Raw genomic sequence first — 266,981 nt, forward strand, 5'->3', positions numbered from 1 at the left:
TCGACTGGGTCTGGTTGGAACAAAGGTCGCTTCGCTCCAATGGGGATCCAATGGGAAGGGTATATGTCACACTTAAGCTACCTAACCTACCTACCCGAGCAGGTTCATACCATGCGCGGCAAGGAACCGGCCTTTGAAGTAAGTAAGTAGGTACAGGGCCGCTGGTTGGGCGCCGGAGGGGGGAGGGCGGACAACTTTGTTGCTCCCAACTGAAGCTTTGGAGGATGGAAGCTGGACTGTGGTTTCGACTTGAGGGGAGAGAGTGTCGGGATGGATGCCCAGGAAGGCAGTGGGATGTACGCAATGTAGGTACATCATTATATATATCACCTACCTACCTAAGTTCAAAAGATCGGATGCTTGACGTTTCCCCCTTTGCTTCGTTCTGTTCTCCTCCCCCGAACAAAGAAAGCTCGATCTGATGGCAATGGCGTGTGTTGTGGTCAGTGTACCTACCTTAGCTTTGGGCCCAAGCAGCACTCTTTTCGGCCGTTTGGGTTGCACCACTCCTGAAAATCGCAAGATGGAGGAGGCAACAACGACCACTTGCCACATGCAGTGTCAAGATACACCTGCACTTACAGATGTCTTTTTACTCTATAAAAATGCAATATAATACATTGATACATACCTAATGCGTGTGTGTCCTTCAATCTGTTTCTCAGAAGAGCTCATAGATAGACCCAATTGCCATCCTCGTAGTAAGGCACCTACCTACCAGCCTACCCTGGGTGTTATACGTTGCCTACCTACATATCAACCCAAGCTTTTGTCATTAGCTCTGATACTGCGATTTGAAACCTCTAGCCTTCAAAGCGTTTATAAACGTGACATGAGAGGTGGGCTTTCTGTCACACGAAGTGGTCCAAATGCCCTCCCCATCTTGTCCCAGCCAGTCAGGGACGGAGCTGACAGGTCCCGGTCCTGTGTTATTGAAGCTGCCCACCATATTATATCCCCTTCTCTCCCAACCATTCGCAGTCTGACTTGCGCCGCTAATGTACGGCTCTCAGACAAAGGGGTTGACAACGTGAAGATGCCTCCTGAAGCCCCATCTAGCTGCTGCTGACTCAGCATATTATACCATCACCATCTTGCAACCAGATCACCTGCAGTTATGAAGCCTTTTCACCTACTTACACATGCAGTGCTCCAGCGCAGTTCATCGTCCAAATCCACTATGCTCCTTACCTCCATTACCTGCAAGTGCCTTCGAGTTTAATATAAACACCGACAAAAAACGAGGTGAGGACCTCCTCCACAGATGGCAAATCAAGACGACAAACGCACATGGTGGGAATCTACTGCATGTTTATTACTATGGACCTCTACCATCAGGCCATCATAAGCAGTAACTGCTTGGGGGGGACGTAAGGAACTCAGGAGAACCCAAGTGTAAACTAGCATGAAAGCCAGGCACCAAGTGCGAGGCTGTCCATGTCGTCACCATTTCCTAGCAATTTCGCTACTAAGGTATATGGTCTTGTACCCAGAACCATATCGTACCGTCACCGAGCCCCAATCATCAAGTCGTCAAGTGCGAAACCAGGAAGAGAACGCTGAGCATGCATGTATGAATGCGGTAGAGCGCTTATCGGTCCTCGGCCCACTCGTTCTCACGACGGATCTGCTCCTCCTCCTCGGGCGTGAAGTCATTCGTAATGTTGAATGTCTTTCGGATCTCTTCCGGGGACTTGCCCTTGATCATGTTGGCCACGGTCTTGCAGCCGACGTCAAGAAGGGGCTTGATGTCGAGGTAGTTGGATGCAAGAATGATCTCAAACAGCATCTCTTGGTCGACCTGCATGAACTTCTGGTCCCACTCCTCGATCTCGGTGGTACGCTTGCGAGTATCAGACTCCTCCTCGTTGGTGGCGGGGGGGTCACCACGGTGGTGCTCGCACCATTCGATGACCTTGCGTAGCACAGGCTCGGTGACCTACAGGTGAAAATTATGTTAGTAGAATTCAAACATTAGAAGAGCGACAGGGGCATCTAGAATGCAGGCTAAGCGCGTCATGACGAAATGCGGAGTTGTAGTTACTTACGTTGGGAATGGGGATGGTCTCGGAAGCAGCGGCGTCGCCAAGATCCTCCAGCATGTTCTTGATTAACAAAGAACGCTCTGCGACGGCCTTGTCGACGTCCATGACGTGGTTATCGTTGGACTGGAGGCGGATGGTGGTAGTTTCGGAGGCGGCCATTTTGATGTTGGGTATCGTGTGTGAAGTTACAATGGCGGAGTATCTTTAAGAGTTGCGGTCGTAATAGCCAGTTGGTGACGTTGTACCAATGGCCAAATGCTGACTTTTTTTGCTGGAAAAGATTTGTCGCAGAGATGTGTGTTGTTTCTGGGATTATTGGGATGCTGTCAGAAGTGAAGCAAGCAATGGTTGGGATACTTAAGTTGGTGGATTGGGATTTGATTTGGGAAGTGAATGCAGGTGTAGTCAGTCGGATGGGGGTGGGGTGGGGTGGCCAATAAATATGTAGGTCGGTGGAAGGAAGCCGTCAGCCTTCCCAAGGAAATGGAGAAAGGTGTTACTGTGCAGGACCACCCACTGTGGACTGTGTTTGGGTCACTTGGAAGTGACAATGGATCGGCTTGAACTTACATCTTCTCACAACCGGCAACTAAGTCGCTGTTTTATCTTCCTTTCAACCAACCAGGTAGGGAGAGAGAGAGTCGTTGTTGCTGAATGCTGCTGAATGAAACAAGGAAAATGGGAAGGACGTAGCAGGTAGGTATGGTTAAACAAAGAGACCGAAAGAGCAGAATCAGTCAGACTGGCGATGACCGGCTTTTTTGTTGTTGACGGTGGGTTGGGGTGACAGCAGCGATCAAGTTCCTGAGCGAGATGTTGTTACCTTGGGCGCCGCTCTAGGCAGTCATCACGCGGCTTCAGGGCAGGTTGTAGGTAAGGTTTAGAAGGCAGAAGGCAGCTATGGCAGGTTAGTGGGTCTGGTGGTGGCTGGCTTGTAGGCCGTGAACAATGATCCCTGTGGCAAGCCGAGCCAGTTGAGCACTTAAGCAGAAGCCCATTCCATTTTTAGTGCGCTGATGCCTACTATGCGGGGGGGGTTCGCCCATTGCATTCAATTGGTGATTGACCAAGTTGACCCCTCGAGCAATCCCAGGGTCCATTGGTGGGGCCATCTACAGCACCTACAGATTCGGTATGACTCTTTGCCTTGCCCTTTGTCTTCAATTGTTTGCCCAAAATCAAATGGCTTGAGCAGCTATAGTGTTTGGATCTCACGCTGTGTATCTCAGATGTTTGCAGAAACCTACCTTACCTAGGATGTATGTAACTAACCGGTCGCATGAAAACACGCATCCTCTATCAATGGATAGATATACAGTAAGTACCTAGCTAGGTGGCGGTTGGGTGATGGCCATCCTCTTATCAACTGGATCGATGTTACAGTAAGAGCACATATGTATGTGGCTCAGCATGGTTGGTTGGCGTCATGAAAAGCCATTGCAGTTCAATGCTGCCAACGCGCGGGCAGCACTAGATATGAGGTATGTATTGGAACTCTCAGATAAGCGCTGAGGAAAGAAAAGAGTCTATCCCGCACGATCTTTATTGTAAGTGTTAATGGTTGGACTGGTCAACCCCCGTTTTTGGTGATGAAATTGGGAATCTGGTCAATCAATTTGCCTCTCCTTACCAGGAAGCGATGACGCCTAAGCTGGTGGATATCACAGCACAACCTTGGAAATCGAAAGAGCAATAGAGAAAAGATTTTCTTTTTTTTTCTTTGGGTTTACTGTACAGTAAGAAACATGAATCACCTAGTTGCATTGAAGAGAACCTCCTAGTCGAATCAAAATCGCACATGTCCGCAAACAACGAGAGAATAGAAAGTCGGATCTGGCCATGCATGTTGAAAGTTTGCTTGCATTCAATGTTATTCTGTTCATTGCATTTTCTTACGTTCCCCCTTGGGCACATGAAATCGTCATGCCCTTGTACTATGAAAAAGCTATCTGGGTATATGTGTAAAGTAGGGCCTAATCAACTAATGTAAGTAACAGCCATTTGAACGTACGGAAATCGATGAATTCCAGATTCTGCTTCCCTGTGTGATCGATCACAGCAACTCCACGATGCCAAAGATCAGATCATGCCCGGCACCTGTACGCCGCTACCCATTATGTAGTAGAAATGAAGAGAAATTATCATAAAAAAGTGTAAACAGTATGCAAATCGGTTCTATCAGGCCCCGATGGGTATCCTCTGTATCTAGAGAAACCACAAGAGCGAGGCGATGAGGTGGTGACCATGGGTGGGTGAGGTCGAATAGTATCTGGTAAGGAACGCGAGAAGCAGATTCCGAACACCTTCAGGTCCTGGAGGACAAGGGTGACAATAATAAAAGGAAGTGGAAAAAAGAAGGGTATCTCTGAATGTTCTCCCCAAACCGTCTCTAGCCAAGAGCCATCCATCCGTAGTAGTGGTAAAAGGGAAGAATGAGGGTGTGTGTGGTAAGGATAATATAAAACGCGTCCAACGAAAGATAATACCATCCGTTCATGTCGTGTACTTCGTCGGCAAAAGCTCTTCGCAGCTGGTCAAGCTCATCTACTCATCTCTAATTCTTTGTCTCTCTCCTAGAGCCCTTGGGCGTCTAGGAATCCCTCACCGAACTCTGCATCCTTCGGAGGGCGTCCCGATGTGCGTCCATCAAGTCACCTCGACGCATGCGCTCTTCGAAGAGGCGATCCGTGCGCTCCTTCTCCCAAAGCGATATTTGTTTGCGCTGCGCCTCTTGCTCCTTCTGGGACAGAAGCTTGAAGCGTCCCTGATCGATGCTTTGCCGAGCTGCGCCATCGCGGTTCAAGGTGCCCGCGCCCAGAACAAGGGGGTTCTGGGATGCCGAGGCCAAGAGAGTCTGGCTCCCGTTCGTGCCGTTCGTGCCCGAGGGTATTATCGGCGTGCCCGCCCGGAGGTCCTGCGCCACAGATTGCCGGAAATTTTGCATTTTGGCTTCCCGTGCCGCTTGCGATGGCAGGGTTGAGTACCTTTGGGGTTGGTGTGAATCGAATGGCACCGCCTCAGCTGGGGCGGATGACAAGCGTGATGCCCCTCGTACGGTGGCTTGCATCGGGTTTTGCTTCGCCTCGATCGGAGAGGCTGCGTATTGCAGGCTCTGCTGGCGCATGAGCTTTTCCTTTGGCTCAAAGGAAGATCGTCAGCATCTTGTACTGGCGATTGACGAGTCGGTTCAGCATCGCTGGTGGCTTGAACCGGGTATCCTGCAATTTCTGGCACCATGTCGACCTGGGATCTGCTTCGAAGGAGCACCTCACGCATCCCAAGCAGCGTTTGAGGGCTAGAATAAGACACAACTCCTGCTACAGGCGGCCGCGCCTCGCCCGTTTGCTCCATTGACACACGCCTGGAGGACACAGGCGAGATTCTGGCCGACCCCACAGGCGATGCTGACTGCGGACTCGCGTGGAGTTCACCGCCAGTCTCCTCTTCGGGGATGGGTTGTCTCATGACCACGTCAGCCGACATGCGGTGCGCCTGGTTAAACGACGACCTCTTGAAGCTATGGCTTGGGCGGAGACTTGGGTCTTGCGCGGTTGTCATGCCGGAATTGACCGAGACTCGGGAGTTGGATCGCGGCATAGGGGTGGGCTCTGAAGGGGCGCTGGGCATCGGCATCACCGCGGGAGGTAGAGCGGCAGTAACAGCAGTCTGCTGCAGACCCTGGACATCTACTGGAGCGGCAGTTTCTTCGTCAACCGTGGCCTCGGCTGGGTTCGGTGGTACGTCAACCTTCAGCTCCTCCGGCTCGGGAGCATCTGCGAGGGCCAGGTGCTTTGCCCACTCGTTGGTTCGATAGGATTTAGCAACTCGCGAGAGGCTAGACGGCAAGCGGTCTTTGGTCAAGCTATTAGGCGTAGAGTCGGTCGAAGGTGCGGCCGATGGCACTCGTTTCGGAGTGCCAATTACATCCTGGCTTTCCGCGGGAAGGTCCTTAGGCTTGTTGTTTCCAGCCGTAGTCTCAACAGCGCTATTTCGAGCTGTCCTGGCACCAACAGTTTCGTCCATGACCGACGGGTTCAGGATATCGGTCGCAACGGTCTCTGCTGTAGACTCGGGCCGCATAGATTTCTTCGTGCTATCGAGCCTGCGGAATGCGTGTTTTCTTGCAATAGTTGCCGTGTTGTTGAGCAGGCCATTGCTGACTTCAATGGATGGAAGCTGACTTGACAGTTTGACAGCCTTTCGATCGTCATCGTCATCGTCTTCTGTCTTGTCGCCCTCGACGCTCATACCGTCAACGGTTGCGACAACTGACCCGCTACCGTCTTCTCCAGCGTTCCTTGATTCTGTGACAAGGTTTTCTTGGCTTTCGCCCCCAGTCGGTGACAGGGGAGACGGAGATAGCGCTCCGGATCTTCTCTTCGAGACTGACGACTTGATCGAACGGTGGGACAGTTTTCTAAATAGGTTTCCTGACTCGACCGATAAGCGATTGCCCAAGGAACCCCGGGAATCTCTTTGACCGAAAGTGACAGACCGGTCTTCGTCGGCAAATGTTGCAAACGAAGATCGGTCATCTTCGTCGTCACTATCTCGGTCCATATGCTCTGGAATTTGGAATGGAAGAGGAATAATCTCGGGTCCAGCTGATTTCACAGGTGCGTTCTCGGCCACAACGGAAATTTGAGAGACGGGCCGAGCAGGTTCGTTGGTCTCTTGTTCGCCGTTGAGCTGAGCCGGTTCAGGCATTGCCGGCAAGCTATCGTCATTGACAGGAGTTTCGTCTTGTGACACCCGTACTGTAACGTTGCTCTCCTCTTTTGGATCAGATGTAACGAGCCCGCCTGCGGCAGGTTGTGGCGGAGGTGCCGGAGAGGATTCCGGCAGTTCGGCTAATTCGATGACCGTCTCGCCCGGTGTCTCCTTATTAATAGAGTCGTCGATCCGGCCGGGCTTTTCACCCACATCTCCAACACCGGAATCTTGCGAGATGCTAGGGCTCGCCGTATTTCTCTGGCCATATGTAGCTTCCCATTCCCGTCTCTCGCGAGCATTCTTAGCTTCCACCTGGCGGCCAAGGTTTGCTTCTTCCTCATCCATCTGTCTGCGAGCTTCCGCGCGGTCTTCAGCCCGCTTGGCCCGCCGCTCCTGGATAACTTTCCAGAGACGGAGCTGTGATATCATTCCAATCGCACAGAACAGAACTGTGAGCGCAAGCTCAACGCGCATTCCTTTGGTAATCGGGTAGGTAGTTGCGCCCAGAGGGAATAGGTTGGAGTTGAGATCCCAGATCCATGCCCAGAATTCCTTTAGTCCTGCTCGACTGTAACAGTCAATGCCCAGGACTATCACGGTGGCGCCGGTAAACGACATCAAAGCCATTAAACCATACGCTCTGGTGTATCGGCTGAAGTACAATGCAAAGCCTGCTAGCGTGAAGACGACAATGAAGACGACCTTGCCGCTGGTATTACCCTGCAACAAGCCGCCTTCATGGAGTGATAGCAACCACATACTAAAGCAGAAACCGCCGAGCAAGCAGCCCAGACTTTCTGTCAGATCTCTGAAGACGATTGCTCCGCCACCAAGTAACAGTCCAGTACATACAACCGCCACCACGTAAGCGCCTTGTATCCCGTTGGTGACTGGCAAGACCATGACATAGAGAATCAGAACCGTAGTACACAGACTGGACAAGTAAGCCGTCGAGCCGAACGCATTCAGCCAAGTGTTCTTGATGCCGATTAAGGTGTATACTACGCCTGTCGCGATGAGGATAGCACCGGCAACACCCCATCCTGGTGTAACAACTGGGGTCAGGGAAGCTCGCCATCAGGCACCGTGGCTGTAGGGCAATTGTCAGAATCTTCACTGCAGGCGTCTGAACTCGAGAAGTTCGCTGGCTTACCGTTAGAAGTTGTCGTGTTGGTTGGCGTGTTGTTTCCATTCAGCGCCGAGGGGGCGGCTGTTGGAGATAGCACGGCCGTAGTGCTTGGAGCGCCCGAGGTTTGGGTCGTGCTGACTGCTGTGGTCTTCGCCGTTTCCGTGGCCGCTGGTGTTGCGGTGCTGGTTGGCGTCTCACCCCCAGGCGGCCCTGTCGTAGCCACAGCTGTGGTGTCCTGTCTTCGAACGGGACCCAACGCTTGAACCGCCGCGGTGTTGGACATCACCGCCAAACACACCACCACCCATGATCGTATATTCCCGGATAACATCATGGCAGCCTTATGCTTCGAACGGGCAAGCGCAGCTGTGGTGAGGTCTTCCAGGCCTATGTCTCCCAACACACCACGTTGTCTCCAGTTGTAACCCGGTTGTCGACGTTCAAGACCTGTCACGAGGCATCATTGGAAGGAAGGGTTGGCGTGTATATCCTAACAAGCCTCTGAAACTTCCAGAGCAGACCGTGTAGGTCTGAAAACTCCGGGCAACGGGCTCTTAAGAAGCACGGCTGGAGGGCCTTGGATCCGTCAGACTGGATCGAGGTGGGCAAGGAAAACTTGTGACAAGGATGTTACTGGGCAGTGCCCACGACATGAGCCGGATGGCAGCCCGGGGATAGCCTTTGCTTGTGGAGGTGCCACAAGGTAGATCAAACAGGTTATAGCCAGGTCCAATATCACGCATGGGCCGTCAGGACAAGGCAGTGGGGGCTTTCTTTCATGCGAACGACGTGAAGACGGAACGATGACGAGAAGATGGGAATGTTTGGGGTCATTCGCAGCCGAAAAGAAGAGGAAGGAAAAAACCCAGCAACGGCAATCCAACCTGCCCGACTCGTGGCCCAATCGTGGGTTGGACTCTGCTCTTACCTATTACTGCCAAGGTCCTGCAAGTACCGTACCATGGCGATGCTCCTCATCTCGGTAGTATGTATATCGCTGCTCCACTTGGGAAGGGCTGGCTGGCTCTGCCATGCCGAGCGAGGGCTGACAACGAGAAACACCCGATCAGAGGCGCCTATTCCCTCCGCTCACCTGTGGGAGATTGGCAGCGACCGATCAGAGGTGCGACGATTCGACCAGAGGCGTGACCCAAATTTGCTTTGTGACCAGGGTTGAAGTCTGGTCCGCATCGGGTAGGCTTAGAGAAAGCCATCCCACCTTGTTAGTGCGTGGCCCCTCTGCGCCCCCCATCCCCGTCCCCCGTGGTACCTTGCGCCAAACGTCAAAGGGCCCCCCTTCCCATGTGCAAACGCCGCTGGCTGGCGTGCACTGCGGAATATGAAGCTTTTCAAGCCCCCGTTGCACGTATAAAGTGGGCAGGGTATAGAGTTCTGAGCGGAATTGCGAGCTTGGCAATTGCGGAGGGATGTGTCCGGTCGTGACGACACAACAACAGAGCAGTATACCTACCTAACCTAACTGAAACCACATGTATCTTTCTTCAGCTGTAGCGAGTCCCCAGAGGCAGCGGTCTACACCTCGTGGCTGCATTTCATGGCTGGGAGCATATAGAAGGGATCTGCGTAGCGGCTTGCTTTGGCAACAGAAGAAACGTGTGACCAGATACCACCGGGAGGGGGCTGATAAAGATGTCTCTGATGGCACCATCACGGATTGTCGTGTCGTGTCATTCGTGGCGGGACCCTGGCAAACAAAAATGTACCCAAACTCACATTTCAATATGTACGTGGATGTACGACTGTAGAGTAAGTAGGCCTGTATGTATGTCGGTTACGTAGGATGCATGTGAAGTAGGCAGCAAACACACAACCAACATGAACGTACTATTGACGAACCCATGTCCAGACGCGTCGAGCGGGCAGCAAGCAGTCTGGCCACTGGCCGCCCCAACCGCGACGGGTACACTTGGTATTGGTTTCCGTCTTGAGGCGTTGCACTGCAGTTTGAGGCTTGCCAGCACACACGGTTGAGCGTTCCAGCATGGACTTTTGCTGGATGGGTATTGGCGATTGGGGTCGCCCGTGGCAGAATAACAAAACAGTGGTCGTTTCCGCTCCCCTTTCCCCCGAGCCGGCCAGGCCTGGGCAAAGCATAACCAGCCACACAGAGGCATCAAGAGTTGCTTGTCGAGATTTGCCGTCGACACTGTCAACGTCACAGTTTGTGATGAGAGAGCTCTGGCTGACTCTGGCGTCAAGATTCTGGAAATGAAATTGCAGCTCCATCCAAGTGCAGAGGCCCAGCCAGGGGTGGCCATCCAGCCGGCGCCCCGCTGCGCCGTCATTGGCCCACTCGGACAGAAAGAGCTCGGTTCTGCAGATGGGAATGGCAGCCTCGGGATCACCTGCAGCGTGAGCGAGAAAAGAGTGGGCTACCTAGTGGGAGAGGCAAGAGGGGAAAGGGCAGGATATCCTGTCACACCAATAGTGCACATAATTTATTACATGTTTTCTCGGGCGTCACGGCAGCGGGACGACGCAGCACATCCATGGCCCAGCCAATATATTAGTTAGCGTTTGCAGCAACCGGGCTGGAGATCTACAACGTGCACTTCGGGGCTGAAGAGGAAGAAGGCAACTGGGCCAGCTCTCCGGTCATCAGACGGCACACAGCCCTGTTTGTTTCTCCCTTTTCCCCTGCCAGGCCGCGGGCAAGTGAGGATGGATAGGAGAAGCAAGGGCAGAAGGAGGGAGTCAGACGACACACATGCTCGTTCGTTCCATCCCAACTCCACCAGTTTAAAACTGCTGTCTTGCAAAGGTTGCAGGGACCTGGGGCCCTCTTATTCGGATCGGAATCGGAGGAAAAAGGCTGTCACATCGCGTAAGTAACCAGGACCTGGAAAACCGCACAAAAGAGTGGAAGGCAGCTCGCTTCGGGTGGACTTGTCGCGTTCTTTCGAAAGCACTACCACAGTACCAGAATCGGTGGTAAGATGCAATTTCCTACATGGTTAGATGGGGATGGGGCATCCCGGATTCGCATCGTGGGTCTGCCAGGTTGGGTCCAGCGCGAGTTAGATCCGCGCCTTAAAAGGCGTGGCAAATTGAATCCCGGAGCCTGTACCTGAGCTACTGTGGCAGCGTGGATCCCTGCGTCTCCATCTCGCAAGTGTCGCTGGCGCAAAAATAAAAATTTATAGATGGCAAAGAAGAGGCTGAAGAAGAAGCTGGGAAAAAACATAATAAGAAGATCATGTATACTGTTTTTCTCGAATGATCCCAGGATTTCGGTCCTCCCTGCATAATATACCTAAAGCATGTAAAAAAAGAACATTGCGTTGGCGCCCCCACGTCCATGTTGTTCATAGGCGACACCAGGTAGAGCAAACGAGTCAGGTCGGTCATTGTAGAATTAGAACGAGTTTGCTCAAGTTTCACCTATAAAAGAAAACGAATATTGTTGGCAATAAAGCATGATATTCCTATTTCCATATCCCTATCCCTGCTATCCGCGCCCTCAACTGTCACGGCGGTGACCGCTGAAGCTTGGAGACAATCTGCCAACCACAAAGTGCTCGCTGTCTCGACCGTGTAAATTCGAAGTGAACATGGAGTCATGCCTTGCTTGTGTATATTCCACCGAAGAGCAACACGGACGCCATACCGTATATCCTTCCCATCCGCTATTCCCGTAATCTCGATGCCTGCCGGTAATGATGGCTTCTTGCCTGGTATCAATATCCCTTGAAAGCCCTGCCCCCATTGCGCCTTACCCATAGCAAAACTGTCTGTAAATTGACATACCCGACACACAAGCACCGTTTTATCGTCTGGGTCTGCTGGATCCGCGATCGCCGTTAACTTTGGCCGAGCCAGGCCTTCGCCCCGTCCTATGAGACTTTTCCACAGCCGACCGGCCTTTCCGTCCGAACAACGTCGACCAGGCCCGGAAGGGCGCCCCGCAAACTGCTATCGCCGTCTGTAAGGGGAACGCAAGCATGGCCACCATTCTTTCCGCTAGCCAATGCCCCAAGTCCGCTTGGGAAGCACTGTGTTTGGCTGCAACTGCGGCTAGAGCTATGGCATCGTTCATCTTGTGCTCGAGGTACTCCACGCGGCGGTCCGTTGCATTCGCAAGGAGAGCCAGCTTCTTTTCGTACCGACGAACAGCGCGATTCAAGGCATCCAGCTCGGGCTGCGTGTTGTCTCTCATGCAGCGTTCAACCATGGCTTCCACAGCCCGGTTGTTGTCTGAAGTATCACTGTGCACACTGGTGGCCGAAGAAACCTCCGCCGCCGCCGCCGCCGCTGCTGCTGCACGTGATTCAAGTTCATCAAGTCGCCCGTAGAGATTTTCGATCTGTTGATCCCGCAGCGTCTTGGCCAGATAAGGGTTTGCACCAACCAGCCGTTGCATGCGCAGGGTGCGGTTCTGAAGCAGCTTTATCAGATGGCTCACCGGGCGGACCTCGGCTGCGATTAGGAAGATGCATAAATTGTAGTCAGACACTAGACCTTCTGATCCCCGGGTCAGTTGACATCGAATAGCATGCAAAAGTAAGGCTCCCAACACGGGGAACACGAAGCATCCTGTCAATGCCAGGACTTCATGGGTGTACAGCTCTCGTGAGGCAGACTCTCGACGCGACTTCCACTGCATACGTGCCGGGTCTGCAGATTGATCGTCCGGGGGTTGGTCTTCAGCCGTTTCCCCGTCCTTCTCGTCTTCTTCCGGAACATGTTCTAGGGCGGTGGTTGCAGAGTCCGTGACAGAAAGTTCAATCTCAGTGTCGGACTCGAACACATACTCGGCCATGGCTGCATCCTTCAAAAGTCGTATCTCCTGCGCAGCATGATACCAATCCCAAGGCTGCGTGACCGACCAATGTAGAAATATAGCAGCAAGACCCAGCAGTATGACGTCGGTCAAGAAAGCACTTCCGTTTTGGAAGAGGATGCCGCCCACGGCAGGTAACAAGGCCAGAACGAGCGGTATCATGGCATACCGGGCACGCTCTGCCGATTGTTTCTTCTCCTTGTCTGCAGTCCATACGTTTTCAACATTGTGACCAAAGGAATGCCTAGCATCGTTCAGGCTGAAATCGGAAAAGTTCGAGCTACGCCGCCGGATATCGCTAAAGGGATCTGTCGTAGGGCTGTTCAAGGTCGGTCGGCGACGTACGTGAGCAGACTCGTCGACTGTCACAGCCCGCCTCATTCCATAGCCAGGTGGTGCGCTGTCGGGAGAATGCGGAGGACGACCTGCAGAATGTGCAGCCGCAGGCATTGGCCCGCTGTTGTCATCTGCCATGGCCGACGTGAAGAAGAGACCGCACGAGCGCATAGCCGGTTGGTTGGTGGCTTTGCAGATGAATGCGAGACAGGCCGACGCAATGAACAAAGTCAGATCGAAGTCGTGCGCATGAGAATCTAGCAATGAAGTGGTCGAGTCGGGATATCAAAGTGGCATATATTGGAAGAGGTCGGCTCCAGCCAAGCCAAGAATGAGCGGGATGCGGGTCTGAGTGGGACAGAGAAGATCAATGGCCTGAAGAGTGTCCTTTCTCCTTGACGGGAGGCGTTTTGTTAAAAATGGCCAGAATGTCGGGGGGCGGCAGAGGCAGTTGATGAGAGAGTTGGATGTGGCCCAGTCGGTTCTCAGCTGCTGCCACCTTGGGTAGGTAGGTAGGTAGGTAGACTAGGACGATGCACTACCTGCCTCCCTTAGGACTAAGAAATCTTCATTTTCGTACTTGCCGTACATGTAGTCACCCATGGCGCACTACCTGCCAGCTTAAAAACCGATGCTCGAATTATTACGTAGGTAAGAGACAAAGTGCACTCTGCCAGCCGCGAATAGAGGGGCATCCAAAGATCAGATACGTCTGGCGCCTTACCTAACGTCCGGGCCCGGGTCCGGGTGCACTACCTTGCCTTGCCTTGCATACCAGACGTATTAGAGTCTGGTGCACACAGCTATTCCCTAGGTCATACATCAATACAGACCTCCAGCTTCAAGTGCCACGCCAACATGGATGCAAGTACCCAGATTCTTACTTCAGTTATGTGTGCATATATAGGCGTATATATGAGAACACACAATTGGATGATCTACAGACAAATGGTTCTAAACTCCATGGCTCCTCCCCCATAAGATCCACTAACCGCCCACAAGCCACAAGCATGATGACAGCAGGCGCCGGAGACCTGTAGCGGGGCGCCCCCAGAAAACGGCACCTCACGATGAGGATTGCCTGTCGGCCTGTGAACCCAGTCAAGCCGTATTTCGATCCGCTGTCTTACACGGCTTCCAGCCAAACGGCAATCGCCACCCGGCGTGTACTGTACCTAAGTTGTTATGTATATACCACTAGAGAGGGCCCAGTCGATCGGGACTGCTTCCACCTTGATAGACATCATAAGTAATACTTGCCAGGTGCGCAGTATTGCGTAGGTATGTATGTATGCATTGTGGGTGTTCGTCCGAACAGCTTAGGGCGGGCGTTTAACGGCACTGGACATGTAAACTCACTGTACTCGGTTAGCGGACGCCTCGCGGCTATGTGAATCTCACTGGCACAGGGCCCAGGGCTGATTACGACCCCCTTTGGGGAAGGCCTACATCCCCTTGCGAGAATGGAGAGGGCGTTCTTTGATATCATTCAAACGCCAGTGAACATGTGCAGGCTAAGGAGGGGCTTACTAAAACTATTTGTTTGCTACCAAAGTATATTTGACTGATTGATCAATCAATACAAATGACCGGATCTAAGGGTCGGGCTACATGATATACTTGTACGACGTACAGGGGCAACCGTTTGATAGTCCACTTCTCTGACATTTGATGATGAAGCTTTGCGCCGGTGTACACGAAGAGCCTCAACGAGTTGTCTCAAGTTTTCCACCATGATCCTCTCTACAAAACAGCCTCAATATTTCGCAAGACCAGATGAACCAGACGTTTTGATGGCACATAAGGCTTCAAACCCTGCAGTACCAAGTGCGCATACTATAATAGGTTGCCACTGCCCCCTATGTTCAATGGCCCATACCCCACGCCACTCGCCCAGCCCATAACAAAACAAACGAAAAGCTGTCATGATACCGCAATGCTGCAAACGAAGGCATCGCGAGTACAGAGTGTGTTAGACCTGAAGAAGTCCTGCAGCACGATGCATGCTTGCTACAGTACAGTGAGCCGATCGCTTGTTTCGATCGCGAAAGCCTAAACCGCTCCTTGGTGTTTTTCCCCATCGAAAGAGCAAGTATACTACAACCCATACCCAACGCCAGGCCAGACTTTATTTTGCCCCTTAATCGGTTTGCCTCAAGCGAGGGGTAAGTATTCACACGGCATTGAACACCGCAGCGGCATGACATGATTCATGCCGTCAATATACAGACGTACCTACATGTACACATACATGTATCCAGCCACGGCACGCGAATGGCCAGTCGTAGCACTGATGTTCCAACTCATCAGCAATGCAGAAGAGGACAGAGCGGCATGTAGTGGGTAGATTGAAACGGCAGCAATGGCTTACGATCGATAGGATGGGTGCCTTGATTACTGGTTTATGCGGTTGATGCACAGACACGCTGAGGCGTAGGAGATGACCGAAAGCGGGTAGTGGGATGAATGGACCAACACGAGTATCAATCAGCTCGCCGAACAACTACATGACTATCAGGCAAAGAAAAGACATACCTGTATCCTACCTACATGTATCCATAGTAGATAGGTTGGTCAAAAGTCTTGAAGCGAGAAAGACTCCTCTACATGTACTTGGGCAGATGCATTCAATCTGACCCCGACCGACCACTGATTGATAAACTTCGATCAAATGATCGTATTGGAGATGTTTGGTACCTACCTACGTAAGAGGTTCTTACCAACCATTGCATGGAATTCAATGTGACGAATGACGACGATAGATTGACTGACATGCGCAATGCGGGCTTAAGTAATCGTGAGATGTACCTTGCAGGTGGATGTGAGCAGGTGGTTCCTGACCCAGTCGCATCTCCCCCAACCACTTGCTCGGGTCTCTTGGGTGGTGCTTAGAGAGTCTGTAGCGCAGTTGACTGGTAAGAAAGAAGGAGATCCTCTTTGACATCGATCCACCAGCAGGCTGCTATTACCACTCAAACATGGGAAGTGACAGGGACCAACCCCTGGCCAGCTCGCGGTTGGGCGCCGCAGCTGAGCAGAGCGTGGGTGGACGGCCGCGGGAGCAGAAGGAAGGCAGGGGAAATTCCTGCCACGGGGCAATAAATACCAAGTATGCAATTTAAAGCCCTGTTCTTGGTGACATTTCCGGGCCTGAGAATGATGTCTTAGGTCGGCGAGCAGTCGTTGGAGGAGGCACCAAGACCTACTTATACGAGACGTGTGCGCAAGAGCAGAGCTGAAAGGACCCGGCAGTTTGACACTCTCGGCGATGCCTACCTACATACTTACTTACCTTAGGTAACTTCCACGCTGAACCCTGAATCGAGGAATAAGACGGGCGGACGGCGCGAATCGACCACAGACTCACAGGCTGGCTGCCTTGTTCGGCTACGGCTACCTACGAGGCGAGGCAATCATCATAAGTAAAGTAGCAAGCCCAACAGCAACAAACGACCGAGCCAGTGTCACTCCGAGGACGCCCATTCGTTGGACGAGAACACGACTCTGGCCGGGTGACGCAAGTGTATCAGGCCAACCATCCCCAAACCTCAATTGAAGGAAACGACCGCCCTTCGTATGACTGGGAAAGAGAATCGGATTCCAACACGCACCGCCGACGCCAACGGCTCCTCTTAGTCTCACTTGTCAAGTACGTACTCTCAGAGGCCTAGCCCGGAGGAACATTGAAGAGGTAGTGCTTTGTTAGTGAGGCTGGAAAAGCCGATAGCCCTATCGTGGTCTGGGTTGAAACTGTGGACACCAACCGGAACCTTCATAAGGGAGGAGGAAAAAATAGAACCAGCCGACCAACCGAACGACACAGACACGATCAAGCCCCTTCGAAGACTTGGTTGCATACATACATCCTAACTCTATCAAAGGCTTGCCTGATTGATTGTCTTATTGACGGACTGTTATCAACCGGGTCCCTGGACGAATGGATCAAAAGAGTTGAAGGATTCCAACAAAAACAAAGGCTGCAGAAGCAGTGGTCCTCGCTGGGTCGTGGACAGCGACTAGGTAATTTCCCAGTGCCTAACATTATGCTGCATTTGGCTAGCAGGTGCAGGAGCATCTCACGACCCCTGACTGCCGGCTCTACTGCAACACCTTCTCAATCCACCATCCAGCCAGGACTACCGGGTCGACGAAGAGCAATTTGCTCGCAAACCCTCTCCCACCACTCCCAGGCCTACAACCTGATCGCGACCTTGACCCCGACACCGACCCCGACACCGACCACGCCGGGCTCGCGTCGACACAACAACAATACGCCTTGGGTCTTAATACCGGCACCGTGCCCCGACAGCAATAGGCGGAGCCCCAACGGCCATCTGTGTGGCTTGTCCAACAACTCGCCCAACCCAGTCGCCCAGGATTTATCAACGCCATCTCCATTTCATCAATTGCGTAGACCCAACTCCCATCTCCCACACGCAGGCCAGCAAAGGCGCCGCCGTGTCCGCGTGATTTACCGCCTGGCCGCCCGTCCGGCCGCTGCGGCTAGCTTTTCCAAACGGCTTCACACGTCGACCTTCCTTCAACGAGTTTGTCGCCGCCCGCCCTAGATGTACGGAAACAGCAACAACATTCACGCCGAGACGCCGACAAGACTGAACCATCTTCTGATCCGATTAATGCTACTCTCGCCGAGGAAGAAGCTGTAACCACCACCACCACCACCAAGGACCCTCCAACCCAACCACAACCGGTCTCTCTACGCCAACCACCGCGCCGAAATCTTCTGGCAAGGACACCCTTTCGTCCCGAAAACAATCTCTTGCAGCAGGCTTCCTTGTACTCGGCAGACCCATCAACTCAACCCGGCCACCAGCAACAACGATTTGTTGGGCGGCCAGCTGCTGCGCGTCTTTGGAACCCAACGAATTCGACTCCGAGACCACCGCCGCGACAGCAATCACCACGAAGACGTCGCGCCTCAACTCCACCGCCCCCGAACGTCCCACTTCACCATCCCGTGATCGACGAAACTGCGGATCCAAGGGACCCTATCGGCACAGGTGCAGGCGACTATCCGCTGCTCACTCTCCAGCAGCAGAGACAGAACAAGCACCCGGCTGTGACACGCGCTAGCCTCCAGATTGAAGGACGAGCCAGCGGCGATCATCGCATCAGCTTACCCAGGTCGCTGCGACATTCCTACGACGGAAAGCCTGGGGTCCAGTCGCCTCCTGCCCAAGAAGCCGAGGCAGGCCCTTCTAAGCAACGGCCTCGAACCGACAGTAAGTCCAAGGTTAGCGGGCTTCGGAAGCGCGGCCAAAGCGTGACATCTCGCGCCCGAGCCATCAGCTTCGGCTTGGTTCGCCAGGACTGGCAGGAAGAGCCTCGGAAGGCGGATAAAGGGAAAGGCAAAGCGATCATGGCGCCCTCAGACATTGAGGAATCGGGACGCTCCTTCTCCAAGGACATAGAGCGAGGACCGGATTCGCTAGCCCCCGCCGGAGCAATGACAACGTCTCATTGCCAGATGGGCTTGGGTCGCCCATCTCTTCCACTGACTCGTCCATCATGGGCGACCCTGATCAGCCTGACATGGGAGAAGAATGGGGACCTCAGCATCCTTGCTTTCCTCACCTGAATCCTCATGTTCCTATAGACTCACCCGAATATGCCGCCACGCGTGTCATTCGAATCAGGAGGGATTGGCTACTGGAAGGCGACCTCGCCCCGACGTTTTCTAACCTGTACCCCGAGATTCTGGATCCCGCCGGTATTACGGAACAAGAATTCCGTCGTGTCATTGAGAAACTGAATAACGAATTGGTGCCTATATTCAACCCTTATTACTGGCGTAACATTGTCGATGGTGTTATGGGCCTGGTGACTGGCTGGATCTGGGATGATCTGGGCCTCACCTATACCAAATCCAGGCTTAAGACTTTGGAACTGTGGATCGAGAAATGGAACACTGAGATGGAAAAGGCCATTGGCATTGAAGATCCAGCAATGGCGCCCAAGATTGTCCCTTTGCGGAGAACTGGGTACATGAATGTAGGTTTTGTCGTCCTCAGTCAGCTACGTTTTCGTCGGATACTGACCTCTCTATAAGCTTGACATCCAAATCCCCGATCCGGAGATTGCTCCTGCCGTCACGGCCAGTCAACCAAACTCGCGGTCTGGCTTGCCGGCTGAACCAGAACCCGCCGTCACAGCTGATCATGCTGGAGATGCCCAGCCGTGAAACTAATCGCAGTCCGCACCCACGTCCGATTTTCTTCACCCTTCTTACTGTTTTAATGCTACATATTACATATGTACGATTCATGATGATACCCCTACCTTCACTCCCGTGGGTCATGTAACCTATCGACCGATCTTTCAAAAACAAAGATCCTAATCCGTTTGATTTTTCTTGTTACCGGCAGTACCGTACTGCTTATGCGCATGGCGAGGCGTCTTCTGGTTTTCTTTTGCTTCATTTTCAGGGGTAGACTCACGTGTCAACATTCATTGGGTTCGTTCTTGTGAGAAAGACGGATCAATTTTTCCCAGTCCTGTCTTCGCAGATTCAGCGCATCGACCATTGGAGCTAGAGATAGATGGCAGCAGCATAGCATTGTCCTCGAGAAGAAACAAAGAGAAGCTAGAAAGAAAACGCGTGTTCCTGCATTTTGAATTGGCGGTGTGACTACATATTTCGTCTGCTACTGCCCCTCGACTGAGCCGCTCCTCTACCTCTAACTCCAAGAAGGCATGCTCTAAAGGGGTATTGCTACGTAGGTATGCTGTGGCCAGACTACCTATGTGAAGAGGTGCGTTCGGTGTAGATGAGTGACGAATATGGCGCACCTTCAGCTTGTGTATATCCTTACATTCAAGGAGCTAGCCCAGCCTGATCGTTCCTACCAAATAAAAGTGAGGTGTGCAGTACCTGACTTTCTACCAGGATGCTCTTGTCAAATAGTACCAAACGTGAAGTAAAAGTCCATCCTCGCCTGCATCTACAATTTCTCCTTCGTAATCCTGATATTTCAGTTACATTTATGTATCCCGTCATCTCAACATTCGTTTTTATAGCCCAGACAATATAACCAATTACAATCGCTACTTTGGACTACGTCATCGTCGCTCATTTGACTTTTCTACTTGTTCGGGTTTCCGAGCCGGAAGGGAAAACCCTGGAAACGTACTCCAACCACCTAGCACAGCTTCCGGCTCGCGTGGTCTGGCAAGCTGCAATGCCGCAGCCCCGAAAATTTACTCCTCCGCATCCCCATCTCTTCACCTGCACGTTTTGCTGGCACCTCTCGCGGGGACCGCCTCACGTCCTGGGCCGCGCGGCGCGCCTCACCTGCGAGGCATGCTACAACGCCATCATCGACCTGGCCATCTGCTGGGTGTGCGGCGAGGTCGTGTGCCGCGGCGACGAGTGCGTCAGCCTCGGGTAGTGCTTCTGGCACCGCGCTTGCTACGGCTGTATACTGTGCGGGAGCCGGCGGGTCACGCAGGGCACGCGGGTCGAGGAGCTGTTCCTTGACGATGACTTCGGGGTAGAGGAGGAGGGGGAGGAGGGTTGGGATGTCTGGGACGTGGAGCACTTCCGGGCGAAGGAGATCCTGGAGATCCCGCTCTGCGCCAACTGCGTCGTCGAGGTCGAGCTGGACTCGCTCGACCGCCAGACGGTCGTGCAGAAGGTGCTGCGGCGGACGGACAAGATCGACGGGGGCTGAACCGGAAGAGGTGGGAGAGGAAGGAGGGCACCATCAGCCGCTCGGTGACGGGGCAGATCAAGAGGGTGCCGAACAAGATGGCCCGGGTTTCCGAGGAACCCACGAGCATCCGCACACGACCGCGCTCCAAAAGGATCAATGCGGCCGACGGTGCTGCGTCTGGCGGCTCGGCCGACAGCGACCAAGGCGACTGTGTCGTGCCGCTCGATTCGACCATCTATATCTCGATCCTCGATCCAATGGGGGAACCGGCCTTCAAGCCTAGCCCTACAAAGCCCATCCCAAAGTGGATGCAACGATCATCGCCTCAGCATCGTGTGCGACGCCAAGTAGAGCCCCGTCCGATCTCTTTGTTGGACGACCACTTCCAGGACGTAACATCAGCATCTGCCAAAGCTCACGCCCCTCCCGAAACGCCCAACACTGTCTGTCCCACGACTCCATCTCCGCCTCCGCCCCGACTTCGAACTCCGCCCCGGCGCTCGAATAATCCGTACAACCAAACTTCGGCAAGTAAAGCGCGGGTCCCGGTGCATGAAGACATACCCCATATATCTGTTACGGTACCGGTGCACGGCACCTCTTTCGTAACTTCTCCGCCCCTAAAGCGTCCATCTTCCCGCGTTGTAGCACAAACCGTATCTGAGGAAGTACCCTCCACCTATTATTCTCACCAAGAAACCCCCAAAGACCAGTACGCAGACTTGTTCCTCCCCTCGCAGATCTCTCGGATGCGTGGTAATACCAGTCATAAAACCAACGGGCCCAACACCGTCGTGAACTATCAAGCTCCACCGCCGTCCAGGCGATCCCAGACCCCAAGCTCCGAGCCAGGCATGGGCAGCAGCGACAAAGATGGCAGCCCACGCAGCACCAGCCGCTCGCGTACATCTATCGGGAACTTGCTGCATCGCTCGTCCTCACCGCTCGCCGAGGCCGTCATCTCAGGCCTCCAGCGCATCATATCCCGGTCACGCACGCCGCCGCCCCAGAGCAAGGAGTACCTCGACCTCTACAGGCCGACCACGGCTGCCGGGTCCCGAAGCCCTGGGGCCAGGGCCGACGTACTGAAAGCAGCCCAAGCATTAGCGTCGCGGGCAGGAGGAGGGCGAGGAGGGTGGAACGGGAGGAGTTCGACCACATGATCCGGGGCCAGGTCCTCGACGCCCAAGACGATGGTGATCGAGAGGATGAAGCAAGTGGCAGTGGCGGGAGGCAGCTGAAGACGAAGAGAATAAGCAGCCTGCAGGTGGAATTGAGAAAATTGTTTTCCAGGGGCGGGACTTGATTATGATCGCTGGTGGTAATCCATCAGGTTGATCAGTATGTATGATACAAAGTTGCTCGGCGCAGGGAGTAAAACATGCATCCTGAGGTTCTCTTGTCGGACGTCTTGTAGAAGACGGGGAAAATTGACAGAAATAGACGATTAGCTTAAATATCAGTATTAGTATGAACATCCAAACCCAGGGATCGAGTTCTTTTGGCCCCAGGTATATGATGCAGGGTTTGTTTATGAGACAGCTCTTTACGGGCCCTCCCTTATCGAGTCGCTGACGAGACTGATATCGTCCCCTTGTACAACGAAGGGCGGTAACGAAATACTCCTGGTCAAGTGAATGATGTTCGTTTGTCGGACAGTTTTAAGAGCATCGGCGGCGTTGTCAAACCTCGCTAGGAATGTCTCCCAAAAAGACCCGGTATCCTCTGTATGGCCTCCCGTCTCGCTTTTGCTGCGTCCTCAACTCTTCCCGAAAGGCGAAGTATTCTCTCCAAGCGGAACATGCCAAGCACCGTCTTGATGGCGTATCGACCGTGTACGTATTCACGGAGCTTGACAGCACGTGCTGTCTTGGCCACGGCGGCATCGAGCGCCCCCTCCCGTTCATCGGCCAGGGCTCCTAGCTCGTTGGCGTGTGCCGCGCCCTGGACATGCAACTGCGTTGCTTCGGCATGGTTTTGTGTGCCGGGAGACGATGATTGCAGCAGACTTTCGCCGGTAAGGAGGGGCGATGAAACCCGAAGAGCGGTATATGAGTCGGTGATCTCCGTCTCGGCTAGCAGTTGTAGCGTCGGTGTGTCCAATATCCCAGGGCTTGTCTTGTAATCGCGTACCTTTTCCTTCCACAGAGCCACCAAGCCCTCGGCTGGTTCGACCGTAGAGTCTGCTCTGATCGTGCGGACAAAGCCCATCATGGCTGGCATCATCAACTGCGCCGGGTACTGGATCGAGCCCGAATCCCAGATGACGCCCGACAAGAGCACTCTGTCGTGAGGATCCACCTTGATACAAATGATGTTGCTACCGACCAAAGCGCCCTGCTCCAGCAAGGCGGAGAGATCGATCTCTCCTGCGGCTGCTTTTTGAGGCTGGCCATGATCTGGACGAGCGGGTGCCCGTAGCCATATTTGGCCTCAGCCAGACTTAGTAGATAGTCGACGAACAACTCAAAGAGCCGAAGCTGCTCTCTCGACGCAATGGTGTAGATGAGCTCGGAGAGGTTCATCAGTAAGACCGGCGTTTCGCCGCAGAACAGATCCTCGGCCCGGGCGAAAGCTTGCCGCGCCACTCGGCCGGCAAGCTGGCCGTGGTCTCTTTGGAGCAGCTCATCTACGAGCTTAAAGGAAGTATTAACGAACTCGGCTGCTAGGTGCGGCGCACGTGGTTCCAAGGAGGCCTCCTGTGCGGGTTGGCCATTGTCGAAGTATGATGTGGCCCAGTCCCGCACCTTGGTCAGGTAACGAAGGTTGGCCTGATGGGACGGCACTGGGGAGGGTTGGGCTGGCAGCACGGGAAGATCTATCGGGTAGCTTTTGGTCGGCAATACCAAGCTCTTGGTAGCGCCGGGAGTCGAGCCGGGTTGTATCCGCTGTTCCCGCGGTGTCGCACTTCTGTCGTGGTCCTGGCGGACCCGGTACTTTCGAAATCTGCAATAATCGCATTAGGCCTGTATACATGTGGGTATTGTGCATACCTATAGTCATGTCCTCGGGGTAGTGACCATACTTCCATCTCGCTAGTTTCTTTTTATACATGGCTTTTCTGCAGTTGAGCTATCATGTCAGCCTTCGTCAACCCCGGAGTATGCACACAGTGGTACTTGATATGGAACAGGATCATTGTGCAATGAATATGGGTTAGATGGTTACATACGTTGGTCTGAAACTAAAATGGGCTTCCATATACTTCATTACCTCATCGAGCTTACGATCCTCATCCAGGTATAGTCTTCTTATGTGAGGGTACATGGCATGCCAAGTTTCCTCGCCGTAGTGCTCCCACCTGGTGGAGACGTCCGAGATCCTCGGGTTCGCATCTGGGAGTGAACGGGACGGGCCAGGCGTGGGTGCCAACACGCGGAAGGTACGAAAGGGGACTGGGTTGTCGGGCTGCATATTGAACCCGAAACTAGAAATCCTGATAGGGCTACACAAGGTGAGCAGCCCGCCACTGCCCTCTGATTGTGTTCAGAGATGAGGGACTGGCTGGAGGGAGTGTGGCACGCGTGTCGAGTATCGAAGAATGAATGCGGTGTAGCCCGCAGGCCCACAGGAGGAAAGGAACCGAACCCAAGGACTCGACTTTTCTAATCCTGGTGCCTGTTCGGGGGCCGGCGGCCAATCAGGGTCGTAGTGAAAGTTTCCTGCATAACACCGGCCCACAAGCCTGCCAAAGCAAGTCCACCAGATCAGGAGATAGAATGCTTATGATAAAAGACACCGTTAGCACCTAGAATTCTCGATATTCCTTGACCTATACCTTTGTTCTTTTGCTTTGGCTAAAATCCCTTGAAGACCGCACCTGCTCGCACCATAGAGCCACCTATGCGAAGGCAGATCCGAGCGTCAAATCACAGCCAAGACCCTCCAGCCCCGGAGACAGGTGGTCGTGATCAATATTACCGGCTCGATGGCCCCAAGCTTCCCGAAACATGAGCATGGATAGGGCGTCATACTGATATCTTGCGAGAGTTGCTCAGATTTGCTTTTCATGTGATGAGAACAGTTCACCGGACCCCGAAGGTATCAAGATTGATCTCGTGCGGTGCGCAAGAGGTCAAGCCCAACCATGCTTGCTTCAAGTTTGCCAGTGCCGCCGAGGTGTTCCTGGTATTGCCCGATGGTTTTGCTACGACAATATCTGAACCGGCAGAAGTTTGGATCCATTCGAATAAGTCCAGTTTGGCTTTCTCTCGGAAGGGGCATGGCATTTCACATATCATCAACCTCGGTTCTTGGAGTAAGTCCCGAGAAACCAGATATGGCTCCCACACACCAAGCTTACTCTTTCCACTGCGCATTACCCGGATGGGAGCCGCAATGCTCATCCACGGATCTGACGGCCATGAAGGAAAAAAAGCCTACTATCAGCTTTGAGATCGTCCTTGAAAGCTTGCAGGACATTCTTGGAGTTGATGATCTTGGGCGGTTTCTTTTGGCACTCTTTGAAACACCCTTCGTGCTCGCTGAGACAGGCCTCATACGATGTCCGGAGAAGCTCAAGAGTGGCATGTTGCGAAACATATGCGCCATCCACTGGCAGCTTGTTGAGTACACTGAATGAGTGATGTTGTGGCTTATGCGGTTTAGCGAATCCCAAGAAATGTCCAACCCACGAGCTAGTCTAGATCTCGTGACTCACTCGTCGTTTGTCGAGACTGGTTTAGTAAAGGAAAACTTAACAAAGTTCAGCAGCCAAATGCACAGCCTGCCGTGCTTGGCTGTGTCTCCAGATATATTTCCAGAGGATATCACTCTTGCCTGTATCTTCAATCCTTGTGGTTGATTGGCAATGTGATGGAACGTTTCAGTGAGATGTTATTTTCCGTGTCAAAGAACCCCTTTCTTCGAGGAGGAATCCGCGATTTATATCAGGCTTCCAGTCTGCTCTAAATGTCCGCGGGCAAAGTCAGCTCCGAATCTCATTTACAACCAACAGAGAGGACTGTCCATCACGTGCAACATGATCTTCGGAGAAAGAAAGAGAAAATGAAGAAAAAACCATTGATTGTCCAACTTCTTGAGGAGCAGCTCACTCTGCGAAAGAAAGACGACTTTCCGCCTCGACAACTTGGTAAGGAGCCTTACCACCGAGAACTAGTCGTCGCGAGGCCCACTTGGATGACGGGTGGGGAGGAGCAAGTGACAGGTGGTTCTCCAGGAGTGTGAGAGTAAAGTAGTGGATATTGATCCTTTGCCCCTCCCCCATGGATAGCAAGCGGATGGGTTGTCCCCATTGCGTGTGGTATAAACTACCGTTGTAAGTTAGTGCAGCCATGCCGAGCCTAGAGGCACCCTTTCCACCCTTCTGAGAGGCAGCGGCCGAATCTCGGGATCATAAAACGGGTTCGAGATGTAGGGAAACCGATATGCCCATGAAGTAGGTATCCAATGTGACAAACGTGTAAATGCCGATTGGTTGAATCTTACCCATCCGAGTCTATCAACTACGCTGCCACCAAGTCAGCCGTAAACCGGCGGGAAATGCTGCTTGTCCTTGGCGCTGCTCCAAGGAGTGCATGATGGATTTGTCAACGAAGGTGGCGCTAAACTCGGGCTCGCCCAGTTTATCCCTCTGGGCGTCTCAATGTCATTGACGACACGCGAGCGAGTCGTCAACTGTTGAATTGGTGAAACCAGCCGAAACCGCTGCCGTAAGTTGCGTGCATGTGTTGCTTAGGTACGAATCAGTCGACACCCGCTGCGGGCCTCGTCCTTCGCCGACTGGGAATATACGCATCTTCTTTACTTGTGATGATTCAACACCCAATAACTCGCTCTGTACACGGCGATCTGGTCCCTTGGATATATGGCATCCATACACGTATATACCTGTCATTGACAGATGCCGAGGCGTGTACTGGTAGGTAGGTCGAGTGTGAACGGGTTTCCGTAAAAGCCGAAGCGACCCTTGGGGCTACACTAGCTACAGTGTTCTGCTGTGGAAACGCGGGCATTGGCCGTGCGGGGCCCAGATGCTGAGATCCATTTCCACCAGAGATCCCGCGGGGTCAAGATGGGCCAGGTGGAGAGCTCCAAATGCCGTAATTCCCATTGGCTGGAATTAGACGGTCCCCCACCGTTCGTGATTGTATCCCCGTATCAACCATTGGCCTGGAGAGCTCCCTTCGCCTTCGGGATATTATCAATCGATGGATGGTTGGAAGCTTTTGCTCGGCCAGCAAACAGCAATGGCCACCCCTCCTCCTACTGCCTCGTCTGGTTCAGAAGTATATGGCAGCTACCTACCTATATACACGGAGTAATGAGCCCTCATACTGTGATGCAAAGCTTTGGTGAACAAGTTGAGACTGCCACGAGTATCAAAACACATGCATTGCCCAACTCGAGCTTGGTGAACTACGCATGTACTTGACATGTAGCTACAGGTGTCGTTAATAAAAAATAAAAAAAAACAACGCTGAACCTTACTCGAAAATCGACCGAAGACAGAAACGAGAGGCCAGCCCGACCCCGCGTGACGAAACGGCTCTAGTAGTAAAAGTGAATCAACCCGCGTCCGCATCCCGCCACTCACTTCTCACTTCACTTCATTGGTGTATGAGGTTATGTATGTAGTCAGTCACCGTGCCACTTAATGTTTGCGTTGGACCAACCCCGCAATGACCATACCGGACCATACCATACCATACCCTACCCGACCTGTACATTACTTGATACACTCCTTTTCTGGCCAGAAAGGGTATTCTTTAGCTGTTTCGGCCATAAATCCCGACTGGCCTTGCGTAATGCTCCCTCCATGCAGGTAGAACCATCCAGATGTATTTAGTCTCGGCCCCCCGACGCCTGCCCGTTCCTCTCCCCCTCACTCCCCTTCTCTCCGCAATCCTCCCTTCCTCCCACCTACCTCGCCCACAGGTACGCCTCCTACAAAACCCAATCCATTCGATCAAGCTATACTCCTCCAAAACCATGTCTGGCCAGTGCCCCATTAAGAGCAACGTTGGCGGCGGCGGCACCAAGAACCGCGACTGGTGGCCCGAGCAGCTCAAGCTCAACATCCTGCGCCAGAACACCTCAAAGTCCGATCCCCTCGGCACCGACTTCGACTATGCCGAGGCTTTCAAGAGCTTGGACTACAATGCTGTCAAGAAGGATCTGAACGATTTGATGACCGACTCACAGGACTGGTGGCCTGCTGACTTCGGTCACTACGGCGGTCTCTTCATCCGTATGGCATGGCACAGCGCCGGTACCTATCGTGTATACGATGGCCGGGGCGGCGGTGGCCACGGCCAGCAGCGCTTTGCGCCCCTCAACAGCTGGCCCGACAACGTCAGTCTGGACAAGGCACGCCGATTGCTCTGGCCCATCAAGCAGAAGTATGGCAACAAAATTTCTTGGGCAGACCTTCTGCTCCTGACCGGCAACGTTGCCCTCGAGTCTATGGGCTGTAAGACCTTCGGCTTTGCCGGTGGCCGCCCCGACACCTTTGAGGCCGATGAGTCGGTCTACTGGGGTCGTGAGATGACTTGGCTGGGCAACGAGACACGCTACGCCGACGGAGTTAAGGGCGTCGGAGGCTCTGGCGTAGTCGATGCAGACGAGTCTATGAAAGCGGAAGACAAGACAAAGTCACACTCCGAGCCTCGCCAGCTTGAGGAGCCGCTAGCGGCCGCTCATATGGGTCTCATCTATGTAAACCCTGAGGGTCCGGATGGCAACCCTGACCCCATTGCCGCCGCCCATGACATCCGAACCACATTTGCCCGCATGGCTATGGATGATGAGGAAACAGTGGCGCTCATTGCCGGAGGCCATACATTTGGCAAGACCCACGGTGCCGCCAGCTCGGACAATGTCGGCAAGGAGCCGGAAGATGCCCCCATTGAGCAACAAGGTCTCGGATGGGCCAACGGCTACAACTCTGGAAAGGGCCCTGATACCATCACCAGTGGCCTCGAAGTGACGTGGACCACTACCCCCACGAAATGGGGCAATGGATACTTCACGAGTCTGTTTGAGAACGAGTGGGAGCTTACCAAGAGCCCAGCTGGCGCCAACCAGTGGGTTGCGAAGAACGCTGGTGAAGTCGTTCCCCACGCTTTTGACGCTTCCAAGAAACTGAAGCCGACCATGCTCACAACGGATCTGTCGCTGCGCTTCGACCCAGCTTACGAAAAGATCTCTCGTCGATTCTACGAGAACCCCGACCAATTGGCGGACGTCTTCGCTCGCGCATGGTTCAAGCTGCTGCATCGAGACCTGGGTCCCCGTTCCCGATACCTCGGTCCCGAGATCCCCTCGGAGGATTTGATCTGGCAAGATCCTATCCCAGCTGTCGACCACCCGCTCGTCGACGAGAATGACGTTGCCACCCTCAAGAAAGAAGTCCTTGCCACTGGCATCGAGCCTTCCAAGTTTGTCTCCACTGCTTGGGCATCAGCTTCTACCTTCCGCGGAAGTGACAAGCGCGGAGGTGCCAATGGTGCTCGTATCCGACTTGAGCCGCAGCGCAACTGGAAAGCCAACAACCCTCAACAGTTGGCCGAGGTCCTCAAGGCGCTTGAAGGTGTACAAAGTAAATTCAACAGCAGCGGCAAGAAGATTTCTCTTGCCGACTTGATTGTGCTGGCAGGTGGTGCCGCCGTAGAGAAGGCGGCGCAGGATGCCGGTCACAACATCAAGGTCCCGTTCGCGCCAGGCCGCATGGATGCCTCGCAGGAGCAGACTGATGTCGCGTCGGTAGGCCACCTGGAGCCCCATGCAGACGGATTCCGCAACTACGGAAAGTCGGTGTCCCGGGTCCGAACCGAGGAGTTCCTGGTTGACCGGGCCAACTTGCTTACCCTGACTGCGCCTGAAATGACGGTGCTTGTTGGTGGTATGCGAGCCCTGAACACGAACTACGACGGTTCGGCCCATGGCGTCTTCACCACCCGACCGGGTCAACTCACGAACGACTTCTTTGTCAATCTGCTCGACACGAACACGGCGTGGAAGGCATCAGGAAGCGACAAGGAAATCTACGAGGGCATTGACCGCAAGACCGGGCAGAAGAAGTGGACCGGCACCCGTGCCGATCTCGTGTTCGGATCGCATGCCGAGCTTCGCGCGCTTGCCGAAATCTACGGCAGCTCGGACGGAAGCGAGAAGTTTGTGAAGGACTTCGTGGCGGCTTGGGACAAGGTCATGAACCTCGATCGCTTTGACTTGAAGAAATAGGGTTATGCAGTAGGGAGAACGGTACTAGCCCAGATTGAACCTTCAGATTTCAGACTGTAATCAATGGCAGCTACGGAACTTTCCAATTGGATTCCCTTACCGACCAAAGAAAATTGATAAAGTAATATCTCTACTTACCTACCTAGGGAGTGAATCATTGTTATTCCGCATTGTTATTCCGAATTGGTTCCTGACTCAGCCAATTATTACTGGCTGCTCTTGCTGTAATCAAGGTAGATGTGGATGCAATGGCTATCGTCCCAAATAGTTCGAGGTGGTAGTTGTGAATCTCCAACATAATTAATGCCTGAACGACTACATCTTACATAGTGTGTGTATCTTTATCATGATGTTGTGTATAACATTGGACAGCCTAGTACAACAAGAAGAGTTCGGTTCTGACAGCAACTCGAGCCACGGAGGGCATTCGCAAGAGCTCGGGTACTAACGATGCACCCGACCCAGTCTCCTTAGCCTCTTCGAGTTGTTCCAACAGTCACGCTCAAATACCTTTTCCATGATTGGCCATGGCCCTTGCCTTTGATATCATACCCTTTACCCCATACCCCGCTGTCCCGCTGTCGCACTATCCCACTATCCCACTATCCGACCCGAATAGCCAGCCACCAGGGTTATCAGGTAGGAAGAGGGGCAACATACGTTGGGTGGTGGCATATGACTTCAATGGCGTACAGTCAGCTGTTTGCTTACATGTATTGACCAATTCCATTCTCTTATTTACCTGCTGGTTTGGAAGAACGAGGCCTTACCTGAAAGAACCTCAACAACTGCATCCTACTGAGATCCTCAATTGCATTGACACATCTGTGAAGAGAGAATTACTCGCACTGCCACATCCAACTACTGGCCATCAGTGCTGCTGCTACCGTAATCATGGCCACCAACAGTGCTCCCGCTTCTACGTTCAAGTACAATGAGCAGCCGGTCTACACCACTTCCAACGGCTGCCCCGTCGAGAACCCAAGCAAGTGGCAGCGGGTTGGCACGCAGGGTCCGCTGCTGCTGCAGGACTTCCATTTGATTGATCTTCTCGCCCACTTTGACCGGGAGCGCATCCCCGAGCGAGTCGTCCACGCCAAGGGCGCCGGCGCTTACGGCGAGTTCGAGGTCACAGACGACATCAGTGATATCTGCTCTATTGGCATGTTGACGGGCATCGGAAAGAAGACGCCGTGCGTTGCGCGATTCTCGACCGTCGGCGGTGAGAAGGGTTCGGCCGACAGCGCGCGGGATCCCAGAGGTAGGCACAACCTCCAGCTCACCCAACTGGCGCTGCCTTAAGTACTTAGGGGCATCAAAGAAACTGATTGGCCATGGTGCAGGTTTTGCAATCAAGTTCTATACCGAGGATGGGAACTGGGATTGGGTATACAACAACACGCCCGTTTTCTTCCTGCGTGACCCGACCAACTTCCCGCTGTTCATCCACACTCAAAAGCGCAACCCCCAGACCAACCTGAAGGATGCTACCATGGTGAGTGAACACCAACTATTCTCCAACATATACCCACTGACAGGCTATACTGCTAGTTCTGGGATTATCTCAGCACCCACCCTGAGTCCATTCACCAGGTCATGCACTTATTTTCGGATAGAGGCACCCCGTACTCATATCGCTTCATGAACGGCTACAGCGGGCACACCCATAAGTTCGTCAAGCCGGATGGCTCCTTCGTGTACGTCCAGATTCACCTGAAGACCGACCAGGGCAGCAAGACCATGACGAACGAGGAAGCTGGCAAAATGGCATCGGAGAACCCAGACTTCTCGACCCAAGATCTCTTCGAGGCCATTCAGCGGGGTGAACACCCCAGTTGGACCGTCTACGTCCAGGTCCTGACCCCGGAGCAAGCCGAGAAGTTCAAGTGGAACATCTTTGACCTTACCAAGGTGTGGCCTCAGGGCGAGGTTCCTCTGCGCCGATTCGGCAAGATGACTCTCAACAGAAACGTTGAGAACTACTTTGCCGAGATCGAGCAGGTTGCTTTCTCTCCGAGCCACCTGGTGCCGGGCGTGGAACCGTCGGCCGACCCCGTCCTCCAGTCACGCCTCTTCTCCTACCCCGACACGCATCGACACAGGCTGGGTGTCAATTACCAGCAGATCCCGGTCAATGCGCCCCTGAAGGCGTTCAACCCCTACCAGCGCGACGGTGCCATGTCTGTGAATGGAAACTATGGGGCCAACCCCAATTACCCGAGCAGCTATCGACCCTTGACGTACAAGCCTATCAGCCCGACTAACCCCCACGAGAAGTGGGCGGGCGAGGCCGTCACCGCACTCTTTGACGACATGCAGCCCCATGACTATGAACAAGCGAATGGGTAAGTGCCATCCTGCATTAGGTGTTGTGCGACTATAGGCGGCTTAACTAATCGAGTTTCTAGGTTGTGGAAGGTTCTCGGTAGAACCCCTGACCAGCAGGAGAACTACATCAACAACGTGGCTGGACATTTGTGCAACGCCCATGTTGACACCCGTCGTCGCACCTATCAAATGTTCTCTCGGGTCAACCCAGAGCTTGGGTCTGCTATTGAGTCTGCCACTGAGAAGAGCGTACCCAGGTTGTAGTTGGCGCGTATGATGAGGAGAGCTTCTCCATAGGTAGTTCTTACTACATGCTTCACTGGAACGAAGTAACGAGTCGAGCGGGCTACGGTATGCTCGTGATAAGATTAAGTAAGGATAGTATAGTGGTGAAGCGTTACGATTACTGTACCTGACGATCATTGTATTGCAAGGGTGATCCAGAAGCATATGTCGAACTCCGTTTGAGTTAGAAAATGTGTTATCTAGGTTGGTGCCAGGTACAAGTGCGGAAAGTTGAGATACCGGCAACCAATGGCCTTTCTTGAAGTGCGCGTGAGGTCATTAACGGCCCATTCCAGCCATCGTATCATATACTCCTTAACTGAGCGCCAGACCCCCTTTTGGATACCTGTAGAACTATATATTGACTATGTAAATGGTGACACTCGGATCCTGAAGAAGACTAGGGTCATAGCCAGCATGGCTTAAACATACAAGAATCCAAACATCTCGTCAACGTACATGTCAAACACCTACCAATGTGGTATACCGGAACGCAAACAATAGATCATCACGACAAGTGCAATGTATAAAGGACCAATGCCGCCCTTCTAATGCGAAGGCCCTGGAAGCAACGGCCAACGAACCTGAATAAGCTCACTGGCATGACCGGAGGTCTTCCTCGGCTAGGAAGCTGCTTATCGTTGGGGTTGCAGCCAAGGCTCAAGATACCCCAACGATGATCAGGCCCAGGCATCTAGGGTCTAAACGATTGCCCATATGGGGCAGGTTGTGGGGGATAATCGGCGAGTCACCTCCCTTGTCTGCCATTCTCCACTAGTAAACGAGGGGATGGTTCGCTGGGGTTTTTGCATTGCATTGATGCATTCAAGTTTGCGTACCGTTTACAGACCTATCTGCATGTGTATGCATTTTGGCAAGTCGTATATTTGACACAGAAAGGGCAAACAAGTACAGTAGGTAGTATTCACGATAGCATATGCGTCTTCACTCGGCCTAATCTAAAGTAATCATGTCAACCAACCAACCAATCACTTTGGACGGAAAGTCCTGCCAGATTTGGAAGCCATGCAAATGCAGAAGACCTCCTTCTTACTTCCCACCCTGAGCGGCCAAGAACTCCAATGTAGTCCACAAGAAGAGAACCGTCTAGATGTCGCTTGCCATTGGATTCGTCTGCTATTGCCCCCTTGGACCTGGTCCTGTTTTACGTTACATTCCCTTATTCTTGCTTTGCTGGGATGCACCTTCTGTGATGATACCGGGGTCGATCCATATTAGAGTGCATCCCAAAGCGCCCAACTTCCAGTCCTGTCTCACTTCTCCTTACGCAATGTTGATACTAAATCTACATAAATACCAGGCTTTCCGGCGCTCTGCTCGGTTTTCTCTTGCACCGTAGCTCGCACTTCCACTTGATCTCGGCCGCACTTGCATAGTCGACCCAACATGAGACTTCTCGAGGTAGTCCTGGCTGCGGCCTCTCTGGCTTCAGCGGCTGTCACTCCGAGCCCTGATGAGCAAGTGGTTTACGATGGCTTCAAGGTTGTTCGGGTCAATGTCACCGACGGACTCCCGTCACTGAAGAGCAAGATTGCCAGCTTGGCGCAAACGCTCGAGCTGCATAGCTATGCGGACCACATGGACGTTGCCCTCGCGCCCAGCGATGTGGCTGCTTTCGAGGCCCTGAATTTGCCTAGCGACATTCTGGATGAGGACCTGGGTGCTTCCATTGCTGCCGAGGGGCCCTTGGTCAGCTTCAATTGTGAGTGTGGCACGTTTTCCTCGAACCAGTCAAAGAAGATACTGACGGTCTTTTTCGATAGCCATTGCGGAGGTCGGCGCCAACGCTCTCCCTAGTGACTCGTGGTTCAACAATTACCACCCTTACAGCGATCATCTGCAATTCCTCAAAGATCTGCAGTCGGCTCTTCCACAGAACTCGGAGATCCTCGAGATCGGAGCCTCGTACGAGGGGCGTCAGATCACTGGCCTTCACCTGTGGGGGAGCGGCGGGAGTGGCTCAAAACCGGCCATCTACATCCATGGCACTGTCCACGCCCGAGAATGGATCGCCACCATGGTATGTATTTTGAACATGAGCAAACCATTAGGTATACCAGAGACTCACTGACCGAAAACCAGGTTGTTGAATATTTTGCCTACCAGCTTGTCTCCGGATATGGCAACAACGCCACGATCAAGGGGTTCTTGGACAGCTATGACTTCTACTTCTTTCCCGTCGTCAACCCTGATGGTGAGTTCGATTTGATTTGATATCTCTCGTGTGACCTAGCAGAGCCTGCGTCTTACGAGTCACAGGTTTCTCCTACACCCAGAGCAATGACAGACTCTGGCGGAAGAACCGAATGCCTCGATCGAGCACTTCGGCCAAGGGCACAGATATCAACCGGAACTGGCCTTACAAGTGGGAAGTCTCCGGTGGTGCATCGACCAACCCTTCAGACGAGGACTACAGAGGCCAGGCTGCTGGTGACACCCCCGAGGTCAAGGTTCTCAAGGCCTTCACCGACAAGCTTGCAGCCGGCAAGGGGATCAGGCTCTACATCGACTTCCATTCGTATGGCCAGTATATCCTTCTGCCGTACGGCTACACTTGCTCCAAGAGATCGAGCAACGATGCCAAGCAGGAGTCTCTGGCAGGGACATTGCAAGCTGCCATTGCTAAGCCCTATGGCAAGAGATTCACCTACGGCCCAATCTGCTCGACGCTCTATGCGGCGACTGGGGGCAGCACGGATGTGAGTGATATCGCGAGTTTCCCCGTTTGTACTTTGATAGGAAAAAGAAAAGAGCCATTGACCAGACTGTTGCAGTACATGACGGACGTCGCTGGAACCACATACGCATGGGCTGTCGAGCTCAGAGGCGGAGGAAGCGGATCGAGCGGCTTCGTTCTGCCTCCAAGCCAAATCCGGCCCAGTAGTATTGAGATATGGCAAGGCATGCAAGCCTTGATACCGTCTCTTTGAGGAACGGGGCATCCGTCAGGCATAGACTATGAGCATACCTTATTCTCCCATACCCGCTGCTAGGCGATGGGAAACATCGATGCTGGGCTGCGCTTGCAGCATTTGCAGCATTTGCATGACTTACAGCTGGCATGGGCTTTTGTAAGACATCAAGGTAGACAGATATGATACACGATCAAAGCCTAGGGGAATGTGGACTTGAGGTGCAACGTTAATGGACATACTTGCCACCGTGACAGCGTAGAGTCGTTCGGTGAGGTCTCATGATACTTGACTTCGGAACCCGGCAGCGCGTGCATGTATGTAGAAGCGAAGGGGCGGCTCGGAATTATCAAGATGCGGGTGGAGTGCGCCGCCGTTGTGACTCCAGATCTCCACTGCCTCCGGAAGGGATAGGATTCAGATTTCAGTGGCATCTAATAGACAGTGCCTAGATCCTGGTCGTATAACAGTAACCCCCAGCACATACCACTTGCGCTCACCTGATCTTCCTCGCTCTCTTTTTATTTTTTTTGAGGCTCAACGGCCGGAAGTTCACCCGACCTGTTTGCATGGACCAGTCGGCCTCTGGTTCCATACTACTGGACCGAGGCATCGTCAAAGCTAGTTTTATGTGTAATATATGGAGTCGGAGAGGGAGAAGCTGTTGGGGCGGCTTCACACGCGCTTACTTGGCTCTACTCATGTACCCAGCCGCCCCCAGATTCTCTCTTAGCGAGTGAAGGAGAACACCAACTTGTTTGTTGACTTCGAGTTTCTCCTTTTGTTTTGTAATGACTCGGGCAAGCGAATAGTAGGTCAGCTCTGCCCCTCTGCTGGTTCGCCGTGGCCGGGACAGGTAACCACTAATAGCCACAGAAGGTGGCTGAAACGGGGTCTATGTGAAGCGCAGCAACTGCGACCTATTCGAAGACCCAGTACCATACTACCACAGTGACGAGACCAGAATATATTGGCGTATGGATCTGTAGAATTGGATAAGTAGGTTCCAGAAGAAGACGGATTACATTTCTGATCTGTAAACGCGACCTGGCAGGAAGGGAAATGTTGGCGCGGCACGGTGTCCAACCTAAAAGCCGTCCTCCCCAGATCCAAGATCTAACAAGTGGCGCGTCAAGGAAATCTATCGCGCGTAAGGATGGAGCTATCTCATTCGCTTGTTCCTTGGCGGCCGGCGGCTTGCAGCATGTTCATCAAGGTTTGGCAGCAGGCTGCTCCAATAAACGGGCTAAAAAAAAACGCCCCAGGCCGGGAGAGAAAGAGTTATGATCAAGAAGAGGTTATTTGGACTGCGCACCTCGTTCAGCTCACTCAGCTCGGAGGATCCGGCTGGCGCACAAGAAGGCCGAGGGAAGAGGTATGTCATGTAGCATTCAGTTAGATTAGTCTCTGCCAAGGCAACGGCGATGGAGGTGGGAGCATGATTTGTTAATTTATTAGCAGTTGGTTGGCATTGGCGTCAAAGCATTGGGCAGAGATTCCATATTAAAGACTGCCAGGGGCTCCACCAGGAGCTGCCATTTGATTTTAGGCCGGGGGCTAAGCATTTTCCACGATCTCTCTGCTCCTCCTCCATCCACCAGAACCACCGGCCCCCAGGCCAGAACTGATGATCGCGCTGCTTGTGCAACAAGAATCAGAATGATCCTACTTCCTACCCTGTGCAGATAGACGCAGATCCGGCCCGGTCAAGGGAAAGAGTTCATTCTACAAGTACGTCGGACGAAACCTCGAAACCTCGAAACTTCTCTCCAATCTCGTCGCACTTGGGCGGGTTGCGGCCTCTAGGCGCTCCTGGCGTTTCCATTGGCTCTCCGACGGCCCTCTCCTCCACTAATCACCGGCCTCTTGAGACGCGCCCCGTTTCAGACCTCGCTCAGCGGTTGGACCAGCGTCCCTAAAACAAAACACAACCGCAAAACCACCCCTCCTCCTACCACCAGTATTTGGTCGCATCTTTGGGCCCGTATTCGAGTCATTGTGCTGCCTGCGACTGTTTTCGGGCCCAGTAGGACAGAGACGGCTGGTTGGCCTACGATGTGTTTGCCGTCGTCGCCGCAGCGGCTGGGCTGCTGAAATGAACGAACGAAACGAGCCCTATTGTATGTAAGAGGTAGGTATCCAGCGAGCCGTCGTGGTCCCCAAAAGAGGACACAGCAGTGGCAGCACCCTTGCATCTCCCGAGCCTCCGAGAGTCCCAGGACCTGCAGTCCCCGCAGACCCTGCAACTCTGGCCCATGGCCTACCCCTACACGCTCAGGAGTCGTTGGCGGCTTGGCGGACAGGCCTCTGGCGTTTGAGCCTCTTTCGCATATACCGATTTGCCGGGTGCTACTAGAGCCTCAAGTGAGCCTCTCGTTCCTTTCCTTCCTTTCCCATGATGATTTTGGTCTTGTATCGCTGAACCGCCACCGTCTTCGTCGCGTTCCTTTTCTCTTGGAATAGCTTCCTTTCTCCCTCTCCTCTTTCTCGCTTCTATCCAAGCCTGCTGAGCGGGATTATCCATTCTTTTGAAACCCTTTGATACCGTTGTGCAGCAGAAATACATGCGTGTTCTTGCTGTATGGCCTTGATTCTATTCGTTCTTTAACATACTTAGCATCCTTATCGAATCTTCCACTCTCGTTCGCTGTTTTTGCTCTTTATCCTCTACAGTCTAATCAACATGGTCGCCAAGTACTCTGCCGCAGCGTTTGCTGCCATGTCCACTCTAGTGGCCGCCGGCCCAGTCTCTTACCCAAGAGCCGTGACCGAGCTCAACCAGGCTGCCTTCGAGGAGGCGCAAAAACGTGACGACACGGCGACTCGAGCTTTTTCGAACACGGCGATCAAAGTAAGGCCTTCCATCGCTGGCCTGCAAAGTGGCCTCTTCGAAAGCAAGACTAATGGCGACAACGTGTAGACATCGGACGGAAAGTGCCTGTTTGTCGACAAGCTCTCTGGCGACTTCCGCGCCAACCTGACTCCGGTCCAAGTGGCCGAGTGCGGATCTACCGACGGTCAAGGATGGGATATCATCACCCAAGGCGAGCACAACAATGTTGCCGGAAACATGCTGGTTGTCAACACCCTGGTATGTCGTCGCCTCCCCGGCCCGGCCCACGGGTGCATCCCGGCTAACCTTGAATAGACCCAAGCATGTCTCAACTTCGATCCTCGCCGCCCTGCTGGCTCTCAAGTCAATCTCTTTTCCTGCGGCGGTCGCGCAGACGGCGGTATGTGACATCGCCTCTCGTAGACCCGTGGCAGCTTAGCTAATCATACCCGTTTAGGTGGATTGGTCACTAACTCGCAACTATTTGCATTCGACGGCGCCGCCGGCCCTTTATCACTTACTCCTGACAGTCGGAAGCAATCCTGCTTGGTGGTTTCTGGCAGCACAGTCGATGTTGCGGCTTGCGATGATGGAAAGACCGGCCAAAAGTTCACCTTTGCTGGTGCCGCAACGCGTTCGACGACTGGAGGTGCACCGATTGCATCGTCCCTTACTCAATCTGCCTCGCCCACTTCTGTAACCGTAACAGTCACTGCCGGCGAGCTGAAAATGAAGCGCAATGCCGGACCCGATACTACCACCACGACCGAACTCGTTTACGTTACCCAGCGCCCAGCGGAAGCAGCGGAACCCAGCTTCTCGTCCACGACTACGATCTTCGTGACGGTAGACGCCTCGCCTTCTGCCCCAGCCCAAGGCCAACCTGGAAACATCCCGCAGGTATCGATTAACCCTACGACAACGGTGGTATTGAACCCCGGAAATGGCGCTGGGGCTCAGCCCGCTCCGACCGGTGCCAAGGAGGCACCAGCAGCATCTGCACCCGCAGGGCGCCGCAGGTGGCATTCCCCAAGTTTCGATTAACCCTACGACAACGGTGGTATTGAACCCTGGAAACGGAGCTGGAGCAGCACCTGCACCAACAAGTGTGGGCGCCGGCGCCGGCAAGGCGGCCTCATCGACGTCGGCCAAGGCAAAAATCCCTGCTTCGTCTGCCCCAGTTGCGTCCGCTCCCGCTGCGCCGGCCCCATCGGCTCCAGCTGGTCAACCAATTCAGGTTTCCATCGGTCCCTCGGCCACGGTTACACTGAACCCTGGCAACGGAGCTGCGCCCGCCGCAACGAGCAGTGCAGGCAAGGCGGCCCCGACGACTTCAGGCAAGGCTGCTGTTCCTGCTCCGTCCGCACCCGCTGCATCTGCTCCAGCCGGCGCCCAGCCGATCCAAGTCTCGATTGGTCCCTCGGGCACAGTCACGCTGAACCCGGGCAACGGAGCTGCGCCTGCACCGACTGGCAGTGCAGGCGCCGGCGCCGGTGCAGGCAAGGCTAAGGCGCCAGCTGCACCCGCCCCCTCTGCGCCAGCTGCCGCGCCGCCTGCCGGCCAACCGATTCCGCAAGTCTCGATAAACCCCACGACCACGGTCACGATGCTTACCTAAGTATGCCTTTGCCTTTTAAATATACCCTCTGGAGTGGTCGTTCTCAAGGGAGCGTTGACAACCAGGTATTCTGATTCTGTACTTGTACATACTTTTTCTCTGTGTGTGATATAGGATCGGGTTCGGAACAGAGGACCTGCGCAATTTGATTTTTGTTATATATTATTAAGCCGCACAATTTCTTTGACGTAGCAAGCGAGCAGCAAGCGACAGGCCAAGGAGCACGATACCTGCATTAAAACAAAATACTAATTAAACATTTGCTACAACTCATGTGGTTTATCCACTTATCTATCTACACACAATCCTGATAAACGTTGCTTTCCGGCCTGTATGGTATCAAGATACCGAGGGGAAGGGGAATTAGTCCCAGTTGCCCGATCCCAGCTGAACGGGCCGTCCGGCGCGAACATCATCCATGATGGCCTCGATGCTCCAGGGCTCGTACTTGTAGCCAGGAGGGTAGTTGGGCGGGAAGCTGTCATCCTTGTCGAAGGGCACGCCGGCGCGGATGCTCGCGACGCACTTGGCGTAGTTTTCGTGGGCGTAGATCTCCGGGTCGTGACCCCAGACCCAGCTGGGCAGCTTGGGCTGGGCCTTGCGGGGGTCGAGCTTGACCTTGGACCAGTCGGTATCCTGAAGCAGCTCGGCGTTGGAGAAGCCGAGCTTCTGGGCGCACGAGTTGCGGATGAAACGGAAGCGGACGTGGGCGCGAACGGCCTCGGCGATGTTGTCGCGGCCGCCGCAGAGCTGCAGGCACGAGGCGATGGAGATGGCATCCTCGATGGCCTGGGTGGCGCCGTTGCCGGACGCGGGCAGGAAGGAGTGGGCGGCGTCGCCGATCTCGATGACGCGGCCGCCCGGGGACGCCCACGACGGCTGCGGGTTGCGCCAGAAGAGCTCGAAGTTGATGATGGTCTCCTTGGGCGTCAGCTTGATCAGCTCCTTGAAGATGGGCGCCCAGGGCGTCGGGCCCACGCCCTTGTCCATGTTGGTCAGCACCTCGTCGGCCTCGACGGTGTGGTTCCAGTTCTCCTCCTCGGACCCCGTCACGTCGTGGTTCATGATCCAGATCATGGTGTCGGCGCGGGAGAGGGTCATGGCGTAGGTACCGGGTCTGCGCGGTGGGGGTGGGTCATATGGTCAGCTCACAGTACAGGTTGTCGCGGTCAAGAGGTTTTCTGGGGAGGGGGAAGACATACCCGAGCCATGTGCGGATGATAGGCTGATCTTGGTTGGGGCCCGCCATCTTGAAGAACTCGCTCACTTGGGGGTGTTGAAGGATGTGCTCCCGGGGGAAGGCGGCACGCCACATGGCGCGCCCGGAGCTCATGGCTCGGACTTGACCACCGACGAGCTTCTGGCTTTTGGAGCCGACACCTTGTGTTTAGATACAAGTCAGCACAAGGTTTACTCGCTCGGTATCATATTGCAGGGGTGTTCGCCGGGGGGGTTCTCTCACCATCGGCAGCAATCACGATATCCGCCTCGTAGCGCTCGCCCTGGTCCGTGACCACGCCGGCCCTCCCCTTCTCGGCGTCCTCGAAGTAGTCGACGACGCGCTTGCCGAACTGGACCTCGACGCCGAGGCGCTGGACCTGGTTGACGAACATCTTGTAGACGAGGGGCCGCATCTGGAAGGTACCCGGCGGCGTGTCCGGGTCGAGGCCGGCGTCGCGCAGGCGGTCCGACACCAGCAGCGGCGCGATCATCTGCTCGCCGCTGTGCTTGAAGGTCTCGATCCAAGCGTTGTGCAGGGAGATCTCGTCAAACTCGGCCGACATCTCGGGCCAGTGCTTGAAGAACTTGGTGGCGCTGAGGCCCATGAAGTACATGTCCCCTGGGGTGGAAACGTTAGTAACTCTTCAAGCCCTTCCATACACAATCACACACGACCTCTCCGACTCACCTGCGGTGTTAATTGTGGCATTGCGCTCAAGAACTCGCACATTGTGGCCTTTCCGTACGCACTCGATGGAGGCTGTGAGGCCGGCAAGGCCAGTGCCTACGATGAGGACGTCTATGCCGGATGGAGGGTATGACCCTACAGGCCTCGACTCGTGGACTCCGATAGAACCCATATTGTGTTTCAATCACGAAATACGTTTTTTTTTTCTTCTTCTTTCTGTTGGGTGACGGGCAGATGGAGTTGAAAGCTATGAATATGGGCTGGGAGAATTGTCAATTGATGGCCCCGAGCCGCAATGCTCTCTGCCAGCAACCCGGCGCCATTGTATATATCAACGCTATACGACGGCCGCCCCCATCGGCCGCCAGGACCATCAGTCGATTATCTGCCCATAGGCCGGTAGCTCGGTGCCGTGGGGTGGCCACGGACTTGGTGCAGCTACAGCATTACTCATTACGTGTACTCACCAGTCGAAGTTAGAGGAGTGGAGGGGGAGGAAGAAGCAAGAGAGGGAGGGTGAGACCGTGATGAAGTCGAAGCTGAGAGAGTCCAAGGGCTCTGGGTCAGCAAATCTCCCTCGCCCCCATGGCAGGAGGAGGATCCTAGGAAGATTAAGCCTTTGGGGGCGGGCCGTTCGTTATTGGCTCGATATTACGAAAGTCTACGAAATCTGGACTGGCCCGTCGTGATTGGCTGAGCTGAGACTGGACCGACTCCGATGTCTCAAAGGGCGTCAAATCCCCGAGTGCCGTCCCGTCAGTGGAACCGCCACAAGAAAGTTCCTGGCGAAGCAAGCAAGTGCAGGTGCATGCGGCTGGTGTGTGGTATTCTGCCTACATGTAACGAGGTACTGGCTTAGCCAGACAGACAGACAGACGCACGCTGGGCAGCGGCATACCTCTCTGACCATGGTCCGATCTATTGGCAGCATAATAGAGCACATGCTCCAGGCTCAGGTGGGTGGTGGGGGCGATATGGTATGTAGGTATGTATGATATGATACACACACATATGCATTCTCCCAACGTCGAAGTCAGAAGTGTACCGACCTCACACAGAAAGGACGATACGTCAGGCTGACAGCACCAGCAAGAAATGTGCTCAAAGGCAAGCAAAGTGCAAAGGGCATCCGTTGCAGGAAAGGAATCCCTAGTCCCTGATTTCATTCCAATACTCAGGCCCAATCGAATGTCAGCCATCATATTGCTTACTCTTCCATCTGGGACCCAGGGGGATCCGTCTCACCCGCCAAGAAAGAGCAAGCCATTTCTTGGCAGAGGACAATGGCCATTGCTATCACTGGTAAATCAGTAAATCGCCATGTGGGGAGGCAACTCAGATACGACGAGACAGACGGGGCGTGCTGATGGCCCTTGCCTTGTACCGAACGTCATGATCCAGATATGCTTGTCCTTCTGGTGCTATCAAACGTACATGCCGTCCAGCAGGGGTGCCGCCCGCTTCTGAGTGCGACTTATGAGCGAGAGCGGGAGGCCTGGCTAAGCTTATGTTCTGTATCAGTCTGATCGCCTCCAAAGCAAGACCGAGACAAGGTTGGCGTGCTGGAATCCCGCCGTCAGTCTCAACAGATTGTCACCCAGCTGTGGCTGCGGCTGCTGCTGTTGCTTGTGCTTGCAGCTGCCTGTATGCTTGGCTTGCGTGCTTGCGTGCTTGCGTGCTTGCGTGCTTGGCTTTGCTGCCCACGCCCACGCCCACGACCTCGACCTCGACCTCGTCCTCGTCCTCGCCCCCAACCACGGCCTCGCCCCTCGCGGACCTGGCTCTTGTCGCACGGCTGCGCGGCATACCATCCCGCCCCAAGGATCACATCAGCCGTCAATCGATGGTGCAGAGCAGATCCCCGACGCGAGAGGCTGCACCTACTCTCGATAGTCCCTCCCCAATGGACGTGCGGAGGGAGGGTCGGAATTTTCACCCGTCAAGTCCCCCAACTTGTGGATTCCACTGGGGGGTCGATCTCGCCTCTCTGGCTTGTCGTTTTGCGTTCCTTTCAACATGACCAAAAGCAAATCCTGAAGTGAATCTCATTTCCCATCACATCATACTATATCCCAGTTTTGAGGAGAACTGTCATGTTGCCTCGTCTGCCTAGCCATAAGAACTCGTCCAGGATCAAGCAAACTCTGTCTCGCCTCATCCGCGCATCTAGGAGTCTTCCATCTGGATAAGCCGGTCCTCTATCTGACAGCCCAGGTTATCATTGCTGCAGATGCCTGCAACTATCATGTAGCTTTCGAGTTAGCTGTCATTCAGGATTCCGAGTAGCCGCCCAACGATTACACCTGTCCATCTCAAGGAGCTGTCAATCTTGACTGGCCACCCCTATAACACGAATACGCCCGCCTGGCCCATCACCAGTGTCGTGGTCTCTCTAAGCGTCCGCCCTTAACACTCCAGCACCCAAACACACTGCTCCCTGGTCGACAATGCAGCTACTCACCATTCTGGCGCTAGGCGCAGCCCTTGTCGGCTTTGCCATCTACAAGACCGTCAAGTCCTATCTGGAGCTCAACGATGCCAGGCTACCCATTGGGCCTCGGCAGATGCCTTTCATCGGCCGCATTCACGATCTCCCTATCCAGTTCATGTGGCTCAAGTTTAAGGAGTGGTCTGACTTATACGCCAAGGACCGGGGTTTCTACATGACAGAAATGCTTGGCGCCAAGTTCCTCATCGTCTCGGAGGAGAAGATCGCGGAGGAGCTGTTGGTCAAGCGAGCCAAGTACAACTCCGACCGGCCTATGGTCAAGTCCCTCTTCGACTCCAAGAGAGAGTATTTGCCGCTCATGGGCAAGAACGGTAAGTCTGCCAACGACGACCCGTCCCTTGAGGCACAGCTGACCCAACTATTGCAGAGTTCTGGGCACGCCAGCGCAAGCTCACGCATTCATACCTGACCGAAGCCAGTCAAGCCCAATACCATGGCGTTATGGTTCATGAAGCCAAGCGCTGGATGGCAAGGCTCATCGAGAACCCAGATGACTTCGGTTTCTCTCTCGAAGACATGGCCTCCAAGGTCATGTGTAAGCTCACCTGGGATGACCCGAGCCTCAGTGAATACTGTACGCCGAGTGCTTGGGGCCTATTGACGCAGATGTCTCCGGCTGGTCCGATCACGAACGTCTTGACGCCGTTATGGCACCTACCGCTCTTTATGAACCCCTGGAAGAAGGCAGAACACAAACGCCACGACGAGCAATTGAACTGGTGGCTTGATCGCTTGAACACTGTTCGCAGCAATATGGCAAGAGGCCAACAGCGGCCCTGCTGGACACGACAGTACCTGGAACAATCCGAGAAGTCTGCGAGGCTCTCTGGTGATCGCGAGGCTGCCACTGCGATTGGCATGATCGCCCTTGTGGGAATCTTTACTGTGGCCGGTCCCCTGTCTTACTTCTTGGTCGCCATGGTCCATCATCCCAAGTGGCAGGCCGCTATACAGCAGGAGATTGACGAAGTCTGCGGAGGACGACCTCCGGTTCTCGATGACACTCCCCGACTACCTATTCTTCGAGCGTGCATCAAAGAGACTATGCGCTGGAAGCCCAATGTCCCTACAGGTAAGATGCGACCGATCGACCTCATTGGAAGACTATGCTCACACGACGATAGGTGTTGCTCACGAGACTGAAGCCGATGATGTCTACATGGGGTACTTCATTCCCAAGGAACACGCATATTGCCCCTTGACTGGTGAGTTCTCCGCGACCTCCCATACATGCATATTAGTATGTTGGATGGCTTTTAACAGATCTTAGGGCGTTCCTGCGCAACCCCGTCAAGTACCCCGATCCAGACAACTTCCGGCCAGAACGCTGGCTGCAGCCGGGCTGGCCTACCTACCAAGAGCCTTTGACGCAGTTCCCTACCATCAAGGGACTGAGCTCGTTTGGATGGGGACTGCGCCAATGCCTTGGCATGACTTTGACTCAAGATGAGCTCGTCATTGCTTGCGGAGCCCTCATGTGGTGTTTCAACCTCAAGCCCAAGGTCGACCCGCTTACTGGGCAAAAGCTGCCAGTGCCACTCGACAAGTCCAACTCGCTCCTCATCATCAAGCCCGACCCCTTCCAGATGGCCTTCGAGCCCCGCAGCGAGGAGCGCAAGCAACAGGCTCTTCGGCACTGGCAAGAGTCGGAGGCGCATGAGTCGCGGAAGCGAGCCGAGTTCGACTTGCGGACGGGTCAAGCCCCTCCTCAGGTGCACCTGGAGGCCAAGCTTGTCGTGCCTATCGCCGAGCCGAAGACGACTATCCCCTTGATCAGGGTGTCTGAGGAGAGAGGCACCGGCAAAGTCTCGCACTGGATCAGAACGATGGAGATCCCAACCGGCTGTTAATACTCTCCCTACCTCCCCCCATCGCAGGCTTAAGATGTTATTTGCTTTGTCTCCCCCCTTTTCGACACTAGCGAAGTTATTGTATACCCACCCACCACAACAGAATACCACCTATCCCCCCCAAATGTAATTCCTATGTCCTTACTCAATCGTTATATTATGCAGAAGAAACACGGCGTCGTCAGGGCGCTTCGTGGAGGATTGTGCTGGCGAGACTTTCTTACGATCTTTGGTTTCAGTACATACATTGTGTGCATGGTTATCGCATGGTACACTATCTGGAGATACAGAAGCATAGCACTTCTTCGCATGCAGTAATAGAACAAATCAATTCGATCGTTATCACACCATCCGTCATAACAATTATCGGCCTTGGACCACTTGCTTAACCGTCCTCTCTGTCTTCGGCCCACGGAACTTTCTGGTCAACCGACATTGGTCAATGTTGGATGACGCTTGCGCTGCAAGGCACACGGAGCACGGCGTGGTGCTGAGACCTGGAGAGCCAGATTAAGTTTGCGTGCATTTAATGATGACTCTGAATGTCTCAGTTGGATCTGCAAGCCCCCCATCGGCGCTCCGCAAAGGGAGGGCACGCTACCTGCCGCTCTGCCAGTCAGTGCCCTCGGCCGTTTCGAGACAACAAAATGGAATCATCTCGTTCAACAATTCCCGCTTAATCCGAGATTCTGCTTGCATTGTGTTTCTCATTTTCCTCCGTGCTCGCACGCGCTGAGTCTTGCCCGGCGCGCACACAGCACGGGGGCCTTAGCACACTGTTGATGCAGACAAGGGGAAAGGGGGTGGGGGCAGCGGAAGGCCTTACCGCCGACATATATCTGCTTTCTTTTGCTGCGCATGCCGGTAGGAGGGCGGCAGCCGGGGCAAGAAGAGAGCGACTTGAGACGATAGAACTGAGAGGGAAGAGAGAGAGAAAAAAGACTCGAGTATTGCAGCCTGCTTGCATTTCTTTCCCTCGTCACGCCTTACAAGCATCACACCTTGTTAATTTCAGTCACTCGCATCACGTCACGAATAGGCTTTCTTTGACATCATGACACCCATCGTATCCCCTGAAGCCGTCGTCGGCACGACGATCGCGTTCTCGTACATCTTGTTCGGTGAGTTTAAGAGATAAGGAAGAAAGACTGACTGACATCATTTCCCTTGCCCAACATACATTCATGCAGCATAGACAAAAGAATATTTAGCTGACCAACGGGGGGACAACCACCCACAGGCAACGCCATCACCCAGTCCTTCATGGGCGTGCCCGCCCTCCTCGTCGACTTCCCCAAGCCGTCGGCCCCGGGCCACGCCGAGCGCGCACGCCTGCTGGGCCGACAGTGGCCCGTCTTCTGGGCCGTGGGCAACGTCTTCTTCCGGCCCATCAGCACCTTGGGAATCCTGGGCTATGGCTACACGGCCTGGGCGGCGCGGGCGGCGGCGGGGGGCCGGGGGCGACCTCGTCGCGCCTGGGCGACTGGCGCTGGTACGCCGTGGCGGCCGCGTGCCACCTCGTCACCGTCGTGCACTCGGCCGTCAACATGCAGCCCATCAACGAGAAGCTCGACGCCCTCTCCGCCGTCGACGTCAAGGACAAGAGCGGCGGCGGCGGCGACGCCCGGCTCGCGGAGAGCAATGCGCGCAAGTGGATCAGCTACAACACTGTCCGCCTGATTACGCCTGTCGTCGCCGGCAGCTTGGCGCTGTGGCAGACGCTCAAGGTGGTTGCCATTTAGATGGCCTACGCCGCTCTCGAGAATGAGATGGTCTGGTCTGGAATGGAAAAGGTGCTACCTGTTTCCTGGATGGCTGAAGATTCGATTGGGAAGGGAAGCTTGAGAACAAATTGGACTACGTATTTCTTGCGAGATAAAAGGCATATCAAAACGTACTATAGAAGGTCATTACAGTATACATACTAAAGAAAAACTATTTCCATATAATACACTTCACGGTTTGGGTATCAATTGCTCATTCGTGGCAAAATTCCGAGGGTGATAGGGCGATTCCAACTTGACCAAAAGAAATTACAAATAATATTTGAGTGCACAGCATACATAAGATGATAGAATGTACGGAAGCTTCATAGGCTTAGTTGGAAATACATTAGATTATTAGGGATATATATATCGTACAGTTTTGTTATCGATACAAAGGCTATTTCCGCGAAGGAGATGTAGTGACCGAACTTGAACTCGACCGAGAATTGAACCACCACGAGAAGCCCAAGCCCACAGCGTGGTACGTGGCACACACCACGACGATCTGACTAAAGCCGGCCACCAGCGTCGAGAGGCGCACGCCCGCAAGAGCGCCGCCCGCTTTGCCAAAGACGCCCGGGGCGTGCTTGCGGCGCATCTCGACGGCCTTTGCGCTGTCGACGAACTCGGCGATCTCGCGGACGCGGGCGCCGTCCTCGGACAGGCGGATGAGCAGGATGCACTCGTTGCGCCAGTCGACCTGCTTCATCTTCATGACGCCCCTCATGAGGGCGTGCACGACGACGACGTTGGTGGCCGCGTCCTCGTGCACCGACTGCGGCACCATCTCGAAGGCGTCGAACAGGCCGAAGACGCCTGCCGCGTGCTGCGCGAACGCCGCCCGGTCCCGCTCCGGCATCTCCAGGCTCGCCGGCAGCGCCCGGTGCCGGAAGTCCTCGGACAGCGGCGCCAGCAGCGTCGGGACCGAGAGGCTGCGGTAGCCGTCCAACAGGTCATGGACCGTCTTGATGCGCTGCGAGGGCGGGGCGAAGGTGGAGGAAGGGTTCTCCATGGCTGAGTTTGTCGTGAAGGATGGACAAGCAGGAACAGGGATTTGCTCGCTCTTGGTCCTTTGGCCTTGGTGGCGTTATAGTTTGAGGGATGCAACGAGCAGGAATAGGAAGATGGAGATGGAATGGGCTGTTGGCTTGCTACTGCTGCGAGTTCCTCTTCCTCGCACAAGCCTGTTGTTGTGGTCTTTGCCCGCCGGGCTCAGAGCCAGCTCTGAGGCTCAGGGGTTTGATGGCCGAGCTTCATATACCAGAGTCCGGCTGTCGGGCTTCTTCGTATTCTTCGTATGGCACACGACACCCCCTCCACCGTAACGCTAATCAGCTCAAGCAAAAAGAAAAGGGAGACTAGAGGTCCGGGCCGTGTGACCAAAGCGGCGGGATCGTCGCTCTGAATCAACTGAGCCCACTCCGGAGGTTAGAGTTCAAACCTGTGTGAGACTATTGAATAAGTGCGTGCAGCGAAGAGGCCTTCTCCAATCCTGTCCGACGAGCAGTAGCAGCATCATCGTCATCATCATGCTGAAGGGAGGCTGCAGCGGCTGACTAGGTATTTCTTAATAGCCCGCCAAGAGGGCTGTCTGGGTTGGTCACATCTCTTGTTCAACCCTCAACCCACCCATTTCCTAAAATCGCCGCCGTCATCTACACGATCAGCTGAACTTCGTCATGTCTCACCCTATTTTAGTAACTGGCGCGACTGGGCGACAGGGAGGTGCCGTGGTGGACGCCCTCCTGGCCCTGAAGCAGTCCAACATTACCATCCTCGCCGTCACGCGCGACACCAAGGGCGCGTCGGCCAAAAAAACTGACCGACAAGTCCAGCGCCATCAAGCTGGTCCAGGGCAACCTCGACGACGTGCCCGCGCTCTTCGCGGAGGCGAAGCGGGTGCACTCGGAGCCCGTCTGGGGCGTCTACTCGGTCCAGGTGTCGCTGGACCAGGGCGCCACCCTCGAGAGCGAGGTGGCACAGGGCAACGCGGTCGTCGACGAGGCCATCCGGAACGGCGTCAAGCACTTCGTCTACAGCAGCGTGGAGCGCGGCGGCGACGCGGCGTCGTGGGAGAACCCGACGCCGATCCTGCACTTCCAGAGCAAGTACCGCATCGAGCGGTACCTGCGCGACGTCACGTCGCCCGGCAAGCAGGGCGAGAAGATGGGCTGGACTGTCCTGCGGCCCGTCGCCTTCATGGACAACTTGAAGCCCGAGTTCCCGACCAAGGTCTTCATGGCGGCGCTGCGGAACCACCTGAAGGCGGACAAGGCGAACCAGTGGGTCGCCGTGCACGACATCGGCGTCTTCGCGGCCAAGGCCTTCAGCGACCCGGCCCAGTGGAACCAGCGCGCCGTCGGCCTCGCCGGGGACGAGCTCACCATCGAGGAGATGGACAACTCGTTCCTCAACGCGACGGGCCACACCACCCCCGTCACCTTCTGGTTCATGGGCAGCGTCCTCACCTACATGGTCTCGGAGCTCCGGCTCATGATTGGCTGGTTCGCGACCGACGGGTACAAGGCGGACATCAAGGAGCGGCGCAAGGAGTATCCCGACCTGATGACCATGGAGCAGTGGCTCTCGACGAAGAGCGCTTTCCGGAGCAAGTAGAGATGAACAGGCACAGGCACAGGCACAGGCACACAGACATGCATGCAGCCGATGTGGTTGGTCTACCGGCTCATTGCCTCTGCAGAAATTATATTTGCTGCTCACTTTCTTTTCGCCTCGACTCTCAAGGATTCCCTCTGCGACGTGCTCTTACCAGGAACTCATCCAATCGCTTAGAAGATGTATACCAGGCACGGCCAATGTCAGGACTTCTTCCCAGGAAAAGTCACCGGTGGAGATTGGCGTGCTATGAGTGTCAGGTCACCTCATTGCCTGACGGAAGATTGTATGAAGATTCCGGGCACATTGCCCAATATCTGTCGATTTTTTAGCGTTTAGAGATAAATAGCCTGAAATGTAACAATATCACCCAACAAGCATGTCAATGTACGTGCGACACATTGCAGTGCCGGTGGCGTTCATCAATGTGTACATGCTGATGCAAGATATAGATAAAATGGCTTTTCTGGACTTGGCAAAAAGACCGCCGGAAGACGTCACGCCATGGTCGTTTGGCGTCCAGGCTGGTTGCGCCCATAGTCCGATTCCTGTATGTTGCCCATACATAACCCTGCTGCCCGTCAATTGGATAACGGGATTTCGCAATCTATACCCGCATCCAATCGCAATGACCAAAAGCTTGGTGCCTCCCCTGCAGCATCTCCAAACATCTCGGCACTGCCATTAGTGGACTGGAATACTCCCCATCCTCCCGGCTACTCTACCCCAGACCCGATGCAGGGCCCCGTCGGTTTCTGTAGGCTCGATCCCTTCCAGAGCTCATGCAGATATCTGTGACAGGACGGACTATGATGTCCCGCAGTCATGAAAGCCAATGATTAACGCATGAACCGAGTTCGCTGGACAGACAGATCCTGCCAGGTTCACATCTCCCAAGATGCTAAGGCCCATTGCCAATGTACGCTGCTTCGTACGGCAAGCCCCTCTTGGATATTGCTTAGATATCAAGGTCAACTATCGCCAGGGTCTACGGGGTCGTTACACTGGTTTCTATGCCTCCGAATCGCTGTATTTGGTACCCGTCCGCTTCCGTATCGAGAGACAGGAGTTGATCCTGGTGTTCCCCCTTGAGCCATGTTATACAGCAGTATTATTACCAGGGGAGCTCTATCTGCTCCAGAAGGGTTCTGGTTTCTTGTTGCCTGAGAAGGAAGAGGACGGAGATACGTAGGGAAGAACATGGCGCCGTTGACTATATAAGTCGTAGCAGCAACCGCCGAATAGACAGGCGTGATCTTGCATCTCACGCGTCTCCTCAAGTGCTACCAGAAAGAATACCATCTTCCCTCAAAACACTCCCACGCAATCAAGCAACCATGACTCGTCTCCTGCACGTCGTACTCGCAGCTTCGCTGGTCCAGGTCGGTCTGGCTGTGCCGGCCGCATCTGACGTCGTCCCTACCCGTGAGTGGCTACCGCAGGCCCGAGTCGATATGACTTTCACCCTAACTGACTGTCCTCTATAGTATCAGTGCCTCCAATCCCCACGCTTTCTCTTCCTCTGCCACCTGTTGTTATCCCAACTGGTAAGGGTAAAGGCTTCCCGACAGGCAAGGGAAAGGGTATTCCAACAGGCAAGGGCAAAGCAACCCCTCCCGGTAAACAGAATCAATTCTTTGAGATCCCTCTCAGCTTCTCTTACCTATATGTACACAACAGAATAGCAGCTGACTTGAAACCATAATGGCAAAGCCACCCCTACAGGCAAGGGCAAGACCACCCTGGAGAAGAGACAAGTGCCCACTGGGTAAGCATCGTCGAATTTGCCCAGTATAGAGAGCCACGAGATAGCTTACACTGGCAATATAGAAAGGGCTCGGCTCCCCCACCACCACCGACCGGCAAGGGCAAGGGACCCGTACCGACTGGGTAAGTTGATCACCCTTAGGCATTTCGCTTCATCATCTAGGCGTTCTCTCTGGTTACTGACACCGTGAAACAACCTATACAGCAAGGCTTCCGCGTCCCCGCCGGTCATCCCTACGGGCAAAGCCACCCCGACTGGCAAGGCCACTCCCACGGGCGCCCCGGTAGTTCCTTCTGGAAAGCGCTACTAGACGGGCGGAATATTTGGTCGACGGACAGACGTCGGAGTCATGAAAACCACTTGAACCTCTCCCTGCGATCGGCGAGTGCTACATACAAATGCAGGTGGTCGCGGAGAGGCCAAGTCTGAATCCCAGAGGAGTTGGTTCAGGAAAGGAAATTAGGCAAATCATTGGTTAACACTCGCGATGTATCGAGATTAAGATTGAAAGAGGAAACGGAACCAATCCCGACCAGGCTTTACATATTTTCACTTCTCTACCCTCGTACATACACACCCCTTTTGGTCTGCGCTTTTGGTTCGCCCCCTGTGTGATACAACATTTCCTTTTTTTTAATATCTTGTTCCCCTCTATGTTTATATCTGAGATGGGAGTGAGTAGACAAATCGTGCAATAACAATTTCTGAGCTTTTTGTATTTTACGCAGTTGACCAAATCTGATTAAAGACAAACCGCGTGACTTCGACGTCTATGTACAGATGAACCCGGGTGCCGGGAAGCCCTTTGAATAGACCTGCCGACCGTGTTTTTGGTGCTGTTCCTCCCTTCGCCATCATCCCAACATCTCGTTTCACTTCATGTGATCGTTTAACGTTATGAGTACCTACGCAAAAACAACGTAGCAGTCCTCCAAGATAGAGCAAAGGCACAGCTTTTCCAGCAGCCCGCGCTTATTTCTTCGTGCTCTCCAGCACCGCCTTGACCATGGCATTGCCGACCTCCATGGCCTCGGCGATGCGGGGCTCGAAGAAGGCGGCCGTGGCCTGGAAGCGCTCGCGCCACGTCTCGAAGTGGCCGAGCGAGACGCACTCGGCCCAGCCGCGGGCGGCAAAGGTGAACTCGAGGTCGTCGCTGCGGAAGGTGTTGTCGTCGATGGCGACGCGGATGGCCTCGTCGAGGCGCTGCTCGTTGCGGAAGAGGGTCTCGGTCACGCCGAGCCAGAGGCGGAAGAGCGGCGTCGAGCAGATCATGTGGTCGTAGGGCACGATGCCCAGCGCCGACCAGCAGTCCACCATGGCCAGCAGCGACAGGTGGTTGTTGGGCAGCAGCGACTCGGGCATCTTGCCCAGGCTGAACTGGTCCAGCACCTCGTCGCGCAGCAGCGGCTCGGCCTCCCAGCGCACCTCCCCGGCCCGCCCGAACACGCGGTCGCGCGCGTTGTAGACGCGCGCCCGCAGCTCTTCCAGGTGGCCCCCAGCATCAGCTTGTACAGGTCCGTGGTGCTCTCGGCGTACTGGGCAATCTGCTTGCGCGCCTCCGGGTTGAGGATGGCGAGGCCGGCGTAGACGTGCCACTTCTGGCTGTAGATGCGCAGCATGAGGTTGATCTTGACGTTCTCGATGCCACCCACGTACCGAGCACCCTCCCAGGGGAACTCTTGCGACGCATGCCAAGCCTTGCCCATGGACAGGAAGGCGGCGTGCGTAACGGCCTGCGTGTCGGCCGTGATGCGGTCATGCTCGTGGGCAGTCAGGTAGACGATCTTGCTCTTGAGGCAACTAAGAATGGTTTCGACCTTTTGGGCAGAGGCGGCCGAGCTTCGATGTTTGATGATGACCTGTTGAGATGCCCGACGCTTAGCTACGCAAACGGACGCGGTATACAGGGGTCATACTAGCGGTTGATCCCGAGGATCGACACGTGGGCCATGCAGCGAGTGGCAGGATACGATGTCGACGTCTTCCGGCAGGTGGGCCTCGAATGCCTTGATCTCGGGGTCTTTACAAGAGGTCTGGCCGCCTACGATGGCACCGAGCTTCGTTGCTAGCCATGGCATTACTCATTAGGACGGGTCGTGGGTTAGAGCGAGCAGTACAAGGTGCTGTCTTACATGGGCCGTATTGGGCGACGACACGATCAATGGCAGCAGCCTCTACGCTGTAAATTATGTAGTCGCTGGTTCTGGATACGAGATGGCCATTACGCAGAATTTGGACATTGTTCTGGACAGTCTCTCAGCATAATTCTGAGATAATATTACTATTTGGATATAATGTACCCTGCTGGCAAACTCCTCCTTCAACGTCTCGTAGAACTCTTCTCTGTCGCATGCAACGATTCTGGTCGGTAGTGTATGATTATTAGCCTGCAGGAGAATGCGCGTTAGCAAGAGGGCCAGAAAAGCATTCCTAGCAGAAGTGTGTGGTGTTGATTTGCATCAGACAAGAAAAAATTAAGGTAGCTGAGAATTTACATCATGGAAAGCCAACAACTTAGACGGGGCCAGAATGGCTGATCCGCCCAGCTGCTGACAATGCTCGAGCCAAATGCACTCAAGTCATCATTGCAATGGGGGAGGGGAGTTGGTAGAGGGTTTATTTGTGTCGACTTACCAATTTGCTTCTCGGAGGTCCTTCCGCTGCGCTGAAAAACAGAGAATCACCACCATAAAGGGTAGGGTGAGCGTTACCTCCAGCCAGCGTCACTGAGCCTCCGAGCATACATCTTCCCCATGTCGCCCATGCCGATTATTCCCACAGTGAAGCCCGCCATCTCTGACGGCACCTCGGCTGTCGTGGTCGCCATTCTCAGACGATGTCGAGGGAAGTCGTTGGTTGGTATGCGAAGACGGTCGCCGTAGCGTATGCAGCAATATCCGAATCAAGTTCTTGATTGAAGCATCGAATCTCACATTCTTTTGAAGCGCCGCGACCTCACTGGTGTATCAAAGGCGGGCACTTTTCAGAAGTGGTTGTGAAGGAGGAATGAGAAAAGAAAAGGTGAAGGTGAAGGATTGGCAGAAAATTCCAAGCCTTTTTGAAGGCCAAAAATTCTAGCTTGGGCGGGACTCATCGGTTGGGTGGGGCTCGAATAACCGGAAGAATTGCGGCATCCAGCTCCGTTATTCAGTAGGCGACAGGTACATCGCCCAAGTACCTCTTACATACCTCCCCATGCCAGACGGGTCTACATCGTTGATGCATTGCAGTGTGATCTGGTAAAGAGCTTTTCTGGAACAAACATTCGGGCGTCCTCCAACTCTACTATCTTATTGCTGACATCAATCTCGACGTTGAACTCGACCCCAAGCAGCATGGCAGGCTTGTTTGCTCTCGGCTCCAATGGGTCGGGACAGTTGGGCATTGGACACAAAGAGGACGTATCGGTGCCGAAGCCAGCCCTCTTCCACTGTGAGCCGCCATCGGACCCCATCACCAAAATCGCCGCAGGTGGAAACCACACGGTCATCCTGACAGAGTCTGGCAAGGCCTACTGGAGCGGCGACTCGTCCAAAGGAGCCTGCGGGATCACCACCATATCGACTGCGGACAATGCCCAGTTCGAGGAGCTCATCCTGGCCGAGTCGGAAACTCTTGGGCCTATTGCACATATCGTCTGCACCTGGGACAGCACCACTTGCGTCGTGAGAGACGAGCAGGGAAAGGCCCGCAAAGTGTACAGCTGCGGGACCGGCGAGCAGGGGCAGCTGGGATTCGAGGCCAGAGGAATCGTGCAGCCCAAGCTTATACCGGGCTTCCCTCCTGAAGGTACAGAGGTCACGCATCTTGCCAGCGGCATGGCGCATATCGTTGCTGTGCTGGATAACGGAGACGTATACGGGTGGGGCAACGGCCGGAAAGGTCAACTAGGTCAAGCAGTCGCGCTTGAAGACGGAGCACCACCGGCACCAATAATCAACTGTGCTCCTTGCAATATCGGAAGCAGCAGTGGTGTGGACTTCAAAGCCGTCAATGCCGTGTGTGGACAATACACTACCTGTCTTTTCGGGGAATCTACGGAGGGAAGAGCTCTAGTCTTAGGACCAGACAAATGGGGCTTGAAATCCAAGGCACCGTCGGCAACCCCTGGATGGAATACGGTAGATGGGGGCTGGGGTGATATTTTCGTCCTCGGGGAAGACGGTACTCTTACAGCATGGGGGCGTGATGAGCACGGCCAACTACCTCCGCCAAACCTGCCTAAAATTACAAAATTTGTCGCGGGTAGCGAGCACTCCGTAGCCGTAACTGATAGCAATGAGGTTATCTCCTGGGGTTGGGGAGAACACGGGAACTGCGGACCACAGACAGATGGCCCATCGGGGGTTGTCAAAGGACGGTGGAACGTCATTGCGTCAGGGGAGTTTCTCCCTGAAGGCTCTCAAATTACAGCTATTGGGGCAGGATGTGCAACTAGCTGGGTTTACATACACGCAGAGGGCTTGCACCTCTAGGGTCAAGGGCCGTCCTCAACAACACCTTCAAAATTCGCTGGGGCCATGAAGAGCTCGTAGGTAGTTGCACAATTGATCAACCAGATGATCGGGGGACGGGCACGGCGGTCAATTCTCTTCGGATGCGGGAAGACCTAATGCCAAGACAATATCCGAATGTACAAACCCAGATGACAACCTGATGGCTCAGTCATTAAATAGGCCAAATTGCCGAGCTTGTGAAAGACGCTGAGTTGGTTCGAGATACGACAAGGATTGGTCTTGGTCCATGCCGTTATCGGGGCCAGGGCCGCTGCGTTGTGCAGTTTGGTTGACAATTACCGAACTCATCTTTACTGCAGACGGATTCTGAGTTTGTCAGTGACCAGTTCAACGGTAGGCAAGCGTAGTCGGGACTTACGGGTCGATCACTAGCATCCCATTCAAGTCTGGCATCTGCCTCTTCTTCATCCTCGTCCTCGTTCATCCTGACGGGCTCCCACTGGTAGTCATCATCCTGAGGTACGAAAAGAGACTCATGATCAAGAGTGGCCGGAGGGGGTCTCTGGCTTTGACGAGGTGCCGTTGGCCGCAGTGACGGCATCGGCTCACGTCTTGTTGCGGGCGTTGGCCGAGGAGCGGGTGTAGGGGCATTGGAGGTTGCTCTACTAGCAGCAGCCTCGAGTTGCTGGGCTCGGGGTGCAGGCTTCGCTCCCGCTCGAGTCTTCTTCGCTCGCTGGCCCGGCGCTCCTCGCTCTCCAACTGTCATGAGAAGAAATTCGCACTTCACACCATCGCCGTCGTAGCGTATTTGCATTGGACGCGACGGCATAGAATACTGAGCGGATACCTCGCTCCCAAGAAATGCCGCATGCTGCGTGATGGCGCGGAAATCCTTGACACTGACGACGATATGCAGTTTGTCTTCGGAAACATCGAAAGTATCAAACTCGTCCTTCTCAACGGCAATGGACGTGTGCAGGGGCTTCTTTAGCACTTCTGTGAGGGGTATAAGTAAGATGTACCGGGGTGTCGTCGTCCAAGGGACTCACCATCGCCGCTGGCCACCTTCTCAGTAAAACAGGTAAAGTTGACCGTTGAGTCATCTTCGGAGTGAATATCCAAATATTCTATGCCGGGTCCGAAGTGGTCCATGAGTTGTCGCAAGGTTCGCGATGAAATGGTCCACGAATTGAATGCTTCATTCCTATCAAACTTGGCATGAACAGGCGGGCTCACTTCGAACGGCAGTCGGTACTTTGTCGTCATGCCTAAAACCGCTGTAAGCCAGTGCTCATGACGAGTCACCGCCATGAATCTCACCATTTCTGCAAGCAATCTTGACGATGAATCTGCTTTTCTTTCCTGCTTCATCTTCAATGGCGACATCGCATCTCTCAATGGCAGAGCCACCCTTCTCCGGGTCGTGGAGGGAGTCTCCGGTGCGAGCACGGAATAGGGACAGCAAGGCCTGGGTGGGATTTTAGAACCGAACCCATGCAAGAGTGCTGGCTGAGGGATAGAGAATTAGTTTTATCTTACCCTATTGTAAAGCTTGCAGAAGAACTTTTCGCGGTTCTGGGCTATACCTTCATAGTGGTATTTCGAAAAGAACCTGTTCGAGGCGAAAGAGAAGGCGGCGTACGCAGACTTGGATGAGTTCAGCGCAGTAAAAACCAACTACAAACAACTCCGAGTCAGCTTTTTGAGGCTCAACAGAACTACGTGACTCTGGATCAAACTCACCTTATCCCTCTTGGCCTCGAGTGAGACTTCATCGCTGAATTTGTTCAGGCAGGCCAGTGCATCACGAAGAGCGTTCACACCTTCCTCGCTCAACGTGAACCGAAGCAACACCATCGTAGCGTACTGAGTGTCGGTCCACAACAGGCAGAACCAATGCTTCACACGAGGGTGTTGCGCTATGCTGTAAGTACTGGCACGAGAGATTGTCCGTCGTCTTCTGTTTCTACATCCTACTTGGTTGATCGTTGGGTATCAAATCCCACGTGCGGCTGATGGTGAACGCATAGGTGCTTGCACTTTCCACTGCTACTGTTGCCTAGCACAGTCAATTAAGCAGGGACGCGCTTTACAAGGGTACGACGCGTCGCGGGGTACAGTGCCGACACTGTACATCTACCTATCTAAACTCAAAATAGCTCTAGAATGGCGGACGTTTAGGAAGCCCACACAGTATGGATGCAGCTATGACATCAACTGGATGTACTTGCTCGGAATCAACATCACCCAGCCGCGTAGGACAGTGTACCTGTATGCAGGTAGGGCCTGCTGTGTTTGCTCTGCTCTTCATCTTTCTACAACATTGAACGGGTTTGTAATCCAGCTCTAGACCAGTCCTCCCCGAGACCGAACCTCAGGGCTCAATGTAACATGGCCCACTCAGCGCTTCCCAAGATATCATTCTACTGCTGTGTGAAGAGCTGGCTCATCGGCATGATCTTGCAACCCCTGCTCCAAGTTTCGCTCGTCAGCCGCAGGACTGCAAGTGTCGCGTTGGAGCAGTTATATAGGTACGCGTTTGTCTCTTTCCAAGACGACGAGAGAGGCCACTGACGTTTACAATCCAGCATCTATGAGTACTCTCCCGTGTTTACGGGCCAATACTCGAACAGAAGGAGCTGGGCAGTCCTGTGGAGGTCCCTGATTCAGTCCAGCCTGGGGCAGACAGCCTACCCATACTGCGCCTTCGTTCGGGCCTTGTCGTTGAGTAACTACGGACAGCTGCTGGAAGACATCAACTATAACAGAGATGAAGATGCCCTCCGGTGGTTGTTCGATGCTGAGGTCGGGATGGACGAGTTCCTGGTCCTTCGTGAAGGTCAACAAACCAAGAAGCTTCTCAGGAGGAAGCTGATTGGCAATATTGACTTCCAAAAGACCATATTGAAGTGTGGAGATGCCATCACCAAGTATATCAAGGACGTCGCGGACGAGGTCGAGAAGGCTGTTGCCTTGGCACATGTCGAAAGCAGCTACATCCCAGTTGACCTGCTACCGAGTTGGGTTGCAAGACTCGGTACTCTAGCATCCTTGAGAATCCAAGACGGTTCTGCACTTGGGGTCGAGGCAGCAAGCGCGATCCACGAATGTTGTCCAAACTTCTCTGAGCTCACTTGCCTATCCTTCAGCAAACCAACTGCAGATGAGGATATGGCAGTCTTTCTCCAGACTCTCAAACCCAACAGCCTGAAACGGTTCGAAGTCATTAGCATGAATGGCCTGAGCGAAAAGGCCATCACCGCTCTGAATGCCCATGCCGAGACACTACGATACCTAAACCTTGGCAGTCTGTCAGCGGAAGCTATGAAGTGCCTAAACATGCTGCCCGGGTGCAGATATTTAGAGAGTCTGAGCATTGAGAACCTCCGGCACGATCAGATCGACTTGCGCACCTTTAGCGACGGTCTTCTGAAAGAGATCACCAACTGGATTCAAAGTTGCAAGAATCTTACTTCCTTGACATTTTCAAACGTCAGGGATTCTTTGCTCATAGTAAAAGACGTGCTTCTTACAGACAACATCAAGCTCAATTCTCTTTCACTGCAGAATTTCGCTTCGCAGGGCAAAGCCGAAGACTCTAGCACCTGGGAAGCCCTTGGCCATCAGACTTCATTGGAGACGCTTACGCTCGGGGGTCAAGATGGCACCATGGATGGACTGGTTATTGACGATACTACGCCTTTGGCAGGTGTTATATGCACTCTACGAGAGTTGAAGACCTTGAACTTAATACAGGTATGTCCTCCCACCTTGCTAAACCAGGGCATGAAAGATCCTTGTCTGGGCTGAGTGTTAACCTGATACGCATCTAGTCTTCTGTACAGCAGCACGAGATCCGTCAGTTTGTCAAGGCACTTCCAGCTCTCGTTGACCTCAAATTTGGAGGCGAAAACATGGACGATACAATCCTCGACACGTTGGCGGGCCTTTCCTACTTGAAAGACCTTGACATCAATGCTACGTCCTACTTCACCTACGAAGGACTAAAGGGGTTCGCCTTGCAGCTCGGTGCACGTCCAGACCGGCATCGGGGTGTGCGGGTTGACATTCTGATGCAGTCTGGCGGACTCAAGCTGAGCGATGAGCAGCAAGTATGGCTGTCTGAGTACTTCAACACGGTTCTGGAAGGGGTCATAAACATTAATTATGATCGAGACCCAGACGAGGCGCATGAGAGTGACTTTACGGGCGATTCAGACTAGAACTGTATTCGCGGATCAGATTCGTCAGGTATGCTAGCGAAAGGGTCAAGGCCAGGACGAAGGAACGAACTGTATTGGCATTCTACGTAGCTAGACCGCATGTACCAATAAAGTTCATTCCATTCCCAGAGGCCAAGGGCATCAATAATAACGACATGTATTCTACATGGTATGTCGACATATTGAATTGACATCACGTTGATATCCAGTGATTTTTGAATAAACGGACCACTGAAATGATCAAGTCTCTCATTACCTATTGTTCAACTTTATGTTAATACACGGTCCATTAGATCTTGGATTAATACCTAAAGTCCAGTAGCTGCCTTTTTTAGTGCAGTAAGTGCATAGGTACTTACCTGCTTAATGTGCTGGTTTCCTATTGAATGCAGCCTACCTAACGATCTGATGAATTTAATGTTCTCTGTCAGGTGACACAGATGACGTCGCCACTTCATTCCGTCGATTAGCCAGCCACCTGACAACAACGAAGCCAACAACAAGACCACGACATTCATCTACTCATCATCAACCATCACAAATCAATATCTACGGCCCCGCGGAATCAATCTGAGGACCACTGCTAGTTGATTGTAGCAACAGCTCTTAATTTTATCAGACCTCTTTTGGGACCACACATCTATACTCAAAGCACTACCGCCAAGCTTACTTCCTCACTACGACAGCTGCTGTATCAAACAAATATGGCACCAATCCCAGTCTACACAAATAGCCCAGTTGCTACGAAGCCTGACGGCGCCACGCCCCAGACCGCGGCACCTGATGCATCTGGAAGCAAAAAAGAGACCATCCCGGCAGCCACGACGACGTCCCAAGCGTCGTACCCTCAGGCACAACCGGGAGCAGCTCCGTCTCTTCCAATCCAGACCATGACACCCCAAGCGCAAGCACCACCTCTGCAGGCTACACCCACTCAGCCACTGGGAACCCAAGGTCCTCCGGCTCCTCAGCCTGGTGCAGCCCCGACCCTGGCGGGGACGACGAGGCATCTGCCGCCCCCTCCAAAGGCGGGCGAGAAATATGTCCCGCCACCACCACCTACCACTTCACAGGCTGCGTCAGCACCTTACCCACAACAGATGGCGATCCCGCCACCCACCATGGCATACCCAGCCCAACAACTGGGAACCGCCACGGCCTCTGCGCCCTCTTCGGCCTACGCTCAGGCGCCTACCGGGATCGTCGGCCAGGGCGGTGCCCAGAGCAGTCTGGACCACCCGCCGGGATACCACCAGAACGTTAATGCTGTGGGGCTGGACCAATACCAGTACCAGAGGCAGGCTATAGCCCGGAACGAGTCGGCCGATCGCCGGCAGCAGGATGGCACGGAGGAAGAGGGCGTATGGGGTGCAGCGAAGAAATGGGCCGCAGGAGCAGGAGAAAAGCTGGCCGCCGCGGAGAGCGAGGTCTGGAAGCGCATCAACAAGGACTAAGAGCAGCGATGGGGGGAAAACGCATAGGCCCTGACGTGATGTGGTCTGTTATGGAGTCGGCTATGTTCACAAATTGCGATGCCATTCCCAGCCCGTAGGGTGTGGTTCATCCGTGGTCGATCTGGCGACTTCGCCGCAGCGGGACCACAGGGACCACACCTCCAGTTCGGCCGAATGTGCTGAATATGGGAATGAGGCAGGTTCATCCCAAAATGCTGCTTGTCCTTCAACTATAGTGCCAGCAACGGAAGTTATTATAGTGCAGTTGTCGTCTGTCCCGCACCTCGCTGAGCTTGCAGGGAGGCATCTCAGGCAGCGACGTGGGCTTTCTGGCTTTGAGGCTATTTTCGATGCAGCTAAATATCAAACAGATCGATCCGAGATAAAACGACCCGAAGAATGTTCCACCTAGATCTGACAAACAGGAGGCCTACTCTCTCGTTGGAACTTCAGGTGGGTTCAGTTTGCAAGCATCGCATAGGCATAATAACACAAGGCCAGTTAATACTATAGTACAGTGGACTATCATGACGACCTGTTTTCTTCTTCCATTTTGGTCCATTGTCCCCGAGGGGCATTCCTTGATTTGTTCGATACATGGCAGTGCATTCTGTTTTTGTGTTTTTTTTTTTCATTCATCGCGTCTCCAGAACTTAATTTGATATGTCGCGCTTGTTCCTTTTTTCGCTGCAGTCAGCAAAGTGATGGAGGGGTGGTATTGGGGGGAGCGAAGGCGAGTGATGCATGATAGGATCTTCCGAGGGGACCCTGGGCACGGGCTGGGCAGCTGGGATTGCGTCGTCATTGGTCGGAGATCTCCATAAGATGTCGTCTTAAGAGGATGGGGACGATGCCGGTCACGCACGACAGCATTGCGATAATTTCCCAAAACGTCAGCAAACTTCATGCGCGCCCTGCCTGCCCTGTCGGGGAGCAGGGAGAGGCGGTCGCCCTGGGGGTCGCCGTGGGCTCTGGGCTGTGCCGTGCCCACCACCCACTAGGCCGAGATATCCAGTTCCCAGATGCAACACTACCAGCCGGGGCCGTTGCGCCTTGGTCCCCTCTAGCAGCCCCCACAGAACAACTCATCGAAGTTTCGAACGAAAGGGTAGTAGGCAGTAAAAAAAAGAAGGGAGGCAGAAAAAAAGCTGGACGCCCACCAAGGCTCGGTCGCACTAACCAAAGCCGCTGCCGCCTGAAAGGATCTAACGGAGTTGACGACTGCACGGCCGAGCCTTTCTGTTTTGAGCACCACAAGCGCTGTTCGTGACTCGTGCAGCCCTTCGTGTTGGGAAGAAATCGGCATGTATCTGAGACCTTGTCCCCGAATCAGGCTCTGAAGCCACTGGAACTACTGCCCCCAGTGGACCATGGGTACACGCCTCGACGCGTCCGGCACTTCCTAAGGCGGCAGGTGGTCCTCGGCAGTCTACTATATCTCAATATACTACACCATGCTTACTATATTTGACTTCCGGACCCGTAGCCTAGGATTGTTGGAAGGGGGGAAATGGGCAGATGGGGAGATGGGGAGCTAGCTTGCTGCCTGCTAACTGCTGCCAACTGCCTGCAACCTGTGACCAGGATTCTCGCACTCCTTGCTGCTCGTCCGGGTGGCCTAAGCGGTTGGGAGCTGGGATACGGCCTACTACCGAGATGGACATACATGCGCAAAGTGCGCGTCCTGCAGCATCGGATGGTAGGCCAGCCAGGAGAATGATGGCTGTAAGGGTTCGGATTCGGGGCCTCGGACGGCTGACAAAACTGCAGCTGCAGGTACACTCAATGCGATCGATATGTCAATGTCACGGTCTGGGCGCTACGACGCGGGAGTTGGCGGAAGCAACAACCGCACGACTCGCATACCCAGTTGAGCAGAGATCCCTTCAGAGGCGACGGGTGCATTACATGTAATATCTGCCCAATTTCAGCCCTTTACCAGCACATCGGATGATCGATTGTGACGGCCTGCAGGAAGCCATCCATCCTCGCCCGAACTCTTTCCTAGCTTGTGCAGGTAACCGTAACACACAGGCAGAATCAGACAGAAGAGGCCTGCTATTAATATCTCGCGCATCTTATCATACCAAAAGCACGGATGCTTGCCCATTATCGATAGAGAGGCCAGCCGATAGCGAATAGGCTCGTGTACCGCCAACCATCCTCGAGCTTTATCCTCTTAATAGCCGTCACTTATAGTCGGAGTCGGATCGTGACCAGGGCCACCTACCCAGATCAGTGGCAAAGACTGACAGCTGGCTCCGGCTTGCAGAGGATGTCCTCGCAGCCAGATGGAGCGCACCCCGTCCAGCCATCCACTGCCGATACGAAAAAACAACATCGGAGTGCCAATTGAGTCGCGTTGGGAAGACAGAGCATAGACAGACGGTGACTGCCGTCAGAGATTTCGCAGGAGTGTCCTCTGCAGATGCGCAATCACCCCGTTAGCTGCGCCATTGGGTCCTGTCAACCAAGCAGAGGGCGGGAACGGCCTCGCTTCGTTGCTGACTGAAACAAGGTGGTAAGATGCGGCTGTCAAGTTTTCACAGGCTCAATGACACGGTGGTATCGGCCAGTGTACAGTAGAAGAAGCTTAAAACGAACAACACACGGGGGGCCTAGATCGGCGCAGAGGCAGCAGCAGCAGCAGCAGTAGCAAAAAGCAGCACAGTGCAACTTGAGCGCCAGGGAGTCTCCAACAGCGTTTTTATCCGGTTTCCGGATTACCAAACTAAACGTCCCATATATCTTTTTGTCTCCAAGGGAACATTTTCTGGGCAGTAAGGCAAATGCAAGCAGCTGGATCAAACGATGTTCGTCTGCCTTGGGCAGTTGTCAACCCGAGAGCCATCTGTTGTGTTGAACCCAGTGGGTCAGATGGGATGGTGATCATGGATTGCTGTGTCTGGCGCCAAACCATGTCTGACAACATTGGCCCTGTAACTGTTGGCAACGGCCGTTTCCCCCCTCTCTGCCCAGCACCGCACCCGTCTCCCAGTCTGGGAGATATCTAGGTCAGCCAGGGTGATGGTCAAACGTTCTGGGCCTTATCCCTGCCTCACCTACTTTATCCCAGAGCACATAATGTAGCATTCTATGGGCACCGGCTATGTGGACTTGCGCCTGAGTGTCTACTACAGTACTAGAGCGTGAGGTGTGCGCACACACTACCGCTAGCAGTCGACAGCGCAACATCGCGAATACTGCGTACTGCTGTGTGGAGGCACCAATCGCACGTCTGGCCAGAGTCCGGTTCCTTTTTAGAGTATGCAAAAGCCTTATCCGATCCATTATCAATCGCAAACTTGGTTTCTTGGTTTCTTCTCCAGCAGAGACGCACAAAAGCACGGTTGCTGGTGGATTTTAGCCGGTTCAGCTGAGGCTCCAGGATAGATTATGTGCATGTAGCCATCGGGCGCTGACGCAACTGAAGCAGCCCACACACCATAGCGTGTGCGAGAAACGGCCTTTCTTTCCAGGGGCTAGCCTGAGGTTAGGTCAGGTTGGGTACATGTCAGCTCGGCGACCGTTCGAAAGCAGCTGGAAATAAGCGAGGAAGGATCAAAGGGCGGAGTGGCTAGCGATAGGTAGCATGCCTCCATATGCTACAGGTCATACCTACTACTATCACTAACCTACCTGGCGGTTTCGGAGTCCGAACACGCAGCACCTTGCAATGATGGGTTTGACTTTCCGATCGAGAGAAATATTGCAGAGCAGAACCCAGGCTTCGCGATCTCATTGGCAGGGACGGCTGACGAATAGCAAATGTATTAGGAGGGTATATCAGAAGGGCTGTTATTGTATTTATTCTTAGCCTTGTTGACTTTGACCCCTCCTGCGCGCACACCACACTGCGCACTTTTCGCACAGTGGGAGGATTGGATTGTAGGGAGGCAGAAGATGGATGGCACCTAACAGCCGGCCTATTAGTGGGCAGCATCGGGCCCTATCGCGTTCCAGGTATGGGTGCTATATATGCTGCAGTAAGAAACGGAGCGCGCCCGTGCTAGTTACAAGCGTAGTTGCTTTGTCTCTTTATCCATTGTGCAGAAGCGAGAAGAAGAAGAAGAAGTAGAAGAACAAGACGACGACGACGACGCGTTTGAGGTTGAGTTGTGGGGTTCGCGATGTAAATGGGCTGACTGGCTGGGAGATGGACGCAGGGGTTCCACCGCGTGTCTCAGAGCCCGATCCTGAAACTCGGGCATCCCTGCCGGCCCTGTCGCGCTAGTCCTGATTCAGCTAGGTAACCTGTCAACCACAACTTCAGGAAATTTCGTTGCACAGAGAGCTTCTTTTCCTCGTTGTTCCATTGACGACCGACGCTTGGATGGGAGGGAGAAGCACACAACGAATCAATCAAATCCAATGAGACTGCGTCGGATTGGCATTGGATTGATTCCAGCACGTCCAGCCCAGCCCAGCCGGCCATCGTGCCGGACCACATACGACCTCAGATGGCAGGGCGCCTCCAAGTTCCCACGCTCCAATCCATCTGGTATCCGACTGAATCTGCTCTCACGCCTGTGATTTCTTTGCCCTGGCACGCCCGGCTGTCTCCGTTGATTACCAAGGACTTACTTATTCCAACCTGCGTCAAGGAAACGTGCCCTGATTTTTTAATATACTCGAGCACACTCGGGACTTCCTTTTAGCTGGCTCGGATATGACCGCCCCTACGTCAGGACTGCTGCGGCTGTCCCTCTTGCGAGGTTTCCCCTAGTACTACCTTGCCCAGCCCAACGAGCATGCCGCCTCCGTTGTGCGGCTCTACTAACGTAACGGGCAGTCTGTTGATACCGTAACCTCGTCGACGGCATTCATCTGCCAGTCCGGCCCCTGCTCAGCCAGGCTGCTTCAGGCTAGGTCCCCGTCGAGTTGCTACATGCTACCCGCACAAGAAACTTGTCCCCTTCTCCAGATCGACCTATCCGGGCCATGTCTTGTGTCGTGGTCGTGTCATACGACACCGACCAACTTGCCCCGGTGGCCCTCGAGGCTGTGTGCAGAAAGAAAGAAAAAACTCTGCTCTAGACTTGCTATTTTCAGACCTCACGAGCCCGCTGCTTCCGTCATAGAGTTGCTTTCCCCTCCGGCCAAGCGGTCATCTTGGTCTGCTCGCTCGCTCGTCCCGTCCTGCCACCCTCGTCGAGCTCGCGAGTTGGATAACATATGAGACAAGCCACCTCCTCGGATCTCTGACCCCACCCGAAAAAACCTCGAGATGGGATGGGTCGTCGGCCGAACACTCGCGGTTCTCGCGAGAATCCGTTTCCCACTCTTCTCGCTTCTGTTGCACTAGTGCTGGGCTCTCAGCAGCTTCGATATCTGAGATGCCCTATTCAAATCATGTTATTCTCCTAGGGCCGTTTTCGCCAGTGGTTAGGGCCCCATGTATCGATTATCCCGAAGAAGAAATCGACCCATGTTCGTTCCTTAAACTGGGGCAGGCCCGGCCATTATATTAGCCCCCTAGCCGCTTCGGGACTACGCGATGCCCTGTACCTGACGGCTTACCCCATACCATCTTGTTCTTTCGACACATCATCGACGGAGAGATGTAACCTACCGAGTGGCCCCTGTAGTGCAAATCCTTGCATATGCCCCTGGCCCATGTTATCCAGTCTGGCTCTTTTCAGCAAGCCAAGCCTGTTCTCGCACACCAGACTCCCCTCTGGAGTCTGCTGGCCAGGGCCAAGTTTGTATCAAGGACGCCGGCTTAGCTCCTACCGACGTTCCGAACAAGACCCAGCATGCCGTACTGGGTTATCACACTAGATCATGGATGATGCCTATTCGAGCTCTGTACTTTCTTTTATATCACCGGGGGTCCTGCACTGCCCCTCACGTATCCTTCCTGTTGCTCCCCTTTCGCCTTGTCCACCCCTCGTATGCCACCAACACTATCCAAGTTGCTAGTCGCTCCTTTCTTCCCTGTATCTCCTACGGAACAGACATTATTAAACCCCTCCGGTCTATAACACTGAGAGCTGGTTCTCTTTTCCCACCTGGACGCGCCAAACTGCCTGTTTGCAAGACCTCTTGACCAAACGAGTTTCTCCTCCCGGACAACTCACTACATTCATTTATACTATCAGCGCGTGCTTGATCCTGAGGCCGCCCTGACCCACGACTCTCACTTACACCTATACCCACGCTCTCTTCTGCCGTCCACCAACTCCAAGGATACAGCTGTGCATACTATCACACCGTTGAGGCCCAGATTTGCCGCCGCGCTCTTTACATCAACTCCGTCACAGCAACGTGCTTTCGCGATATACCAGATATCCCTACCGGAAATTAAACGAAGGTTTTCAAACTCGGATCATAGCCCATGCTATTATTACCATGTAAGTCAACTATGCCCATGACTCGTCTGGACTACGTGGGCCTTGCGGATCCACGCCTGTTTATTCTGGTATCGGAGGGTTCTAGGCATGGTATCCAGCCAGATCAATGCTAACTCCCTCCTGTCTCAGCGTCCATTGTGCAATAGCTTAAGTCACGCTGCCCTCCCTGGCCCGGCTTGACCATGGACTCCAGTCATTCTCATCTGTATGCCCATCCTAACTAAACAATATACTGCTGCCATTTCATAAAACTCACAACCCTCTAGGCACCAGCAGCAGCACCAACAGCACCAACAGCACCAGCACCAGCAGTTACAAACACCTGCTTTCACATATACCCCTAACAGGAGAGAAGTCCACGTACCTCCTCCACCCCCGATCATGACAATGAGCGGGAACGAGATGCCAGCTACGACGGAGGGAATGGGCACACCGGCCGGCTCTTGGGCAACACCCACATCACAAGGCATGAAGCCTCGGCCCGCGACGATCCATGAAGGCTTCTCATACTGCTCTGGGGAAGGCTTCAACACCATACAGGCCTGGGACCCTTCCGGCTTGGATATGCAGAGCACTCCAAGTGAGACCATGTCCCGCCCGGTTTCGATGCATCAACAAGAGTTCTACCCTATGACAACCATGGAGCACAACCCTTGGGGAATGAAGCCGTGCGAGGACAACATGGACGTTCACAGCCTCGACACAGATATGATTGGCCAGGCTTATACCTCTGATGATGCCATTCCGATCCTCGACTTGCGGTACGCTGGGCAGCAAATGGAGAACGAAAACATGGGGTTCGAGAACGGCTTTGGCCAGCGACGCATGTCTGGCTCTTCCTTCACCATGTCGACTTCGGGTGGTATGTCTGACATGCCATCCTACGAAGAGTTCTCCGCCGCCATGTCGGAGGCGCCCTCTTTCACATCGGACTACCCGCCCACCTCCAACAGAAACTCGCTCATGTCATCAACACAACTCTCTCCCGTAGCCTCGCCACGCATGACTCCCCAGAGTCGCTCTGAGCTGGTTCGAACCCAGAGCCGAGGCCGTGGTGCTTCGCCTTCGCCGCGCCCTGGCACCGTACGATCTGCGCCGTACACCGTTGACAGCAGTGCACGAAACAAGAGATGGTCGACTGGCTCTTACGGTACGACTCCAAACCGCCGACCGTCGCCATTCGTCTACCAGCATACCCACGATCCTTTCGGCCATCGCGTCTCTTCCAGGCATTCGTCCCCTACCATTTCGAACCCGCCGCTGCCTCTGAATTTCGGAAACCTTCAAGCCGTACAGCAACATCCTTTCTTGATGTCTCACGGCCCCCTCCGGCCTACCGCAACAGCATGCTTCTGCCCTCTCAATTGCCCTCCCAGCTGCCTTCTCAGCATTTCCATCCTGATGCGCACGTCTTTGAGAATCCGCCCCCGTTGCTTTCTCATGGTCTGTTCAGGATGCTTCAGAGCAACGCTGACCCTCACTCGCTCCATGGCCACTACACTGACCTCTCTGACCCGCCGGATCTGTATGCCTCTCTGAACGAGGAACAAATCCCTCCTCCCCCGGAGGATATGAACCCCGAGGACCCAGACATGGTCCCCCCACGAGCAAGAGCTCAGGTTTGAAGGTGACCTCTACACGCCCAGATGGGTTCGTGGCCACGGCAACAAGCGTGAAGGATGGTGTGGCATCTGCAAGCCTGGACGCTGGCTGGTGCTGAAGAATTCCGCATTCTGGTACGACAAGAGTTTCACTCACGGCATCAGCGCAGCAACCGGCAGCCCCTTCCAGGAGCCTCACGAGACCAGACGGATGGATGGAAACCCTGACGTCTGGGAAGGCCTTTGCGGCAGCTGCAATGACTGGATAGCATTGGTTAGCAGCAAGAAGAAGGGCACAACGTGGTTCCGTCATGCATACAAGGTAAGCACCGAAGACTCTTTTCATCAATGAATCGCCACTAACTAGAGAACAGTGCCACACTCACCCAAAGATCAAAGACGCTCCGAAGCGAAGGCGCGAAAGCAGCCACTCGCGAGCGCTTGCGGCATCGCATATGGCGAAGCCCAAGGTAGAGCCTCAAACACCGAGGACGCCGCATACCCCTGCGAACAACGCGACTGGTGTAGAGACGCCGACTCCAATGCCACCCACTTCGGTGCCAATGAGTATGCAGCACTCGACGCCGATGATGCAACCCGCCACTCCGCTCGATGACATGTCGAATATGATCTAATCGAGCCGGATCAGACGACCGCACCTTCTTCGCACGATCTTCTCTTTTCTATTTACGTTACCGCAAATTAGATGCTTCACGAAGTCCTTTTCCTTAAAGTTACTTCAACGATGTGATGACCCTGGGAAGAAACCTATAGACTGGCATTTTCGAGGGCTGCGTTGGCCGTACGGAACCACCTCGGTGGCATTCTCGTCGTGCTCACCTCTCCCAAGCAACAATTTTTCAACACTGCAAGACATACCCTATTTCATCTCACATACTCTATTTTGTTTTATCTCTCACACATATACGAACACACGAAACCGGGACGGGTTGGACACGATACCATGGCGAACTGTTTGCAAACCCCCTGGTGGATGGCGATCTTCTCAATACAGAAGTCGCGGGCTGGAACCGGCACTGGAGCCGACGGACAAAGAGGAAGAGGAGGAATGTCTAATATGTGGCCGGCTTCACTATGATGACTACTAGGCCGAGCCGCCCTCGAAAAGAAAAAATCAACAAACATACGAATCACACAACACCCATTGCTTTTTAGCTTTTCCCCTTTTCTACACGTTTTCTCTTTCCTTATACTCTGGATCGTTTCTTCTTCGCTTGTTCATATACGCACAGCGCGCAAACGTTTTTCTCTCTCTTAATCGTAGATAGTTAAATACCTGATACCCCTTTTGATGATTTGGGGGAGCTGGCGGGGAAAAAAGGAGGAGAGGAAGAGGAGGAAACCAACGAAGGGCTCGGCCGGCCACGCCACACGAAACCGCTGGCGATGGAACGAAGAAAGGTCGATATGAAACAGCCCCAGACTGGGTCTGCTGAGGACTGACTGGGACGGATAAGCATGGGAACGGGACAAATGACGGGTTTAAGCAAATTCGCGGTATCAAGCAGCTCGGTCTGACTTAGATCACGATGAATGAATTATCAGTTCTCCAAACACACATCCTGCACTGCCTATTTATTGTGCCTGCCTGCCTGCTTCTGATGGTAAAACCTCCCGGCTATTTGGTCTTGCTTTTGCTGGGCGACTGGGTGCGCAAACGCGTCGTTCACGTCGTGTGAGCGGAACTCGGCCGATGCCTCTAAGCATCAAGGTCCATAGAGTGCGGGACTCCTGGGACATGTGCGAGAGAGGGAGCCGATGGTTTCCTGCCGACCAGACTCTTGGTCTCCAACCCCCGCGCCGATCATGCAGTCACGACGATAAGGAGAAACCGCCAGCAAAACCTCCGAAACAAGAAACTCCCGAGATCCGCAACTGCCAGCTTTACCCCCTTTGAATGGGGCTCTATGTGGCCGCTATGTTGTCGCGACCATACTTCACACTATGTATCCCCAGACCATAATTGCCCTCTTCGTCTACTATTGCTGCACCCTCCCTCTCCCCTATTACATGACTTAAAGAGTGCATGGTGTGAGGCTGATGATCACCAGATCACTAGAGAGGTTCGAGTAAGTCTCCAACTGCGCCTCAGGGGTTTTGGAGGAGGGGGTGAGGGGTGGGACGTTTTGAAATGTTCCGCCATTCCACTTCTTTTTTTCTTTCTTTCTGGCTCGTTGTTTCTGCCGTATCTGATGTAATGCATGAAAGACAAGAAACGCATGCCCGTGCAATGCAACTCTAATACGGTACCCTGCACCAGGGCTTGGGGGCTTAGCGATACGATATATATATATAAAGGTACTTCGGGGAGGGGAAAAAGGATTTTGACTGTTCAACCGAAAAAGGAGCAGGGAAGAAAAGTTGAACGTGATGTTGTACAACATACTTGCAACAATAATGTACCTGTGCACATGCCATCTTATTACCACCCTCCCCAAATGTAACCCCGATGCTTTGCTTGTCGAGGCACGACGTATATGTAGTATCATACCGGTATTTCCATCCCTCCATAGCCCCAAAGGGTGTTGAACACCGATAGCGAGCCCGCTTGCTTTAAATGAGCATGCCGGCATCATGCAGATGGTTATCAAAGTAAGCCTCGTATTAGCAAGCGACAGCGAGTTCGGATGAACAGCCGGAAGCGCTGCGCCTGTTTCCACCGTGCCCGAATATTAGGCCCAGTTCCTGTTATGCAGCCCTATATGTGAACCGGGCGACGATTGTTCAAATAGTGTGACGAACGACGAACGCGCACCGCCGCACCGCGAATCCTGGGCCTACCCCCCTAATAACAAGATATACGTGTCGTATCGATCGCCCGTACTAGTGATGGTTCGTCCCGAGTGACAAGCGATCCGCATGAACGGGCGGTTACGCGCGTAAGTCCTGTTCAGCACATCTGTTAAATTGGATGGGCCAATGGGTGATAGTTGGCAAGTTTTGCCTCTCGAGTTCAAGCAATGCGATTCTACCTTGCGTACAACACCGTATTGTACGGCACTACATCGCTCCAACAACTATATTCTCCTTTTTTCCCCATTATCGGTATGCAGTTCAGGGGCTATCGGGTACCGGGCGCGGCGCGTGACAACTACCGCATGCAAGATCCGGTGGCTGAACCGGCATCACCAAGTACGCCATGCTTGCATTGTCCTGGGCATGCCTACTGCTACGCTTTCTGCTTTGGTCTTGGTTCGGACAGACTCGGGCTCTTCTGAAGACCATGCCAGGGCAACACAGGGGATCGATCCGATGTGTTCATTTCTTGTTCTGCTCGTCGGATCAGTCCCCGAACCTGAGGGCCTGTGGTGCATGTCCGGCATGCCCTTCGCCTCTATGGCGAGGTTTGACTTCGTACTCGATATCGGCGATGAAAGTGAATGTCGAGTAGACTGTTTAATCGAAGGACCGACGGGGACCTGACGGGATGCTACTTGAACAGTCTGATACTTGTTGGATCTGGCACCGGAGCACGGTGCCTGGCCTAGACATGCCACTGATGGGCAGTAGGTATCAAACAGAAAAGAAAAGAAAGGATAGGAGCCAGCGGTAATGCCACGCAAAAGGGAACGGTTGCCCCATGCATATCTTCGGTCCAGCACCAAAACGCCACCCTTGGTTGGAGGCAATGGCGCCGGGTTTCGGTCCCCTTTCTGGCTACTGCGGGCTATTTCGACGGGCTCGACCATACTCCTGGGTCGGGCTATCTCCTTACGCTATTGGCCACTAGCTGACCGGCTCGTAGTGGTATTAGGCTCGGGTGCTTCTTGGACTCGTTATCTTGGTTCGCCGGGATAATAATTGATAGGGCCTTGACATATGTCAATCCCATTTGCAATTTCCAGAAGCTGTCCTGTAGCTGTCCGTAATAGGAAGGAACACAAGTTGCCTCAAGGCTCCCGACCGTGAGTGATCCAAGACGAGGAACCGAAGATGATAGGTATGGGGGTTGTGCTTCAAGCAGCACCCCTGTGCCTTCATGCCGCAAAGTACGAAAGATTGTACCCAGGGTAGCCGAGAGGGCTTCCTTCATATCAAAGGCACTTAACTTGTCCAAAGTGCAGTTCATTCCTCGCTCCGCGGCCTTTGCGGAGTAAAGCCCGTATTCACGCCAGGTGTCGTCATGTACAGCAAAGGAAGCCCCCAGGAAGTGCTTCGGTACCCCGCGAGGAAAGGGCGTATACCGGCTTTGTGATGTTGAGTAGAAACGACCGCCATGTATTTTGAGCTTGGCCTAACCGCCTTTTACAGGTTATAGGAGTTCGAGAACACCATGGCTTCTATGGCTGGCGTGAACAATAAGAATCAAACCATAATCATTCAAGTTTAATAAACCGAAAGCAAATTGAGGAGCCCATGAGTTCTGGGAAGACCTAGTTTGGGTGCTGTATTAGCCGTCCCTTAGAGCCTACGCATGTCAGGGGAAGGTATTTCAGAGGGCAGCCCTAGTACTATTGCGCCATATTGTCAAAGAACTGCTCGGTTGTCTAGCCCTGGCGCGGGCCAAACTAGGATCGATAACCGTAAATAGCCCATCGGTTGCGCTGCCTGGTCCTCGATAATAGCTAGGATATATCAGGAAGCCATGGCGAGTTTTCCCCGTCTTGGCGTAAAAGAGATTCGACACTGCTGCCCGCGGTCTTGGGTCTGAGTGGCCGACGCACAAATGGCCCCCGAGATCGCTGTACCATATGGGGACATTCATACGGTGGCTGACTGAAGCTTGTTAGTATCGCCCGCCCTGATGGTCGCTTCAAAGAATATTAAATCAGAGCCTCAACGAAAGATTCCGACCGATCTCAGATGGCCCGGATCGTTAGACTATCGCGTATATTGAATGCTCGTCGCCGTGCCTGTCGTACGGCAACATATGCATGTTGCGATGAGGAGCCATGAAGGCCATCGCCTTACTGAGTGGACTCATATTCGCCGAGTGGATTCATGTTGGCTCCCCCAGATGTGCCCCGTCTGACCCCAAGATTTTGTGTGGGCGTGTGGGCGTGTGGGCGTGTGGACGACTGAGGGTCACGATGAAGAGGCCCGGTGTCCCTCATTCCGATGAAGCTGCGTATTCGGACCGTTGTGTCGGCTAGTGGTAACAGCTTGCCTTGCCCATGACTATCGATCGGATATTCTACTGGTCTTTTTCTTCTCTTTCTGTCGTCATGGGCTGTCCGGCTCAACATTCTTCTCCTCCTTACTCGTTACCGCCTTGCCGGACAACGAGTGGTGGGTACTCCCATTGACTCGGGCGCGTCTAGCCTCCGTGGGTCGAGGTCCACTCCTGGTCAGTCCAGACCCCAGAACAGCTCGCGGGGGCTGAGCATCGGAACCGGACTGGAACTCCAGAGACAGTAGGACGGGCCAGGACGTGTGATCTTTACTGACACGAGTGCTGGGAGGGCGGGCGGTCGACGACGAGATCGAGTCGGCCCTGTCTCTCCGACGTTTTCGTGGGGCTGAGATCCAGAGCCAAAAAGCCTGGCTTCATTATTGCAGTGAACACCCATTCCGGGATGGTATAGGAGAAGTGCAGCCACGCATACATCTCCCTCGTATGCTTCTTGCCACGCATTTTACTGCCAGCAACGGCGGTACTGGGCAACTGGACTGTCCCCTGCTTGGGTAGTCCTCATCTTAACTTGGACGGGTGAAGTGAGAACTTCTCAGCCAGTGAAACACGTGGACTACTGAGCAGAAGACAGAACAAGCGAGTAATGCTGTGCGCGCTCCAACGCTAGCGGCCCAATTTTTGCAGGCGCTACCGCAAATGCCCCGGTATCATCTCGGAGCTGACAGCGCGGATCGTTCATCCATCGTCGTCCGGAAACGAAAATACAGAAAGGAGGGCTTGGCGCAACAGTCATACTCGATCGTTGTTTATTGGCGCAATAGGAACGGCAGCTATCCAGACCGTTGCAATGCAGCACCCGAGACTCACATGCGGCCAGCCGCCCAGCCTCTGCAGATGGTTACAGACCCTTACATGCATGAGGAGATAAGAAGATAAGGAGGTAGGTTAGGTGTATAGAGATGCTCGTATATATGTACGAGCCCTTCGGTGGCCAGTTTTGGCAGCTGATTCGCGGAGAAGGTGCGCATGCCCAAGACTGAAATGCGGAATCAAATCTGGGGATGCAATCGCAGTCCGCTCAGACTCCATTCATGCTTGCAACAAATCGAATCCCAGCAAACTCTATTTTGGACCAAGACCAAGCATCCGCAAGTACTTTCCTTAACCTACCTACCCCCTTGGTAAGAGGGCTAACTCCAAATTCTCCCATGCCACGAGCACCATCATCACCCACTACAGTCTACCTAACCTACTGCCTACATGTACAGTACTCCAAGGTCGGACCCCCTGAAGATCAAACCGACTTTCTGGTGGACCTCTTCTTTTTCTACTGTAATGTGTGCAGCTAGGGGGATTCTCTCCCTCGCTCCCGATGCCCACGCTTCTCCATTACCGGTCTCTGGTCCGAGCAGCAGACCTCAGCTCAACTACCGCTAGCCTCGCTGTCGTTAGAGACAATTCGCTTAGCAGTATCCAGCAGCAATCGGATGCGATGCTGCCAAGGTGGAGCGTTGCCTATTGTCTATTCCGGGCATAGTCAATCGTGGCATCGAGTCTGCCAATGCGGGCGCATTCTCTTGTCAGTCGGTCCCGTCGGCCAGTCAGAGCGCAATCATCGGGTCGGAAAATGAGCATGAGATGAGGGTTATCCTCATCGGGACAAACCTTCAGGCACCATGCGCCAACTCGGGTTTATGTATATTGTTTGTGAAGGTAGCGATCTTCAATACTGCCACTACCTCCTCCAAACTACTACATCAGACCTGAAAGTAGTATTAGGCCTAGACCCTGACTTGCTTGACGTTTCCATTCGCCCCCATAAGCCCACAAGCTTATCCATCACATCACTCTACATTCCGCTGCCGCTGAGACCAGTAACCTGGGAGGCCCAACCTTATACATACCGACGCGGTCCCCTTCCCGGTCCCTGAAGACACACACAAATCCATCTTGCTGTATGAGTCTGATGATCTCCGTCCACCGATTGTACCTCTCCAGCCTCGCTCGGGTTGGCTGCTAGGCACCGCCAGGGAACAGGAACAGGAACAGGAACTCGGACAAGCACGCAAACACCGGCACCGGCACCGGCACCCAGCCGCACAGCAGCAAACATGTTGACCGCACTGGCGGCTGAATCGTGGGCTTGGTATGCCATTACCTGGCTAATTGTCCTCGTCCGAATGTAAGTTTGCTGCAACCTTTGCATCTACGTGGGATGCAATCCACCGCTCGATGAGAAACTCGACGGCTGACCTCCGGAATTTGAAGTGTCTCGAGACGGGACCTTCACGGCTCGTTCAGAAAACTCCAGGTCGACGATGGCCTCATGCTTTTAGCTATGGTAAGGAGTCTCCTATGTCCAGCTGGGTTAACCGCGTACACGCGTGGGAGACGCTCCGCCCTGTACTAATGTGTCGATAGGTGACGGATACCGTACTTATAGCCGCCATGAATATCGTTGCGAACACCAGCAGTAATCTCATCGACCCGAATGACACCGCGCCTCTTACGTCCGCAAGCATTGCCGAGAGAGAATATGGATCGAAAATGTATGACTGCCCCTTTCGCCCCCTAGTATCTGATTGCAGGCAGATGATGCGTCCTATCTGCCACCGTCAATGGTCTTCTCGTGTGAATACTGACTTTGACTTTCAAGGGTTCTCGTCGTGGAACAGATGCAGATCGTGACCATATGGCTAATGAAAGCATGTCTCTTAATCATGTACAGCCGCCTCACGTTAGTAGCCTCTTGCCCTTGACGCCATTAGTCGCCCCTTCTAACGAAGTATGCAAACAGGATGAGTTTAAAGCAGAACATTGCCGTAAAAATCGCCGCTGTATATGCTTCTTTGGGCTTCGTCTTGATGGAGATCCTCTATTTCGGAGTCTGGTGTCGCCCATTCCACCAGTACTGGGCCGTACCCCGGATAATGTCCAATGTTCGGCTGCCACCAACCACTTGATCACCAATGCGATCCTCAACATCTCTTCAGATCTGTTGATCATTATGATCCCGATGCCCATCTTGTTACAAGCCCAGCTACCTATCAAGAAGAAGGCGATACTCTGCGGCGTCTTCGCTCTAGGTACATTCACAGTGAGTGATCAGGCATCAATACCCTCCGATTCACACAGGGGCGCCCAGTCCGCATATACTAACATTCGCGAACAACAGATACTTGCTGCAGTTCTTAATAAGTTCTACAGTTTCCACCAGCCATTCGGCTCCGAGTGGACGTTCTGGTACATACGCGAATCGTCGACCGCCATCATCGTCACCAACCTGCCTTCGACGTGGACCCTGTGCCGCCGCGTCTTCAACCTCCGCTCCTTCCACGGCAAATCGTCGGGCGCACGCACGAGCGAGGCCGCGAAATCCCGATTCACACGGTCGGGGTACGGCAACGGCCGCAGCCACATCTCGAGCACCGAGCGCCGCATCATCACGCGCTCCGAAAGTCAGGAGCAGATCTTCCACGACGACGGCCTCGATGTGCCCATCCCGCTCAAGATCTACCAACAGCACGAGGTTTCCATCAAAACGGAGCGCGTCGGCGACAGCGAAGGAGGCAAGCCGTTGGAAGGCCATGGGAATGTGTCGTTCGCCTCGGCGTCAACGCCGACGTCGGCCGGGTTCAGCAGTATAGACATGTCAAGGAGTGGCGAAAAGAAAAACTCGTCCGAGTCGGACTCAGTTAGGTCGACACCCGGCGTGACGACGGTGTGTACAAGATACTAGAATGCAGTTTCTTTAGGTCATTAATAATTTAGCAAGTTTATTTCTTCATATTTCATTCTCTTGATACAGGCACATGCGCCCCCTTTTCGGGCACGACATAGGCTGGCACATTTGATCTGCCTGCCCAAATTTTTCTTCTCCTTTTTAAACTCTGGCTTGAGAGACATGACTTTTCGATAACAAACCACCTGGCTTCTGCATACCGAGCCGCACCTTATTTATATGATATACTGATGCAGAGCCGACAGGGGGGGTGGACGAGGGAGTTCTTTTTACTCGGAAGTTCACTGAAACCCACTAATACCAACCCATATCTTAGGCGTGAAAAGGCAATTCGACGACTTCGAATTACTGCCAAAGCTTCACTTCATTGTGGCTGGACATGGCAAAGTTACGCTGGTACAGTTCCAGAAACAATCGAAGCCCGTGTAAGTCGAGGTGGTGGCTCTGCCGGGCCTCGCATGGCCGTAGCTTGATGACAACGTATGGCGGCGATGTGTGGCGTGTGATACGTAGCAAATGGCTATACTCCCTCCCCGGGTTACCATTACCATTCGGGTTCTCGAGCCATAGTCATTCCATGGTGGACTTGGATGGCGCGATGTGGAGAGTTCGTTATCACAACAGCACCGTCAGACGGACACATCCTTATACGGTAATGCAATTTCCTCTATTTATGCGAGTTCAAGATACATACTTGGCCAGCTCGCCAGCCACCCTTTGGTGATATTGATTGGTGGCCGACGGATCAAAGGTGATTCGGCGACCAGACAACTCGATGGCTGCACATATCATATTCTGTCATATTTGATGGATACGTGGACGTTTTGGGTGGCTTTGGGGTTGGTCCGTAGTTCGCTCCGGCCCCTTATGCCACATCTACTTCGGCACGCCATGGCGGTTTCGCAGTCCGAGGGCGAGCAGCCGAAGCAATCGAGATCAATGGCTGATTGATCTAGAACCCCGTTTGCTTCGTATCTACCTTGGGCACTCTAATTGATAGCACAAGGTGGCAGCGCCAGCGTCTTCTAGAGTTGCTAGCAGACCTGGCCATCTTTTCACTCCTCGGAACCAAGCGGCGGCAAGTGAAGAGGAATGCGGGAGGTTTAATAGAACCCCTTGGGGAACGTTGCAAGTGGCTCCCTGGACACGGACCGAACCAATGGGCAAGCTCGGATGGGGAAAAAAAGACGACCAATGCTGTAATGCTGTAAGCACAGTTGCATCCATCCATGCTGCGGCTTTCCAGTGGCCAATGACCTCTGCCAATTGGAAAATCAACAGCCAATCGATCCAACCCGTCAACCCCATTCTCAACCAATTGATTGATCCCTTCTTACCCCCTTTTGGAACGCCCATGTACTCGTCATCTATGGCCCTCCTTCCTCTTCTGCCGCCTGTTTGAACATGGAAGCCCAAACTGAAGCGGCGGCTGCTGTTGCTGCTTTCTTCTGGCACGCACCCGGGCTTTCAACCAGTAAAGGCGGTCAGTTTGAAGATCCAAGACAGCGCGGCCATTTTTGAAAAAAAAAAAAAAGATATCTCGTGCGCCCCGGGCACGGCGGTGCAAGCCTGGATGGGCTACCAGGGAAGAACATCCGAAATTAGATTGACCCAGGATGCGCTTGTATTGCATGCAAATAGCCGTCAGGCACCAAAGACCACGCACACGGCTGAGCGACCGCTGCTGCAGGGGGCGGCTGCAGGCCGACATGGAGAGGTACCCCAGAAGCAAATACATACAGCAACATGAGGGCCCATCCTAATCGACGTCACCATCCCTCTGGGGCGCCGGCGACGACGTTGCGTTACATGGACGGACGGCATTCGCATCGGTCTGGAATCGATGCATTGGATGTCACCATTTGAGGGGGGTACAGAACAGAAAAGCCGCCCGCACTAGGGGCAGTAAAAGTGCATCGCATGTATGCGGCGCTTCAGCAGCTCGACTTATATTGTAGTTTGCACGTTTTCCATGCGCCTACATACATACCTCATGTGCGTACCTACATGCGTTTGCCAATGTTAGATTCGGCGATTGAATGCGAACGAACGACCTGATCAAGCTTCCAAGGCGCGTGTGTCCAAACCTGCACACCCCCAAGACCAAGGTTGGTGGTGAACATTCGAAGGCGTCGTTTGCCTCCTCGTATATCTAGTCATTGGCCAGCGTCTGGAAGGATCAGGATGCATGTATGTCTGATAACATACATGTTTATCGTATGGTGCGTGCAGCATATTGCTCAAGACAAAAAGTTAAAGAGGGAGAAATGGTGCAACTCTGAGCCATCTTGGAGATTGCGATATGCCGCCCTAGCTGGGCGTTGAGTCATGTCGTATTGCGTAAGTAAGTAGAAGATCGCGGGTTCCATAGCAGCAGCAGCAGCAGTATGTTAGTGGTAGACAGTAATAGGTAACGCAAGCACTGCTTTGCTACATGCATCGTCAGAAAGTGGCTCCTCGTCTGGTCTGCCGGAGAAGATTGAGCGCATGGAAGCGGGCGAGAGCCACTCGCTCGCAGCAGACCAGCGCTTGTTGAGGCAGAATAAAAAACACAGAGAAAGGGAAAAACCGCCGCATGCATGAAGGACGCAGGACGCAGGACGCAGGACGCAGGACGCAGGACTTAAGTGACTGGCGCGAAAACGGCCCCAAGCGAGCGAGTGCGAGGGATCAGCTCCAGCTTTATGTAGGCGGCTGCAGCTGGAGGCAAGGTACAGTTCATCGACTCGCTTGGATCAGATACTTGATTGGAAGTGTTCTTCTTCCACACAGCTCCTCCTGCATAGCCTCCATCGGATGGTGCAGCCAACTAGCGATTGGCGCAGCCCCGATTCGCTGGAAAAGAACGTCAAGATTCAAGACAGCCTGTGCCAGTAGAATTACCGCTCTCCAACCTAACGTCATCGTGGTTGTTCGTTAAAAGGGGCTGTCTATCGAAGGCATCATGCCTTTAGGTACGTACATGTTGTAGGTATGTTGTCATTAACATCTATACTCCAGTCACCTATTCCAGACGCTATGCACTATGCGTGATCCTATATACAATAACCAAGAAAAGGTAAAATACTATTCCGCACTCGCCCACTCTCCAATTCTTCCAGTGGCCAAGATCAACTTTTGCCTCGGCCAGAAGAGAGCCCTCTAGATTCTGATCCGCTATGATGTTAGTCGTTCCCGGATTCTCGGGATTCGGTGTGGTGTTTTACCCAACCGTGATCTCTCACTGGATACCAGAGGAGTTGAGGGGAGACTAGAGCGACGACCTTACATTAGCTGGCAGCATCTAGTTCTAGTCCACCTTGTTCCTGGATCAGTGGGCCATCGTACGTCGATTTGAGTCATTGCATTGGGTTTCCGCCTGAGACCACTGATAATATGAGAGAATCTCGCCTTTTCCTCACTTTGTTACAATGTGACATATATGCAGTGGCAGATTCGGCGAGAGCTGATTAGCGTGGATAAGGCCGGTCATCATGTCACCACACCACCGGAAGAACCAGAGGCCCATTGCCTGTGGATTGATCGGCTCTTTTCATTTGCTGCTGCAGCCGTGTTCTACCCCCTCTCTCCTACAGCAACGGCCTGGCAGAGACCCTCTCTGCAAGCGGAATGTAAGCGTAGCAGCAGCTTCCACCCACCCGTCCGCTTGGTAGTTGAATGGAGCTGTTCCCACTGCTGGCTGCTAGGTTAACGGCTGAACGTGCTAGCAGTTGACCATCGAGGCCCGCACTTCACAGTGCCGGCGGTATACCTTGTATGATGTAGGCACACCATAAAAAAAACGGCGCTGGCGATGCCGGCGGATTTTCTAGGATGAAAGAATTCTTTTTGTTGCTAACAGCAACTTCAATTTTTCTCTCTCTCTCTCTCTCTCATGAGCTCGACTGCCTTGGAAGTTGGGCAAACAGGCCGTTGGCAGGGGGGCTCACGTGCCCGGTTCGGCGTTAGAGTACCTACCTACCCTTGCGTGCTGGGGGCAGTATAATCAAGCTGGCTATATGTATATGTGTAAGTAAGTATGTAGATACCAAAGACCAGATACGGATCCGTACCTACCTTGTATCTTTTGCCCAATGCTGCTGCTGCAGTGAAGACCGAATTGCATTGCATTGCATGGGGTAATTGTTAATTGATCTCACCTCTACGCGCCGCCTGTCCAGCTTTGGTTGACATGTGTCTCCCGTTTATCTGAAGAGCCTGCCCTGTCTGTCTCTGTCTTGCAGCCTTATGCAGCTCTTGACTTGATTTCCCTTCTTCCTCTTCCTCCTCCCCCTCTTTTTCTGCTCTTCCCGAAGCAAGTATATGTCAAACCCAGCCATCGTCGAGCTAATAATTCCTAATTTTGTGTACGCCTACCCCTCCTCTGCGAAGAAGGAGAAAAGCAAAAGCAACAGCACCACAGCAGCGCCTTGTCCATATTGATTCTTCGCCTTCCCTGCAGCCGATCAGCTCTGCACTGCAAACCCCAACCTTTTCCGTGGGGATCCAGAGGCATTGGCGGGGCCAGACTCCAGAGGGAAGAGCTACCGGAAGACATCCTTAGCACTCGCAACCGTCCGACGTTAACGTTTGTCTTTCCCTCGCGACTAACAGCCATTGGCTGCTGGGCGCCGGCCTTCTGACGACACAAGGGCTGCTGCTGCTTGAAGCGGCTCTTGTTGGAAAAAAGAAAGGCGATTAGGGGGAAAACAAGCTATTACGTTAGGGACCTAATGTGATCGGATGATTTTTCCTTTTTTCTGAATTGGCCCGGTTAGCATTTGCGCCTCCTGTAAGGGCTTGATTGTACTATCCGATGGATGGCAGGAACCGCTAACTGACGTTTGAGTTCCATTCCAGTGTATCTGATCAAATATTAACTCCCACCACCAGTCCCTCGTTTTTTCTTCGGGCGCTTCACGAATTTGATTGACCATATACAGATACGGGACAGACATACGGCCCTCACACTCGCTCTCTTATTTTTCTCCCTCTCTCTCTCTTTCGCGCGCCGGGCAGGCTTTGTATGAATCGCAGAATCCCGTATCGTAAAGGACAACGGCTATCTCTGGCCTTTTTTGGACACCATCTTGGACTACCCATCCCACTTACTTATATAACACCAGCCTGTCTTTAAGGTGTCTTTCCCATCCCTACTACTGTGTCTATCAACTGTCTCGCGGCCTATCACACACACCACCACCAACCACCCCACCTGCCACCCGCCACTTTCGCACATTCAGGGCTTTGCAATCTGCGACAAAGTATCTTGGGAATCTGGGAAGCCGAAGATTACGGGGTCGAAATCCAATTCCGTCGAATCGTGGTGTGTGTGCTATGAGCTTGTCAGCATATTCTTGTTGAGTCGTCTGATAAGTCTTGCTATGAGTGGAGACCCGTCCAGGCCCAGGCAAGACACTCCCTGGCTCCGTTTCCAGCCTCTCTTTTCTTACTCCTCAGTACGTAAGTAGTTGTTAGTGCTAACACACACACTTTTGGGCACACAGCTTTGGTAATCCAAACGCTCACCCTCCCAGTCCGAAACAAACGCCGACGACTGTCATTTTCCCCAAGTCCGGTCTTTGAAACACCCAAGACCAGCCAGCCTTCCTTCGAAGTTTCGTCGTCATCGAATTGGACCCCTCTCTTCGCCCAAGACTACCCGGTCTTCAATGCCACGCCCGGCAGCCTGAGAGGAGGTGCACAGGCTCCATTTATCGACTTCTCGGTCACGACTCCTCCCTACCACCAGGTTGCAGGCCACAAGAGGCCGCTCTCTGCCGATGATCTCGCCGTCGAAATAGCATCCCATGTCAATCACTTTTCTCCGAACCCGAGCCTCTCTTTACCGCCCGTCGACCCCGCCAGGCGGCTGCAATCCTCCCCGGGCCCCTGGCAATCGGACACGGCCGCATAGACAACGAGCAGTCGTCCGATCCCCAAGAGCCTTCGTATAAGAAGGTTCGGCTGGGTGGGGCCTCACAAGAAACACAGGCTCAGACAGCAACCCCGCCGCCGTCCAGGCGGAAGGGGGAAAGAAGGCTTGCTCCCAAGTTGCAAACGGACAAGATGCAGAATGATCAAGGATATGGGTACGACTTTGTGGCCGGCACACCACACCACAACAACATGCCCAACTTCGCCACCACGCCGACCGATATGTTTGGGTACCCGTTGTCTGCGCCGGCCACGGCCCTCTCTACGCAGACTCCCGTCTATTCTGGGAAGCGGACCCGAGCATGAGTGGCATGGACTTCGACCTCTCGGCGTCCGGCGCCGACATGTTCCAAACAAGTCTGCACCGTCCTATGAACTCGGACGATTGGGGCCGGGCAAACGAGATGTTCCAGGATTCTGGAATTGCTCCACCGCAGAACCACACCCAGACCCAGACCCAGAACCCAACAAACGGTCAACCGCAAAAGAAGGAACGGGCTCTGGCGCCAAAGCCTGCGGCGCAAAGCCATACTGCTAACGACCAAGACACCAACATGCTCGGTACGTCTTTCACCGGGACAGCGGATGATCCGTTCGGCATTGTAGGCCACAATGGCGGCGTAGATCCTGGTCTTCTATTCTCCGGGCCGCCGCCTTCCAGTATAGACCCTGCGACGTTCGACCCGATGTCCCAGATGCCGCTGCTTCAGCCGCCAATGCAACCACAGCCTCTGCAGTCTCCGACGGAATTGCAACCCCAAGCAATTATAAGACGGCCCGCAAGCACCAAAGAAGCATCCGCAGCAGGAAAGCGGGCTATAAGGCCAGCAGGTAAATCAGGGGCCCGAGCTGGTTTGTCACGGAGCTTTAGTGAGAACCGGGGAAAGAAGCCGGCCAGCAAAAGTGCAGCCCTTCCTGTTCTGGCGCCTGCCATTCGACCAGTGCCTCAGAAGGAGGCCGGCCCCGAATCCAGAAACTCGCGGTCAAATGGGAGGGCCTCTCCGCTAAAGAACCCCCACAGACTATCAAGTCTATGCTCAATCCCCGAAAGCCCGGTTTCCAAGACCAGGACTTCGGTCAAGTTTACTATAGATTCTCGGGGCCGTGCTCGCGCCGAGACGACCTTGATAGTCGACGGTAACGACGATGATGAGGACAGTACGCCCAGAGCCATAAGGAAGCAGCATCACCCTACCAGGATCGGTCGCAACAGCTGGGCATCATCTGAAGACAGCGATTCCTCGACTGACGACGAACCGATTATTATCCCAAGCCGAAATACTTCGTTTGCACTTCCAGACCCAAAGAAGCCCTCGACTGTGCATCCCTTCCACACATCTCAACGAAGCTTCAGCGAAAGGAGTGCCAGTAGCCTGGGTATATACAACAACGAGCCCACCCCACCCCAGAACGACGGAGAAAGTGAGGCAGAGACGGTGCTGAACGAGCCTGAAGGGCGCCAAGGTGACGCTGCCAGTGAGCTCCGTAAAGTCCTCGAAACACGACAAAAGCGTGCCTCGATGAAGAAGGGCCAGCGCGTCTCGTCGAGTGTGTCTCACAGTGCCTCTTCCTCGTTTTCTCGAGCTTCACTTAGTGAGGTCAGCCTCCCTACGCCGTCGTCCGGCTGTGGCCGCACAGTTCGATGCCTCTGCAAAAGTACCGAAAGCCTGCCCAACAGTGACGGCTTTATGGTGCAATGGTACGTCCTCAAATCTTTCCCAGCGACCAACCGCTTCATCGGTGATCAACAAGGCTAACAGAATACAGCGAGTCTTGCGACATGTGGCTTCATGGAAAGTGCATCAATATATCCCGCAGAACGATGCCTAGTGTCTATATCTGCGGTTTTTGTGCCAACACGCCTAATGCCCGGGGTGTTGCTCGTGCGCGCGAGACGGGCAACCAAGGCACTGGGGCGCCGGGCCGGGTCTCGCTCACGTCGCCGCTGGCTCACAAGTCATTTAGGTCGTTTAGGTGATGCCGACGTTGACGTTGGCCCGAATATTACCACCTTACGAAAGCTCACGATGGGGGGAACTGCCACGAAGTCTTATTTCCAGCCTACATGGTATCTGCTTGTAGACGCATTTAAACAGCCCGGATTTATTATTTGGATGGGCAACTACGGGACTAGAGGGCACTGCGACCAACATATGATACCCCATCTACCTAATCTGCTAACTGATAATGATACATGTCAATGAGAAATGATATACGAAGCATCTTGGATTATTTCATTGGGCAACTTTTGCGTATTGTGTCAAACGCTTGTCAGTGTCAGCGGATCTTGTGATGAAGGTTTCCCATGCCGCCACCTCATTACATACATGTAGTCGAGGAGTGCAGTAGAAACGAAGGTTTGATTCTTTAGGGAAAGACATGACTAGTAAGGTTCTATGTAGATACTTACATACATGCAAGGTGTTTGTCTTGACTGCCCGAGTAGCATGAAACGACAGTTGATGGACGCGGGTTCCGTTGTTACTCCTCAGTTCGGCCGCTGTCGTTTCATGGAAGAGTGTAAAGCGTCCATGGCCGGTCATCCGTCCACCCCGCAATAGCAAGCAATACGACAAGCCGAAACAAGCAGGATTAGTCTTACGGTAAAGTAACATGAAGTCATATATATGAATGCGTTCCATCAATGGCACGCAAAACCAAACAATGAGGCTGGTGCTTGCTTCGAGGACATCATGATGTGATGTATCCATTGAACTGAGTTGAATCAACCAGCACCAGCTGCCCATCCGATAGTCGGCAACGTGGGGTTGATTCGCATCCCAAAACCGATCGTGGGGCACATTTTGTGCTCCGAATTTCGGTAGCAGCTCCAGCTCCGGCTTAACTTGAGCAGGAAGCTTCAAGCTACGGTTCCTGTCCCAAACCTATATTATTATTTCTCTGCACTTTCCGACTCGGTAGACCTGCTCAAGACATTCCAATTCGCTCCAGAGGCTTCCGAAGGTGTCAATTCCAAAACCATGGCGACGCACAACATTGTAGTCTTCGGTGGCGACCACTGCGGTCCAGAGGTGAGCGAGAACGCACTCGTCATTGTCGCTGCTGTATTTTCACTGGTCGGGCCACACTAACACAGCAAACAAACAACCAGGTCGTAGCCGAAGCTGTCAAGGTAAGAGACGCAAACAACCCGACGCCCGACACGATGCGCTTGGTCAAGTCCTAATATCCCTCTTCCCCGCAGGTCCTCAAGGCTCTCGAGTCGCATAGCCCATCAGCTGGCAAGTTCAACTTGCAAGATCATCTTCTGGGAGGTGTACGTATTATTTCCTTCTCTCTTTTATAAACCCCTCCATCATGACATGATAGCGCCCCCATCCTTGTGCCGATTTGTGCCGATGCTAACCGAACCCCCAGTGCTCTATTGACGCAACTGGCTCGCCCCTGACGGATGAGGCTCTCACCGCCGCCAAGAACGCCGATGCCGTCCTGCTGGGCGCCATCGGCGGTCCCAAATGGGGCACCGGCGCCGTGCGTCCGGAGCAGGGTCTCCTGCGTCTGCGCAAGGAGATGGGCACGTACGGTAACTTGCGGCCGTGCAGCTTCGCGTCGGACGCGCTGGTGGACTACTCGCCCCCTCAAGGCCGACGTCTGCCGCGGCACCGACTTCACCATTGTGCGCGAGCTGACGGGCGGCATCTACTTTGGCGACCGCAAGGAGGACGACGGTGACGGCAAGGCCATGGACACGGAGCCCTACTCGCGCGCCGAGGTCGAGCGCGTGACCCGCCTCGCCGCCCACCTCGCCCTCGCCCGCGACCCCCGGCGCCCGTCTGGTCCCTCGACAAGGCCAACGTCATGGCCACGAGCCGCCTCTGGCGCAAGACCGTCACTGACGTCATGGCCAAGGAGTTCCCCCAGCTCACCGTCAACCACCAGCTCATCGACAGCGCGGCCCTGCTCATGGTCAAGAACCCCCGCTCGCTCAACGGCATCGTCGTCACCAGCAACCTGTTTGGCGACATCATCAGCGACGAGGCCAGCGCTATTCCCGGCAGCATCGGTCTGTCGCCCAGTGCCAGCCTGAGCGGCATTCCCGATGGCAAGAGCCGGTGCAATGGCATCTACGAGCCCATTCACGGTAAGTTTTGGGCCTACGTCATTTAACAATCTTCTCCCCATCCCTTGCTATATCGCTACCCAATGTTTGTCCCGTCAACTAATCGTCTGTTAATTCCAGGCTCTGCCCCCGATATCTCCGGTCAGGGTATTGTGAACCCCATTGGCACCATCTTGTCCGTTGCCATGATGTGCCGGTACTCGCTTGGCTTGCCTCAGGAGGCTTCGGCCATTGAGCAGGCCGTCAAGAATGTCGTGGATGGCGGTATCCGGACCAAGGACCTCGGCGGCTCGGCTGGTACCAAGGAGACGGGTGACGCCATTGTTACCGAGCTGGTCAAGCTCCTCAAGGACTGATTTTTCTATCGCGTCAAAACTATTCAATTGGGAGCGGGTTTCAAAAGCGTTCAATTTGATGCCATCTAGGCAAAGGGAAAAATATGTCTCATCAAGGGATTATTTCAAACTACCTTACAATCTGTTACGACCAGGACGGCATCCTGCTCGGTGGAATTCCAACAGGACCAGAGGCTGTGTCGCTAAAGCAACACATACAGGGTGCTGGTAAGTGCGCCTCCTTTCATAACGAAACGAAATTCAAGCCACAAACAAGAGTGTATCAAATGTGATTTTGTGGTGTCGAATGACCACATGTATGCTATCCCCAGTGACATACGTAGCTGCACAAATACTCTCGGCATAGATGATCGCCAGGCCATTTGTTGTGGAAATTGATGCCGCTTCTCGGCTGTCATGGAAATCAGCACAATTTGGAGATGTGAGGCTCTGTACAGAGTTGAAGAAAGTACATTGGGCGAGTTTGGAGTGACTATCTTACTAGCCGGCCGCAAGGTTGCATTTGCCTCGGCTCGTTTCCACTTTACTCGGACGGGACTCCGAGAGTCATCTTGACGCTCGATTACTGATCACAACGACAGAATGGACAACAACGCGGCCGAGTGCAACACACGGCACATTCGAATGTAGATAGATATATGATGTGACTTCCTCTTAGCAGCCAACACCCATCCAGATGCCGCCAGTCCTTTTGTTCTTTATTCTGTGAAGTCGCGACACGAAAGTTCGACGGTAACAAGGATACAAGGATATAATGGGTACGCAGAAAGTGGCACTTGTGGTTGTAAGTCATCCCAGCCTACCTACCCAGCAACTTCTTACACAGTCGACTCTACTGACCCGTAGCTTGCGTCGCAGGGAGCCTCGAGAGGTATCGGCCGGCAGATCGCCATAGACCTAGCCAAGAACGGGTATGCCGGTAAGCAGGCCCTCCCAAGACGGCGCAGAAGGTCCGGCTCAACTAACACCGTCAACGCATGGGTAGTCGTCGTGGCAGCAAAGTCCACGACAGACAATAACAGCAGAAGCAAGAATAACACTGCAACTATTGTCCCCTCAACCCCCACTCCTTTCCCCCAGACCCCAACTCCTCAGCCTCCACCATCACGACAGTAGCACGTGAAATCCGCGAGTCCGGCGGCGAAGCCACGGCCATCCCCGTAGACGTGCGCGACTTGGCCTCGATCGAGGCGCTCGTGGCCCGGACCCTGCAAGTCTACGGCCGCCTCGACGCGCTCGTCTACAACGCGGGCGCCGTGTGGTGGGCGTCGGTCGAGGACACGCCCGTCAAGCGGTTTCGGCTCATGCAGCAGGTCAACGTCGAGGGCCTGTACGGCGCCGTCCAGGCCGCGCTGCCGCCGCTCAAGAAGAACGGTGCGGAGGGTGGGGGACGGGGACGCATCGTCGTGGTCAGCCCGCCCATCTACAGCCGGTTCTTTCGGGGCAAGACGGGATATGCAATGGTACGTACGACGCCCAGACTGAGGGAGAGGTAGAGGGAAAGATAACGTTTCGCTACCAGCAAACTAACATGACATGCCGCTCAGGGAAAAGTAGGCATGAGCGTCCTGACCACAGGTCTCGCCATGGACTTTGAACGCCAGGGCCTCAAGAACATGGCCATCACCAGCCTCTGGCCCGCCGTCGTAAGTCCCATCTCCTTCGTCATCGCCCAATTGCCCTTGTATACCATATAAACAATGAAGACAAGGTCTTCCCCGACCCCACGACCAAACCTCTTGACCCAAGCCTCAGTTAAAGGTGAATGTAATACTTACCAACAAATATAAAAACCAGGCCATCGAGTCCGCCGCCACCCAAAAACTGCAGCAGACCGACCCCGCCACGGCGCGGGACCTGCGCAAGCCCACCATCTTCAGCGACGCCGTCCTGGCCGTCCTTCGCGCGCCTGCGGCCTCGGTCAACGGCATCCTGGCCCTCGACGAGGACTTTCTGCGCTCCGAGCTCGGCGGCAGCGTGATGGATTTCTCACAGTACGCCTTGGTGCCGGGCACGTCGCCGCGGCGAATCATGCCAAAGCAACTACCGGATCTGATGGTAGAGGAGCAGGATGACGAGGGCACACGCATCAATAGTGCGGCACCGACAGCGACAGCGGCGAAGATGAAGGCCAAATTGTAACATGGATAAGTATTATCGTATTAAATAACGGCTGGAAACATGGTCGAGTCTCGTACAATGATTCACCTGGTTGGGTTATTGGATGCCTCGTTATATGGAAGGAGATGAGTAGGAAGCCAATGCCCAATACACCCCGGCGCAGCCCAAAGTACCCAGGAAGCTGCTGGATTATCACCAGACACAACGTTATCAGACACGCACAGTGAGGACAAATAGTGTACACATAGACAATACCCAGTGACGAGTGATGCATTATTAGGGCTACTACCTGAGGCCTGTTTCCGTCCTATAAGAAACTCTCAAGTCCAATGTGATCCATACCGGCCATGCAATGTTCGCCATGGCATCATTCGTGATGTGGCAACCGCATAGCAACAACGCCATTTCGGATCCCCAACCTCGTCTCTTCATGATAGTTTCACCAGTGCCATAGCCATGTAACCAGAGAAATCAACGCATTAGGTAGTTCCTCGCACCCTCCTCTCGATATCCACAACGCAGTGACAACCAAGTGAGAGCCGAAGTATGTCGTACCAAACCATTCCACCGCTTAGAGGTTGGCGATGAGAACGGCAGCACCGATAGCGGCGGCGATGCCCATGATTCCAGCGGGGTGAGCAGCGGCGGCAGAAGAGGGAGGTGCCGAGGGGCTCGACGAGGCCGGAGGAGAGGTCTCAGTGGTGCCAGTACCGGTCTCGGTGCCACCGGTAGCGGTAGAGTCGGTACCAGTAGCAGCAGTGCCAGTGGTGCCGCTGGTCTCGGAACCAGTGACAGCAGTGGGCGTGGGGGTTTGAGCGGTGCCGGTCAGCGAGCTGGCTCCATAGGTAGGAGTAGTCGAGCCGACTCCAGGGGTGACGGTAGTCGTGGTGACACTGGAGCTGCTGGACTGGCCATAGGGACCGGGGGAGTGCCAGTGACAGTCTGAGTGACGGTAACACTGCAACCGCAGTCCTCCTCGATGTTGTCGACGGCAGCCTGGAGTAATCCTAGTGGTCAGCAACTGCCATTCTTACAAGCGTGGTGAAGCTGGTTTGCATAAACAGTGGGAAACACAACACAACAAAAGAAAAGCCGACATCAAAAATAGAAGCGGCGCGGTGTTTAAATGTAAGGTGAAAACTCGCCAATCCCTCTGGAGGGATGGAGAGGTTTTGTGTACAAATAAATATTTGATAGGGAGCGAGAGAGAGGGATGAACTCACCATGCCGACAGCAGCCACGCAGGCAATGACGGTGACCTTGAAGAACTGCATCTTGAACACGAGTGTGAAGATGGACGGTTGTAGTAGGAATGAAGTGTTTGCGATGTTACGCGTTGGTTTGTGGGATGTTGTTGTCGAAGGTTAGGGATGCAGTCCTAGGTCCTAGGGAGGTAGAGACGGCAGAGGCAACTTTCGAGAACGAAAAGAAGTTGGTGACCTTTGTAGGAATAGGTGTGGAGGTTGAGAGATGTTTTGGTTTTCCCTTTGGTGTGAGGGGCAGTAGTAGGAAAGGAAAAAAGATGTGGTTTGGTTTGGGCGGGAGGGTTTTGAAGGGTTTGGTGGTGGTGGTGGTGGTGGTGTTGGAGGTGGTTTGTTGTGGGTGGTGGTGATTCAATGCTTCGCGTTTGTATTCACCTTCACTGGAAATTGGGATGTAGGGAAGCGACGGCCCAGAACTGGAATTAATAGAAAAACTGGGCACCAGAGCAACAAATAGATTAATCAGATTGGGTAACCACCCGATCAAACAATCGATAACCGTGACTACAGCTTCGATTATTCCAGTACTTGTGTTGATGTACCTACTTGGTTGATATCGACATCGATCAGATCAGTCCACCCGACGGCGGACGTAGTTGCCTGGGGCGATATCTTCTTATATCACCTAAGTCCCATACCAATACACCTCTCGCTCACTCGTCCTTCACCAGGCAGCCTTTCCATGAGGGAGATGGCCATCGCCAACGCTTCACTCACTCACTGCCGTGGCTCGCCCGCCCCCCTATCCAAGTTGCCCAAGGCCCTCTCGCCTGCTGCAACCACCCGTCTGTCTGCCCTCCGTTTGCTACAATCAATGTATTCGCTACCTTGTACCGCATATGTAGCACATGTCATCGACGCAATTCAACTCCAGTGGCTTGCTTCTCGCGTGTAACGACGTTTTGTTTCATTCTCTGGCCTAGCCTGGCTCGTCATCATCTTGTGTGAAGGCACCAACGCGGCAGGTTTAGGCTTTCTCTTTTCTTCCCTCGCCCTTATGAATTCCACACATCTACTCCCTGTCTGCCTCGCTTCTGGCCAAATGCTGGAATGGACCGCCCGATCGGTAGACCTGATGATTCAACTGTCTGCCTTTCTAATCTTGGGTTGCTGCATGGACCCGGCCGGATACATGACGACGGGCCAACATAGCAGTTCTAGCCCAGCCCAGCCTGAATCATCGGCAAACCTGTATTGCGCAATTTCTAGAGTGACTCTGACTTGCATCGTTGCTATTTCTGGGCGATATGCCTACCGTGCCCATCGACGCGTCCCCCTCGTTGACCTATCACGTTCGTCCAGATCGCAAGCTTGTATCTATCTGCCTTGTACGTGTGCCATATGAATCTACTACCGCAAAGCTGTGCGTAGCCTCGATCCACATCGCCAAACCTCATTCGTGGGACGCCCGCAAACTACGTCTTGAAACACACTACCTATGTACTCGATGTACAAAGAATGCCTTCCCAGCTTGCTTTGTACGCCCGCCTGCCCGGCTTCTCTAAATATCTTTGTTGTAAGGAGCAACGCCCCTTTTCAGCTCGCGAACAATTTCCGCCGCTTCGTCGACGCTTTTCGTCTCAAAATCATACCGCTTGCTCACGTCTTCTTTGAAAACGAGCAACTGTGAAGTAGAAAAGAACAGGGGAAACTGGGTTAGCCAGCGATCAAAATACAGACAGACAAGTTCGGCAATTTCGGCTTACCTTGAAATTCATCGGGTGCCTGCGCGACACACTGCACCCAACGACGTTGCTAAAATGCACCGTCGTAGTTTTGCCACCTTCTCGGGTCACCTTGCCCCCAGAAGAAGGCTGGATGGTGACATACTCCCCATCAATCCGCAAGATGCGCTCGTTGAGACCGACGAACCGCATGGCCTGCTTTCGCCAGACAATGTACTTCTTGTAATTGACCGACCCACTGCCAGCCTCGTCGAGCATCATGCTTTCCTGTGCCAGAGGATGAGGTGTCGCAACCTTGTCCTTCTTTTTCTTCTGCGGTGCGATAGCATTGTCCCACACATGGACCTTGGGGAAGAGCCACTGGGGGACCCGGTGAGGGTGAGACCATCCGTAGCGAACCGCCGCCGGTGTAGCTCCAAATCTATCACATTCCCGATGGACGAGACCGTGCGGTCCAGCATAACCACAGCACCTGAGCCAGGCAGTTTCAAAACGTGCGTGTTCTTGTCCAGACGTCTCTTCAGGCAGACCTCGTCTAGAACTTCAGCTAGATATCTTTCCGTCGTCACTTCCAAGGTGAGCATCTGGCCGGGGGCGGCATCCTGGGAGAATATGTGTACCCGTAGGAACCTCTTCTCGCCCCTGACAGTAGGGGTAGCCGACATAGTAGGCGGTGTTGGCTTGTCTGCCGAGTCATGCCGATAAGTCGTATTGATGATTGGGTTAGGCCGAGGCATAGCTGGCACAAACTCCGAGGCCTGGGCCTGAGGGGTGCTTTTAGGGGTGGGTTCTTCCTCCTCAGCCTCTTCGGCAGTTTCTTGTTGATCGTATTGTGGCGTCATCTCCTGGTTCTCTTCAAACTCCTCTTCTGATGCCAGCACCAGCCCGAAATCGTCGTGGACTTTGGAATTAGACCTGGACCTGCCCGCCCGGTTGTTTGCCGTCGTAAACGCATTGAGAAGCTTCTTTCTTTCAAGGGAGGGAAGTCATCGTCGACTTCGTCTCCATCAACCATACGTAATGTCCACCAATTGACACTCATCTTGTCGCTTGGAATAGGGGGCTCTAGTTTCTCTTCGTGATATCTCCAGAGACTAAGACCTATCAACTCGGCTACTGTTACGGGCCTAAACGAACCGTCTTCCTCCAGTATGCTTTTCCGGATGAGTACTTCGAAAGGTTTCGATGGTGTCTCGCAGGACGGGACATAGATGCGCAGATGGAATGGATCTGGATCGCCCTGGCCGGATAAAGTAGCAAACTGCTCGAAGGGCATGGCGGGCTTCGTTTTCTTCGCCTTAAAGGCATCGGAGAGCAGACTCCGCGGTTGCATCATGCTCAATGGCCTGATGATGCTAAGTGGCCTAGGGGGCGGAAGAGCCTGTAACGACCCTGGTGTCGGCTGGGTAGGGGGCTTCCGCACGGTAGACTGGCGCATGAGCTGCTTCGGTGGTGTGCCCACTACCTGCTGTCCGGGGGAGGCATTCACTACGGGATCCTCTACATCGGCAAGGATGGAGGCTGAATCGACGCTCTCGGCGAACGCAGACGACCCATCAGACATGTCCGAATCCTCTTCCTCGGCGAGGAGATCGCTTTCTACTCTCCTGGCGGGCTGGATAGGGTCTGCCGAGATCTTGGCTTGTAGTTTAACAGCTCGAGCGGCAGCTCTTGATGCTTCCCTCTGCTTATGGAATCCCGACGCGTCGAACTCATTTTCTGAGGAAACCTCACTGCTCGTCACGGTGTCCCGTCGGTGCCTCTCCTTAACCGTCTCCAGTGCTGACTGAGACCCTCGCCGGGCGCCCGGGGCAGCTCTTGGGGATGACATGGTAGTTGCCTGCCTCAAGTTGGATGACTGTATCGGAGAGGAGCCGGACCGGTTGCGGACGGGCATCTTCGCAAACCGTATCTGCTGAGCGGCCCGCTGGTCTGACTCGTCGTCGCTTTCGTCGCTGAGATCGCTGCTGTCGTCTTCCTCCATCTGCTCCCTCCGCCGCTCCCGCCGCCGTCGCGTAGCGGCCCCGGGACCAGGGGTGTCGCCGCTGACTCCCGTCAGCATGCCTCCCTCCTCGGCTTCATCTTCGAGGGTCAGGCCTATGGCGCGCGGGGCGGCTTGGAAGTACTCGGACGCGATCGCGGTTGGGATATCGGGGGAATGGAGTACGCTTGATGTGGGCGGGGTTTGAGCGCCATCCGGCGGCTTTGAAAGGGGCGGTATTCAGGAAACCATCGTTGAGGGTAATGAGTCGTTCTCCAACGCCGTCGGCCACCTCGCTGAGGTAGCTAGTTCGCAGCTGGTAGGAAACCAAACTAGAGCAGGGATACAATTAGTGACCATGGCCTTCTCCAGCCGAGACGGAAGCCATACTCCTCAATTTGAATGAGCGACATGCTGGGAAAGCACCAGTGATAGCCTCTCAGGTGCAGAGAAGGTGCGCGATGTTGTCGCTTCCGTTGTTGGGGAAGCGTCACGGCCCCCCGAATGGCCCCAACTTCAACAAAGCCAATCTAGCCGCACAGAGGTCGTGATAACTTGGCTTTAGCCGAGGGCGATCTTGGTATAAGTGTTATCGACCGATTCCGATGTCCAAGAGCCGAAAAGAGTCGGTGTTGCGCGGTGCAGGAGAGTGGTTTTGGAGGGTTAGCATGTAGACAGCGCGATTCGGTCCTGAACCCAAAGCCCCAACCGCATTCTAGACCAAGCTGCAAGAATTGAAATGAAGGAAGGCACTACTTTTTGAAGTTATACAATGAGCGTTAGCAGCAGCATGGAATGGCGTCCGAGTAGAGTAGCCTGTGACGAGCCTGTCGCACTGTTGGTGTAGGCTTTCGAGATCGAGAGGACCAGAGAACCAGCCTTATGATATGGGGGTTGTGATTCTGACGGCTGGAGGAGTTTCAGCAATATCTCGGACGATTCGATTGGCGATTCTCGAGTTGTCCCGCACTCACCAGCGCCAGCGCTACGTACCTAAACTCCCCTGGACGCCCGCCGTCTAGCGCACTTTAGTGCTGCCTTCAGGGATCATCGCATGGCACCTTCCCCACAATCATATGCACTCCAACTTTAAGAGCTTGGAGCCTCACCAAACACAATCTTTTCTGCGCCCATCGACATCATCATCATCATCATCGCTTCGTTCTATCCTGGCGAACTCCTCATTCTCCCGTCGCAAAGCAACTACACACTCAGCATGGCTCTAGTTGACTACTCAGACTCTGATTCGGAGCCCGAAGCAACTGCCAAACCGACTCCTCCCCAGCCGACTACCGCAAAGCAGCCCGTACAGAAAGTTGTCGATCGCTCCAACCCACGCAAGATCGTCGTCAGCCTGCCCGGCGCTTCGACGTCAAACGAATCAAAACCATCCACAGCAGGCAACGGCGACGAGCCTTCCGCAAAGCGAGCCAGGACAGGTGGCGGCGGTGCCTTTAGCGGTTTCGCCTCGTTCCTACCGCCGCCCAAGAACGCCGGCAAAGCGGCCACCGTCGCGAGCAGCGCCGCAAAGAGCGCGCCGCGCCGCCCTGGCGTCAACCTGAAGACGGGCGCCGCGCCCGGCTTCAGCAGGAGTGCAGACCAGAACGACTACGAGGGTGGCGAGGGGTCTATGTCACAGCAGCAGACGCAACCTACCATACCGGCCGGGCAGAAGCCGGCAGACGAAGTCAAATTAGTTGGGAAACCCATGATGTTCAAACCGTTATCGGTATCGCGGAAACCTGCGAAGAAGAAGAACAGTGGCATGGTCGCGAAAACGGCGACGACGACAACGACGACCGCGAAAGCCAGCTTAGCCACAGAAACACCCCCACAGACCGAATCTCAGCCCGCACCAGAATCAGCCGAGCCTCCCAAGAAAAAGAAGAAAATATCCCTATTCTCCGTCGCGCACGACGAACCCGCCGACGCGGCCCCAGCAAGCACCGGCGCATATGAACCCATGTTCACCACGCCCGAAGAGCCAGCGGAGGCCGAATCCGCCGCGGCATTCGCAGCCTACGACGCGCAACACGGCGCCTTGCACCACCCAGACGCAGCCGCAGCCTCATCAGCCGCCTCGCTCGACCACCTCGCCGCGGGCATGAACCTGTCCAAAGCCGCGAGGCGCGAGCTCTTCGGCCGCAGCGGCGCGCCACCGGACGCCTCGTCGTCGTCGTCGTCGCGCGTCATCGACTTCAACACGGACAAGGAGTACGCGCACAACGAGGAGCTGCGCGCGTCGGGCGAACAACAGACCTTCAACCCCGTCCGCGCCATCGCGCCCGGCAAGCACAGCCTACGCCAGCTCGTCACCCAGGTCCACAACCAGCGCGACGCGCTCGAGGAGAGCTTCGCCAAGGGCAAGAGCAACCAGCGCGAGGCTGGGTCGCGATACGGCTGGAGGTAGCAAGTTGTTTGTATCTGCGAGAGTTTACTTTCCTATACTCCTGTGGAACTGGCATGTAGGTGGCCGTCAATCAGCCCCAATACACTTTTCGGTCCCCCTTTAGAATGGTGAGTGATCATGGAAGTTTTTTGTATTAAGCGAGAGGGTGTGAAGAAGCAGTATGTCATTATACACATTGCATAGCAAGTGGCGTTCATAGGCAAAGGCCACGGAAAGCAAAATTGACGAGTATCATGAAGAAAAATGTCTATAAAAGTCAACACACAATCCCTGGGATACCCAGCTGTGTCTATCTACTCCGCTGCAATCGAGCAGCGGATAAAGGCTATGATACAAGAAGTAGAAGAAGAAGAAGAAATACCCATTACCCGTGGCTTGCCCCCTGGTCCCAAACGCCTCATGTCTAATCGTTTCATACATCATGTGAACATCAGCAGCTTCTCGCAAAGCTTTCCTCGTGTCTGTTTTTTTCTCTATCGTTGCGGTTCTTTCGAATCTTCTTTTTAACAAGTTTCCACAGCCCCTTGGCGAGGTCGACTCCATCCATCGCCCGCGAACAGGAAACCCCATTCCCCTCGCGTAATGGGCGAGATGTCGTCGTACCCATTTGGTGTCGTGGGTCCGTCATGCCTCGACGCTGACGATACAGAGAGCCGAGATATCCTGTGATTATCTGCAGCCGCTATGGGGCTGAGATGCGTCTGAGATTTCATCATCATCATTTCGTCAATCGACGACGACGGCTCAGCCGCGGCGCTGTTCCAGAAAGGTCTCCCAGTCGTGAACGGGCGCGCGGTCACATCTCCGTCTCCGTCGTCCTCGTCGGCGTCGTTGTTGGTGATTTCCAGACCGTCCAGCGTGATCTCAAAGTCCTCGAAGTCCCGGTCTCCTTGGCGGGACTGTTTCCGTGGCTGAGGCCGGACAATGCCGGGCTGCTTAACATTACTCAGGCGCCTGTGCGCCAGCGTAGATTTGTTGTCGTCAAACTTGGTCTGCAGTTTGAGTACCGGCCCTTTCGGACTCGGCGGCGTACCGATCTTGACAATGGGTACATTTTGCGTGGCAGATGGAAAATGTACGGTATGCTGAGGAGGGGGAGGAGGGGCAAGGTCCAGTAAGACTCTGCCGACATCCTCAGCCGTGACCTCGAACGCGCCGACCCGGTCACAGCCACCGTACGCTCGCCGGTACATGCGCTCAACGTCGCTGAGGGCGCTGGCACTGACACCAATCCAGTCATAGCGGCGGTGTAGGTCGGCCTTGGTCACGGGGCGCCCACCGTTGGCCAGAACTAGCCGCCGCAGCTCATCGACGGCATCTTCCATCATACGGTCGGCGGGCAGCAGCAACGGCTTGGTCAGCGACGAAGCCGGCAGCGTTGTCCGGGCATAAGCTGACAGTGCGGCCTTGAATGTGTATAAACGGTCCAGGCCCAGGAGAGTTAGGCCCTCAGCAGAGAAGAGTACCTCGTTCTGCAGGAGTGAACGCCGGATCAGGTCGCCGCTCAGCCCGCACGCAGCCGCCGTGGTGGCGGGCGGTAGCCAACCCGACCCGGCGCGATACTTACGCTCTGCCTTGTAGAAGGTGGCGCGCAGTGTCTTCTCGTCCTTGGCGGACAATGGCGTAGCGTGCAGGAGGCGGATACCGAAGTGGTTGGGCCCGCCAGCCGAGGCATTTGACGTGGTCGACGTTGCTGTCGTGACCGAGGAGGGCGTGTGGGGCGTCATGGGCGTGCATAAGGGCGGGCTTCCGGGGGTAGCTGGCCATCTCCGGGGTGTTTGTAAGGGTAGCATTGAAGGTGAGTAGCTGGACGAGGCGGTGCTGCCATAGCCCGAGTCGACGGACGTGACAGATGAGACAGACGCTTGGGAGCTGTTGGTGCCTCGCCGGACCAACTGGCGCAGGCCGGCTACTGGCGATGCAAAGCGCGACGGCGAGCCAGGCATGGTGAACTCAAAAGACGTCGGACTGGAGGTCGAGGACGAGGTGGGAGTTACACAGGACGATGGCACCTGGTACTCTTTGCGGACGACGATCAGAGTGACGTGCAGAGCTTTGCGGGCCAGTCGCCTGGAGATGTACTCGAGAGCGTCGGTGAAGTAAGGAGGGATGCCCTGAGAGTCGAGAATGGAAGTGCCTGCCTCAAGGGGCGAGGAGATGCGTTCCTTGAGCAGCGACATGGTGCCAGAGAAGCCAGTCGTCTGGCTGATTACGGATGGATGGGTAGTAGCAATGCCTGGAGTACAGGGTAACTCGGAATTAGACTATTTGAGATGACGGCACCAGGCCAAAAGGGTGGATTAGAGAAGTGAATAAACGAAGTGGTCCAGAGAGGAGGTTCTCTAGTTTCGATATTGCCTTGGGGGAGCAAGCGCAACTAATATAGATTGATGCTCGAGTCGGGGTGGGGGGGGATATGATGTAGATAGATGTAAGCAGCGCGTCGGAGTAAAAGTTCTCATTTGATTGATGTATCTGAGAACGGGAAACAGAGTTGGAAACATGAAACAAGCAGCAAGTAGATTGGCCGATTGGGAGACGCATCTAGCCCGCCAGTCTCCCCCGTCTCCCCAGTCTCCCCGGGGTAGGCCGGTGAGGTGAGGTTGTAAGCGGCTAGGCAAGAATAGTAAGTTCCGCCAGACTGCTGGCTGCTGAGTCCTGACCTGAAAGGGGAATCGTGCCCTCGTGCCCTCGTGGCCTAGGACAGAAGATGAAACAGACAAGGGATCTGCATGGTTCGCGGGGCGAGTCGTCGGTTGGCTTCTGCGAGTCTTCTATCTTGGGCCATGTCGAAACGGAACGGCCACTGTGATAGGGTGGATTTCCATGCCATGGCATGCCATGCTATGCTGAATGATGCGAGTGATGGAAGTGACGCGAGTGATGGGCCGGGGTGGACCATAGACGCTAAGTTTCAGATTATTTACGTATACCTGCTTACATGTTGGTATGCAGGTCGATCGGCGACGGTGTGATGTGGAAAGGTGACCTGTGACTCGGGGGCAAAACGAAGACAGAGAGAGACAAGCCAGACTGAACCTCAGGGACTGCCCTCCCCCTCCCTCTTTCTTCCTCCCCCCTGCTGCATGCAGGTGCAAGTGCAAGTGCAGGTGCAGCTGCAGGCATGGACAGGGACCCGGGTGGGCCCTGGAGATGTGGTCGTTCGTCACGTTTTTGTTTTTATTTTAGATTTCGCTTCTTCTTTCCTCCCATTCGCCTTCGGTCGATCAACCTCCCTTGAATACTTTATCTTTCTGAGGTAAGTTTAAAGATGTAAGGAACTCCTCGCACCGCAAGCCGCAAGCCGCAACCAACGGCGATGACGAGCCCTTAGAACCCGATGTGCGTTTTTGACGGTTTCAGCCCAGCCATCGTCAGGACTCTAGACCTTTAGGGCTGATGAATCAGCCTCAGCTTAATCACTTGCTCCATCTTTTCCCGTCCCTGACTCGCCGGCATTGACGCGCATCCCGTGGAGTCGCTCAATCAATCGAAGGCACCGCAAGTGTTTTGTGCTGGATATAGATATATGCACACACACAACAAATATAGTCCTATGTCAGTAATTACTCCCAATCCAATAGGTGCGTTCGTCTTGTTTGACTTACTTCCCCTTCGTCAACCCCACACTGCTGCTGCTACTTACCTACTTACTTGCTGTGGCCGTGATCTGTGACTTGTTAGCTGCAGGTTTAGTATCTTTAGCATGCTGGGCCAGCGCTTAGGCGGCTTAAAATAGAACGTCGAATTCCCCAATTCCCCACGACTGCATTGCCAAGCCGCCAAATCCGGATTCGCACCAGGTTTCCCGTCCAGGGTTCGCCCAAAAATAGCTGCCGACCCCTGCCAACCAAGATCTGCGTGGGTATAATGGAAATATCTACATGTATATGCAACCATGCCAGCTTCCATCTTACCACCTGCCGACCTTCATCACTTTGCTTGTTGCCTGGCAATTGGCTCCGACCCTTCGTCTCCATCACCGGCCCCCTTCTCCTCCTCATCGTCGGACTCCTCCCTCTTCCTCCACTGCACAAGCTAATGTGCGTGACCGATGCCTACCTAACTTACTTTACTGATCTTCTCCATTCTATATATCTGGTCCCTTCCTTTCCCTTGTCTGCTGCACCCCTTTCTGCCCGCACCGGAATATAACCGGTTCGAGCCAATCACTCCCCTCTCTCTCCCCAAACCACATTCCCATTGCTGATCTCCTCATCTAAGCGCCCCGACCGACAACAAGCCCATTGAGCCCAGTCTTCACATCTAATAATAGTCTCTGGGGGCAATTGTTTTTGTCATTCAATGCAAAGAAAATGATGTGCCATGTAGGAGCTACTTTCTCTAAGCTCGCCACCAAGACGCTAAATATCTGTTCTTTGCCTGTTTCTTCTTCCGGTGCACATCCTGGGCTGCTCAGAGTGAGTCTGACGCCCTCCCGGCATTCTATGCAATCAACATAACTCGTACACAACTAGGCCATCCCTTGGCCCTCTAAAACCTGCCTAATGAACCATGTTGGATTCATGAGGCCGTAATCATCCTTCCCTTCCTTGAGACGCCAGACACTCCTGTGCTATGCATTCCAGCCGTCCAGGCACCCTCGTCAGGGCCATGGCAAATCGCTGGGGAAAAGAAATAGAAGGAGAAAAAAAAAGGCACGAAGGGGGGGGGGGTCGTGCCGACGCCTGTGTCCGTCATCATTCATAAATCCAGGTATCATGCCTCTGTCTCATTCGTAGTTGGGGGGCATTAGTAGTCCTAGCCCCCCTGAGGTCGAACATTATCATTGCATCTCTGCATCCTGAAGCTCGCCCATGGCCTGCATGCTGAGGTCGGCCAGGCTGTCCATTTGTTCCGATGAAGCAATCGAGTTGTCCCAGTCTTCATTCAATCAGCTCAACTCGTCTAGGGTGGCCGAGGAAGAGGAATCGCTCCACATACCAGATCCATCCTCCTCGATCTCATCGACCGTGAGGCGTCTCACTGGCTCTAACACCTCTAAGAATAACACAAGGTTAGCTCAAGGTACCAGTGCTGCCTTGCCAGCATGCATCAAACTTACCTTGCCGAAGCTCCTGGTACTGCTCCCTCAAACCATCAACGCCAAGATCCTCATGGAAGTATCCTTCGCAGAGGTTGATAATCGACTCCAAACGTCCGACTGGGTCTCGGGGCGCCTGAGCCCCTCGGGCCACATAGGTCTCTCGAAGGTACGCCAGGCACTCGATCGCGATCTCGGCACCCGCCCGGGTAACAGCTTGAGAACGAATGGCACCACCTTCATCCTCGCCAAAGCTGGGAGATGGACCGTGGGAAAACACGACGTCGTGGAGGAACAATTCGGTCGAGTAGCTCACGGCTCGGTCGACCGATCCAATAAGGCCGGGAGCCCAGCGGGGCAGATTACGTAGCCCTTGAATCTCCACATCGTCTAGGCTCGTTTGTGAGACCCGAGAACTATCAAATGTCTCCTTGAAGAAGTCAAGGAAGTTTAGGCCCTCGGCAGCATTTTGTAGCGCCATGGTCTGCGAGTTCACGTGATTAATGAGGGTATCGACGCCATCCGGATTCTTGCTGGTCTGAACGTATAGGACTGCCATTCGTAGATACGGAGCCACAGCGTGTGAGACCATTTGGCCAGTGATGCGGTAGCGTAACGTGTTCAGCACGTTGGTGTCCATTCCCTCGCTCAGTTCCATAAGCCGGCCAATAATGGAATCGGTGGCGACCGCATTCTGATCAATCTGTATTAGCTTATCAACAAACATTCCGGCTGAATGGCCGGGCCAGGTCCTATGAAGCAACCCGATCTCCTCAGCAGTATAAGGGATGGTCTGTTCTCGAAGCGACATGGCCAAGCGTTCGTCGGTGCAGTCCACCAGGTCTGATGCATCACTGATGGTGGTGTCCATCACACCCATGAGCGTGTCGATCAAAGCGATGGCATTTTCGTAATTGGGAGGCTTGGTGGCCATTCGCCTGTTGACCACAGCAACAAGGCGCGAGTATTGCAACGGGAGTCCCTCAAAATCGACATCGGCAGCAATCGTCATGATGAGCTTTTCAAGAAAGCCCCATTGTAGGAGAACGGCCGCTTCGGGTCTTCCCATCTGTGCAAAGTCTTCCATGACCCCAAAGAACTCGGGCCAGGCGCGGATTGCACTCTGAAAGCTATCCCAAAGTCTGGAGAATAAACCACCAGCCGACATGATCGAAGGACCAGCCAATTTGGATTGGTCCGACACAGAATCATCTGTATCCGAGATACCGTAATGAGCGGGAAAGTGTGCTTTGATAGCACTAAGTACAAAGATGAACACAGTTCCCATCTGGTGTCTTATTGCCGGGTCTGCGTTGCGCTGTATCAAGTTTCGGAGAGCGTCGGGACGCAGCTGAAAGTAATTGAAAACCGAAAAGCAACACCGAGGGCATTTTCTGCAGACGGTTACCAGGACATGGTAAAGAGCTTCGAAATCCGGCGTCTCCTTGGCACGCGAGGCCACTTGATCGAGGTGACCGAGTGCAACCCTAATTGCACTATCCTGAATCGCATGGTCTTCGGCACAGTCGCCCTCCCATGCATTTGCAAGGACCTTAACGACGAAGGGGATGTGCGTGGAGTCGTTGGTACAGTGTCTGTGTATGATGGCCCAATTTTCTTCCTTGATCGCGAGCTCCAGATCAGAAGGCAGGGGAAATTTGAGGGGACCTGGAATCCCAGAAGCGACCATCTCGGCCTGTTCGCGCTTGAGCGAAGAAGATCTCTGATAGAAGAGCATGTATGCACTGTAGTTCTTTTCATACACGTGTCCATTGTCGAAGTGTGAGCGATAGTCTTGGCCGCCAAAGCAAGCGCTTGCCATCAATGAAGGGTCCCATGTATCTACCAAGTCGTCGTTGAACTCCACCCAAGGTGCGGTATTCGTACTAGGCCGCTCGCGAATATACGAGTAGTAATGACCAGACTCAGCAGTGCCTGAGTGAACTAGGACGCCGACCAGTTCAAAGGTGTCGGGCTCGGCCTTGTCTGATGGATTGCTGAGGTGCTCAATAGTGTAAGGCTGCATGTCGATCTTGCTCGGAAAAGGAAAGTAGTCATTGATCTTGCTTCGCTGGAGAGTTCTCAGATTGAAATCGAACCTCTTTAGATGGAAAATGAGGTTATCTGGAATGTCCTTGAGACAGGCTCGCTTAACCGCGTCCACATGCCGGTCACAAGTTTCGCATTTGTACTTGTTGTCACCTTCCATGATCTCGCCATCGACGTATGCCTGGAGACTCGCCTCGAGTCCAGCCTTGCCTTTGATGTCGCATTGTATGGCCGAGAAAGGCTCCATACGTTCAGAAACATGCTCGCATTCCTTCGACTTGACTTGCTGAACGAGCTGGCCTCCGTAAATGGATTTCAGTGTCTTCTTGTCGCTTTCCGCCGGGAGTAGCGCCTCCCATCGGTCAAATAGCAGATTGTAGAACTCGTCGACGTCCATTTGGTTATGGATATCGATGGGTGTTTCATCGTACGTCATTATAGACGACACGCAGGATTGGGGGTCTACAAACCTGCGAATGCTCCCCTGCAGGTTTGCGAATAGGACCTGCGTCTCACTAAGAAGCTGGCGCGTCTCTGTGTCCTTAATGGGCCTCTCGAGTATGAAGCGGCGGAACCCAGTGTTCATGAACAGTTGAGTGAACAAAGAGTTCAGATAGCATGTGTTGGAGAGATTTCGCAGTCCTGGGTATCCGCTAGATGACCGAATGGCTTTGGTTCGTTCGAAAAGGTGAGGCAATTCGTATCTGTATGGCTCATCCGGGAAGTCGAGGCGATACTTAGTCAGCCCTTCGAGACTTCGCAGGAGAACCCTTAATTGACCGGGCGTCTCACGGGCCAAAGTGCCGAGAATGTCGCACAGCATGTTCCTGGAAGAAGAATTCAACAAGACCTCTGGTACGAGTGGCCCTTCTTCGTTCTCCTCGGGGAATAAATGCCGTCGGAAAGCATGCCTGAGAAAGTTTGGAGGTAGCTGTAGCGACTCATTCCTGGCACGTAGAAGTCGACCTCCATGATGCAGAATAGAAAGCAGCCCATGGGAAACCACATCGACACGCTTCGGATGAGAAATGTCTTCGATGCTGCTGTGTTGAAGTAGGAGATCGCCGCATTGGAAAAGGCATTCCTGTATCTTCAGAACGGGTGAGTCTGCCTCACCCAACTTCTTGATGAGTACAATAGCGAGGTTGAAGACTTCCTCACTCTTTCCTGGATCCTTGACAGCACGCGACAGCAACTCAAGGGTGATCGGCCAAAAGAACTCGGCAAAGGCCAGGGCAGGTGTGCCTGATGGGCTGTGGTTGTAGATGCTTTTGGCGGTCATTAGCTTGAAAACCCCCTTCCTCACATACTGCCTGTCATCGTCGACGAGAAGCTTCTGTAAAGCTTCTTTCACAGCATGGTTCCCCTTGAATGTATCCCAAAAAGCGTTGCTTCGGACACAGCATTCAAGCAGAGCCTCCAAGCTCCGGTTGATCAGCTCTATACTGTTCTGAGCAGATGGCGCAGTAGTAGCGGAACGCAAGATTGTCAACAGACGCTCCAAGAGAGCCGGAGTAAGATAACCGATAATGGAAGGGGCGGCACTTGATTCTATGGCATTGTTAGCGGGGCATCGCCGGAGGAGCATGCCATCATTATACAACTGACCTTTTAGCAGTTGAACTAGGTTGTCAACCAGGTGCAACGTGAGTAGAATACGAATAGTCTCATTTGCACATCGCCCGATGACTTCCGTATTACAAATGGCGGTGACAACCAACGAAGCAGCCTTCAGGAGAGCCTCATTTTGGTCTAGCACCACCCGTTTATGGGCGTCAGTGTCTGGTTCGCTTACCTGCGATACCTGAGCCTTCAGTCGACGTGTGCTCAGATACTCGCGTAAGGCGTGGATCGCATATAGGCACTTGAACGGTTGGCCAAGTGGGAATATGTGTTCAGACGTTGCTGTACCATCTTCAAACGCTTGCAGGAATGATTCATCTGCTGGCAACTTCACGAGGAACGCATATATCTAGTGATCATGTTAGCTTATGACTCACACAACCGAATCGAACGCATTACCTCCTGAGCCAGTCTCTCCTCCATACTCAGATATTCCCACATCTGCTTGAAATGGCTCATGATTTCAATCTCCAAAGGCGATGCACCAGGTTTGATTTTTACAGGAGATAGCACCGTGCCTGTCTCTTTCTTGACAAGAATCAGGCCGTCATGGATATCGAGATCCTCCAGCGATTTGCAGATCTGTTCTTCGGTCGGTGCAAGCGGTGCACCACGATAGAAGATGCGATAGTTGTCAAACCCTGTCGCTTCTCTGAGACTGGCAAGCAAGGACGCTGCAGTATTTTGTCGTCCTATACTAAGGGGCTTGGCCTCTGTATGTACATGCCCATCAAAGGATTGGTATTTGAGTCCCGCAGACTCTCCTTCCATGCTGCCCGGCGCTTGGAGCATGAGGGATCTCAGATCCGGGGCAGCAAAATGTGATTTACTCTGCAGGGTTCTCTGGAAGGTGCGCAACACAAGAAGGGACCTGACGAATTTCAGTTCTTGTTCCTTTTGTTGATTATCTGGGCCCTCGATGATCATTGGTTCATCATCTCCGCTGGACGGGCCATTGTTGAATGCCTGGAGTGCTCGTGCGGCCACTGCCAGCTGATCTAGGCACCTGTTCACTAGACCAAAGTGGACTTTGCGAGCTCGATGAAGAGGAAAAGATAGGATCAACCTGCTGTCCACGTAAACGTCATTCACAAGCGTTTGGATGGCATCTTTCTCGATGCTCTGGTTCGGCGCGGTCAGGATAATGTGCCAGATAAGCTCAACGATGTCCGTCTCCAGTCGGCCCTCTTCGTCGAAAACTGCGCTGTTTGGGTCATTCACTAAGCTGAGAAGGCTAGAGCGAACAAACTCCAGTGTACCTTCGCAATAACATGCTGGCGGAAGTGTGGGTAGGTACTCATGGAGACATGAGCTCAGGTAAGGATTCTGCTCCTGTCGGGGATGCTTCCGAAGGGTATTCAGACTCTGCCAGGCAACTCGTCTGTCCTCATGGCATACGGCTCCTGTACCTACCAGTAGGTCCCAAAGTCGTCGACCATCAGTAGGAGTGATTGACGACCCGTGGTTTAGTATAAGGGAACAGATGAGCTCTCGACGCGCATTGTTGATGCTATTACCTTCCACTGTGTTTCCATACACCATGACATTGCCAATGTGACGGGCGCGAGATATCGTGGCTTCAAGCTCATCTATGATTAGACGAGCGAAGTCATGATCGGAAATAAGCACCGACAAATTCGGCATCCCCGTTTTATGAACCAGTAGTGATAAAGCCGTAAGGCTACCAGATGTTGTCGGCGACTTGGCCGCTATGTCGGTAATGCATTCAAGGAGAAGAACCTGACGGACCTCTACTGAAACACCGTGATGGAGTAGTTCCTTGAATTTCATCACAGCAAAGTGCTGTACCTCGGGGAAAGCAATTGAGCCTTGAGAATCCAAGACAGACGATTCGCGCATTAGTCTGAGTATAAAGTTGAAATGCAAGTTCGTCAATGGGGTCGAAGAAGGGCTCGGCTGCTGTTTGTTCGTAGGAGCCTTTATCATCGCATCGCAAAGGTCTCTCATGTAGTGCGTCATGGCTTCCAGGGGTAGGTTTTGCATGTGTTGCCACATAAGGCTTTGCTGCTCAGGCCCCATGAGCGTTGTGATCCTGGCCAACATACGTATGAGTGCTTCGGCCACACGAGGATCTTGAGTAGACGTCACTGTATCCCAGAAGAGGTTTGCTTGTGCGGCTGTGAAGGTAGTGGTGACAATCAAGAAGCCTATTATGTTAGAACTCTCTTGTGTGATCTCTGGGTGGCAAGTGGGCCCTAAGATGTAGTCGATCAGTCCAGCGTCGACCAAATAGTCTGCAAAGTAGTGCAAGTAAGCCGAACCATGACCCCCATCCTCGGAAGCATCGTTGATTCTTTTCCAGGAGTTGACAAGGTCTTGGGACAGCATTGTGACAGCAGCCACCCTCAACTGCATTTGACGTGACCTTATGAGCTTCACAAGAACGCTGTATCGCCATTCATGGCATATAGTGTCAATTGTGAATCCTGGCGCAATTTCCGGATGGTCCTTCCGATGTTCCGCACAAGATCCACAGCCTGACTGTGGTCTCCCTGTAGGCTGAGTCGCAGAATTGTGGTGAGATGGGGAATGATCCCGCTAGCAGTATCATGGGCGAAATGGTTCAGGAATTTATCAATCACGATACGTACTGCATCGGAAATTGTTTTGAAGAGGTGATGGCCCAAAGCTGAATTTGACTGAGCCCGCAAGTAACGCGCCTCTGGCGAGGTTTGTACATAGTCAATCCGGCAAGAGATATCTTGCAGAATGGTGGTTGTCAGGTTGGCGATATTCAGGAGGTTATCCATGGTTCTTCTCGGAAACCGAGACAGCAAGTTCAGATGTAAACTAGCTAACTCATTGAGTTTGGACATTGCTCCACCTGAACATCTGTGAAATAGGTCAAGAAGTACCACCGACATATCGGGGTATACATTCTGCTCTTCGGGTCGACCGGCAGCGGCAAGACAAGGAAGGTAGTAAGCAGACAACATGTCTGGCTCACCTGCTTCGTCGTCGTAGGAAGCAGCCTCCAAAGCTCGGCAGTCCTGGACGAGGAAGAATGCCGTCATCTGTGCAAGCTGTGAAAAAACGGCTCGAGCAAGCTCTCTGAGCTCTCTAGGTTTCGCATAAGCAAGCCTGTAAAAATGTGAGCTGGTATAAATAACAAAAGACGGCTGCCATACCTTCTACTATGGAATATATAGAACAGATCAGGCAAACTTGCCCAGAACGCTTTGTTCTCGCCGAAAGATTGGACAACAGCTGCAGGTGTACTTCTCGCAGCAACTAGGTACTGGTCAAACCAGCCTTTCAAATTGCCTAGTATTTCGTCGAATTGCACGTTTTCTAAATCAGTCAGCCTCTGGACGCCAGTGTGTCGACACTGTGGCGACCTACGTTGCTGTAGGAACTGAACAAGCCTAACGACAGTATCGTAGCAGCTTTCATCCGCGGAGTGGTATGGAAATTGAAACATGAGCAGGTCCATATCCAGAGCGTTGTGCGATTCAACGAAGGCAGGTGGCCGTATGTTTGTGAAACTCAGCTCGTCATGGCCATCCCTTCCGCCATTTTTGACGGCGACAATCTGCACCTCAGAGTCATCCGACTCCTCCTCATCTATATCTCCAAGGTTGCTTGTAGTTGCTTGAGGTGCAGGGCCCAGGTCCATTTCGCATGCTTCCACGCTGGGCTTGATGCAATCTCTTCTGGTTCGAGCAGTCGAAGGGGAGTCGGGCGACGAAGGGACGGGAACATGGCCGTCGGTGTTCCGCAAGTTGATTGTCACCTTGCTAGAGTGAGGTTCGCTGATTAGACCCCGTGATTGTGAGGGTGGTGTGCTGGGTGCGGTAGGCTCGGGCGTGTCGACTCGCATTATGGCGGCTTCGTCGGGCATGTCCACACGCGAAAGTGAGGACTCGAGAGATCTACTGCGTGATCCGGTACGTGAGGTTCGACGACGCTTCCGGGCAGCAATATCACTGTCGCCGAAGGGATTGGGGCGTGTCGAGCAAGGCTCAGAGGAGACAGCACGATCTGTCGAGTCGGCCGAGGCTCTCGAATCCAGGTCCATCTGGTTGGTGCAAACGCAAATGAAGGAGCTCCAGGTACGTCTCTCCAAGCTCGGGGCGTTCGCACGAGATGGCTCGGCGGCTTGCAGGCTTCGTCTGTATCAGCATGTGGATTGGAATGCACGCGTGGGGGAGAATGTTGGACAAGGAGACGCGGACAAGGTGGGATGGGATAACAGAGGGCAAGCCCAACGCAAGACTGAGAAGGAAAGAAGAAAAAAGAACTGGCTCAATCCCAGACCACACCTGAAGGGTTCACAGGAATATGGTACTGGCAAGCTCAATTATCCCCCAAGGTCAACCTCGAATGTGAATCCTCAGTTGAACGCCTTACATGGAGACTAGTGCAGGGAAGCAGCAGCATAGGCGGATAAGGCAGATAGCATTGGGATGGACATGGGTAGGAGCTCTTGATGATCGGTGGATATCGCTGCTGGTAACTTCGAGGGACAGCTCGACTTTTGGCAGCGATGGATTTGGCTCACGTCACGCTAGGAGCGGGGGAGGGGCGGGCTTAGTGGCTGTATGGTGGGGGGGGTTCTGGGAGTCGCAGGCACCCAACTTCTTAGCGAGCACCGGAGCTTCTGTCGGCTGCTGCCCACCAAGATGATGTAGGTACCTGGTAAAGAAGTAGACGTGAAGTGTCCCGTCGCTCAACAATCGATTTTTTAGGTGGGGGGCAGTGGTGAACAACAAGTAGGGCTCTGCAGGGGCAGGAATGCTAGATGGGCAGTGGATCCGATGAACTGAATCAAGACGGTCGTGGTTAAAGAGGCAGCTCACATACCTGTGACAGCGGTCCAGCCTGGCTGGATATGTGTGTATGTAGGAAAATACAGGAGCTGTGGGGGATCAAGATGCCCCCTTGGCAGGAGCGGACTGAGACTTTCTGCAGGCGCCGGCAGCCTTATGGTATCGTCGAAAAATACCTGGGAGCCGTGGGAGGGAAAAGAGATGTCATTTCCGAGCTTCAGTTGAGTTTGGTAGCGTAGTATCAAGCAGAGTAGGTTGGTCAATCGCAGTCGTCTTGGGAGAGATCTGCCAGATAGAAGTGCTGAAAGTGCTCTCTTGGGTAGATCAGCGCACGGGTGGCTCAACAGCGGGAAATCCAGGCAAGGCAAGGCAAGGCAGGGCCTAGAGAGGGAAGTGGTCCTCGATGGTGGATGACAGAAGAGGTGTGAGGGAGTGGGTGAGTGGGTTTAGGTAATCACACAGAGGTGTGAGTTAGTTCAATGGCCAATCATTCAACCTATGGATTGATGGATGTCCATCATGTTGGATCGGCAGGCAGCTGCAACAGAAGCTTGAGGTGTGCAACCAACGCAACAGAAGGCAAGCGAGAGGGAGCGAGAGAGAGCGACAAGCTGCGGGGGATCCACCCTTCAATGTTGCCTTTGCCTTTGGGGCCTTACAAACGCACAACTTCTTGGACCAGGTAGCTTGAAGAGCTTCGATTGATTGATACCAGGCTGCAGCTCGTTTTACACATGCATCAAATCAAACCTGGTTACCTGCTACTCAAGTATTGGAGGTACCTAGGTAGGTAGGCAGGCAGGTAATCAAATCTACTACCTAGTACCTTAGGTAAGATAGAGCTCACCACCTACTACTACTTACGCGTATCTGCAACACGAGCGCGTCAGCTCATCTGCCACATTGATGGATATTGAAGTACTCTGAACCTTCAAGGTGACCGAAATCCACTTCTTTTCACAGCTTATATAAAGTCAATTCAGTCAGAAACAGTCAGCACATAAAGTAGGCATACTTATCAAATGTAGGTACAGATCTTGATGCGCACGCTCATTGCCGCTCCTGTACAATCATCTTTTAACTGTTCGCGGATCGCAAGCAGCCTCGTCTGGGGATCAGTGTCATAACGGCCCATCATCAAGGTTCCATCGAGGCTAGCTGGAATGCCGCTTGCCATTATTTACTTGCAAACTCTCCGTGCAATGTAGCATGTGCATATGATGTTAACACCAGGTTTAGCTGAACAACATTGTAATCCAAGCAGCCTAAGCTTTGGAAGATCTCAAGGTTTACGGTGCATGGGCGCTACCCCCTTTTGGATGGCTGAGATCAAGGATGCTGGCTGGTCAGGTTGGTATACTAACGCTCTCTCACAGAGTGCTTCATAGTGATTTATGTAAGGGGTGGTACCGGAACGACGGTATTCAATATTGTGTGTGGCATGTATAGCAGAGTCCTTTCACTGACGTAGGCCTTTGGGGACAAAGACGGGACGGGACGCATGCTGGAGCCGGTCCAGAGTGAATGGATCATGTACCTTAAGTATCTGAGTATGTATGATATGGTACTAGTTTGACTCCAGATTCAACATAATCTCATGTGTAAAGGGGGTTGGCGGGAGCTCCAGGCATACCGTGATACTGCTTGCTGCTCGACAGTCCTGGCGTATTGTACGGATTCCCCCGGCATCTTCCAGGGGCCTCACACAGCAGTAGGAACTAAGATCGCTGCTGGGAGGAAGACAGAGCAGATATGGACAATTGATCAAAACAGAAGCTTGTTCTCAAAGGCGCTAACCATAGCCAGACTAGCGCGGCTACTGACAAAGCGCAATGTGCCAAAGACTTGATGCACAAGCCTAACGCACGTGCCTCATTCTGTACCTCCCTTCATGTAAAGAGAGACTCGATGCCTCTTTAGTGGACCTTATAGGAATATTCGATGTTGATTCTGCAGGTGGATCGCTTACCATCCGATTGATGTGTGTAAGACTGAGCTTCGGGGATCTTCTGCTTCCATAAAATCAGTGAGTAAATGCATGGAAGACCAGGGACCAGCGATCAGGACAGGATAGGGCACGCAAAGCGAAGCAAAGGGTCGCCTTCCAAAGACAGCACAAAAAATCGATGCTATCTTGCTAACCAAGGGTGGTCAACGGCTGCTTGTACCAGGCCTTCGAGAATCGCTACTTCCTGTAGGAAACGTTGCAATCATCAGCACGTGTTCCTTGAGGTGGACTGTAGATCCTGACCCTCTGGCCATCGGGTTGGAGCACTGAACGATAGATGCTCTCGGCCCAGCTCCATTCTGCTTGCATACCGACTTGGCAAGATGGAGAAGAAGAAGTATCTGCATCAACTCGATACTCCTTATTCTGCAGCCTCGTGGTATGTTTGTCCTGATCCCAACCGCTGTCCAGCACACGAGAACTAACATCTTCCTTTTCCAGGCCAGATATCTCAACCGATGACGAAGATGCTATCCTGGAGCTCTTATGCAAGTAAGCCATCATGTCCCACTTGAAGAAACTGCAACTGGACGGTCTGCCAACTTGCTGCGGTCAACAACCTCCGAGTCTCTGTTCATGTACCTGGTTTGGGTTGGCGTGTCTTGGTACTGACTGCGACATCTAGCTTCCTCTCACCTCTGGGAAACTTCCGGAAGCAACATGCGCAACCGTCCAAAGGGAAACGAATGAAGAAACGAAAGCGTCATGTAGCAGATTCGACTGACATGGGCCTAATCACCCCTTCGATGCCTGCCATCAGCCGACACGTGGACATCGGTCTAACAAATGTCACTCGGTATCTGCAGGAACCATCGATCAGAACCCATGATACTACAGAACCGTGCCGTCGATATTCTGTCATTTTCGTGGCCCGTTCTGGCCAGCCAAGTAGCATCAACAGCCATCTGCCCCAGATGGTGGCTGCTGCGTCCGGTTTGCAACCTCCGCAACCACCCATCAGACTCGTGGGGTTTTCTAAATCTTGCGAGCAACGTCTGGCATCGGCCCTGGGGATTCCCCGCGTCTCCTGCATCGGGGTAATGGACGATGCTCCAAACTCCAAGGCTCTTTTTGACTTCATCCACAAGCGAGTACCCCCATCGATGTTGCATGGCTGAGGGAAGCCGTGAGCGGCGATTACAAGGAAACGCAGATCAACACTTTTGAGAAGATCGATCGGAAGAAACCGAAGCCTAATGTGTGTCGAGATCGAGGGCAGGGCTGAGAAATTGACCCAAATTTGCGGATTCCTGTGGATCAACATTGCCCAAATCTGTATGCAGAGTCAGTCTTGCACTTCAAGGCTTTATAGGGACACCTAGCGGCGATGAGAACTATCAATTCTCCTTTTGAGAAGGAGATGCTCTGATGCTCTGGTCGAGCAGTGTTTGTGGTGGGCCGTTCGACCCCTATATGGGCTCGCCACTACAATACATACGAAAAGAATGAAAGGTCTTGACACACCTCCTCTGCCACCTACCTGCATGTACATATATGGTATGCACTGAGGTGATTACCTGCTTCAGTAGATACATACTCATACGTCTCCATCAATGGATGCTTTGAGCTTGAGAAACCCGATCTCCTGAAGCGATAAGCTAAGCTGTACAATTGTTGTGGTGGACTGGGAAGCAGCCTACGCTACCTAGCAAAACACTGCTTTGCAACTGCCATTTGTTCGGCGACGAGTTCAGGCTCGCTCTTTCCCTCTTACTTGCTTCAGTACTTACTTACACGTGCTGTTTGAAGTCCCTTCCCGTGTCAGGTGTACTTCATTCAGGTGGCCAGCTCCTCCCAGAACGTGCCCCATCCTACCTACATACCTACATGTAAGTAGGTACCTACGCATAATTTGATCGACCTCGCATGCAAGCTTGATCTCAACTTGCACTTGGAGCTCCACATCATCCCCATCCTCGTTGACACTTGCAGTTGAGAGAGGACTGTTACTTCGCGTGCAAGAATCCAAGCCCACCCCAAGGCTGATCATTCTAAGCAACATCCGTCCACTTGCGTTGGTATCCAGAATTCGTTGCACCACGTTCACCTTGTAGTAGGTAAGCTGTTCCAACCGTCTACCTACCGTTCCCCGAAATACCTGCCTAAACCCTCACGATCGTAGATCATACCTGGTGTGGTGCTGCTGCAGCTGTCTTTTGTAGAAGGCATCTGTGGCATGTGAGGAAACATACGGTTTACTTACTCGTTCCCTTCTTCGGCCAAGTCTTGAAGACACGATCTGGGTGGGTTGCTTCCATCATTTCCAGTACTCGTCAAGATATATGGAAATCGAGGCCCCGCATCTCACTTACTCTTTCGCACCGACTCGCAAATCATGAACTGACACTATCGCGTAGACGCTTGTCTCACTTTGCATGGGTATCTATATCCAGTGAAGATGGAATACACCAGCGAACAAGTCAATGATGCTCGGCAGCTGAGAGCTTCCTTCCGGCCCGCACAACCCTCTCGGCGCAAAGGGGGAAGAACAAGAATGGGCGTGCTTCGTACACTGCTCCGAATAGTGGTTTCAACAATGCCCCGAGCCGTGGCCTGAACAGTGGCTCGAACGGATACAGATCGACTCCGAGTTCTTACACAACTGACCCCGCAAGCAGTACTGGATCCCGGGGAAGTTTCACTCCAGCCCGTGGATCTGGATCGATGCCGTCTTCTTCCACCTCCCACCAGCGTGTTGGAACGTCTTTTTCATCTGGCAACAATAACTCACAGTCCATCCACGGCCCCAGCTACAGCTCATATGGAAGTCCGAGCACACCCCGTGCTCCGCAGCCTGTTCCGACTGCATCTCGGAACAATGTCACTGATTCCGGACCGAACGTGCAGCATGGTAGCAACGACTACAACGGAGCTGCCGCCAATGCAGCACGTACTGGCCATAACGCAGTGGCCGGCTACACTCACCAGCCCTTACCTCCTAGCTCCCCCTCGGTGGCCGAACCTCGTCCTAAGGTGCATGGTGGACTCGCCAGCAGCCGCTATGCCGACACCAGCAAGGAATCCTCTACTGTACCTTCGTCTTCTCAGTCTAACGGCAATTCTCATTTCCGTGTTACCACTGATGCGAATGGTATTGCTAGTCGCCCGGGCTTGCAGTCTCCTGATGCATCCCAAGCTCTGCCCCAGCTTAGTAGTCACTACACTTCGATGCCACCGTTGACTTCTGCCAATGGATTTGGGGTTGGTCCTCTTTCTAATGTTGGTGCCAAATCCCATCCCTTGAGCCACATCCGAGGCATATCCAATACCTCGGACGTCGAGATGGTTGATCTCAGCGGAAAGATCGGGGAGGGTACTAAGCCTCCGGGAGTCCACGGTCGCCGTGGTATTGACCAATCTCGATGGGCATCTTCCGAGTCCGCTCCTGGTGCTAGCGGCCCGGCAACTCCTTCTCTGACAGAGAATCGTCCTGTAAGTATAGAGTCCCAAAGAAGACCCCAGCCAAATTATAGTACTGACCGGATATACAGTATTGGCGAACCGGTGCTACGTGGTCACTGGCCAAGTACAAGAACCCAACTTCTATACGCGAACTTGCGGAAGTAACCGGTGAAGCTTCGCAGCCTAGATCACGAGAGCAAACACCTAAGCCTGATTCGCGCCAATCTGCCAATGGTGCCAACAATCATGGTGGCTTGGGTGCTTCGCGCTATGCATAGATGCGGCCACGAAGCATCACACACTTGGGGGTTGAACCGAGATTGCGGCTTCTCGTCAACTGTACTTGTGTGTGTTAACATTCTACGCTGTCTTGCGTCTGTCGGTGCACTCCCTACAGTCGCATTGGTTTGTGTGATTACCCCTGTACTTTTATATCGCTCGGTTCGGCGTTGCTCGTATGCAGCCCACTCTCCAAATATTGATGATGGAAAGAGTCTCGGCACAATTTCCCTTGTTGGTACCAGAACGATTTTACGCCGACTCTCCTTACATCACTGTGCACTGGTTTATGAAACGACATGCAGCAGCAGCAACAGCCATTAGCGTCGGCGACGAGTGCTAAGGCAGGCAGGCTGCATCTCAGAGGAGGTATTGTTTCTGAAGACCGACGCATGGGGATGAGAGAATTGCATACACATGAATGAACTGGTATGGTGGGCAGTGTCGCCCTATTTGCCTGTTTCTATAGAGCGAGGATAGTTTGTGCCTGGCCAAGAAGGACACCAAGATTAAGGTCGATAGGTACCTCGATCTTTAAGTAGATAGTAATGATAATACACGAAAACCCCAATATTTGTCCCACGGTTATGCCACTGGCTGTAAATATTCGTCCCCTGGTTATGTCACTGGTTGTATGCCACTCGCATGTTGTCAAATATTGCAGTTAAAGCATGCATCAGCGCACGCTTGGTATGGTATTCATTGCGCTGTCTAGATTGTGGTGACCGTGGACCGGATTACCCCCTTATATCTTTATCACTACACCCAATACCAAGCCACCACCGCCCCCATCACTTCCGTTAATCATTATCGCTCCTTGAGCATAGCCTTCTCAACGATCTTAACACCCTCGCGCACCTTGGGGCAGTAGTGCCGTCTCAGGATCTCACCCTCCCACACTGTAGTGGCGAAAGGGTTGGAGCTCTCGACGCTCTCGCTGAGAGCGTTGAAGACGCCATCGCCCTTCCTCTCCTCCGTGTCCCAGAGCGCAGCCACTTTGCGGCCGTGTGTGCCACCCACGTCGGCCAAGAGGGCCAGGACGGCCTGAGCCGACTTCTCGGGCATGTGCAAGGAAGCCGACATGAGCTGCTTGGTGAAGGCGGCGAGGCGCAGGGGCGGCACGGAGCGGATGTTCCAGGGCGGGAGGAGGATGGCGGTCAAGGAACGGATGAGCAGGACGGTCGTGGTCTGGAGGTTGATCTTGTTGCGGGACTTGGGCGCTGCCGTGGCCGGGGCGTCGGGGTCCGGGAGATGCAGGGACTTGGCACCGAGCTCCAGGTCGGGGTGTGTTGAGAGTTGGAGAAGAGCCTTGTAGAGGTGGGCGGTGAAGAAGGAGAGGTCGAGATGCAGATCCCCCCCGGGCGTTGTGTGCGTCTTGGCCTGCGAGCAGCGCGAAGGCGGTCACGGTGCACAGGAGGGCCTCGCGGGCCGTATTGCGCGGTTTCGTCTCAAACTGTTCCTCTTCCTCCTCCTCGCCGTCACCGTTCTCTGCTGCATCCGCTTCTCGGATCAAATCCTTCAGTGCCTCTAGGAGATCGCCAAAGAAATCTTGGTTGATCAAGTGCGCATACTTCGCCAAACCCTCCAGGGTGGCACCCATTAAGTGCGGTACTCCGGCCTTCAGGATGCGGAAGTACGAGGCAAAGACGAGCTTGAGTGTTTCGCTTTGCATACGCTCCCTTTCCTCATGGCTGACGATGGCATCGGCTTGGTCCATATCCTTCTGTAGCGCCTTCTGCTCCTTGTCCAACTTCTTCTGCTTCTTGCTGCGAATATCCTTCTTGTTCTTGAGCTTTTTGGGTCTCGGTCCATCGGCATGCTCAACATGATCTTTCGAGGCCTTGCCACTGAATTCGGACAGAAGCCGCAGATGGAGGAATAAGTTCAAGACACTTTCGTCAACCATGTAGTCTCTTGCCCTCATCATCTTGGAGAGCAGACCTACGGCCTCAAAAGCTGGACGGCCTTCCTCATCGTCTTCGAATAGCTTGATGAGACTGTTCGCGCACTTCTCGAAATCGCTGTCAACCCTCCTTGTGCTCAGCTTGCCCACCAAGATCTTGACCAAGTCGGTTCGGAAGTTGAAGTGGGGCACACTGTTCAGCAAGGTACATGCACAGGTTATGGCGACGTTCGCAACGGTCTGGCCCTTTCCTGGTGCTTCGCCTCGGCCTAGTTTCGCTTGTTTGGTGAGCTCCTTGATGAAGCCCTGGTATCCCGAAACCAGTGCCTGTTCGTAGCCCCTAAGAGTCCGGACCCCCTTTGATACCAGCTCCTTCGGACCGTCCTCAGTCTGCGGTCTTATCCTGTAACCCGGAATGACATCCTTGTATACAGAAAGCTGGGTGGCCATTGCCAGCTTCTGTATGGCGGGAATCCGTGACTGTCCAATCTTGGCCAGGGCTTTGAAGGCACCAGCGTTGTCCTCCGGGTCTTCTTGGACCAGGGTCGCAATCTTTGCTAACTCCTCCTTGGCTTCCCGGATCTGCTGGGCCACGGGGATCTTCGGCGCCTCCGGCTTCTCCTCTTCCTCCTCGACGCCGCTTGCATCGGAGGCGTCTAACCAGTCCTCGTCGCTTACGACTGAGCCCGCATCATCTTGCGTGGCCTGCATATGTTGCAAGCGGCCATCGGCAAGCTTGATTGGTAGTCGTGTGCTCTCCTTCACCTTGGCCTGGGCTTTCCGGGCCTTCGTCTCATAGTCCTGCTCAAGGTCCCAACTGGCGGCATTCTTGAAGAAGGCCTTCTGCACCTTGGCACTTGACCGGCCATCGTCGTCTGACGGAGGAGGAGTGAGCTTCCTCTTTTTCGCCGGCCTGGAGGCCATATTTATTTGCGACATTTGCTTTGCTGGGATATATGCCTTTTTTTCCTGTAAGTTGCTGTCCAAGGCCAGACTGAGATGAACATAAAATTTCCAGAGAATTGAGTCCAGGGTCCTTCTTTTCCGCTGTCGCCCCACTCGCCTAATCCCTGTTCAGCCACTCAAGCGGCGCCAAGACCCGATAAGATGGCTTATCGCAACCTTCGATAAGAAAAAGTTCTGGAGGATGCTACAAAGTATACAATACAAGACAATCCCCCGTCGACAATCCCACCCCGCGACCGTCGGTGATAGAAAGTCATATCACGTTCGCTCTGTACTCTCCGTCAAAATGCGTCCTCTTACAGAAGAAGAGGTAAGCCCAATGTCCCGTTGCCCACTTACACGAATACGATTCTCCCCGTACAGCAGTTGGCTAACCAATGCCTCTTATTGAACCCGACAGACCCAAACGGTCTTCGCGAAGCTTGCGTCCATATGCGGCAACAGCTTGAAGAACCTTATTGCGCCCATTGACAACTCGCCCACCGCCGACCGATATGTTTTCCGAGTGCAAAAAGACCGTAAGACTCCATACTTCCCCAACTGGCTGCCCGTTGATACCCCCGGCGCGCGCACTCTCTCGAGGGGTGCGGCCTTGCGCACTACCGCCCAGTCCGATGCGCTCTCTGCAAACGACAAGTACTAACGTCCGCGGAATCGCTCTGCAAATAGGTGTTTACTATGTCCTTCTCTCTATGGCCAACTTGGCGACCACTGTGTCTCGCGACAACCTGCTGAGCTTGGGAACCTGTCTGGGAAAGATGACCAAGACGGGCAAGTTCAAGCTTCACATCACCGCGTTGCCGATTTTGGGTATGGTTCCCCCAATCTGAGAATGACATCCCCGGGTAGGTTACTAAATATTCTGGTTGAACAGCTGAGCACTCCCGATATAAGATTTGGATCAAGGTACGTTCCAAGCCCCCGAGCCCCCGACCATGGGCTTCGCTCCTTTAGAGAGCTAACACCAATTGTCATGACAGCCTTCCGGTGAGATGCCCTTCCTCTACGGCGGCAACATTGTCAAAGCGCACGTCGGACGCTGGACCGAGGATACGCCAGAGCACACAGGAATCGTCGTTTTCAGCATGGACGACCGGCCGCTGGGTTTCGGCGTGACAGCCCGCTCCACCGCCGAGGCAAGACGTTTAGCTCCCACCGGTATGGTGGTCTTCCGACAGGCAGATGCTGGCGAGTACCTGCGTGATGAGGACTCTCTGTTCTCTTCTGGTTAGAAAGGCGGGCGGCGCCGATGGATGGCTATCAGACAAAAGAAAGGGGAGGGGAGGAGGAAGCGCTCTCGCACTTATCTGCATCGATCAGCGGAGTTACGGTGTTTTGGAGGCAAAATCATATCAGCCATGGTTTGGTCATGGCTGCGATATCCTGCGTCATTGGTCTTCTTTAGTCGTTTAATTAGCACGAGGAGGCTCAAAGGCAGCCGAATTTCAGCAAGTCTTCGTCAACTTCTCGCATGAACAATGTTGCATTTGTGAATAGGGATTACAACGTAGAGTTACACTTGTAGACTCTCTCTATAACTTGAATGATGTAAATGGCCCAGTATCGCTAAGATTATAACATCTAGTGGTCCTATTTAACCCCTTTTTTGCCGTTCACACCATCAATCCCGAAACGCCGGGTTAGAGCTTTGTTCTAGACTTGGTCTCGCAGCATACCCCAGAATACCGACTATGTCGGCGTCACAGGTCGGCTTTCGCGCTGGAAGAGGCTCACGTTGTCCCTGTCTGCCACATAGTCGCTATCCGCGTAATCGAGGATACTCTGTATCTCCTTGCTTCTGCGCCCCTTAATCCGTTGGATCTCAATAGCAGCATAGTTGACCAGCGCCCGGCCGACTTCAACAGGGGTGCCGTGCCATAATTTGCCATCAGACCCAGGCTCTGAGTTGCGCTCCACGACGACGATCCGTACTGCTTCGTGTGACGCGAAGGAGCCCTCGACATCCAGCACGCCGACGGGCAAGAGCCCTGCCTTATGGGCCAGAGCCCGATGTGCACCGGCATCGACGTATAGAGTACCGTGGGGTGCGAGACCGTGAAGGAGCCAGAAGTAACGATCTCGAATGGGCTGGGGGGACGGGAGGAATCGAGTGTGCAATGGGACTTGCACGCTGTCCGCGACTGGCAAAGGCTCAGTGGGTGCAGACAGCGAATTCTCAGTTTGTTGCAACGATCTGCTTGTGGCCTGCACATGGCGGACAATCTGGGTAATGTTGCCGGGGCATGAGGAACGTGTAATGACAGTCATGACGCCAGCCGAAGTTGCGAGCTTAGCCGCAATTATTTTCGTTGCCATGCCGCCAGTCCCAAGTGATGACCCAGCGCTCGAAACTGGAAGCCTGTTAGTACCTAACTGCGTATGAGTGATCTGATCGGTGGTGATAATGTACCGTCTGCTTGCACACTATTGATGTCCTCGACAACCTCGATGGCCTTGGCGTCTGGGTTCGTCCGGGGATTCTTGTCATATAGACAGTCGACATCCGTCATTAGGAAGAGGAAGTCGGCGTGGACCATGCCGGCGGTGATGGCAGAAAGCGTGTCATTGTCGCCGAACTTGATCTCAGCAACGGCCAGCGTGTCGTTCTCATTGACAATGGGAATGACGCCCATGTCGAGAAGCCCCACCATGGTGTTTTGCGCATTAAGGTATCTCGTCCGCTGCCCGTGGAGTATTAGCAAGTTGGTGTAAGTCCCACTCATCTCTGAAGTCAACTTACGTCGGCGATATCATTTCTGGTCAAGAGAATCTGGGCGATGGGTTGCCGGTAGTGGCCAAAGAAGCTGTCCCACAAACTCATCAGACGACACTGGCCGATAGCCGCCAGGGCCTGCAACTCGTGTAGGTGCTTCGGACGCTTGTCCTGGTCCATCCGTTGCAGGCCAACGCCGATGGCACCGGACGATACGATGACGACCTTGTGCCCATCCTTACGAAGCTTCACAGCCGTCGAAACGATGAGGGTCAAGATGGGGAGCAGGGGCTCATGAGTCTTCTCGTCGACTATAGAGCTAGTTCCTGTATGTAGGATAGACCGACTGGTTGTTAGAAGAGTTCCCGTACGGTAAGCCCCACTCTATCGTTCATTACAAGGAAGAGAGCACCCAGGACAGTCCGCCCTGGTCTCGGTAAGGAACCCTCACTTACCGAGTTTAATCACGACCGTGAGTGGCTTGGCGGCTTTCATTTTGGCAGATCTGGGTTAGTCAAACTGGCCAAGGGGAGGAGGAAATGGGAGACTGCAACGCTGAGAAAGTCCCAGAGAATAGTTCGTGCATTATGTATGAGCATGCCGGAGGACTCACAGGGCGCATTGTCGCCCGACAGGCCGGCCATTGTGTGTTACTTGGCAAGACTTGCTGAGCTGCTTTGGTTATGAAAGGTCCACCGTCAGGAAAGATGCGTAATGTCTTCCAAGGATTTGCTAAGAAATGCCCACTCGGCAGCAGACATTCCCATAGGACTTTTCCGAAGTCGGTCAGAAAGCGAGCCTGCCCAGCGCATCATTGGCAGAATGTCGATGGGCGACCAGATTTAATGGAACGTGCATAACTTTTTGGTCGGCCCCCAAGTGCTGCATAAGACCTCACCGCCCGAAAGAGCGAGTACTGATGTACTTATACCCATGCTACTCGTGGCCCATTTCCCGCCAATTGACCTTCAGACGATCCGGCTCAGATAATCTTATCGCTTTGAAGATAGACAGTTTACAGATCAGATCTTGAAGGCGAACTGCATCAATTTCATCCTGTCTGCGCAAAGCATCATCGCCCGCCTCGTCTCTGATCGTCTGGCTCCGCAACACGAGCCGTTCCTCTCACGCAAGCGAAGCACCAGAGACCAATTGCGCCGTGTCTCCCATACACAATGGCGCCGCCACAATCGCCGGGCGCGGGCGCCGTGTCCGAAGCGGCCTTGCCCAGCAGTAGTAGTGCCGCAACAGCGAGTACCAGCACTGCCACCGCCTTGCCGACGAACTACCTGCCCCCGATCGTCAAGAACGACCCCGCGCGTACGGGCTTCGACCCGCAGACCAAGTGGTGGGTGAACTACTTCAAGATCCTGGCGGGGCAGGTGACGCCCGAGGGCCAGTTCCACTACCGGGAGTGGCGGACGACGGCCAACGAGGCGGCCGACTGCAAGCGCTGCGAAGACTGGCGGGACTTTGCGCTGCAGCACTCCCCGACGGTGCGCTTCCTGCGCGAGAAGATCGAGGCCCTCAACGGCCGCCTCGACAAGGACAACGTCATCTGCCGCCGTTGCCCCGCCCGCCTCACCGAGGACGGCGAGGTCCACCGCCAGAGCGGCGGCTTCAGCCCCGACCACGGCATCCTCATCTGCGCCAACGAGGTCCGCGACAGGACCCACCTCGAGGACACCATGGCGCACGAGATGGTGCACGCCTGGGACCACCTGCGCTGGAAGATGGACTGGACCGGCGACAAGGACCTGAAGCACGCAGCTTGCACAGAGGTAGGCTTCTTCACTGGGCCCGTAGACTGGGAGGTTCTATCCTTCTTTACTAACAATTCTTTTCTGTTCAGATCCGAGCATCCATGTTGAGTGGCGAGTGCAGGTGGGCGAGGGAATCCATTACCAGAGGAAACTGGACGTTGACACAGCAATTTCAAGATTGCGTACGCACAAGAGCCGTGATCTCCGTCATGGCAAGACCGCGGTGCAAGGACGACGTGCAAGCCGTGAAGGTCGTAAATCAAGTCTGGGACTCCTGCTTTTCAGATACCCGGCCGTTCGATGAAGTATACAGATAATGGGTTAGAACGACGACTCGTACAACAGCAATGACGGAGCCTGGAGTTAAGGATACAATGGATATTGTATGTGTATTTAATCAGAAATTTGTGAATACCAGTACTCCCTCTCCTTAATGCAAGATTTCCCAAGGTCAAAATGGGACCTCTCCCTATCCTGGACGCCTACTCCTAAGCTTATATTACAATCAATGCGTTTCATTACTTCATTAGGATCATTCATTGACTCGGTCCAGACTTGGACTTCTCGCGGTTCGCAGCTCGCTCGCCCTTCACACAGTGCTTGAGAATCCAAGGATGCTGCTGGACCTGGTCAAGAGGTATCCTCTTATCGGGGTCAAGGACCAGGAGCTAAGTAGTATCGTATTAGCACTACGTCCATCGCAGGGTTGCAAAGATGATGAGCTTACCTTCTTAATGATGTCTCGCGCCTCGGGACTGACAAAGGAGGGGATCGTCATATCGGCCCTGGCAATTCTCCGTTGTGTCATCACAGGCGTGTCCTCGAACGGCGCCTCTCCCACCAAAAACTCATAGGCCAGCACACCGAGTGACCACAGATCAACCTTCTCGTTGTAGAAGTTATCGGAGCCTCCGGGCTTGATCATCTCCGGCGGCAGGTAGTCCAGCGTACCGCACATGGTCTGGCGTCTGTTGTTGGGTGCGTGCACACTCCAGCCGAAATCCGAGAGTTTGAGCTCGCCGTGGATGCCCACGAGGATGTTCTCCGGCTTGATATCTCTGTGGATGACGTGCTTGCGGTGCAGATACCGCAGGGCGCTGGCCATCTGTGCGACGTACTGGGCCGCCTTCCACTCGGGAAACCGGTTCTCTTTGCGCAGGTGCTTGTAAAGCTCACCTTTGCCGGCAAACTCGAGGATCAGGAAGACGCGCTTGCTGTCGTGGAAGTGGCCGTACAGCTGGAGGACGTTGGGGTGGCGCAGGTTGCTCTGGATCTCAATCTCGCGGCGCACCTGCTTCTCCACTCGACCCTGTTGCAACTCGTTCTTGTGCAGCACCTTCAGGGCACAGATGAAGCCGTTGGAGCGTTCACGTGCCAGATAGACACGGCCGAATTTTCCTTTGCCCAAGGGGCGGCCAATCTCGAACATGCCCAGGTGGAACTGCTTAATGGTGGGCTGCTCCACGAGCACAACGGACTTTCTCTCCGCTTGGGACTCGTCGGACGTCCTTGAGCCTGTGCTGGGGAGGGCCTTTCGGGTTGGCGAAGGAGGTGGCGGTCCTTTCCTTTGTGCTGCTTGGGAGGGAAGAGTGACGGAGGTGACGGTGTTGCTGCTCTGGGACTGCAAGGCGACCTTGTAGAGGCCTGGCCTGCTCGAGCTATGTGCTAACTGAGATGAGGACGGAGCAGCCTATAATGAGACAGTGAGCTTGATTTGTCCATCCATATATCAATCGGCGTGATAGATAGGAAGATTATGGGTGACGACGACGATGATGATGATGCATACCTTGGTTTTGTACAGCTTGGTGCCATCGCCTGAGTTGCTGTTCTCGTCGTTGACGGACATGCGCCCAAATTGGGCCTCGAGAGCTTTGGTTGCCATGATCCTGATCCTGATCCTGGTCCTGGTCCTGGTCCTGGTCCTGGTCTTGTTGGCCTGTGTATGGGAACAAGAGACTCGATGATGAAGCCCGATGACCAAAAGCCGTGGGTGTAAAAAGGTCGAATGTCTGCTGTGTGCTTTTCGTGGGGAAACAATAGGGTGCAGATGGATGGTAGGGGGCAAGGCATCTTTTGAAGTACTTTGTTAGGACTGGAGCAGTCCACTTTGTTTTTTGAGGAGCTGAGACTCCCCATCGCCGGTTGACCGGGCAACCAGCGTGCTCCTGCCGTTTTATCCACCCTGCTACTGCGAACACTGGACATTGATTTTCCAAACAACACATCAATCAATGGAAATTATTGACAACTCGCAGCTGATCATAGACAGCCGTACTCCATCTCAGCCAGCTCGTTTGGTTGGTCTTTCTTTACTTGCAACGCAACTCCGAACATAATATTGATAAATGCTTTTTTCTCGTGGGCGCCTCTTGAGTTAGAAACTACAGCAGCAACTACTATATACATAGTTATCTGCCTACTTACTTCATGTTGGAAATGACCTCTGGGTTCCGTTGCCGGATATTGTGTCGCTAATTATCCCAATCCAAGTAACGATTCAAGCGGGAAATGCGCCCGTTTCGTACAGACAAGACATCACGGGCCAACTCGGTCATCTGGTAAAAGCCATCCGGGGTAGGCCGAAGAAGTGCACCGCTATTTTCTAGTCACCGTATTCCCGTTGAGTACCTACATACAAATGAATCGCGAAAGAACTGGGCAGAAACCTTGACGTTTCTCAGCACTGGTGAAGCACACCTTAACAAAGCGAAAGATGCAACGAACTGGAATAGACTTCCAGCATAGCATAATAGTTGGAGTTGGACATGTCGACTGAGTAGGGAGGTGAAGATGCCTATGTACTGTACCTACTACATGCTTCGTAGTACATGGTAGGTAATGGGTATGTATGTACGATCGGACTACGGAGTACATCCTGTCGGGGGGCTTTAGTCTGCGGCTCGGCCGTGTGTCACTATCCCGCCCCGTAAAACAGGTGCATAAGTGCCCTCAAATGCTTCCATGGTGATCAGGTTATGGACCTGATGTACGGAGGACGGAGCACCTGGAATCCTGGATACCCTCCCAATCCATGCTTGCCTGCTTGCTAAACTTGAATCTGATTGAAGGTGTGCAGGTGGGCAGGTGGGCTGTCAACGACTCGCTGCTCGGCGAGTGCGTACGTCAGAGTCCCAAGGTTTACAAGATGAAGAAGTGCCAAGGGTCCGTCCGTTGCGCTACATAACCCAGTATCACAAGTTGTGATCGCCCGGCCCCTGTCAAGTCGCGGCTTTCATTAACTTACTCAACCGTTTCTGTCGGTTTCTATTCAATGTTCATTCTTCAGATATTGCACATACCAAACAACAACAGCCTTCCCATGTTTTATTAATCATTTCGTCTTGTCGTGATACCGACACTTTTCTTACTGAATACGCCTTCTTCTTTTTGCATGGGGGCGCGTATATCGCCTAACAACCGTTGTTCGCAATGGCCTCTGCATTGAGTGCTGCATCTGCCGTGGGCTCCGAAGTCTTCGCCGCCATCGCCCTTCTCGTCCTCTCCTTCGTCGTCCTGCTCATCTTGCGATACTACCTGCCGCTCCGCTCGACGCCCGCCTACGTTCTCGTCCCCATCTTCTTCGCCCTCTGGCTGCCGGCCTTTATCGTGCTGCTCGTCCCCATCGATCTCGCCTCGAGCGCCGCCACCGACGATGTAGCCGCCCGCGGCATCTGGTTCCCGCCGCGCCTACTGCTGGTTTCTTGGAGGATAACGTACTGGCTGACGTTTGCGCTCACATGGTTCATCCTGCCCATCCTTGCCGAATACTCCGACGCCGGATACCGAGAACCACGAGACCGCGTCATGTACTCTTTGCGACAAAACGCTCAGTACCAAGCCATCGTTCTGGGCTCCGGCATTCTCGGCCTGGTCTATTACTTCATCACCTACGGCTTTCACTTGGTGTTCCTCAAGGGCGTGGTCATGGCGCTGGCCTACTGCTGGGGCTTGTTTCTGGCCATCTACTTGATGGGACACGGACTCGTTACGATACCGCGAACACTGTTTCGAAATGCGAGCATCAGTGGCAGGTTGCGGAGACTACAGTCGCATGCGCCCAAGCTCTACGAAAGGATGGAAGATGCGATCATGAACCTGGAAGAATTGGAGGTGCAGGTGTCCGAGTTGAGCAAGCGCAAGACGGGTACCGCCCGGAATTTCCAGGAATGGATCGAGGAGTTGGCCGACATGTGCAATGTGCCCGAGTCACGACCCGGCAGCTCCATGCCGCGCATCGGAACCGAGAGTCGCATTCTGCCTACTGTCATTACCGAGAAATACATGGCTGACTTGACGCGCCAACTCGACCGAGCACGCCATGCCAGATCTCGCTATGTCGACGAATGGAACCTCCTCCTGCTGGATGCCTCGAGAACGCAGGCAATCCTGGATTCTGCAGCATCCAAGAAGCTCGACTTTGGCAGCGCCACGCCTGGTTCTTCATTCCTCGAAAGAACGACTATTCTCAACCCCTATTCACGATATGTGTATCATTTCCATGTCCTACCGGCACTTCGAGTCTTGTTCGCGGGCTTTCTGGCCCTAGCATCTGCTTGCATTATATGGTCTGAGATGGTCAGGACAGCCTTGCCCAGTTTGTCGGTGATCCGGCTCAGCGTAGTCCATCACTGGACTGGCGAAAAGGGGCAGGTGGGCTTTGCTGGCAAGTGATCGCTGCGCTCTGGATCATGTACATGTGCGCGGCGGCCCTGATCTCGATGACCGAAGTAAAGGTCTGGAGAGGGCGCGCCTTGGTGCGGCGCAACACCGCCTACGAGTCTGGCTTCTGGTACGCAAGCTATGTCGCGAGGCTTAGTGTGCCCCTATCCTATAACTTCATGACCTTCCTTTCGCCGACGGTGTTTATGAAGACGCGGTTCTACGACTTCCTGGGCCAGCTCATCGATTTCACACCCCTCGGCAACTGGTTCGATAACCTGTTCCCCATTCTTGTCCTCATCCCTGTTTGTGCGACCCTGTTCGGGCTGTACGGCAAGGTCAAGCGCATGGTCGGCTTCGACATGGACCTGGTCGACGAGGAGGAGAACGAGACGGGCTACGGCACGGGCTCGTGGCGCGAAGGCCGCGCCCTCATCGAGCGCGAGCTCAACGGGACCTCGCTCTCACGCCGCGAAGCCATCATCGGCGGCTCGGCCGCCCGGTCGAGCCCTATCCTCTCGGTGCCCGCCGCGCGGCGCGAGGGCGCCCCACAACCCCGTTCGCCACCTCGCCCTCGTCATACCGGGACAACGTGGCGCCGCCGAGCAGCAGGGCGGCGGCGGCGCAGTCGCGGTCGCGGATCGCCAACAGCGACGGGGACGCCGAGGACGATAACTTCTTCACCTCGCTGGGCCACCGCATGAAGAATACCATCGATACCATCGAGACGCCCAAGTGGTTCCAGGAGATTGGCGACGGGATCAAGAAGCCCAAGTGGCTGGGCGGGGACGAAGAAGGAACGCAGGCTGGAAGCAGTAGCGCTGCCGGCAGCGGCAGTGGCAGTAATAGTAATAATCTAGATGTCAGAAGGTGGTTTGGGGGTGGTAATGATGGGAGGATACGGTTATAAGACCCCTGACATTGCTGCCTATATTGGCATGCGACAAAATAGACTTGATTCATCGCAATCACAATATAAATAAATATTCAGTTCATATAAATGACCTCGGGCTCTGCAACTCGAAGATGCTCTCGCCTACGTGACGCTTTATATGTGCAATGCATCAGCTCGAGGGTTACTATACCTAATAGATTTTATGAGTTGAGGAAAATGTTCTCAAGGGCCAAACTAATAGTTAGTATAGATTACAACCAGACTGATACAGCACCAAATGACCATTACCAGTCAAACAAGAGCAGAATTAAATAACGAGGCAAGTAATTGACTGGACTTAGTTCCAGAACGAAGATACATCTCCAGAAATGGCTACCAATCCAATCCAGCTCCCGATGAAACCACCACCGAATAGCTAAGAGAAGACATATGCTTAGTAGTCATTGTTATCGTCGAACCCAGCGACCTCGCGCTTCTCACACCCCTTCTGCTGGACGCCGCCCATGCCCAGGGTCTGGCCGACCTTCTCCATGACCTTGCCGAGGCCGCTGTCGCCGCCTTTGCGGTCCGACGAGGAGTAGTAGTCGTCGTTGTCGCGGTCGTTGTGGCCGCGGCGGCCGGTGGAGCCGTAGGCGTTGCCGGCGCCGAAGTCGTTGGCGCCCGTCGTGGTCGTGGTGCTGTTGCCGCCGTAGCTGTCGTCGCCGAACTCGTTGTTGTTGCGGCGGCTGGTGTCGGACGAGCCGTAGGCGCCGCCGCCTGTCGAGGAGGTCGTGGTGGTGGATGAGCCGTAGGTGTCGTCGCCTTCGTTGCGGCGGGACGAACCGTAGCCGCCGGTGGCGCCAGTGGTCGTGGAGGAACCGTAGGTGTTGCCGCTGCTGTAGTCGTCGTCACCGCGACGGCCGCCGATGCCAGAACCCGTGGTGAAAGAGCCGTAGGTGTCACCGAGGCCGGAGCCGGTTGTGGAGGATCCGTATGTGTCGTCATTACCGCGACGGCCGGATCCGTATGTGTCTGAGCCAGTGTTCCCGGCGGATGAGCCGTAGGGGTCCTGCGTGCGGGTGGTGCTGGACCCGTAGGAGCTGTCCTCGTCCCGGCGACCGGTGGCGGAGGTGCCATAGGTGTTGTCATTGTCGCGGCCCGAGGAGCCGTAGTGGTCGCCACGGCCGCCGGTGGACCCATATGTGTCCGCGCCTTCTCGGCGAGAGCCCTGTGTATGCTGTCAGTTACAAATACGGAGAATAGATGGTTGCGGGACAAGGTGTTATTGCAACTCACGTAGCTATCATTGCCGTAGCTGCTCTGATGGTGGTGGTTAGCAGCTGGGCTCAGTTAGAACAGAATACCATGTGGACTTACATCGTTGTTGTCGTTGTAAGACATGATGATGAAGTTGTTAAGGCTGAACTTTGGGGGTTTTGTTTAGGGTGTATAGGTAGGGCTTTCAGTTCACTTGTATACAGGTCTGTATGAATGTAGGATTTGATGGTTTATTTTCTTCCACTTGGGAAACGCCTGAGGGCGCTGGTTTATATATCACGGCAGCAACAAGCATCAGCAAGCTGCCTCCCGCGCAACCCCCTCCCGTAGATGATGGAGGGGAAAGCGCAAAAAGGGGGAGGACGGCGTCACTCGACATACCCTCGTTCCCCCTACGGCTAAACGAGGCCTCGTCCTGCTTCGGGATTCGCGAATGCACCCGGGTTTGCGCGTCGTGTCTCTCATTCCAGGGGAGCCCAGACCCGTACCTAGGAAAGACGTAACACCGATGTAGTGGCTGTCGTCATCACAAGTATACGCCAACCGCCCCTGGTCCTGATGTCCCTATTACTGCAGCTTTTGAGACATGGGGGAGGACTAGCGATGCTATCAGGATATACTTTGCGCAAAAGTACAGAGCTTCAGCTTGCACAGGAACGGGCTGAACGTGTGAGCATCTCATCATAACACAACTCCCCCATGTCGAGTTGACAGACTAGCTCTGAGCTGGCATGTCTCTTGGATCCCTGTTCGAACGGGACATGCAGAAAGCATGGAGCAGTGTTGGTGGCACGTTGATACTTGACAAGCGGCAGGATGTACCATACCCAGCCGAACAATGCTATATAGTATCGCCGGTAGCGACTACATACCTAGCAAAGGTTCGACCAGTTGGTAGAACGGGGATGCCCGCACGTGCAGGCAGTACGCAAACCATGGCGGCAACCTTGCTTGCTTGTCTCAAGCAATATACCGGTTTTGATAGAAACTCAATACGAGAGGCAGTAGTAGAACATCTCTTCTCTCTCTGGCTGTCTTCCCAAGAGCAACCAGAATGCCAGAAAGACGGACAGACCTGTGGCGTCATCCAGGATCGCGATGTGTCGCAGTTGGGAAGATGCAATTGGGATTGGCGGCCTCTGACCCCCAGCTTCATCGGCCAAAGCTTAAGGTAATGAGCAAGCACTCAATGCTGGCCTTGGCCAAGGGTTCTAGAAGTAGTATCCCTGTTGCGTACATGTATTTTACATGATATTTACATACCGACTTGCCTCAATACTACGTATCACAAGTTCCCTGTTGCATGGCACAGCAAAGCCGCCAATAGAAGACTCAACTCCCTCTTGCGTAAGTGAAGGGAGAGTGATACCTAGACTGCCTGTGTCTTACCCCGCTTACGTCAAGGCGTCTAGATCGCACAGGGGTCAGATCGCAAAAGGAGGGGCAACGCATACTTCAAGATTTCAGACTTGGCCAGTCAACGTCTTCACTGCTGGACACATGGGCCATACCTATGGATGGTATCTGTAGACTGGTTGCAATTTATTTTATACTCGATGTATCATGGCTCAATGCTACAGCAGAAGCCACCAAAGTATGTATGCCGCAACAATAATCTTATAATTGGCGGATGTGACGAGGTGTGTTGTTTTGTTGTGTCTCAGCTGTCATGTGCATGGTCACGCACTCCCTCTCTAAGAGCATTTTAGGGGTCTTTTCTACTCTATGCCGTGGTATGATTCGTCTCGCCTAGTCGCTCGCGAGTCGCTCGCAAGTCGTTCACAGCTCTGATCGTGTATGCAATGCAGTAAATAAACCTTTGGCGGTTGAAGCAATGCCAAGAACCTAACCCAAGGAGCCGGACCCCTTTCCGCGCCAACAGAAAGGGCCGTCTATCCCCCTGAACACCCCCTCCCCAAGGAAAATAGTCTACGGGTATCAAATGCATGCGCAGTACTGTAGTCAAAAAGGAAGTGTCTCGACACTGCCGCTGCGAGATCATGGGGCTTTGTCCAACCAAGTCTTTCACTTGGCCGAATTGCTCATCTTTTCCAGGCAACATGTCTCCTGGAGATCATGAGATCGTGGCTTCAGCACCGCTGGCCTTTACCACCCCGTTGCCGCCGTTGGACGATGGGACTGGCATGGGCCGTTTCTGCGCCTTGGAAGAGAGTACGACCAGCTCCTGCAACATCACCTCTCTGGTTGAGCGGGTCAACTCGTCAACGTCGGCAGCAGTCAGGCCGGTGGTAGGAATAGGGTCCAGAACTAGTCAAATTGGTCAGTGAATAGGCCATGGACAGCTTCGCTTGGCCAACTTACCCTTGACGGGGATCTTGCCCGAGTTGAAAATGAAGCTCTTGACGTAGAGCACGTGCGAATAGTTGGCGACAACGACCGGGACAATGGGCACACCAGCCTGAACGGCCAGATGGAATGCGCCCTTCTTGAAGGGAAGGAGCGTGGGCTCCTTGGGTAGCTGCGCGTGCCCTCGGGGAACATGTACACGCTCTGCTTCAGCTGCTTCATCTCGGTAGCGGCCTTGGCCATGGCTGCCCGGGCATCGGTCGAGTTCTTGCGATCGATGAAGACGGTGCCGCTGAGGGCCATGAACCAGCCCAGGAAGGGCCAGCTCTTCAGCGACTTCTTGGCCGTGACGGCGCAGTATTTGGGGAACATGCAGCCGAGCATGAGCACGTCCAGCTCGGTCTGGTGGTTGCCGACAAAGACGGCCGGTCGCACGGTATCGAGGTGTTTGTCGGGGTCCTCGATCTCGAATGTGATGCCGGTGGCGGCGGCCATGAGGAACTTGAAGACGCGGCCGGTGGCCCACTGCGCGCTCTGCCCGCTGCCGGCCAGGCGCATCGCGATGGAGATGATGACGCCGCAGGACGCGGTGACGACGAGGGCCATGTAGGCGGCGAGGGAGCGGGCGGCGAAGGCCGCCTTGGGCACGATGAAGGAGGCCATGTAGAGGACCAGGGTGAGGGCGACCTGGCCTACAATGAAGCAGGCAAAGTATAGCAGGAAGGACATGTCGAGGGTTGTGGTGCGGAAACTCTTTTCGATATATTTTCTTCAGATGAACCGTTTTGCGGCAGGGCGCGAGTGTGGGCGACTTTAGCGCACCTGGGACTTGTCCCTACGTAGCCGTCGGGAGGCTTGCTGAAGGTTTGTTGGGCTCGCGGGCAGCTGAGCGAGGAGGTGGATTTGCGGTGCTCTGATTGGCGATGGCCCAATTGTGACAAGTAGAGACGAAGAGGGGCTTGGGTCTAGGGAAGTTGTGTTGTCGGATTAAAGCCAGACTGGGGGCGAATCATCCATCCATCCAAGCCAGCCACACAGCACAAAAAGAAACAAAAGACGAAGGATACCTATGCACATGAGGAGAGAAAAGAGAGCGAGAGAGCGAGAAAGGCCACTACGAGTCTCCGAAGCCTGTCTATGCAAATGGTGGTGCCGTGCCAAATCCGGGCTAAAAGGTGGTGGTAGGCAGGCCTCGGTCGGATGTTGCCATACTCTCTCACCGACACCGCGGGCGGCGGCACTTGATTTGTTGAGGGGTCCAAAGGCCAGGACGAGGTAATGAAAAAGTGCTGCAATTTTTGACTAGCCTTGGGCGCGGCCGGAATGATCACCAACCACCACATCCTCCCAAGCACCTAGCCTATACCTAGCTTGTGTGCAGTGTAACTGTGTAAGTACCAAACCCGCTTCCTTTGCAGCATGTGACTCCATCAAATGACGGGTACTGGCTCTGCACTGCGCACTCGTTGCAGCAAAGCATATGATCTTCCTTCATGCTAGTATCACTTGACAACTTCAATGCCTGTAATTCCGCAGGTCATTCTTCACCCCATCCTACCTACCTTGCCTCCCCCGAGACCTACAGGTATAGGCAAGTAATAAGTGACGAATCTTCGGCATGCCGCAGCCAGCCAGCCACCTGCGGGGTGTCGGTGCGGGATCTCAAAGTGACATATCAACTAGACTTTGGTCTCACGCGGGCAGACGGGAGATCACCAAACTCGGGGTCCAGGCATCTCCCACCAGTAATTGTGTTCCACCTCAAAGTCTGACATTTGGAACACCTGCTTAACTACATACCTACTTAGATATGTATGCATTCTGTGGTAGTGCAATTGGTTATCTCCAAAACATCTTCTCGAAGGGTGAGCTTATGTACTTACCCAATGTTGAACTGTGTCGTCAAGCCACGTGCCCTAAGCGAGTCAACATCCAAAACCATTAGCGTCCAGCAAGCGCTGGAAGCACCACCCGAACATTTAGCTCAGTCTAGCTCATACCTTCTCTCTTGCGAACCCTCCCGGGCATCTTCCCATCAATGCCATGTTATAACAAAATGGGTCGCCCAGTAAAGGCCGAAAGCCACTGCTCAATATAGGCACTCGGTAACCCCCTGCGTAGCTCTGGTGAGCATCAAGATGGAAACAATGACGCCGTAAAGCCCCAGGACCTCGGCAAAGATCAAGATAAGTACCATGCCGACGTAGAGCCGCGGCTGTTGAGAACTGGCCCGCACTATCGACAGCCACCGTGGTTCTCATGGTCAGCATTTGTGCGCGCCATCGAACCCGGAGAAACTCTTGCTAGAGGATGGACTCACCGCCGGCATCCCCAACGATCCCAATGGCGAAGCCCGCCGCCAGGCCACTGAGGCCTACACTGACACCTGCGCCGAGCTGCATGAAGCCCTTATGTAGCGACATCATCTCCTTCAGGTCGCCCGAGATGATGACGCTCACGACAAGGCCGTAGATGGACAGAATCTGGGCCATGATAGCGCAGAGACTATGGACGTTTGTCAGCGGATATAACTCCTTTCCTCTCCCATGCACACACTTCGAGTTGCCAATAGATCGTATAAACAGCCGCATGGGAAGACTGACGTGTTCTGCATCACTCGTTCGGGACGGAGGATGCCCGACGAGAAGATGGCGCCGCTTGACTTGGCTGTCCCGTAGGCCGCACCGAAGACGGTGAATATAATGGCTGCGGCGCATCCCATGCCCCCGAAGAAGGACTGGCGAGCCACATCGTTAGCTTTTCTCTCCGTGTCGTGTATGGGCTAGAAGGCTGTCATATCACTCCACGTACGGCATAGACAGGGCTACAACCTATGTAGTTAGTTGCGCTCAACCCCAGGTGCCTATATAGAGTAGAATGCTCACCAGCGATCAGGGTTATAGTTGTCCATGGTTGTGATATAAGATCTGGATTTCAATGCCTGGTCAATCGGTGCGCTGATGGATCTGTGAGGACTAATACCAGGGCAATATATTGTCTAGACTACGTGAACGCTATAACACCGCTTATATACGGTGCGATCCGACAGCACATTATCTGCGATGGTGACGGTTTGCACTGGTTGACTGGCTACTGAGCGACTGATTGGGCGCCGCCATGGCTCGCCGCGGCTTATATCAATGCCAGGTAGATGGCCAGGCAAGCTTCCAGTTCAGGCAGACATATTAAACCGTCTGCTACTGGCTGTCAACCGGACGCCAAGACATGCTGTGTGGTGATATACGGTGCCTGCATGACCATATACACTTGGTATTGAAGTAAGGCGCAGTCAGTATATGGTGGCTGGCTTAACAGAATCTGCATCCCAGTACTCCATCGACGGAGCTATGTCCTTGCAGAGACGGCTGTGGACGAGGGACGCATCGGACTTATATCTTGTCATCGGGTCCGGCTTGCCGGTGACTGCGGCGCTTTAGTGCGACGTGAACATGATGCAAGAACCAGGGATTGCCGAAAGGATCTTTGCTTGACGTAGTCGCGAAGACGGATGGTCGAACAAGCATGAATCCCACGAACTGTAGGAGCGAGCGACATGCTTCAATGTTCCCAGCACTCCATGTCTGAAATGACAAAAGCCTAAATTGCCCTTCGACCCGATTTCTTGGGTTCGAGATCCACTCCCCGACCTGTCCATGGCCGTTGACTGGGACTGGCCGGCCATTGCGCACAGCGCTAGTGCATCTGACACCTTAAATCACTGCATCCCAATATCGAGATGCCTGCATGCCACACTCGGAGGTCTGGAGATTGGCACCGCCGCGACGCGACTCGCCCAAGAAGCAGGCCTGGACAGAAAAGGGCAATTAACTGTATGCAGTACATGCCTACCCAGGCACGACGTGTGCAGCAGCTGGTCGGGAGCAACAGACACTGCTATATTGTACATTGTCTCCCATTGTCTACCTACCATACGAGACCATCGGTTCCCTCACGAAAGAGAATGGCTGATCAGCGCTATTATTAGACCCAGGAACTACCAAAAGCGCGCGTCTCGGCCAACTGTGAGCCACCGTCCAGCGCCGAGCATCCGACTTTGCCGCGATGCTTCGTATGTGGCTGACGAACGTGCAAGCAAAACGATAAAGATGGCAGGATGACAGCAATTAGTCGCAACCTACACTGGAAATGTCATGACGGCGCCATCGGCTTCTTATGTAACGTCCTGCAATTCATTCACTTCCTGGCCGTTCGAGCCGTTCAGGCCTTGGGCCAAGCAGGTACTGTAAGTCTGTAGGTGGGTTCGGGGGCTCTCCCCTGGTCAGAACTGGTCGCTGGAAGGACCCCCATCCGATCTTTCTGGTCAACGCCAAGAGCCAGACTCCGCAGCCCGGACACGAAACGTTTCAGACGGGTTTGTCCTCTTTCGGAATCAAGACGTTCCTGTCAGGCCTGCCTGCACTGCCCTTCAAACATTGCCGAATGCCTCCACGATCTGCTGCCTGCTGGGTCGTCGTTCATTTAGGGCTGCCTGCACATGCGTCTCGGTATGCGCCAATTCAACCAGGCGGCCAAGCATCGCCTCGTTGCATAAGTCGACAGCCAGCGCGCCTTTTCTGCTGCGGGATTGACCATTCTGAACGCGCGGCGTCTATCGCTCGCTGAGTGGCCTCGCTCTGGGCCTCGGGTCTCGGAAACCGGGGTCATCGCTGCCAGGGGACAATCCTACGGTATGCCGACAAGCCCTCCAAGATCCAATACCCAGAGCTTCAGCCAAGAGAACTAGAATACGACCGTACCCCAATGTTAGCTTAGACCGCCCCCTTCTCACCATGGCAAGCACATGTAACCATGGGCTCTGCTCTGGGGTGCGCAAGACTCGCCAGCAGACAGGCTACTGGACAGGGCAGGCAGGGCAGCTTGGCAGGTCTGTTGTTACGCAATACGCCAGAGTTACTTGGCGTCCTATGCTGTTTGTTTCTGCTATTTTGGGGCCGCAGTCCTGTAACTGGAGCCGCCCCATCGATGGATCATGGATGCACGTTTAACTGAACTCTCTCGATTCTCCCCGTACCTCATGCAAACCAGGTAAAGTCTCTTTTTGCCTCTTTCTGGTCATCACAATACCAGTTCTTGTTTCCTTACTCTCTTTTTCTATTCCTTCTCTGCATTATCACAAGGCTCACCGGCGGCTGGTTTCTGTTTGGCTCTGGTTTAAGCTCCCGCCACTCTTCTTTTCATTCCTTTCCTTAGCTCGGCAGGCCGCGTCACGACTTTACGATTCTCTTCCTCGCCCGTGACTGACGTGTCGCCCCGGGGCTCGGCCGTTGATCTCTACACGCTTATAGAAGGAAAAGAATCGTCTTCGGGCCAGCCGGATCGATGCTGTCATTTTGATAACCCCGATTTAATACTCTTTATATTTCCTTTCTTTTTTTCCCGTCTATTTCGTCTCGAAACCCACACCGGCGGGACCCAGGATTTAGAGTGATTGATATCTGGAGAAGAATCAAGAGTCGCTATTGGAAGACAGAAAAAAAAGGGGGACTATTATCTTTTAACCAGGATGAAGGTATCCGTCGCCGCCGGCCTGATGGCCGGCCTGCTCTGCGCGCCCACACAGGCACTCTCAGTGCCCCAGCGGAAATCAAATCAGCCCAAGGTTGTCGGCATGGACATGCAGAGGAGAAAGGTCTCGAATCCGATGCAGCGGGACCGGTTACGGAGAAGGGGGACAACACGGGCGGCCTTGGATAACGAGGTACGACGCTAGTGTCCACACTACTCTTCCTCCCTTACGTATACTAACACGGTATCTATAGGAAACGCTATACTTCGCCAACGGCACAATAGGGACACCGCCGCAGACTCTGCGGTTTCACGTCGACACTGGGAGCAGCGATCTATGGGTGAACACGCCGGGCTCGAGTCTCTGCTTGCAATCTTCAAAACCATGCACGTTTGCCGGAAGCTATAACGCGAATTCGTCATCCACTTACAAGTACATCGGCAGCTACTTCAACATTTCCTATGTCGATGGATCCGGAGCATCTGGCGACTACGTATCGGATACGGTAACCATTGGGCAGACATCGGTCGGCAGTTTGCAGTTCGGAATCGGCTACAAGAGCAGTTCCGCACAGGGTATCCTGGGCATCGGCTATCCCGTCAACGAAGTGCAGGTCGGTCGTGCGAACATGGACCCCTACGACAACCTCCCGGCCAAGCTGGTGGCCGAAGGCCAGATCCAGTCCAGCGCCTACAGCCTGTGGCTAAATGATCTCGACGCGAGTACCGGCAGCATCCTCTTCGGCGGCGTCGACAAGGCCAAGTACGAGGGTCAGCTTCAGACCCTCCCGATCCAGGCCAACGCTGGCGTCTTCTCCGAGTTCCTGATTACCCTAACCAGCCTCAGCATGGGCGGGAGCATGGTGGCCAACAACCAGGCCCTTGCGGTCCTCCTGGATTCGGGCTCGTCGCTCACTTACCTACCGGACCCCATGGTGGACGACATCTACCGGGCAGTTGGCGCCCAGTACGACCCCAGCGAGGGCGCGGCCTACGTGCCGTGCGCCGTGGCGAACAACAAGAGCAGCGTCGACTTCACGTTCTCGGGGCCTACGATTCGGGTCGGCATGGACGAGCTGGTGCTGGACCTCATCACGACGAGCGGCAAGCGCCCGACCTTCTCCAACGGCGTACCGGCCTGCCTGTTCGGCATTGCCCCCGCCGGCGCGGGCACCAACGTGCTCGGCGACACTTTCCTGCGGTCGGCGTACGTCGTCTACGACCTCGCCAACAACCAGATCTCGCTGGCCCCGACCAACTTCAACGCGACGCAGTCCGACGTGCAGGAGATCGGAACCGGCGCGTCCTCGGTGCCGGGGGCCACCATGGTGCAGAACCCCGTAGCCGCCACCTCGGGCATCTCGACCGCTAACTCGGCCGGCAGTCTGGGTCGGGAGAAGAACGCTGCTTCCGGCCCCTCGGTGCCGTCGGCGGCGCTGCTCGGTTTGATGTTCTCGCTCGGCCTGGGTGCCCTGCGTCTGTTATAACGATAAAACCAACAAAAACGCCATGAGAAGACCACGCACACAATCCTTCCCAGAAAAAGAGTGTGAAGCCATTGCACTTGCATTCCATCGCATTTTATTAGGTTAGCGGATTTTGGGCAATCCCTGTCGTCGTTGCATATTTGATTGGTCAATTCCCCCTTCCTTGGTTGTTTCTACAAATATATCTACACAAGCATCGCATGGCGTTCACCGGTTTTGGGTTCCGGGGCGAGAGTTGGTCGAGGACACTCCCTAATTCCGGAAATTTTGGTGTGGAATATTACCTACCCTATATATTCGCATGAGAGCTGGTACCAAGTACCGATGGCCGCCGGTTTCTCCTGAATGAGGGGCCATCAAGGCGAGCGATTTATGCCTAATGTTCATTTTTGCCCACGGCGACGTATGCGGGGAGACAGAGGGAGGACTACTTCCCGTGGCAGATAGATGCAAAGAAAAAAAACTTTGGAAAGTTAAATATACAACAGTCAATCATTTCCACCTCCTTTTGATCTTCTACATATATGTATATATATATCTCCCGTACTGGTGAATTTATGGTGCATGCTTGTCTACTTACATCACACTGATATGCGCATTGACATGCTCGGTAGGGCGAGCAGTGACAAACAAGCCTGAACCTTGGCATCCGTATAGACCAGCCAGACTAGTAGATACCAGTCGGGGAAAAGCTGCGGTCGGTTTCTATCTTGAGAGATGCAATACCTCACAGATCATGATCGACTCAATAGTCGACATCCCCTTTGCGCCCGCTCAAACGTTGTCTCCGCTTCCCCGGATCAATTACGGATAGCCGGCAGACAATCAGTGCATGCGCGCCGACGATGCAATTTCGCTGTCGCTCCGCCACGACGATCGATGGACTAGGAACAGGACTTGCCCAAGGCCGGCTAGGCATGTGCAGATGCGCGATTGCGCCCAGTTCAGATGGCCGGAAGCCTGGAATGCTTTACTTTAGGCTGGCTTTGGGCTGGCCTGTCGAGGGATGGGAGGTTGGAGGGAGTCGGGATCCAATGTCGTAGTGGCTATCGCTAACTACCTACCCAGGCTGCTAGGCTGCTAGGCTCCCTCCAGCCTGTAACAACGTTCCTGGCAGCCTGGCCCCGTTGTCATGCATGTCACCACCTTTACTGCCGTCCTTTCCTGTGGTTGCTAGGTACTGCAACAAGCAACAACAGTCTGATACGAGATGCCCTTCCACTTGCAACAAGCAACAACAGTCTGATACGAGATGCCCTTCCACTCTTCTGTGCGGCGAAGGCTTTGCTCCTTGCGATAGAGCCACATATCTCCGTTTATTGAAGATACCCACGCTCGTGTTCCGAGTCTTGAACAGAGTAAGGAAGTGGAGATGGGCATTGATGCTGCTGGCTGACAGTGGGCAGGAGGGGGGGCGGCCGGGATGCACGGAGACTTTATTTTTCTGTTGTTTTTAATAAGGGTCCTATGGCCGTCCTATCACACTATTACAACGGGGTTCCAGCACAGCGAACGCACTGGCTGCGCCTAACAAACGACAGGGGATGGATGACCTTGTCCTTCACCTCTCAAGGCCGACCCTCTCGCTCAAGGAGTAGAAAAAAGTGAACCCCGTGTCTCTTCTTCTGCGTTCTCTTTCTAGATAGGGAAGAACATATATCATCCCTTCACCCAATTTCAAGATACAAGCTCCAACTGTTTCCAGTCTGAATTGAAAGGATAGAAAACGGAGGGCAAGAACGGGAAAGGAACTGACGTTAATGGTTGCCTGCCCTTTACTCGTTTGTTATTAGTATATCTTTCTGGACCAATCTCACCACCACACCACCTCGACCATCGGCATCACGAGCCTAATCCTCCGCCACACTTATTCCTTCCCAAATCTTGCTTCCTGGCATAATTCCTAGTGGAACCATTACGTCTTGGGTTTTATAGGTACGACTTGCATTGATTACCTACGACAGCCCCAGAGCCTGGAAGTTTGCGTCGGAATATACGCCTTCCTACGCCCCAAGGCTCTTGTGCCGAAAAGGGTATATCTGCTGCTGTTCGCTGGAGTGGGGTTTCAGCCGAACCAAACAATTCCTTGAAAAGTACGTATAGAAGTGATTCATGAAGTGTGAGGACTCGGGAAACCCACATGGGAGCACCTGTATCAAGTAGGAAATTCGCCATGATTTCTGGCTTGTATGGCGCTTATACTTCGTTATGGAAGGCATTTAGATGGCTAACTTGTTTATAATAGTCCAAAAAGATTACAGCGTTCATACGTTCAGAAGCATCTCGGAGATGCAGTCTCCTCAGGATGGGAGCCTCCCAAGTCCCGCGACTTGGGACAACAAGATCATGCAGCTCCATCCAGCTTTATACGTTGCGTAAGTGTCTCCGTCCATGAGACGGCGAGTCTGGAGAGTCTAGTCTCTGCATGGAGGCTGTCTCGGACATAGCCAGGAGCCGATGACCACCAGGAGACCAATGCTGACATCGCATCTAGGAGTTGGATATTATTTAGTAACCTCACTATCATCTTCAACAAATGGCTACTCGACACAGCCGGATTTCGTAAGTTACCTTCATATGCACTGTTCATAAATACCACAACTAACTAAAGTATTAGGCTACCGTAAGTATACCGCTCTGCAGATCCGGTATTCAAGGCATTGCCATAGACTCCACCACTAACAACAATTCATAGCCATCATCCTTACGACGCTGCATCTCATAACAGCAACCGTCTTGACACAACTGTTAGCCCGCTTCACGCCGCTGCTCAACTCGAGGCACGCCGTCCCCCTCACGGGCCGGATCTACCTGCGCGCCATCCTGCCGATCGGCATGCTGTACACGGCGTCGCTGGTCTTCTCGAACCTGTCGTACCTCTTCCTCTCGGTCTCGTTCCTGCAGATGCTCAAGGCCTTCGCCCCGGCCACGACGCTGCTCATCTCGTGGGGCCTGGGCATCACGAGCCCGCAGATGACCGTCTTCTACAACGTGCTCGTCATCGTCTTCGGCGTCCTCGTCAGCTCCCTCGCCGAGACCCAGTTCAACTGGCTCGGCTTCCTGTTCGCCCTCGGCGGCACCCTCGCCGAGAGCATGCGGCTCCTCCTCATCGAGGTCCTGCTCAAGCGCGAGGCCGGCGACGGCGCCCGCATGGACCCGCTGGTCGGGCTCTACTACTACGCCCCAGTCTGCGCCGTGCTCAACGGGGCCGTGTCGCTGTTCACCGAGGTGCCGCGGTTCAACTGGATGGACCTGGAGAGGGTGGGAGTGCCGACGCTGGGCTTGAACTGTCTTATAGCCTTCATGCTCAATGTAGCGAGCGTCTTCCTGGTAAGTTGAGAGCGTTCTTTCTTAAAGTACCAACCCGACTCTATTAAGTATATAGAACTAACGCACCGCTATAGATCGGGAAAACATCGGCTCTGGCCATGAATCTGACAGGCATCTTGAAAGCCATCCTGCTCGTCGTGGCATCGATGCTCATCTGGGGCGCTCCGGTCACGTTGATGCAAGTTGTCGGGTACAGCATTGCGCTCGTCGGCATGTTCTACTACTCGATGGGTCCCGACACCACCAACGCCCACTTCGAGATCTGCAAGTCGTGGGTAAAGGGCGATGCCGGAAATCCCGAGTCTCTCAAATCCGAAGCCGAATCAGGCCCCGAGCCGGGGATGATAAGCTGGCTTCGTAGAATGCTGGCTGCTCCTTGGGGCGGGTATTCTAGCCTGCCAACTTCAGACGGCGTGGATCAGGTATACGAGATAAATGATCTAGAGACTGGACGGCAACCAATTGGGTTGAAAAAGCCGTCTTCTGTTACAGTAGAGAAGCCTGTTCCTGCCGAAAGAGAGAGTTGAAAAGGCTTGCGGACGAAGGTAGAGATAGAGGACAATAAGTAAAATAATACATTCCCCAAAAGAACACTCGGTGCTCACAGAGTTTCAATTATGAGACATGTCCACCCATACGACTTCCAGCTGATCCATATGACATTGACAAGTTGAAGGTCGCCATACATTTCTAGGCTTCCCGCAAATGTATATCAGCACAGAAGAGATGTTGACCACATACCACCTCCAGTTGGACATAACACTTCAGAAGCCAGCCGTCACCTTCGCACAGAAACTGCTTGTCTCCTCTCCTCTCACTCATAGCCACAACCTCCCTTTTATCTAGGTCCTGTATTACCAGGTCCACGCTCTCAGCCGTGAGCACCGCCTGTTCAACATATCTGACTTGGCACCAAGTATGTTGCTTTGACCACTCACCAGCCTGTGGTTGCTCTGGCTCTTTTATGCCAAAGAATACTAGGAAGTAAGACGATGGCGACTTCTCGTTCTGCGTCTCGTCTGCAGTGTCATCCACCACTGACTTGCGAAAACCCAGAACAAATGGCTCTTGCTTGCCCAAATGTTGCCGCCGGAACATGTTGTTCTTTCATCCCAGCAATGGGGCGGGTACGTAAAGGCTAGACGGTATGGCCAGGCTCCTGTGGGCATCGTCCGGGCCCAGAAAGCGGCGCTACTGTCGCTGCTGCTTCCCCCGCAGTACCAGATCTTGGAGCGGGCTACGCTCCTTGAGCGCGAAGAAGGCTTTTACTTCGTACTTTTCCCAGGACTCAAAGGATGGCAGTTGGGTGGGCCGGATCCGCGACCAGGTGTTCCCCGTGCCGAAGCGCTTGGTCAGATAGATACCCGCGCGCAGACGGGGTTTCATGTCAAATCCTACCTCTTTACAGGCTAACTGCATGTGGAAGACCTCGTAGCCGCGGCTGGCACCGAGGCGTTCGGCGTCCCTCGGGTCGAGCTTGCGTGCCGGCACGATAAACTGCACACCGCGGTTACTGACCGTTATGGGATCGAACTGCTTCTCATTCGACCAGCGAGGCTGGCAAGGGTAGAACTTGGCCGAGCAGGCAAAGGCGGCCGGCGAGGTGGCAAGGACGCCGGTGGGTTGGTCGCCCTCCCTGTGACCGCTGCTTACCCAGGCAAAAAGCGTCTGGTCATCGTATTCTCGCACGATCTGCTCCTGAAGCCGGATGAAGGCTCGCGACCCTTCACCATACAGCATGGGCATTGAGATATTGAAGATACCCAGCAGGCAGTAGGCCATGTCTTCGGGGCGCGTCGTCTGCCGCCTCGACGCCCAGGACATCTTCTGAGCCACACTGAGGAGACGCAAGCTGCCGCCTTGGAGGGCTGTGGAGTCGATGGCCGTGATGCTATGCAGCTGGTCAAGCATTGTAGACTTGAGGCCTATGAAGTCCCAATGCCGTCCATAGAATTTTAGCTCGCCCGATGCGATGAGTTCCTGAACTATGGCAATTGGAGTTTTAGTGACAGTTGGTAGTATCAACAACCTATCTTCATCACCCGTCATGGCTTCCGGAAAAGGTGTCAATCAATCAAAATGTCTTGCTTACGGGTCCAACCGCGAGAAAACCAACGGCTCTTCTCCAAACCTCTCCCATCTGGGAGAACGTCGCTGAGATAGGCATAGCAGACGGCCGAGTCGCGGTACCATTTGAACATGGAGTTTATAGACTCGGACAGCTCAGACGAAGAAGACTTGTCAATGCAGAGGGTGTCGGCCCACAGATAGTCCAAGCCGTCCCTGAGGGCCTGGTCGCACGACTTCTGGATCTTGTACCAACCTTTCTTGGTCTCGTGCTGATAGGCTTTGTCGTGTAAGAGTTGGAAGGTGATTTCGTCTGTTTCCCACATGTGCGAAAGGATGGCATACTGCGGGGGTCCTCCAGGAAGTACTCCAGAGTCCGGGTGCGGCAGTTCAAGAGCCTCATTATTGCAACTCAACTGTCTGCTTGGGACAGCGTTAAAATGTTTCATTGAAAGCGAAGATCCATGGCTGGCTTATATGCAGCCGCAGTCCGTTCTCTCGGTTGAAGTGAATTCAGCTCGAAGATGATGCTGCGCTTCCAGTTGGTGCGTATCGTGGTGGTTGCTATGCATTGTAACGTGTGACGGAACAGCAGCCGGCTGAAGTTGATTCGCCATCTTCCAAAACACTGCAGGCCAGTGTGTTGCGGAGTGTAGGGACTTACTTATCTCTGAAGCAAAAGCATTTCGACTTACTATGTGCACGAATTGACGTATATATTTCCACTTGATTGCCACACTATAGGAATATACTGCAGGTGGGAGAATGGATGTGCTCTGTCACCCGAGTATGTACTTAGGAAGATGTAAGTAAGTCAAGCCCCCAGCCCCATCTTCAAATGTCTGTCCCGCACTTTGAGTTGAGGAGCCAGAGGAGCCTGCAGATCTTGGTTCCAGTGTCCGCCGCCAGCACTTGTTAAGGTTAGGCTAGGCCAGTAAAGTCCAGCGCAGTGCCCAATGCCAGTGCCAGCGCCTGGTTGGGGTTGGTTGCTGTGTTCCTCCAAGCAAAAAGCAAGAGCACGGACCTGTCGGTGCTTCGTCATCGGTTCTTGATCAATTGCGCTGGAAAGCAGGTGCCTTTGCCATCCAAGGCTTAACTTGACTTGACCTAAGGCTGGCCCAGTCAAGGCACCCGGTTTCCGTACGTAGGGTAGTGTAGCAGCGAATCCCCCCCAATGAGCAGCATCTACACCTTCGTTGTCGCACATCATCTTTCTTTCCTCATTGATACGACCCCGTTACCGCTTTATGATATAGTCTGTTGTCGCCCAGGAAGACAATGACAACAAGGCATATCGTTCACTAGATCCGTGAAGCTCTGTGTTAGGCGACACATTCATTCGTCCCTCTCCTCCCGCCTCCCGCCTCCCGCCTCCCTCCTCCCCCACCTTCTGTCGCCCGCGGCCTCATTGTTGTTGTTCTTGGGATTGTCGCCGTCGCCGTCGTTGCTCTCAAGTTTAAGGTCATCCTGCCCATAGCAACTGCAACAAGCGTCAATTCGATCGTCACAATCAGATAACCGAGTCACGCCTTGGATTCATACTGATTGTCGACTCATTAAGCGCATTGTTTGTGAACGCCGCGCAGCAACAAGATGTGGAACGACGAGGAGGATAACAACCCATATGGGACCAGCTTTGACAGGCGGGATTCGGTCACCTCGTCTTCTGTAAATGCTGCCTCCCCGAGCTCTCGCGACTGTAAGTCCCGACTTGTGGCATTGCTTGGAAACAAGCTGCACCTTCTTCGTTGCCTGATGCGCCCCTCTACCTGCCATGCCCGGCAACGCGAACAGCTCCCGGGAGGATCCCCAGTGGGATGACATTCCTCTGGACGACCCTCCCTCCCCGCCGAACGAAGCTGATCTCGAATGGATATTTGCAGACAACCCACGCTTCGCTGAGCCGCAGACGCCCTCCACCACTAGTGAGGATGCGCCACCCCCTCCGCGATCATATGGCCAGGATGTAAGCGATGCCGATAGTGACGAGGAGTATGCTGCGCAGGCCCGCGCCCAGGTTCCCCGGCGGAAGACCGGCGGGTACAGCAGTCGCATCGAGCAGATCATCTACGAGAACCCCGAGCTGCCCATCATGATCACGGATGCCGGCAAGAGCGCGGAAAGTGGTGGTCGCTACATCGTCTACACGATCCGGACTGGCGACCTGGAAGTTCGCCGCCGATACTCCGAGTTCGCTTCACTACGGGACGCACTCACCAGACTTCATCCGACCCTCATCATTCCTCCGATACCCGAGAAACACACCATGGCGGATTACGCCGCAAACCCTACCAATGCCAAACAAGATCAGCAAATAATCGACTTGAGAAAGCGCATGTTGGCCGTGTTCCTAAACCGCTGCCGGAAGATGGACGACGTACTGAGCGATGGTGTCTGGTGGAAATTCCTGGATCCTAACGTCAGCTGGAACGAGGTTCTCCAAACCCATCCTGTGGCTTCTATCCCGAAGTCAATTCTGAAGGCACCTCCTCTGGATACCGCCAACCCGAGCGACGGCCATTCTCACCTTCCGATCCCTGCCACTTCCTCCAAGTTGAAGGGCACATCGGCAGCTGGCCCCCCTTCGACCTTTGACAGCCCTAGCTCTACGACCGGACCGCAGATCCTCCAGCGATTTCCACCTGATACCCATAATCTATCCGAACAGGAACTGGACCCCTACTTCAATAGCTTCGAGGCCTCGATCAAAGACATGGAGCACCTCCTGATGGGCTCGATGGAGAAGGTCAACCGTCGAACATTGAGCCACCTAACGGCGCTATCTGGGGATATGTCTGATTTAGGCGCCAAGTACAACGCTTTCGCCCTCTCGGAACAGGACTCTTCACTCGCTGCAGCTATTGAGCGTGTTGGTCAGGCTGCCGACTCTTCGTACATTGCGACAGAAGAGCTGGCCGGTTCATTGGGCGCCAGCTTTGCTGAGCCCATGCGCGAAAATGCTCAATTTGCTGGTGTCATTCGTAACGTTCTTCGCTATAGAACCCTGAAGAGGGTACAGCAGGAGATGACCAATGACGAACTGATCAAAAAGCGCATGCTCCTCGACCAACTTGAACGAAGCGAGGCCGAGGCTCGGAGAATTGAGCAGTACCTCAGCAGCAGTCAGCAAATTGGCAGCGCACAACAACAGCACCAGCCACCCCGAAGATCCTCGAGTATGAAGGAGAACTCCACGTCACAGCATCATAGAGAGAGCAGTGGCGAGGATACGGCTTCCATCGACTCAGACTTCCCACCTACGCACGGCGATTTCTCCTCGGCGCCTTCGGCACGAGTCGGAGCCCCTGAGCGGTCACCGCCTACCCACAAGAAAATGCCCAGCAGCAACTCCATTACTAACAAGATCTTTGGTCCTATTCGACATGCTGTTCAGGGTGTTGTGGATGTGGACCCCGAGCGAACGAGACGGGACACGATGGGAAAGACCCACGAGAGTATTGAGCACCTCGAGCAAGCCCAGGTTGTTGCTGCCCAGGACGTGAAGGATGCCAGTGGAAGCATTCTGAAGGATCTTAAGAGATTCCAAGGCGAGAAGGAAGAGGACCTGAGACGATACATGGTGAGTTTAACCGACATTCTCCTACACTCTGACATGCATATTCCTAACATGTTCCATACAGCTTGCATATGCAAAAAGTCAGATCGAGTGGGCACGAAAGAACAAAGAGGCCTGGGAGGAAGCCAGGGCAGAGATTCAAAAGATCGAGGAGACTTGATGGTGATTATGTGGAGGGTCTCGCATGATATCACCAATGAACAGGTTGTTCTGGCACGACCAAAGCGTAGCCCTGGAAAGCGCCCCTATGGATATGGCGTTTCCAGAGATGCGCATTACACTGATGTGTTATAGTACTGTACGTCCTTCTTGAGAGAAGGATAGTTTAATACAACTGATCATACCCTGTCTATCATGATTTTCTAAGCTGTCGTAGGGTCTTTTTCGTTTACAACACGGATCACTGTATCCAGCGTAACATATCATTGCATTCTACGTGAGGTAGGTCATGCTCGACATCTGCAAAAAGAAGTGGTTAGTCGCGACTCTCACTCTATGCTAGTTTTGCTTCTCCAGGTGGGAAATGGTGTTTTCCCCCTGAACAAGAAGAGACTTACGGTTCCAGAATCCTTCGCCTTTGGGCGCGCTCATGGCGTTACTCCGCAAGATCTTCTCCTCGTACTCCTGCCGGCTCTTGACGGCGTAGTGGTGCAGGCTGAGGCGGTCGCGCGTGATGGGCTGCCGGAAGGCAACGTGGGCGACGGTGTCGTTGTGCTCGCCCACGGTGACCCGGTCCTGCTTGAGGGCGAACTTGTGCGGGTTGAGGGGCCGGTCGTAGTCGCGCACCCGCACGATCGACTTGATGTGCTTGTTGTCGGAGCCCTCCCCGGTGCGCCGGGTCGTCGTAGATGCACTCCGTGTACGCCGCCCGCACCGAGGCGGCGCGTGTGAGGCGGCCGTTGGAGGTTTGCATTTGCCAGTTTATGCCTAGGGCGCCGACGTGCGGGAGGGGCTCGAGTTCGCGGAGGATGGAGTCTAGAGTCTCTTCTTGGTCGCCAACAGCACCGGTTTCTCTGGTAGTGGTTCCGTTCTTACTGCTAGTGGATATATCTGACGCCTTGGACGAGGATGGCGACGAAGAAGAAAAGGGCCACAAGGCAGACAAGAGCGAAGTGGATGATTTGGCAGGAAGCGTCGGCGGCAGCGGCGGGGAGGCCCCCAAGACGTCTAGGAACTCGTCGGCGTCGATAAAGGCCATCCAGGTGTGGTTCTGGCCCCAGACGTGGACGCAGTCGTTGTAGACCTTGTGCTGCATGTCGTGCACGCGCGCCGACTCGTCGTAGTAGACAAAGGTCAGCGCCTCGTCGGGCACGCCGTACGCGCCGTCCCTGCCCAGCGACGCGAGCGGCGGCCGCGAGCCGTCGTCCATGATGTAGAAGCGCCGGACGCCGATGTTGTAGAAGTGGTGTTGGAGGAATTCCGGGAGGTCCGGGGCCTGGTCCCGGACGGCGAGGCAGATGGCTACGTACTCGTTTCGTTGTGTGTCCGGGTTTGCTAATGGGGTCGTTTCTGTGTTCGTCGTTGCTGTTGTTGCTGTCGTCAGTAGGGAATCACTCGGATCGCCACTGCCGCCTCCGTGATACCGATGGTCCGGTATTATCTTCGCCGCGGGGGACGCTGGCCGAGTCGCCGCCGCCGCAATGGTGGAGTAGTACGCGCCGCCGTATAGAGTCAGCGCTGGTATTAGGATTAGAGTCACCGCGCAGACGGCGCAGATGAGACCGCATCTCGTCGCGGTCCTCGCCAGCAGCGGCCGGGGCGGCGAAGAGAGCAACGAGTAGGCCGTCATCTATAAGGCTATGGGGCTGGGACGACCAGGCACGTAGTGACTATAACAAAGTAGTAGCGGATCGGATGCGGGCTGGCAAAGGGGTAGCTAGTGATGGGATTACTGGTGGTGATGATCACGATACCTCTGAGCTACCATAATCTATAAAGACATTCTACGCAGCGAAGTTGTGAGTGTTTCACCAGTGAATCGGTAGCAACGTAACAAGATGATCTCTGTATCGACTTCACATCCAGTACCTCCCCCTGGCAGCAGTTTGCAAGTGAAGCAATAACAATTCCGTTATCCAAAGACTCATGATCGTCCTCCCCACCATGTGTCGTCGGGTTCTCCCAGACACGCCATGACATAGGCTGGACGGATATGTGGCTCCCTTCGCTTCACTTGGCAGGCCTATAGTATAGAATATCCAACGTTCTCCATCTGCAGGGGCGCCGGAAGGAGAGAATCAGATGTATTTGCCGTGGCTCGAGGCTGTGTATTTAGAGAGAAAAAAGGGTCAGGGTTGGACGTTTGACCACCAAGAAACTCGTCTATATCGGACTCGGATCTGACATACACAGCCCTTTCACGCCCCTCCTGCTCGGATGACTCCTGAACTGTGAGTGGCAGTCAAGGCAAAACTGCCATGTCGTATTATTTCAGAGCCTTGCCACCCCCATGCCAGCCCCGCTCCGTCTTTGGCGGGTCACGTTCGAGCATCCGCCCTGGTGATCGTTGGGAGATCTGAAACTCAGGGTTTCGAGATGTTCGCGATTTGTGGAAATGTTTGAATAGGGAAATTTTCGGGACGAACCCTTTCTTTTGGTTGGACCGACCAAACGCCGACCACGCCAGACTTGCAAGTCAAGAGCCGGCGCGATCTCCTGTAGTTTATGGACCGACGGACTTCTTCCGTCGCCCGATAAAGGTCCTCTAGAACTTTCTTGCTGTAATGTACCCCAACTCCCAAGTGACTGTTATACATCTCTGCACGCCATACATGCATGTATGGAGCTCGATGCCCGAAATGCAGTATAGGTCGCTATGCTCCGAACCATCCCTTAAACTCCGTATCACGCCTGGAAATCAAACCCTCCTTTCCCCTTCCTCTAGGCTTTGCCACCTCCCTTAGCATTATGCTGAAGCATTACGAACGAGTATCTTGGCAATATTAGCTTGGTAGTTCAGAATGGTCGTGGAGAAGATACTTACGCAACGATGCCTCCTACGGCAATCATGACACCAATGACCGACTTATCGCCAACGCCGCGACCAGAAGTAGCCCAGCCGAGCGCGACGATCGTGCACGTCTTGAGATGGCCAACAACGGTACTTGAAACCGGACCAGTCTTTGCAATGATGAAGAATTGTGAGATGTTGATGAGCGAGGCGAAGGCACCGGACTAGATTAGCTGTTAGCCACACGTATAGGAGCAGTGCGGGTTTGCAAGAGGCTTTACCATCAATATCATGACCCACCGGCTAACCGGCAGCTCGGTCCAGGTGGGAAAGGTGTCGACGAAGGGGATAACGTAGAGCAAGAGGAAGGCAGCTACGGGGGCCTGGTTGAAAAGCAGCTGCATGCTTGTCATTTGCAGCTTTCGGTGGTAACTCGCAATCCAGACTGTGTACAACGACGAGGCGAAAATACCACAGAACGCAAAGATGACGCCCAAGCCAGACGTGGTCTTCACATTGGTATCGCTTGTCGGAAGAGAGTCGTAGTAGGAGACCATGCCCACACCCAGACACGCGGGTATCAGGGCGAACAAGGCGTTCCGAGGCAGAGTGGCCTTGTAGAGCACAAAGTTCATCAGCGCGACGGTAGGGGTCAGCATGATCCGTGCAACCTGGTAGAAAGTGACACTGGAGAATGCCAGGGACAAGTTTGGCAGAATGACGTTCAATGCCATGGCAACGCAGAGGGGAAGAATCTCGCGGATAGTGGTCCTGCGCGGCGCGAAAAAGGCCAGCTGCGGCCGCGACAGGATGAAGAGCGTAAGGAAGGTGATGAAGAAGTGGAATGCCGCGAAGCTGAGTTGCACGAGCTTCAGGGAGGGGTCCGAGAAGATGGCCTTGTTGGTGAAGACGATACCAATGGTGGCCAGAGTGTTCACGACCATCCATATTATTGCCGTCGTCATACCGCCGCTCTTCTTGGGCGGCGCTTCCGGCGCCTGGGAATGCGTTTGCTCGCTGTCGTCTTCGTTCTTGCCCAGCAGACCGTCGTTTTCTCGGCTGTTTTGGGCTTCTGCATCGTCCACGGCCGTGTGCTGAGATATGCGATCCTGATCGCCGCCATCAAAGCTGCGATATTTCTCATTGTCGCTTTCAGTCGATAAAGAGGCGGCGGATGCCGCCCCGCGGCGTTGCCTGGAGCCATTTTGGGTTGTCGTTTATTGGTGTTGTTGCAAGCTGAACTGAAACAGCAGGTAAAAAGGGAAGGTATGGCCGTTCAGATGTAGTTATTGACTCGGCGGGCCGCGCGCTGGAGTGCCAGTTTGTCGGGTTTGGTGTGTGAGATACGGATTTAGGACTTTGAAGGCCCAAGGAGCTTCCCAGACGGAGCAATGCACTAGGCTTACAGCAGTATTGCGCCGGTCATGGGTGTATGGAGTCGGGTGACGTTACGGGCGACAGGGTGGGCAAGAGCACAGGGAGCCGAAATGAAGTTAGAAAAAGAATGCTTGCTGCGCCGGCAGGAGATATTCCGAGGATCAGTTGGGCTGTTAAAGCTAAGATAGATGGGACGGGGGACTGGTAAGCGATGACTGGGAAGAAAGGTGGCCTCGCCCGATTACGAGCAATAAAGAGGTAGGTAGGTAGCTAGGTAATTTCCGAATGGCATCCAGGCTTGGTTGGCTCTTGGGGACTGGTTCGTGATGCGCCTGTCCAGTCTACTTGTACTACGAATCGAAGGAACGCAAGCTGAGTCGTCAGGTTGAGGGCTTGCAGGGTCTGCACGCAGGTTGTCTCAATGTGGTGCCTGGCCTTAACTAGTGGGGTCGGTAGGCAAGGAAGGCCCTGAAGAAGCAATCGAAGAGTGCCTCCGTCCAGATGGAGCCCCAATGGGAATTCGACCTGCAATGCAGCAGTTCTGCCGGACTGGCAAGCACAGCCTGGAGGAACTTGGCAGAGGAACGAACGGCTTAAACGGCACAACGAAAACGACGCTGCGAAGTAAGCTGCGTCAAGAAACGTTTCCAGTGACTGCTTGGCTAGGTAAGTAATGTGGACAAGGGACAGGCAACAGGCGACAAGGGGCAAGGGGGCGACTGCTGGAAGGACTCTGCAGCAGGGAGGGCAAGTCAATCAATTAAGTAAGTATATCTGCGTCCTGTACTCATCATAATGCGTACATACATATCCCATGTGGTGGCATGTGGCTTTCGGATGGCCAGGAGAAACATTGAAGGCCAGCTGCCAGAGCCTGGTATGGACATCCCATACTCAGCCAGCTCATTTGCCATACAAGCAAACGTCCATGTTGTTCATATCCCTGCTTGCGTAGACTCAATCTTGTCCATTTAGCGCTTCTGGGCCAGGGCCGGCCTACGCCGGTAGGATTGAACAACAAGACGACTGTGGTGCTACAACGTGGGGTATATTGAATTGAGACCTTTCGATTGCCCGCCTGTTTATTAATAGTTTAATGACGAGAATCCTGACGCAGCTTACATACCACCACCTGCCTACATACTTATTGTACTCGTCAACACACTGTATCACCAACAACTACCAGTCTTGTTGGCTGTAGGATTACTGTATATTTGCTGTGAACATGCATACGCCTTTGCGCAAAGTTTTTGTGGTAGTGCGCACTGGTGCTGGTGCTGGTGCTACCCCCGCTGGGCGGTGCATTTTCCACGTCCAACATCATCTCCACGAACTCGTGAAAGATGGGTATGTGTGTCGCGTTTGCACATACCCTGCCATCGTACGTATAATCCGAGCAATCCGAGCAGCAATCGTGGAGATTGGGCATTTGTGGAATGCCCCAAAGTTACAGATTATTTTCATTTGGGAGAACAACACTCACTACCCAAACACGAGTCTCGTGTCGGGAGCGACGATGGATCATGGGACAGAGGCTACCTCGGCAGCAGTAGTAATACGATACACACTAACACCATTGATTCTCGCCAATTGATGCGTCCGCACCGAACCATGCTCTGCCCACAGCCTGCATGTGTGTACTTCAACAGTAATACCTCCATCTGGCCTCGTGATATGTACTGCGCTGGTTCTTAGCCTCTCACGTCAGAGCTGAGAAAAAGGGGATTACACGAGCCCAGAGACGCCGCCGCCGGCGCGGTCTAATGGCGTTTCTGGGGACTCAGAGCGGGCTCATTGGAGGAAGCACCGTGTCAAGCTGTCGGCGCGGTCAATAACTCGCAGGTTAGCCTTCAAGCCTTGTCTGTAGCTGAGCTCCTGGGATCGTCCCCCCTCGGCCCAGCGTTAGTCCATGCACGTTTCGCATCTTTTCCTTCTCGCCCACCTCGGTCAGATCCCAGATAGGCTACACGCTCCAATCTGCTCGAAAGGGGAGATCATCTTCCTCGCGGCATACTTCCCGTATTGTGCAGAAGGCAGAGAGCCCCATAGAAGTCGGTACCGCTTGTCCGAGTCGCTGGCCCCCACGTAGCATCACATACCATCAGCCTGGCTTGGCATGGTTTAATGTCTCTGTTCTTGAACCCCCTTCTTGCCAAGCTCATCGGCATACATCATGGGTGGATATTGCATCGGCAGCCAAGACATCGACATGTCTTTGTTCGCTCCAAGGGTCGATCAACATCAGTATTACACTATCCCCTTGAACGCCATAACGCTGCCCTCCGTACAATACTTCCATTCAGTGATCGACGCGGCCGTGCGAGACGGAGCCAGGTGAGCCCAACCAATTAAAAGCTGTAACCAGAGCGTCGCACGTTTAAAACGAACCACCAATAACACTAAATCATCCCTTGTCCGTACAGTACGGGAGCTTTTGGTGAAGGGCAGCGCTATGGCGTTCAAGGGGATATACAGGGTGATGCAACAGAGGGACACAGGGGCTTGGAGAATCGGCATACCATTGAATAAAGCGTGCCGGTACTTTGGTGGTTGGCTGTGGCATGTACATTTCATGTGTGTCGGTTAGCCTACTCGCGCCAGGGATGCAGGATCTTCTCGGGGCATATCGATAGCCGATGGTTAGGTCGCGACCGGTGATACTAGGCGCCAGTAGTGTCTCTCCCGTGCCTGCGGATGGCAGGATGGATACTGCCGACCGTACTTAGACACGCTCTAGTACTGCAGTCTTGAGAAATAGCGTTATGGAACGGCAAACAGGCCAGACGGGTTTCTTTGGCCAGTCCGTCTGCATACCCACGCGCTTCATGCAGCTACATATAGTGAGTAGCAGGCAGGGAGTTCTGGCTCACCCGTGTGGGGGGCTGGCCCTGGCCCCGACGGTCCAGAGGGGTACCAGGGAGCCTCTTCAGCTCCCGATCAGATAATTAAACTAGTCAACCCCTAAACACCAAGCCTTTTCCACTATCTATACTATACTAGCTCTTAATTTCATTAATTAATTAACTAACAACGCAATTATATAATTAATTAAAGTTTTCGTTATTCGAGTTTATTTTTTAAACGTTATTAAACGGTATAAATTTCGTATAATTTTTTTAACTTTATAATAAATATTAAAAAAAGGTTAAACTTATTATAATACGTCGCGTCGTATTAAAGTTAAAAGCGTTATTAAATTTTTAAAATACCATAATTTACTCGATTAAAAACTAGGCTAAGTTATTAAATTAAATATTTTCGAGTTTTTTAATATTAAAAAGTACTCTAATTATTTTATTATTAAATCGCGGTTCGATTTAATTAATATAAAATACTTTTATTTTCATTATAAAAAAAAGGTTTAACGTTATTTCGATCTCGATATTTATATTTATAATAACGACCTTAAATTTTTTAACCTATAACGTGGTTTACTATTAAGTAGTCCGTATTATTAAGTAGTCCACTTAGAATCGCATAGAAAAACCGTCCGTGCGTAACCGTGTATTTTCAGCAATTCTTTATTAAATTAACCCGGAGTTAAAAATTTATATTTATTAAAAAATATATTATAAAATAATATTTTTTTTTAAAAAGTTTAAAAATTTATTAATCGAAATACGTTAAATATTATTTTATAAATATATAAATTTAAAATAACTCTTTTAATAAAATACTTATAAATTTTTAAAAAAATATTATTTTATAATATATTCTTTAATAAATATAAATTTTCAACTCCGGGTTAATTTAATAAAGAATTGCTGAAAATGCACGGTTACGCACGGACGGTTTTTTTATGCGATTCTAGGTGGACCACTTAATGATACGGACCACTTAATAGTAAACGACGTTATCTTTAAATATAACACCGTGTTATATTACGTAATTATTAATAATAACGGGACAATAAATAGTAATATTTATATTAAAGTTTTAAGAAAAATATTTAAGTAAATAAGGGTTTATTATAAATTTAATAATTTTATATTATAAGAGGACGATAATAATTTTTATTAGTTTAAAATTATATATAATTAGAAAAAAAAGTATAATAACAAATTTTATTAAAATATATTATAGTGCTTTAAAACTAGTTTTATTAAAGATCGAAAGGTTATAATAATAATTAAATATTATGTAAAGATAAAAATGTTAATAACGCCGAGTGAAATAATAAAGGTAATTAAAAAAAAAAAAAAATGTAAAATAAAGCTTTATTTAAAAAGGTTACGATAATATATTATAAAAATAAAAGGATTTTAAATTAATAAAAAACGAGCGTATTAATCTATAAAATTATTTAATACTACGTAAAAATACTTTAAATAACTCGAAATAGATTTAAAAGGTATTAAAAACGCTATTTCCGGTGCATATTAAAGTGTGGTAATATGTTGTGCTAATATTTAAGGGTTGACTAGTTTATTTATTTTTGCTGGAGTTCAGCACCGAAACCATAGTACAAGCGGCAGGTGGCATTAGTGATCTTAGGAACCGGCGGAATGTGTTCTGGAATCGACAAGTAAGATTGTAAGATCGAGCCTTTGGCCTCCAGTGCAACAGCACAGCTGAAAGATGGCGGTGGTGCCTTTGCCTATTCGAGACATTCAATGTTGTGTGTCCGTACAACGTTGCTCCTTTTCAACCGAGGTGCTGGTTGCTGTCCCTGACTCAGCAGGTGAACATAACACCTAACTCCCAATCTCCCATGTTTAGGTCTGGCCTACCTCGACCTACCTAGTGCCTACTTAAGTATCTAGCGACTATAAACAACTACATGTACCTATCTCAAAGTTCCGTGCCTAGACGCGCCTATTGCTCCAGTACCTGACTTGCCTCTTCCTGTCAAGTAGTAGACAGCCTGATCCAGGGTCCACCCTAGCGTCGCCAAACCTACCCTCTCCTGGCTTCGTAATTGATTGCAGTTGCTGCAAACCCAGCCCGCCAACCCCAAAATTCAGAATCGAAGGGGGTAAAAAGAAGAAGAGAGAGAAAAAAAAAGGAACTTTTCAGCGAGGTAAGTCGAGACAAAAGAGAGACCCGTTCATGCCTGTCATTGCTTTTTCTCCCCCTACCTGGAAACACACATGCATTGGTATGTTCTTACTAAGGATATACCGGCCAGCCCACCGCAACTCGTGATAATCTGACATTGACATTGCTCGTACCAGACGTCCCTCCCCAGTCGCGACCCTTGTTGTTCGCAGGGCTCAGCCAAACCCACTGGTAAGACAGCCTCACGTACTCCTTCCTACCATGCCACCACAAGTCATATCACATATGTACACCCAAGCCAGCACTCCAGCCACCCAGCATCGCTGTGGGGGATGGGTACCATTCAGTGAATATCACTAGGCATCACCTCCTGTGTTGTATGACACAGCCCTCGCCAGGTTTTGTAGTCGCTCCCTCCCTTGATCAGCAGCAGCTTGGCATTCAATTCAATGGGATATCTGTCCGCGGTAGAATTGAGGGTCCCTTTTCAACCGCCACATTTCCTCTCCTTCTTCACCTTGCCAACCGACTCTTTCATACCACCCTCCTCCTTCCCCAAGCCTTGATTGATTGCCTTATTGAAGCCGTCTTCTCACTCTTGCAAAGCACCCCAAGACTCGGTCTCCCCAGCTACAGATACCCATCCACAACACAACATGACGGGCAGCCAAACAAACGGGCAAACTGGTAAGTTTTCCAGCAACTTTTTTTGGGTGTTGCCTTTCGCGTTCTCGCTGACCACCCGCGTGACCTCAGCCAATCCGACAAAGCAGTTCTTTGAGGACTATGGTGTCTGGAAGGATGCGCCTGTCCTTACAGGTAGCACCAAGTTCGAGCCACTTCCAGACACCAAGAATATTATGATCACCGGCGGCGCCGGTTTTATGTAAGTGGTTTTGCTGGCCCGTAGTCGCCCATCCCACCCTTCAGTGCAGCCGAATTGACTGAGCAAACAGTGCTTGCTGGCTCGTCCGTCACCTCACTCTGACGTACCCTCATGCATACAACATTGTCTCATTCGACAAGCTGGACTACTGCTCGTCACTGAACAATACCCGCATGCTCAATGACAAGCGCAACTTCACCTTCTACCATGGCGACATCACAAACCCTTCGGAGGTGCTGGATTGCATGGAGCGCCACAACATCGACACCGTCTTCCACTTTGCTGCACAGTCTCATGTTGATCTGAGCTTCGGCAACTCCTATGGCTTCACTCACACCAACGTGTACGGTACCCACGTCATGCTTGAGAGTGCCAAGAAGATCGGCATCAAGAGATTCATCCACATATCCACCGATGAGGTGTATGGCGAGGTGAAGGATGACGACGACGATCTCTTGGAGACCAGCATTCTGGCACCGACCAACCCCTATGCGGCCAGCAAGGCTGCCGCCGAGATGCTCGTCAATTCGTACATGAAGAGCTTCAAGCTACCCGTCATCATTGTACGGAGCAACAACGTGTACGGTCCTCACCAGTTCCCAGAGAGTAAGTTAATGTGGTCCATCGTAGCCTGGAGAGCAACCTTTTGCTAAACAAGAGACAGAGATTATCCCCAAGTTCACCTGCTTGCTGAACCGTAAGCGGCCCACAGTCCTGCACGGCGATGGCTCTCCCACGCGAAGGTACCTCTTCGCCGGAGATGCAGCAGATGCGTTTGACACCATTCTTCACAAGGGCACGCTGGGCCACATCTATAACGTTGGCTCCTACGATGAGATATCCAACATTCAGTTGTGCGGAATGCTCCTGAAAGAGCTGGGCATTCCCTCGGAGGATAAGGCTGAGTTTGACAAATGGGTCAAGTACACACATGATCGCCCTTTCAACGATCACCGATACGCAGTTGACGGCACCAAGCTCCGCCAGCTCGGCTGGGACCAAAAGACGCCATTCGCCGAAGGTCTCAAGATCACGGTGGATTGGTACAAGCGATTCGGCGAGCAATGGTGGGGCGATATCAGCAAGGTTCTGAGCCCGTTCCCGATTGTTGTCGAGACCGAGGTGGTGTCCGACAAGGAGGAGATCTGCGATGAGCCTCAGTCGGCGAAAAAGAGAAAAGTCGAGGAGGCCGCTTCATAGACTTTCCCTCACGATTCCTTGATGAAAATTCAGGCGTGTACCATTAGGCCATTGCATTTGCGGTATGTAGCTAGGAGTTAAGAGGGCAGCCTTGCAGGCCCAGGGGGCCTTAGCCGCCCACCATGTTGCGGGTGGTAGCATCCGTAGGTATCTACTCAAGTAGAGATTACAGACAGACAGCTCCATAGCCTGCGACAAGAAGAATAGAAACCGAGTATTCTCCCCAACACAATCCATCGCAACCGCAACTCTCATTGGCTGGGAAGGGACAAACCCCTTGCCTTAGAGTGTGAATCTGCTCAGTATCGATTCTGCGGACCAGCATGCCCGTTTGGGGCGGGTTACGTGCGTTTGATTGGATGTTTGGCTGCTGCATTTGTCAGCAACATGATGCCCATCTGTTGACTGCAAGTACATGGTCGAACGGGAATATGGTCGTAGTTGCTGATTCGTTTATATTCTACGATGCAGTATGGGGGGACGAGTAAATGTCACCTGCTGGGATATGAGTCAGGGGCCTGGTCCTGGGGCGATCGGTTGACTCGAACCCTTTTCACCATGCCGGGGCTCTGGGAGCAGATCTACAGTATCAGAGAAGCAAAGCAGCTAGTGAAAACAGAATCCATATTGCATGCGTGCCCGCAGAATCGCTCCCCCGCTCATCGCCCATCGCCCATCGCTCATCGCTCATCGCTCATCGGGACAAACCCATCCAAGATTGGCGCAGACAGACAGCCACCACAGCAAAGAGCGGCACAGCACTTAAGGTTTCCCGGGGAGCATCGTGCGATTCATGTCGACCTTTGGGCTCTGGGACAGTGGGACCCGATTGGTTTGTTTGGAGATTCCCGGGCAGAGAAGCGATTTGGCATTGTTTCTGGACATTGTCAGCAATTACCAAGCTTCCGATTTGCCGCAGGCATGAACAAACACAGAGTATTCGAGTACGTGCTTAAGGGTATATACGATATATTATGTAGATAAAGTTGGCATACTTGCTCCGTACAGAGCCCCAACTTGGGTCTGGTGGTGGAGTCTTGGAGTCTGTAGGTACTCCGTACGCATGCCCTACAGAATGCTTGCAGGCAAGGGCCCGGCTGCATGGAACGCTTGTCCCGCTCCCAGCCAGATTCGTTCCTGGCTAGAGTGGTCAAGTCAACTAACAAGCAGCCAGGCGGGTGGCACCGCGCAAATACCCTTCTAGTTGCTCCCTCTCTTGCTCCCTCTCCCGTGCAAAGACAGGCCAAGACAAGACAAAACAAAACAAAACAGAACAGTCGTCCAATATCGCCTGGGTTTCCGGTTTCCGGTTTCCAGCATGTCCCTACACCTGCCTGTTCTTGTCCTTGTCTTTCTTTGAAATGGCCTACACGTAGACACCTCCCAACACGACCATCCTCCCTCTCTCTGTGCCTCTCCTCTCTGTGCCTGCATAATCTCGTCCACGTCGCGCTACTCTGCCCCGGACCCATCCCGACCCCAAGCGCACCGGAGCCGCCAAAAGACCCAGACAGCCCAAGTCGATTGTGCTCAGACGCCATGCGCGAGCTGCTCTTATAGCTACCGTCTCTGCCCCAACGCGCAACCAAGGGATCGCGAACCAGGCTATTGTCCATTGTCATGGGGAAGAAGAGGAAGACCAGAAGAAGCAGGTAGTGCCCACGAGCGCGCAACAGTGTTAGGCATGGAATCGCAAGGGACGCTTGGAGATGCCCCTCCGCCGCACGCTGAAATTATCGATTCCCTTGCCACCGACACCGACGACTCCGCCGCCACCGACCATGGCGACCTGCCTGACTTGGAAGGGGGCAGCGTAACTTCCGAGGACGGGTCGAGCGACCTTTGAGCAGTGGCGCGGCCAGCTCCCAAGCCCATGAGCTGGTTCGAAGTTTAGCAGAAGACGATGATGCCGAAGAGACATTCGAGTACGGACTGCCAATGGATCTGGTCTCGCTTCATGCGCCAGCAGCTTTTCCTGCCTATTCCATTTATCATGGGGCGCGACGGACATTTCACGACGATGACGGGGATAACGAGGATGGCGCGACGTTGTGAGTAAACACTTTGAACTGGCCCGCCCATCCAAGCGCATGACTGAAAAGCCGTCGTTCAAGAAACTCTACCCGGTCCATAGCCTCCGCGGATATCGACTACGTCTGGGAAAATGGGCGGCGCTATTGCGGGGAGTACTATATGCCCAACGACCCCGCTGAGCAGGAGAGACTCCTGCTGCTGCACACCGTCTACATGGGCATGTTCGACGGCGAGCTCACGAGCGCGCCCCTCGACGACCCGACGCACATTTTGGACGTTGGCGCCGGTACCGGCGAATGGGTCGAGGATATGGCCGACCTATACAAAGACTGCGAGGTGACGGGCATAGACATAGCCAACGTCTTCCCGAAATCGGTTCACCCCAACGTATTCTTTGAAATAGACGATGCCGAGATGCACTGTTAGTATCTCATCTCTGCCCCCCTCCCCCAAGACATTGCGTTCTCGCCGAGATGAAAGACTAGAGTTTAGTCACTGACGTAGACAGGGGAACGTCCAAATGACCATTATGACCTTGTGCATTTCCGTAACATGATGGGGGCATTCAGGGACTGGTCTGCCGTGTACGAGCAAGCTTTCCGGGTCGTCAAGCCAGGCGGGTGGATCGAAGTGCTCGATCTGAACGAGTATGACGGGTTCGGCAACTTCTTCTCGAATTTCGAGCCGGCGTCGGTGATTCATAGGGCCGCCAGGGATGTCCTCCAGGGCTCTCTTCTTTCCGGCCGGCCGCGGAACGTTTCGCACTTGGAGCCGAGACTGCTGTACGATGCCGGCTTCGTCGACATCCGAGTCACCGACCATGCCCTGCCGCTCAGCCCCCGCGAGATGTCCACCGGCTACCTGTGTCTGCACAGCGTGGCCGAAGGCATCGAGCCCACCAGCATGAGGCTTCTCACGAGGCACATGGGGTGGACGCCCGAGGAAGTCCGGAGGGTTTCGGAAGCGATCAGGAGCGAGATGCTGTCGATCATCTACAACTACGAGAAAGCGAAGGGTTTCATCATAAAGATCAGGGTTATCACGGCTCGGAAACCCGAGACTACGCCGCGGCCTAGCCCTTGGGCCGCTGCCCCGGATTCGCAGACGTTGGAGGTCGACGAAGAGGTTCAGCCGATAGAATGAGCTCCGATAGCCCATACCTGAGGGCCTTGTGTCTTGCGTGGCTATATACGAACATGAAGACCTGCCCAAGGACAGGCTAGACACTGGACTCTTTCGAAAAGCCAGCAGCTTGATGAGGTTACCAAAAGCATGCGACGAAGCCAGGTGCCTGCATACCCGGGAGACGCATGCGTCGATCGCTTGGGTTACCTTGTAGCTCAATTGTGCGATTACTCCTCGCTGGGCTTACCAATGAGCAACGATGGCATGCTCCGGTCGTATATGCTGGATTACACGGTCTCGGCAACCCGTATCACCGGAGTTGGCATACGAGCATTTGGGCCGATTTCAGCACTCGAAGGCTGTCAACAATACGACCGTTTAATTATAATTAAAGGGGGGCCTTCATATACTTCTTATATCTTATTGCTTTGGTTTCTGGTCATGTGCATGCAGCAGCTGCTTGTATATAGGGAAGCTATCTGTTGACCTCAGCTCATGGGGAATGGCCATTTTGAGATTCCATTTATATACTTGCATGTAATTAGGGCCTCGCAAAACGACCGGACGGATGTTTACAAAACATGCACCGTACTTTACCTCTTCACGCCGAATATACACCTCATGCATGTGTAGGTGTAGATGAGCAAGTTAATTAAAGATTGGTCAATTCGAATATACAACTTCAATGGTAGTGTTACCGTACATTAGGTAAGTAGGTAAGTACGTAGATAGCATCGCTAGTTGTAGCTGTGCGGTAGCTTTAGTTACTACCTACCTTGTGGCTAGCTGGGGTCAGGTACTTACTGCTTTAGGTACATACTTCAGTGCTGAGCGCACGTCACCGACACTCGTCTAGCTCCGTCCCCCGACATACAAGCTGCAAGGCTGCGATTGACCTCAAGCGATCCCGGGACAACCTCAATCCAGTGCAACGCGAAATCGACTACCCCCATCGTGTCTCTTCGTACCTTGATTGCCCAGCAGTCACGGCGCTGCTTCGGCTTACTTGCGGCTTGCAACATGATCAGGTGAAGCAGCAATGGCGCTGGACGGATCAAATGGCTTCGCCGCCCCCGACGGCGCGGGCATGCTGTCCGACTTGACCGGTGAGGCTGGTCTGCCCATCTTCGAGGTCGAGAGGGTCCAACTCCAATTTTCCATCGCCGCCGACTTCGTTGCTGCCCAGGTCGCCAACAATGTCCTGGTCCTGGCCCTGTCCAACGGCCGCATCCTGCGCATCGACCTCAACCGACCCGAGGACATCGACGATATCGATCTGCCCAAGAAGCCCTCCGAGGTGGGCGTCATCCGCCGCATGTTCCTCGACCCGACCGCCTCGCATCTACTCATATGCACCTCTCTAGGTGACAACTACTACCTGCATTCTCAGTCGCGCCAGCCTAGGCCTCTCGGCAGGCTGCGCGGCGTCTCGATTGAATCGATTGCTTGGAATCCTTCGCTGCCGACCGCCTCGACCCGCGAGATTCTGCTGGGGGCTTCGGACGGAAATATCTACGAGACCTTCATCGAGAGCACGAATGAGTTCTATCGCAAGGAAGAAAAATACCTTAAGGTTCTGCAAAAGCTGCCCGACGGCCCGGTCACTGGGTTATGGGTGGACAATCTGGGCGGCAAGTCTGACGTCAGGAGGGTCGTGATCAGTACGCAGACTCGCCTGTTCCACCTCGTCGGCAGGGTCGGCCGGGGCCACCACGAGGGCAGCGGCTCCATCTACACCAAACTATTTGACGCGGAGCAGCCCGTCATCCACGAGCTGTCCCGGAGCCCGACGGCCGCTCCTTCGGCTCTGGCCGTCACGCCCGACTCGCCGGATGTCAAGTCATACGATGATGTAGCGCCGGATCGGGCGTTCGCCTGGCTCTCATCGCACGGCATATACCACGGCAAGCTTCTGACCGTGCCGGCGGCTCCTGAGCTAGGCAACAAGGTTCTTGCCGACTCGAAGCTACTACCTAGATCCCAAATCGTCTCGTCGAAGAGAGCCTCGGCAGAGTACATTGAAGCAGCCATACTGACGCAATGGCATATGGTCAGTCTAGTTGGACGGCGCGTCGTAGCAAACAACCGGCTTACGGGCTCTACCGTTTACGACCAGACGATCCTCGAACAGGGCCAAAAGGCATTGGGCCTTTATGTTGACCAGCAAAAGAACACATTCTGGCTTTTCACCGCTCAAGAGATCTTCGAAGTCGTGGTCCGTGATGAGGCCAGAGATATTTGGCGAATCATGTTGGAGAGACAGAGTTTCGACCTTGCTTTGCAACATGCCGGCACCCTGGCGCAGAAAGATGCGGTGGCCATGGCTTCGGGCGACTACTTGGCCAGCAAAGGGCTGTTCGTGGAGGCGGCTGGTGTTTACGGAAAGAGCAGCAAACCGTTCGAGGAGGTTGCTCTGACATTCATCGACAACAATCAGAGCGACGCCCTTCGGAAGTACTTGATTACGAAACTTAACACTTACAAGAAATCATCGACCATGCAGAGAATGATGGTTGCTACTTGGCTTGTCGAGGTATTCATGGCCAAGCTGAACACACTCGAAGATACCATCAAAACAGAGGCTGAGCTGGTCGAGCATCTTAACACCGATCAGTCTCGAGAGCAACTGACCTCTGTACGAGACGAGTTTCACGAGTTTGTCAGCAGACACAAGTCAGATCTAGATCGAAAGACAGTGTATGACATGATTAGTAGTCATGCTCGCGAGGAGGAACTCCTTTTCTATGCGAACGCGGTCAACGACTATAACTATGTCCTGTCGTACTGGGTTCAGCGAGAGCGCTGGACCGATGCCCTGGATGTTCTTAAGAAGCAGACGGATCCAGAAGTCTTCTACAGATACAGTAGCGTCTTGATGGCCCACGTAGGCCACGACCTGGTCGAGGTCCTGATGAGACACCCTGACCTACAGACCCGGAAGATCATCCCGGCGCTTCTGGACTACAACCAGAACTTCTCAGGGCCGTTAACACATAATCAAGCCGTCCGGTACCTACTATACGTCATCAATCAACTTAACTCGACTGATGCCGCGGTTCACAATACCTTGGTCTCGATCTATGCCTCCCACCCGAGTAAGGACGAGTCGAAACTGCTAGAGTACCTCAAAGCGCAAGGAGACGAACCCGGGTTCGACCCAGACTTTGCCCTTCGTCTTTGTATCCAGCACAAGCGCACTCTGTCATGTGTTCATATTTACACCAATATGGGACAGTATGTTCAAGCTGTTGATCTGGCACTGTCACACGACGATATCGATAATGCGTCGGACATTGCCGACCGGCCCATGTGGAATCCGGCGTTGCGGAAAAAGCTTTGGCTTGCAGTGGCCAAGAAGGTCATCTCACAATCCAGCGGCATGAAGACGGCCATTGAGTTCCTCAAGCGTTGTGACCTACTCAAAATCGAGGACCTGATCCCGTTCTTCCCGGATTTTGTCGTTATCGACGACTTCAAGGAGGAGATTTGCAACGCACTCGAGGACTACAGTCGTAACATCGACGGGCTCAAGAAGGAGATGGACGAGAGTTCACAGACGGCAGCAAACATCAAGGTCGACATTGCGGCACTCGATCACCGGTATGCTATCGTTGAACCTGGGGAGAAGTGCTATGTCTGCAGCCTGCCGCTTCTGAGCCGGCAGTTCTTCGTGTTCCCGTGTCAGCACGCCTTCCACTCGGATTGTCTGGGCAGAAAGGTGCTGGAGCAGGCTGGCGTCGGTAAGAGCAAGCGCATCCGGGAGTGCCAGGTGAAGATCAGCAAAGGCCTCGTCAACGGTGCCGAGAAGGATGCCATGGTGGCAGAGCTGGATGCATTGGTTGCTTCCGCCTGGTAAGTTGTGAACTGGTTTCTAAGACTATATGACGCTATATACCAAGGGCTGTGCTAACTATTCTCGCAGCATTCTATGTAGTGAGTACGCCATCAAGCGGATTGACGAGCCTTTCGTTGGTCCCAACGATAACAGGAATGAGTGGGCGTTGTGAGGCTCAGGGAGGGGAATCAAGGGTCTTGTTGGTTATTTACTTACTCATACGCAACTGAACTGTACTGTACATATGATACTGGACTACATACAAACCTACCCATACTGCTACAGGAGGCGCAGCTGTGTCGGTATGGCACGCTATGCGGCATTCGGCAGAGTGAAAACCGCTCTCCAATCATAATTGTGGGCTTGTCCGCCGCAGAATCTCTGGAACCCCTGCTCATTAGCGGAGGAGGTAACTGACTTGAGACATGTCGAGATACAACGTGCCCGTCTGACGAACCTTGACAATGACACGATGAGAAGAAGAGGAAAATAAACGTCGAGGCCAAGACTTTGTCTTAGACCCGACGGGTCCTGACAATTTCTCGTCTCTCCGGACCTCATCTTAATGGTTGCCCCCTCGTGGGCACAAGTTGTTACCAAAAAGCATACAACAACGCACTTCCATATTTCCCATGCGGACTGGAGCAGCACGAGCTACGGATTGGAGCTCGTCTCGGCCCGGCTATGTGGTTCCTTGTGTGCAGTAGGGGATCTGAGCTTATCTTTCTAGATCTGCTTTTTCAGCCAAGACGATCCTTCTGTGTTGCCCACTAATAAGCCTATGGAGCAGGTGTCCATGCCATGGAGCATCTGACAATGGAGCTGCCACAAATGGGAATCTTGGGAGATGGACAATACCAAAACGAGAAGGAGGACCACCCTTAGAGGAGCCCCTTCTCGTTTCTCTTTACGTGTCTGTGCCTCCCCGTCCGCGGCGGCTCGAGATGAGTGTTTATGGTTCATAGTTCCTGTTCAGATGGTGTCTGGTCTCATTATCTCGTTGCTTTCCGTGTACTGATATCGAATATCCCGTACGCTGTTGTCTGGCTTCGCTATAGACTTGTTTGCTGTCTTGTTCCTATTGCCGCCTTCCTTGGCCACACTCGATCAGTCTTGGCATACAACTCTGCTGCCTTCTGGCTTACTGCTATATTTCCATCTATAATATGTTCGTGGGCACTTCGCTGAAGTCCCCTCTTCCCCCTTTCTCACCATGCCCACGGCAACCAGTCGCTGCCGTGGCTATCCCTCGCCGTTACGAAGCCGGCAGTGCTGAAGGCCACCTGTTTATTGCTGGTGTGTTGGATCATCGCCGGCCTATCACGCTCACATGTAAGACTTACTCATTCGTGTTGGGACCGCTTAGCGGTTTTCAGGCCACTTCGCGCCATGGCGGAAGATATTGACTAACACCTCATTGCGCTCCAGGTTTATGAGTCGTACGACTCTGATGTGGTTCGTTTGGCGAACCAAACAGCGCATAATATCACCTGGGATGACGTCACGGGGGAAAAGAAAGCAGGAGCTGCACCGGCAAAGGTGACGGAAAAGTATACGGATAGGGTAGCCGTGATTGTCGAGAACCGGCCCCTGCAGAACCTGGTGCCGACGATGCTGCATTTCCATTCGATGCTTGGGCCGGAGTGGCCCATGATCTTTTACACGGTGCCCACCACGTCAGAGGCCCTCAACAGGTCGGCGCCGTTCTCCCGGGCGGTGGCGGAGGGGCGCATCACCATCCAACATCTGCCGGCGGAGTATACCTTCGAGACGCACCACTCCGTGTCGCTCTTCCTGACGGGGCGGTGGCTCTGGGAGGATTTGGCGCCATACGCCAAGGTGCTGATGTTCCAGAGCGACAGCATCATCTGCAGCGCGTCCGAGGCCCGGGCCGACGACTTCATCGAGTTCGACCTGGTCGGGGCGCCCATCGGCGAGCAGTGGGGTGCAGGCTACAACGGCGGGCTCTCGATCCGGAACCGGGCCATGATGCTGGACGTGCTGGACCGGCACAGCTTCCAGGACGACATGGTGCCGCCCTACGAGGACCAGTGGTTCTACAAGAAGCTGCGGGAGCTCCCGCCCCGCGCGGACGGCACCCCGGCCGCCTACCTGCCCGACGTCGACACCGCCCGCCGCTTCGCCGTCGAGACCATCTACGGCGAGCGCCCGCTCGGCTACCACCAGCCCATGCGCTTCAACAAAGAGAAGAAGGACGAGATACTCCAGTACTGTCCCGAGATCGGCATGATCACGGGCGCCGCCTTCTTTACGGATTGAAACGGAGCGGTGGTTTAATTCCAGGCCCGCCTTCTTGCATTTGGCGCTTGTAGAAACGAAGAATACTCATAGAGATAGAAGAAACCATGAATGGAAGACAGCAAACAAAAAAAAAAAAAAGAAACCGCAAAACGTGAGACTTCTAATCTAACCATGTATGATGGGTGGATGGCGAAACGAACGGGTCGGAACTCTGAAGCCAAGCCGTCCAACAAGAATCGTCAGAACCTGACTCGAATAAAAAGAAGACGGAGATGAAGCTGAAGCTGGCCTGCGGTTTGGTATGGGTGGTTTGTTTGCCTTCCCGAATGTTCGTCGTTGCACATGGGCGTCAGCAACGAATCAGTACGAGGCGAACAAAACATGCGACGGTCTAGACTGTTCAGCGGCTCGAGATTCCGCATTCCAAGCCAGCAAAGAAAGTCCCATTGTTATTTCGCCTGGCCCATTTGGAATAACGATGATACTTCATGTTCTTGGTAGTTGGCAAAAAAGCAAATTCATCCCAAGTCGGATTAGATGGACATGAGATATCTGCTCAGCAATGGTCTGAAGTTAAGTCTATCTCGTCTCAAGCAGATAAGCCGGACCCCTCCGGGTAGCCCGAACGTAGAGCTGGCCCTGAGATGGGCCATGTACCGATACCTATACTAAGCAGCTATGTATACTATCCCGATTACATACTGGGGTAGTATAAAGATGTCCATGCGTGCGGCTGACTTATAGTACGCAGCAAGGAGCCGTCACGTTGGGAGTTCAATCGGATAAAGGATTTCCTGCCGTGCTATAGGCGATTGGACAAGAGGACGACGCAAGGATGGGCCCGGCCCACGCAACGTGGAATGGACTGGAAGTGTCTCGGCTCCCCGGCCTTCGAGTGCGACTTGAGGCACTTGGGCGACTTGGCGATAAGATGGCATGGCATATACCGTGATCGTTACACGTATAGTAGTAGTAGTGTGCTTATGTGGTAAGTTTGGCCCAGAAGATGTTGTATGTAAACAGGCGCATGCGTGTTGTTGTTGATGGCATATGTTTATTTTTAGAACCGCCCGCGGGGGCCGTAGGATCGGTCAGCTGCGGCCTCACTGTCATGTTGTTGGGTTGATGATGTTGTCGCTACTGATTTACATACTTGCCTGTCTGTCCGTTCAAGGACAGAACCAGGTGCTGACCACCCAACCCCTGCATGAACCTGCTGTCGGGTTAAGCCACGCTGGAAGAGGATCCTTGCAGGTCGCTCTGGTCAGGTCGACTTTGAAACGAACGGGCGACGGGTGAGGCTGTGTGCCTGACGAAGAAAATGGGAAAAGGGGCATAGAGTCTCTGACTGGCCCAGCAGCGACTTACTTTTCGTAGCTGCTCGTTTACCTAAGTCTTATGCTTTATTGTCCCACGTTTCGCGAATCGGCTTGCTGGCCTCATTGGCTGTCGGGAAGAGGATGCCCAATTCATGTCCATGTGCACGATAAGCGGCCGGCGGGGGATTGGGATCGAGTAGCAGGGCTATTTTCGACATACAGAAAGAACAACACCCTGAGCACATTGCGTCACCCAGCCGCCTCGGCCCTGCAACAACATCCTCCAACTCCAAGCCCCCTAGGGGAAAGTTGAGACGACGTTTCAGATTTTAGTCTAAGCACTCTCTAGTCCGCGATTGGTCGGCGGCAAGCCGAGAGACCATCCTCGCATTAATCATAGTACACATCTTAACGCGTCGACGGGACAGGGGTTTAATCCCTAACGAGGCAATCCTCGATATTGACCACATTCGGGCGGGCGAGCGCGAAGTTCGACATTTCTGTTGCTGGAAGAGCTGAGCTGGCAGCAGTCGTAATTCCCGCCTCAGATCATCTCCTGCTTGACTCGTCACCTGGCTGGCGTCTTGCTAACCTAACGCGCGCCCGCCAATCGCCCATCCACACAGGGCTCCTGGGATGGAGGGAGGGAGGAAGGAGGAGGAGGGGAACCCATGCTTCAACGGCACATCTGGTGCTGTCGCCGGGGATTTTCATGTCATTTTCTCTGTTGGACGGGTTCGGACTCCCCTGATACAAGTCTGTTGCGGGGATATCCAAATGGATCGAGGGCGGGCTATGGATCATCATCACATCACGGAGAGCAAAAATAACAAAGCCCCTGGCCCCTCCCCAATCGGATTGGCTAGTCGATTCTCGGCAGTCTTCGAGAAGGATGGTTTCCACTTCGAACCCGCAGCAATTGCAAATCATCAGAAGAAGCTAAAACACCGTCACCACCCTCCCCTTCTACCCCTGAGTCTTACTTCGAGGGTGCCGTCGCTTGGACAGGTAGCCAGCGCTCTGTACCAAGTAGGTAGCCAGTAGGCCCTACGAACAATGGCTGCACACAGGTCGGCCGCATCGCATCACAATGTGCACCCGCTCCACGGACAGTCTCAACTCGCCTTGCACAAGGGCCCATGGTGACAGTAGTTCGCCTGAGGCCGTTTCCTGTCAGGATCCTGAGTCAGGATATGGTGAGAGCAGACTCTCCCGGTCATGCAACAGCACGCCTTCTGCTCTTCAATGTCATGGCCCTGAGGTGGGAGGTGACCATGTCTCACACAGCTGCAGTGATCCGTGGCTTGAAGATTACACATCGTGCCAGCTCTGTGCTTAACCACGGAATGAGATCCGAGATATGGAGAATGGCGTGTGCGTAGGCAAGGAAAGGAACGGGATCGAGTGGCCTTTGTCAAGTTTGCTCCGCTGTCGATGGCATATACTTGACTTGTAGATTGTTTGGTCGTAGGTTGCGTAGCATCCTCTGCATAGTGATTGCATGCAACCTAACACCGCGAAACGATGTACCAAAGTCTCGGGCTTTGGCTGGCAAGCGGTTGGATGTTTCTTTTTAGGATGCCATCCCTTCAATATGGGGTTACGTCCATGATCAAGCTTCGGCACCCAGCAACTCTATCTTCGCCTCGCGGCTGGCATCTGACGAAGAAAACAACAGCGCCCTCGCCCTGACAGCTTGACGACGCGCTGCCAGATTAGGTGGCGGGCAACTATTTACACCTTCTCCCTAACACCTACTCCCTACACTGCGTAGTGTCGGTGGCAGACGCTGGGAGACAACAAACAGCCTTTCCGTGACAGATGAACTATTTATGGGCCTAAACCATGGCGACAAGTCTGCATCTAGCGAACGTTGACAGTTTGAGCCGAGACAACTGACATCTGCTGGCCCCTTATGCCCAAACTCTAAGATGGGTTGGATGGGCAAAAGCCAAGTTGTCAATCTTTTTTGGGGGGAGGAACCTCGCGGGTTGATCACAGATAAACAAGATATTGGGAGCAATGACCTCACGAAGTGGGTTTTTATACCTGGGAAGCGGAGCATCGTGATTCTATAAATGAACATTGACACAGATCCCTCGTGACAGATTCCGGACTATAGAGACGAATGCGAAGAAAATGGCGGTACCTGCATACCGCTGTAGGGACCGGGCAGGCCAGGCATTTTTTTCATTTGCGAGTTGCATGTGCCATCCCATGTCGTCCTGTAGCTAAGACGAAAGTGCGCCTGTAGCGTGCAGGGCTTGCAACTGCCTAATGTAAGTTAATATGGTAAGGTTAGTGGTAGGCTCGCCCTGGCCGCCCTGGGCGCCCCGGAACTCGTACCTCTTTCACTGTCTTGAGCCTCTACTTTAGGCAGTTGAGCTAAGGTCCAGTCACATTAAGTACCCCCATTTAATGCACTATGCCAGCCTGACTAAAGATGTATGTACCTACGATCCTACACTCCGGGATCCCCTATGGCGCAGGGCAACTCCGACTTGCCTACTTACTACTTACTTACTGTAGCTAACTCTCACCCATCCGCCTCGAATCAGACATTTTGCTTTGCACACGACCTCCACTCTTTTTTTCCCCCTGGTGGGATGTGATGTGCCTGACCGCCAGGACAGAAGAGGGGAAAGAGGAGAGGAGGAGTAAAAACATCAGTTGGATCGCAACGTACCTAATGCAGCATTCGAAGCTCCATGACAAAGGATCGGGGGCCCGCAAGTGATAGCGAGCCGCTTACCTAGGTCCTCTAGGTCCTTTACTTACCTTAGCTTTACCTGCCCTACTTACGTATGTGTGCAGAGAAGGTTGAGGTGATTGGCGAGCCCCCTAAAGCCGCGTTGCTTGATCCCGTCAGGTTTCATACATAGCCGAATCGGACCAGGCTCAAACGCCAGTGCCCGTTACTTCTAACCCTCCAAACTGGGCTAACCGGGCCCCAAAGTGGTCTAATAGCCACTGACTTATGGACCCCACCCTGGCCTATCTTTTTTTTTTCCCTTCTCGCTCTCTCTCTCTCTCTCTCTCAGGTCCCTCTCTTGTTCCTTGCTCGCATCATGTTCTCAAGCCCCTCACCCAGTCACAGAATCGACTGGGCTGACCCCTGAATTTAGATACATCCTGGGATGTACCGGCAGAGAGGAAAAGGGCGAAAAGGACATTTAACGTATTATTCTTCAAGATCAAGCCGGCCTAGGCAATTGATCCAGACTAGCCAGCTGCCTAGCGCTAGCGCGAAGGCGAATGGGGGGGAGAGCGAGGGAGAAAGTCCATCATCTCTCGCCTTGCTTGCTTGTTTTCTTGGTGGAAAGCCGGGTAAGGTGGTACTCGGAAGTAAATGTAGAGGGGATGTACGTATACATCCCTCCACTCAAGCTACTGGGCCGTCGCTTGATTTGTCGGGTCGGCCCAGTCAAGTGCTGGTCGCCCGCGGTTGTTGCGTTGCTTGCTGCTGCTGCTTGCTGCAAGCAGGTTCGAGGTTGTGCAGGTCAGGTCAGGCCAGGACTGTACAGGACAGGTCTCTCTGGTCCGTCCTTGTGTGTGCTTGTGTGTGTGTGATGTGGATTTTGGTCGAATCTATCCACAACTTGACCTACCTCCTGGCACCTTACAGCACAGCGCTGCACCCGCAAAGCAAAGCAAGCCTAAACCAGCCATCTAATCAACCCTCTATTTTTTTTGTCTTCCTGCTCCTTGCCAGCCTTTCACTTGATTCCTGCTCGATTTCACCACTTGTCCCCAATCCCACAAAACGACCCCCCCCTTCCCCCTTCCCCTGCCCTCTTCTTAATCTCCTTCACCCCCCCGGGCTCTATTCTTGTGCCTTCTGATACATACCTTTGGGGATTCCATCACACGAAACGACTGGAGATCAACTAATGTGGCCTGTATATTTGATCGATCGGTTCCTGGGTCTTTCTTAGCTCCGCCTAACCTACCTGTCTGGACGACAACAACTACTACTACTACTCTTACTTCCTTTCTTCTTTACACTTTTACCATCCTTTTCTTCAGCTTCCAATAGTTTTGCCTGCGGTCCTGCTTGCCTGCTTGCTTGCACAGGCTCGGATCAGGTTTAGGGAGTCTAAGTTGGGTTGAGTTTCAGAACGACTGCTGATCGACCGAATTTGGGGCGGAGCACTGGCACCAAGTTTCCTGCTTGCAGAAAAAAACGAGCTTGAGACTCGAATTGAAAATCGTGAGAGGAGACCAGGAGGGGAAAAGATCAGAATTACACACGGACAAGACCACAATACCGGACTTGACCCGAACGAGAAAATCGACCTCGATTCTACCATCGCAATTCCGTCTGTCCGACCACTTCTGCCCTCACCGCACCACGACGCATTCGATACACTGCCCAATCTCTGGCATCGACGCTCTTTGCATCATTCGACGATCGGTACTTCGGTTTTTCCCCATCGCCCCCTTCGGCTGCTTCCTCCTTTTCGAAGACAGCATCGCCCAAACGGCCACGGTTAGATCAGTTGACCTCTACGAAGCGTCCTGATCAGTCGTCAATTGTAATACAACCCAGACCAGAACATACAGTTGTTCCTCTTCGAATTCCGGGGTTTGCTACCTTCGACAGCTTCACTCCTTTGGACGTATCTTGCCCAAAAAGAAGATCACGGGTGACGACATAATAAGCGTCCCGCTCGAGTCGCACCAATCGTCGCCGATACTGCCAGACGTGTCTACACGGCGCCCTTTCCAAGATATACCAGAATTCCGTCGTCGTCAGCCAGTTTGACAATTGACCCAACCAGTCGATACGACCTTCTCTTCGACCCAGACTGTCACTAGTAGTACGACACTGGGTTAATATTCAACCAATACTGCCCATACGCAGAGAGCAGCCAACCTATACCGGGCCGCTTTTATCTGTAACGAAGGGTCGGATGAATAATCGATAATGTCAAGTGCTAGATCTGAACATATGACTCTTGGCTTCCCACCTCTGAACGCCACCAGTCAAGGCCGTTCGACATCTCCTACGACCACCAACACCTCTTCACAATCTCCTATTGACACCACCCCGGCTGTCCGATCCCCTTTCGGCATGTCTGGATCTATGAACCCCTCCAGCAAAATGGCAGGTGCTACGCGATCGGGGGCAGGCTCCCCACTTCACGACCAGCAAGGTTCTGGCTCGTCCAGGCTGTACTCCAAGAGAGCAAGAGAGATCCAGGCGCAGGAGGGTTTGCCTCTCAACCCCTGGGGTGGTCCACCTACCAGCGGAAACTCGACTCCCCTCCGTGAAAACATTCCCGAGTCACCCACCGACGGCTTTCCCGATTTTGCCCAGCTGCCTACCCCAGACAGTCTGCCGTCAACGGGTAGACGGGCTCGTGCCGGCACTGTGCCTTCACGATTCCCGGGCGCGCCTATCGGGAACGGTCTGCTGAGCATTCCCACTTTGAACTCGCAGTCTACGCGCCCAACCCCTTCTCAGAGCCCCTTCAACAAAACACCCTCGCCAGGTTTGTCAGAGCCTCCGGCAGCTGATCCCTCCCGGTCTTCAAACCTTTTGTCAAGGCTGCGCGCCGGCTCTATGCCCCAACGCAGCCCGTACGCACCGGCCCTGCCCGGGACTAGCTCTCCATTCGGCCCTTCCATATTCAGCAGTTGGAACCCCACAGGCCGTGAGCGAGGCAACACTCTTGCTAGTATCGCGAGTGTTGGCTCTAACGGCCCGAGCTCCCCCGCGCAGTCGGCGTTTTCGAAAGAGGGAACAGGAGACAACGATGTTCATATGCGAACCCTTGACTATCTTGGTCTAGCAGAGACGCCCCAGCCGGCCCGGGCACAGCTGGCTGCTCCTACCTACCTCCCCCTCTTCCCGATTTCACCAAGCAACCCAGTAGGTTCCGTTCTTACTCGGTGAACAACAAAGACAAGTACGCAGATGAAGATGAGGATGACTATGATGATGCGATTGGTGCCGAAAGCCAATATGCCGCCCTGCTCCAGGACCAGCTCGCTGCCACGAACGCTGCCATCCACAGTCACAACCTCGCCGTCCAGGGGCTACAGGCATTTGCCAGACAGACAATCACCCGCCCCCGAGCGCGCACCGCTGGTGTTCTGGACTTGGCTGGCGCTGGTTCCAGAGGAGGAATGCGCAACTTCTTCCCGACACCCTCGCGACTCGATAACTCTATGACGTCGGCGGAGATCAGATTACCCGACGAGAAGGAGTTTGATGACCTCCCGCAAGCTGTTGCGGCTATGAATCTGGGCAGATCCAACAGCCGCAACAATGGTCTCCTTGCGGCCGAGGAAGCTGGTCTCGAAGGTCCCACAAGTGCTTTGTGGCTGGGCAGCATCCCTACCTCGACTACCACGTCCACCTTGACGGAGATGTTCAAGCAGTACGGCCCCATCCTGTCAGCCCGTGTTTTGACCCACAAGAACTGCGGTTTCGTGAACTTTGAGCGGGTGGACAGTGCAATGAACGCGAAAGCGAGCATGAATGGCAAAGAGATATTCCCTGGCGCTGGCCCTATCCGCATCAACTTCGCTAAGCCACCCTCGGCTTCAAACACTCCTGGTCATGACGGTGTTTTTCCGTCGCCGAGCCCGGATCCATTTGCCGCTGGCACTGAGGCAGGTGCTTCTGGTGCCACGGCCACCGCTGCCGATGGCACTTCGGCGGCAACTCCCGCCAATACGACACCCACTATTCCTCCGCTGCACGAGATGACGGGTGATATCCTGCAGATTGTCAAGTCCTTCGGAGCCACCGAGGAGGATGCCTTCCGGATCTCGCATACCTTGAACTCTGCTATCCAGTTTACAACCTTCATCGACGAGATTCCCCCGGTTCGAGAGCCAACGCACACTCGGGTTCACGATGCCCCGAAGCTTAGGGATATCCGCAAGCGTATCGACAACCAAAGTCTTTCGCAGCAAGAGATCGAGACGATCGCCCTTGACATGTTGCCCGAAATTGCAGAGCTTGCCTCCGACTATCTTGGCAACACGGTGGTACAGAAGCTGTTTGAGCACTGCTCGGACGAGGTTCGGGATTCGATGCTGGCCGAGATCGCCCCTCACATGGCCGAGATTGGCGTGCACAAGAATGGTACCTGGGCTGCGCAGAAGATCATCGATGTCTGCAAGACACCCCACCAGATGAAGTTGATTGTCGAGAATATCCGAGCATACACCATCCCGCTGTTTTTGGATCAGTACGGCAACTACGTCCTGCAAGGGTGCCTGAAATTTGGCACGCCTTTCAACGATTTCATCTTCGAGACGATGCTGAGCAGAATGTGGGAAGTTGCTCAGGGCCGATACGGTGCTCGTGCTATGCGGGCCTGTCTCGAGAGTCATCACGCCAGCAAAGATCAGCAGCGCATGTTGGCGGCTGCTATCGCACTGCACAGTGTACAGCTTGCCACCAATGCCAACGGGGCTTTGCTTCTCACCTGGTTCCTCGATACCTGCACGTTCCCTCAACGACGCAGTGTTCTTGCGCCGCAGCTTGTCCCGTACTTGATCCATCTGTGCACGCACAAGGTTGCGTACCTCACAGTCCTGAAGGTTATCAACCAAAAGGCAGAAGCAGATGCGCGTGATACCATCTTGAAGGCTCTTTTCTTCACTCCCAAGGACCAAGTTCTCGAAGCCATCCTGAGCGACCATGCCTGTGGTGCAACCCTGATCTTCAAGGTCTTGACCACCCCCTTCTTCGATGAGAGCATCAGGAGCCAGGTTGTGGAGAACGTCAAGAATGTCCTGGTACGCATCAAGGCCCAGCCCAACCAAGGCTATAAGCGCCTGATGGACGAGGTTGGTCTGTCGACACGCAATGGCGGTGGCAGTTCCTCTCGGGACCACTCTGCCAACAACGCCTCGAGCGAGCGTCAGCGACCTGCGTCACGACAGGCCCAGGCCCAAGCACAGGCTCAGGCTCAGGCCCAAGCAGCAGCCCATGCTCAAGCCAATGCTGCCGCTGCGCAACAGAATGCCCAATACGGGGGCCAGTACCTGAACCCCTTGAACCCGGCAAGCGCTGCTGGCAACTACGATATGGGCTTCGCTGTCCCTAGGAGTGAGAGTGTTGAGCCGCCAATGCCCCCTTCCCGCAATATGGGCAGCAGGGACCTATGTACAACGCAAGCAACCCGTCGATGGTACCCAACCTGCAGCAGCTGCAGTACCAACAGAACATGCTCCAGCGTGGCTCGCAGCCTATGAACAACTTCTTCCCACCTGCCATGCAGGCTGGCTTTGGGGGTATAACGCACCCGGGCCTGCGGTCGATCAGTACCGCAACCAACCCATGCCCAACGGGAGCCCGATCCAGCCTCCTGGTGCCCCTGCCGGGTTCGCACCGCCTGGGTTTAACATGCCCATGGGTGGCATGGGAGGCTACGGCTACGGTGGCATGCCCTACATGCAAGAGCAACCAGTCAACACTAGACGTGGACGCGTAGGTCAACCCCGTACGCGCAGATCTCCGCAGCCCTGAACCAAGGATGCTGACGCCACCTTGCAGAGATGAGTCTCATCCTGCGTATGTTTTCTTGGGTACCCAAGAGGTGATATGATTCGCTTAGCGTCTACGGGGATACGGCGTTGATGGTGTGGCATGGTCGCTTGCAAAAGGGGCTTTTTGATTGATCGGTTCACGGATCATGGTTTGATGCACGATTACGATTCTTCTATCATGCTGTGGAGGGCAGGCGACCACCTAAGCACAACTTTTCTTCTTACTCATTTTCTTCTGGATTCTAGCCTCTGCTGCGCCTGGTACTTCGTGTTGCTTTTGTAGAGCGCGGGCTTCACTGGGAGGGCCCAAGTTATGACATTTCAACGTTATTGTATCTAGAGGTTTCCCATTTTCGGACACGCTCGAGAGTGTTCCTCCTGGACATGGGAACAAAGAAGACTTTCAAAACGAAGCTAGCAAAGAGGAAAGGCTGTTTCTGGTAGAGAGGCGAGGGAGCGAAAAGACAAATCAGGGGAGACAGGCGGGCAGTAAACGGCCGCGGATGCGGCTGCTCCTGTCCGCAAAATTGGCATGAGACGCCCGGAAAAACCAGGTCCTCTGGGGAGTAGGCAAACTCCAGGGCACACCTCTTCAAAACAGTAGTAGTTGTATGTGTATATTTAGAGCGCAATTGAGTTAGGGAGAATCAATTTTATGACCAGAGACTAAACATTCCTTTTTCTTGCTACTGTGTTAGGTTTCCTGCCATATTATGTTCTCTACAAACATTGCAACACTACAGTTCTAGTCATCAACTTCGAGACAGCGGCTGCTGGTCTCTATTCAAATATCATGTTTCTACGCTGGTCGGCATGTCTACTAGAACTACACAGGCAATAGTTGTTGGGCTTTCAAAAGGCTCAGAAGAATGCTATTTATTCTCGCTTCGTATCTACCTAATTGTGTGAACATATCGTCACCCGCAGCACTTCGCTTATTGTGCTCGCAAGGGAGTGTCTCTCGGATGATGGTCTTTCGTTCATCATTCTGTTTCTCTCCTTGTGAATAGCCTGACCCACCGCACACCACGACAATGAAACAGAGAGACGACGACGAATGGGAAATTCCGCGATGACTGTCTCCCGTTTGTCTGATGCTCATGTGTGACATCCACACAGACGTTGTATGTGTAGGTGGGCGAGTCTGTGGCTGCACTGCCCATAAGGGCTGCAAAGAGAAAGACGAGTGTTCTCCCGAGGCGGCAAAAAGGTCCGCGAATGAAACGAATCATTAAAACGGCCGCACTCACGTTGCGACCTCCTTTTGCACGCTCGCTCATTTTCGTTTCGTCCAGGCTCAACACGCTAACCTTCGTAACACATGTCTCATGCGCTCTTATCCAGCTCCATCGCGGGGGTGGAGATGACGAGGATCGACGGGGAAATTATACCATATGTTGTTGATGATGAAAACGCATGGGAAAACATTTTCCCCCAAAAGAGCAACGCGCTCCAGGAACCCATTCGCAAGTAGATCGCAGAAGCAGATTTTGCCAATGCAGGGATCGAGAGTCGGGGTGCATATCGTGAGAATGAGCCATTTCTAGGCAGAATAAGGAACTGGGAACGAGGGCGGAATATGGCCCCGGTATGCTCTGAACGCTCTGAACTGAATCAACCAAGCAAAGTCCATCCGCTTTCGCTCGCTTGCTCTCCCTATGTGCGCCGCACCTTTCTTTTTCACTGCCGATATCATACAATCAAGGAGAAACTGCGTAAGCGGCTTGGACACCATCTCCTTCTATGGATGATGTTTCGTCCAGGTCTGTTATTCCTTGGGCCTTTCCACTCGACAACGAGTGCCTATCTTCACCCGAAAGCTGAACGCTTCGAAGGATGAACGCTATTGTACACTTCTTGTCCTTGAGGAAAAGGATAATTGTGAGTGGGAGACGAGGCCACGCCTAGTCCAATTGCATCGAATCCTCCGTGCCATTGCTCTGGGCAACTTTGGGCACCTTGGGATCCGAATGGGTGCCGTCGCCTCGAGAGGACTCGAGGGTTTGGGCAATGTTTTTCTTCAAAGCCTCGACCTGAGCAAGCATCACCTCAAGCGCTTTAACATCGAGGCTGCTTAGGTTGGCATTGGCAATGCGAGTCGCATCACCTTGGGCCATCAATGCCACAGCATCAGGGCTGGCTTCGCTCACCATGGCATTGATTAATTGTCCAATACCGTCGGTGCCTCGGGCCAGCTGCGAAAGATTCAGTGCCGCCTGTTGTTCCTCCACGCTATGCCGATGGGTAGCTGCGGTTGGCGCCTTGGCCTTAGCATGACGCGTCTGGGATCGCTTCTTACCGACTCTGTAGTGTTGTTAGCTTCTCTGAATGGATATTGGACAAGTGAGGGGGTCCACTTACGCCGAGATGAAATCCAGCTTGATGCCCTTCTCAGACAAGCGGTAGACTCGGCCATAGTCATAGCGGCTCTTGAAACCATCCTCCGACTCATCGTCGTCCTCCTCAATCTCGATAAACCCGTTGTTCGTCATACCACGGGTATATGCCTGCTCAATAATGGGCGCCGACTTTACCTTGCGGTACCGATGGGCAGGCGCCAGGCTGGCAAGAGGGGGCCGATCCGCATGACAAGGGCATTGCCACGTTCGTAGTACCGGCGGAATAGTCATAGGGGGGTCGAGGCACTCCAAGTGGAACTGAAGGCCGCAGTTGGGGGCTGAACAAGGGATGATGGCTCTGTTGTCGGAAGCACCCTTGAGGCACTGGTGACATAGAACAGGCCTGCCATCAGCATCTCGGACTTTGTAAAAGTCAAAAGGCTCATCGTAGCCCTTCTTGTTGACCCTGTGGGAGAGACGTCAGCAAGTAAGAAACAGTAAAAACAAAGCAGGCTGGGTTTGCATACTTGACGGGTTTACCGGCCGGAAGCTCTTCGTATTCACCATCTGGTCCCGTTCTGACATTCTCGAAGTAGTCCCGGATGTCCTGCGGCAAGCCAAAGGCACGGGAGTTTGTCTTGTCGAGGTTATCCAGCAAGGATCCAAAGGTGCCTCTATTTCCCGTGAACTGGGATGGGAAGAAAACGTGCTGACACTCATGACAATAGAAGTCCTCTATGTGAGGGATGTCATCTTCGTGCAGAGGAGGATCAACGCAAAGGGGGCTGTTTGGCATCATGTCAGCTATCGGTCCCAAGGGGGGTTGGTTTACCAAGCATCGACTCTTGCAGGACGCAAGAGCATGTAGCATCACTGATGTATCTTGACTTACTGGAAAGAGTAGTTGCAACCTTGTGTACAGTCAGTACCGATACTTTGAATAATACGAAGAGGGGGGGTTGACATACCGTCGCAACAGATGACTTCTCCATTGCCACCACAGGTATAGCACGTATCATCATTGCTTGAAGTCCGATCCTGTGGAAAAAACTAGTCAGCATGGGCTGGTTGACATGGGGATCGCTCAGGCTTTCGGCAAAAGCGGGTGGGCACCCGCGGGCACCTTCGCCACCGTGCGCCTCTGGACCTTGACACGTAGCACAACACGAAAAACACGACCGTCCCATATAAGCCGAAACAGCCAGTTTCATCGTCAAAGTGTCGCGCGCCATCGCCAGAGGATTCGAAATGGCCTTTGTGGCCATAAAAAAAAGCAACACGTCGTCGCCCAGAAAAAGGGGGCTGGTTCTGGATTTCTTACCTTGTCGTTGAAAGAAGGGCCACTATTCACAGGAGCTTCTCTAGGCACGCCTGCTGCAGTTCCCTTACGCTTCATGGGCCTGTGCGACACGAGGATTAGCAGACGTAGTTGGAAACAATGTAAAAAAAGACGATAAAAGTAGTGTGCATCTCCCAGAAAACGATGGGTATGTCGTAGTTGGGGCCAAGAGTGTGGTACCACGATGCCACTGAATGACAAGGTGGTCCGACAGCAAATGGAGGTCGGCACAGTCGGTACAGCTCATGCCTTCTTTGACTGGTACCGACAAGGCACCAGGCTGTGTAACACAAAAGATAGGATAGGATAGGATAGGGTGAGAATGGAAATACTCACGAAGTCTTGACTCGCAAGCCTGTCTTTTGCTTCTTGGTCGACCGCAAGTTGTTGGATGGGGTCGCAGCTCGAGAGCCCCTGGTGGACGGGACATCCATCTCGGGCGCGATGGGAGAGCTCTCTGCATCCTCATTGTTGCGCCTCGAGGCCCTGGTGGCTCTCAGGTTTGCAGCTGGCGTCCTGAGAGCACGAGGCTGCTCGGTCGGAGCCTGCGCCAGCGCGTTGTCGACAGCGGACAGGTCTTCATCCAGGGGCTTCCGGGTGAAGCTGGGCAAGACGACGTCCTCAGTGAGGCCGCGAGTGTCGGCCTTGGCCTCGTGCTTGCGCAGGGTAAGCTGATCCTGAATGCTGACGTCGCCGTACTTGCTGGGGAACTTGAGCGGGGTGCTTGCACGATGGCTATGTTGATGGGACGCGCCGTTGGTGATGACAGCAGCAGCGGCCATGTCCGAGTCGTGTGGGTGGAAAGGATGAGTTGATGTGTTCCGGGAGCCATCAGGTTTGGGCGCCTTTTTAGACGTGGGTTTCGTCTTCTCGTCGCTGATTGGCTGGTCCAGGTCTCCCGGTTTTGGCGCATGATTTGGCTCGGCGGTACTTGGCCGCGAAATCTCGTCCTCCAGCCTCTTTTGGAACTCCTCGTAATCCTCCGGCTCGTCGTCAGGGACTTCCGACAAGGACGAGTCGCTGCTGACGGAGCTGGACCGACGGTGCTTTTTGCCCTTGGAGGGCGAATGCTTGGACGAGGAGCGCTTTGCGGGCGATTGCTTCTGGCTTTGGCTCTGGCTTGGGTTTTGGTTTTGGTTGATGGTGGTGAATCCATTAACGCGAGCAGGAGCAGGAGCCCCATTCAATCCACTAGCGCCATTCAGATTCAGCTTGCTGACAGGCCGGCTGCTGCTGCCACTTCGGCCTCGGCTGCTGCTGCTATTGCCAACATTGCCGCCATTGGCACTGCCACTGTGACTGCCACGGCGATTATGACTGCCACTGCCACTGCTGCTGCTACGCACCGTGCCAGCTGCCAAGGGCTCGTCCAGCTCCAGCTTGGCCTTCTTATTGATGTGGCCATCCATGTCTTGGCTTGTTTGCTTGACAGGAGTGAAGTCCATTTGCAGAAGATCGTGGTAGGGTGCTGGCTTGGGCTTGTGAGGTGTGGTGCGATTGTCGGGCGGGATAAAGTAATTGCAGGCCTCGTTATCGCGCTTACCACGCGTTTTGCTATCGCGCACGAGTTTGTTGAACTCCTTGATGGTGTCAATATCGGCCCTTTGGTGAAAAATGTCCTCGATCATGTGAACAAAGCAGGGCTCTTTGTCTCCCAACTCGTCGTAGAGCGTGCGTAAAGCCCAGGCGGTCGGGTAGCGATAGTGATGGAGCGCCTCGTCCACGGCGGCCTCGACCACCTTGTCAGCAAAAGCCTTGTCAATAGGCGGGCGGCCAAGAAGTGCAGGTGGTGGTTGAAATTCGACGACTGCAGGAGTCGGCTCAGGAATGTCAGGCTCAGGATGCACAGATGGGGCAGGGCTGGCGGCACGTGCAGAGCTTTTTCGGCCAGGTCGAGAATGGCGTTTGGTTGATTTTTTGTTGTGATGGGAATGTATCGAAGAACGTCTGGTGCGCGACGCGTTGGGACGATAATCGCCATCATCAGAATCATCCAAGCCAGTCGCTGGGAAAATTGGCTGAGTAGGTGACGAGCGCGAAGGCTCCAGCGAGTCCAGCGCCATTTCGGCATCCGGTGCAGCCATTGCAACCGACATCTGAGGCATCGCGCTGGTCTCCTCCACCGGTGTTGCCGCCTTGGTGGATTTTTTCAGCACAATCCTCTTGACCGTCGGGGCCGGCGTGCCCTCGGCAGATGCGGATGGCTTCTTCAGCATGGTGGCCTTGGGGAGAGTACCCAAAGGGAGCCATGCCTTCCAGAACGCCGCCTCGCATCAGACCTTGTTGTGCAAATGAAGGTTTTTGTTCCACAGGAGGTTCCAGCCAATGCCGCATGAAACTTCTCTGACCCTCGGTCGACACGCCCTTATTGTGGCCGGAAGGAGAGCTCGCGAGTTGGAGTGGGCTCGAAAATCGCGTTGAAGTGCGAGCACTGGGCTTGGTGGTGGAAGTGGTAGGTGCCATTTTCTTTTCAGGAGCAGCCGCTCGGCGCCCCTATTGCTATTGCCCCAGGCCAGGACCTTGCGACAGGCTGCTCTCGGATAATCGGGGCTGCACGCACAATCAGTCCGCGTTCTTGAGACAATCGGCCGGGACTACTTACAGTGCAGAGCTTTCGGTGCGTCAGTCGAGGTCGAAAAGGGCGCGTGCTTGATTGAAACGGCGACGCGATTGTTCGTGGTGGTTGATTGGGGGGATGGGGGAAAAGAAGGAGGATGCACTCTGCTCTGCCAAAAAATGCTCCGAAGCCCCCGGCAAAGGCCAGGGCGCGCTCCCGTGGTGGCCACCAGCAGCAGCAGCAAGACCCCCTTCTCACAACCTTCTCGCATTTGCCGTCAATTTCACCGCACAAGACACATCAATTTTCCCATGCAATCGGATGCCCGTTACAACTGATTCTATCTTCGTCGCTTATAGGCAGCTTTTGGTTTCCGGGCAGCCTAGCGACCGTGTCTTTGGCAGGCCCCCCCTTAACCCTCCTGCTCAGCGTGTTCAGTCGGAGGACGGAGGACGGGGCAATTACGCGTGACTCCAGAGGCTGCCTTAAACGACCTCCCTCAATGGCACCTGATCATGCCATCACCCGTCGTCAAGTCCATTTGATGTCGGCAATTTGTCCAGAATGAGCTAACCAGAGTGTCCTTCGTCATTTCAGATGCTATCAACCCGATTCTTGGGGTTATTTGCTTCTACGAGGGCTCCCGCGCTCCCTTGGCCTTTTGAGGGGTAAGGAATGTCCATGACCCCTGAGCCGGGAAAACGGGCATTATTTCATCACTCTTGCACTTTACGCGAGCACCAACGCATCGTTGGCTCCTTCCACGCCCTGGGATGGAATCCTCTCGTGTAACTACATACTATTTCACCAACACCACAGGCGCGAATGACTTTATTCACCGCAGGGCACCTGGATTTTCCCCATGCGCATAAAAAGGCTTTCATTTTCGTAGCTTAATCGAGTACAGTTTGCTTTCGCGGTGGAACTAGGCCACATAGCAACCTTGAACCTTTCGGATCCACTGACAACCTAAGAAGCTTGTGGGACTGCAATGGCTCCCGTAAACAAGGAGAGAGCTTGACAATGACTGTTTGCCTCACCAGTTCCCCAGTTATTTGCTTCATCAATGTACATGCTTGGCTCATTGATAGCCCACCAGGTCGCCATCCTGTCTCGGTTGCTCACGGCGGAATGCCTCTCATGAATGAAGGTCGATTGAGCATATTTACTCGTCGCTCTTCTTGGCAGCCTTCTTCTTGGGCTTGGGCTTACCCTTGTTCCTGGCCAAGGGTTGCTCCAGAATCTTGAGAATCTCCTCATCCTCAATCTTCTTATCCGTCTTGAACTTGCTCACATCCAGGGCCGGGGCAGCGCTCAACTTGGTGACGCCGTTCTTCGTGATGACTGTCGCATCATTTAGCAATTGGCCGAAAATGTGGAAGGTGTGAAAACTTACGGATAGTGGTCAGAAGCCTCGAGACGGCAGCACCTTCCTTATCACCCACAACCTCGTACTGGCGGAGCATGCCGTTTCGGACACACTCGAGGACACCGAGCTTAGCATCTCGCTCGCTCTCCAGCTGCCTCATGCTGAAGGGGAAGTTGTGGTAGGACTTCTTGACGTCGTAAAGCAGCTTCTTGGAGGTGGAGCGCTTCGCTTGACCGTTCTCGTTGATAAGGCGGTGCAGTGTCGGCCTCTGCTCCATGTTCTTGACCTTTCCACTGCCCAGACTCATGCCCATCTCGACACCCCACACCTCGCCAATCTCAGGGGTGCCGTCGCCCTTGCTGCCCTCGCCGGGTGCAATGACAATCTTCTTCTTGCCCTCGATATCATTGCGGTCGAAGATCCATGAAGTGGTGCTCTCTACCAGGTTGCACTCGTAGGCCTTGGCGATCTTCTCCAACAGCTGCGTGATGCGGGCCTGTGTCGGGGCCTTTGCGGCAGCGGCCTTGGCCTTCTCCTCGTCAGTGCCGGACGCAAGAATTCCAGGAGGGAGCATCAAGCGCAGGAGCAGCTCATTGGCGTAATGAGTAGCAAGAACCAGGTCAGCAGATCGACCTTCTACAGCCTCCTTGGCGCCGACCACAATGGTGTCGCAGACAATGGTGCCAAAGCCATCGATCTGGGCACCCAGCTGGATCTTGACATGCTCGCCCTCCTTAAGCTCAACCTTTGATTCGGCCTCGTCGGAGGTGAGAGGAGTATACGGCGTCACGAAAGCACTCGGCGAGACGGTGGTGGGGTGAGCGAAGCCTGCGAATACGGGGTTAGAGCCAGCCCAAACACCAAGTAGCTCTGACCAGAAGACGAGCGCGTGATTCCCAACTAACCCTTGTTCTTGAGCTTGGCGTAGACCTTTGCGACTTCATCGGCAAGGAGCTTGTCACCCTTCTCGCAGATAGTAACAATCTTTTCGCCAGCGACGCAAAGCTTGGAGACCTCGGCGAGGACCTTCTCCGAGATAGCACCAGCTGTCTTGTACTTGTCGACCGTGGCCGGGTTGTTCAACGAGTAGTCTGGGGAGAGATCATGTTAGTCCTCTCGCGTCACGGTGTGCTTCGAGTCTCAATGCGTGTCCGTCCTAGGTAGGCAGGTAGTCCAAGGCAAAAGGGGGATGGGAATGGGAATGGGAATGGCCGGACGAGTACCTATGGCGGGGTAGTTCGCGACCAGCTGCAGCCGTTTCCAGTAATTTGGACTTGGACAGCAAGTGAGCAGGGCAAAGTGGGGGAGGAAGCAAGGGAATGATGGGAGGAGGGGGGATGCACGAACCGACTTCTTCCTTGTTGTCCTTGTTGTCGGCCATTGTTTCTGATTTGTGATTTGTGGTGAGGTTTGTAGTGAGGATCGTATCTCTAGGACAGGAAAAGAGTAGGTGATGTTTGCCGTTGTATGGCCCTGCCTGGAAGAGAAGAGGGTTTTCAATCTTTTTCCTTGCATTTCCTAAGCTGCGGGGTCCATCTTTGTGCGGTACTTTGAATGTACCTTGCTCGCCTTGTCTTCCGCCGTGCAGCTCTGCAAAAAAAGGCACACTACTTGGAGGGATCCTACTGGTGACGACATGCGGAATAACTCCTGCATGAATCAATTGTCTCGTAATTACCTAAAGCTCAAGGCAGGAGACAAGCATCAATGGGGAGCTGCTCAAAAGGGCACCATTCTCAAAGCAGATAGCAAACACCTGAGCTCCAATCGCAGCTTCCTACCTCAGACAACGCCTACCTTAGGTATGTGTGTGACTGTTTTCGCACACATGCTCAGAGACCAGAACGAGGATCTTCGTCACATCTTGTTCAATCCCATGCAATTTTGTGCATTGTGAATCAAATTGCTATGCGCTCTCACAGACGTCATTCATGCCCACTCTGGGAGTCTATCAGTCCCCAGCTACTCTCAGCCACTATGCTAGGCTTTGAGCAAGCAATAATAACTTTAGGCTGGACTGAAGCTCAACGGCACTTCCTCCTCCCTTCAGCGTAAGCCCTTAGGTTGCTAGTGCACTCCATAGAATGCTTTCTGGACTGGTATTACTGGAATTGAATGCTAGCTGTGCCCTCGACGTAAACAAAACTTATACACCTGGCCCGGAAGCCACCAGCACGAGTATGCATACACAACAAATCCACTGGATATGGCCAGCGGGGCGGACAGCTACCGTTCGTCGGCATAGTCTTTGACCATTTTCAATCCGAAATCGCTTTCTGAGCTTCCGTGAGAAGGCTGTTGTGACGTGAATTGAAGCTTCATCTTCAAAACATGGCACTCACGGCGTAGTAGCGTCGTATGCTCTCTGGTTTTCGCAACTGGCGTACCCATCCGATACAATGTTTCAGCTCTTCTGAAGAGTTTCCTTCTTCCAGGGTATAACGGGATGATATCGATATAATTGTGTGCACTTGGGGGTTTTCATCCATATATAGCATATATAAGTTGGTCAGTTGGCGTTGAGTCCAAGCTACGTGAAGTGTTCAATGTGAGTGAGTGAGTAGGCGTGATAAGCAGTTCTGCGTACCTACATCTTGGATGATGCACGGACCTCTTTCATGTACTTCTCAGCAAGGGCATATTTACCGCCAAACAGAAAGTACTGTTGAGCCTAACCCAGCTTGAGGACGGTCACAGTCGTCTCGTCTCTTCGCGGTCGCGTTTCTTTCCCCCTAGGCCAGGCTGAGGTCAGCTCTAACCTGCCTAGTGTTTGATTTGTCGCTACTCCTTTGCGCCAGCCCAGGCCGAAACCTCTCCCAAAAAGTTCAAGTAGCGTCCGCCTCCAATCCCGTTCCCAATCGCGACAAATCGATCTCGCTGAGCAAAGGCGGACTTCTCTCGAAATCGCGCTTCCAACCCTCACGCCCGCAACGCTTTCAGGCATCTCCGTCGCCTTCCCTCACACGTCAAGCCCAAGTCCGCATCAACTCCTGCTGTCGTGCCACGCAGTTGAGGCGCGGTTCGGTCTTGGAGGCGGCTAGACATATGTAGCAGTCCCATCCATCCACCGACTACAGCATGGCCACCAAACAGGACTCCGGGACCGCATTCAATGCGCCCGCAGGTTCGACAGTAGCTCCATCCTCAGCATCGACAGCCAAGTCAGAGCATTCGTCCGCCTCGACGCCAAAAGAGAGACCCGATGCGCCCGACTCCGAAAACACCGCGACGGTGCCAGTTCGCGACAAAGACTCGTTTAACGACTACACCATATCAAACATCATCACAAAAGATCATGTACACGCCGCGGCCATGGTGACTGATATCGAGAAGCAGACTAAACACATCAAACATGTGAAGAACATGATTGGCGACTACAAACTCGTGAGGGACACGTATCGCGCCTGGTTCACCCCCAGCAGGTTGTATGGCGAAGGCTACAGTGGATACGGCAATGGAAGAACAGAAATTGGCAGCACCTCCAGGGTGTTATATCCCTCGCAGAAACCCCGTCCAGGCACTCGCACTACGCCAGCGTTCAAATGGAAGAGGAAGGACATGAAGCAGCAAGCAGAACAGCACGAAGAGCTCGTACCTGTACGTTTGGACGTGGATTGGGACAAGATCAGGCTGCGCGACACTTTCACATGGAACCTCCACGAGAGGTTGGCCGCCCCCGAGTTATTCGCCATGCAGTTGGTCGAAGACCTGGGACTCAAGCCTCCGGCGGCACAACCCGTTTACGAGCAGGTTCTGCAGCAAATGCACGAGCAACTGAATGACTTCTATCCTTTCGTGTTCTCTGACGAAGATGCGCTGGACCCCGAGCTACCGTACTCGGCCTGGAAGAACGACGAGATGAGGATATTGATCAAATTGAACATCACAATCGGCGCACATACCTTGATGGATCAGTTCGAGTGGGAAATCAATAACCCCATGAACTCTCCCGAAGAATTCGCCGCCAGCATGGCCAAGGAACTTTCTCTTAGTGGGGAGTTTGCCACGGCGATTGCGCATTGCATCCGGGAGCAGAGCCAGCTGTTTACGCGCAGCTTGTACAGTATCGGCCATCCGTTCGATGGCAGGCCTATAGAGGATGCCGACCTGGTCAATGCCTTTTTACCGTCGCCGCTCCCGACTGTCTTCAGACCGCAGCAACAAGCCAAGGAGTTCGCGCCGTATCTATACGAGCTCAGCGAGGCAGAGCTCGAAAGGAACGAGGTCATCTTCCAAAGGGAACAGCGAAGACAGAAGAGATCGGTGAACCGCAGAGGCGGTCCGTCTTTGCCCGACCTGAAGGAGAGGCAAAGGACCATACGCACATTGGTTGTCTCCTCTACATTACCAGGGGCTGTGACAGACGTAGAGGACAGCAGGCTCTACAAGAAAGTCGCTGGTGCGCCTGGCACTGGGCGCAAGCGGCCAGGTGCGCGCGATGGTGAGATTTCGGATTCTGACTCGAGTGAGGATTCTTCACCCGACTCTCCAGCGGCTTCGCAATTGGCCGGCACAGCCAGGACCCGTGGTATGCGTGGAGCTGCGTCTGCTGCACAGCAACGTATGGCAAACCTTGGTCGCTCGGAGACACCTGAGGCCACTATACATCACCACGAGACCCGTGTATCCAGGAAATTTGGGCGTGAACTTACGCGAGAGGGCACTGAAGAGCCGCAACACTACTGGGTGACTCTGAGAGTTGGCAAGGATAGGCTCAAGAGGTTCTTCCGAGACTTGAAGACGAGGCAGACTTCCCTTGCAGGATCCCAGACCCCGTCACAATCACACGCCAGAGCCCCAAGTGTATCCCACCAGACATCGATGCCACCCCCTCGACGCCGAACTCATCACATGCTGCAACTGCGACTGCAGTCGCGAAAACCCCTGGAAGTGCACCACCTGGTCAGATTGGTCGTGTTGCTGCTCCTCCCCGCCAGCACCCGGTGGTGCCCAACCCCATCCAGTAAGACATTTTGCCCCTTTTGCCCCCGTGCCTCTGCCCCCTTCCCATGCCAACCGTCGTTTTTTCTCCCATTGGTCCAACACGTATGACTTGTGATGTGTCCACCTGTAACATTTTCCCTCTGAGTCCGTTATATCTTTAACTCCCACTGGTTACTTACACACCCTCCTAGCCCCCGCCCCCAGCGTGGCTCACAGATGCGCTCCAAAAATTCAAAGAAACAGACACCTACGCCAACGACTCGTTTGAAGGAACCATGCGCTATAGCGCTGTGGACAACACCACGGAGAGTCCTGCTCCCATGCCACAGCCAGGGGCTGCCGTTCCCCCCAACCTTCGCTTTTATTTCCTGCCACGGATACGATGCCTGGACTGCCCTGGCAAGCTGTATACGCCAGGTCCGGACATGTCTGCGGAGAACTTCCTGGTCCACCTCAAAAACCGGTCCCACCGTGAGAAAGTTGAGGCTCGATTGGCGAAAGGTACTTGATTCACGATAGCAGTGGACAAAGGAAGGAAACTATACTTGATCTCACCGGACATATTTTCGCACGATTATAATGGGATGGAGGAAGGCTGTCCAGTGCACTACTCGTGGTGAGTTGAGCAGTGATGGCAAACAGCATGTAGCGTGTATTGGTTTGGAGATAGTTGGGTTGTACATAATACAGATACGCGAAGGCTTAAGAATAGGCTTGAGCCCAGTAAACGTTGCGATTATGAGTCCTGCAAGACTCGGCTTTTCGCGATGAACAGTGTAAAGACGGACGGGGAGGAGGAAAGCTACTCAAAGCAAATTGGGGACCAGTTGCGTGGTCGGAGTTATTATGTATTATGGTGCGAAAGGGGGAGGGAGCCTTCTCGAGTAAAGCAGAGCTCCGGGCGTTTCACAAGCAGGAACAGGGTAGGGGGCTGGTGAAGATAGGCTATAGGGTATTCGGTGTTTGTTTATACCATCTTGAAACTGAAACTTACATGCACTGCAAGACGTGTGTTGGATCTGATTGGGCCAATACTCGTTGGTACACATATATATATATATATATGACAGAGGACCACAGAGATAGGTGTTCAGTCCAATGCGGCAGTGGAGTGTGACGCCAAGAGAATGGACTCTTCGGTTACGCCACAACAATACAGTCAGTGCCTACATATCTCACAATACCGGCCCTCTGTGTGTTCAACTAGGCCGACACGCGAGGGGTCGAATCCACCCAGCACCCAGGCCACTCCGATCTGCCCCACCCATTGAACCATTTCCTCGTACACGATTAGGCACAGGATACCTTCCAGAAAGAGGCAGGGACGTTGTGTCGTTTTGCTCATCGCGAGCTCGAGTAGACGTGTTAAGGACTGTTTTCGTGTATCCCTAGGCTGCTGGAAGGGAGTCATCGGCAACCAGCCCTGGCTTGGCTTTGCCGATCTTCAATGGCAAAGAATGCGGTCTTGGTCGCGTCGCAAGTCCCTGTCATCGGCCCCTGGGAATGTGGGCTAACATCATCCCTGAGCTGGTGCCTTTCTTTTGGCTGGTTCGACTGAAACTACTTCGTGGCATTTCGGTTGGGTAGGCCTCAAAGCTCGACTAGGTTAAATGGCTGACAGATAAACATAGGGCAGAGGGCACCACATGCATGCCTTTTTTTCTTCAATCTCTTCAGATGTCACAGGACTGAAATGAAAAGATGTCGAAGGCCCATCCCGAATATGTCGACGTCGAAGCGCGGGGGCACCTGGCAGACCCTCAGTACTTCGTGCCAGATGGAAATGATGCAGAGGAAGGACTGAGCTCGTGTCTGCTATCCGAGAAGAGACAGTCTCGCCGGGGCTCGAGGACGTGGGCCGGATATGCACGACTCTGGGGGTTCTCGTCACCCGGCGTCTCATTGGCGATCCAAAGCGTGTTGCGACTCATCTTGCTGCATACCGTCTCCCTACTCGTCCTGCTCGCCCCTTCTTTCGTTACTTCGCTTGTGCGTGCTGTCTGCGGGAATACCCGTCGACGCTCCCCGGGTGGTGGCAGAGCAGCAGCCTCCAAGCGGCCTCGGAGCCCGACGGCCTACCTGGACGGGGTTCGCGGCGTCGCCGCACTCGTCGTGTACGTGTTCCACTGGGGCTACCTGTGGTTCCCGTTCCTGCGCCAGGGCTGGCACAGCACCGCCGACGTGTCGCAAACAGACCTCTTCCTCCAGCGGCCCATCGTGCGGGTGCTGCACTCGGGCCGCGCCAGCGTCACCGTCTTCTTCGTCGTCTCGGGCTACGTCGTCGCCATCAAGACGCTCACCATGATCCACCGGAGCCAGCCCGACCGTGCCCTCGACGCGCTCGCGGGCTCGCTCTTCCGCCGGCCCCTCCGCCTGTATCTGCCCATCGTCGTGGCGACGCTCATCAACCTGGCGCTGGTGCGCTGCGGCGGCGTCTTCCTGAAGGACCCCACGGGCGCCGGGCCGCCGCCGCGCGGCGCTACCCTGCGCAGGCAGCTCTGGCATTGGTGGGCCCACATGGTGCACATGGTCAATCCGTTCCGCAATATCGATGGCCGGGCCAACTTGTACAGCCCGCCGTACGATGGGCATCTATGGACGATACCCGTAGAGTTCAAGGGATCACTACTGGTGTTCGTTTTGCTCCTCGCCTTTGTAAAGGCCAAGCGCTGGCTGCACATGGCTGTGGCACTGGGGTTCACATGTTGGCTGGTCCAGCTCGGTGACCTTGACATGGCCCTTTTCTGTTCAGGGATGCTATTGGCAGAACTATCTATTGTTTTGCCTGCCGGGGGCAAGAGTAGTCAGACCGATAATCTGGTCTCTACTACCAGCAATAGACCGAGACGTTCGCGGAAGATATGTATGCACATCGCGACGTTGTTTACGTTCCTCGTCGCTTTGCATCTTCTTAGCTACCCAGAAAATGGTGGCTACATGTCTCCAGGTTTCCGAACCCTCTCGTTCTCTGTACCTGTGTTCTACGGGGGTCGCGAGGACCAGATGCAGTGGTTTTGGAACTCCGTGGGCTCTGTTCTTTTCATTCTGGCACTCATGTACTCGCCACCCCTTTCTCGTCGCTGCAACTGCGGCGACAAGGATACTTCCAATACACCGCACATTCCCACCCTGCCCGTGACCGTCAGGGAGCCCTCGAGTGCCGTTTTGGTGTCGATCGACCCCGACAGACCCGAGAAACATCCACAAACCCAACCTCTGCTGCAGCGCCCCTTCACCACGGCCTTCGTGCAGTACCTCGGCAGGATCTCGTACGCGCTCTACCTGGCCCACGGTACCGTCAACCACACGGTCGGCACGCGCTTCCTGAACCCTGCGTGGTACGCGTGGTTGAGCGCCGAGGCCGTCGCCCTCGACCTGCGCGACGCGGGTCTGAGCGACGCGGCGGACGCGGTGCTGTACCGGTCCTGGTCCGCGTATGTGGACTCGGCCGTCTGGGGCACGCTGGTCAACACGTTCGTGCTCTTCTGTGTCGCCGACGTGTTCTGCCGCGGCGTGGACGTACCGGTGGTCAAGCTGACGCGAGCGCTGGGGAACTGGGCTTGGAAGAAGTAGTTTGGGATTCAGAATAGATTTATATATATATCATAGAACATCACTACTAGACACATCTCTTCGACTATGACACTGGCCCCCAAAAATGTGACTCAGTGTGCTTCTCTGCATTACCCGTCATCTTCTGCTACTCCGACGGTATCTTGACTTGCGCCTCGAAGTAGAGTCACTATGATTATCTATGTATCTTGATGGTCCGGGAAGACTGCTCATTCGAAGGAATAAACTTCCATCTCACGTATTGTTTGCTTACTATCATTTCTCACTGCGCAGCTTTCTGCCTATTATTGATGACCATGACGGGGCAATCGCAGTATATCGCTTCTAGTTATACGTGAATGTTGTGAACAATCGTCCTTTTAGGCCAGACTCAACCATCTGCTCCTTGTACATTTATAATCGCTGAGTCACATCTCCAAACTTTGGCATAATATCACACTTCCCACTGCGATTGTCTGTATCTATGAGATCGATATTTCATAGCACACGTATCATGTCTACTATTTCAGCCTCCTCCTTCATCCAGAACATTGTCAACAGTCTTACAACGATCGGATGATCTGTTTAGTCTGGTCTTTCTCCTCACTAAAATACAAGAATCGAGTCCAGCTGGAGCCTTGATAGCATAATGTCTGCGATTCAACTCAAGCAACCAGGGAGTAATCGTACTGCCTCTATCGACGATTGTCCCCTGAGCCATTGCATGGACTCTTGCCTGATAGCCAAGGCCATATCACATAGACTAATGTGCCGATTATCCGATAAGAGCTTGTACCTCGTGCCTGTACACTGGCTTCTTGCTCGAGATACGCTATCACTGACTCTTCAAATACCTTCTGCCGATCATTCTTTCTTCCAGTATTACACAACATGCGCATGAATTTAAGACCGTTGCCATCTAAGCGAGATGATTGATTCGTCGCCGATCATTCCTTCATCACCATATTTACTATCCATCATCACCATCTAATCGAGCAGTGACGCTCTCGTCAACGCTGGGTACGCGTGACTTGGCTGAGCACACGACAGTGAATGAATACAGTCTGCCAACAGACCACTGCTGCATTGGCCAGCATGTTCACTCATCTCGAATCACCCTCGGCGTCTGATTACTCGAGTAACCGTTATCATGACCACTTCTCCTGCTACTCGGCTGGTATAAATACTTAATCATCGAACCACTGGCCTCTGCTTTCTCTCCCTCCTTCATTATTCCACCCCCATCAAGCGCCACACTTCCCAACCGTCAGATACTGGAATTAACATCACCAACCGAGCACCACCATGGATCCCGTTGCTCCCAGTCACGCCACCGCCGAGGCGCTCGTTGTCAAGTTGCAACAAGGTGTGGACAGCCTCGAGCAGCTGAAAATTGCTGCCGACGGCAAGTTGCTTCCGCAAATTCGTCTGGCATAATCGCGTACTGACGTCCCAGCAGACAAGGATCGAATCGAGCACGAGGCATGGGAGGCAGCAGGCCGTCCCAACATGGAGGGTATGTATCTGTATCTACCCCCTTACTGACTCTTACTGACATCATTGCGTAGCCAAGGATGGCAAAGAGCTGAAGGAGTGGTTGGAGGTGGGCTTCCCACGATGGTTCGAGGTCAACTGTAAGTTTACGGCACCATTCCCATAGGCCCTGTCTCGACTTGCTTGCTTGTGGCGGTATCCAAAGAGTCCGAGCTAACATCAGTTTGTTCAACAGCCCTGACCACACTCGAACCAGTCCAGAAGAGAGAGCCCATGGACCAGGCTGACGCCCCTCCGTCGACCACCCTTCTCAAGTCGATAGTCACCCCGGAGACCTCTGAGAAGGTGCTGGTCGAGATGGCCTTCGGATCCCATGAGGCCAACGTCTCGACTCCTCTCCCTGCCAACAAGGACACCGTCCTTGGCGGTGGGCCTCTCGTCGAAGGCGAATTCGACGAGACGTACAGAGAGGAGCAAGAGGCCTACATGGCTAAGAAAGGCTTGAAGGGCCTGTCAACCTCTCGCTGGGCCTAGACCAGCGGGACTAGCCATGGCTCTGTCTTCGGAATGAGTTCTTGTGAGGTCATACTTGACCTTCGATATACGATGGGATTAGAATGGCGGCAGGTGGGAACATAACTCCGGTAAAACGAGGAACAAACAGAACGTTCACGTATGGGATACTACGCTTCTTTTTATGGTTACTTAATAGTACTAAATCACGTTTTTTATCCTTACGAAATCGAAACTCATGTGTCGCTAATTACTTCTTTTATATTAAAGTAAGTATTCAGTTATTACTATATCTAAACATAATTCACGGGACGCATAGTATCTTGAGGCCACAGTATGTAGAAATGCGATTTGTTATTTATGCAGCCGCTATTCGTTTTGGGGATGGCGGTGGCCTTCTTCTCCTGGGTTATGGGCATAATCGATGTTGATATTCTGGACTTGGTGCAAGATGTCCTGCGCCTGTAATAATGCCCACGCCCAAGTTCCCGCCGGCAGCGTATTTCCTAGCAAGCCACATCAAATTCAAGCAACCGGCTTCTTCTCCACCATAGCGACTTTATTCCCCCATGTACCTTGGGTGGCACAACGGTCATCATGGCCTTGGCCGCCTTCTTGTAGGCTGCGAGGGTATTGGGGCCGTCACGGGGCTCGTTAATAACACCGCTCATGCCGTTGGTGCAGTGCGCGCCCATGGGCTGCGGGCAGTAGAACCAGATAGGCTTCGTATCCTCGACAAGGACCTGGAAGGCGTGGTTGGCGGGCCCCTCAACAATCGCGAAGTCGAAGCCCGCGAAGAAGGGGTAGGCATCAGCTGCTGCACGACCTCTCCCGACATTGGAGCGACGGGGATAAGGGGAGTAGGAGGAGTAGCCGGTGGCGTTGGCGGGCGGAGGTAGAGCGGCCGGTACTGCTAGAGGCGCGCAGGGCTCTGCGAAGGACGACTGTGCCACGCTGTGGTTCTTGGGGTGGAACTGGAACTCGACGATGTCGCCGACGGCGGCGACGACGCTCTCGGGCTCGAAGCGCAGCTGTCCGTTGGCGCCCGCGATCACCTTGTGCGTAACACCGGTGGGCGGAGCGGCGACTTGGGAGGGTTTGTCGCAGGTTGTGCCTGTGGGCATGGAGTAGGCTCCTGAGGCAAGGAGGGCGAGGGCCGCGGTGAAGGGTACGATGGTGAACATGATGGCGATTGATTGCTTGGAGTAGTAATATGCTTGAAAGCCTTGAAGAAGAAGAAGAAAAAAGGCTTGGTCTAAATGGTATTCGAACGAGACGAGGAAGATAGTTGACAGTGAAGTGAATTGTTTGCTTGTGTTTAATGATGCTGATTCTAGATGCTCAACTCACACTCTAAGTTCGCGACTTGACTGCCTTCTTATACATCTTTCACATCTCTCCTTCGAATGCCTCCTCCCAAAAGAATAGCGAATGCCAATCTAAGTGTCCAGGCCATTCATTGTTGGCTCGCCCACCACCTCGAGAATAGGCCGTTGACCGTTCGGAATAGCTTCACATCCGTACTAAATTGAGCTGGCAGATGTTTCGAAACAAAGAAACAAACGAATATAGCCTCCCCGGAACGTCAGGTGCCGAAAGAAACACGCGCGCCTAATTTTGCGGTTCCTTGCAGCTTTTCGTGGCTATGCAACTGCGCTTACGGGTCGTGCTGCAGCTGGCCCTGTCAGCACTGCCCCCTGACATGGCGGCAAGCGCTTGCATCTATGTGTTGGCAGCCTCTAGGAATTCGGAATTCTCTTTGCCGGGACAAAATATGCATTTCATTTGCATGTATTGGCAATCGTAATGTATATGTTGGTTGTTGATGGCATTTGCTTACTGTAAATCCTAGCGGTATCTGCACGTGTATGCGGCTCAGATATCACGTAGTAGCTGGAACTGGCATCATCCGAGGATAGTCTCTCCAGTCATCAATTCATAGGCTGAGATGCCTCAAGTTGACCGACATGCTAGACTACTTAGGCGTCTTCCTTCAGTCGTAATACTTCGATAGCATTACCGCCCATGACCGCGAGGGTCCCTTGGCTACCCTCCCCCAGCGCCTTTTCCACTGCTGCCTTATTCCACGTCATGCTTTCCCACTCGCCCTGCTCGTCGCTCGTCAGGGGCGGGAAGAATGGGTGATCGGTCCCGAACATCAGCCTGTCCACGCCGCTCGCGTCGATGGCCGCCTTGAGCCCGACCTCGGAATAGATGACGGCGTCCAGGTAGATCTGCTCCTTCAGCACCTGCCACACGGTCCTTCGGTTCGCGCCGACTTTGCCCTCCCGCACCAGATGGCCGTCGTGGACGATGCAGCTCTCTATCCTCCCGGCCAGGAATGGCAGGGTGCCGCCGCTGTGGGCCAGGAGCATCTTGAGGTCGGGCACCTCGTCGAAGACGCCGGCGAGATACATGCGCGCGACCGCAATTGTCGTCTCGAGAGGGAACCCGAGCGCGAGGGACAGCACGTGCCCGTACTCTTCCGTCGCCCGCGGTCCCCATACTTCGCTTGGGAGGCCGTAGTGCTAGAGGCACCGGTCAGCAATGCCCAGGAAATGTGACCAATATCAAGGGGGTAGTTCAGCATGGCCATCTCAGGGTCGCTGTAGTAGGTGCATGGTCAAATGCCAGTATTTATATAGGTCCATACTCACCGGATGCAGGAATATCATGAGTCCGTTCTTCGCAAGCGCCTTGAACACAGGTATCAACCTCTTGTCATCGAGCCCCTTGCCCAAACCCGACGTGCCCAAAATCACACCCCGGCAGTGCTTGAGCCCCGAACAAACTCGATGGCCGCCAGGAGCTCCTCGGCTGGCGCGCTGAGAGGCAGGGTGGCGAAGAAGAGCCGGCCCGGGTGCTCGAGACACATGGACTCGAACTCGCGGTTGACGGACCGGGCCGTCTCGGCGGCCTCGGCCTCGGCCACGAAGTCGAGCCAGGGGTTCGCCAGCGAGATGACAGAGATGTCGATCTTGTGCGTGTCCATGAAGTGGATCTTCTGCTGCAGCGACGAGTAGTGCGAGGTCACCGGCCGGCCCGGCAGCTGGGTAGTGGCGGTGGCCGCCTCTCCGGCCTGGCTGATCTTCTCCAGCGACTCCGCCTCGGCGGGCAAGATGATGTAGCGCGGGTCTTTGGCGCCGGCGAACCGGCGGATCAGGGGGATGGTTTGCCGCGACTCCAGGAGTTGGACGTAGGCAGGCGGATACATGTGCGTGTGGATGTCCACAACGCGGGATCCGGAGGAGGCCATCTTCTGTGTTGGTTGCGTCTTTGACTGTTACAATACTGCAGCTTCAGCCAATGTAAAGATGTATCAGTTGTATATAGAGTTTGGTGACTTGGAAAGATGATTGGGCCGAGGGTCGGGGTCGGGAAGTAAAGGTAGTATAGGCTGAGGCAACTTGCCTCCGAAGATGTAGTAGTTGAACTATAGAGAGTGGAGACTCCCCGACTGTCTCCTATTCGAGTAGAATCAGAACCAGGCACGATGCACCATTATCTGAGACTTCGAGATAGTTGACAGAAGTCGCACAGTCATGAGTACTACGCCCGGCGGTTATCGAGGGATGGCACCCTAGACAACCTCCTCGTCGGCATAGTCGACCCCACATTCAACCCGGCTGTATGCCCCGCAACTCGACTCTACCCCGACCTTATCTGCAGGAGGGGAGAACGGCTTTATCTTACCTGACACTGCAGCAAGTGGCTTATATGCACTTATCTAGCAATGGAAGTTAAAAGGGAAGGCTTCATGTGTGCAGCCAACACTATCGACCGGCATCCGTAGCATCAAGAGCATTACTGAGTTTGACTACCCGACTTATAAGGTTTCGGGTGAGGAACAAAGCACTCAGTAAGTACCTGACCTTCTTATCAGTTGAAGACATTGATAGACCCTTGGGCGATGTTCGAATGTATCTGTCTTTCTAAAGGGATATATCTTATTCTTACTGCGTGTAACTGTGTAACAATAACAACGAGAAGCCATGCCATGCAGTGATCTACAGTGGTACGAAGATCCCAACCAGGCAGAGGGGTCCGGAACGATCTAGGTCTTGTGTGTACTTGCCTATCCAAGTGTCGGACACGGCCGAATGCCCACCCTAACCCTTTCGCGGCCTTATCTGACCGTCCATCCGATTTGATCTGATCATCTTCAACCAACATTACTCGGTTCCAAAGGTCGAGCAACATCCGGGGAGGAGAATATTTATAAACCGAGAGCTGACGCGCAGGAACTTGACGTGAGAACTCATCCTGTTCTGGCGCCCTCGGTTTCGTATCTGGAGAATACATTAAAATGGAATCAGCAGCTGTCAAAAGCGAGGGACTTGTCATCCCAGTAAGTCCATGTCTTGCCTCTTGTTATTTGTCCGTTTATACAGTGCAAGCTCTAAACATCACATCAGCTCATCGACTTCTCGGCTTTCCTGAATGGCAACCCCGAGCAGCGGAAGGAGACGGCCAAGGCCATTCTCCATGGATTCCAGACGGCAGGATTCATTTACCTGAAGGGTCTCCCTATCAGCCCGGAGACCCGAAAACAAGTCTTTGCGACCTCTGCCAAGTACTTCCGCCTGCCGAATGAAGAGAAGATGAAGCACTGCTGGACCACCCCAGAGGCAAACCGGGGCTATTCCGCGCCAGGCCGGGAGAAGACGACCCAATTGACGGACATCAATGACGTCAAGAAGCTGCGGGAGGGCAACCCCGACATCAAGGAGTCGCTGGAGATTGGCCGCGAAGGCGAGCCGGGCCTCCCCAACCACTGGCCCGAGGAGACGGGCGAGCTCGTCGACTTCAAGTCCATCATGCTGGACTTCCACGACAAGTGCAAGGAGATGCACACCGAAGTGATGAGGGCCATCGCCGTGGCTATGGACCTGGACGAGAAATTCTTCGACGGCTTTACCGACGTGGGCGACAACACGCTGCGCCTGCTTCACTACCCCGAAGTCCGGAAAGACGTCTTCAAGATCAACCCGGGACAGGTCCGCGCCGGCGCGCACAGCGACTACGGCAGCATCACTCTGCTCTTCCAGGACCAGAGGGGCGGGCTGCAGGTCAAGAGCCCGACCGGCGTGTTTGTGGACGCTACCCCCATCGAGGATACTTGCGTGGTGAACGCAGGCGACCTTCTGGCTAGATGGAGCAACGACACCATCAAGAGCACGATCCACCGGGTCGTTGAGCCTCCGAGTGGTGACGGGGACGTATACCCGGCCCGGTATAGCATTGCGTAAGTTTGCCTATCCCGAGAACAGCATGCACAGTGAACTTTTGCTCAATGTCGACCAACAGATACTTTTGCAACCCGAACTTCAAGAGCTATATCGAAGCCATACCGGGGACCTTTGCGACGGAGACGGACAAGAAGTATGCAGGAATTAGCAGTGGCGATTACTTGGTTCAGAGACTGGCCGCAACCTATTGAACTTTCTCAAGCTTGGCAGCAGTCAGTGTATGATCGCTTGAGCAGATTTAAAAAAAATCTAGCGAGGCAGTCCAGTATGAATGTTATGAGATACATGTTGTACATGGAGCAATCAGTGAGCGTATGGCCACAGTACTCTCTAGTTGTGTCTGATGTCTCCTCGAGTCAGTGTTGTTCAAAGCAGAGTGATGCAGTAGCGCTATCAGCCCCTGGACGCTTAGCTGGCCATCCACTAAATACAGCGGCGGGGAGCGCTTCCGACCCCACCTGTCAGCAGCCCAGCAGACGTCACAGGCCTTAAGATGGAGAGTTACTCACGTTTCAACTCTCTCTCTCTCTCTTTGCCAAACCTACCATTTCTGGACACAATGTATTTCTCTTTCCCTTCCAATGGAGACTTCTGTTAAACGTTTGGAAGACGCGGCCCTTTACGACGGAATACCACGACGACGACGAACAAGAAGAAAACCATGAAGAAGACGCTGCTGCTGTGCTTCATCCACGGCTTCCAGGGCGGCGAGGACACCTTCGGCACCGGCGGCGAGTTCACCGAGCACCTCGCCGCGCTGCTGAGCGCCGAGCTGCCCCGGGTCGAGATCCGCACCCTCGTCTACCCCAAGTTCGAGACGCGCGGCGACCTGCACGAGTGCGTCGCCCGCTTCCGCGACTGGCTGCTCAACAAGGTCATCGACCTCGAGGTCGCCGCCGGCACCCCCAGCCCCACCGTCGACCCGGGCGTCCGCACCGTCCTCATCGGCCACTCGATGGGCGGCATCGTCGCCGCCGAGACCCTCATCGCCCTGACCAGCGACAAGCCCGTGCCCCACGAGACGACGACAGCAAAAGACGACGGCGGCAGTTACAAAGATGACCAAGAAGAAGAAGGAACGGGCGACACCACAGCGGCGCCGTCGTCGCCGCAGTCCGGAGGCTTCAACGCCATGATGTTCCCGTACGTGCAGGGCGTCCTCGCCTTCGACACGCCCTACCTCGGCATAGCGCCGGGCGTCGTCGCGCATGGCGCCGAGAGCCATTACCAGACTGCTGCTTCGGCGCTCACACAACTAAGCGGATTGACGTCGCTATGGGGCGGGACCAAGGCCGCCGAGGACGCCTCGCGGCAGAAACCGGCGCAGAAGGCCCTCGAAGCCCCGCCGTCGCAAGATAAAAAGCAAGGCAGCAACGCGGGTGGCGGCGGCGGTTGGGGCAACTGGGGCAAGATGGCCATGTACGCCGGTGCGGCGGGGGCTGTGGTGGCCGGCGGCGCCGCTGCCTATGTGAAGCGGGAACAGATCTCGTCGGGCTGGGGCTGGGTCGGGAGCCACTTGGAGTTCGTGGGCTGCCTGGCCAAGGGCGAGGAGATGAAGACGCGCGTGCGGAAGATGGTCCAGCTGACGCAAGAGCTCGACCTCGGCTTCGCCAACCTGTACACCCGGCTCGGAAAGGGGGCCGGCTCGAAGCAGGTCAGCACCGTCGGCTTGGTCGTGGGCAAGGACCGGACGTTCTGCAACTTGCCAGCGCGACAGGCGGCGGGCGACTGGAGGGAGGCCATCAACGACAAGGCCACGGACGAGATTTCCGCGCATATGGGTAAGTACTACATACGTCTTTCACATGACCAATGTCCTTTACAGTTCCCCTCTCCTTTGCCCATGCTCGACAGATACTGATGATGTACGACAGGCATGTTCGAGCCCAAAGAGAATCCGGGCTACTACCAGCTTTCGGATAACGCCAAGAACACAATTGTTAAATGGGTGAAGAATGAATGGTACGAGACTAGTAGTAGGGAACTAGAATAGGGGAAGGAGATGCTAGCGTCGTCCTAACGATTTAATGATACCCCAAGGACGGTGTTGAAGCTTGCATGCAATCCTGTATAACAAATACTTCTACGGCATTGCCCGCGTTTCTATAGGGCACTGCTTTTATATATACCGCACGGATTATTCTAACCCCTTCTTTTCCCATTTCTATCAGTGTCTGGTACCCTGCCAGGGTCCCCCCAATCCTCTCTTCCCTGTAATAATGTCATGTCTCATGCGTCCCTTGATCGCTAACACCGTTTTGAAGCCACCATTTCTCATACGCCATAGTATATGTATCCCTTGATAGACAATAATACCAGGCGCCAACCCCGACCCATAACTCTCGCCGGTTTTCGCATCCCGCCCGAGCTCTATACAGCAATTATACGATAGAGAGATCCGAAGCCGGACGATACTACTGCGTAGCCTTCAGGTTCTCCTTCTTCTGAGCGGCCAGGACCTTGCGGCGCTGCCTGTTCATGTGGCCGATGAGGACGTAGGCGCCGATGGGCCAGATGACGAACAGGGAGACGCCGAGGAAGAGCTGGTAGAGGGGGCCGAACTTGTGGCCGGCGGGGCCGAGGGCGCGCCACATCTGGACCATCTCGCTCGTGATGCCGAGCGGGTACAGGACGAGGTAGGAGCTGTAGCGGACCCAGGTGAAGGCGGCGGGCTCGTAGCCGCCCAGCTTGACCGCCAGGTACGTGTAGCGGATCACCTCGGTCACCGACCAGGCGAAGAGCATGGTCGAGTAGACGGGCGAGGCGCAGAGCGCCGGGAACGGGAACTGCACGCCCCAGACGGCGACGTAGCGGGAGGCGACTTGGGCGGCGGCCGTGACGGGGTCGGTTCGGACGATGCCTACATTGCGCGGGCACAGAGAAAGGATTAGCTAACTAGTCTGGACTGGCTGTGACGTATGCATAACCCATGGAGGGTGAGAGCTCTGGCCAGAAAGAAGCATTGGCCAGGGTTAGGGGCCACGAGTTGGCCAACAAGCTAGAAGGACACGTGGGAGGGCGTGGGAGTGGTTTGCGATCGACTTACCGAAGAGACCGTGCAGCACATCCAAGATCATCAGGGTCTGCGTCCACAGTACAAAGTCGCCGGTCGAAATGTAGACGAAAGCCGGGCCCCTCAGCAGGTTGGCGCCGACGGTGCGGCCGAGGACGGTGGCCCAGAGAATGGCGGACACGGCATTGTAGAGGATGAGGTAGCCGGTCTTAATGGGGGGAGGAGGAGGAAGCCCTCTTAGGAGCTGTCGCAGCAGCGTCTTGTGCCATTTTTTGTGTCACAGAACCGACGGAAGAAACCCAGATGGATGGGAAGGATTCAGCTCTAAGAATTCGGTAGCAGACACTGGCAAGACGGCAGACAACTCAATCGATAATCCCTTCCTGTCGTCTGATCGGCGTGGAAACCCCGGAGCATGTGAAAGGAAAATTGGGCTGCGGTTGAGCTTCCAACTGTTCGGTACTATTGCCAGGATGGGGTTGTTGGGGAGAACATGGGATGGTTTGGCCAGTAGTTTGGGCCAGCGCGTTTGACGTGACGTTGCCGGATTGATTTGGCGGGCAGGCGGGTACCTTGCAGGGTTCAACAGCGCAAGCAAAATGCCGGCCGCACGGCTGAGAATGGTCAAGATCGACACTGATTCGATGTAGAGCAGATTATTAATAGCGAGGTCGTGATATCTACAAGTATAGCATACCTGCTCGTAGTATAAGAAAACTACTCTCTCCCCGCCAGATTGTTTATTGTTTCCTCAATCTTCGCTCTTGAAACCCAAGCTAGCAGCTTTTTTTGCTCACCACCCCTCTGTCTTCGAGGCCAACGTGACGGTAGAAATGGGCATTATCCTGTTTCCAATGGCTTGGCTTCAAGCCGTTCCCGCTACGTTGAAGCAAGGCCAAGCGTCTATTATGGGAAGACGAAGAGATACAGAAAGTCTAATGCTGAAGGACTTCAGGGTAAACTTGCATCAATCCAGCGCCGGGATCTAGTCGTAGGCTTTGCGCAGTCTTGACTCGGGTCCGATCAATCAGTCACCTGTAACGCCAAGGAGTTTCCTCTGCGATCGTAGGCCTCGGTGGGCCTGGAGAAGGACCACTCAGCACCCGGAGAACCGTTTCCAAACACTACAAACACCAAGGCTTAGGCGTTATTTTCAGCATCGCTTATTGCTGCCCTGTACGGTCTGCACGGCTTCCGGTGGCATGCCTGCGCTATTGCTGTTGACGGTTTGTATACGGAAGTTCGCGATAATGGCAAGGGTTGGCAATGCATACCTACCTACCTAGGCCTCTCTATCCTGAGTATACTAATGTGCTGCCTCCCCCTCTCTCTCGTCGATGTGCATGCCTGGTGTTGTGGATCCTTTCCATTACCATTCGTGTCTTTCTTTCAGTGCTGCTTGAAGCGTCTTTTGGTTATACAGTTATTCATCTCATTTCATTTTTTTTCTTCTTCGTCGTCGTTCTTCATACGCGATAACTTCTAATCGCACTTGATAAGAGTTGAGAGAAGCAGGCTTCTTTTCTTAATGGTCATAATGCGTGTTACTCTTGCTGTCGTCGTTGCGGCTGTCTCTTTCCTCCATGTAGGGATATGTGAAAAGATAACCTTCACCGTAAGTCTATACGTTCATTCCCTTAACTTGCATTTCTCAGATGATTCGACTGACAATTGCTGGTTGGTTAGGGTTCGCCTGCGGCTCATGCCAATATAATGGTTCTGTCTTCTGCTCTTGCCAAGGCCTACAAGGCTCCTCCCCTCGACAAGCGTCAAATCAAATTTGAGAACGGTGGGATCCAAGTCGGAGGTGCCGGTGGTCTTCAACTGGGCGGTTCGGGCGGAAAAGAGAAGAAGAAGACGACAGGGGCGGGTAAAGGTCAGACAGGAGGTGCAGCGAGAAACCAGACAGCCGAGAACCTGGCTGCGCTCGAGGGAGCCCGCCAACGAGCCAACGGTACTGCAAACGCTGGAACTGGCCTTACTCTAGGAGGCATTCTCTCCGGCGGTTCTCGTGGCGACAAAACCGCCAAACCAGCCGCTGGCGCGGACAAGGCACAGCCGGCCAAGGGCGAAGCTGCCGCTCCTGCGAAAGGCAAAGGTGGTAGCGCTGAGGATGTCACTGCCGTCAAGGAAGGGGAACAATTCAAGGACAACCTGGGCATCATCGTGGACAAGAACGGAAACACCAAGAACGTGGGAGGGAACCTTGGAATCACAAAGGGGTCTGATGGAAGTACCTCGGTCGGTGGAGCTGCAGGCATCAACATCTTGTCAGTCGCCGATGACGACGAGGATTACCAAGACGCCGAAGATGCCGAGTAAACTTAAGAGCAATCCTATAAACACGGAAGCATAAACTCGCATACTGTACATAGACCACTAACTCGTCACTCTCTGGATCTAACCCTTATTCTCGAACCCAAACCCAAGTATTCGAAGACCCCCTAGACATGACTGACCACACGAGCATCTTGAACAAGGCCAGAATGCATGTGAATAACAGCACAATTGACCATGTCGGAATGAAATAGCAGTATTACAGGCTAAATAACCCGAGGCCTACAGCATAAGGTGTCGAACATTCTGCGACTTGTAACCCCCCCGCGAGTTGAGACGAATGATCGACCGCCATCAATGCAGTAGCCGTACCACCTTCACCCGGACCGGGAGACGGTGTGCAAAACGTCGACCGATTGAGCCGCATTGTTCCATTGACATTCTTAAGTTACGAACACCTCAATTGCTCCATTGGAATGTTTCCCAGTGTTTATACGCTGGAGCACTGGAAAGCATCGCTGCTCCCGGGCCTTTTCTTGCCTGCAGGTGCCGTTTCATCAAAGTCGCGCAACGTCCACCAATTCACACGACCGGCTAACTGGGCCAATGGGTTTTCAATCAGTATAGATCGCATGAGATTCTTCGATCCTGTCGTACCCTCTTGTTTGATCCACTGTGATTAGGCATTTCCACCTGTCAAACCTTATGTCCCAACCACTGTGATAATCCGGGATGAGGGCACACATCCAAGGCTGACGTCCGTGGCCTGGCCTGGGCTTGCCTGGAGCAAGAGACATTCTCTGACCTATACTGATACATCCTTCACCCAAAATCCAATGAATCTACTTTATCAGGTTCTATCTAGACCTTGCAATCTGGGCTTTTCTCCTGTTCGCTATGTCCCAAAGGGAGTATTGTTAAGAGTATCATGATAGGGGTCAAACGACGAGAGATATCGATCAACATACCGGGTAACAAGATACTTCCATGATACCAACTTGGTTGGCATTCTTCCAGAATCCTTGCACCTGTCAGAAGCTTGAGGAGGCGAGATGGTTGCAATGGTTGGTTCGTCCAATATCCACTTGCATCTATGTTATAAGCCGGATGCATACTTATTCAACCCAGCGGCGATCGCCCAGGATTGACACACGCGGGACAAGAGGCTGAATTCTATGGTGTCATATATGAAATGCCATGAGATATGTGGCAAAACATCCTACGATGAAAATCATCTGCCTCTGTAGAGCTGTGTGAAAGGCTGAAGCAAGATCATGTTGGAGAAGAATCTCGGGAGTATTGCCATCCAGGTCTTCTTGTCCATATCAATGGCCAGTTCCGCCCGCCTGACAAGTCGGTATCGAGCAAGACTGCTATACTGAAGAACGGCTTACTTTATGTCGAATAATATCCCCCGTGCTATATCCCCTGTTAAGATCACAGGTGTTTGATTAATATCCATATTTCCTTCGCGATGTCCTCGGTTGACGACGCCCTGGTTACCTATCCCAACACAGGCTCACTAGTGAACCCTGCTGCGAGCCCTCGAATGGAACACCAGAACCTCGCGATAGTGGTAGTGATAACGTTTCCAGCGCTGGCCCTAATGGTGGTCTCCGTGAGGGTTGCTGGAAAGCTTTCGACGCGGCTGTTCAGTCTAGGTAAGTTGCCTTGGCTGACTTCGGGATGATATAGGAGCTAGACTAACACTCTCGAGAAGATGATGGCTTAGTGTGTGCAGCCATGGTATGAAGTCCATGCATTCGGCCCCTGTACTGTCTGTTCAATTGCTTACCAGCGAGCGTAGGTATTGGCAATTGTAGAGGCTGTTGCAAGCTATGAGTGTAAGTAGGACGCACCAAACCCTCCTGAAAACCCTCGCGATTATCGGGTACTGAAACTGACTTGGCCCGCGCTCGAAGTTGTCATCACGAACTATATCGGCATGAGCGCTGCAGACATCCCCTTACACGACCCGACAGAAGGGGCTGCGTGGAACTACGTTGTGCAGATACTGTACAATCCCATTCTGGCTCTCGTCAAATCGTCCCTTCTCATCCTGCTCCTCCGTCTATTCGGGCAGAAGCCCGGAGTGCGCCGCTTCATCATCTGGGTCAACACCATCAACTTGGCCAGTTTGGCCTCGATATTCTTCGCCATCGTGTTCCAGTGCTTCCCTCTCCAGAAGGCATGGAAACCTCGATTGGAAGGGTTCTGTGTGGACCGGCGGATATTGCTCGTGGCCGCGAGCGCCATCAACATCGCGCTGGACCTTTTGATACTGGGGCTGCCTCTGCACATCTTCATCGGGCTACAAATACCCAAGAGGACGAAGATTGCCTTGATATTTGTGTTTCTATTAGGATTCCTGTAAGTCACGGTCTCGGATCTTCCGTGTTATAAGTTTATTTCCTGTACCCGTCTGGCTATCTGCGCAGCCACCTTAATTCTCCCACACTTACTTACACGTATGCTCACCTTCTGCCGACAGAACGACGTTAGTAGGCATATCCCGCCTCGTCCTCTTGGTCCGGGGCCTCTACGTGCTGCTGGACCAGCCAGACCCGACATCCAACATCTCGTCCGTCATCATCGCCATCGAGGCCAACCTCTCCATCATCACGGCCTCGGCGCCGGCCTTGCGGCCCGTGCTACGCGCATGGTTCCCCTCTTCTTCCTCGTCTAAACCAGGCGGAGGCGGAGGCGGGGGCCAACGTCGCGACACGGCGGCGGTCTCGGCGGCGACGGACAAGATGGTGCTCGGCGCGGGGGCGGCCGCGCGCATCGGGCGGCTGCGGAGCGCGGCGGCGTCGTCGCGGCGCAGCGACGACGACGAGAGCCTCATCCTGCCGGCACGCGAAGATGTTGCGCGGACCGACTTCGTGGCGCAGTATCACCCGCCTCACCCCACGCCGGGCGGCGAGGACGGCTATGACGCTGAAGAGGGTGGGGCTCGTCACGATAAGGAAGAGGTGGTCAACATCGGGCTGGAGAAGGGCGCTAGAAAGGAGGCCTGGGTCTGATCATGGTGGCCCCCTAGGGGGGCGTGGGAGGTACCATCCGTCGTTCAGTCACTTACTTGATTTTGGTGCGTGAGAACAAAATGCCCCTTCCGCAGTCTACATGTTTTCCTTCTCTCTCTCTACTATCGTTGTACGAAGGGCTTATCATATGGGAGGCGCGTCGGTGTTCTTAGTTTCGGTTCGTTTTTTTTGTTATCTCGGTGGCTTGCTACGACTTATGATTACTACACCGCATGGGATGAATGACTTGCTTTGCAACTTGATAATCCCCTCTAGCAGTTACTGGCATCTCGATCAGAAAGCCTGCTTGCGACCGGTAATAAGGCGATGTTCCGACTACATGTACTGGTGATCTTGCACTAAGTCTAGTGCATTCATGACAATACGACCTCGTCAGTAGCTCCTTCAATATGACTTCATTGCCCGAGAGGGAAAGAGCAGGTTTGTATTTTCTTGGCAGATATCTCTTCAAGTCCGACCCCAGTGGATGTATGTCAGGTGTCGCTGGTTCCTGACTCGTTACACATGTCAAGTTTCAAGAAAGTACCCATGCTCTCTCCAGCCTTTTTTCCCGCTCTGTTCTGTTCTTCTCCCTCAGCACATCGTCAGGATGCCGAGCCTTGGACTGTCGACGATAACCCGAAGTAATTGGAATGAAAAAGAACGTCAGGTGGCTTCGCCGGTCTTTGGTAACTCGTTAGAGTTTCAATCTCGCATGTGGTTCCTGGCATTTTTCGCACCTTGCTTGTTCCCGTCAGATCCCCAGCGACGGCGTTCTCTACCGCTGCATACCCAAACCCTTCATTGTGTGCTTTGGGATACAGTAGGTGGCCTTTGGCTGGAGCAAAGGATAAAACTGGAGACATTTCTAGAGGCTGATCTTGCACGCTTTTTTACTTCCTGATCCGCTCCGCGGAAGTGTGCGAGCAGTCCGCTAGGGCACAGTGACGAACGGTGTCATCATCTTTCGACCTACCTTACCTCTCTCTACCTGCATCGGAGGCTACCTGTAGTAGCAGGTGGGAATGCACACGGGAGATCCCTAATCTTAGCGCAGGCTATGTTGGTGGTTGGGCAGCGGGCTTGTTTTCTGTTCCACGCCTTACTCCGTACTACCCCGCAAAATGGCTCATCAGGATCCTGAGGATTGGTGTTGACTTGCTATGTATGTTGTGGAGGAAGTTGGTGTGCTGCTTGCTTCGGGTCGGGGTCCTTGGGAAGATCGACTGGCCGGTGATGGATACATAAAGTCTGATTGGGTTTAGGTGTCTTGGAGGTTTTGAATCTGTCGTACGAAAGATAAGGATGCAGCAAGGGAACCTCGGACCAGTCTCTCGCATTGCCCACCATACCGCGTGCCTTTCACGCCCACCCGTCACGAAGCCGCTTGGCCGCTGTCTTGTTCACATGTCGTTCGTTGGTCGCAAGCGCGGGTGGGAGATAGATGTCATCACTCAAAGCCGCCCTTGGAAAAGGCACACGTGTTGTGGTGATGGTGGGCGGTTGATGGTGTGTGTGACTGCTTGCCTATTCCACAGCAGCTCGGGGCTAAAACAGTTCGCGGGGAACCAACCGAGCAGGAGGAGCCAATAATGAGATGGCGATAAGGGAGTCTTTCTCGTTTACGGCTTGACGCATGGGCGTGCCCAGTAGCACTTGGTAGTAGCAGTGTGGGGTCGACTGAAGTTGTGAGGTTATTGGCGTTACTGGCGTTACTGGCGTAACTTGCTGTTGCTGGTCTGGGGTGAGTAATCTTGCCTAATACAGCGAACTCCCTGATGGGAAACACCACGCCATTGATCCAAGCCTTGAAACAGCCTGGAAGCCACATATTCACTGAATATTCCATGATTGATCGAATGGGCGTTCTTGGACCTGGTGCTACGCATACATACGTCACGGTCTGCTGGTGCAGCCCCAGTTCAAGGTTAACCGTCAAACCCAAGCTCGCACGATATAGTAAGATCAACCATGGCGGAACAAATTAACAATAGACAAAGCGAAAAAGACTGTGCGGTTGTGATGCCGTGGTGGGACGCTGCGTGTGCCGATGTTCTTAAGGGCTCTGGTCAAACGCCCAAGACGAAATGCAGCTTACTTGATCCCATGGGGATTCTCAGGCAAGAGGACTCAGGCCAATACACCATGACAGCAGAGTGCAGTCCAATCGTTCTCGGCTCTGCGGGTTGAACGTTGCGGTCAATCAACCGTCAGGATGGGGCCCGGGTGATGGAAACCATCTCGCCCGGCACTGGAGAGGGTGGCTGGGTGGTGCCTTGTGCTTCTATCCATCTTTCCGGCCGCTGCTTCTGGAATAAAGATCACCTCGTGTACCCGACGTGACTGGAAGCTGGGCAAGGTTGAATACATCATTCAATGTTCAATGGGCCGATTGTAGTTTCGGGGCTGGCAGAAGAACCCTCGGGTTTCGCTGAATAGCGCCCGCCGCCTGCTGTGTGCAGGTCACAGTCAGTAAGTAAGTACTTGGTAAGCAATCACTGACTGGAGAAACTGGGCCATCGGGCCAAGCCGGTGCTGTATGAGTCAACAGAAACCAGTGTCATTGTAGAAGTCCCTGGGTTTTCTATGTATTGTTGAATGTGCCAGACCTATGTACGGGATGACGTCCAATCCAATGGCGTGCCACTTCTGCAGTGTGAGTTGGCGGATTGAATGAATGAATGTGGTTCTCGCGAATGGCCCGGGTTCGCCGGTCCAGAAATAATAATGGAGGCAGCACATCCGAATAGAGCCTGAAGAAAAAGCAATAGCCCGTTACTGCCGAAGACTGCAGGTGCAGCTGCAGTCGTTTCAGAGCGAAGAAAAGCGAGGCGCGCATTGGATTCATCCTATATTATTTGAGATGCTGATGGCTGAGAGGGTTGGTGAGCTAGTTACCTTATCCATCAAATAGCCCCAAAAGCAAGGGGGACTTGACTTATCATACTTTGCACTTCTGTCATGCACTGTTTTGACAACGTAGGCGGGAGATAACAGGCCGTGGGGGAGGGCAGCCCGACCGGACTTTTTAGTCAACTGAGCTGAAGATCCGAGAGTTTGCGGGTAGTGCCTAGAAAGTTTACCTTATCTTGCTTTGGGCTGGACGTCGCGCGCCTGGGAGGGCAATCAATGGGGGAGTTGGGGAGTTGGGAGTCTCCCAACCAACTGCCGCCACTGTCAATAGCTGTTTGTTGGATACCTGTCACCACTTGATTGCGCACGCAGGGTCGGGTCGGGCGGCCTTTGTGCTGGATTTGTCCGTATCCGAAGACTGCCAGGCTGTCTGTCGGGTGCTATGTCATTATGTGACACGTTATAACAGGTATCGAAGTGCCAACCTAGGCGCATGTAGATTGGAAAACAAGCAACATCGATTGAGCCTGCCTGCCTCCCTGCCTGCCTGCCCCCACACCATGGTAAGGTATGCAAGTGAACCAAGGTACGGCCCCAACTGGACCCTTATGAATCCCACACCTCCTGATCAGGCAGGCCGAGGGCATATCCCAGCGCATGTACAAGCGACTTGTACAGCAGACACCGCCAGCCCAAGCCCCCCAGCTCTGCCCAGTCAGCCAGGGCTGTTTTGTTACCTGCCCAAACAGAGCCTTGGACGACCAAACACCACTGCCAACGGGTTCGACGGGTGCAGGGATCTGCTATTCGAGCTATCTAACCCAGCGGGGCGTATGTGACTTGGATCAAATGCTGTTGCGCTGCCCTGCCTGTATGCATGCTCAATACATCCGGGATACATGTACTGCAGCTTACTTGACTCTCCTCTTCCTGGGACCCCCTGCCTTTATTTGCCTACCTCTTTACTTACTCCTGCTTCCCATTCATCTCAGCTCTTCTTCCCAATTATCCCCCTCCTGATAGAGTCTTCCGCTATAGTCTCACAGCCGTATTAAGTATATCAATACATATCTTGCAGAGGGCCCTGGAAGGTATGCGCCGATAGGGTTGCATCCGCGCGAAGACGACTAGACTGCCATTAGTCCCATCTCCTCCGAAGTTCGCCGTCTCAGAGTCCAGCAGAGATAAGGATTCCTGTTGATGAATCGGCGCCGCCCATAAACACACTCAACACTCCCAACCAGGACAAAGCCTTTCGCTTTCTTTCAGCGAAATCTTTCTTTCCGGGCCATCATCACGAGCCCCATCTAGCGAGACCTGCAAATTATTTTCTGCCTGGTTACATTACAGATCGACACACACCCGACCGACATCATTGCTGTACGGGTCCTGCATTTCAGCGCGGGCGCCATTACGTACTGAAAACACCCACCCCTGTGCCTGCGGCACACGATCACGACTCAATTGACTGGTCCCCAAAACTGGTACTCGCTTGTACCGACAACCGGTCGCCTGCCCGCCTGTCCGCCTGCCCTTTTTACTGGACTCTTGAGCGACTGCTGGAATTGGCTTTGTATTCGACTGTGCCTTGCGGCGTTAGTATGCCCCACAGCAGAACCCTTGTGCAGGAGCGAGTCCCAGCCCTCAGGTTACGGATACCCGACAGCTTTTATAATAAGGCTTCTGGGAAGGGCGGCCGTTGAGCCCGCCTTCCAATCACCGAGACTAGGATGATGATGACACCAAAGCCCTTCTTCTACTCCCGCCAGTCCCAACTTCCTTCCCCTTCCACCCCATCAACAACGCCAACAACCCCGTCCAAGCCACGATTTGCTTTCCTGCAGCGGAGAGATGCTTCGGCAACAACAAAAGGACATCTCTAACCAACCCTCCCCCCAACCTTCGCTATCTGGATACACGACCGAGAAAATGACTAAACGCAAGGAGCCGGATAGCCGGGCTGCCTCGCCCAGTCGCAACTCTCCGAAATCAGCATCGACAGCCAACGCGGCAGCGCGCCCAATGACGCCATCGAGTGCCGTGCAGATACCCGTGAAGTCGAAGATGGAGGCCGTCAACAAGCACAACATGAAGACCCGGTATCATGATCAATCAAGCCGGCGATCGTCGAGCGCAGGGTCTCGAGGGCGGGAACTCCGGTCGCCGGATGCTGTACCACCCAGTGTCGCTGCGCTTCTGGCTGGGACGAACATACCACCGCCTAATAGGCGTGGGAGTATGAAGCAGCGTCAACGAAAAGAAGCGCGCATGACCGTCGACTCCATCGTTCCTCGATCCCAAGTATCCGAAAAAGACCTGAGCCAGGAACTATGCTTCACGCCTTCGAGCCTGTCCCCCTTTAGTCGGAGTCCGTTGGACGTGCTGCTGAGCCCCCAGATGAACTAGGCGAGGAGGACGCGTCGGTTTCGGACAGTGTTTTCACATCTACTTTATCATCACGGCCAGGCTCGTTCGAAAGCCTACCGTCGTTAGGCGATTCCATGGGCACTGGCACGATGCCTTCGTTTGACAGTCCGGTCACGCCAAGAAGCAAAAGATTTCGACAACCACGCAGGTCCCTTGAGCCTCTCCCCTCTCCACCAGGCGAAGAGCCGGACCACCCTCTGTCTTCTAAGCTTACTGCCGACGTTGATCAGGTAGAGTTCAGGGTATTTGATCCTCTGCCGGCCCGTTCAGACAAACAACAAAACACCGTCTTCCTGCCGTTCAAGACAGCTCTCAAGTCAAATCTAACGGCCTCTATTCGAGTTTTGCGATCCGCCGCCAAATCTATCTCTCAATTTACATCTTCATCAATCCCGCCTGAAGATTTGCTAGTGCGGTCACTTCTAACGGTCGACCCAACTGTGCCATTCACGGACGAGAAACGGCCACCCGTATTGGAGGATGAACCCAGCGAGGCGATGCGCCGTTATCTCAATCCCACCAGCAGCGCCCGGCTTGAGGTACGGACAGGAGGCGCGACGTCTACGCGCAGCTACACTGCTTCGATCCAGATGCAGACTTACAAAGTGCAACGTTCGAGGAATCCCTCCCCAGCGGCCAGCCGTGGAGCCATCCCATCTCCACCAGAGTCACCGAAGGCCTCAACAACCTCGACAATGCCTCCCGGGCCGCGGCAGCGAGAGATCCGCGAGAATTCCGACTTCATTCGCATTGCGGTTATGGAGCATTTGATGCGCAAGCGTGGCAAGTTGGATGACCAGCGAGAGGGGCATGCTCGGTGGTTGTTACCACCCCGCCAGCTCAATTCAAAGGTCTACGAGATTGGATCCGACGGAGTCCCCGTTAGATGGGTTTCGATTTCGCAGGACAGCATTTGAAGTCGAGCAAAGGCTTCTTGTTTTGTTTTTTTACAACATTCTTACCATTACAGCGCTTTCGAGGCTTGCTCCGAGCCTGATATCGCATTCGATCTACGCACTTTGTTGCGCCGCATAGCCCAAAGAATTAAGGGTTCGGTTCTGTTGCGGGGCAGAGAGAGTCCGAGGGCTCTGTATGCCAAACCGCCCACTGTGGCCTCAACAGGGGTTGGCATATTGTGTCGGTGAAACTCGCATGGGAGCCAAAGCGCGGAGCGAAAAGAAAGTCTGCACCGACGGGTCCCAGGCATTCATTCCATTACACAACCAAAAGCAAGGCGCACAGCGAAAACGGCAAGCAGCAAGAACGGGTGCGACCCGCCCCTTCGTCACAGCGTCGCAGCCGTGGGGCAGCCCCTGGCAAGTCCCGAGATCGTGGCCTCCATAACAAAGAAAGTTATGATTGCCTACAGATTGCTCCACTCTGCCGGCGAACATGAACCGGACAGGTGGATATCCGCAGCATTCTAGAAGACTTTCACGAGAGTGGCTGGACTGCGAGAAATTCCGAACTCGCGCGAACCCAGCAGTCCGCAGTTGGCCTCCTCGGTGAGCGGAACGGAATCAGCTGGAGCCACCAGCACCAGACGCAATCGCATTGCCCTGTTCTTTTCAGTGGCAAGCATCCTGTCAGCACTTGACGTGGCGGGTAGAACAGAACAGCCTGCAACGATGGCTGGCATGATGCATTGCATGGCAGTCTACTTTCAGGGTTTCCCCCCCTTCTCTCCCTCCTTTGCGACCGGGGAAAACGCTTCTTCGCGTTTCAAGCGGCGCGCGCGGGCTGCTGCAGGCTGCAGGCTGCAGGCCATGGTCAGCATGTGAGAGTCTCCATAGCCTGGGCCTGGCTTGGTGGTTTTTTTGACAGTCCTTCGTGCCCGCACCGTACCGCGCTATCCACATGGCATTCCGCATTCCCCAACCAGCAAAACGTTGGGTTCCCACACCACACACATACAACCCTCGATTTTTTTTTGATTTTTTTGCACTCATGACAGCACAATTGCTGCTTGTATTCACAACTTCCTATTTAGCCCGCCATATATCCACCACAGCACAGTACAGCACATGCATATAGCCCCAGACTTTCACGCATGGCCTCTCTGTATTTTTACGGCCACAATACCTTTTTTGTTCATTTTCTTGTTGCTTACAGCGTTTGTGGGGCTGCTTGGTGTTTCTGGTTGCATTGGGAAGGTGTTATTGATTCCGGGTGCACAAGAATTTGATTCCCGTCAAGGGGGAAAGCGTTAGCATGGCTGGGCGTCGGGATCAGCATTAGAAGCGAAGACACGTATTTTATTTTCATCGTTAACTCATTTCCCCTCGGGCCCGTCTGGCCAGGGCAGGCAGGATGGCATTCTTGCAAAAATGGCATTGGAGACGGGCTTTGTTTGGCGCGTGTAGAATAGCAACCTCAGGGTCCAATCCAGTCCTGCTAGTTTAGTTTATCCACATCAGTCCCTAAGCAGCTACCGCAACTCAATCGCGTCGTGATCAGGTCCCTGCATCAGTGCCCAACCATGCCGCAAATACCAGAATCTGACTGGGGCTGTCATAATGACCATACGCCTATCCGTCAACCGAATGCCAATGCTACTTCATGTAGGGCATTGTCAATCACGACTCTGACTTTACTATCAGAAAAGACAGCAATTAGCGGTGTACGATATAGCTGACTCACGGACAAGGCATCCCATCCCGGCCATCCACAGCCCAAGCGCCGCCCTATGACCCGTACCTCCAAAATTAGGCTATGGCAGATGATGTGAGGCTTATTTTCCAAGCTTTGGATGTGTTGTCGTGGCATGCAGTACGTCCTGCGGTACTAGTCCTCAGCCCTAAGCCCTCGACCTTCGTCCCCTCCGCATCAAAGTTCTCATGGCAACAACCCTCCTTTCCCGTCCAGTGGTCCGTCAATCACAGACATGGGTTATGTACGTTCGCCTCCCGCCCGCTTGTGTGGGCTCTCGAATGAGACCAGTGCCTGGTCCAATTTCGATATAGTGGCTGGCGCTACGGCTCTTTTGTTCGAGACCATGTCTCCGTCAGTTAGGCCTCTCCGAGGTCTATCTCTCTCTCTCTCTAGTGTCTTGAAAGAGGCCACCGGCACCATCCACACAGTGGCTTGCAAGCTAGTTGCTGGAGTACAGGTATGGTTGGGGCAGTGTTGAGAGACGGCTAGCATTGCCCAGAACATGGCAACCGGTCGGTCGAGGCATTTGCCTTCTGGGGAGGAGCAGACCCTTGGTACGCGACATAGCTCGACGGCCACTTCTCTTGCACAGCCTCAAGTGAGGTGGGCATGCTTGGGTAGGTAGTGAACGGGTAGGACAACCAACCTCCACTGCTACCTTTTGATATATCTGACATGGAGTGCCTATTCCCAAATGGCTCTCTTCACATGACACACATTTGCATACGGAACTGACATTGTTAAGCGGCATCGTTCACAAATTGCAATTTCAGCAGGCAGCGTTTTGGCAAGATGTGATGTAAACTGGCGGTGTTCCCATAAGATACCGATAGTTTGGTGTTGTAGTCTTTCCGGTGTTGCGCATCCTTCTATTCCCACGTGTGCCCTCGCTCCATCCAAGCCGTCTTCTCTTCCACGTGTCGACCTACGACGGTATCCATGCATCTCCTCTCCCTCTCTTTAACCGAACACCCTCCCCCGTAGCTCCCTCAAGTCCATCAGGTTCACGTCGTATGGCGAGAGCGCCGCACTGCTCGGGTCCTGGCATCTCTTGGCCCCGGTCACGAGGGCCCAGGTCACAGCCAGGAAGACGGCGCCGGCGGCAACCATGACGATGCCCAGGGCAACGCCCTCGGCGGAGACCCTGTACGTCTTCTTGTTCGTTGGCATGGTGTTCGTCGATTTTCTGGTACAGTGGCGACGAATAGTTAGCATCACGCCATAGTGTAAGCCCACGTGGAATAGCTGGTGCTCGTCAAGTAATGTACTAACCTGTCTTGATTAAACACTCGGGTAACCAATCGGATAAGCAGTCAGGTAACAGCTGGAATAACCACTGGAATAACGGGTCGTATAACCGGTATATCTACCAGTGGGACAACATCAAGTTCTTGGTAGGGATCTCTGCTGATGCCACTATGACTTCCAATGGGGGAACGAGACAGTGCCACGATAGCCATTTGGTGGTGTCTTTCAGAGAAAGGGCCGAGAAGGAATAGTTCTTCCCAAGTGAGAGGGGTGGGCAGATTGCATTTTATGTGATAGGAAATGCTGGTAGGATTGAATGTTAGGGGAAAGGTGTCACGGTGAAGCAATAAACATGACCCACTGGGAAAGATGACTCGAATTTGTACTCGTTAAGAAATGAATCACTGAATCACGGAGAGTCAATACTCGGTCATTTCGATTATGGCGATGGTTCTGGCCCTGTCCATCCAATGCCAAAGGCGCGTATTGTGAACGTAAAGAGTAACGATTGTCCGGCGCCGTGCCTGGACAATCGAAACCTTGGCGACTATACGACTTAGCTAGAACAACAAATACAATCAAAGGCGGGCGCTAGACAGACTGAGTCTAATACATGAAGCTGCTGCCTAAAGCAGAACTACCAAAGGGCGAGAGCTACTGGGGGCGACTCCTCCTGTAGGGCGGGCGACAGTGACAGCAAGTACTACCAGACAGCGAACACTATCACAAAGGATCATGTTCCAGGGACACTACTTCGTCACGGATTGGTGATGCTGAACATACCTAGCGTCCACAAGTTTGACTGGTACGAAAGAATGCAGAGTGTGGTTTGTCTGAGGATAGGGGGTTGGCTGCTAGCATACCATGTGTCAATTACAAAAACTGACACACAGGAATTCTCTTCAGTCCACTTGAGGACCATTAGCAACTGAACATGCAACGACATAATTGTATGACCTCTTGGTTAGCTTATCATCACTGTTGGGCGTTTAATTGCGGAGGAATAAGAGCATATTCAGGACCGGAACATCTGTCTTATAAGCACGCATATAAAGGAATAACTTGTCTTCTTCCTTTATCGTGACTACAATTGTATTCGTATAGCGGTACTATCTGCTGGCACTTTTGGATGCACAAAAGCATCGTGAATAGGAAGGTATGTGAGTTACATACCGATCCTGAACAACCAGGAGGTGATTATTCTGGTCCGCGATGGCTTTGACCAAATCTTTAGCTGATATGACAACAATTGCTTTGCCCCCTCTATTCTCATTAAAATTTTCCATGACGGGGTACAGAAACGGTTCTATAGACCGAGAGCTATCCTGCACATATCGAGAACTGGTAGGTCGAATGTTCCCCTATCTCAGGGGCAGATGGGACCGCAGTTTGTCTTGGGCAAATAACTTCATCACCAGACCTTTTGTACATTGCATAAAATTCCGAGGCGTGCAACAACGTTTCCTACTCCGAGAACTACAGATGAAGTCATACAATATTGATCTATTGATCACTCTCCCTTCCTCCCAACATGTATGGAAGTAAAATCGCCCGTAACACTTCGGTCTAGCTTCAATCCACAGTTCAATATAACATCCGTATGGTATGATGGCCGTCGTTTCGCTTGGATTGCTTGGTCTATGCCAGTTCAAAACTCTACGCAGGTGATCAGGCACATCCTCAGCGTGACATTTCCATGACGTCCTTTGTTTGACCGAGCACGCTGTTATGAGTTCCCAGCCTTTGGTTCCCTCAGTGATTTGTGATATTGTATAAGAGCACAGAAAATGTCTTAAGTAGAGATGCCACTATACTTTCTTTGCATGTAGCTCAGCGCCGCCTCGCTCAAGACCCTCACAATAGCACTGTTGCTGTCCTCGCCTCCCCGAATAACAAGTTAGATAGAAGGATATCAGCCGGCATGCAGCTCCCAGACTATTTGCTGGGCTACATGGAACGATGAATCCAAGGACGATGAGTGCAGCCAAAAAAAATCAAAATGAAACACAAATAGTTCGGAACAACCACGTTCTTGGGTACATGAAACCAAGCCTTGGCTGAACATGTACCACGAATAACATGACCAGCTTGCAAACACAAAAGGATCGATAAAAAACTGCAAATGCATGGCACAAATGACTGGCCTGGAGTTTCGTATACTTCGGCCTCCCCGCTGAACCAGTCACTAAAGACCCTCTGTAGGTGTTCCCCAGTCCAGCTCCTTATTGAAGCGGATGTTTGGCTTCAGAGTCAGTAGTCGGTCGTGATCGTGATAACGAGAAAGGTCCGTCAGGCAGAGTTGTTGTAATCACATTGAAACCATGCATGACAGTGGTAGTCTGGGGGATGAACAGACAACACATATCTCGACTCATAACCGAACCACTGTCCCAGAGCATTAGACAGTGCAGTTTTGACCAGTGCTCCAGAATGCTTGGGAAGTCAAAAATGTGTCACCAGTCAGCATCGCTTTCCATGGCTGGCGCGCCGAGCAAAAGTGCAGATTGTGGCCAGATTCAAGCCTTATGCTGAACTAAAGCTCGTCCCATGTGGTGGTGAAATCGGTCGAGGCTGGATCCGCGAAGAAGGCCATATCGTCCTGTTATATTTCTTCTCCTTGGGCGCTGGCGGTTGCTGCTCTGCCAAGCGTCTCGTGTTTCGGAGTTTCACGATGTTGACCCCTGACTCGAAACGTCGCAGGAATGGCTTAAGCGTCAGAGCCAGGATCCGCGGCTCCACCAAGAGCACTCTAATCCCCTACAAGCGCCCTCAAATCTTCGACCCGGATGTCTTTTTGGCAACGACAGTCTGCAACTGGGAGCATTCAATCTTCAAATTCTGATTGGTATGGTATGCTGAGTGGAAAGTATTGGCAAGCAGGAATCAACATGGCCAAAGATCAGAGAGCATCCAAGCAATACGACAGTCTGCGTGCAGACGACAACGACGATGCCTTGTCCGACTTGGACGTCTTCGAGAAGGACTACCTCCCGCAGCCCAAGCCCCGACACGAAAGGCTCCTCGCGGCGCTGCGACTGCAACCATACCGCTGGTTGGTCGACATAGTGCTGGTCCTCGCCGTCATTGGCCTGCTGGTGGAGCGACACCACCGGGGCGCCGCCGGAGCCGGCAGCGGCCAGTCCCCAGACCATCGCTATGAAGGAACAGGGGACTTGACAGGATTCGCACCGCGATGTAAGTATACGGAGTTGACGGCGCTCGCTCGCCCGCCCGCCCACATCCCCGGGCAAGATTCCGGACTCATATATGAACCGGAATGGAGACTGACTGCGATACACACACACAACAGTCACCCAACAGATCAAGACATTCAGCCCTGATCCTCTTTACATGCCCGACAACACGTCGGAGTTCTTCACCAAAGAGGTCAAACAGAAGTGGCTTGACCTGGTGCCTCGTAAGTGTTCACTGTTCATGCCGTTAGTGTTCCCAGTACTAACCAACTCACAGCGGGACTGGGTTATCTCAAAATCAACAGCTCTGAGAAGTATGATGACTTACCCAAGCCCCTGGTCGGCTATGGCGAGAACTTTGTCGTCACGACGTCGATGACGCACCAGCTACACTGTCTTGTGAGTGGGACTGGCACGCTGGTTGCGATGGGTGAAAGCTAACTAGGCGGCAGTACGCTATCGCGGAGACATATGCCGCCATAACCTCGAACAACACCCAAGTTCTGATGGAGACGTGGCATATGAACCACTGCTTCGACTACCTGCGACAGAGCATCATGTGCTCCGGCGATGTGGCACTGGAAGGGGAACAGACGACTTTCCCTGAAGGGTTCGATGGTAGTGACGGCTGGGACGCGGTGAGTATCCCTGGAATTTTGGATTAGTAGATGCTTATACTGACTTGAAATCCCTAGAAACACGTTTGTAAAGACTACAGCGAGGTGTATTCATACTTGGAAAAGAACGCGGTCAATAACAGGACGTGGATCTCGTAATTCATGACCACAATCAAGCTGTTAAACATTGCAAGGAGTTAGGGGATACGGCGGTGGCAACAACACCAGTACGAAGGCGTTTTGGGGCTTTACTGCAGTAGAATTTAGACTTTATTTTGTATTTTATGTGGACAATGGCTTGCATCTTTCACAGACACAGGATCCAAGAAGCTTATCTAAACCTTGATGACGCTGATTTGCACAGAGTTGGTCGTGCTTGGTGGCAGCTTCCCAGCCCCAGCAATCAAGACATAGCTCGGGTCCTCTTGGAAGACCATCAGGGACCGCGTGTACGAGCTGCCGGCCGGCGTGGCAACCTTTTCCCAAGCATCTTCAGCGCCCAGGGCCCGGTTCATATAGACCTCGGAGCAGCAGCCCGACGAAACGATGATGGTCCCGTCCTCGCCGCCGGCGGGGGTCCAGACCACGTATGGGGACCCCGTGGGCACGTCGCCGCTCGTCGTCACAAGGGGGTGGTGCTCCGCCTGCATGAAGGCCTCGGGATCGGCCGACATGCGGTAGAAGACGGGAAACGAGTAGGACCCATCCGTCGTCGTCAGGTTCGGCCCGCCGCCGTACTCGTAGACGTAGATGTACTGCCCGTTGGGCAGCAGCGCCACCGTCGGCATGCCGGGCCGGTCCGTGTAGGTCGGGTAGGCCACGTCGTCGACCACGGGGGCATCGTCCCAGGCGCGGAGGTCCGCCGTGGTCTGGTGCACCAGCTTCTGCCCGTACGTCGCGTTCTCGCGCTGGTCCGAGTAGTAGTAGACCAGGCGGCCCTCGCGCGCCAGCAGGAACGGCTCCCAGACGGGCGTGAGGCCGTTGTCGGGCACGGCGCGCCCGCCCGCCGCGACGTGGCTCACGAACTCCCAGGTCAGGCCCGAGTCCGTGGACGCGTACAGCTCCAGCATGGTGCTCGAGAGGTCGGTGGGGATGGCGGAGCCCGCGAGCAGCAGCGTCCCCGCTGCGAAGTCGCCGACGGCCTCGGGCAGCACGTAGAGCTGCGGCTGGTAGCGCAAACCGACGCCGAGCGCCGCGTCCTGGACCCGCGCGATCTCGGTCCAGGTGGCGCCGCTGTCGGTCGAGCGGTAGATGGGGAAGTACACCGGCGGTGGCTCCGGGCTGTAGTTCTCCCAGGTCGCGAGCAGGTCGTTGTTGGGCAGCTGCACGGGCGCGGGCGTACAGGACGCGCGGGTCGGTGTAGTCGGACGGGGGCGTGAACAGGGTGACGTTGGTGAGCTCCGTGGGGGCCGCGCCGACGAAGAAGGGCGAGGCGAGAGAGAAGGCCGTGAGGGGCCAGAAGAGTGAGCGAACCATCTTGCCGAACGGAGATGCTGAGTCTGCAGTGGCATGGGAACTAGGCACACATCATGGCACCATAGGTAGCCTTTATATACCCTTACCCCCGACATCCGGTGTCGTTACAAAACGGAACAAGCCTGACTTTCTTTTTTTTCCCCAGGATCCAAGCCCGACCTCCCCTCATCTTACGCTTGGCTGACCGTCAAGTCCACCAATCACAATGACCAATCGAACGAGGTGCCTTGAAGCTCTCGTCACGGCAAGCAGGGGTCAACAGTGCCGCTTCCCCCAGACCAGTTACCCCGTGCCCGGTTCTTGGGGAAAATTGGGGTAAGGTGTTATGCGCGCCTATCGACGGCGACGATCCGGGGTCAGAGGCCAGCCGTCCCATCAACCCCACAGTGGAGTGATGTCGTATCCAATTACCAAGAACCCGACCAACGGAGCATCATGTGCTATGGAACAGCCACCTGGATCTTGCAATGCCTGTTCTTGACGCCGAGGCATGACGTCCTGGCCGGTGGCTGTGAGCTTGTGAGACGTAATATCGTAAGTCGAGTTATGTGTAGAATATGGTGCTGGAGAATACTATCAATAGCCGCGCCAGTTTCCTGGCTTCTTCCGTCTCCTTGCCCTTCCAATATGGCACGCCCGAGTAGCCGTGCAGTTCAACTGCCACAAAGGCGACACATGCAACAGAGAAGTCTACAGTGGCATGACGATAATTAGCAAGAAATAATAAAGAGTGGACACAAACCCATGGGGTAGGCAAGACCCTCGACTGCAATGGAGTTGTGGGAAGTCTCCGTGGCATTGATATTGCTAGTCGACATTGCCAGTCCTGTCAGAATGAGTTCTTTAAGTTGTAGAAGTCAAATGTAATCCCATGAGTCCTGCTGAGTCAAAGTCTGCGACAATTTCCGTATAGCATATTTATTCTCGAAGTTGTCTAACGGTTTTCTCACGGCAACAGCTTCTACGAGGGTACTGTTGTTGTCACTGGCTTTGTTGCCGCCCTAGAAAATACGCTGGCAACAAATATGCCGCCAGCGGTTGGCTGGGTTAGTAAGTCACTCATGGCGGCCCGACTCTGGGGACTGTGATAATAGGGGGAAAGGTTCACTCAGAGCCGGGGATATGTTTTGTGAGGGCGAGTTCGTCTTATATCAAGAATTAACTGGTGGTAGGGGTGGCCGGCTTACAATAGGCAACCGTAACATACATAACTTCACAAAGGATGGTTCAAGATTGTAACATTGGACCTATTCTGCTGAGAAATGATATGTCATGTTGATTTGGGTACAAGAATGCTACCTCGTTTCGTGAATGAAGTTCGTCGGACTAGGCAACCACGGTACAAAGATACAACATGAAAAGTAGATGCAAACAAACAAGCAAGTGCGACCATCTCAGGTGGGGGGTTATTCGTGTTCGATATGGATAGGTAACTAACTACCTTCTACACGGTTCCTGCACTCCAGGCGTCACACCCTCAAAGCAAACACTTTCAACTCTCCTCATCGACATCTTTGTTCTATATCGGGGTACAACAACAACGCTCTACCCGCGCATCATGGGACAGTACTGGAAGCTTGTCGATATCGACAGGCGCGAGGATCTAGGCCAAATTAGCAGAAACAAGTTCCCTCGACACCTCCATGGACCAACTCTGATCGAGCTCCTCAGACGGCCTGAATGGCGTTCTGTCACATTTGAAACCAGCGCTATTGCTGCTTCGAAGCCACCTAGGCAAGGTTTCTCCCCCAGGTTCGTCGTTCTCAACCTGATGTAAAATAAAGCAGTGCCAAAGCCAGTCTACTTGGACTGCCTCAGGAAATCATCAATGAAATTGTCGAATTGATCTGTCTAGCGCCTAACTCAGCTTGAATTATGACGAAAAGGTGAGTTGAATGAAGATTTGACTCGCCACCAACTTCAAGAACTAGTTTTCCGGAGACCCTTCGCGCGCGCAGCCAATGCGGCACAGAGCGCTACCACAGCGCATGCAGACGAGGCGGCAAAGGAGTAGTGCAAACCAGCGTAATAAACATGGCGTGCCTTGAGCTGCACGTCTGGAGGTAGACGCAGGAGAGCGTCGACCGAGTGTCGCACATCGTCGATTACCTGTGTTGGTTTGGTTCATTAGGTCAGGCACGTATCGCTCAAAAGTTACGGGAAAGGGGTATTTGGTAGCTTAAGAAGAGGCAAAATGAAAGGGTCGTACTGTCCATTTGTTGGGCACGTCGCTAAGGGCTTCGGGGAGCCTGACGCTGAGCGTCGTCTGGATGATGGCAGAGGTGATCGATACGCCCCACACGGTCCCTAAAGACCGGATGAGGTAGACGGTCGAGGCTGATACGGCGTGATCTACATGTGTGCAACATCAGAAAATCCGCGTTTGGGTCTTGTTGTTCGCTCGATAACTGTTCGGACGCGAGGCGAAGAGAGTGGATGAAGAGGGGGCATACCGGAGTGTTCGAACGTAGCTAGGGACGTAAACAGGATCGCGGGGAAGATGACGCCTTGCCCGAGGTTGGCGGGGAAGATGTACACGAAATACTTCCAGTACGAGTCTTCGAATCGTAAAGATGCCATGAGGCCGTTCCCGAGGGCCATCAGGATCGCGCCGACGCGGACCAGGGTTAGGAGCTTGCCCCATCGGGACATGACGATACCTGCAATCAAGCCCCCGATAGGGACGGCCAGGGAGGGTATAATGAGCCGGGCCCCAGTCTGGGTGGCCGAGTCAAGCAATACGATTTGAAAGAACAGCGGGAGAATAAATAGAAACTGGCGCACTCGTCAATACTTTCCGTCACTACAAAGAACGGATCTCAGTTGAAATCGCTTACCGCAAAAGCCGAGGCGCCGGCGCAGACATTGGAGATTTGTATCAGGATGGGCAGCCTGGCATTGAGCATCCGAAGCGGGATCATGGGAATCGCCTTGGTGCGCTTCTCCACCCGGATGAAGAGGGCGAACAGAACGAGGCTCCCCAATAGAGCGCCGATGACCCAGGGGCTGCTCCAGGGCAGCTCGTTGCCGCCCAAGCTCAGCCCGACAAGCTGCACCGATACCGCCGCGACCAGGAGTAGGGCGCCCGAGAAGTCCACGACGTGCCACGTCTCTTTGAGCGTCTTTGAGCCTATAATCAGGTTCACCTTGGGGTCCTCGACAGCCAACCAGCCGACGACGAACGCGAATACTGAAATGGGGACCTGGAGGATGAAGCACCAGCGCCAGCCGATGGTGTCGGCGATGGCGCCGCCGAGCGATGCGCCGCAGATATAGCCGAAACCCGTAACGCCATTCTGGAGGGCTTGGTACATGCCTCTTTTCTGGAACGGGATCATATCCGAGTTGATAATCGTAGCTTAAGAACCGGAGTTAGTCAGCTCGTTCGGCCAATCGTTGTACCAAAATCAGCGAAAGGAGGATAAGAAATGCCAGATTACTCACCCATGGTCATGAGCCCCCCGCCGCCCAGCCCCGCCAGCGCCCGCATGCAGTTGAGCGCGACGATGTCGCCGGCGAGCCCGCAGCCGAGGCAGCCGAGGGCGAAGGCGACGGTGGCGAAGAAGAAGCAGACGCGGCGGCCGAAGAGGTCCGAGACGCGGCCGTAGAGCGGCTGGAAGGCGGTGCTGGTGACGAGGTAGGACGTGGTGAGCCACGAGGCCGTGTTGGTGGCGCCAAAGGCCGAGCTGATGACGGCGTAGGTCGCGGCCGTGATGGTGCCGTCGAAGCCGTACAGGAACACGTTGGACATGATGGCGACCTGGATCCAGACGAAGTTGCGCGGCGGCGTCCAGCGGTGGTGGTGCGCCTGGGCATCGTTGCCGTCGCCGCCGCCGTCGTCGCCTGGGCATGGTTCCGATGACGGGCCCAGGAGGTTCTGGGCCGCTTCGTCGTCGTCGGTGCTGTCCTGCGAGTGGCGGTGTTGGCTCTCTAGGTCCAGGCTGTCGCGCATTCTCAGCTCTACATTACCATCGCCGTGGCTTGACAAACGGGATGCTGCTGTACCGGGCTCAGTGAGTCCGGCCATGCTGTGTGGTAGCCTCTGACTCCCGGGTTGACTTATACTAAATTAATACCAATAAGTCTTGTCGGTATTTCGATTCCGTATCTGGTATCCCAAAGAGTTGATTCAAATTTACCTGAAGTGATCCGTGGTAGTGTTGAGGACAATGGGTAACCAAGTACTTAAGGTGCTGCATTAAGTATGTATATCCTGGTGTGTGTAACCCCCACCAACCAGCGACTTTATCGCCTGCGGGGAATCCATGCAGATCGATGCAGCAATTTTGCAGCAGGTAGCCACTCAATAGCACAACGTGCTTTGCCATTGAGTCATCGGCGTATTGCATCTCATGCGCCTAGATGACGTGCTTTTCGGATACAAAACAACACTGGGTATATAACCGTATATGCGTAAAATAACTATGTATCAACTAAAAAACAGGGTATTAAGACATGGACTATTTTCATGTCCTCCACGCTGGTCAACTGGGCCTAAAGTACACGAGAAGACGTGAGCAGCGCTACAAAGAACGACTCCGCATGCTGGCGATTTATGATCTGGGCTTCTTTGAGGGCATCAGGTATTCGCCGCCCCTCCATGCCTTGTACACACCATATAGCCCCTGGAAGGGCCGCACGCCACCCATCGGCTTGGGCTCCCCCTTCCCCTTCCCCTTCGCATCCGCGACCTTGACCTTGTCATAGACGCTCGGCAGGTAAGTAGCCCCGTACTTGGCGCGGAGGGCGTCGTACGCGGCCCGGTCGTACGACCGCCAGAATTCGTCCTCGGTGTAGTACGCGTGGGCGTACAGCCACTTCTTGCCGCTGAGTTCCTGCACCTTGCGCTCGAGCCCGCGGTTCTGCTCGACGAACGCGCCGTGGTTCAGGGACCCCGGCCGCCAGACGCCAAAGTTCATCAGGTACTCGGGCGTGCTCGAGTCCGCGAACTCGGCGTGCAGGCCGTGTCGCGCCTCCTCGGGCGGGCCGTCGCGGCGCACGCGCAGCGGGCAGAGCCAGAGTGGGTACGTCGGCAGCTCGTCGTCGAGCCACTGGTGCAGCGCGCCCACCTGGTCAAAGGGCACGCCGACGTCCTGCACGATGTAGTCGTCGGCCAGCCGGCTCTGGTGCAGCGCGTGGTACATGACCTTGGTGTGCATGTAGCGATCGAGGATAAAGCGGGTGATGCGGTTGAAGGGCGTGAAGAAGTAGCGGTAGGCGTACTTGGCTACCCAGAAGCCTCCTCGGTCATATCGGAACAAGTAGTCGACCAGCGGTATGTAATCGACCGTCGGCTCCCGAGCGTTTCGCGTCCGCTGCTCGACGTGTAGGTAGAACCAAGGATCGCTGCGTCGGGTAAACCTAGACGGCCGGCTTGATGTAGTTTTTGGCATCTCATTTACTAGACGGCCCAGACAGACAATGGTCGACTTGGGCGAGAACGCAATGGCATCAATGAAGTCGACCGCGGGCTCCCGCACCTGCTTCTCCATGAAGGCCGAGGCCTCGATCAGGCTAGCGAACGGCTGATACGTCAGCTCAACATAGTCAGCCGCGTCGCGCAGCTGCACCTCGAGCAACGTGACGACGCCGAGTGTGCCGAACCCGGACGCAGCGCCCCAGAACAAATCAGCATGCTCACCAGTCTGCGCGGCCCGGACGACATCGCCGCTCGGCAGCACGATCTCGACCCAGTTGATGGTGGAGTCGAAAGGCCCGTACCGGAAGGAGCTGCTCTCGCCGGAGCTGCCGGAGAAGCCGCCGCCGACGGTGATGTTGGGGAACTCCATGACGACGAGGGGCAGCAGGCGGCGCTGCTCCTGCGGCGTGAACGTGGCCGCGACGAGGGCGTCCATGGGCACGTTTGGCTCGACGAGGGCCGTCTTGCGCGCGCCGTCGACCTCCAGCACGTGGTTCAGCCCGCTGGTGTCGACGGTGTTGTCGGCGCGGCGCTCCGACTTGCGCGTGCTGTTGGTCGAGCCATGGTAGACGCGGAACTTCTCCTGCTTCTCGGAGAAGGTGCGGACCCGGGCCGAGATGGCGGCGACGGCGGTGTCGTGTGCCTCCATTTCACCCAGTCTGAACCTCCAAGGCCCCAGATCCCGGACACAACTAAGTTTGCGCTATCACCTTTCGGGTGCGACGTCAAGCACCTCGTATTTCAGAGCAATTGGAATGGCTCTTCTTGTTGCCAGAAGGTAGGTCCTTGATATGGGAATTTCCAAAAATTATACGGCGGTCCAAAAGGTGATGGGCGTCGGATGGCATGCGCGTAGTTGACAGCCAGATAGTTGACGCGCATGAACCCCAAAGCCTCACGGATGTACGGACGAGACGGGTTACGCGTCAAGCGCCGGCGGTTTGACAGTGGGGTATCTGACTAATCACTAAGAGTCCATGCCTTTTGAGATCCTTGAGTGAAATGTATACATGAGCCGAAAAGGTATTTGAGAAGTGAATTATCATGTCCATTATTCGTAGACTGCCGACAGGGCCACTGACGTGCAGTTCCAGCCGTCCACCACCACGTTTTCTCCATCGTCGCTGCTGATATCAAGACCCAACCCACACCCCACCCAGTTCTTGTAGTCCTGGCCTCCTTGGCATGCCAAGTCCCCGTTCACGGCGCAATCCAGAGTGCCGTAGCCCTGTTTACTGAGGTCCTCCATGCGCTTCTGGTCGACCAAGTACACCGCACTGCCTGTGAGGTCTTTCTTGTCCTCGACGATGGCTATGGTGGGGTTGCCGTCCTCCCCCTTGTACCCGACGGCGCAGAGGTAACCGGATGACTCGACACTAAACTTGCTGGAGTGGTTCGCAGACGATGTGAATATGATGGTATTGGCAAGGACTTTGGCGAACCAGCCATCGAAGAGTCCGGATGGCTGTGAGACCTTGAGCATGAACGGAGATGCCGTCTCTCCACACGTCATGGCCGACGTAGTCGGTGTGGGCGCGCTCGTGTTGCTGAATCGTACAGATGTAGCGTTCAATGCCCGGAAGGTGGTAGCATTGGCATACGGTGCCCGGGTCGTGTTGAACCGGGGAATGCTTGTCGAGTTGAGAAACGGCGCTGACGTCGTCGCATTGGCGAAAGGCATGATTGTGGAGTTGAGGAACGGTGCTGAAGTAGTGGCGTTGGCATATGCAAAAGGTGGCTTCGTCGCATTGGACGATTGCATGCTGGTTGAGTTTGCGAGCATCCCCGGTGCGGTGGAATTCACAAATGGCGGCAGAGTGGTACTGGCGAATGGCAAGATGGTTGTATTCAAGAAAGGAGCTGGCGTGGTGGCATTCAGAACTGGTACTGACGTCGAGTTGAACTTTGCTGTCGTGCTCGTCGCATGGAAAACCGACACGCTTGTCGACGAATTCGAGAAAGACGCCGTGCTTGAGGCGCCGAATGGGACTGCTGGCTTTGTGGTATTTGCAAAACGACCGCTACCTGTGAGGCTGACGGATGTGTGCGATATAGTTGTGTTCGGCCTTGTGATTGTGTTGTTGGCAAAGAGCGGGGCCGAAGTTGCAATAGTCTTTGTCGATGGAGCCTTGTTGGCGATGCTGGAGTGTATTGTTTTTGAACCAGTGTCTGAGGGTAGTTGGGAGCTGGAAGGAGATGCGGGCAATGGTTGACCGCTGGAGCCCATGACACTGCCGGTCGTTGTACTCATGGCCGATACTGCCGTTGCTCGCGATGTGCCCGACGCCTTAGTCCGCCCCGGCATTGCCGACGAAGCAAAGGCTTGGGTAGAGTCACTCAAGCTCGTCAATGAGATTGAGTTCGGGGCAGAGGCGGAACGGGATGCGCTCCCCGAGAACGTGAAGTTCCCCGCCTTCGCTGTCGAATTGCCGAACCGCGCCGCCGTTGAGTTGCGAAAGACATTCGATGTGCTGTTAAGAGGTGCAGGGAATTTTTGACCCGTCTTCACGGTCTTGAAGGCCGTGACAATTGCTGGCTCATGCAGCGTGACAACCCTCGTAGTCTCCGGTGCCGGGACGGTAATCGTGGCTTGCTCGTAGCCCATGCACGAGCAGACGGACGACATCGCGTTGACCGAACCACAAGGGGCGGCGTAGTCTGGTGTTTTCTGTGGCGGAGACGTTGAGATCTCAGTCTCAGACCGACGCAGCAGAGCGCCGGCGATGTCTCGCTGATCCTGCCATCGCTTAGAAGGCGCGGTGGCTGCTGCGATTTTGTCTGTTGACAGAATGGTCTTTGTCCTGGTGCCAGTGGTCTGAACCACCACAGTCCGCAATACCGTGCTGTATCGCGCGCGTCAGCACATTGTCCTGGGATGTTCTCTTTCGAGAAACTTACCTGGTTGCTGGTGTTACTGTGACCTCGAAAAGGCTCCGGCAGTCTGAGGCTCTGATGCGTGACGAGACTTGATCGACCGCTTTTTTAGAGTTAGCCTAGCTGCCTAATTGACTTTGATGCAGGAACGAACGCAATTTAGAATGCTAGACTTACCACGAAAGCATTCATCCTTTGAGCATTCTAGAGGTGCCGCAGCTCCAAACGAGCTCGCAGCTGCGATAGCAATCCAAAGAAGATGCATTTCAACGTAAAATCAATCAGTTCGAACGGCCACCCATTGCCGATGGTGTTTTGCAAGAATCACACAAGAACGACGCAAAGATCGATCGTTCGCCTCTCTCTCACACCGACCCATTGCAGAACGGGCAGCCCCTCAATTTAAGGTGGCCGCCCGCTCACTGGCTCACTCCCCTCGCTTGAGGGAGTCGAAACACCTGGACACTGGAATCAAGGAAAAGTTGGAAACGGTAGCGTTGCATTTGCGGAGGTTAAAATTGTTGTCATGCAATATCCGGCACCCAATCCAGCCTGGGACCTGCATTAAAACGGCGCACTAACGGCTTCAAAAACGGCTTCAGCCAATGGGGCTTCTTGGCTGCCTCAGGGGTGGCCTGTCTATATCGTCAACCGTTCCACGGCACCTCGGCAGCTAGCCCCAGACGCTTGTATAAACAGCCCACCGCATCTCGATCTTCTTTAGTAGGGATCGCACCGCAATCAGTAAAACAACCAGACAACATTTTGTTCATTAAGGTAAGAAAAGAGACAAGGCCGAAATTCACATGTCCGTAAACGAAATCCATCCCCAGCCAACGAAACGGAAACGCCATTATTATCCACCGCAACAACAGCCTACTCTTCCGATCCTCTTCCATCACCGGCACGACCGCTGGTGCGGCTACGCTTTGAAACGGAGCCTTCAGCTTCGCCATTCCCCTCCTGGCCGGCGCTGCGCTTGTTGGGGGTTGAACGGGCCACAGGGCCAACAGACGGAGCGGACGCAGTGGGAGTCGCTCTTCCACGCTCGGACTCGCCGTTCTCCGACAAGATGACGAGCTTCTTCATGATGATATTCCAGGCCCTGGCCGCCTTTCGCCGGGTCTCGTAGAGACCCAACTTGACCAGCCGTTTCGGCTTGACCTGACGATACTTAGATTAGTCCAGAGCCGCACAAAGCGGAATACTAGGGGGCCAAGGGCCATCCATAGACTACTGACCTCGGGCATCTTGTCGATAGGGATACATTGCCAGGCGTAGCCGGCTATTTGGAGCTCGCGGAACGTGATGTCACGAAGCTCCGGTCTAGTGCGGAATCCTTTGACCTTTCTCTTGAGTGCGGTCCATTCGTTTACGGCCTCGTAGGGGGACTGAAGACCAATGAGGCCAGCAAGTAGGCGACAGTCCACCTACGTATTTGATCATGTTAGCACACACCTAGGTAAGTAGGATCAAAGGGAAGTAGAGTAGAGAGTTGGTTGGGGTAAGAACTCGGCGAATCATTTCTGTTACACGAAGGTTCCGCGAAAGAAGCCCGATGATCGAGCAAGCTTTGGTGGCAACTACACTGCTATTTTCGAGTCACTTGCAGGAGAGCTTCGTGGCTCGAGCTGAGAAGGCTTCCCGGGGTAGAAACGGGGCTCACAGGTGCAATTTGGTTATCTTGCATGGGTCATGGGAAGAGGGCAGAGACAAAAGTCAGTTGCTTACCGGAGGGAACTCCCCGTCGACACACAGGAAAGCGTATCCCAGAACCTCAAATTCGCGTATTCCCATGGGGTGCTGGTCGGGAGCAAGGCGGTCTTTTATTGGCATGTTGAGAGTAGGATATTGGGTACTCCGGGTGGAATCGAGTGCTTTAGACAGATTTGAATACTTTAGCCGGAGGTAGAGGCTCTAGACGGGACGCAATGTTTCGGCTGGAATCGTTTTGTAGACGCCGAAAGGGGCTGCTGATATTTTTGCCCAAGCTGAAACAACGAAAGCGGTCAGCCGGGCTTCTGAGATGATTTGATGCGTGTAAAAAGAACAAAAATGTTGTGGCAGAGCGTGCTTGTGATTGGGAGTTTCTCCCGGGGCAGTGATGGAGGAGTAAACCAGTGAAGTTATGGCTGAACGGCTTGTTGAAGGAAAATGTAATCTGGTGGCTCGGATCGTAAGATGGGAATCAGTGGTTAGTGTGTCTGCCATTAGAACTTTTCGGTCGAATTATTATGGTTGGCTTTAAAATAAATAAGTTTCTGCAAATGTCTCGTTAGCGGTGTGCTGTATTCACAGCAGGCGGGTGCAGAAAACAAATCAGTTTGATGTACCTGCCGAAAAGCGTTTTACACGATCTTGACAAGAGCCTTCCAGGATCGATGTGGTGGGAGGAACAGATGAGGTGCAATGGATCTCAGAATAACCTGACAACAACACTAATTTATGCTTTATTCTCAAAACTTGCCCCTGATCTCCAGTGAGACGGGTATATATAACGACCGTGCGTCGAGTATAGAAAGCCCGACCTGCTAGGGTGACTCGGCATCGGATCAGAGTAAAAGGCAAAAACAAAAGAAAAAGTCTGGCAGATTTCTCATAAACGCCTAAACTTCCAGTACCAAAACAATCTTGTGGACAAGCCAAATTGCTTGCCCCAGAACGCAGTACCGGAATATTAGCCATTCGACACTAACATCGCCATGGGCTAGACGACATATGGTATGAACAGGGTACAGTACTAGTGTCCAGTAACTGTTAGCAGTTTGAAATATGACAAGATAACCTGGTATGGAACAGCTATGATGGGATAACCACGATAGCAATAGGATAATCCGGTCGGCGAGATGAAAGCTGAGAGGTGGCACGAAATAGCACTCGATACAATGTTGTCTGCAACACATGCCCTAGCCACTTTGAACTACCACAATATGACTGTTAATGTCCCTCTCACTGCACTCGTCGCAAATCAAACGGGTTGGGCAACGGAGCTCCGAGATGCACTCTGATGCAAAGGCCTGGTCGATTTTGTTCCTTCATCCGTGGATCAAGGCAGTTTTGATATCTCTAGTTTTACTCGCAGGGATACACACCGTGTCTATCACAAGAGACCATACAGAAGGATCAAGACGTAACTATATTATGGCCGTCTATTATCACTATCGGTACACCGACCAGTACAAGCTGGTATATATCCTATTTTCACAATGCCCGAGCAATGTGCCAGGAGGCTTTCTAATATATATAACTTTTCATCTTTTGAACTCCGAAAACTCACCTATATATAACAGACCACCGAGTATGGGCTTGCTTGTGCTCAGATGACCCCTTGTAGCGACACAGTTCTGGTAACAGCCAAAGCAGACTTACCTGAACTGATATGGGAGAAGCAGCCACTTGGGATCTGCAACGCTGTCTGTATACCACCAGCTGAAACCCACTCTTTCGATATCTTCCATGATAGGTGGCGTGACTGCCGACGACTGCGCGTCCCGTTGGGCACTCAACCCTTGGTACAGGCTGCCGTTGCCAGTCAACAGTGTCAACGGCGCTTTTCAGCGTTGCTTTGCCTTCTATTTCTCCGCTTCCTCTTCCTCACACTGACGATCTGCCTCCGCTGCGTGAAGCGCACGAGCCACTGCCAAATCATCTCGCGCATGAGCAGTATGATGATGAAGACACACACGGGTATGGCGATCTGCCAGAAGAAGAGCGGGCTATGTTTCAGCTCGGGGAAGTCCTCAAAGTTTTGCCCAAAGTACCCGCTCAAGAAGGTGAGGGGGAGGAAGATGACGGAGACCACTGTGAGCTGCTTCATAGACTCGTTCTGGTTGGCCGAGATCGTGTTGAAGATCAGGTCGATCATGTCATCGGCAGACTTGCGAATCTGGTTTAGGTTGTCCGTGATCAGCACGCAGTGATCGTACACGTCGCCAAGGTAGGTGTACGTCATCGGTGTAATGATGACACCCCGTCCGGGGTTTTGGAGTTCTCGTATGGCAACCTCTTCCGGAAGCAGGGTTTTGTGATCGCGCAATGCCGAGATAAGTGATGCGATGGGGTTGACGAAGCTGGCCATCTTGTTGATCTCAGATGTTATGATGTATAGATCCCGGGTATGTTTGATGCTGGGCTTGGTCAAGACGTTCAGCTCAAGATCTCCCACCACGTCGGCGTAACACGCGGCTACAGGAATAGCCATGTCAATGATGGCATCGATGATAGCTTGCCCCACCATCGATGCGTCACATGACTGTCGCAAAATGGTGTCGGGACTAGACAGACGCGCCAGGATGGGTTTCTCGACATCATCGGCCGACTGCTCGAAGAATGCAATGACGGTGTTATCGGCGGTGATGAACAAGGATACTTGTTCTGCCATGACGGCGAGTCCACGCGCCACCAGGGCGCTGTGCCGTTCCATGTAGTCCGTACGTGCGTCGTTGGAGGAGGCGTGATAGCGTTGCAGAGTGCACAGAGTGTTTGGGTTGAAGACATCTGATAGCCCAGTAGTCTGGCGGACACTTCGTGACGTATCTCCTAGGGGCCTTGGGCCGCCTTTCTCCAGTGAGATGTTATTATTAGCGGAGTCGTAATCGTCTTGGCGCACTGATTCCCACCAAGCCCTCAGACCTCTTTTCATATCTTTCCATGACGAATTGCTCTTGACGCTATGCAGCTCATGGCCGTCGTCTCCTTCGTCGTCACTGCTGTCGTCGTCGTCGGTGACCCGGACGAGCTTTTGGCAGGTCATGATCATGAAGGCATGAGTGGCATACCAATCGGCTTTGGTCCGGTTGTGAGGATTCATCAAATCCTCGATAGCCAGTCTATGGAGGCCTTTATGGTTGCCGAGTGATTGGATGACATCCCAGCTGATGCCATTGACGTTGATCCAGCGGCACTTGACCCAGCTCGGCTGCGGCAAATCGATGAAATCGATCATCTGTTGGTTATCGAGTTCATGAATCATGATTTCTTCCGGCGAGAAGTCCACAATGGTGACCTGGCACTCGGCGTGCAACTCCGGCACGGAGCCTTGGCCGCCATCGGGTTTGGTCGTATCGAGCCCGGGTTCCGCGCCCGGGTGCCATCCCTCCTCGAACTCCTTGACAGTGCGAAAGGTATTCGATCTAGTAAATCTCCTTCTTACGCCGATGCGCGACAGTTCGGAGTCGCTCCGGGCTAGACCAGTAGCACTAGACGAATTTGGCGGTGGCGACAGATGGGATGAGGCGGGAGGCAGGTTCGTGTCAATGTTGAGGTCATAGTGCACTTGTGGTCCCGCGGAGGAGGCGGACGCCGACGTCTTGGTGATGGTCGGAGGAGGTCTCGTTGGAATGGGCGCGCTCGTGGTGGTTCGGGTTGTGCCAGGAGATGGCACAGGAAGATCCGAGACGGCAGGAAAGGGCTCAGTGGCCGTCTCCTCGGACGAGGAATGCGACATGGCGCTACGTCGCTCCCTCTGTCACTGTGGCAGAGTGGCTTCGGGTCGACAAGGTTCGGATGTTGATTGGGGCGCCAAGAGTCTAGGCAATACTCCAAGTGTTGCTGTATTCCGATCGGCCAAGTTTAGCCAAGAGCGCGATTCGAGGATGATGAATTGATCAGGCAATGCTCAAGTAGCACCTACTTATTCCAGCCTTGAGATGATAAGGGGCATTGGCGACTGAATACGAGGTTTCGGCCCTTTGTCGCGAAACAGTGACATTAGGGGTCTTCCTTCAATTGATTCATTTGGCCAAGAGTTCGTGACAGGTGGATTCGCGCTGGGTTCGCGCCCACTGGCCCGTGCCGTGCGACACGCCAAACCCACTGTAGTCTGTAGCTCCCCATTTATCCACTGTCCACTATCCACTATCTCCGTATTAACTCCGCCGGGCTCAGGACCACGAGTAACCATGATTCCCAAGCCGCCCTCCAGTTGCGAGAAAGGGATAATAAGACCTTGATAGTCTTGCGAGATAAGAGGATCTTCAGCTACATGATATGATATGTAGATAGAAAATGTCGCGTACACGAGCAGTACTTACAAAGGGTCTACTCACGGTGAAGAAAATGGGGGTGGGGGAAGGGATATAACCACGATTCAGTGGATTGAGAGTGGCCAGCGTGATTACAAAAGCTTTCTGCCGAAGGCTTTCCTTTCCAGGTCCATCCGAGATCCTTCCGCTAGTAAATATCTTGTAAAGCCATGCGTAAAGTACGAGGAATGCCGCTTGAATGGCCAGCAGGCTAGCTACAGAGTAGTCTGCTCATCTTTACTGCAATATCTGTCACAGTAGGTATGTGACCGGCCAACAATATTCGCTACGTCAGGCCCTTATCTACGCTACAGTTGTCGACTACGGACATCATCCGTTTCCAGGATTTAATCTCTGTAGATATCACACAGCCCAGTTGTTCTAGTGACGTGTTAGTACTCTGAGCAGCAGCGCAAATGTGTAGGCAGTTTTGACATACGGGGTTTTATACTTCCTGAAGAAATCCATCATCATGCTCGTCCCGTTGAAGTTGGCCGGCCCCTGCCCCGGCTCGAGGACCCTGGACGTGCCGCCGTAGTCGACCGTGGTCGGCCAGTCGTGGTTGACGTGATCCCCGGCCATGACGAACGTGACCAGTCCGTCTCCCTTTTCCGCGTTCTCCTCGCCGCCGCCAGCTTTCCCATATCGGTACACCGTAGCGTTATCCCCGCTGGGCAGCTTCTCGAGCGCCGGGCTCGCCGGATCTAGCCCGTCCCGGACCGTCCACTCCTCAACCCAGCGCTGCACCGGCGGCACGCAGTCCAAGCCGTTGATCGCGCCACCGCCGAACGGCGCGGTCGTGTCGTTGCGGCCGTGGAACGCGATGACGGGGACCGGGCACGCGCGCTTGCCGGGGCAGGCGGGGACGGGCACCCGCTCTGCCGCAGGGCCCGCGCACAGCCGCGGGTCCACGTTGGCCCAGAAGGCGCCGGCGACGGGCGCGATGGCGGCGACGCGCCCGGAGCTGCGCTCGTCGCAGGCCAGGATGTCGGCGAGGCCGCCGCCCATGGACTTGCCCGCGGCGTAGACGCGCGCGGGGTCGACGCACAGCAGCTCCCGCTCCAGGTGGTCGAGCAGCGCGACCACGAACGCCACGTCGTCCCAGTAGCGCGGGATGAGGCGGAGGCCCTGCCACACGGTGGTAGGAGGCGCGACGTTGCACGCATCGAGGACCAGGCCCTGCGGGTAGACGACGATATGGTCCGGGTTGAAGGCGGCGTCGGCGAAGAAGTCCTGGTCGGCCTGTCGGTCGCTGTTGACGCCGCCGCCGTGGAAGGAGAGGATCAGGGGTTGGGTTTGTTGGGGTTGTACGACGGTGGGAGCCAGTACATAAAGGTGCGGTTGTCGATCGCCGGGTCCGCCGAAGACAAGGTGGCGTTTCGTCGCTGGCCTAGAGGGATAGGAGGTGCAGCACCACAGCCAGAGCTGGCTGCGGCTGCTGCTGTTGCCAAGGCGAGGCAAGTGGAAGCGTGGTACAGAATCTGCATCGTAGATGCTAGTTGGACTAATGACAATAAACCAAATGTGCTCCAGATGTGGACTTCGTGCTGTGTTCGTTTCGAAACTCCCCCGGTTATTTCGGGGGCTATATGTACCCTTATGAACCGCAGAAACGGGGTACAGCCCGGCTTCAAGGCCCGTCTGCCTATTTGCCCGCTGAAGGCTCCATTGTAGCATACAAACTCTCTTGGGCTCTCGATTTCTTGGCCATTCTTACTGCATGAATGGCCTTATGTTTGCTGACTGTGATGATATTACCTGCATATAAACCTTGGGGGTTTGGTCACTAACATGGTCCGGCGTGGCAGACCTACTTTCACCCCTGCCGGCTTCATTTGTTGCGTACTTATGATGTGATATGTCTTTAGCCGCCGTGACTCCATTGTTGCTGATTGGATCGCTAGAGGCAGTGCCCTACTCAGAAGCTGTCAGCAAATAATATCCCTAGACTAGTCTATTAACGTTCTAGGGTGCATTGCTTCGGGAATGAGGCGTATAGCGGGATATATTTAAAGGAAGGCATAGGTCAGGGGAATTTAGCTGATTCCCATATGATGGTGACAGACTTGCCTCATGCCCTATCGTGACACTGAAGTGCGGGTGTCATCTATCAGTCTACCAGGATGAGCATCTCAAGTCTTTTTCTTTTTCTTTTTCTTTATTTAGAAATACACAGTTTATCGACGACTTTCACGTTTTCTTCGGCGACTCTTGGCCTTTTCTTCGGGGACGGAATTTCATTTGGTAAGAGTTACCTTGGCGATGGAAGTATTTTCTTCGTAAGAAATGCCTTTGATACCCGAGTTCAGATTACAAAGTAGTCTACCTAAGGTGGACGGAATACTAGTGAAAGCCCTTTATTATTCACTGCCAGCCAAGGCCCTAATGACCAGACTTTTCTAAAGCCAAGCCTTGGCTACATGCCTCTCGAAGTATTGTATTCTTTATATTTCAACCCAATTTGTGGTTGAAAAGAGCGGCGTCTGAATGTACCGGCGGTTCCAATGATACTCGTCAGGATAGAGGCCCGTTGCAGAAAGCTTTCCTGGCCGAGAGCAAAGGGATGTGAGGCCACGACTTTTATCCAGAGTCTCATATCGACGGCCCTTTGGTTCTGTTCAGGCCTCTTCTCTCCAGCCAACACCAAGGCGAGGCGCACCGAAAGTTGCACCAGGCTCGCCCATGGGCTCCTTCTGCTCGTGAGGCTGCTTGATGCCGTTTGGGAACGCGTAGCACTCTTGTAGACCCCCTGGAACAGACGATGTTAGTACCAACCACAGTGACTACTGATTACATGCCAAGAGCAAAAGGGGGTTGCGTTCAGGGTCCGGGTCAGGGTTCGGGTTCGGGTTCGGGTTCGTGAGTATAAGCCCGGGTGGTACATTTGGCCAGTATGGGCCACGGGGCTGCAATGAACTCGGTCGATGAGCCTGTCCCAAATATCCCGAGTGTTCTGCACAGCCTTTACCTCACACCGGTCCTCACGAACCAGTATTGGGCACCGGAGAGGTATCGAGAAGGAGAAAAAAGAAAAGAAAGCCTGTAAACTTACAAGGATCATGGGTATTGCGGCACTCCCAACCGCACCAGATCAAGCATTGTACGGTATTGTAAGGGCTTGGCTCGCAACTGTACGGCCAACCGAAGGGGACGGTGCTCTCGGCGCCGGGGTCCTCGGCGCTCTTCCATGCAGCCGGGTGATTGATTCGGTTGAGCTCATGCAGGAACTGTTCGCAGCTTGGACCGGCGAACATCTGCGGCTCGCAGTGGCCGCACAAGGTCATTTGGAGTACGTAGTAGCACATGATGGTGGCGAGCGGTGCGCTGGTGTGTTGTCTTCCGGTGGTAAAAATAACAATGTGTGAGCACTTGACGGAAGCCGAATGGATTGCTGTTTGCTTTTTTGTCTTTTGTGACTCTCTTACTTCCTGGGCCGGGTGTGAAGGAAGACAGTGATGGTATTATCGTGATGGCTGCGTGTTGGGGAGAAGCAGCGGGAGAAAAAAGCACAGCTTCTAAAGGCTTGCGTGAGAGGAATGGGGAAATGACGATGAGAACACAGATTATCGTGACAATCCAATTTTTAAGCTGCCTTGAACAGTTTGGTCACCGCAGGCAAGAGTTGGTTCGGTTTACCTGGTACAAGTTCAGCATGTACCCCTATCGCCGACGAACCCTCGGACCCCTTCAGTATTGAGATAGATTCCCAGGCATGCAAATATCAAAGAGATCTATGGGATTTCCTTTCTCAAGCTCTCCTGCTGCATGCGTCAAGATGTCACCAAGTCTATGACCGAGTACGATAGTACAAAACGGAACGCTATCGGAAAGGGGTTCGAGTGCGTGTCTAATTGAACTGCGGCCGTGATGGTTGCAGAGCCAAAGGACGAGGGTACGATATTGGTTCAGAGGGGGAGATGCCTGCTAGTGATGCTTGAGCAAAGATATTGCCCTTAACTGCAATGACTACATCGCGTATTATAAGAGACAGAGGTTGTAAACCACCATACCTCGTTCCTTGGAGACAGTACTGATATCCAAGTTGCCTGACGGTGATATATGTAGCTTGCCTAGAAACAAATTAACTTGTGGCCAACTACAGATGGGGAGTTCGGTTTGGAACACACAAACTTGTATGTCTTATCTTGTCTCCTCCTGAATAGCTCACCCTTGATGATGGCAAGTTTGCAAACCCGCGCAGTCACATAATTCACTTAGCATTTCTCTTTGGGGACGAGAAGGCGTTTGCAAATAAATATACGCAAGAAATAGCAGACTCATGCTGAGTTCATCGACCTCTTTGCAAAGTTAGGGAGTATATTTGCCCATCGATACCACGATGTGCATCGGCATTCCAATGGCTCTGTGTCTTCTTTTGTTGTGCAGGTGCAGGGGGTTCGATTACTACTGTGGCTCTGCCAGCAGAGTATTCTTTGGGGTCATGGACAACGTGTTGGAGTCATTCCCTTGTTTTCTTTTACCAAGATGTCATCCGGAGCTGTGGTTGGAAAGGGGACAGCAATCAAATCAGACCTACCGTGCCCGCCCCGATGTATCACAACTTTGCATCATACACCGGATGCCGTCAGAGATCTCCGTCAAACACTGAGGCCGATGTTTGCTGCTGGACCCCTTCATGGGGACATGCCAACGTGCAATTTGCTTGCCATTCCTAAAACAAGCACTGTTGTTTCGCTTGGGTAATATATGAAAAGGGGGTACTACTGTTTGTTACTTGGGTGACAGCCAAACTACCTACCCAGCAACTCTATGAGAAAAACAATGCTGTCCGAATTGACCCGTGATGCTACCTACCAGACATGCGAAACAAGGACACCGAAATGTGACTCAGTAACTTCCATCCATTTGTCCCATTGCCAAATCTTCATGGGCAGCCCAATGATCCTCTCTGCTGCTCGACTCGACAGTGGCAGCGAGCTTCGTAGCCGCCATCTTTGACCTCCGGTATTTCTTTCTGAGTTCTTCTGTGACACCCTCCACATCAACACTGATGTAGTTTCGGAGGAAATCGCCAACTTCAGTGTTCTCGACATTACCACGGATGGCATCTGTTCCAGAACCGCCTGAGCTATAAATGTTCACGTCAACGGCAGAATGGCCATGAGAGCTCCAGCCAATCTCAGCACGTCGGCTAATGATCTTCGCCATCAAGTCTTGAGCCCTCTCGGGGTTACTGGCAATCTCGGCCAATTCCGCATCAGTAGCATCATGGACACCCAAGCCTGCCTTCACGAGCTCATCGTTGATATATGCCTTAAGGCCCTTCTTTGAGGTTCCGTTCTTGGCACTGGATGCAATATGCTGGTGAAGCTTGATAGCAAGGTACTCAGAAGACGATGAGGCATTGGCAAGGACGCCAGGGTACCACAAGTATTCGGGGTAGTCAGAATTAAGTTCTAATTCATCGTCAGCCGTGATCGTTTCATGGACGGAGGGAACGAAAATCGGGTTGGTAAACATACGCTTCGCAACAGACAAACCACCTGTCTCGTGATCACTCGTTGCGACCAGTACGCCCTCCGTCTTGGACTCGTCCAGGAAGTCCAGAACAGCCTGGAAAGTCTTGTCGTACTCGACAACCTCATGCACTTGGGCTGCTGGGTCGTTGTAGTGGCCAGCGTGGTCGATTCTGCTTCCCTCAATCATGAGGAAGAACCCTTGGTCGCTATTTTCAGTAGCCTTCTCGAGCGCCTTTAAAGCCGTCTTTGCCATTTCGCTCAGGCTGGGATAAACATCGTTCATGTTACGACGGTCGAGCTCAAATGGCACATCGGTAGAAGCGAACAGTCCCAACATGGGCAAGGGGACCTCCGAACGCCCTTCCCAGAGATCATCAAAGCCAGCGCGGTTGTCGGTGTAGGTCCAGCCGAACTTCTCCTTCGCGATGCTGACGACATCAATGTCATCGGCTCTGCAGCTACCCTGGGTGGTATTGGGCAAGAAATGACATCTTCCGCCACCAAACATAAGATCCACAACCCTCTCGAGTGCGCCATCTCCGACCTGTTGCAAAGCGATCTCGTCATTCTGCGAGCGTACGTCCACATGGCTGCTGAAACATGCAGGAGTAGCATCCGTGATATCGGTGGTGACGACAAGGCCGGTCATGTAACCAGCCCTCTTGGCAGCTTCCAGAACGGTGCCGCATGGGGTGTGGTCGGGCAACATCGAGATGGCTCCGTTATAGCTCTTCTTCGCACAGCTGAATGCTGTCGCACCAGCCGCGCTATCTGTGATGAAGGAGCTTGCGCTCCGCGTTCGGCTGCTTCCCCAGAAGTGCTTGTCTAGAGTCAAGGTGTCGCCGTATTCCAAGCCTTCAGTGTATTGGCGGTATGACCTGGTCATAGACAAAGACGCAGGTCCCATACCGTCTGACACCATGAAGATCAGGTTGCGCTTGCCGGGTGGCTTTGAGGAATCGGTCTGGGATTTATGGGACATCCAGACGGCCATGATGAGCACGCCGGCTGTCGCCAGGAGAGCCCATGTGAAGAGCAGGACCTCGCGGAGTCGGAAGACCCATCGTGGTCCTGATCGGTTCGATGAAGCTTCGTTTTCGGAGCTGGCAGTCGAGTTGTGGCGGTCGTCCGCCAGGAGAGGAGTCGTCGCTGAAGCCTGTGACACAAGCAAGGGTTAGCCCATCTGCTCGCGTGCGACCAGTCTGATTACGGCATCGTCAACGGCTTCAAATAGGAGTGCCAGTAGTACGGGAGAGGGATAGATGGCATAGTGCACAGGAAGTGTGCTTCCAACAAACTCAAAATGCCTTACCATTTGGTGATGATTTTAGGTTCTTCCTCACCACACCGTTTGAGACTCAACAGTGCAACTTGGGAAAGGAGTCATGGAGAGCCGAGGACGTCCAGGCGCAAGTGTGTCACAAGCTTCGAGCTAAGGCAGCTCAAAGAACGGGGCGCGCCTGACCGTGCTATGACGTACACGGGGTAAGCCATGCTTATAAGCATAACACTACGGGTATCTATCTTCTTAGCCAGTATACGGCAGGCACATGATCTCCAGAAGCCCTTATCGATTGGCTGAAGCTCATGGTCCCTGCATATCGCTCTTATCGCACCCTTGCCCACCCTGATCTCCAGAGCTATGGGTCTTGGTATCGATCTGCTGCTGCTACGTACATGTACTTACTCGACGCATTGGAGCGATCTCGGAATACCACTGCAATCTCCCGAGGCACTGAATCTTTTGCCTTTGTGTGACCAGACTAGAATAGATTTGCCTACCGAAATATGCACGTCGGATGACAAGACATCCAACCAGAATCTTCTGCATCATTGGCATTAGATAGGTATTGCAGGTTCGACCGCTGCTATTTCCATTGGATGTAACCTGAGCCCAAGCGATTGGTGGTCGCAGTCTTATCTCATCTCCGGTGCAACCTCAGGTTATCATCCCAGCTCCTCAGGCAGGTAATGACCTGCAACTACAACGGCGGCTGCAACTGCGACTTCTCCAATTGGAAGCCAGAAAATACGCAGTACACTCCCACGGATGGAAGCTACGACGCAATGCAGCCTTGGCACTTGGAAAGGTCGGTCGGCCGACTCGAGGAGGGCTCTCGGCTTGTCCAAGACGAATGGTTTTGGATATTTACTTAGACTGCGGCCGCCCATTTCCTCCCACCTTGTGTAGTCGATCGAGAGGTCTGGTATCAATATCATAGACAAAAGACTGAAGACTGCTGCGGCTGCTGCATGTTCTTCACTTCTGACGTTGCCTTGGTCTGTCGTCGCACTGCCTGCCCCCTCATTCTTCCTCACATCTCTGCAGTCTCGTCAAGATGCGCTGGGCCGTCCATGCCTCGGCTCTTTTCCCTCTGCTTCACTTCTTCCGACCGGCAGGATCTGCTGCCATTCCCCGTGATGATCGATGCCGAGAAACCAAAGTCGCCATTCTGGGTGCGGGCGTCGCTGGCATCACAGCGGCACAAGCATTGTCCAATGCCTCTGTGACAGACTTTCTCATCGTTGAGAGAAATGATTACATCGGAGGCCGTGTTCGCCACACCCAATTCGGCGTTAATCCCAAGACCAAGGCGCCATATACAGTGGAAATGGGAGCCAATTGGGTCCAAGGTCTGGGGTCCAAAGGAGGACCCGAGAATCCAATCTGGACCTTGGCCAAGAGATACGGACTCAACAATACATTTTCCAACGAAAGTTCCATCTTGACCTATGACCAGAACGGTTACGAAGACTACACTGATGTACTTGGCGCCTACGAGAAGGCCTACGGCGTTGTAGAGCAAGATGCAGGATATATCCTCATGGGCAACCTGCAAGACACGAGCATGAGAGCCGGTCTAAGCACGGCGGGCTGGAAGCCAAAGAAGGACATGAGAATGCAGGCAGCCGAGTGGTGGGCATGGGATCTGGAAACTGCGCAAACCCCCGAGGAAAGTGGCTTTCTCTATGGGTAAGTTTTTCAGTTTGCCCATATTCTCTTGTGTCCCAGCTAACAAAAAACCTCGAGAATTACGGGGTACAACCTAACGTTCTATCAATTCTCTGAAGAGAACAACTACGTCTGGGACCAAAGAGGCTACAACGCTTTCGTCATTGGCGAAAGTCAGACATTCCTGAGTGCTAACGACAAGCGTCTTCTGCTCAACACTACCGTCAAATCCTTGGCTTATTCAGACCAGGGAGTCACGGTCAAGACCCAGGCTGGTTGCATCAAAGCAGATTATGCTATCGCAACTTTCTCTGTAGGGGTGTTGCAGAACGATGCGGTCACGTTCGATCCTCCGTTGCCGCGTTGGAAGCGTGAGGCCATCGATCAGTTCCAAATGGGCACCTATACGAAAATCTTCTACCAGTTCAATGAGACCTTCTGGGATCCGAATACACAGTATTTTCTATATGCTGACCCAAAGGTTCGAGGCTACTATCCAGTATGGCAGTCACTTACCGGGCCGGGGTTTTTGGAGGGCTCCAATATCATTTTTGTCACACTCGTCGGAAATGAAGCCTACAGGGTAGAGCAGCAACCGGACGAAAAGACAAAAGATGAGGGTCTCGCGGTCTTGCGTTCAATGTTCCCGGACAAACGAGTGCCAGAACCGGTGACGTTTTACTACCCACGCTGGAGTTTTGAAGAGTAGGTTGATGCCCTTGGCTTTCCAGGTGCAGATGATTACAACGCTAACGGTCAGTTTCCAAGGATGACATTTGGCTCCTATTCCAACTGGCCAGTAGGCATGACGTTGGAAAAGCATCAGAACCTGCGTGCCAATGTTAACAGGCTATATTTTGCTGGGGAGGCTACCTCGGCGCAATATTACGGCTTCTTGCAAGGTCAGTGGTTTCGGACGCTCCTCTCTTCCTGTCCTCCTATTTGCCACTTCTCCGGGGTTTGTATGCTATTGCTTGCATATATCTCCCCAATACCACCTGAGACCTGCATATGATTCCCTGGAATAACAATACTAACACCCATGATCGATAGGTGCCTGGTTTGAGGGCCGGGCTGTTGGGGAAAATGTAGTGCAGATGATGAACAACCAAACAAACTCCACTGGCAATATGACCAGATATGAAGTACTGCATGGAACTACGGCTTTGGTCGAGTACACTCCAGCAAATGGCTGGCCTGCAAGCACCTTGCCGAATTTCGGGGCTGGAAGCGAGGCATGATCGTATGTCGGTTCTACCCCCTTCGATATCTGGCGAAAAGATCATTTAGTGCTCTACCCACTTACATATAGTACCCAAGGCCATATTTGTACCTTTGTGAGCCAATAATCAACTTGAAGAGAGAGATTGCTTCCCCTGGGCCCCAAGAAGCGCACCAAACAGATATCAACGCGCCTATCTATAGAATTAGATTAGCCGACATAAGATGCGTTACTGTTCTTATTTCCTACACTCGTTTCTCCAACGTCTCCATATACTTCGACCAGAGGTTCTAGATACTGCCCCAATTCAGTAAGGTACCAGTCTTGACTTAAAGTGCTGCCACTCGGTACTTTCGATACTTGAACATGCTTTAGTCAGACCATCAATGTTACTGGCATGACTTGGTTACATTTGAGTTCATTCGGCTGAAACCTCCATGCTAATCTATACCACGCCTCAACTCTTTGGTCTCAACCTAATGGACAACCTTATCACGACATAACCTTCTGGATAGTATACATGATAACTAGTTTGAGTAATATAGGGGGTCTGCGCCACCTGCGCCCCTTTCTCTTTTGCGAAACCCTAGGTTGTCCTTTGAAAGGACACTGCAGCCCAGAAACTCAAAAGACTAGGTAGATAGCAACGAAAGGAAAGGCAAGGAGTGTGGCGGGCGAATACTTACCCAAGGCGCCTCTGGTTCCTCGTCTGCAGGCAACGAGAAGACCAAATTCGCCCGGAGGAGCGATTTCGGCATGGATCGTTCTATTAAACCAGCTGCAGGAGATCATGCATGTAAAAAAGGCTATTGGCCAAGTCATTCTGAGAGGGTTAGTACGCAGACCAGTATGCTCTATCCTCAACCTGGCACGGGGTACCAAAAACATTAAAACAAAGCTTTTGTCAATGGACGCTTATTAGAATTTTGTTTTCATTATGAGTATTACGCTGGTATATGAATTTCTTGTCTTCAGCTCTAGAAACCTCGGGTTTATACTCGGGGATGCGAAACCCAAAGCCTCCGCCAGAACACCGAGAAAAAAAAATTAAAAGAAGGCCTACCCATGAGGCAACGGGACCGCTGTGGTGAAATTGATCAACCAAATACACGAACGAAAAGATCCTGAACTCCGAACGGATCAATATACACTTCGTCAATATGCCCCTCATGATGTCAACAAACTACCCCGGGAAATGCTCAAACGCCAGGAGTGTGGGGGGTTTTCGGAGCCCAACGCTTGTCCCCCCCTCAACGATGAAACTGCGCCGGCAGCCAGGGTCAAATACATGTCCGAATCCGTGTTCAGTTAGATGATCGCCAATGAATCAAATGCTATCAAAGAGAGTTGAGATACGCTTGGGGTGTCTCCTGGGCGCACGTGAACAAGTTAATGTGGTGGTCGCCTCGTGCGGCGCAACCCAGAATCATGCGATGAGGATGGAAAGCGGTAGTGGAGATTGGTGCGCCACGACTCTGTTGCAAGAAGCTGGAATAGGGCTCCATGCGAGACAGTTCATGGCCATCAAAGTTGAAAACCTTGACGCAATGTGCAGAAGTACCGCTGCGAGATTAATTAGTGAGAGAATATTACGAGTTACTAGGGGAGGGGATGGTCAACTTACACAGAGAACACAGGCAGATGCTCGTGAGTGCTTGCCGTGCGGAGGGTATCCCTGGTGGTTTGCACAACTTTGAGAGGCGCATCCATTCGAATATCCCAGAGCTTAACCTTGCCATTGCGACTGGCAGTGAGCAGCTCCCGCTGGCCACCGCGCTGCATGTGGACACTCTTAATCCACTGCCTATCCGAGTCGTCTTTCCACTTCTTGACCATGGACTCCTGAGACTTCAGGCGCGTGTCAAAGACTCGTACAGCACCGTCGCCAAACCCAGCGACGAAAATGTTACCCGTCATCTGGTCCGAAGTGATGGATGTGACGCATGAGCCTGACCGTGCTGGAATATCCGCAATGCAAGTCTCATATGCCGCCGCCCATACACGAATGACACGGACATCGCCAGCCACTAGTACCTTGCCGGTGACTTGCTGCCAGTCGAATACCATGCCCGAGTTGACGTTGCTGGGGACCATGTGGGTGAGTGCTCTCCAGGAGGCCGCAAGCTCAGTCTTCTCCGAGTCATAGTGGCGGTAGATACGTATGACGCCATCCGAAGAACCAGTCATCAGGAATGCCGTGTCATCTTCGTTGATGAACTTCATATCGCTGATCTTGGAACCCTCGGGATTTCCATTGGAAAAGCGGCCAATTCGGTGCTGTTTCTTCCAGTCCCAGATGTTGACGGTATTACCATCATCGGCGACGGCGAGGTGATCTTCGAACTGGTGGAATGTCATCTTTGCTGGCTGGGCGCCATTGTTCATGATCGCAAGCTGGTTGTTCCACTTGTGAGTGCCAGCGTAATGTTTCTGCGGTTGAGTTTCTCTGAGGATATTCTCGTTCCGAGATCTTCTCCACAGGCGCTCGTTGTATTCGGTACTGCCGGGTTCTTCTGCCTCAGTTGGCTTCATCTGCGGTTCGCGGAAATACTCAATAGACCAGTCCAGGAGCGTGCTCTTCAATGGTAAGGTTGGCAGTTCTTTCGCGCTGCGTTCCTCAAACCCACCAGAAACAGGCTCCTCGGTCACATGATAGTGGCTCGCTATTGTGGAAGGGTCATTTTGCTCCTGGGGTGCTATCCACTCGGCAGCACTACGAAACTTCTGAGAGCCACTGCGGACGAGACCAGGAGAGGCCAGGGGTGGGGACGGATAAGGCCTATCTTCAGCGCCCCAGATGCCTGAGAACAGAAGACTTGCTGTACGCTTGAGGAGACCAGGCGAAGGCTCCGGGGCCGATATATCCGCGGGGTTCGAATGCATCATGCTGTTTCTTGAGGTGGACGCCTGCTTCCTGTGGCCTTGGCCTCCTGTCTTCCGTACCCGCCTTTGGATATTGTCCATCAAATTCTTGGCTTGAACACTGACAGGAGAGTCAATTAGGGCCTGGTGGACGTAGTCCACGATGATGGTGGCATCCCTTTGAACTTCTGGATGAGGATCCACGGCCAGTATCAGGACGTGCTTCCAGCAAGCGGCGAAAACCGTATTGTGCGAGAACCCTTGTACTGCCGGGTTGATAGTGCCGTCCGCATTGCGGTTCTCTTGTCTTGCGTAATGAAGACCTAGCTTGTAGTCCAGACCCTCATTCTGAGGTGGATGGACAAGGTATTCTTTCTCTTCCATAAGTTGCTCGTAGGCAGCAACAATAAACTTACTATCATACCGCGGTACGAAGTGTGAGAGGAATACTACCAACTCTTTGCGAACCAAAGGACTCCCATCATTGGCCATATCCAGCAGGGTCCAGGCAATGGACTCCTCAATGCGAGCAACCTCATCGGTCAAGTCGGGAATACCCAAGAAGGTCGTCAAGGCATGAACGACAGAGGCTCGGACCTCGCAACAAGGGTCCTTGGTTAAAGTAGATAATTTCAGGGGGGCATTCTCTCTGATGCCTCTCCACTTTGCCTCCGGGAAGTCTTGCCACAATTGACTGACGCAGAGGCAAGCCCACTGCCTCAGAAGTGGATTTTCCTCGTTTCCGAGGTGCGCCAAGCACGATGACATGATCTCAGGCTTTTCAGAATTGTTGCTCTGATTGCAAACCACCTGCCCTGGCCTGTATCCCTTGCAGAGCATCGCCAAGATGAAGGCGCACATCGCCTTGTGCTCATCGTTGGCGACGACAAGGCCTTCTGACGGCCTCATAATCGCAGAGAAGTAGCCGTAGCCACTATCTTTGATGAGATCAGGTTGACACGAAATGTCAACAGCCAGTATCCTGGTCCAAATATAAACCATCACGGGCTTCAACTCATTTGCGGCTGACTGAAGCAACTTCAGCACATACGGGAAGATTCCGATGCTGAGTGCAAGCTGAACAGCCCAAGGACCCAAGTCTAGGAATCTGCTCAACAGGATAAGAGCTCGTACTCGATGCTGTTGGCTCAGAAGGACCTGGAGCACCACTGGTAGTTGCTCTGGTGGGTTTTGTGCGTTTGCATTGCCCCGGGCAATATATACTTCGAAAGCAGTGAGCTGTTCAGTGAAGAAGGTCGAGCTCTGGTATTCGAACTCGATTCCTTCATGTTCTTTTCGTTCAAGCATCGGCAGTTGAGCCAATGCGAGGTCGACGGCTAGATCCCAGCTCTCCCAGAGAGGGTGCTGATGTGTATCAGGCAGTTCAGGATATGACTGGGGGTGGCATCCGTATACCATCATAATACGCTGTGCCAGGATGAAATTGCGAAACAAAGCAGCCACCATAAGGTCTTGTCTGAAGAACTTGCGGAACAGATGCCGGGGCAAAGAAGTCCAAGCTATCGTGTCGGTGATGGCAGTGAATATCCAGTTGAGCTCGCCAAGCGGTGTCCGTCTCTCTTGAAGGCGGCCAGGCAACTTCTTGGCTCTTTCTGGTGTGAGATTCGTCTTTAACGGGTTTTGCAGAACGAAATACCACAATGCCATCTCTATGGGTGTAGTTAAGCAAGCTGTAAATAGATCGGCAGGTAGTTTAGGATTTGTCGGCAAGTTCTCTTTGGCGGCACAAGCTGCCAAATGCAAGTACGAGCGGAACTTGACCTTCTCGTAGCTTGGGTCAGCAGCGGCCGCGGTTTCTTCCTCTTCCTCGTGTTTCTCAACGAAACGATGATAATTAGTTAATATGTTGCCAGCCTCGGAGCAATCCCATACAAAGATGGTGGGGGCTTGGAGCCAATGTTGTAGGTCATAGAGAGACACCGGGATGTATTGGGTATAGTTCTTATTAAACACCCAGATCTCTCCAGAGCTGGTTGGCTTTGGAACGCCATGTCCGTTGTAGTGCAGAAGGACTCGCTCGTCCTTGGCGTTTCTCCTCAATGAGATGCAGAACTTTTTCGTTTCTTCCACTGAAGGATCCAGGTACTGTTTGTATCTCGTACGGACCGAAATATTTTCGTATTGGTTTTGTAGAGCCTTGCCGATGTTCTCGAGCGCCTTCTGGCCGTAAGGATCGGTCCATGCCTCTAGTTTCGCGCCAGGGTTCGTTCTTAACTGGTCAGGCGGTTCAACACCGATATTAAGGCAGACTGCAAGGGCAGCGGAGACGGTCTTCAGGCGATCTCGCATGCGCCAATCCTCGATGGTGTATCCTGGTGACTTGGGATGGCCAGTAGTTTCGTGGCGTTTGTCGGTGTAGTACATGTACCAGTTCTGTCAGAAAAAGTCAGTATATCCAGTTCCAATCAGGCTACCAAGTGCTCTCGAGTAGATAGAAGGTGACGAGCGCTGCGCTGGCGAAACCCAAGCCAAATCAGCCAAAGCGTAGAGCAAAGTCCACGCTCTCACAAGACGGTAGGTTTGAACCACGCAACACTCAAAGTGTTGAAAGGTTATTAACACCAACAGGTATCCATCTCCTTCTTCGACTTGAACGACGGGTGGTGCTGGGATTCCCCAGCAGAGGCGAAGAGCTACTCACATTTGCCAGCTGAGAGATGATATCCTCTGACTGGTAATGGTCTTCAAAACCATGGCGCGCGCTCCATTCGTACACCTCTTCATCTGACAGATCTGCCTCTTCATGCCGAGGAAAGTGCTCGCTCTTGGAACGCAGCAGGGGGGTTTTGGCCGGCGTCTCGGCTGTTCGCGGTCTGAGTCGTCAAATGATGTAGCGATTGAAACCCGAGGTTTGTTTCCGGGGGCGCTGGAAGGTCGGCGATCGCCATCCTGGTCCGTGTCGTCCTCGTAGACGCCGTTGGGTTGCCCATTTGCAACATCGGACGCTCGCGACGGCGGCGGCTGCTGCTGGTATTGCGCAAATGCGCTGCTACTCGACCCGGGATGCGACGGCATGGCGGAGGGAGCCACTGGTGTAGGTCCAAAGCGTGCTGCTCGGGATACTGAAGCGCCCAGGTTGGAAACGCGTCGGTTGTGCTGTGATGGAGAAGATTGCGGGTTCGACGAAGTGGCTGGTGGTGGATGATGTAGCTGGTGCTGGTGCTGTTGGTGGTTCAATCCCCTCCCATTATGTGCGACGGCAGACATAATGCATATTACTGCAATGAAGAATATCGATGCGCATGGCACAGCATCGACGATGCTGCAAAGGAATACGTACGGACGGCAGCTCTCTTGCCTGGTACCGAAGTAGAGAAGTCGGTCGCGGATTGCTGCTTGGGTGTTGAGCAGATGGCCGCTGGGCTCTGGGCTCTTCTGGGCTCTGATGCTTCTCGCTCTCTCTCAGGCGTGGTTGGTTGGACCGAGCCAGGCAGCTCTGCAGCAGGCGCAAGGGCCGTGCGTGGAACATGTCACTGGCCGATATATTCAATTAGCTCTGAGCAGCTTATGCTCCAACGCGGGTTTGGAAAGCCCCGCACCCAGCCAGTCGAATCAGCAGCATCATCGTTGACCGTAGGTATGTATCGACATGCATGTTCAAGTGCCTGAAAGTGTTGCATTTTCTATATGCATTTTTTATGTAGTATATTGATTCAACTTTACAACATTCATTTCATCGCCTTCTTTTTCCCTGCCAGAACGCCAAGTATGCTCAGGCTCTGTACCCTACCAAACATAGTCCGCAAGCCGATTACACATGCTGAGTTATCCGCCAGTTCCACTCATTGAACAACGATAAGGATGTTGTGATAGCTAAAGTACCTACATACTTACCTAAGGGAAGAAATGGGGCAGATGCCGCAGACCATATTAGGTGAGCAAGAATCGGATGAGCAGTTCGTACAAAACCAGGTATGGAAGGCATCCTTACTCAGTATTTCATGCTCAACCACCATTGAACACAAGGAACGACTGCAGTCATTCAGTGTTGGGTAACGTCGAAGGTTTTGACATTCTGGGGTGAGCTCCACCAGTTAGACCTAAAAAGGCCATCTTTAGTTGAGTCGAATAGCGCTAATAGTCAAGCGGCCACTGACAGTTCAGGTGTCAATCATGCTGCGCAGTGCTGTGGAGGCCAGTTTAACTGGGCCATTCGACCTCTTGACTTCTCGTACCTACAGGAAGTACGCATGCTCCTTTATGTTGCTCTGCAAATATGTAACCCTAAACCTAAGCAGCGACACAATGGCATTCTATCCAAGGAAACACAACTCTTGTACATCTCCTCGCAACAGCTTTGGCCCAGCAGCAATAGCCATGTGATGATGAGTGGTGTGTCCAAATCCTCAGCCGCAAACATCATTCGTATCTGAGTCGTCAGCGAATTGAGTTCGAAGTCTGGGGAAAGTGTGGGCATCAAATGAGACACTTCGAAGACCTTGTCTCACCCCCGGCCCACGAGAAGAAGCAACCAGCAGTTCGTGGCACCGCTGCACCATGGCATGCCAGTCGTCATTCTACAATAAGGGCAGCAGGTATGCGACAGGCGGGGTTTATCGACTCGGGTAAGCATCAATCATCAATCTATCTAATGCGATTACAGAACATACAGCCGATACATCGTATCTATCGCCTTGAATATCTTCAACTTTGAGTTGCAATAGCGAAACGATATATGTTTTCTTGGAGTGCAATTTAGGCTTCCTGGACGAGCTTAAGAAATCGACTTGCCAACCAAGCCTACTAAGTATGTAGGTAAGCTAGCTATATGATGTAACGGTACCCATTCGCAACAGCCCGCTGTTCCTCCTCCGTGAGGCGGCACATGGCCGCCGCATCGCTCGGGTCGACTTGGGTGGCCAACATTTCAAAGTGTCGGTTGCGACGCTTCATCGTGTACCGTAGCGTCAGGATGCAGGCCATGCCAAGAGCCTGAAAGGCCAGGAGACAAGCCCACGACTCGCGGAAGTAGGGCTCGTACTTGTCCAGCCAGAAGTAGTTGGCGAAGAGCGAGGCGACGTTGGCGCACGTGTTGGCAATGCCAATGGCCGCGGCGCGCTTCACCCGCGGCTGAACGATGGTCGAAGACAGCCATGTGTATGTCGTGGAATAGATCCCGAACGTGCCGGCACAGACGAAGAAGGTCAGCGCGTATCGCGCCCATTTCTGCTCGCCCAGTGCTATGAGGCACACTGTCGCTGCCATGGCCACAACTCCAGAGACGATTGCGTGCGGTGATCGCTTCTGCCGCTTGTCCGCGTCGAATGCAAACCCAATGGCCCAGAAGAACGAAAACAGGTAGGGAGGTGCGGTCAACAGGAGGACAGTAGTGCTGTTCTTGAAGCCGATCTGCTGGATCAGAGTTGGGAAGAAGTGCGAGTAAGAGATGGACGCCGTCGTGGCCATCTGGAGGCACGCAAAGAGCCAAACCCGGTGGTCCTTCAAAGCCCATGCGATGCCCTGCCAGATGGTCACCTCGTCCTCGCCAGTGCCATCTTCGTTGCCGGCGTCTGCAGCTAGACGACCCTGTGCAACAACTTTCTCTTCTTCGCTGAGCCACTTAGTGGTCCCTGGATAATCAGGGATGATGAAGTACCCAACGACCCCAACAACGACAGTAGCTAGCCCCTCCAGAATGAACAGCCATCTCCATGCAGCAAGATGCCCAACGCCGGCCATTCCGGAGAGGATACCGGCTGAGATGAGACCCGCGAAGGAGTTGGACAGCAACAGGCCACACACGAGTAGAGCCATGCGCACCCCCAGCTCTTTCTTCGTGTACCAGCAGCTCAGGTAGTAGATCGCGCCAGGGAAAAAGGGGCTTCGACCAAACCCAGGAAGAACCGAACAGTAAGGAGCCCAGCAGCACTCGAGGTCGCTGCAGTGCAACCACTCACGATAGCCCATGTCACGATGACCCCAGGCTAAGAAGCAGCTCGTTAGTAAGACTACCGCTGGATCCTCGCGTCCGGGTTACAATGGCTCACCAGAAATATATGAGGCTGAAACCTGCTCATCATTATCGTACTGGGCAGCTGCATGAAGATATACCCGGCGGAGAAGATGCTGATGGCGGTCTGGTACATGGCACCCTCGACATGAGTGTCCTCCTGCAGGCCGTAGAGGCGAGCCTGGGTGATGGAGTTCCGGTCGAGGTAGTTGAACAGGTAGATGATGACGACGAAGGGCATCAGACGGGAGTCGATCTTGCGGACCAAGCCTCTCTCCGTCTCTCTGGCAAACTCGGGCGTGTAGGACCTGTAGGTGTCCATGAAATTTTTGGGGTCAGCGTCTTTCAAAGGTACGGCGGTGCCAGCGCCGACCTCGTTCTCAACATGGCCTGCATTGATCTTGATGTCTAGATCGTCAGACAGGTCGTGGGCCCGTATCGACATGGTAGGCAACGGTAGACAAGGCAACGAAATAGCAGAAGATAAAATCACGTATCTTGAACCGTGAACTTCTTCAGGTCGAGAGGGATGGGAAAAGGATGCTGGAAGAATGGATCTACTACCAAGCAATATTCAAGCACTGCTTGGCTCCGGGGGGCCAAGACCTCTTGATATACTGGATCACAAAAACAAGCAATATTACCCCATGATTATCTCCCCCACATTCCCGTTTCCTGGTATTACAACCCCAAGCAGGTTCTCCGCATGGATAGTGATGATGCGGAGAAAGGCCTATGGAAAGCCCCTAGTGCGGTCAGGAGGGACACGAATCGGATAATGCCCGAGGCTCTTCCCTGTCACATCGCAGGCCATCCGCTCGCAAAAAGAAACCGTAGTTATGCGGATTAAGGCTCCTTCTAGATTGGGCTGGACTGGAAAACGGCACATCGTCTATCCCATTAGTTGCATGCATGATATTACTCGTAGTACGTCTTCCTCCCATAACAACGAAGTGTTAGGCGTGGACTAACACACCCAGCCTCATGTCTACGTCTGTTGGTTATGTACATTGGCTAGCGAGCATTGCGGATTGACTACACATTGTATTGATAGCATACATGGTATATACAGCCGTTACTTTTCTAGGCTCTTCAGGTAATTGTACGTATTGTTGACCGCGCCCAGCGCCGACATGAGCTGCGCGTCGTCGGTGGCCGCGCCGATATGCGGCGTACTGACGACATTGGGCAGCTTCCACAGCGCGCCGTAGCGCTCGGCCGTTGGGGGCTCCTGCTCGTGAGCGTCGAGCCCGGCGCCCCAGATGCGGCCCTCCTCGAGGGCGCGCCGGAGGTCCTCCTCGTCGACGATGCCGCCGCGCGCCGCGTTGACGAGGATGGCGGTCCGCTTCATCGCGCACAGCTCCGCGTAGCCGATCATGCCGCGCGTCTCGTCCGTCAGGGGCACGTGCAGCGTCAGGACGTCCGCGTCGGCCAGCAGGTCCCGGTACGCGGGGACGCGCGTGTGCGGGATGTCGGGCCAGGCGCCGGCGGGCAGGTAGGGGTCGAAGGCGACGATGTTGGCCGCGAAGCCGCCCTGCAGCATCTGCGCCACCTTGCGGCCGATGTGGCCCATGCCGACGATGCCGACCGTCTTGCCGAACAGCGTCTGCCCCGTGCACGTCTCCTTGGGCACCGGCCCGCGCAGCTGCCGCGCGTAGATGGAGGGGATGTTGCGCGCGACCGCCATGGCGAGGGCGACGACGATCTCGGCCACGGCTTGGGCGTTGGCGCCTGGCGTGTTGAGGATCTTGATGCCGCGGGCGTCGCAGGCTTCCTTGTCGATCTTGTCGATGCCGACGCCGTGCTTGCCGACGGCTATCAGGTTTGGGCACTTTGCGATGTCATCTGCCCTCAGGTAGGAACTCCGTATTAGAATGGCTTTGGCCTTGTCTTGCCAGCCGGTGAATTCCTTATCTGTGTTCAGAACCACGTTAAATAATGATTTGGCGTGCTCAACAGCTTTGGGGTGGAAAGTGTCGATAAGGTAGACCGTCGGCTTGTCGCTACTGGCTGCCGCCCTTGTTTCGTGGTCATCTATCATGGGTGCCATCGTGAACGATCTCAGATGAATATGCGCTTCACAACAGTGCGTCGTGGAGATAAGCAGCAAAGTCGAATAGTTCGATATATCAAAGCTGCATGTCAGTGAATACCAATATGAAATTGCCCAAGTTAAATGCAGACAGTTGTTCGAGGACGAATGCCTTCCTCCGATGGCCCGGGACGCGGTCTCGAGAGCCTCCGGAACCCCATTTCATGCTGGTGGTCACGGATTCCATTCCGGTCCAGTAGAGCGGCACCGAAGATGATCCCATTGAGATTCAAGTATTCCGAGGCAACTTGTGGCAACTCTGTCAGATCGCGGGGGAAGATATTCTCGTTGGAGAGCCATCGGACATCCCCCGCTTACTCGTTTCTCTCCACATACTCCACCCCCAGAGGTTACCACGAGCTGGGTTAGGGGTGTGGGGGTACGGAGCCCAACCCCTTCGCATGGATAATGACAAGAATTCAGTGAACGAGAGCATGGTGGTTGCAATTAAACCCCTAACCATCGCCTCCTATACTTCGAAAGAGTCTACGACAGCGGACTTGGTGCTAGCATGGAAACGCGATATAATACCTCACCAGCCATGTTCTACTCCGCCTGTCTCGTTGCGATAACTATGATATCGCATAGTTCATCGGCTACCACATCCATCTTGACACAACCTACAGAGGACACCACTTTCGCCGCGAGGATGGCTGAGAGGATCACCCCACCAAACTCGTGGGATTCCCACGTCCACTGCTTCAACCCAACCAAGCACCCTTTCAAGCCGAGCCGTTCCTACACGCCCGAGGCCGCCCCTTGAGCGCGCTAGTCGCGAGCACCTACGCGGACCGCATCATGATGGTCCAAGCCAGCATCGAAGACGGCCCGTGGAATCTCCTCGACAACCTCGAGGAGGGCCGCGCTCGGTACCCCGAGAAGGACTTCCGCGGCACCATCTTCGCGGACCCGGAGCCCGAGCGCGCGCTGGAGACGCTGCTGGGACCGGACGACTTCGCCCGCTTCCACGCGGCCGGCGTCCGCTCGATCCGCATCCACGGCTCCTACGGCGGCCAGGGGGACAACACGACGTGGGTGCGGGAGCAGTTCCAGCGGGCCGCGCGGCTCGAGGGCGTCGCGCGCTACGGCTGGAGCCTCTCGGCCCAGCTCTCGCTGCGCATGTGGGCGGCGCTGGCCGACTTCCTGCTGCACGACGAGGAGCTGCGTGGCGTGCGTATTATCGCCGACCACAACGGTAGCGCGACCCCCGAAGACGCGTTGTCGCCCGAGTTCGAGACGTTCTTGGGCTTCTTGGCCGCGGGCAGGGTCAGCGTCAAGATCGGCGCCCTGCACCGTCGGGCCCCGGACGATATCCGGCGCATGCAGACCGTGGTGGAAAAGATGGCGGCGAGCGGTGCTGGAGGTATTGTTTGGGGTAGTGATTGGCCCCATGTCGACAGCACTCAGACGGGCGAAACACCGTCACCTCCGTTGCCAGTCGATACGGCGGAGGAGTTGCGAGCGCTGAAGTCTTGGCTGTCGGAGGATGAGTGGAATAACATTTTTGTCGCGAATCCAGCTAAACTCTTCGATACCTAACTCAAAACAATGCCATTAATACAATGGCAAACCCTTAACGGACCTGTTTGTCTTTGGAAAGGGCTGGTTCATCGCCCTCACCGTCGTCGTGATACAATATACGTCCCACGTGGTACTCCGACTGACCAAATAGAAGCATCTCCAGCAACCCAGTTACTGATTGGGCCATGGATCATGGGGTTTGGGCCTGGTTAGAGGTGGGTTGTCGTTTAGTGTTCTGTCCGGGGAAGCGGGGCTGGGCCCGAATTTCTTCCAAGTACCCCTGAAATCTCCACATCGGACATCGCCCGATCCCCGGATTTGGAGATTGGCGGTTCTCGACAGATCCACTTAGACGGTAACCCTAGCTTTGGAGAGAGAAGCAGGGTGGATCATGATAATATGAAGTCGTTCGTAAAACAGCAATATCATTGTGAGTAGTTAAGCCTCATCCAAGAAACCATCCCTTCTCGTATGTATTTATACTGCGAGCTAGCTGACCGTTGATACTAAGGACATAGGTATAATTATCAACCCGCTTAAATTCAAGCGACAAATTGTAGTCTGATAATGGATTGATGATAAAACATGATGTTGCTGGCTTGGGAGCCGTCCAATCTCCATCCAAGTCCTATTTAGCAAAACCCAACCTTCAGGGCTTTTTTAGCCCATCTAATGATGGTCCATTCCCGTGTAGTTCCACTCATTCCACGTGTTTGGCACGTCCGGCGGCAGACTCTTCCGCCTTCTCCTCGTCCAGCTCGATCTCCTTCTCGGTGCGAAGCTCCTGCTTCAGGTCCTCCACCTTGGGGTACGCAATCTTGTGGACCTTGTACCACGGCTGCTCAAACATCTTGTCCATGCTCTCGAGCGAGCGGCCGGCCGTCTCGGGCATGGCGAAGAAGACGTAGACGAGCGAGACGACGCAGACGCTGCAGAAAAACACAAAGGCGCCGTAGCGGTCGGTGCCGACGAGCAGCGACGGCATGGCCCGCGAGCAGCCAAAGTAGTTGGCCCAGTGCACCGCCATGCCGACGGCCACGTTGAGCGACCGGATCCGCAGCGGGAAGATCTCGGCCGAGACCAGGTACGGGATGGAGAACCAGCCGATGCTCCAGGCGATGGCGTGGAAGTAGATGGCCACGATGGCCATCCGGCTGGCCGCCAGGGCGGAGGGGTGCTCTCGATCCTTTCGGCGCTCCACCCGTTGGTCGCGCCCAAATACGCGCCAATGTAGGCAAGAGTGAAGATTTGCAGGGAAATTCCCGTCATGAGCGACCGCCGGCGCCCGATGAAGTCGATCATGAACAGTGAGAAGAGCAAGACCGAAACGAACTTGACAATCGCGTAGATCCCAGTCGCCAGGAAGCTTGTCTCCGTGTTGGATATGCCAAGATAGCCAAGGATGGTCGGACTGTACTGCGTGATGCCGTTGGCGCCCGACCACTGGCCGAAGATGTGACAGAAGAACATGAGGAAGAAGCGACGACGGTTCTCCACGTTGCCAAAGGTTTCCTTGACCAGGTCAAAGAAGCTGCTGCCAGACTTGACTTCGAGCTCAAGGTTCAACTGGTGTTCCATGTTGGCAAACTCGGTTCTCACGTACGGGTGGTCCTCCGGCAGACGTCGGAACTTGACCAGAGTCGAGAGGGCTTCCGTGCGTTTGTTCTGGGCAAGGAGGAATCGTGGGGTTTCGGGGGTCAAAGTGCATCCGACGAGCCAGATCACTGCAGGGACGAGCTGTAGGGCGGTAGGGAGCATCCACTGCTTCTGTGTTCCAGCAAAGCTCTTCGTCACTCCATAGTTGATGAAGAAGCCGAACACCACTCCTAGTTGCTGACAGCAGGCATACTGGACGGTCAAGAGGCCTCTGATGGACTGTGGAGCAATCTATGCAAAGAGTATATTAGCAAAGCTGAATTGAGTTCAAGGCAGACGCTACCTGTAAAGACTGAATTGGTCTCTCTTGGCTTACCTCAGCAATGTAGACGGAAGGAATCACCGTCGTCGCACCAATGCCCATGCCGGTGATGACCCTAGAGGCATAGAGCGCCGCAAGGTTGCCGCCTGAGAAAGTCTGGCCCAGAACACCAGCAATGTAGAACAATGTAAGAATCTGGAAGGTGAATTTTCGCCCTAAACGCTGAGTCATGTATATGCAACTGAGGCAGCCAAAGACGGCGCCCGCGGTGGCAATGGCGACTATCCAGCCCTTGGTGTTGGCATAGTCCTTTTCACTCAAGTGGTCCAGGCCGAACCTCTTCTTGAACGACGGCATCACAACAATAGAGGCGATGTTTCCTGTTCATCCGCATGGATAGTTAGTAAAGAAACTTGAATTTAGGTATTGAAGGTACAGTATCAAGAATGGCAAAGGCTTCAGAACATACCCTCGTCAAAGCCCTTGGCCACCCCTGAGAAGCTCCAAATGCAAACGCATGCTACCAAGTAGAAGTTGAATATCTCACGGGGGCATTCTTTGATGGCCGCCTTGGTGGCTTTGATGACATTGGTATTCCCCATGTTGTCGATAGATTCCGGGGGCCAAAAGCTTGTCGGTCTTTTTGTAATTGGCAACAGCTTGGCCGAATAAGCTTGCAAAGGCAGAAGGGCTTTATTGAGTCTTGTGGGCGCTCAGGGTCTTCATATAGTGCTCAGAGCCCCTATGCTCCCTCGCTCGTGAGAAGCTTATACCGAGATTCTGGTCGATCTGGGCACTTCACCTTAGCTCGTCCTTGGCTTGTGGGGTAGTGCATGGTCGGCAAGATGAATGAATGCCTGGGACTCTGGGGTAGGAAGGAGGAGTCGAGTGGGTCGCGGTGTATGTCCGCGGTTCCGAAGAGCGGTAACGTCGGAGGCATGCCGCATTCAACGCTTGTTCTCGAGTCTCGGGAGCCTGGTCGGGTTCTCTTGTGTCGAACATGGGCATGGGAGCCTGCAAGAACGGCTACTATATGGCGCTAGCGGAAGAAGTCTTCGACTGGGCCGGCGCCACGGTTTGAGTGCTACTACATAGAACTCGTGGTACCAGCTGACAATGGGTGTCTACGTTTCATCGAGTCTTATCTAAGGGTCAATCAGTCTTCACGGATCATGGGTACCGGTAGGCATGTTGACGATTCAGGAAACAATCTAGCCATTTGACTCGTAATCCTTATTCTCTAGCGCATAGGGGTATCATATATTTAGTGGTTTCCGTTCGTGATGCCGTTCCCACTTGCAACGCCGTTTCC

General features: G+C 53.7%; 91 protein-coding genes across 91 annotated transcripts in view; 48 read left to right on the plus strand and 43 right to left on the minus strand.

Annotated features, from left to right (window-relative positions):
• Positions 1-1,591: 1,591 nt before the first annotated feature.
• PG997_003633 (E3 ubiquitin ligase complex SCF subunit scon-3) lies at positions 1,592-2,204 on the minus strand (the record flags this gene model as incomplete). The annotated part of the gene is made up of 2 exons (XM_066807948.1): positions 1,592-1,939; positions 2,049-2,204. The coding sequence occupies 2 exons, from the start codon at positions 2,202-2,204 to the stop codon at positions 1,592-1,594; spliced, it is 504 nt and encodes a 167-aa protein (XP_066671566.1).
• Positions 2,205-4,635: 2,431 nt separating this feature from the next.
• On the minus strand, positions 4,636-8,170 carry PG997_003634 (uncharacterized protein; the record flags this gene model as incomplete). The annotated part of the gene is made up of 3 exons (XM_066807949.1): positions 4,636-5,184; positions 5,214-7,813; positions 7,912-8,170. 3 exons carry the CDS (start codon positions 8,168-8,170, stop codon positions 4,636-4,638), a joined length of 3,408 nt encoding a protein of 1,135 aa, XP_066671567.1.
• A 1,562-nt stretch (positions 8,171-9,732) lies between these two features.
• Positions 9,733-10,399, minus strand: PG997_003635 (uncharacterized protein; the record flags this gene model as incomplete). Its single annotated transcript, XM_066807950.1, has 2 exons — positions 9,733-10,280; positions 10,354-10,399. 2 exons carry the CDS (start codon positions 10,397-10,399, stop codon positions 9,733-9,735), a joined length of 594 nt encoding a protein of 197 aa, XP_066671568.1.
• A 1,275-nt stretch (positions 10,400-11,674) lies between these two features.
• Positions 11,675-13,162, minus strand: PG997_003636 (uncharacterized protein; the record flags this gene model as incomplete). Its single annotated transcript, XM_066807951.1, has 1 exon — positions 11,675-13,162. The coding sequence occupies one exon, from the start codon at positions 13,160-13,162 to the stop codon at positions 11,675-11,677; it is 1,488 nt and encodes a 495-aa protein (XP_066671569.1).
• A 4,430-nt stretch (positions 13,163-17,592) lies between these two features.
• Positions 17,593-18,543, plus strand: PG997_003637 (uncharacterized protein; the record flags this gene model as incomplete). The annotated part of the gene is given in 3 exon segments (XM_066807952.1): positions 17,593-17,687; positions 17,777-18,499; positions 18,513-18,543. 3 exon segments carry the CDS (start codon positions 17,593-17,595, stop codon positions 18,541-18,543), a joined length of 849 nt encoding a protein of 282 aa, XP_066671570.1.
• A 10-nt stretch (positions 18,544-18,553) lies between these two features.
• PG997_003638 (uncharacterized protein) lies at positions 18,554-19,226 on the plus strand (the record flags this gene model as incomplete). The annotated part of the gene is made up of 2 exons (XM_066807953.1): positions 18,554-19,036; positions 19,095-19,226. The coding sequence occupies 2 exons, from the start codon at positions 18,554-18,556 to the stop codon at positions 19,224-19,226; spliced, it is 615 nt and encodes a 204-aa protein (XP_066671571.1).
• Positions 19,227-20,223: 997 nt separating this feature from the next.
• On the plus strand, positions 20,224-20,715 carry PG997_003639 (uncharacterized protein; the record flags this gene model as incomplete). The annotated part of the gene is made up of 2 exons (XM_066807954.1): positions 20,224-20,414; positions 20,478-20,715. 2 exons carry the CDS (start codon positions 20,224-20,226, stop codon positions 20,713-20,715), a joined length of 429 nt encoding a protein of 142 aa, XP_066671572.1.
• Positions 20,716-20,792: 77 nt separating this feature from the next.
• Positions 20,793-21,860, plus strand: PG997_003640 (uncharacterized protein; the record flags this gene model as incomplete). The annotated part of the gene is made up of 1 exon (XM_066807955.1): positions 20,793-21,860. One exon carries the CDS (start codon positions 20,793-20,795, stop codon positions 21,858-21,860), a length of 1,068 nt encoding a protein of 355 aa, XP_066671573.1.
• Positions 21,861-22,389: 529 nt separating this feature from the next.
• On the minus strand, positions 22,390-24,111 carry PG997_003641 (uncharacterized protein; the record flags this gene model as incomplete). The annotated part of the gene is given in 3 exon segments (XM_066807956.1): positions 22,390-23,085; positions 23,103-23,643; positions 23,870-24,111. 3 exon segments carry the CDS (start codon positions 24,109-24,111, stop codon positions 22,390-22,392), a joined length of 1,479 nt encoding a protein of 492 aa, XP_066671574.1.
• Positions 24,112-27,648: 3,537 nt separating this feature from the next.
• Positions 27,649-29,901, plus strand: PG997_003642 (bifunctional catalase-peroxidase Cat2; the record flags this gene model as incomplete). The annotated part of the gene is made up of 1 exon (XM_066807957.1): positions 27,649-29,901. The coding sequence occupies one exon, from the start codon at positions 27,649-27,651 to the stop codon at positions 29,899-29,901; it is 2,253 nt and encodes a 750-aa protein (XP_066671575.1).
• An 894-nt stretch (positions 29,902-30,795) lies between these two features.
• On the plus strand, positions 30,796-32,493 carry PG997_003643 (Bccat5; the record flags this gene model as incomplete). Its single annotated transcript, XM_066807958.1, has 4 exons — positions 30,796-31,162; positions 31,212-31,396; positions 31,453-32,246; positions 32,310-32,493. 4 exons carry the CDS (start codon positions 30,796-30,798, stop codon positions 32,491-32,493), a joined length of 1,530 nt encoding a protein of 509 aa, XP_066671576.1.
• A 1,428-nt stretch (positions 32,494-33,921) lies between these two features.
• On the plus strand, positions 33,922-35,465 carry PG997_003644 (uncharacterized protein; the record flags this gene model as incomplete). The annotated part of the gene is made up of 4 exons (XM_066807959.1): positions 33,922-34,237; positions 34,299-34,555; positions 34,618-34,729; positions 34,795-35,465. 4 exons carry the CDS (start codon positions 33,922-33,924, stop codon positions 35,463-35,465), a joined length of 1,356 nt encoding a protein of 451 aa, XP_066671577.1.
• A 2,665-nt stretch (positions 35,466-38,130) lies between these two features.
• PG997_003645 (uncharacterized protein) lies at positions 38,131-39,898 on the plus strand (the record flags this gene model as incomplete). The annotated part of the gene is made up of 5 exons (XM_066807960.1): positions 38,131-38,298; positions 38,368-38,538; positions 38,596-38,680; positions 38,738-39,299; positions 39,388-39,898. The coding sequence occupies 5 exons, from the start codon at positions 38,131-38,133 to the stop codon at positions 39,896-39,898; spliced, it is 1,497 nt and encodes a 498-aa protein (XP_066671578.1).
• A 363-nt stretch (positions 39,899-40,261) lies between these two features.
• Positions 40,262-41,979, minus strand: PG997_003646 (uncharacterized protein; the record flags this gene model as incomplete). Its single annotated transcript, XM_066807961.1, has 4 exons — positions 40,262-41,015; positions 41,101-41,278; positions 41,361-41,738; positions 41,808-41,979. The coding sequence occupies 4 exons, from the start codon at positions 41,977-41,979 to the stop codon at positions 40,262-40,264; spliced, it is 1,482 nt and encodes a 493-aa protein (XP_066671579.1).
• Positions 41,980-43,400: 1,421 nt separating this feature from the next.
• On the minus strand, positions 43,401-43,613 carry PG997_003647 (uncharacterized protein; the record flags this gene model as incomplete). Its single annotated transcript, XM_066807962.1, has 1 exon — positions 43,401-43,613. The coding sequence occupies one exon, from the start codon at positions 43,611-43,613 to the stop codon at positions 43,401-43,403; it is 213 nt and encodes a 70-aa protein (XP_066671580.1).
• A 641-nt stretch (positions 43,614-44,254) lies between these two features.
• On the plus strand, positions 44,255-46,166 carry PG997_003648 (uncharacterized protein; the record flags this gene model as incomplete). Its single annotated transcript, XM_066807963.1, has 4 exons — positions 44,255-44,627; positions 44,684-45,388; positions 45,441-45,521; positions 45,580-46,166. 4 exons carry the CDS (start codon positions 44,255-44,257, stop codon positions 46,164-46,166), a joined length of 1,746 nt encoding a protein of 581 aa, XP_066671581.1.
• Positions 46,167-47,220: 1,054 nt separating this feature from the next.
• Positions 47,221-47,908, plus strand: PG997_003649 (uncharacterized protein; the record flags this gene model as incomplete). The annotated part of the gene is made up of 3 exons (XM_066807964.1): positions 47,221-47,287; positions 47,407-47,540; positions 47,561-47,908. 3 exons carry the CDS (start codon positions 47,221-47,223, stop codon positions 47,906-47,908), a joined length of 549 nt encoding a protein of 182 aa, XP_066671582.1.
• A 421-nt stretch (positions 47,909-48,329) lies between these two features.
• PG997_003650 (uncharacterized protein) lies at positions 48,330-48,944 on the minus strand (the record flags this gene model as incomplete). The annotated part of the gene is made up of 1 exon (XM_066807965.1): positions 48,330-48,944. The coding sequence occupies one exon, from the start codon at positions 48,942-48,944 to the stop codon at positions 48,330-48,332; it is 615 nt and encodes a 204-aa protein (XP_066671583.1).
• Positions 48,945-49,611: 667 nt separating this feature from the next.
• On the plus strand, positions 49,612-50,548 carry PG997_003651 (uncharacterized protein; the record flags this gene model as incomplete). Its single annotated transcript, XM_066807966.1, has 2 exons — positions 49,612-49,736; positions 49,768-50,548. 2 exons carry the CDS (start codon positions 49,612-49,614, stop codon positions 50,546-50,548), a joined length of 906 nt encoding a protein of 301 aa, XP_066671584.1.
• A 1,337-nt stretch (positions 50,549-51,885) lies between these two features.
• PG997_003652 (uncharacterized protein) lies at positions 51,886-52,626 on the plus strand (the record flags this gene model as incomplete). The annotated part of the gene is made up of 5 exons (XM_066807967.1): positions 51,886-51,973; positions 52,036-52,167; positions 52,274-52,316; positions 52,379-52,438; positions 52,521-52,626. The coding sequence occupies 5 exons, from the start codon at positions 51,886-51,888 to the stop codon at positions 52,624-52,626; spliced, it is 429 nt and encodes a 142-aa protein (XP_066671585.1).
• A 662-nt stretch (positions 52,627-53,288) lies between these two features.
• On the minus strand, positions 53,289-55,058 carry PG997_003653 (prephenate dehydrogenase; the record flags this gene model as incomplete). The annotated part of the gene is made up of 6 exons (XM_066807968.1): positions 53,289-53,688; positions 53,742-54,198; positions 54,259-54,381; positions 54,449-54,560; positions 54,617-54,703; positions 54,951-55,058. 6 exons carry the CDS (start codon positions 55,056-55,058, stop codon positions 53,289-53,291), a joined length of 1,287 nt encoding a protein of 428 aa, XP_066671586.1.
• Positions 55,059-55,651: 593 nt separating this feature from the next.
• On the plus strand, positions 55,652-56,791 carry PG997_003654 (RCC1/BLIP-II protein; the record flags this gene model as incomplete). Its single annotated transcript, XM_066807969.1, has 1 exon — positions 55,652-56,791. The coding sequence occupies one exon, from the start codon at positions 55,652-55,654 to the stop codon at positions 56,789-56,791; it is 1,140 nt and encodes a 379-aa protein (XP_066671587.1).
• A 186-nt stretch (positions 56,792-56,977) lies between these two features.
• PG997_003655 (Rad9-domain-containing protein) lies at positions 56,978-58,630 on the minus strand (the record flags this gene model as incomplete). Its single annotated transcript, XM_066807970.1, has 6 exons — positions 56,978-57,139; positions 57,192-57,769; positions 57,823-58,041; positions 58,094-58,241; positions 58,313-58,450; positions 58,517-58,630. 6 exons carry the CDS (start codon positions 58,628-58,630, stop codon positions 56,978-56,980), a joined length of 1,359 nt encoding a protein of 452 aa, XP_066671588.1.
• A 534-nt stretch (positions 58,631-59,164) lies between these two features.
• Positions 59,165-60,996, plus strand: PG997_003656 (uncharacterized protein; the record flags this gene model as incomplete). The annotated part of the gene is made up of 3 exons (XM_066807971.1): positions 59,165-59,304; positions 59,362-60,529; positions 60,607-60,996. The coding sequence occupies 3 exons, from the start codon at positions 59,165-59,167 to the stop codon at positions 60,994-60,996; spliced, it is 1,698 nt and encodes a 565-aa protein (XP_066671589.1).
• Positions 60,997-61,700: 704 nt separating this feature from the next.
• Positions 61,701-62,450, plus strand: PG997_003657 (uncharacterized protein; the record flags this gene model as incomplete). The annotated part of the gene is made up of 1 exon (XM_066807972.1): positions 61,701-62,450. The coding sequence occupies one exon, from the start codon at positions 61,701-61,703 to the stop codon at positions 62,448-62,450; it is 750 nt and encodes a 249-aa protein (XP_066671590.1).
• A 6,535-nt stretch (positions 62,451-68,985) lies between these two features.
• PG997_003658 (uncharacterized protein) lies at positions 68,986-71,039 on the plus strand (the record flags this gene model as incomplete). The annotated part of the gene is made up of 5 exons (XM_066807973.1): positions 68,986-69,008; positions 69,070-69,953; positions 70,100-70,328; positions 70,450-70,726; positions 70,779-71,039. 5 exons carry the CDS (start codon positions 68,986-68,988, stop codon positions 71,037-71,039), a joined length of 1,674 nt encoding a protein of 557 aa, XP_066671591.1.
• A 6,490-nt stretch (positions 71,040-77,529) lies between these two features.
• Positions 77,530-79,238, plus strand: PG997_003659 (uncharacterized protein; the record flags this gene model as incomplete). Its single annotated transcript, XM_066807974.1, has 4 exons — positions 77,530-77,681; positions 77,768-77,840; positions 77,921-78,073; positions 78,156-79,238. Coding segments are annotated over 4 exons (1,461 nt in total), but the record flags the coding sequence as incomplete, so codon positions are not given.
• Positions 79,239-84,604: 5,366 nt separating this feature from the next.
• Positions 84,605-85,137, plus strand: PG997_003660 (PHD-finger domain-containing protein; the record flags this gene model as incomplete). Its single annotated transcript, XM_066807975.1, has 2 exons — positions 84,605-84,683; positions 84,728-85,137. 2 exons carry the CDS (start codon positions 84,605-84,607, stop codon positions 85,135-85,137), a joined length of 489 nt encoding a protein of 162 aa, XP_066671593.1.
• Positions 85,138-85,459: 322 nt separating this feature from the next.
• Positions 85,460-86,914, plus strand: PG997_003661 (PHD finger domain-containingprotein; the record flags this gene model as incomplete). The annotated part of the gene is made up of 1 exon (XM_066807976.1): positions 85,460-86,914. One exon carries the CDS (start codon positions 85,460-85,462, stop codon positions 86,912-86,914), a length of 1,455 nt encoding a protein of 484 aa, XP_066671594.1.
• Positions 86,915-88,138: 1,224 nt separating this feature from the next.
• Positions 88,139-89,594, plus strand: PG997_003662 (3-isopropylmalate dehydrogenase; the record flags this gene model as incomplete). The annotated part of the gene is made up of 6 exons (XM_066807977.1): positions 88,139-88,222; positions 88,270-88,290; positions 88,363-88,434; positions 88,536-88,794; positions 88,858-89,259; positions 89,359-89,594. 6 exons carry the CDS (start codon positions 88,139-88,141, stop codon positions 89,592-89,594), a joined length of 1,074 nt encoding a protein of 357 aa, XP_066671595.1.
• Positions 89,595-90,348: 754 nt separating this feature from the next.
• PG997_003663 (short chain dehydrogenase) lies at positions 90,349-91,736 on the plus strand (the record flags this gene model as incomplete). Its single annotated transcript, XM_066807978.1, has 5 exons — positions 90,349-90,378; positions 90,453-90,513; positions 90,690-91,057; positions 91,142-91,240; positions 91,356-91,736. 5 exons carry the CDS (start codon positions 90,349-90,351, stop codon positions 91,734-91,736), a joined length of 939 nt encoding a protein of 312 aa, XP_066671596.1.
• Positions 91,737-92,286: 550 nt separating this feature from the next.
• Positions 92,287-92,989, minus strand: PG997_003664 (uncharacterized protein; the record flags this gene model as incomplete). The annotated part of the gene is given in 3 exon segments (XM_066807979.1): positions 92,287-92,622; positions 92,637-92,711; positions 92,939-92,989. The coding sequence occupies 3 exon segments, from the start codon at positions 92,987-92,989 to the stop codon at positions 92,287-92,289; spliced, it is 462 nt and encodes a 153-aa protein (XP_066671597.1).
• Positions 92,990-94,478: 1,489 nt separating this feature from the next.
• PG997_003665 (stress-activated map kinase interacting protein 1-domain-containing protein) lies at positions 94,479-96,724 on the minus strand (the record flags this gene model as incomplete). The annotated part of the gene is made up of 4 exons (XM_066807980.1): positions 94,479-94,601; positions 94,684-95,022; positions 95,091-95,631; positions 95,772-96,724. The coding sequence occupies 4 exons, from the start codon at positions 96,722-96,724 to the stop codon at positions 94,479-94,481; spliced, it is 1,956 nt and encodes a 651-aa protein (XP_066671598.1).
• Positions 96,725-97,859: 1,135 nt separating this feature from the next.
• PG997_003666 (uncharacterized protein) lies at positions 97,860-99,053 on the plus strand (the record flags this gene model as incomplete). Its single annotated transcript, XM_066807981.1, has 1 exon — positions 97,860-99,053. One exon carries the CDS (start codon positions 97,860-97,862, stop codon positions 99,051-99,053), a length of 1,194 nt encoding a protein of 397 aa, XP_066671599.1.
• Positions 99,054-99,556: 503 nt separating this feature from the next.
• PG997_003667 (uncharacterized protein) lies at positions 99,557-101,233 on the minus strand (the record flags this gene model as incomplete). The annotated part of the gene is made up of 1 exon (XM_066807982.1): positions 99,557-101,233. The coding sequence occupies one exon, from the start codon at positions 101,231-101,233 to the stop codon at positions 99,557-99,559; it is 1,677 nt and encodes a 558-aa protein (XP_066671600.1).
• Positions 101,234-103,839: 2,606 nt separating this feature from the next.
• Positions 103,840-110,118, minus strand: PG997_003668 (ubiquitin carboxyl-terminal hydrolase; the record flags this gene model as incomplete). Its single annotated transcript, XM_066807983.1, has 5 exons — positions 103,840-103,937; positions 103,998-104,054; positions 104,119-107,697; positions 107,755-108,118; positions 108,169-110,118. The coding sequence occupies 5 exons, from the start codon at positions 110,116-110,118 to the stop codon at positions 103,840-103,842; spliced, it is 6,048 nt and encodes a 2,015-aa protein (XP_066671601.1).
• A 1,493-nt stretch (positions 110,119-111,611) lies between these two features.
• On the plus strand, positions 111,612-112,151 carry PG997_003669 (uncharacterized protein; the record flags this gene model as incomplete). Its single annotated transcript, XM_066807984.1, has 1 exon — positions 111,612-112,151. The coding sequence occupies one exon, from the start codon at positions 111,612-111,614 to the stop codon at positions 112,149-112,151; it is 540 nt and encodes a 179-aa protein (XP_066671602.1).
• A 2,739-nt stretch (positions 112,152-114,890) lies between these two features.
• On the plus strand, positions 114,891-115,685 carry PG997_003670 (uncharacterized protein; the record flags this gene model as incomplete). The annotated part of the gene is made up of 3 exons (XM_066807985.1): positions 114,891-114,946; positions 115,009-115,059; positions 115,085-115,685. The coding sequence occupies 3 exons, from the start codon at positions 114,891-114,893 to the stop codon at positions 115,683-115,685; spliced, it is 708 nt and encodes a 235-aa protein (XP_066671603.1).
• A 1,546-nt stretch (positions 115,686-117,231) lies between these two features.
• On the plus strand, positions 117,232-118,247 carry PG997_003671 (uncharacterized protein; the record flags this gene model as incomplete). Its single annotated transcript, XM_066807986.1, has 2 exons — positions 117,232-117,999; positions 118,059-118,247. 2 exons carry the CDS (start codon positions 117,232-117,234, stop codon positions 118,245-118,247), a joined length of 957 nt encoding a protein of 318 aa, XP_066671604.1.
• An 808-nt stretch (positions 118,248-119,055) lies between these two features.
• PG997_003672 (nucleolar complex-associated protein) lies at positions 119,056-121,075 on the minus strand (the record flags this gene model as incomplete). Its single annotated transcript, XM_066807987.1, has 2 exons — positions 119,056-119,628; positions 119,654-121,075. The coding sequence occupies 2 exons, from the start codon at positions 121,073-121,075 to the stop codon at positions 119,056-119,058; spliced, it is 1,995 nt and encodes a 664-aa protein (XP_066671605.1).
• A 328-nt stretch (positions 121,076-121,403) lies between these two features.
• Positions 121,404-122,349, plus strand: PG997_003673 (60S ribosome subunit biogenesis protein NIP7; the record flags this gene model as incomplete). The annotated part of the gene is made up of 5 exons (XM_066807988.1): positions 121,404-121,427; positions 121,518-121,701; positions 121,787-121,927; positions 121,992-122,023; positions 122,098-122,349. The coding sequence occupies 5 exons, from the start codon at positions 121,404-121,406 to the stop codon at positions 122,347-122,349; spliced, it is 633 nt and encodes a 210-aa protein (XP_066671606.1).
• Positions 122,350-122,806: 457 nt separating this feature from the next.
• PG997_003674 (glutamate 5-kinase) lies at positions 122,807-124,325 on the minus strand (the record flags this gene model as incomplete). The annotated part of the gene is made up of 4 exons (XM_066807989.1): positions 122,807-123,468; positions 123,528-123,798; positions 123,858-124,156; positions 124,286-124,325. The coding sequence occupies 4 exons, from the start codon at positions 124,323-124,325 to the stop codon at positions 122,807-122,809; spliced, it is 1,272 nt and encodes a 423-aa protein (XP_066671607.1).
• Positions 124,326-125,005: 680 nt separating this feature from the next.
• PG997_003675 (metalloprotease atp23 protein) lies at positions 125,006-125,910 on the plus strand (the record flags this gene model as incomplete). The annotated part of the gene is made up of 2 exons (XM_066807990.1): positions 125,006-125,611; positions 125,683-125,910. 2 exons carry the CDS (start codon positions 125,006-125,008, stop codon positions 125,908-125,910), a joined length of 834 nt encoding a protein of 277 aa, XP_066671608.1.
• A 219-nt stretch (positions 125,911-126,129) lies between these two features.
• On the minus strand, positions 126,130-127,478 carry PG997_003676 (kinase-like domain-containing protein; the record flags this gene model as incomplete). The annotated part of the gene is made up of 3 exons (XM_066807991.1): positions 126,130-126,261; positions 126,321-127,283; positions 127,383-127,478. 3 exons carry the CDS (start codon positions 127,476-127,478, stop codon positions 126,130-126,132), a joined length of 1,191 nt encoding a protein of 396 aa, XP_066671609.1.
• A 1,547-nt stretch (positions 127,479-129,025) lies between these two features.
• PG997_003677 (uncharacterized protein) lies at positions 129,026-131,565 on the plus strand (the record flags this gene model as incomplete). The annotated part of the gene is made up of 4 exons (XM_066807992.1): positions 129,026-130,119; positions 130,182-130,847; positions 130,907-131,097; positions 131,498-131,565. The coding sequence occupies 4 exons, from the start codon at positions 129,026-129,028 to the stop codon at positions 131,563-131,565; spliced, it is 2,019 nt and encodes a 672-aa protein (XP_066671610.1).
• Positions 131,566-131,583: 18 nt separating this feature from the next.
• PG997_003678 (stress protein DDR48) lies at positions 131,584-132,530 on the minus strand (the record flags this gene model as incomplete). The annotated part of the gene is made up of 3 exons (XM_066807993.1): positions 131,584-132,357; positions 132,426-132,449; positions 132,507-132,530. 3 exons carry the CDS (start codon positions 132,528-132,530, stop codon positions 131,584-131,586), a joined length of 822 nt encoding a protein of 273 aa, XP_066671611.1.
• Positions 132,531-134,481: 1,951 nt separating this feature from the next.
• On the minus strand, positions 134,482-135,443 carry PG997_003679 (acyltransferase; the record flags this gene model as incomplete). The annotated part of the gene is made up of 3 exons (XM_066807994.1): positions 134,482-134,675; positions 134,730-134,853; positions 134,916-135,443. The coding sequence occupies 3 exons, from the start codon at positions 135,441-135,443 to the stop codon at positions 134,482-134,484; spliced, it is 846 nt and encodes a 281-aa protein (XP_066671612.1).
• A 1,360-nt stretch (positions 135,444-136,803) lies between these two features.
• PG997_003680 (V-type proton ATPase proteolipid subunit 2) lies at positions 136,804-137,625 on the minus strand (the record flags this gene model as incomplete). Its single annotated transcript, XM_066807995.1, has 5 exons — positions 136,804-136,949; positions 137,035-137,219; positions 137,318-137,496; positions 137,526-137,538; positions 137,600-137,625. 5 exons carry the CDS (start codon positions 137,623-137,625, stop codon positions 136,804-136,806), a joined length of 549 nt encoding a protein of 182 aa, XP_066671613.1.
• Positions 137,626-140,238: 2,613 nt separating this feature from the next.
• On the plus strand, positions 140,239-141,727 carry PG997_003681 (candidapepsin-3; the record flags this gene model as incomplete). Its single annotated transcript, XM_066807996.1, has 2 exons — positions 140,239-140,433; positions 140,495-141,727. The coding sequence occupies 2 exons, from the start codon at positions 140,239-140,241 to the stop codon at positions 141,725-141,727; spliced, it is 1,428 nt and encodes a 475-aa protein (XP_066671614.1).
• Positions 141,728-144,016: 2,289 nt separating this feature from the next.
• PG997_003682 (uncharacterized protein) lies at positions 144,017-145,584 on the plus strand (the record flags this gene model as incomplete). Its single annotated transcript, XM_066807997.1, has 4 exons — positions 144,017-144,102; positions 144,222-144,289; positions 144,423-145,057; positions 145,132-145,584. 4 exons carry the CDS (start codon positions 144,017-144,019, stop codon positions 145,582-145,584), a joined length of 1,242 nt encoding a protein of 413 aa, XP_066671615.1.
• Positions 145,585-146,248: 664 nt separating this feature from the next.
• On the minus strand, positions 146,249-147,573 carry PG997_003683 (HET-domain-containing protein; the record flags this gene model as incomplete). The annotated part of the gene is made up of 2 exons (XM_066807998.1): positions 146,249-147,042; positions 147,150-147,573. The coding sequence occupies 2 exons, from the start codon at positions 147,571-147,573 to the stop codon at positions 146,249-146,251; spliced, it is 1,218 nt and encodes a 405-aa protein (XP_066671616.1).
• A 1,144-nt stretch (positions 147,574-148,717) lies between these two features.
• Positions 148,718-150,861, plus strand: PG997_003684 (uncharacterized protein; the record flags this gene model as incomplete). Its single annotated transcript, XM_066807999.1, has 4 exons — positions 148,718-148,823; positions 148,984-149,090; positions 149,142-150,704; positions 150,766-150,861. The coding sequence occupies 4 exons, from the start codon at positions 148,718-148,720 to the stop codon at positions 150,859-150,861; spliced, it is 1,872 nt and encodes a 623-aa protein (XP_066671617.1).
• Positions 150,862-151,101: 240 nt separating this feature from the next.
• On the minus strand, positions 151,102-152,490 carry PG997_003685 (uncharacterized protein; the record flags this gene model as incomplete). Its single annotated transcript, XM_066808000.1, has 3 exons — positions 151,102-151,160; positions 151,259-151,523; positions 151,576-152,490. 3 exons carry the CDS (start codon positions 152,488-152,490, stop codon positions 151,102-151,104), a joined length of 1,239 nt encoding a protein of 412 aa, XP_066671618.1.
• Positions 152,491-153,581: 1,091 nt separating this feature from the next.
• Positions 153,582-155,077, minus strand: PG997_003686 (uncharacterized protein; the record flags this gene model as incomplete). The annotated part of the gene is made up of 4 exons (XM_066808001.1): positions 153,582-153,633; positions 153,685-153,875; positions 153,933-154,845; positions 155,058-155,077. The coding sequence occupies 4 exons, from the start codon at positions 155,075-155,077 to the stop codon at positions 153,582-153,584; spliced, it is 1,176 nt and encodes a 391-aa protein (XP_066671619.1).
• Positions 155,078-160,682: 5,605 nt separating this feature from the next.
• Positions 160,683-162,112, plus strand: PG997_003687 (dTDP-D-glucose 4-6-dehydratase; the record flags this gene model as incomplete). Its single annotated transcript, XM_066808002.1, has 4 exons — positions 160,683-160,713; positions 160,783-160,912; positions 160,983-161,518; positions 161,577-162,112. 4 exons carry the CDS (start codon positions 160,683-160,685, stop codon positions 162,110-162,112), a joined length of 1,233 nt encoding a protein of 410 aa, XP_066671620.1.
• Positions 162,113-163,796: 1,684 nt separating this feature from the next.
• PG997_003688 (uncharacterized protein) lies at positions 163,797-165,289 on the plus strand (the record flags this gene model as incomplete). Its single annotated transcript, XM_066808003.1, has 4 exons — positions 163,797-163,925; positions 163,991-164,163; positions 164,227-164,567; positions 164,655-165,289. 4 exons carry the CDS (start codon positions 163,797-163,799, stop codon positions 165,287-165,289), a joined length of 1,278 nt encoding a protein of 425 aa, XP_066671621.1.
• Positions 165,290-166,310: 1,021 nt separating this feature from the next.
• Positions 166,311-169,278, plus strand: PG997_003689 (Pep3/Vps18/deep orange family-domain-containing protein; the record flags this gene model as incomplete). Its single annotated transcript, XM_066808004.1, has 2 exons — positions 166,311-169,123; positions 169,194-169,278. The coding sequence occupies 2 exons, from the start codon at positions 166,311-166,313 to the stop codon at positions 169,276-169,278; spliced, it is 2,898 nt and encodes a 965-aa protein (XP_066671622.1).
• Positions 169,279-170,272: 994 nt separating this feature from the next.
• PG997_003690 (uncharacterized protein) lies at positions 170,273-171,386 on the plus strand (the record flags this gene model as incomplete). Its single annotated transcript, XM_066808005.1, has 2 exons — positions 170,273-170,278; positions 170,535-171,386. The coding sequence occupies 2 exons, from the start codon at positions 170,273-170,275 to the stop codon at positions 171,384-171,386; spliced, it is 858 nt and encodes a 285-aa protein (XP_066671623.1).
• Positions 171,387-177,614: 6,228 nt separating this feature from the next.
• On the plus strand, positions 177,615-181,178 carry PG997_003691 (RNA binding protein; the record flags this gene model as incomplete). Its single annotated transcript, XM_066808006.1, has 3 exons — positions 177,615-178,562; positions 178,601-180,758; positions 180,808-181,178. 3 exons carry the CDS (start codon positions 177,615-177,617, stop codon positions 181,176-181,178), a joined length of 3,477 nt encoding a protein of 1,158 aa, XP_066671624.1.
• A 1,924-nt stretch (positions 181,179-183,102) lies between these two features.
• Positions 183,103-187,092, minus strand: PG997_003692 (uncharacterized protein; the record flags this gene model as incomplete). Its single annotated transcript, XM_066808007.1, has 8 exons — positions 183,103-183,502; positions 183,560-184,003; positions 184,065-184,322; positions 184,370-184,381; positions 184,430-184,448; positions 184,506-184,575; positions 184,859-184,937; positions 185,213-187,092. 8 exons carry the CDS (start codon positions 187,090-187,092, stop codon positions 183,103-183,105), a joined length of 3,162 nt encoding a protein of 1,053 aa, XP_066671625.1.
• Positions 187,093-188,598: 1,506 nt separating this feature from the next.
• Positions 188,599-190,183, minus strand: PG997_003693 (uncharacterized protein; the record flags this gene model as incomplete). The annotated part of the gene is made up of 4 exons (XM_066808008.1): positions 188,599-188,777; positions 188,830-189,630; positions 189,708-189,893; positions 190,150-190,183. 4 exons carry the CDS (start codon positions 190,181-190,183, stop codon positions 188,599-188,601), a joined length of 1,200 nt encoding a protein of 399 aa, XP_066671626.1.
• A 1,697-nt stretch (positions 190,184-191,880) lies between these two features.
• On the plus strand, positions 191,881-194,255 carry PG997_003694 (uncharacterized protein; the record flags this gene model as incomplete). The annotated part of the gene is made up of 2 exons (XM_066808009.1): positions 191,881-193,848; positions 193,938-194,255. 2 exons carry the CDS (start codon positions 191,881-191,883, stop codon positions 194,253-194,255), a joined length of 2,286 nt encoding a protein of 761 aa, XP_066671627.1.
• A 1,192-nt stretch (positions 194,256-195,447) lies between these two features.
• On the plus strand, positions 195,448-197,319 carry PG997_003695 (uncharacterized protein; the record flags this gene model as incomplete). The annotated part of the gene is made up of 1 exon (XM_066808010.1): positions 195,448-197,319. One exon carries the CDS (start codon positions 195,448-195,450, stop codon positions 197,317-197,319), a length of 1,872 nt encoding a protein of 623 aa, XP_066671628.1.
• A 1,284-nt stretch (positions 197,320-198,603) lies between these two features.
• On the plus strand, positions 198,604-199,326 carry PG997_003696 (uncharacterized protein; the record flags this gene model as incomplete). The annotated part of the gene is made up of 3 exons (XM_066808011.1): positions 198,604-198,724; positions 198,867-198,932; positions 199,028-199,326. 3 exons carry the CDS (start codon positions 198,604-198,606, stop codon positions 199,324-199,326), a joined length of 486 nt encoding a protein of 161 aa, XP_066671629.1.
• A 485-nt stretch (positions 199,327-199,811) lies between these two features.
• Positions 199,812-200,489, minus strand: PG997_003697 (uncharacterized protein; the record flags this gene model as incomplete). Its single annotated transcript, XM_066808012.1, has 1 exon — positions 199,812-200,489. The coding sequence occupies one exon, from the start codon at positions 200,487-200,489 to the stop codon at positions 199,812-199,814; it is 678 nt and encodes a 225-aa protein (XP_066671630.1).
• A 795-nt stretch (positions 200,490-201,284) lies between these two features.
• PG997_003698 (Amidohydrolase) lies at positions 201,285-202,561 on the minus strand (the record flags this gene model as incomplete). The annotated part of the gene is given in 3 exon segments (XM_066808013.1): positions 201,285-201,833; positions 201,963-202,079; positions 202,094-202,561. 3 exon segments carry the CDS (start codon positions 202,559-202,561, stop codon positions 201,285-201,287), a joined length of 1,134 nt encoding a protein of 377 aa, XP_066671631.1.
• Positions 202,562-203,611: 1,050 nt separating this feature from the next.
• PG997_003699 (uncharacterized protein) lies at positions 203,612-204,745 on the plus strand (the record flags this gene model as incomplete). Its single annotated transcript, XM_066808014.1, has 3 exons — positions 203,612-203,653; positions 203,721-204,550; positions 204,613-204,745. 3 exons carry the CDS (start codon positions 203,612-203,614, stop codon positions 204,743-204,745), a joined length of 1,005 nt encoding a protein of 334 aa, XP_066671632.1.
• Positions 204,746-205,215: 470 nt separating this feature from the next.
• Positions 205,216-206,415, plus strand: PG997_003700 (uncharacterized protein; the record flags this gene model as incomplete). The annotated part of the gene is made up of 1 exon (XM_066808015.1): positions 205,216-206,415. The coding sequence occupies one exon, from the start codon at positions 205,216-205,218 to the stop codon at positions 206,413-206,415; it is 1,200 nt and encodes a 399-aa protein (XP_066671633.1).
• A 553-nt stretch (positions 206,416-206,968) lies between these two features.
• Positions 206,969-208,771, minus strand: PG997_003701 (very-long-chain (3R)-3-hydroxyacyl-CoA dehydratase; the record flags this gene model as incomplete). Its single annotated transcript, XM_066808016.1, has 3 exons — positions 206,969-207,414; positions 207,601-207,811; positions 208,757-208,771. The coding sequence occupies 3 exons, from the start codon at positions 208,769-208,771 to the stop codon at positions 206,969-206,971; spliced, it is 672 nt and encodes a 223-aa protein (XP_066671634.1).
• A 333-nt stretch (positions 208,772-209,104) lies between these two features.
• Positions 209,105-209,889, plus strand: PG997_003702 (uncharacterized protein; the record flags this gene model as incomplete). Its single annotated transcript, XM_066808017.1, has 2 exons — positions 209,105-209,182; positions 209,254-209,889. 2 exons carry the CDS (start codon positions 209,105-209,107, stop codon positions 209,887-209,889), a joined length of 714 nt encoding a protein of 237 aa, XP_066671635.1.
• A 1,900-nt stretch (positions 209,890-211,789) lies between these two features.
• PG997_003703 (uncharacterized protein) lies at positions 211,790-212,867 on the plus strand (the record flags this gene model as incomplete). Its single annotated transcript, XM_066808018.1, has 2 exons — positions 211,790-212,214; positions 212,336-212,867. 2 exons carry the CDS (start codon positions 211,790-211,792, stop codon positions 212,865-212,867), a joined length of 957 nt encoding a protein of 318 aa, XP_066671636.1.
• Positions 212,868-217,571: 4,704 nt separating this feature from the next.
• On the plus strand, positions 217,572-219,064 carry PG997_003704 (uncharacterized protein; the record flags this gene model as incomplete). Its single annotated transcript, XM_066808019.1, has 2 exons — positions 217,572-218,021; positions 218,084-219,064. The coding sequence occupies 2 exons, from the start codon at positions 217,572-217,574 to the stop codon at positions 219,062-219,064; spliced, it is 1,431 nt and encodes a 476-aa protein (XP_066671637.1).
• Positions 219,065-221,759: 2,695 nt separating this feature from the next.
• PG997_003705 (uncharacterized protein) lies at positions 221,760-221,969 on the minus strand (the record flags this gene model as incomplete). Its single annotated transcript, XM_066808020.1, has 1 exon — positions 221,760-221,969. One exon carries the CDS (start codon positions 221,967-221,969, stop codon positions 221,760-221,762), a length of 210 nt encoding a protein of 69 aa, XP_066671638.1.
• A 2,966-nt stretch (positions 221,970-224,935) lies between these two features.
• PG997_003706 (uncharacterized protein) lies at positions 224,936-226,017 on the plus strand (the record flags this gene model as incomplete). Its single annotated transcript, XM_066808021.1, has 5 exons — positions 224,936-225,242; positions 225,358-225,465; positions 225,519-225,640; positions 225,694-225,879; positions 225,937-226,017. The coding sequence occupies 5 exons, from the start codon at positions 224,936-224,938 to the stop codon at positions 226,015-226,017; spliced, it is 804 nt and encodes a 267-aa protein (XP_066671639.1).
• Positions 226,018-226,193: 176 nt separating this feature from the next.
• Positions 226,194-227,334, minus strand: PG997_003707 (uncharacterized protein; the record flags this gene model as incomplete). Its single annotated transcript, XM_066808022.1, has 2 exons — positions 226,194-227,180; positions 227,206-227,334. The coding sequence occupies 2 exons, from the start codon at positions 227,332-227,334 to the stop codon at positions 226,194-226,196; spliced, it is 1,116 nt and encodes a 371-aa protein (XP_066671640.1).
• Positions 227,335-229,254: 1,920 nt separating this feature from the next.
• Positions 229,255-231,361, minus strand: PG997_003708 (MFS drug transporter; the record flags this gene model as incomplete). Its single annotated transcript, XM_066808023.1, has 5 exons — positions 229,255-229,443; positions 229,544-229,686; positions 229,788-230,109; positions 230,172-230,692; positions 230,779-231,361. 5 exons carry the CDS (start codon positions 231,359-231,361, stop codon positions 229,255-229,257), a joined length of 1,758 nt encoding a protein of 585 aa, XP_066671641.1.
• A 526-nt stretch (positions 231,362-231,887) lies between these two features.
• On the minus strand, positions 231,888-233,402 carry PG997_003709 (uncharacterized protein; the record flags this gene model as incomplete). Its single annotated transcript, XM_066808024.1, has 1 exon — positions 231,888-233,402. One exon carries the CDS (start codon positions 233,400-233,402, stop codon positions 231,888-231,890), a length of 1,515 nt encoding a protein of 504 aa, XP_066671642.1.
• A 402-nt stretch (positions 233,403-233,804) lies between these two features.
• PG997_003710 (uncharacterized protein) lies at positions 233,805-235,892 on the minus strand (the record flags this gene model as incomplete). Its single annotated transcript, XM_066808025.1, has 3 exons — positions 233,805-235,596; positions 235,652-235,730; positions 235,805-235,892. 3 exons carry the CDS (start codon positions 235,890-235,892, stop codon positions 233,805-233,807), a joined length of 1,959 nt encoding a protein of 652 aa, XP_066671643.1.
• A 611-nt stretch (positions 235,893-236,503) lies between these two features.
• On the minus strand, positions 236,504-237,463 carry PG997_003711 (uncharacterized protein; the record flags this gene model as incomplete). Its single annotated transcript, XM_066808026.1, has 3 exons — positions 236,504-236,791; positions 236,869-237,057; positions 237,359-237,463. 3 exons carry the CDS (start codon positions 237,461-237,463, stop codon positions 236,504-236,506), a joined length of 582 nt encoding a protein of 193 aa, XP_066671644.1.
• Positions 237,464-239,168: 1,705 nt separating this feature from the next.
• Positions 239,169-241,073, minus strand: PG997_003712 (uncharacterized protein; the record flags this gene model as incomplete). The annotated part of the gene is made up of 1 exon (XM_066808027.1): positions 239,169-241,073. One exon carries the CDS (start codon positions 241,071-241,073, stop codon positions 239,169-239,171), a length of 1,905 nt encoding a protein of 634 aa, XP_066671645.1.
• Positions 241,074-242,031: 958 nt separating this feature from the next.
• PG997_003713 (ferulic acid esterase protein) lies at positions 242,032-243,137 on the minus strand (the record flags this gene model as incomplete). The annotated part of the gene is made up of 2 exons (XM_066808028.1): positions 242,032-243,040; positions 243,127-243,137. The coding sequence occupies 2 exons, from the start codon at positions 243,135-243,137 to the stop codon at positions 242,032-242,034; spliced, it is 1,020 nt and encodes a 339-aa protein (XP_066671646.1).
• Positions 243,138-244,268: 1,131 nt separating this feature from the next.
• PG997_003714 (uncharacterized protein) lies at positions 244,269-244,955 on the minus strand (the record flags this gene model as incomplete). Its single annotated transcript, XM_066808029.1, has 2 exons — positions 244,269-244,399; positions 244,703-244,955. 2 exons carry the CDS (start codon positions 244,953-244,955, stop codon positions 244,269-244,271), a joined length of 384 nt encoding a protein of 127 aa, XP_066671647.1.
• A 1,543-nt stretch (positions 244,956-246,498) lies between these two features.
• On the minus strand, positions 246,499-248,445 carry PG997_003715 (alkaline phosphatase; the record flags this gene model as incomplete). Its single annotated transcript, XM_066808030.1, has 2 exons — positions 246,499-248,286; positions 248,443-248,445. 2 exons carry the CDS (start codon positions 248,443-248,445, stop codon positions 246,499-246,501), a joined length of 1,791 nt encoding a protein of 596 aa, XP_066671648.1.
• Positions 248,446-249,469: 1,024 nt separating this feature from the next.
• PG997_003716 (uncharacterized protein) lies at positions 249,470-250,792 on the plus strand (the record flags this gene model as incomplete). The annotated part of the gene is made up of 2 exons (XM_066808031.1): positions 249,470-250,104; positions 250,162-250,792. 2 exons carry the CDS (start codon positions 249,470-249,472, stop codon positions 250,790-250,792), a joined length of 1,266 nt encoding a protein of 421 aa, XP_066671649.1.
• A 60-nt stretch (positions 250,793-250,852) lies between these two features.
• PG997_003717 (uncharacterized protein) lies at positions 250,853-251,324 on the plus strand (the record flags this gene model as incomplete). The annotated part of the gene is made up of 2 exons (XM_066808032.1): positions 250,853-250,985; positions 251,137-251,324. The coding sequence occupies 2 exons, from the start codon at positions 250,853-250,855 to the stop codon at positions 251,322-251,324; spliced, it is 321 nt and encodes a 106-aa protein (XP_066671650.1).
• Positions 251,325-252,642: 1,318 nt separating this feature from the next.
• On the minus strand, positions 252,643-257,395 carry PG997_003718 (WD repeat domain-containing protein mip1; the record flags this gene model as incomplete). Its single annotated transcript, XM_066808033.1, has 4 exons — positions 252,643-252,868; positions 252,930-256,561; positions 256,755-256,776; positions 256,830-257,395. 4 exons carry the CDS (start codon positions 257,393-257,395, stop codon positions 252,643-252,645), a joined length of 4,446 nt encoding a protein of 1,481 aa, XP_066671651.1.
• Positions 257,396-258,952: 1,557 nt separating this feature from the next.
• Positions 258,953-260,583, minus strand: PG997_003719 (MFS general substrate transporter; the record flags this gene model as incomplete). The annotated part of the gene is made up of 2 exons (XM_066808034.1): positions 258,953-260,112; positions 260,217-260,583. The coding sequence occupies 2 exons, from the start codon at positions 260,581-260,583 to the stop codon at positions 258,953-258,955; spliced, it is 1,527 nt and encodes a 508-aa protein (XP_066671652.1).
• A 630-nt stretch (positions 260,584-261,213) lies between these two features.
• PG997_003720 (uncharacterized protein) lies at positions 261,214-262,188 on the minus strand (the record flags this gene model as incomplete). Its single annotated transcript, XM_066808035.1, has 1 exon — positions 261,214-262,188. One exon carries the CDS (start codon positions 262,186-262,188, stop codon positions 261,214-261,216), a length of 975 nt encoding a protein of 324 aa, XP_066671653.1.
• An 840-nt stretch (positions 262,189-263,028) lies between these two features.
• On the plus strand, positions 263,029-263,769 carry PG997_003721 (uncharacterized protein; the record flags this gene model as incomplete). The annotated part of the gene is made up of 1 exon (XM_066808036.1): positions 263,029-263,769. The coding sequence occupies one exon, from the start codon at positions 263,029-263,031 to the stop codon at positions 263,767-263,769; it is 741 nt and encodes a 246-aa protein (XP_066671654.1).
• A 682-nt stretch (positions 263,770-264,451) lies between these two features.
• PG997_003722 (uncharacterized protein) lies at positions 264,452-266,271 on the minus strand (the record flags this gene model as incomplete). The annotated part of the gene is made up of 4 exons (XM_066808037.1): positions 264,452-264,905; positions 264,953-265,638; positions 265,724-266,049; positions 266,139-266,271. 4 exons carry the CDS (start codon positions 266,269-266,271, stop codon positions 264,452-264,454), a joined length of 1,599 nt encoding a protein of 532 aa, XP_066671655.1.
• A 662-nt stretch (positions 266,272-266,933) lies between these two features.
• Positions 266,934-266,981, minus strand: part of PG997_003723 (Pyruvate/Phosphoenolpyruvate kinase-like domain-containing protein) — a gene marked incomplete at both ends in the record, with an annotated part of 1,010 nt that continues 962 nt past the window's right edge. The window contains one exon of the mRNA XM_066808038.1: positions 266,934-266,981. This exon is cut by the window's right edge and continues 539 nt beyond it. Coding sequence (XP_066671656.1) covers positions 266,934-266,981 — 48 coding nt within the window.

Source organism: Apiospora hydei (assembly GCF_038363865.1).
Source record: "Apiospora hydei strain CBS 114990 chromosome Unknown utg000004l_segment0_segment0, whole genome shotgun sequence".
In the NCBI taxonomy this organism is placed as follows: domain Eukaryota; kingdom Fungi; phylum Ascomycota; class Sordariomycetes; order Amphisphaeriales; family Apiosporaceae; genus Apiospora; species Apiospora hydei.